General features: G+C 45.4%; 2 protein-coding genes and 1 non-coding gene across 5 annotated transcripts in view; 1 reads left to right on the top strand and 2 right to left on the bottom strand.

The window, feature by feature from the left end:
• ZMAT3 (zinc finger matrin-type 3) overlaps window positions 1–12,741 on the top strand; it is a 22,364-nt gene extending 9,623 nt beyond the window's left edge. Inside the window, exons 3-5 of the mRNA XM_084842079.1 lie at window positions 1,421–1,587; window positions 1,743–1,846; window positions 12,346–12,741. Of these exons, the coding sequence (XP_084698205.1) occupies window positions 1,421–1,587; window positions 1,743–1,846; window positions 12,346–12,557 (483 nt within the window). The 3' untranslated portion in view covers window positions 12,558–12,741. The remainder of the gene's footprint in view (window positions 1–1,420; window positions 1,588–1,742; window positions 1,847–12,345) is intronic.
• A 29,207-nt stretch (window positions 12,742–41,948) lies between these two features.
• On the bottom strand, window positions 41,949–42,020 carry TRNAA-GGC (transfer RNA alanine (anticodon GGC)). Its single transcript has one exon. It is a non-coding gene; the product is annotated as a tRNA-Ala (tRNA).
• A 36,430-nt stretch (window positions 42,021–78,450) lies between these two features.
• On the bottom strand, window positions 78,451–229,795 carry LOC146351564 (calcium-activated potassium channel subunit beta-2). 3 transcript variants are annotated; one of them, XM_084842076.1, is made up of 6 exons: window positions 229,704–229,795; window positions 119,602–119,721; window positions 112,874–112,897; window positions 108,312–108,482; window positions 95,482–95,677; window positions 81,414–81,698 (listed from the first exon to the last, which is right to left on the bottom strand). In XM_084842076.1, exons 1-6 carry the CDS (start codon window positions 229,793–229,795, stop codon window positions 81,414–81,416), a joined length of 888 nt encoding a protein of 295 aa, XP_084698202.1. The 3 variants fall into 3 exon arrangements, with proteins under 3 accessions (XP_084698203.1, XP_084698202.1, XP_084698204.1); XM_084842077.1 differs by lacking the exons at window positions 112,874–112,897; window positions 229,704–229,795 and having other exon boundaries at window positions 78,451–81,698; window positions 119,602–119,777; XM_084842078.1 differs by lacking the exons at window positions 112,874–112,897; window positions 229,704–229,795 and having other exon boundaries at window positions 108,312–108,461; window positions 119,602–119,720.
• Between the last annotated feature and the right edge of the window lie 58,563 nt (window positions 229,796–288,358).

Here is a 288,358-nt window from a genome sequence, read left to right as displayed (position 1 = left end):
CTTCACCATCATTTTTCATTATTCCAAAGAACTTCACATATATTATCTGAATAATCCTCACAGCTGTGTTCAGGCACAATGAATTAGCTGAGCGTTTCCCTCTTAAATACAGCCCAGCCTCTGGACAAGCCACTCTTTCTCTTCTCTTACACTAGGGATTGGCAACTTGAGGCCTTCCTGTTCTTTTAGCCTACAACTCCCATCAGCCCTAGCCAGCATAGTCAGTGGTGAGGGATGATGGGCATTGTTGGCCAAAACATCTGGAGGACCACAAATTGCTCACCCCTAATAGACCAACTTTAATATTCTGCCAACCTAGCAGTTCGAAAGCAAGAAATTGCAAGTAGATAAATAGGTACCGCCTCGGTGGGAAAAGTAACAGCATTCCGTGCACCTCGGTGTTCAGTCATGCCGGCCACATGACCACGGAAGTGTCTTCGGACAGCGCTGGCTGTTCGGCTTAGAAATGGAGATGAGCACCACACCCTAGAGTCGGACACGACTGGTTGGGGACACCTTTACCTTTACCTTTAATAGACCAACTGAAATCCTGCTACAGGCCTACATATTTATAGCATGGCTGGCTCCATGTTTGAGGGGGACCCTTAGCAAACCACCATTTGATGGGCCCCCTCCTACCTCAGTGAGCCCTGGCAAGCTTACTTGGCAGTAGTGGCAGCAGCACTCTGAATCAGGTGGCTGGAGAGGGTGCCACTTACATTTCCTACAATGCCCTGGGGTGACACTTCCCTGGGAGTATTGTGGGAAATTAAAATGGCAGGCCCAAGCATATTTAAAAAATGGGGCCTAGCGCAGATGTTGGAGGTAGGCTGTGGCAGCTGCCCAAGAATGCTGCATCCTGGCACTGGACCTGATTTATAGCCCTGCCAGGAAGCTGTGTAGAACCTTGTTAATAAACCTGTCACGTGACTAGTACCTATGCAGAGCCAGACTCAGTAGACAACAATGATGCTCTGAGATGGATTAATATTTCCATATTATAAATGGGGAGCTGAGGGCAAATAGAGTGCGACATGTCTAGAGGCACCCAGTGTATTCACGTTTGTTTTTTAAACTGAGGCTTCCTGGCTCACAGCTTATTCTCTTAACTACTTCACTACACTGGCCCTCATTACTATATCCTCTGGTACCAGGAGGAACCACAAATGCAGGCCCCTTTCTCATTTGCCACTTGCTACACTTCAGTTGGTGAGGGCACCTGGAGAAGGGCCTTTGAGGGTAAACTCAGGTAGATACCTCAGGGTCTTGGTAGATACATGTGGGAGGAGGCAATCCTTTGGGTTGTGAGGTACCACATCATTTAGGGCTTCAGAGGTCAAAGCCTTGTAAGTACGCACACTTCTGTTTTTAAAGAATGAACTGCCTTGGTGTGTTGTAACAGCTTTTGCTTTCTGTGCAGGGGGCTTCCTTGAAACCAGGGGGGCGAGTGATCCTGGCCACAGAGAATGACTACTGTAAATTGTGCGATGCTTCGTTCAGTTCGCCAGCTGTGGCCCAGGCTCACTACCAAGGGAAGAATCACGCCAAGAGGCTGCGCCTGGCCGACGCGCAGAACAACTCATTCTCGTAGGTATTGCTGAACATTCTCAAGCGTGGGTGGTTATGACTCCCCAAAAGCTTCCGCTAACCTCTTCCGGTGATGTCAGTAAAATATATCTCCTCTCCTTCTTCCCCCCATCCAATTTTTTTGTTTTGATTTGGTTTAATGTCTTCAATATCAGGGAAACCTCGGACATGGTAGGCAAAAGGAGGGTGCGGAAGGAAGGGAACGAATATAAGATGATGCAGAACAGAAGAAATGTATATGCTGTCCAGAACAACACAGGTACTTCCACTGTTTGTATCCCATTATACAGATAGTTTTATTTACAGCTGTAGCTAGAGAGCCCATTTAGTGTAATGTCAGAGCCAGGTCTGGGATATAACTGGCTGTACCCTGAATAAGAGATTCTTCTTTTCCAGAATCACTGCAGTTAATGATCAGATCCAGATCTGGAGCTGAAGCTTGAGTCTGGGACATAGCCGGTTGGAGGTTTCCTAATATATTTTTAAAGCTCTTTCCAAACAAAGTGTGATGTAGTGGTTAGCATGTCAGTCTAGGAGCAGGGAAACTCAGCTTGAAATGCCCGCTCAGTCATTAATCTCACTGGGTAACCTTGGACCAGTCACCATCTCTCAGCCTAATCCTCACAGGGTTGTTGTGAGGATTAAAAAAAAAAAAGGGGGGGGGAGAAGAATCATGTATGCTACCCCAAACACTTTGGAGGAAGGGCAGGATACAGTTTTACATTTTAGTTTTTCAGTGTCTGTTGTTTTAAATCTGTTACTGTATTTTAAATCTTTGTACTGCTGCTAGGTTCTGTTTGGTTATTATTTTTATTTCATACTGTAGTTTTAAACTTTTATGTTGTATTTTATGGTTTTAATTCTTATGAACCACCCAGAGATCTTCAGCTATTGGGTGGTATAGAAATGTAATAAATAAAAAATAAATAAATAAAACTATAATAAATAACATTTAAGGCAGATCCTTCTGACAAGCTTATAATACAGCGAACCAAGAAAGAGACAGAATTGATACAATAGGAAGGCAATGAAGGAAACATTTAAATGATGAGTAGAAGTCAGGGTAAACGAAATAGGTTGGTTTGGATAATCACTGCCACTTAAACAACAGGCCATGGGTTATTTGAGGGTTGTTTCCCCCTCAAACAAGCCATGCTGCCCGGGTTTGGATGCCCAGGCAGGTAATTAGGCAAATGGCACCTGGCCTGCACCGTGGCTTAAACAAGCCACTGTGGCTTGTATAAGCCACAGTGATTGTGCACACTGGACCTCATGTCTTCAAATACTGCTTAAAAATCAAAATGGATGAAGATGTTTGAATATCAGAAGATAGGGCAATCCAGCGATAAAGTACAATGGAAAAAAGGGGCAATGGGTACAAATGGGGGATAACAGATAAGATTTTGTGTTTGACCTGAAGTAAATTACAACTGAAAGACGAGAGTGAGAAGGAGCATAAAGGTTACATCTGGAACACGAGTGTGAGAAGGAGCATCAAGATTACAACTGGAAGACAAGAATGAGAAGGAGCATCAAGATTACATCTGGAAGACGAGAGTGAGAAGGAGCATCAAGATTATATCTGGAAGACGAGAGTGAGAAGGAGCATCAAGATTACATTTGGAAGACGAGAGTGAGAAGGAGCATCAAGATTACATCTGGAAGACGAGCGTGAGAAGGAGCATCAAGATTACAACTGGAAGACGAGAGTGAGAAGGAGCATCAAGATTACAACTGGAAGACGAGAGTGAGAAGGAGCATCAAGATTACATCTGGAAGACAAGCGTGAGAAGGAGCATCAAGATTACATCTGGAAGACGAGCTTGAGAAGGAGCATCAAGATTACATCTGGAAGATGAGAGTGAAAAGGAGCATCAAGATTACATCTGGAAGACGAGAGTGAGAAGGAGCTTCAAGATATACAGTCAGGGCCAGAAATATTGGAACAAGGATAACTGTTTTGGGAGTTGGCCTCCTGTATACCACCACATCAAAGTTGAAAGGAAACACACCCAGATGGGAGTAAAGTCAGGACTTTCAGCTGTAATTCAAGGGGTTTGACAAAAGTGGGGCACTAACCATTCAGGAAGGACAGCCAGTGGCATACACCCCGCCCCCATCATTGGTGGCTCATAAGTAATGGAACAAACCAACATCATTTCAAACTTAAGGATCGCCTTTAATACCTGGATGAAATTCCTTTGCAGTCAATGACTGCCTGAAGTCTGGAACCCATGGACATGACCAAATACTGAGTTTCCTCCCTCGAGATGCTTTGCCAGGCCTTTACTGCAGCTGCCTTCAGCTGCAGCTTGTTTGTGGGTCTTTCTGCCTTCAGTCTTGTCTTCAGTAAGTGAGAAGCATGCTTTATTGGGTTGAGATCAGGTGACTGACTTGGCCATTGAAGAACATCCCACTTCTTTGCCTTGAGAAACTCTTGGGTAGCTTTTGCTGTATGTTTTGGGTCATTATCCATCTGCAATATGAAGCGGCATCCTATCAGTTTGGCAGCATTTGGCTGAATCTGAGCAGATAGTATAGCCCTATACACTTCAGAATTCATCCTGCTGTTTTTATCAGCAGTCAGGTCATCAATAAACACCATTGTTCGTTGTTGTTGTTGTTCAGTCGTTCAATCGTGTCCGACTCTTCGTGACCCCATGGACCATAGCACGCCAGGCCTTCCTGTCCTGCGCTCTCTCCCGGAGCGTGCTCAAGTTCATATTCATTGCATCCGTGATGCTATCTAGCCATCTCATCCTCTGCCGTCCCCTTCTCCTTTTGCCTTCAGTCTTTCTCAGCATCAGGGTCTTTTCCAGGGAGTTTTCTCTTCGCATTCGGTGGCCAAAATATTGGAGCTTCAGCTTCATTATCTGTCCTTCCAATGAGCACTCAGGGTTGATTTCCTTTAGGATGGACTGATTTGACCTCCTTGCAGTCCAGGGGACTTGTAAGAGTCTTCTCCAGCACCACAGTTCGAAAGCATCAATTCTTCGGCGCTCAGCCTTCCTTATAGTCCAGCTCTCACAGCCATACATTACTACTGGGAAAACCATAGCTTTGATTAGACGGACCTTTGTCGGCAAGGTGATGTCTCTGCTTCTTACTATGCTGTCTAGGTTGGCCATAGCTTTCCTCCCAAGGAGCAAGCGTCTTTTAATTTCATGGCTACAGTCACCGTCTGCGGTGATCTTGGAGCCCAAGAAAGTAAAATCTGTCACTGCTTCCATTTCTTCCCCTTCTATATGCCAGGAAGTGATGGGGCCAGATGCCATGATCTTTGTTTTTTTAATGTTGAGTTTCAAACCAGCTTCTGCACTCTCCTCTTTCACCCTCAACAAGAGGCTCTTGAGATCCTCTTCGCTTTCTGCCATTAGGGTGGTATCGTCTGCATATCGGAGGTTGTTGATAATTCTCCCAGCAATCTTAATTCCGACCTCTGATTCATCCAACCCGGCATTTCTCATGATGTACTCTGCATATAAGTTAAATAAGCAGGGTGACAATATGCAGCCTTGTCGTACTCCTTTCCCAATTTTGAACCAATCGGTTGTTCCATGTCTGGTTCTTACTGTTGCTTCTTGACCCTCGTACAGGTTTCTCAGGAGACAGGTAAGGTGGTCTGGTACTCCCATCTCTTTCAGAATTTGCCACAGTTTGTTGTGATCCACACAATCAAAGACTTTAGCGTAGTCAATGAAGAAGAAATAGACTTTTTCTGGAATTCTCTTGCTTTCTCCATGATGCAGCGAATGTTGGCGATTTGATCTCTAGTTCCTCTGCCTCTTCTAAACCCAGCTTGTACTTCTGGTAGTTCTCGGTTCGCATACTGCTGAAGCCTAGCTTGTAGGATTTTGAGCATCACCTTGCTGGCATGTGAAATGAGCACAATTGTGCGGTAGTTTGAACACTCTTTGGCGTTGCCCTTCTTTGGAATTGGAATGTAAACTGACCTTTTCCAGTCTTGTGGCCACTGTTGAGTGTTCCAGATTTGTTGGCATATTGAATGCAGCACTTTAACAGCATCATCTTTTAGGATTTTAAATAGCTCGGCTGACCCGGCTCCATTGGCAGTCATACATGCCCATGCCGTAACACTGCCTCCACCATGTTTGACAGATGATGTGGTATGCTTTGGCTCATGAGCTGTTCCTTTCCTTCTCCATACTTTTCTCTTCCCATCATTCTGGTACAAGTTAATCTTGGTTTCATCAGTCCATAGAATCTTATTCCAGAACTGGGCAGGCATTTTTAGGTGTTTGCTGGCAAAGGCTAATCTGGCCTTTCGGTTCTTGAGCGTTACCAGTGGTTTGTTGTGAAGCCTCTGTATTTACATTCATAAAGCCGTCTCTTGACTGTAGATGTTGACAGTGACATGCCTACCTCCTCAAGAGCATTCTTGACCTGGCTAGATGTTGTGAAAGGGTTCCTCTTCACCATGAGCAGAATTCTGCGGTCATCCACTTTAGTTGTCTTCCGTGGTCTGCCAGGCCCTTTGCTGTTGCTGAGCTTGCCAGTTAATTCCTTCTTTTTCAGGATGTTCCAAACTGTTGTATTGGCCACTCCCACTGTTTTTGCTATCTGTCTGATGGGTTTAATTAGTTTCCTCAGCCTAATGATGGCCTCCTTCACTCGCATGGACACCTCTTTGGACCTCATGTTGGGAGTTCCAGTGAACAGCTACCAAATGCAAATGTAACACTCAGAACCACCTCCAGGCCTTTCATCTGCTTGATTGGTCATGGGGCACCCAGGAAACAGGCCACACCTGGCCATGCAGCTGCTTGTCAGCCGTTTGTTCCATTACTTATGAGCCACCAACGATGGGTGTGTGTGTATGCCACTGGCTGTACTTCCCGAATGGTTGGTGCCCCACTTTTGTCAAACCCCTTGAATTACAGCTGAAAGTCCTGACCTCACTCCCATCTGGGTGTGTTTCCTTTCAACTTCAGTGTGGTGGTGTACAGAGGCCAACTGCCAAAACAGTTATCCTTGTTCCAATATTTCTGGCCCTGACTGTAACACAGCAAAAATATAAGAAGGAACCAGAGCATGAAGACTTTTATAAGCCAACTCAAGGAGTTCAAACTGAATGCTAGGTGCAAGGGATGGCTGGGCTACAACTCCTATCATCCCTGACCATTGGCTATGCTGGCTGGGGTTGATGGGAGTTGGGGTCAATAAGAGCTGGAGTCATCAACATCTGGAGGGCCACAGGTTTCCAGCGTCTGCAGTAGGGGAATGGAAGCCAGTGTAAATCCAGAGAAAGAGAAACAGGAGTAAAACATGAGAAACAAGAAAGACCAATCTAGCTGCACAATTTAAAATACAGAAAAGTGGTTGAAGATAAGAAATAGAAAACCTTTACAATAATGAACCATTGAGAATATAAGAGTTAAGCAGAACCTACAAGGTATCAGGCAGAAGAAATACTGAAACTGGGACATAATTTAAAAGTTGGAAACAACAGGATTTAGCTGTAGCAGAAATGGAAGAGTTAAACGCATGGGCACCAAATTATGAACTTGTGAAGGAGATACAGATAGAGATCCCTCAAAGAAATAATTTTTCAGGTCTCCTCACCTGCACACTCCTTTTGCTCTAAAAATCAAACCCCTCCCCACTTTGTACACTTTTGGAGCAGATCTGGATTTCAACAAATGGGTCTGGCCCGTTGTGTGTCGCTTGAGCTTTACAATGCTGACACCTGCACCCAGTGCTAAGCTGCATGTTCTTTCATAGAATCATAGAATAGTAGGGTTGGAAGGGGCCTATAAGACCATCGGGTCCAACCCCCTGCTCAATGCAGGAACCCAGGTCCAAGCATTCCTGACAGATAGCTGTCCAGCCTCGTCTTGAATGCCTCCAGCGTGGGACAGCCCACCACCTCCCTAGGTCATTGGTTCCATTGTTGCATTGCTCTAACAGTCAGGAAGTTTTTCCTGATGTTCAGCTGGAATATAGCTTCAAGCTTGCTCACAGTGCACCAGGCCCCGACTATGGGCTGTGAATGTGATGCAGTTGTAAAGGAAGCATGTAGAAGATGCATAGAGCAGGACGTTTCTAGCACGGGTAGAGAAGGAACATTTTAGAGTATAGGTATCTAACCGATGGCCCACCGGCAGGATCTCTCCCCATTAGCTCTATCAAATTTTAATAGAAGTATGTTGTTAAAAAAAGGAAAGAGAAGGCAACAGCAGAGCTGTTATAGCCTCACAAACGGCAGATGTTTATAGATTAAAACCCGTGTATAGATTTTTCTGTGGGGGAATGCTCTCATGGAAAACATTCCTATGCATAGAAACCTAGCACGTGAGGGAATTCATGATGTGAGAGATCCGTGATCTCTCTCTTCGAAGTGTATTTAAAAAATGCTGCAGAAGCGTGGGAGGTGTGTCTCATGGCTGGGATGCTGGAGGAGTAGATTTAAAAATAGAATAGGAATAGAGCCAGTATGGTGTTGGACTGAGACTCAGGAAATCTGGGTTCTAGTCCCCACTCAGCCATGGAAGCTCAGTGGGTGACTTTTAGAGTTGTTGTGAGGAGAAACTGGAGAGGAGGAGGACCATATACGCTGCCTTGGGCTCCTTGCAAGAGGAAAAAGGCAGGATATAAATATAATAATACATAAATAAAAACAAAAATGGTTAGTGGTATGGAAAACACATCATATGACAGGGGTGGGCAGATCGTGGCTCTCCAGATGTTGCTGGATTACAACTCCCATCATCCCTTTGGCTAGGAAAAAAGGTGGGATACAAATGGAACAATAATACATTACATTTAAAAAAAAACATTTCCCAGATTTAAATCTCTCTCTCTGCACCCCTGGAAGCTGCTATTAGCCATGATGAGGAAAGATGGGTGCAATATGGAAACCTGCAGTCTTTCTCTCATGGTGGCTAACAGCAGCTTTGGAGGAGGGGACAGTTTCTATCAGGGAAAGTGTTAAACCCCCTTCTCCTCAGTGTTACAGCCCCAATTCAATTTGCTCTCCCTGTGGCTGCTTTTTGTGTTTTCAAATAGGGAAATATGATCAGGGCTGGGTCCAGGGGACCCTTGGCAAAGTGCTATCCTATGGGGCCTATCCTGTGGGGGCCCTTCTATGTTGCTGGGCCGCCCCTGTCTCCAGGCTAGTGTGGTGGCAGTTGAAAAGCCGCCATTTAAATTTCCCACAATGCTCTGGATTAATGGTGTGTCAGGTGGTTAGGGCATTGTGGGACATTTTCAAAATGGCATCTTCTTAGGCCTAGGCTTGTGGTATGGGGAACACAGGGCAGACCTCAGTGCCAGAGGACCCTGATGGAGTTCTAGAATACTGGATGCTTACCCTGGGCCTGGATTCGATCCATAGATATCCTGAGGTGGTTACAGTAGAAACACTGGTTTACCACTTTATCTTAGGTTTGTGTGAACTAGGCCATAGTATTCCCTAGTAGCTTGGAAGAGGGAAGGGAGGAGGGGCAGGCTGCTTTCACTTGGAATTGGGCTGACGGGTGTGTGTGTGGGGGAGTTATGGGAGCAGGAATGGGTGATAAACAGTGAACAGGACAGAAGTGCTGTTTGGGAGGTAGCAAAGCCCGTGGGTGGAGTCCTGCACTGCTTTTGTGATTAATCTTTCTTGTGCGAAGTGTTTGGCCTGAGGTTCTGAACCTTAAAGAAACTAGGCAGTCTTTGCTGTAGAAAACTAGGGTTGATAGCACTGAAGAGGGTTTTTTCCTCCTCTGACTTTTGCTGACCCCTATCTGTCTGTCTACCTTCATCCTCTCAGCATCCAAAGTTGCTTGGGTTCATAGGCCTCTTAGCCAGCCTTGGTTTCTCACCTCATATTTTAATTTACCATCTGCTCTTCTCTGCCACCACTCCAAGCAGGGGCAGTTTTCTACTCTGTTTCCTTGACTTAAGGCCAGGTCATTGGACTTCTGCCGTACCACTCTTGAATCTTCTTTGTGTCACTGTCGTTAGACACCCTCCAAGACCATCTGTTGTGGGAATCCTTCCCCCTGCCCCTGGCATTTCAAATGCTGAACTTTCATAAGTAATCCAGGAGATGGACAGTCTGCTTCTTTGTTTTGAATGGGTCAGGAGGTACTTTGGTTTGCTCAAAGAGTGGCTAAAATATCTGCAGAAAACTTTCTTCTTGTTTGGGTGATCTTCTCCCGAATAGAGACTACGTGCAGTAAGGGAACTGACATTGGCTGGGTTCACACAATACGCACAACACATTGTTGAACCATGGGTTAGCGTCTTGTCTGAACCCAGGAGATTTTCTGCAGGGTTGCTTGTTAACCACACTGAACAACCCAACAACAAACCATGGGTTCCCAAGGTGGCTTGTTCAAGAAAAATAAGCCACACCACATGGTTAACAATCCACCATGTGGAAAATGTCCTGGGTTCAGGCAACACGCTAACACACCTCAGGTGGCAGATTGCAAAGGGTGGTGGATCCTGTGTTCCCTGCTGTTGCCAGGAGATCTGCATGTTGTTGAACTGTGGGTTCAATAAATAACCCACAGTTCAACAACCCACACTCAACCACTGAGTATGGGTTAGCATGTGTGTGAATCCAGCCATTGTGTCTTTTTCCCCATTGAGCATGCCTGTTCTGCTTCTGTGCATGCTTGATGTTCACAGATAAAACATGTTTTCAGCATAAGTGCATACAATTCACTACTTGTAGGTCAAACTGCATAATCCAATTATTTGACATACCATTCAGGCATTGGCTTGCATATGTTGGATTCTGTGTGCTCCAGTGTATGCGTATGTTACACCCACATGTGGATATCTGGTGAAGTCTGGTGGAAGGGATGGGGAGGCGGCCAAATACTCCCAGTGGGTAGTGCGGAAAGGACGGTGCAATCTAACTTCTAGGGCCAGCCCAAGGCATTTTGCTGCCTGAGATGGAGTAGCAAATGTCAGCCCCCCCCCCCCCCGCCCCCAAGTCAAAGTACATAGTAGCTTAGGCCAGTCAAGTTATTTTGGCACCTGAAGCAGAAAATCTCACAAGCACCTCTCCCCCTTCCTGGCAGTAAAAATATAATCACAATAAATGAAATAACTAATAATTTGCTGCCCTTCATGACACCCCAAGTCTGCTGCCTGAAATGGCAACCTCACTTTGTCCAATGGTAGCATGAGCTCTGCTCACTTTCCCACAGCATATGGCACTGGGGAGAAGGCAGGACCAGCTCTTCCATGCATTACATGCCTCAGGTGGCAGATTGCAAAGGGTAGTGGATCCCATGTTCCCTGCTGTTGCCAGGAGATCTGCATGTCCCACCATTGCTCCAGAAAGCTGCGCTGGCTGAACTCCCACGAGAGTGTCTGGCACAGCTCTCTGGAGCATGACCCACCTGATGCCTCGCTTTGAGGACCCCTCAGAGCACGGCACTGGGCGGGTAGACCCTCTGGGAATCCTCGCCGGCTGCTCAGAAGAGAGAGCAGCCAGCGCAGCTCTCCAGAGAGCATGGCCCGAGTGCCTTGCTGTGAGGGGTCCTTCCTCAGAGTGAGGCACTGGTGGGAAGGTGGCCTGGTGCCACCTCTCTGCCAATGCCTCGCTCTGAAGAAGTACCCTTCAAGCGGGGCATCGAGGGAGAAGAGAGGCCTGTGGTGTGCTACCACCGCCATTGTGGGAGGAGGGGAGGGAGGAGAGGGGGAGGTCGCTGAGGCCTTGTTCATGCACCCTGCAAGTGACAGCCAGGAGAGATTCGCCCCTTATGTGGCATATAAACATAGCGTATGGACAAACCACACGGGCAGAACCCTTTCTTTGGTCTGGCACGGAGGCAGCAACACTCCTGGGGAATGTGAGCAAATGTGGTTATAAGTTCTTCAACTTAGTCTCGGTCGGGCTATTTCACCCCCCTTCCCCTACAGTGTCTGTTTTGTTGCTTGTGTCATTTGTAGCAATCTGCTCTGGGGGCATCTTAGTACGGTGCACTGTAAAGTTTTCCTCACTGTTTTGTGGCCTATTGTGGCCTATGTGTGGGTCAATCTGTGGCAGCAAGATGCACGTGGATGGGTGATTTGATTATATCCCAGTGTCCACCTTAGGGAGGTTCATGCTTAAGTAGCCTCCTTACACCTCAGAAGTGCCGAGGAGGTGCTGGGCTTGCAGCCAGAAAGTGCTCTCATGGAGGAACCATCTACGAAAATTGACAGGCCGTACACGTGGCTGTCAGCACCCCCAAAAAACACTGCCTCCGTTGTGCAAATAAAGGTGTCTGTATGTCAGTGGAAGCTGGTGGCTCCGATGTCATTGGGGCGGTGAATCCGCTCCAAGTTTCAGTCAGAACTGTAAGGAGCTACCCAAGGTGCTTCGTCTGTAGAGTAGTGACTGGTTCTGACAGAAACCTGGAGCGGATTCCCCGCCCCACTGACATCGGAGCCACCAGCCTCCACTGACATACAGCCACCTTTATTTGCACAACGGAGGCAGTGTTTTGGGGGGTATGGTATCCTGTGGACCTGCTTTTCATCAACAGAGCCTCCATGTGATTGCAGTGTGGCCAAGAGCCCTGTGGCAGCCACCCAGTGCTGTGGTTGCGATGTGGGCTGAAGGTCTAGGTTCAATCCCCGGCTTCACCAGGCAAGGCTAGGAAAGAATCCTGCCCCAAACCCTGGGGAGCCACTGCTGGTCGGCGTGGTCAGTCCTGGGCTAGAAGGACGGAGGCTCTGACTCCATAGGTGGCAGCTTTCTCGGTTCCTCCCTGGCTGGACTAAGCGGGCTGTTCTTCTTCTTCCGTCCTGCAGGCCCTTATTTCAACCCGCGCTCTCGCCAGCGGATCCCGCGCGACCTCGCCATGTGCGTCACCCCCAGCGGCCAGTTCTACTGCTCCATGTGCAACGCTGGCGCCAGCGAGGAGGCGGAGTTCCGGCAGCACTTGGAGAGCAAACAGCACAAGAGCAAAGTGTCCGAGCAGCGGTACAAGAACGAGATGGAAAACCTCGGCTATGTACAATGAGACATGAGACCCGCTAGCAGCAGCTTCTCCCCCGCCCCCACCTAGTAGGGAGCAGCTTCTCTTGCCTGCTACTTGCCACGTGCCCTGCTTTTGTGCTCCGTGCCTTAGGAGGCCTGCTCCCCAGCTCTCTCCGTGTGTTTTTTAACAACCCGCAAACCTAACGGCGAAATAGGTGAAAAGAAAAACGGGTTTTGTGTTTTTGAAATTCCGCTCCCACTTGGCAGGCGTAAGCGCTGTGGGATGCCAAGCGTTCCTGTTGTGTTTGTCCGTTAGCTGCGGCTCTTCACTGCCTTCAGAGGGGCCCGTGCTTCCTTGCCCCCTGCCCCCGCACACCCCTTTGCATGAGTGAGCTTGGCCTGAGAAGCGCCAGAACCACAAAGAGGCACAGCCAGTTGCACCTTCTCCCCTGCACCCCCACCCACAGCTTAGTTCCGCCTTCCTCCTGCAGCTGCAGAAAGGGCAGTTGGAGGAGAGAAGAGCTGCAGAAGGAGTCATAGCTCCGCAGACAAGCCATAACTCACTGGAGGAGCACAGGATTTGTGTACGGAAGGTCCCAGGTTTGATCCCGAGCGCCTCCAGTGTTATAAACGGATCTTTGGTGACAAGGGGTGGGAAACTTCTGTCTGAGGCTTTGGAGAGCCGTTGCCCATCAGAGTGGCCAGTACTGGCCTAGATGAACCAGAGGACTAAGTTGTTATAAGCCACCTTTGTATGTTTGTTGGCGAAAGGTATAGAGGGTGCTGTGGGCAAGTGTTTGGAAAGTCTACATGGCGTCTGGGTAGGACTTTCAAGGGTTAAGTCAGGGATGGGGAACCTCAGGCCTGGAGGCCAGATCCAGCTCTCTGGGGGTCCCAGTCCAACCCTCTGGGGGTCCCCAGGAGGCCCCACTCCTTTCCCCCAACCACCAATTGTTTGTGTCAGTCCTGGCTGCCGGCAAACAGCAGCAATAACTCACTGCCTGATAAGCCAGGTTGTAAACCTGTCCAAGGCTAGGAAAGGAGGAGGCTGGCAATCAGTCCTCTGGCCTCTGGGAGCCTCTCTGTCTTAAACGGACAGAGGCTCGCCTTCGTCACTCTTTGACATGAAGCTGCCATTGGTCTGCTGGGATCGGTGGAGCTTCGCCCCCTAAATCCTCTGGGGAAGCTGCAGCCAGGCATGGCTCCTCCACAAGGGGCGAGGGAGCTCGGGCTACTTCTGTTCTAGTCCCTACCCCCTGGTCTGGAGCCTGCCATTTCCCTTCATCCTCAGAGGAGTCCAAGGGAGGCATGACAGTTTGGTAGTTTCCCAGCTTTTGTGCAGGTTGAAATGCCTCTCCTAAGGCTTAGTTACTGGTAGCAACAGCTTTAATCTACATTATGCTGGTAGTTTTTATTTGGCCCCACCCCTTTTTGCCTCCTGCCCCACCCACCACTGCAATGTGGCTCCCGAGAGCTTCTCCAAAATTGAATTGGGCCCGTGGGCTGAAAGAAGTTCCCCACCCCTGAGTTGAGAGGTATTGTTTTCTCTGAGATAGTAAAACACTGAAACCTCTAGTCCCCTTGGCATTCAGTTTTCCTTCCTCTTCACACTCATTGCCCTGTCCTGCTCTCCTATGTAGCTTAACAACAAGAACAAGCAATTGGGGGTGCGGGGTGTTCCAAATGTCTTGTTTGGTTTTAAACAAAATAGAGCCAACATCAAATTCATGCATGAAGTTGAGCCATCCCACTCGCAGAATTGGGGTGCTTGTTTTTTGGAGCACATGCTTCCGACATCCTTGATTTCTTGGTATGGCCTACATGTGGGAAAAGGGCTGCAGTCACTTCCATACAATGAGCTTAACAGAGATGGTTGTTCTCAAGAAATGATGCCCCTTTATAACATCTGGTGTATTTCCCGTTCTTTCAACTTTGTGTCTTTGAATGCACTTTCTTTTCCCCTTTCATTTCCTGCAAAAACAACAGCAAACAGCCATGCTTGCACCTGAAGTAGGAAAAAAAATCGAAATGGTTTCCTTTGCATCGGAGTATACTATTTTAATAAGACTTAGAGATGGAGGGTAGAGGCAGGAATATATCTGGGATCCTGTTGTGTGAAGCAACCGCTTCATGGCCTAGGACAAATTCATTTTATGTGAGGCAGATCACTAGAGGTGACTGGAAATGTTTTGTTGATGCACTTTATGTGCTACCTGCCCAGGCCAGGTGGATTTGTGCTCAGCTGGAAGAATCTGGCCTTGGCTGGCAAGTGTAGTGATGATAGCTGGGCAACTCCTTCTATCCCAGGCATGCTTCCAAATATCATTCTTGGGAAGCTCAACTATTTAGTGGAGTTGGCGTTCCCTTGCTTTTTTACATGCTGCCAGCTGAGGTTGGATGCCTGTTCACTTGTTGAAGCATAGAAGCATCCAACTCCATTATCATGGATGAGTGAAACTTCTTTTTTGGGGTGGGGCCAGTAAAGTCACTTCTGAAATTGTTACGTCACTTAGGAGGGACAGATAAATGACCTGAAAAATCACCTTATTTTGCTTCTGGCATTGGTGCAATGATGCATCTACTCATTCTTCATGCCATTCCCTCTCTGTCTCTTAAAGCTCACAAAAAGTAGATCTCTAAAGCCTAAAAGCTGATCCACGTTTTACACAAAAGGAAATAGTGGACTGAAGTGGTAGGCTGAACCATTTCGAAATGCAAGTGGGGGAATTGCATTTTTGAATGCTCACTCCCTCTTAAAACCCCTCCAAACAAGTCCAAACTCCTTGCATGTAGTAAAATTGAAAAACTGGGAGAAAGGTTAAGCGTAGCCCTGTGTCTGATGTCCAAACATACCAAATGCAGGAAACTTTTTTACATGGAGTGGTAGTTAAAAATATAACCTCCTCCTCCTTGGCACAGTCCTGAATTAAACCATCTCTTTCTTTATAACGTGTAAGAAGGCTAGTGTTGTGAAAGCCCTGCCTTTGGTGGTCATTTACTCTGACCTCTACAGGGTAGAACAGGCACTTTTGTCTTCCTCCTCACTGGGGTCCATTTTATTTATTTATTTACATTTATTTTGCACATAACCATGTTTTTCATATTTCCATTTCCCCTATATGAGCACTGTGAGGTAGGCGCTAGATTTTAATCCCATTGTTAGAGATGTGGAGGAAGGGGCGACAACACACATACCACAGCCACTCACCACTTCTGAAATCCCGTTGATTTCAGTGGGAAAGTGTTAACCATGTGCCCATACTAATTTGGCTAAGGCTGTTGACATCCAGGTCCTATACATCTTCACTCAGAAACAAGTCCCAGTTGGTTTCATGGAGCTTATCCCCAAATAAATGTGCAAAGATTACAGTTTTAGAGTGTTCGTGACTTGCTGGGATTTGAAGATTCCCAAATCTGTCCATCTTGTATTGATGCTTCTGTTGGTTTTTGACCCATTTTATTTTAACTGGCTTGAAAAACCATGGTTCATATTCTCAGGATTTAAGAGAAAGGTCCACTTTGTTGCCTTGTTCTTTGCCCCAATTTGTCTTCAGATGTCCCAACTTTTCAAGAGGCATGAGTGATATTTTATAAATGAGAAACAGGTTCCTGGTAGGGAGCAAGAGAGAGTTTCTTTTCCATTAGGTACACTCCACAATAGATTCCAGTTAAGGGGGAAAGGACTAGATTGGAATATACAGTGCATGTAAATGCAAAGAAACCAAACTTGAAAGCCCCCTTGGATGGCAGAGGGACATAGCCCTAAGCCTGATTATTTTTGTGCTGACATTTGATAGGTATCTCTAATTTAAAACACTACATCTCTATTCAGAAACATGTGCGGGTTATGATTGCCACAGTAGCTACTGAGAATTGCAGATTAGTCTCTTTTTCATGGGTCCACATGATGTTTTGAGCATCATAGGTCTGGATGGATTATTACAGTATCTGGAGGGAGGTCCAGGGGAGGGGAGAGAAGAAATAAAATGTTTATGAGGTAGTCACATTGGCCAGTAGATTGATTGTTATATATGTGCTGCTACTAATCTGTGTATGTTTGTATTTATTTTGATCATGCTGACCTAGTAGGCTCAGACATATTTAAGGCTTTATCCTAGATGTTTCATTTTAATGTTTGTTTTGGTAACCTTGAAGACATCCATTCCTTTTTTAAAATTCAGATTTTATTAGGTATTTATTATGTTTCTAAAAATGTACATTTCTTTCCGGGCCCCGTGTGTCTGTGTGTCTTTTTTGTTCTTTCAACATAAAATGAGTGCTTCACAGGGTAGAACTTTGGAGGACATGAACATCCAGAAATTTGAACTGAATGGTCAACCAAATATTCCCTGGTTACATCAGTCTGTCATTCAAGGCTCCAGTGATGCAATTGTTTGTGATGGGGGGCTGCTTAGGATATCATAACTTGTAATTTCATCCTCCTGGGAAATGGTAGCACAATCTTATTGCGACATCACTGTTTAATGGTTAGTTCCCCCACTTCACTTTTACTCTAGTGTAAGTGCAGAGGGCCTGATCTTGATTGGAACCCTAGCATGGCAGGTACAGGGCTTTAAGCCGACCCAGATTGCCCCCACCCCCATGCTCGGCATTTATATTGCAAAATCGTTATCCATTTTGGACCTGGTCTGTTCAGTGCAGTTCTTGGGGCCATTTTTTAAATGTTTTTTGCTCTGTTGGAAATAATCCTAATAAGGTGATGTAATCATGTGGCCAGTTCCGACCATTAATGTGGCGGGCCTCCTTTACAAGGGAGGAACATATGAATTATGAGACATCTCAGATGGGGAGAACTTCTAGAAATATTCATATTTGCAGATCTCATGTACTTTTGCTCATAGTCTTGAGGATGCACTGCATCTTCCTTTTGGGGCTGTTCAAATGACACGAAAGCCGATGGTGAGGCTGCAGGTCATGTGCCGCCGCCATTTTAAATATGCCACCACAGCTCGAGAGTTGTGTCGTGTGAACCCTGCGAGCATGGGTTGTGCGAGGGCTAAACAACCCTTGCATAACCCATGGTCTGTTTTAGGGTTATGCTTACTGGGTTCATGCAACATGACAACCCTGAGCAGGGATTGCATGTGCAAACTGGCACCCACAGGCCCTCAGCTCATCCGAACCTGGTCTAGGTCTGATCAGTGGTTCCAGGATTTGTTTTCCCCTTAGTCTTAAAATCACAACCCCAGCCTTTGTCTTCAGTGATGCACTCTCAAACTTGAGCACAGCAAAGCCATTTTCTGCCACTTACAATATCAGTCTGCAGCGTCTGTAGAATTTGCACAGCATTATAATAAAATGTGTACTGTTTGGATTGTACTGAATGTTAAATGCCATGTTGTGTTAAACCTGACAAAAGTTACACGGGTGCATTTCAACCCACTGTACAGTTTTTATTGCTTGTCAGAAGACCCACTTCTTCCTTTGACTGCTTAGGGGCTTGTTCACACATTCATGTACATTGTTGGTTTTCCGTTGCATGTGTGAACTGTGTTCACTGAAAAGTATTGTGTTTGACTTGACACTGGGCAATATGAAAGTTCTCTCTGTCATGATTAATCTTTGATGAACCCATCATGTAACCACTTGATGCTAATCATCAAATGATGATGATGTGTGAAGGGCCCCTAAGTCCAATTATGTGTTGGGCTGGCGAAAGCCCCTCCCGAGACAAAGATAGGTTGCGTTGGGGTCTAATTATGACAGGACTTGGTTACTCTAATTTAAACAAGGCATAATCCATTTAAGCAAGACTGTAAACGTAGTGATACCTATACAAAATGCCTCCCCCCAGCCCCTCATTGGCCTAATCAAAAACCTGGTCCAAAATCTAGGATGTTAGCTTTTTCTTCCTCAGATGCTGGCCTCTTGTTTCTTGTTTCAGGGCTTAGGTGTGTGTGTAAAACCATTTTAGCACATATCTACACCTGTTCTGTAACATTCTCTATACTATTTGGCAGATACAAGGTGGATACAGATGGATTTTTACCAAGTGATAACTTACCATAATGTGAGTGTAACCACTTCGTAAATCACATTTATTTTATTTTATTTTATTAAAGGGTTTTATATGCCACCTTTAAGGGTAAAAACCCTCCAAAGAAGGCATCTTTGAAAAAGTACAAATAACAACAAAATTTCAACACGTTATGAAACATTAATAACTAGAACTAAAACAAACTAGTGAAAATTCCGTCTAGGAAAATAGTAAAACCAATAAATGAATGCAGATAAAACAAAACATCAGTCCAATAAAACGTATCCCTATATGAAAACCATGGATAACAAATGGGTCTTTAAAGCCCTCCTAAAAACACGGAACAAGCGGGCCTCTCGAACCCCAGTTAGAAATGCATTTTACAGCAGCACTGTACTGGCCAGTACTGAAAAACCCTTTTCACTATTGATCTTGCAGTAACTGCTCTGCTAGTTGGGAGCCGGCCATACCAATTCTGTGTGGGTTTTTATACATTTAATAGTGCCGACCCATTTAAGTGGCTGCTTCAGGCATCTGATGAAGTCAGTTGCAGCCCATGAAAGCTTATTCCACAATAAATTTCTTAGTCTTTGGGTGCTTCCAGATGAGGCATTGATCGCGCACTGCCCTGTCTGTCACAGATTTTTATGGGGGTTCCAGAGGATAATGTCTTCCATTTGTTGCCCTCCTGTGGTTTCCCACCACCTCTTCCATCTTTTTTCTTACTGCAGAAAATCTGTTAAGGAGAAAAGGATGGAATAGCTGCACAATGCCTTCCAACTGGTAGTGCTAGGAGCCCCTATGTCTGGAAGCACCCTTTAAAGTGCCACAAGTCTCTTTATGCTGCAAAAACGTCACTTTGGATCCAGTTCTTAAAACATTTTTGAGGGTCACCTCTCGCTCTCAGTTACAGAAGTGATGTGGCTCACTGTCAGGGAGATTAGGAGGTTTGGGCATCCAGATTATCTGGGGCTTTAAAATTGCGTATTTAAAAAAATTGCCGTGAATGTGAGGCTGGCTTCTGGGATAAGAGTTGGGTGGAGGTAGCAGTGCATTTTTTTTTAGAGGAAACCACAATTTTAGGAGAGGGTTCTATCTCTCTTGCCCTCCTCCCTGCTTAATGGACCTATTGACAGGATCATTTAAAATATAGTATCCCTTCCCAATTTCCCCCCTTTCATCATGATGGAGAGAATTTCCTCAAAAACATATTCCTGTTACTGTATAAATACACTGTGAAAACAAAATAAGTGCTGCTTAGAAATAAGTATAGGACATGTTTTGTGATGGTTTTGCCCAGTCAAAGCAGAGTGCTATATGTTGGTACTACTATGTATGTGCTCTTTTTGCGTCTTCTTCTTTTAAATATAACTTTCTTTTCATCTTGCTGTTAAGAAGACTGTGATAACAGTGTTCTAAAGATGCCTTTTTCACATGCATGTCTTCATGTCTGCTTCCATGCACAAGGACACTTTGGATGGGAAAGAAACTCTCTGGTCATTGAGATGGAAAAACATTTAAACCTGCAAAAATTAGTTGCTGGCAACGTCTGTGCATTCCAAGAGCAAAAACGAGGATAATGATAGAGCTGCTGTTGCTTGCCATTGGAAACGTAGAGCAAGTCTATAAAAAAGAAATTCCTATTTTTTCCCCCAAGTATGTTTATAAGAAGACTTCCTTAAGTTTAAAGATATAGTATTTGAGCCACCTTCTAGTATAAATTAAGACACAATTGGTCTCTTTGCACGTAATGGCAGCAAATTGTGGGTTGTTTAACCAAAGATTTGCTGCTGTGCGTGTTCCATGGCCATTTTGGATAACCTCTGGGTCATTCGGAGGTTGCTATGCAATGTCCGAACACAGTCATTATAAGTTAAATCATGGGTTAAACAACCCAGAGTTAACCTAACTATTAATTTGTCCTGTGGCAAATTGTGGGTTAATTAACCTCACCTGGTTCGCCCCTGTTACATGCAGACCAGGTCAGTTTAACCCTCCTGTGTTGCAGGAGAATATCTACACAGGGCTCTTGTATCTGGACTGCGCTTCTTCAGAATGGGGTTCACATGAATACCTCCACACATAGAAATTCCCTGTACATAGAAAACCAGATTTTGGGGAAGCATTTTCACTTTTTCCCTGATATGCTAGTTTTCTATATGTCCTTGCTCTCAGAGAGAGGTGAAGAGAGCATAATCTTCCACCTGCAGTGGTACTGCCCAAAGGCAGGTAGATTGCTGAGCTTGCTGTTTATGAGAGTTAGGCCTTAGTGATCCACAGTATGGTACAGAGTTTCAGAAGCAGGAACCCCCAGGGAAGCTAAAACCCTAGAGTGGCCACATGCATCGCCAAAAAAGAGAACACCTATTTGCATAGCATTTGCATATGAAAATTTATCGATATACATCCAAATAGATATGTATAGGTGTAAACATAGAAATAAAATACTACTTAAATAGAAATATAATATATCTCACCATTGTGAAGACTGGCTAGGTGACCTGTGTACCTGCTCAATCTGCTGTCGAGGTGCAACTGTTAATGGGCAACTCCAAGGCCCGTAGGCTGTCCTTTCTGATAGTTCTGTATCTCCAACCTGGACTTGGACAGCCCATCAAAGAGAGGACACATTCAAATAAAAGACTGTCCTCTGCCAGCTCTCCAAAAGAACTGAGAAGGTGTCCTACTTACAATGAACGGTCTTCTCTAAAGTAGGACACCTGGACACCTGGCAGTCTTCCCAACCTCTGGATGTGTTGGAGCGCATTCCCAGCCAACATGGCCTATGGCTGGGAATGAGTGGAGTTGCAGTGCAGCACATCTGGAGGGCATCAAGTTGGGGAAAGGCTGCTGTAAGGTGTTGAGTGGTTTGTTTGTTTTTTAAATTATTGTATTTTATTTTGCCTCCTTGGCTTCCAGAGCCTTATAGTACAAATGAACTGGGATGGCAAATATCCCCTCTCCTAACTGCATACCTCTTTAGGACAGCCTGTTAAAACCAAAAGTGGTACCCAAAATAGCCTTTTTAGCTATGGAAAAAGGCTGCAAGGAATTCGTAGAATGAAGTTTTATCATAGACATTTGAATTTTGAAATATGAAATACTGTATTGAATCACTTTTACTTTGGGCCACAACAACAGAGATGGAATTGGTGTGTGTGAGTGTGTGATCTGTATTGTGAGTAAATCCTGAGGGAAATGTCCTTCAGCTGGAGCCTTCTTGTCAAGTTGGGCTTCGAATCTGGCATCTTTCTCCTTTTCGTTTCTTAAAAATTGCACTGAATTCTGCGACTGGATAACTTTCTCTGTTATACAATAAACCATCTTGTGCTCGCTCTTCCTCAGTTTCATGGTTTTGCTTTGCTGTTTTTGGTAACCCTCCATACATTTTTGCACTATCTGTGGTTTTCAGCATTTCTCCTGTGAGGAAAAATCTTTTCCACGTCCTCTTGTGTGCTGAGGAAACCATGCACGTCTACTGAGGATTGGATGTGCTGTGCAGAGGATTATGGGACATAGTTAGGATGCACTCTCAGATTACGTGCCGGCACTGTTCAGACCTCACTGCTAACCTGTGTGAACTGAAGAGTGCGTGTAGTGCGCACAACCCGTCCCCCCCTCCTGTGGGGAGGGACAGAAACCATAGCTAAACAGTGCAGTGCATGTTTGGCATGCAGGAGGTCCCAGGTTCAGTCCCTGGCATCTCCAGTTTAAAAAGGGCCAGATAGCAGGAAATGGGGAAGGAAGACGCCTGCCAGAGTAGACAAATGGACAAATAGCCTGACCTAGTCTAAGGCAGCTTTCTATGTCCCTATTGCAGGAGGAGATCAACAGCCATAGGGTAGGGGTTCTTCAGGGAGTTCTGTCAGCCAACTCCTTCTCATTAAGGAGTTCCTGCTAAGCTTCTGAGGAACTCCAGCATAATTTGAAAGCCACGTTGCCATGTCAACATCTATTTATTTTAAGCAGGGGTGGAAAACCTTTGTTAGCCTGTGGGCTGCATTCCCTCATGGGAAACCTCTCTCTCTCTCTGTGTGTGTGTGTGTGTGTGCGCGTGCAGCCCCCCCCCCCCACATGCAGTACTGGTTCCAGGCTTTCGTGGGCTCTTGGGCAAGACACCCTCAATGGGCCCCTTCCCTCAGCGAGTCTACCTTCTCACCACTATCCTCACTCGCTGCAATTGCTCCTCATCCTCTTTCTCATAATTGTCAACACTTGCTTGCCTAACAGGCAGAGAGCCAGTGATGAGGAGGCTGTGGCATCTACTGCTTCTCCTCCTCACCACCGCCATTGACTGGGCCAGAGCGAGAGGCAGGTGAACAAGCAGGTTGCAATGGTGAAGAGGAGGAGCATGTCCAGGGGGATCTTCTCAGTGGGCCCCTGCTGGTGTGTGGGCCCTCAGCAGGTGCCCAACCATGCCTATCCCTTGTGCATGCCAGCAGTGGATTAGCTGGAGGACATCGCCCCCGCCCCCGGTCTCTCTCTGTCTCCTGTCTGTCTGTCTGTCTGTCTTTCTCTCTCTCTCTCACACACACACACACATTTCCCCTCTGTCCCCCTTTTTCTCTCCCCTTCCTTCAGCACTTAGCATTAAATGGGAGTTTTTTCAAAGCCGAAATGTTATTGGGGAGGGGGCATTTGGAAGGAGGCCGCAGTTCACGGGGAGAGGAAGGTTAACACTTCCTAGTTGCAACCCTCCCACACCACAATTAGGCTTTTGGCAGTGCGCGTTTTCCCCTGTCAACCTGCCTGGTGGTCGCTAAGCTACTGGGATGAGGTGCTGCATGTGGTTCTGCCTGGGGCTGAGGCCCGTTAAAGTCCACTTGGAGTAGAGCTTTGATCCTGCCTTTCTGCCATGAGGATCACCCGAGGGACCTAATGACAATATTAAATCACATCATGAAACAAAAAAGAACAAAAACAACACACAATCAAGTTTTAAAGGAAACATCAGAACACAGGAACCTGCCCTCTACAAAGTCAGCCTATTGGCACATCTAGCCCAGTATTGTTGACACCGACTGGCAATGGCTCTCTGGGCTTTTGGGCAGGAATTTTCCTAGCCCTACCTGGAAATGCTGGCTATTGAACTTGGGACTTTGCATGCAAAGCATGTGCTCTATCACTGAGCCATTGCCCTTCCCCTCGAGAAAAACATCACATCACTAGGAACATTAACTGCCTATGTAGTTTAATCCAATATTATTTCCTATCCTGATGGCATGCTGAGACAGCAATGTTTTCAGCACACCCACACCAACCCACATTTATATCCCAGCTTTCTTCCAAGGAGCCCAAGGGGCGTACATGGTCCCCCTCCTCTTCATTTTATCATCACAACAAGCCTGTGAGGTAGGTTAGGCTGAGAGTTTATTGGCTGACCCAAAGCCACCTGGTGAGCTTCATGGCTGAGTCAGGACTAGAACCCAGGTATCCCAGTCCAACCCTCTAACGACTACACCACAGTGACTCTCGTCAATATCTTTTTAATCAGGGAGAAGCAAGCAGTGGTGGAGTCAAACTCTCTGCAGGAGACCCTAGGCACCGCACCAGAAAAGGCCCTGCCATGTGTGATCACCCACCACACCTCAGACAGTGTGTATATATGTGGGAAGGGTGGGAAAGAGCAGTGCCTTAGACTGTTCTTAGAATGATATGGCTGTGCTAATCTGAGCTGAGAAGCAGTGGTGGTGTTAGGGGGAAAACATTTGGGGAGCAGGGAAAGCAGAAGGTCAACCTCTGTTTTGAGTGCACAAGCTGTTAGAGAAATGGTGCTTTGTGGAGGAGGTTATAATTCTGCAAGGAGGAGGGAGTACTTGCCTACCCTTGCTCAAATCTCCTTTTAAATTAGTACACAGGAATTAATACCTCATAAACATTGTTACTAACATGCCTACCCACACCTGGCTATGCTAGCCATTTATGGCATAATGTGGCCTTTTAAAAAAAGGCTCTCCCAGTTTGCCAGATTGCCTATAGACAATCTGTACTTGCTGCAGACGACCAGGTAGGTAGCTATTTATAAGTTTGGTATGAATGTATCCTATCTAATCTCATGCCCTTATGGACTAGCTGGGGCCACAGAGGATGGGTTATTAACCTCCCATGATTTTAACTGATTGGTTAGTCTTGGGTTTCTAGAAAGGGGGAAGCTGTGGACTCTTTTGGGGGCTGCAGAATGCAGAATACAGGATGTGAGGTCTGACCACATACTGAAAGAAGATAAAAGCTGTTTTACTTTTCCACGTTGACACTGAACCTGGCTGCAAACACACAAGAATAGGTAGTGACAAGAGATATTACATTTTGCAGGAAGGTCGCGGGGGGCCTTCGGGTGGCCAGGTGCCACACTTTACAGAGGACAATCCTCTATTTTGGAGAGCTGGCAGAGGACAGTCCTCTGAAGGTTCTACAACGTTAAAACATGCATTAAAACCATATCCAAAAGCCAAGTATCAAAAACATATCAAAATGTCTCAAAACATAGTGCTACGCTACAGAATTAGTGCTAATGGTCAGAGAAAGTCTGTTCAAAGAAGTGTGTTTCTAAAACCTGTTGAAAGAACAATGCTGTCTGTGCTACCAAATAACAAGGGAGAGGTTGTTCTAGAGATTAGGTTAGGAGGTTAGCTACCAGGGACAAGTCCTTTTTTGTTGTGGCGCTCTGGCTGTGGAACCTCCCTATATAAATTTGTTTGGAGCCTTTTTTTTTAGGTTGCCACACCTAAAAAAATACATTGTAGAGCTGAAAAAGTGCAGAAAAAGGCACCTAAAACAATCAAGGAGCTGAAGCAACTCTCCTATGAGGGAAGGTTACCAGTGGAGGCTGTGGGCTCCTATTTCAGTTGGGCAGTGAATCCGCCCGCCCCACTGAAATAGACACCACCAGTCTCCACTGAAGGTTACAACAGCTGAGATTATTTAGCTGGGAGAAAAGGTGAGTAAGGTCTACAAAATTATGCACGGTGTGGAGAAGGAGACATTTTTCTCCCTCTCTCATAGTACTAGAACTCGGGATCATTCCATGAAGCTAATTGGTGGGAGATTCAGGAGACATAAAAGAAAGGAATTCTTCACACAGTGCATAGTTAAACTATGGCATTCACTACCATAAGACATAGTGATGGCCACCAATTTTGATGGCTTTAAAAGGGGGTAAGATAAATTCATGGAGGATAAGTATATCAATGGCTGCTAGTCCTGATGTGCTATGTGCTACCTCCAGCATAAGATGCACTATGGCTATGTACACTAGTTGCTGGGGAACGTGGGTGAGAAGATGCTGTTCCATTCATGTCCTGCTTGTGGGTTTCCTGTGAGCAGCTAGTTGGCCACAGCATGAACAGAATGCTGGACTAGATGGACCGTTGCTCTGCTCCAGCATGGCTCATCTTACGTTCTTAATATATCTAGGCACCAGGTGGAAAATATTGTATTCGTGAAAGCCAAGCCAGACAGCTACTTGGCTTGTTTGCTTGCTTTCTGTCACAAAGCTTCTTCTTCTCTGAATTGTATTTGTAAAGTCTTTTTAATTTGATGTTTTTGTTGGTATTGTATTGATTCTTATATTGGTGCAGTTTTTATGAAAGCTGCCTTGGACATCAGTCTGATGGAAAAGTGGAATAGGATTCTTTAAAGTAAATAAACTATTGCAATGTGACCCATGCATCCCTGTCTGGTAGGCGATCAAACCATCGTTTTGTTTTCTCAGTTCCTGGGTTTTTTGTTTCCCTCCTCCTTCGCACGATCCTCCCCAGTATCCCAAATGACTTTGTGGCACTGTAGCACTGGCTTGTAGAGCAGCTGGGTTTTATTTGTTTGTTTTTAGCCACTCTTGCCCACCACCTCTGTAGCCTGGTGAAACAAGCCATGAACAACTACGGTTCTGGATTCTCAAGTAATGACAACCCCTGTTTTAAACAACCCAGAGTTCACAACCCAATAACAAACCTTGGGTTCACTTTCTGGGTTGTTTGTGGCTAACAAACCATGGTTTGTTAGTGTGGTCGTGTTCACACATCACAACAACCCAGAATTGAACAACCTATACCACAGATTAGCGTTATGTGTGAACCAGGCCACTGTCTTACATCTGTCAATTCTCACAAACACACACTGTACTTATTCTAAGAGTAACATTTCAGATTAAATTTCTATTGCAGATTTAGTGGACTTTTAATTCCATATGTACTGATAAAATTAGCAAGGTGAAGCTTCTTTAATTCAGCTTTTTATTCTCCTGATGTAAAGGCTATGAACCTGTATTTCTTCTTCTTTTTCCCACATTTAATCTCTACTGATTCTCTTTCCAGTTTTCTTAGGTAATTAGAAAGGGTTTTTATTATTTATTTATTTTTAAAAAAACTAATTATAACTTCTTGTTTTTTCCTAAGTAAATAGGCTGTAAATCAATCAAATAAGATATTAAGCAAACACAATAAAAGCCCCCTGTGCTAATTAGGCTTATTAGTGTCAGCTTTAAAAAAGCCTTTCTTGTACTAAAGTAAACAAGATAAACGAGATAATCCTTTAAATCAAATTAGCAAAGGGAAAACTTCAAAGTACAATGCATTAAACACACGCACCCGAGAAAAAAAGTACTGGTCAAAGGACAGTGTGTCTTTGACACTCAAAGTGGGCAGACGATAGAGCTGCAACCCTGGTGGCTCTAGTCTTTCTCAGACATCAGCTCAGAACTGGCTACCCTTTCGAAATGTGGGCTTCTGCAATATTCATAGTTGTGCGGATGAGAAAATTTTGGCAACAGTGTGGGAGTTTGCTGCCAGTGACGACATCATCATCATCTATTTATTTGTATGCTGCTTTCCCTCAAAACTGCCCAAAGCAGCTCACAACATAACAGATGAACAACAGTAAATATAATTTACAAGACATCAAAGAGCAATAAATGTAGCAATATTCATAAAATGCAATGGAAACAATGCCAAATAGACATAATGTTGGCAGATAAATACAGAATAGAAATATCAATACATACAATATCCAACACAACAGTACAAATAAATTAAACGAATCCAACAACTGAGCACTAAACAGGAGAGAGAATAAAGCACCATACAGAAATATTAAAAAATATAAATAAATCTCCGTTCCACATGTGGGTTCTCCACTATTAGTCTACAAGTTGACAGTTACAGCTCTTACTTGTGGCAGCTTTCCTTCCTCCCACTTCTCACCTGCGTCTCCTCTCATAGTTCCTTCCCCATCTCTCACCTGGGAAGGTAAAGATTGCCTGTCCTTCTTCAAGCCCCACATACCCACAAAGTTTTGACATTACTCAGCCTCTCTCAGTCAAGCACCCTTTCCAGCACTTGTCAACGTAGACCTCTTGAATTTCCACATAGAACCCCTCATGTTGAAACTTCGGTCACCCCTATTCTAGTTCATTCCTACTTGACATCTTCACTCCCAGAAATTAGTGTTTTCTAACTCCATTACTAGTCTTCTGGCTATATCCAGTTGAACAGGAACAGTTGACCAGACTTAATTAAAACCGGTGGGAGAATTGACGGGTCTACCCAATCCTCACAAATCAATTTCACAGATCATCAGGTAGTCTGTGGCCACATCTGGCCCAACCCAACTTTTTGCACCTCCTTCCTATCCCTGCTCCATCACAGTTGAGAAACAGGTGGCCTGACTTGAACCCCTCATCAAATGACTTCGCTAAGGGACTGGTGCTGCTCAGGCCAAGCTGTCATGCCCTACCTGGAGGAGGATTTGTCTGAGGAAGAAGAGGAGGGGGAGAGCCAGCACAATGGGCCCCAGCCAGAACTGAGCAAGGAACAGGTGGCTTTGGTTGATAGTCCTCCCCTGGAAACATTACAGGAGCAACCTGGCCCCTCTTGAGCAGTTCCTGAATTTCCTCAGAAGCTGGAAGCAGAGCCTGAGATGATCCATCTCTCTGGATGGCATAGAATCAGACATGAGCAGCAAAAGAACAAAAAGAAGTCACAGCATAGGGCCTCCCTTAAAAGCAACATGCTGACCTAATTAGCCACTTGTGCTGATTAAAAACCAGCTATAAATCAGCCCTGTTGACGCCAGCTCTCTGCTGTGAACAACAGCGCCTTAACCTTGGCTTTGCATTCCAGGATACCCAATCTGACAGGCTCCTAGATCATCACCTACCCATCTGGACAACCCCCTGATTGGCCTTGATGCTTCATAAAACTGGTGCTTGTGAACTGACCTTCAGACTGCTTTGACCTCGTCTCTGCCTCAGCCTGCAAAACCTCCTTGGAACTCCTGTGTATGACCCTGGACTGAACTGGTTGCTCTCTCGCTGCTGCTCCTGGGACTCTCTGTACCTTGCCCAAGGCCTTTGCCTGTGCCTGAAACAGGACACAGTAGCCAAACTGGCCGACTCTACTGCCTTCACTAAAGGAGAGAATCTCCCAGAGGCTTAGCCCTTTGGGGTCAGAAGCAGCGCCTTGCACACTGCTTGGTGCCTACAAATTCTTCAGCCTGGGGACAGGACTGCCTCCAGCTAAGGTGCATGGATAACAATAGTGTTTGTTATGCTGGAGAAGGACTTGGGCTGCCTTTACATTAAATAAAAAATCCGCACCCCTACAATTGTGGAGCCTTTTGGCGTTTACAGTGTGCTTCCAGACAGCGACCACATGATTGCTGACAGGGGAAGTTTTTAATTTTCAAGGTTCCATAGAACTCAAAGAAACATTGCCATCTAGTGGCTCTTTTAATAGCGCAACAATCTGAGATATTTTTTATTTTTATTTTTTATTTTTCCAGATCTTTTTAACATGGAAATCAGCCCTGAGTGCTCATTGGAAGGACAGATACTGAAGCTGAAGCTCAAATATTTTGGCCACCTAATGCGAAGAGAAAACTCTCTGGAAAAGACCCTGATGCTGGGAAAGACTGGAGGCAAAAGGAGAAGGGGACGGCAGAGGATGAGATGGCTAGATAGCATCACTGATGCAATGAATATGGACTTGAGCACGCTCCGGGAGAGAGCGCAGGACAGGGAGGCCTGGCGTGCCATGGTCCATGGGGTCACGAAGAGTCGGACACGACTGAACGACTGAACAACAACAACAACAACCAGAAATTACCTCTGGATGTGCCCTGGAGGTTGATGACGTTATGAAAAGGACCTGAAAACTTCCATGAGTGATCAATTTCAATAGCAGGATGAAAGCTCCGTGTGAAGAAGCCCTTGGCTTCTGACAGTTTTATCCAATATTAGTCCTACTTAGAGTAGATCCTTTGAAATTAATGGAACAAGTTAGACTAGCATTGGATACAACCCTCTGTGCCTTGATTGGGGAGGATCCAGCCCCTTAGGCTGAAAAAGCTAGTCGCTGATGCCTATGCCATGAAATGACACATTTTGCAGCAAAGCTGTGCCCCTTGGCCAGCAACTGTGTCTGTATTCCATGCTCATTTGTGATGCAGAAGTCATGGAGCATCACTTAGGAAGCAACAGGAATGGGTGAGATTTTTGTTTGGTTCCTTTTTTGATAAGAACTTGACAAACGTTGAAATTTTATCCATAACTGGGACCAAAACAAACTGAGATTTTTAAAAAAATTGAACGTGGGAGAAAGCAAAATTAACAGATTCATCCATCCAGGCAGAGGGCTTTGAGTGCTTAGCTCTTAAAAGTCTTGGATTGAATCCCTGTGTATTTAGCCATGTTTGTGGTTCTGAATTAGGGTTGCCACCTCTTTTTTTCTGAAAGGTTCCTCGTCTTTAGCAGTTACACGGCAGGCAGGTACAACAAAGGCCTCTCCATGCTAGGAACTGAATTTGAATTTGGCCAGTGCAGATGGGTGAGAATTTCATTCGGTTCATTTTTTAATAAGAATCTACCAAAATTCACAAATTTCTTCATCAACTGGATGGAAAGAACTTGAAAAGTTAAAAATTGAGATGTGGAAGGAAGTGAAACAGACAATGGAAAGCAAATCCTCAGGCTGGCATGTTGTAGTCAATAGTTTTCTCCTTTGTATCTTATGGAATCTAGCAGACAACTTTAAAACTTTTAGCAGCTCATCTTCAGACAGCTGGCGGGAGGAGAAAACTGGGAAGAATGTAATTTCAGTTAAAATGAATGTGGCTCATATAAAAAGCTGTAACCTTTCAGTGAATTTAATTTGATAATATAACTTGGCTCTCGGCTCCCACTATAGAAACATGGTACATCAACTCTCAGTCTGTGTGGTGAATAAAACGGGCATCTGAGAGTGAAGAAAATGGAACTGAACACAATGCTTCAACATAGATAGCTCTAGTGCAGCAGAAATAGATAAAGAACTGTAAGAAGATAAAAAACCGAAAGAAAGGAGAGCAGGAGCCTTGAAGTTGCCCATCAAGAAGTACCACCTGGACAGGAGACTGAGCAGGCACACAGGTCAGCTGGTCACAATCTTCTGCACTCCAGTGAGATGTATTGTATTTTGATATAAATTATAACAGTTCTTTCTAAATGTGTGTGTGTGTGTGTGTGTGTATGCATATGCACATTTTATGCAAATCCGTGTCCTCTCTTCTCCTCTCTGTTGGTGATGCATTTCCTCTTTTTTTGGTGCTGCGTAAGTAGCCAGCCTAAGCAGAAATAGTGGCAAACAGAGTGGTGTTCTTGTCTTCTGTACTCTGAATAGAATGTCGCTGCACCCTTCAATGTCATTTGTCATGTTTGCAAATGAATCAGTTTGCTGACTCATGTTCAGCTGTGTGGTGCTATACTACAGGATGACAAAAGTTCTTGATCCCAGAACTGCATCAGGGCTGGCCCTACCATTGGGCAGGGTGAGATAGCAGGGTTTGGGGCACTATTAAAAGGCAGCCAATTGTCTATTATTCCATTTATTATTATATTTTTTGCCACCATGGGGGGTACTATTTGGATTTTCTGTCTCAGACTCCGAAACGTTTTGGGTTCTTTCTGAGTTGTATACAGCAATATTTTAAAAATAAGTTTTAAGGTTTTTATTTTATTTTATTGAAGTATAAGCACATATTTTGCAACATGGCAAAACAAATAACCCCAAAAATCCCGCCCACCCCCAGATATTGAAATAGATGCTAGTTTAAGACCTGATGAGCCCTTGAATAAATTAAGTCTAGTTTCTTATCTTAAGTTTGTTCTCTTTTGTTATCTGGCCTTGGTCAGTTGGCTTATCATATTTGACTACTTCCACGGATGCTATTATTTATTTATTTAAAATATTTCTGGCCTGCCTTTCAGGATAGGAGCCCTCTGAAGGTGTCCTACAACCATAAAATTCATTATAATAAAAAACTGATGCAGTAATAAAACAGCCAATGCATAAAAACAACAAACATAAAAGCAACAAACACCAGCCATAAAACATCTGGCCAAGAGCGTATTAAAAACCTACAACACAAGTTCTACTACAACCCAGTCCAGTAAAAAATAATTAGGAGAAGGCCAGAGTAAACAAGTAAGTGTTCAGGGCCTTCCTAAAAGTCTGCAATGATGGGGCCTAACAGACCCCTGATGGCAACCCATTCCAGAGGTTTGGGGCCACTACAGAGAGGGAAAATGCCCTGTCTCATGTTCTTGCCCACTAGCTGCGCTCAAAGGTGGGTAAGTGAGAAGGGCCTCTGTTGCTGACCATAGTTCAGGCAGGCTGATACAGGTGAAGGCGGTCCTTCAAGGCATGTAGTACTTCCAGAGGTTTAATAGAAACCTCTTTAAGAGACCTGAATCCTTCTGTTCCATGTAAAGTTTCTGTTAACCATCTGGGCATTTGTGCAAGGCAGGATAGAAATCAACATAACAAATACAACCGTGAGTTTGTGACAAAGCCACTACTTTTCATTTGTACATTTTTGTACTGAAGGGGTGCTGAACCTCTTTCAGCTCAAGGGACAAATTTCATTTTGGAGAAGCTCTCAGGGGTGCCAGTGGTGTGCAGGGCTGAAGGCAAAAGGGATGGGGTCAAAAATGCCAGCATATTTTAGCTTAAAGCTCTTATGGGCAGGAAGTAAGCCTGAAGAGAAGCATTTCAGCTAGAGCTGTGCACAAATGGCGTCTCAAAATTATCCAGCCTACAGAGAATTTAGGGGGACATTTTCACCAAATTTCTCTGAGGCGAGGAGAAATTCTCTTACAGTTTCTCACCGATAGGGCTCACTATTATCAGGGGTTGTAGCACAGGTTCATTCTTTTTTCCTAAGGGAGTTTTGGTTTATTGCAGTGCTGCTGCAAGTGGAAACAGCATCAACTGTGTTGAGGCTTCCACTCTTCTGAGGCAACATTTTGAATTTCTTTTGGTGGTATTTTTGAGCTTACTTAATTACTGTGAGGTGGCTGAGGGTGTGTGTTTTCTCTCTCTATTACGCATCTTTCCATTGCTCTGCAGCCTCCCAGGCCACCTGCACTTTCTGAACGGAAAAAGCCCCATGGGAGGAATTGCCTCATGATGTCTTCATCATGATGGCTTTAACTGAAGTGCGGGAAGCTGAGGAGGCTACAGGCTGTCTCTGAGATTATTGTACGATGACAGACTGGACACGCATGCACACTCCTCAGCCACCCCATAAGTAAGGTAAGCACAAGAATCCCACACCCAAGTAATGAGAATTTCTCCAAAATGTCTAATCCTTTGAATTTCTTTTCAAAAAGCAATTTCTTTTCTATCAAATTGAAGGGGAATGGTAAAAAAACAAAAAAGTGGGAATTTTTTTTGGCACAGCACTAGTTTCAAACTTGTTGCTCTAAGTTTTCGAAGGCCATTTGGCTTTCCCTTCCTTCACTCTTATGCAGTGGAGGCATCTTCATATGGAGAAAGCAGTAAGTCTGGATGAATAGGCAATTTAAGGCTAATATTTAAGATGCCACAAATCTGACCATTTCAATACCTGGCAGCATCTGGAAGAAAGCACTGTCTATTAGATGTTTCTGACTGAATGAAATGGCAGCAAAGGGGTTCTTTAAAAATAGTAATAATGCATGAATTAAAAAAATAGCTCAGCATTCCAAGAACAATCTTGGTTTAATTAGCATCTTAAATAATTCTAGTTAGGTCATGTCCCCTTCCAGAGTGGCTCTACTATTTTAGTTAGCTGTGGATTATCTTTTGAAAATGAGATTCTTCCCATTTTAATTTAAAGAATGCAATCAAGGGAAATGAAGGCCTGATCCCATGAGAAACCCAGGACTGTGGCTGGTGGTTCCATCAAGGACTGGATCATGAGCACAAATGACAGCTGCCAAAAGTTACCCATAAAAACCTGTGCCTTACTCAGGCTCCTGCCTGACAGGTAATCTTCGGGCAGGACCAGGGTAGGATAATGGTGCAAAACTTGGTGTTAGACCTCGGTAAGACTTTAGCTTTTGGCTTTGATATTCTCTTCTTTAAAAATAAAAATAAAAACAAGCAAAAACAAATAGTATATTAAAAGAAGTGTTGAATCATTAAGGGCGCAATCCTATGGGGATAGTCGGCCACTTGGAGGTGACCGACTATCCAGTGCAGGGCAGGCGGAGCGCAGAGGGGATCTTCTCCTCTGTGCTCCAGCTGCCCTGCATTTGCAGCTAGACGGCCAAGCTTGGCTGTCCTGCCAGGGCACCTCAGAGTGTGTGTGTGTGTGGGGGGGGTGAGAGCCCGGATGGCACATAGGAAGCGTCGTAACATTGCTTCTGATGTCCCCTCCCCTTCCCGTCCCCATCCCCCTTTTTGGCCGCTCCATGCTGCTCTTACGAGTGTGGAGCTGGGGACGAACCACGCCGCCTACGAAATGGCGGGGGAGGGGGAGGGGAGTCGGGTGTCTGGGAACCGACCTCGGAGTACTGGATCCGAGCTCAGTTCCCAGAAAATGAAAAAACCTATGGCCGTCTAGACACTGTCTAGCGGCCATAGGATTGAGCCCTAAACCAGTATACAATCTTCAAAAACAAAATACTTCTGTTGTGCATAGAAACAAATATTGTGGCACCTTAACCCATTTATTCTGGCATAAGCTTTCATGGACACTGTTGACTTCATCAGATGCATGAAGTGTTAATCTCAAATCGGCAGATTTATATACACAGGCTTGGTGGTGGTGTGTGTGTGGGTGTTAACTGTGTTGTCAGAAGGAACTGAAATGCAAACAGTACAGACAGTGATCATTACCATAATGGTTGCCATTGACAAAATGTTGTTGGATGATAACACAGACATCATTGCGGTGGTGAGCCAGTTAAAAAATGTAGTGTGATTAAAAACAATAACAACTTTGTCCTTATTCATACCACAAGAAATAGAGCTGCATCTCTTGATGAATTGTACTTTGGCAATTTGGGGGCCCCGCACAAGTGGGCTGGGCACCCTCATACACACACCACAGACGCACACTAAAGGTTAGTAGAACAAAGCACTTGCAGATACAGATCAGCAGTGTGCATGTCTGATCTCCCTTCCTTCTGCCCCACAAGCAAACCCCGCATCCCAAACTAAAACACTTGTGAGCATGCTATGCACAGAAGTGTCCAACCATGGGTAATACAGGATCAATGTACACTGCTTGGAACATATAAATAAAAGGCAGGATATACACAAAATGTAGGCTGTACACACTTCCTTGTAGGTTCCATGAAGCACAATGGAGTTGTTCTGGGTAAAACATCAATAGGATTTGGGTGAGAGCACCTCAGTGCTGTACAAGGCTGGCTCCTACGTATTTGAAATATGTTTCCAGTCCCGGAACATCTCTCTCTCTCTCTCTTTAAAAACAAAATTCAATTCCTCTGTTGATTCTATGAGCCATAGATCACAATTTGTGAATGCTCCAGAGCATGCCATGTTAGAATTAGAGATGATTCATGCTGCTCTTTTAGTGTGTCAGTATGTGGGTGGGTTCCATCCACATTGCAGCTGCGCCCATGCTGAAGCTTGTTGCCTGATACTATCCAACTATATTTATGTTATTCGTATATGTCCAGGTGGATTCAATTTGCACCTAAAATTGGAGTTTACCTGCCATTTCTACACAATGTTAATTGTCTTAGTTCTTCAGTTAGATTTATTATTAAACCAAATAGGGCCATTACAATTAATTGTCTTACTTGGGAATCTGGATCTCCCAGCTGTGCTACTAATGGGTACTCAAAGATAGGAATGAGATGTGCTGTGATAATTAAAAAGAGCCAGATGGATGGTATTTATATGCAAGAATGCATACTCTGAATTGAAGGAAAATGTACATTTCCAAATGACTATTTCACACATTTGTTGTCATTGCTTTCTGCTTGACCCCATATAAAATAGCGCACTCATTTTCCTTGCCTGTTTTAAAGGGCAGCCTTCTCCAGCCTGGTGCCTTCCAGCCATGGCCATGCTGGCTGGGAACGATGGAAGTTGCAATCCAACAGTTCTGGAGGGCATCAGGTTGGGAAAGACTCCTATCTGAAATCTCAGAGGTGCTGCCAGTCAGTGGAGACAAGGCTGAGGCAAAGAGGCTTGACTCAGTATAAGGTAACTTCCTATGTTGCTGTTTAACTGTCAGGTGATCATATTTCGATAGCGGTCAAACAGATGGAATATATCCCCAAATGAAGTTATCAGTGCAATTCTATTCATATTTACTCAGAAAGAGGGATGTACGGATTGTGTAAAATCTGTTCTGTCTGCATTTTGTGGATTGTCAGGCGCCTTTCGTTCTGTCATCTGCTCATCGATGGAATCAGATTTTTTTTAGTTGCCAAATTTGCGCAAATTCACATTTGTGCAAATTCACACATGTGAAAGTGCATGAATCCCTCCCCCATGTAGAAACCCCCCCCCCAAATGTGCATTTTCATGCTTTAGACTATGGGGAAAATGCACATTTGCAGCTTTAAAAAATGCATTTTTTTATTACTATATATTTTTCTATTACTAAATTTGCACAAAATTTGGGAAAGTTAGAAAAATGGTCAGCAGGTTGTGGAATCCACCCAACTTGGGAAAAGCTGGTCTGCTATGGAATCTGCAAGTCTGATTCATAAAAATTCAAACTCTTTTGATTCTCTTACAGATTTCTCTGACATCCCTACTCAGAAGTAAGTCCCACTGATTGAGTGGCGTAACAACAAAGAGTCTTATGGCCAAAGACTAACAAATTTATTCTGGCATAAACTTTTGTGGACCATCGTTCACAAAACTTTATGTCAGAATAAATTGGTCAGTCTTTATGGTGTCACAAGATCCTTTGTTATTTTTCTGCAATAGACTAAGGGTGCAATCCTATGCATGTTTAGACAGAGAGAAGGCCTACAACTCCCAGCATTCCCCAGCCAGCCTTCTCTCTGTCTAAACATGCATAGGACTGCACCCTTAGAGAATAATACACATAAATCAGTCTTCCCCAACCCAGCGCCTTCCAGATATGTTGGACTACAACTCCCATCATTCCCAGCCAGAATGGTGAGAGTTGCAGTCCAACACAGCTGGAGGGCACCAGGTTGGAGAAAGCTGTATTTAATGTACTCTTTAAAATTTTAAATAGCCACTGCTCTGTAGGCAATATGCAATCTGGATTTCCAGTAGACAGAGCATCTGATTTGTCCCTGTTGGTTTCAGACCTAGAAAAGCCAGCAAACGCTTCTGCTAAAGCCATTAAAGCCAGAAGAGATGATTCAAGGTTAGAGAGCATTGAGCAGTGCGTCTCTCCCATACAATAAAAGCTTAAATTGATGCTCTCCAAACTGACCTACCCCCAATATCTGTTGCTTGACATATTTCACAGGCAAGTGGCTCTAAAGCCAAATCAAAAAGGGTGACAGAGGGCAGCCCTGCTTCATGCCCCAGCCTAGTCAAATGGGATCTGAATATATTGTTCATGCTCTGCTACATACGTCCATAGGATGTACTCAGCCAGTCGGGGTCTGATTGGCAATTGAGTTGTATTAGAGGCCTGCAGCCAATGTTTTGGCTGCAAAACGCCTCCTGCCTCTGTCTCGTGCGTGTTGCATGAAAGGCTTACAGCCCTGTCCTAAGCACATTTACTGGGATTGAATTCAATGGGAATTGCTCCCATTGAACGGTGCGTGCATGGGGGTCACCATTTTACTTTGGTTGATGCTGCATGCTCTGTCTGGAAGGGAAAAGGAGGAGAAGATGTTACTGACCCATAACTGTCCTCCCAGTTCCTGTTGCCCAGCAGTTGTGCCATATTTACCATATTTACAAAGACGTAGTTTGGTTTGACTGGAACCACCCTGACAGTAATGGAATGCAATGGCAGTAATTTAAAAACAAAATAGTGACTGGAGCTGGTGTTTTACACTGAAATGTTTCACATTTTAAAATCTATCTATCTATCTATCTATCTATCTATCTATCTATGATAGATATCTATCCATGAGCGCGTGCGCGCACACACACACACACACACACACACTCAAAATCTGTAAATCTGTAAACTTTAACATTTTTGTGAACCGCTCAGAGAGCTTCGGCTATTGGGCAGTATAGAAATAAATAAATAAATAAATAAATAAAAATTAATTAAAAAATCTATAAATATTATAAACTGGATGTGCTATTGGTAGTTATTTGTTTTGTTTTGGAGTTCTGTATCATGTGCATTGCATTGCCTGCATATCAATTGATTCGAAAGTAGTTTCTCCTCGTTTTCACTCCTAGAGAGAGTATACACAATTACCCTCTGAACTCAATAGGGGTTACTTCTGAATAAGCATGCATTGCCCTGGGTGGCTATTAAGTAGCCTGCCTCCTTGCCGCCTCCTTTCTTTCTTCCTCTCAGACACACCCACCTCCTCCCAGTTTGGTATGTGGTGAGGTGTGATCATCATAAACACAATGCTTATGATGGTGAAGCCAGCAGATGACCACTTAACCATGGACATAGCTGCAATATGGAACACAGAAGTGCAGGGGGGCATAGGCAAAAGCCATACACAAAAGGCCATGCAAAGACCATGCAAATGGCTTTACCTAAATCTGGAACCTTGCGCAGATACTGCCGGCAATGTATACCTGGAAATATGAGGACCAGAATCTGGCTTTAGGAAAGGAAATTAATGGGGAATTCCCAGGCAGCTAAATTGTGTGCCAAATATAATCTTCTGTTGGTATTTGCAGAATCACCAGGAAGATGAAAAGCTCTGACTGCATCAAACCGAAAGGAATTTATTCTGCAGTTATTTAGGCTGCTTTATTATTTATTTATTTGCAATATTTATATACTGCTCCACATCAAAGATTTTGCAGCGGTAAACAACAAGATAAAGGAATGAAACACCATATTAAAACATTTAAAAAGAAACAGATTCTGAACTTAATAAACCGCGGCTGGTCACTCAAGGAAGGCCTCTCGAAATAACAATGTCTTCAAGAGCAACACAATGTTGGCGCCTGTCTGACATCCAAAGGCAGGGAGTTCCACAGGAAGGGGGCCACCACACTGAAGGCTCTTTTCCTAGTGGACTCCAGCTGGGCCGTAGGTCCATGTGGAACCACCAGGAACATGCCCTCTGATGACCTCAGTGACTGAGCAAGTTGGTAAAGAAGAAGGTGCTGTCTCAGGTATCTGGTCCCAAGTTGTTTAGGGCTTTGTACACTAGTACTAATACCTTAAACCTGGCCCAGTAGTGAATAGGCTGCCAGTGCAGTTCCCTCAGCAAAGAAGTTACATGTTGAAAAGGGGCAGCTGACTGGTTGCATTCTGCACTACCTTCAGCTTCTGGACCAGCCTCAAGGGCAGCCCCATATAGAGCACATTGCAGTAATCCAGTCTTGAGGTTTCTAATGCCTGTACCACCGTGGCTAAGCTATCCCTGTCCAGGAGAGGACGTAGCTGGTGAACCAGCTGAAGCTGGTTAAAGGCACTCCGGGCCATGGCGGCCACCTGGGCCTCCAGTGACAATGATGGATCTAGGAGTACCCCCAGGCTACGAACCTGATCTTTCAAAGGGAGTGCAAGAACAGGCAATGAGCCTGTCTCCCAGACCCGGGAACAACTCACCCACGGGGCTTCTGTCTTGCCAGGATTCAGCTTCAGTTTATTGGCCCGCATCCAGCCCATTACTGAGTCTAGGCACTACGGATGTGCAATCCTACCCCGTCCAGAATTGGCAGGTGCCTGCTGAAGCACTGCCCCCACCCATCCCTCCCACATTTGCCTGAGCACCACGAGCTTGGCAAGCCACCTGTAGTCACCCCAGGCCCTGTCTGGCAAGCACCCACCATTTTGCTGACTTGTTTTTTTTACGAAAAAGGGAGCTAAAAAAACCTGTGCATATTTAAATATGCCCACTTTTGGGCCGGAAAAGCTTAATCTATGCAATATGGGAGACATAATGGGCAGGAGGAGGAGGAGGTGCTGTGCATGCCCCAGCCGCTCTTGCCATTGGGGCGTGTACTGTGAGAAGTCTGAGCTGTTCCTGGCTGCTCGCCGAGCTCCAGGATACTCATCAGCCAGGTCCGCCAGTGACCTGGAGTTCAGCAAGCAGGGTCTGGGGGTCCAGGTGCATGGGATTTTGCCAGCCTCCCAGACTAAGTTGGGTGCTTGCAACACCCCTACTAGGTACTGATCCAGGACTTGCACAGCCTCACCTAATTCAGATGTCACAGGGAGACAGAGCTGCGTGTCATCAGCATACTGGTGTCATTTAGCTCCAAATCCCCTAATGACCACTCTCAACCACTTCATATAGATGTTAAACAACACTGGGGACAAGATGGTACCCTGTAGCACCCCATAGCTCAATTGCCAAGGGGCTGAGGAATAGTCACCCAATGTTAGTCTCTAAAATTAGCCCCGTGGGTAGGACTGGAACCACTGTAACACAGTGCCTCTGATACCCATCCCATGGAGTCGATCCAGGAGAATACCATGGTTGATGGTATCAAAAGCCAATGAGAGGTTGTGCAGAAGTAACAGAGTGGCACTCCCCTGTCTCTCTCTCGATAAAGGTCATCAATCAGTGTGACCCAGGCTGATTCAGTCCTGTATCCAGATCGAAACCCAGACTGGAATGTGTCTGGATAATCAGTATTCTCCAAGAGCGCCTGCTGTTGCTCTGCCACAACCCCATCAATTACCTTCCCTAAGAAAGGGGTATTTGTGACTGGGCAGTAGTTGTCTAATACCATTGGGTCCAGAGTGGGCTTATTCAGCTTTAACACTACTGTGTCACTAATCAGAATTTCATCCAAACTCTCATGCAGTCAGCAGGGAACAGGGGTCTTTAAAAAGCTTTGATGCCATACAAGTACATGATTCTTCTTTAAAAAGAACCTGAGAGAGTGGAAATATTTCTCACAAATATGCCGATAAAATTGTTCTTGTAAGTAAACTCAGTCTACTGCACTCAGTTTCAGCAACTGCATCTTCCACGCATTCTGTATGCAAAGTCACTTGATAATGACATTGATGAAGCATCAGTCAAGACCTCGGACAAATTTTCATCATACCTCCTTAGTAGCTTCATCAGTTTCTTGACAGGCTGTCCATAGGACAGAGTCAGTCAAGCACTATTCTCAGCATTATGTAGCTTTCCAAACCGTGCAGCTCCAGAACCAGTTACCATTCAATCCCACGTGCTACATTTGGCTCCAGTAACTGGCACTTCTCAGTTTCTGGTTCCTAGCCCAGATTTCTGAATGTGATTATTGGTTTGACAAGGTCACTACAGCTTCTGGCAGTTCAGTTGGAATGGTATAAGGGGGAAAGGTACACCCAGAATGACAAAAGTAACATTTTTGATGCTTTGAAAGGGCCAATTCGTATAGATCCAAGTTACTAGCTAGTAGTAATGAGGCTTGCCACATTTTTTTATTTGCCAGGCTCCTGTGTCTTTAACAGCAGCAGGAAGGAGGCACTAGAGTTTAGTGATTAGACAAAGGCTAGTTTTGAAAGGATTGATGAGAGAACATAAAGGGACAGGGAAAACATCCACTGGGGAATTCTTCTGGAGAAATGTGACTGACTGTCGAGAGGGAACATGAAATTAAGGGCTGGTGTGATTGAAAGAGCAGGCATCTTTGGGGACAAATCCAAGAAACATGTAAGTAAAAAACAAAGCATGTTCACAGAAGTAAGTCTGCAATTAACATCACATCTGGTTTGACCCTGACACACAGAAGTAGGTGACATTTTTCTTGGCAGGCAGATCAGTGGTGGAAAAAGCTTTGGTTGTTCCATTTCTGTATCTTAAAGCTTGTGAGGGCAACCTATGCCTTGTGGGAGTACTTCAATGCTCTTCCCCTGCTGAATTAGCCCTCCTCTTTAGCTGAATGACTCCCCCCCCCCTGCAAATTGCCTTTCAGCCAACCTGCGAAACAGCTGTTAATTCTCCCTTTAGGGACACAGGAAGCTGCCTTATACTGAGTCAGGCCATGGGTCCATCTAGCCCAGTACTGTCAACACTGAGTGGCATATGCTTGACATATTCCCAGCTCTTCAGAGTTTCAGGCAGGAATTCTTCTTACCTGGAGAAGCCAGGGATTGAACCTGGGACTTTCTGCATGCCAAGCAGGTGCTCTACCACTGAGCTACACCCCCTCCCCTTCCTGTGCGCATCTTCACCATGAGTGTACATGTGAGTGTGAGTGTGTGTGAATGAATGAGGGTGATGCCAACCCTAGCACTACCCACCACCCCAGCTCCAGCCACACCCCCTGACATGTGTAGTGTAGTGGTGAGAGTGACGGACTGGGAGCCGGGAGATCCGGGTTCTAGTCCCCACTTGGCCATGGAAGCTCACTGGGTGACTTTGGGCCAGTCACAGACTCTCAGCCCAACCCACCTCACAGGGTTGTTGTTGTGAGGATACAACGGTGAGGAGGAGGATAATGTAAGCCGCCTTGAGTTCCTTGCGAGAGGGAGAAAGGCGGGGTATAAATGCAATAAATAAATAAATAAATGTGGCCACCTGACCACCCACCCAAAGCCATATGTGTCCCTTGGGGGCAAAAAGGATGCCGACCCTTGTGTTCAAGGAACAGGAGCAGGGCCAGCCAAAAATATATCAACCCTATTGGCACGTGTCTCATATAATGGATATATTTCACCCAAACCTGTTTCTGTTTTGTTTTCAGTTCAAGTGTCAGTGCTTACCTTTAAAGCCCTGCATGGTTCAGTCCCAGGTATCTGCTGGACCATCTTTTCACATATCCATCTGCTCATGAGTTGAGCTCTTCATCTGAGGTTCCCCCAGCATCACAGTTAAAGGTGGGTAGCAAGCAACCAGCAGCAAAACTTTTGGAGCGGAATCCCTTCCCTGTGGTGGGAGAGGGGGGCCAGCCTTTTCTGCTTTGCAAACTTTTACAGATTTTAAGGAAGCAATCCTATGCATGTTTCAACAGAAAAAAGTCCTACAACTCCCAGCATTGGGATTGGGAATGCTGGGATTTGTAGGACTTTTTCTTCTGCCTAAATATACATAGGATTGTGCCCTAAGTTGCTGTGAGTTTTATTGAGGGAAATTTTACCTTGCGCTGTGTTGTTGTTTTATTGTTATTGTAGATGTTTTTGTACTATTTGCATTTCCCCCCTCTTTTGCAAGCCACTTTGGGGATGCTGATTAGCTCTTGTAGAGAGGGGGTATAAATTTCAGAAATAAATAAGTACATTCCCCAGTCAGATTGTGTGCACACCTGGAACTTCAGAGGGACCAAGACAGTTAAGGCTGTAATCCTATACACCATCTTTCCCCCACCTGGCACCCTCCAGATGTGTTGGACTGCAACCCCTATCATTTCCAGCTGGCATGGCCACCATGCTGTCCGGGAATAATGGGAATTGCAGGCCAACACATCTGGAGGGCACCAGGTTGGGGAAGGTTGGTATATATGGTTCCCTGAGAATAAGTCCTACTGACCTCAATGGGATTACATTTGAGTAGCTACGTATAGCAATGTAAATGGCAAACTCTGTTTTGCATATGTTTTAGCATGAAAGGCATTGTTAGGAGGCAACTGAAATTCATCTAGGCTTCTATAGGACATCTGGCAGCAATCAACACATTGTAATTCTGCAGCCAATTAAAAGCTAAAATATGCTAAACCACCCTCTTTTGGAAAATACAAGGGGAACAGTCCCCAAAGAGAAGTTGAAAGGAAAGAATGCAATAGAAATAAAATGGTGATTTATCTTCTAATCACCAAATTTTTCATTCTATTTAAGATGAAAACAGGAAGAGAAATTCTGTTTCATAACTAAGCATTTAGCAAAAGTGGATTTGAATTAAGATTAATCTTCCTCAGTTTTGTTAGGGAAAATGTGGCTCCATTGTCACTAATTCCAATTTGTGGTGGGAACATGTATATTGGCGGTAAATGTTCTCAGTAAATTTGTATTAGGCTGTGATCGCTCAGCTGTAGATAATGGAAATGAATGGGAGTTGCATTTGGTAAGGCCTATTTTGAAAGTGGCACTCAGAGAGGTCTTGAAGGGTCCTTTATAAAGATGACCAAGCCCATTGGAGTGCCTCGGATAGTGCTGACTCGGCTCTGCTGACAAATTCTACCCCCCCATCTCTCCCACAGCAGTTTTTGCTCCCCCTTTCCTCAGCGCGCAAGAGTTGCTTTTGCTTTTCTGGCATTTCCATATTCCTGGATCTGCAAGAGGGAAGGGAGGAATTACCACAAGGTTGCCTAGCAACCACATCATGATGGTGCTGTCTTCTTCTCCCACACTAGGCAAACAAACTAATCTGGGACCTGAGAAATACCAGTAACACAGAGATATGGGATGGGGGAGCCCAAGAAGCCCAGGGCAACTGGCAGTTTGGCAAATTCTCACTTTTTCAAAGGAAAAGACCATCCTGATGTGTAGCATTGATGCAGCAATACTACTATCCCAATGTAGTGAACCCCATGATAGCATATAGGCACCAGTGGCATTTCTGCATGGGCGGGGAATGGTCTAATACCAAATCTCTCTGTTCTGAAAATGGTCTAATACCAAATATGGTCTAATGGTCTAATACCAATGGTCTAATACCAAATACACCTCTCTGTTCTGAAAATCTGCAAAAAGCCAAAAGGGCCATGAGCCGTCCCATTCTTCCTGTGTTCCTGTCAATGATTGTCATGAAGCTATTAAGGATTGGTTAAGCTTACCCTTTGAAGGGCTAGTCCAGATCAGAGGTCAGCACCATGTGGATGGGAGTGACCATACAGCGGGGGGGGGGGTTGTGGGAGATTAAAATGGTGGCTCCCAGATTCTGCTACCCAGTTTTGAGTGGAGGTGATTGGGGGGGAAATTATGGACCCAGGGCAAGTGTCAGTGACAGGCCATACTGGGGCTCTGAGGGTGACACACAGGGTGGCCATGTGCCCTCTTTTACAGAGGACCATCCTCTGTCTGAAGGGCTGTCCTGTCCAATTTCCATTTAAAGGTGAAGAACTATAAGAGCTATTGCTCCTCAGAAGTTAGCACCTGAAATGAACAGGCAGGCACACAGGTCACCTGGTCACAGTCTTCCACAGTATAGTGAGAAGTATTGCATTTCTATTTACACGGTAATAATAATGTCTAAATTTGCATTGATCCATATAAATTAGGACATGCACATTTTATGCAGATTGCTGCTCCCTTTTCTCGCTAATGCATTTCCTCTTTTGGGGTGATTCACACAGGGCCACCCTTGTGTCACAGTCACTCTGAAACTGCCTCAGGCTGGCTTGTCTGTATCAAATGTTCATCCATTTATCGCATCCAATGAGAAAAACCAGGACAAACAGCCAATGTTCTAACCAATGATAATACGTAATAGTGACATCATGTGGATTGCTGTCACTGGCCAGAGTACGGGAAGGGGTTATTCTCCTGATTCGTCTCTCCAGGAGTACAGGGATGCTGAACGCTGTGGGCCTCTCATCCAGTTACAATGGATTATGTTGTTGTTGTTGTGTCTAAATGAGACAATGACTCACTTTGCAACCCTAAACTTGATAATTTGGCGTGAGTCCCGCTGAAGTTACTGGAACCCGCCTCTGAGTAAACATGATAAAATTAGACTAGACAGCTCTGATTTAGGGAAAATTGGGCACATTTAAATCTCATTGGTATTAATGGGACTTGTTAGTTGTGACTTTTGAAATTGAAATCAATGAGATTTCAGTACGACTGTCTTTGGGTTGGGGCCCAAGATTGTCATCTAAGACATTGCAATCTAACAACTGTAACTGCATATTTTTTAAAAATCAAGGCATGGAATGTCATACTAGTTAATCCACTTTGAAATTCTCACCCCACTACCATTCACATTTGCTCATTTTTCAATGCACCTTTAAGCCACTGGATGGCTCTAAAAAAACAGATGGTATTGCAGACTGCAGGGGGGACCTTGGCCAACAAAAGAGCAAGAGTTAGGATCAGGTGTAAAGGCATTCTTTTGGGTTCCCAATATAATTGTAGCAGACTCCTTTCTGTAAGTTACAGGTCACTTGCATTGCTAACTTTTTTTTTTCCTTTGGAGGATTTATATTTCCATAATAGGAAGAACCCCTGTGTCACTCCTAGATGCTGCATCATGTAATTACTAGCAACCTAGGCAAAAGAAGAAGCTTTTATATCTTAGGTACACCTACCCCACAATGCACTGCTCTTTAAAGAACCTCCTTTCTTTTCCTTTAAAAAAAGAAGCCAGCACCCTTGGATAATCACACACTTTTATCTTGTAATTAAAGCCTCTTACTGTGTTAAGCTATGTGGTTAAAAATAGTCCACAATCCTCTATAGACTGGAAGGATAAGGGTGGGGGGCTGCTCTAGGATTAGCTCTGAAAAGCAGGCGGAGGATTTTTGTCTAGTACAAAGCAGGGGAAAGAAAGTTCTGAAGGAGAAAGGAAGTGAGAAGAGAAGTGAAAGATTGCCAGTTTGCTTCCATACTAGCCCTTTTCTCAGGAATACTCTTCCTTTCTTCATTCATTTTTTTAATGCAGAATCCAGATGTTGCAAAATCGTTGCGTTTTAGTGTTTTCTGTGTTATGCTTTTTCAGACCTGATTTGTGGCAATTCCTTTGATTTAAAATGCAGTTGCAATGCCAGTCAGTCCGGTGTGGACAGGCAAAGCACTATATGAAGGTTAGTAAGGGCTAATGTGTCTTTTATCAAAAGCTTCCTGTTTGCAGGTCTGGTGCATTTTATTGCTTTCTGTGGCTGGGGAATTAGTGATGAATTGCCCCTTTTATAGTCAGCTCCTGTTTCCTGCAAAGAGGTGTGTGGAGCAGGGGGAAGGCATTAATAACTGATTTCTTCGCATTAATTTTTTTCTTTTCTTTAAAAAATAGTACTAAAGGCCTCTGGTATGGGTGCAACCAAAGAAACAAGAGAAAAACACTACTTCAGATTAACCAAGCACACAAGTTAATAAACATCCAACTTTATTCCTCCTCTTCAAAACTTGATTTCAGATAGGGCTCAGTGGGAAGCATCAGATGAGGCAATTGTTCACACTCTCCAATTCCTCAAGCGATAGGAAGTTCCAGGGTATTTTGTGATCAACTGTTTATTTACAAATGTACAGGTTGAATAGTTGAACAGGTGGCATGAATGCAGGCAGAACTCTAAACATCACAACAAAACACCAATTTCACAGAAGGCAACATGATGATGCTTTTTCTCCCTTTTTTCCAGGCATTTTATTGTTGTTGTTCAGTCGTTCAGTCGTGTCCGGCTCTTCGTGACCCCGTGGACCATAGCACGCCAGGCCTTCCTGTCCTACGCTCTCTCCCGGAGTGTGCTCAAGTTCATATTCATTGCATCGGTGATGCTATCTAGCCATCTCATCCTCTGCCGTCCCCTTCTCCTTTTGCCTTCAGTCTTTCCCAGCATCAGGATCTTTTCCAGAGAGTTTTCTCTTCGCATTAGGTGGCCAAAATATTTGAGCTTCAGCTTCAGTATCTTCCAGGCATTTATCACCCGACACAGGGCCCAGAGGCATTCCAGGAAAATAAAGACAAGAACATAGGAAGCTGCCTTATACCGAGTCAGGCCCTTGGTCCAGCTAATCCAGTATTGTTGACACTGAGGCACTCTACATGAAGCTTTTATTGTGCGTTCATGATTCCTCACTCATGATAGTTTGCAGGTCCTTTACATGATGTCATCATCCTCCAGAGCCTCTCCCATGCTTTCCAACCATTATCATGGGTTTTTTCCTAATGAGGAAAGTCTGGTATTTTTCTCAGTGGTGTTATAGAAGCCTCATGTATTTGCGCAATTCTGCTTTACCACAGTGCCACCTAGTGATTGTGTAATGGAACATATAGAAAGGCAAAGAGAGAAAACTTGAAAAAAAGTGTGTAAAGGAACTGAGCTTAATCATGCAAAGAATCTGGAAACAGAAACCTTGGTAAAGGTGCAGGTTAAAACCCTCATGTAGAAAAGCCCACCTACTGGCAGCGGCTCTCCAGGGCAGGATTCTTTCCCAGCCCTACCTGGAGGTTCCAGGGATTGAAACTGGGACTTTCTATATGCAAAGCTGGTGCTGTACCACTGAGCTACAGCCCCTCCTACTGGTGGATGGCTGGAAGCCAGCACTTTGCTTTGAAGTGATCCTGTTTGCACCTTAAAAAAAAAATCTAAAAATCAACAGGGCCAATGGGTCGTGCAGACACCAAGGGAGGTTGTGAGGGTGCTGTGGCATCTGTGAGTGCTATACTGGGGACTGCAGGCATAGGCTATCCTGGAGTTGCAAGAAGGATGCCAGTATATTGTTCTGGTACCAGATTAATGAAAGGATTGATTAGCACCTTAGGCAGATTTCTAGCTAATAGCCCAGAACGGTCAGCTGATGGGAGCTAATCACTGGGAAATAATTGGGAATCTCTATTTTTGAATGACATATACATTGGAGTTTGGGGACAATGACGTTTGTGTGTGCACAGACACACAGACAGACAGACAGACACACACACACACACACCAGCTAAAGAGAGGGGAAGGTGTGTGTATATGTGAAGACACAGCAATCTGCAGTTTGGAAAAGACAATTCTCACTCATCAGGGAAGTGGGGTTCACACAATATTCCGGGGTGGGGTGGGGATCAAGGCTGCCTTTACGCTAAAGAAAGAACCTGCAATCCTCCTATTGTGGAGCCTTTCCATGTTTATAGTGCGCTCCCAGATGGCAAGCACATGATTGCTGAGAGGGGAAGTTTGTAATTTTCAAAGTTCCTTAGAGATCAATGAAACAGCACCATCTAGTGGCTGTTTTAATAGCATAACAATCTGACTTGTAGATAGTTCATTATTTCCAGATCTTTTTGAGATGGAATAACCAGGAAATACCTCTGGATGTGTCTTGGAGGTTGACGACATCATGAAAAGGACCCTCAAACTTCTGTGAGTGAGCTATCTCAATAGCAGGATAAAAGCACCGTGTGAAGAAGCTCTAAGAGTGATATGCCCAGAATTTTAACCAGAATAACTTAAAAAATAAAAATAAAAATCCCCACCTGTACTCCAGGTATCAAATGTTTGGAAATGAACAAGAAGAGAAACTCCTAAACACTGTTAGAAATAGATAGTATTTTTTTCCAAATGGAATGAAAAGATGCAGGAAAGCCTTTCTATCAATGTTTGACTTGCTATATTTAGCTATGAAAGAGAAAATCGGAAAGAAGGTGTGTAGGGAAAGAGACAGCCCAGAAAGGAGAAGCTCTAGTGAGAGAAGAATTCTTTATTTTCTTTTGGATTTTCTCACCTCCCACTGTTGGATGTTTTCCCTGCTTATTTCAATACTGCCCAGCCTTTGTGGTCATCTGGAGGGAGGTTGGCTGATCAAATGGAATAATCCCCACTACAAAAGAATGCTTTGTACTGCCCATACTTTTGTGGCTAGGAAGCTCAGCCGAAGGGGGTTTCTAAAGAATAAAGACAGAAGGGTGGGGACATTCATTTCTTTTCCCCCGGGCTCATTCTGCTTAACAATATAATAACAGAAAGGTCATCCCTGCATTCCTGCGGACTTCAGGGTGATGCATGGCCTCTCTTGGAAGGGCCAGCTTTTGAGAGTGGGCATTTCTTTAACATTGGGGGAGAGTCTCCCCCTCTTCCCCCCTCCCACGTTGTCTGTTTCATTTTTCTTGCTTTTTAACGTAACCCCGCCACACACATGAGGCAAAGCAAACATCAGTGAAATGACAAGCACAGCTGTTGCACGGCCACCATGTTGTGTGATCTTGGAAAAATCAAATATGCTTTATCCCTTATCAAGGCTGTAATTACTACCCGACAGCTTTTTAAAATGCTTCTCTTAAATATCCCAGGCCCACTCAGATTAACTCCTTCAGTGCTCAGTCTGGAGGCAAAGTGTGTTCTGGGCAAGCAGGTGCATACGCAGGCAACATACTAGCAGCTGGGCAGCACAGCCTGATCTCTGTTCAAAGAATAAGCTACTCAGACTGAGGAGCCAGGCCCAAGGTCGAAGCTTTATAGGTCTACTTGGAATCCTATTGGCCCTTTGCGTCACCTGATAACTGCAGGAATAGAAGCTGCAACACCACCTTCTGGCTTGCAGCCAGTGGAGGCTGGTGGCTCCGATGTCAGTGGGGCAGTGAATTTGCTCTGGGTGTCAGTCAGAACCAGTCAGAACTCTAAAGGAGCTCTCCAAGGTGCTTTGCACCTGGTTCTGACTGAAACCTGGAGCTGATTTACCGCCCCACTGACATCGGAGCCACCAGCCTCCACTGCTTGCAGCACGGCTGGCGCCTAATTGATTTGTTTAGGAGTTATACCTTGCCTTTCGATCTCCAAGTTGGTTTGCAATAGATGCAAGCAATGCGTTGTTTTTCAACAGTGCAAAAACCCTAGCCTTCCCTGACCTGATGCCCTCCAGATGTATTGGGCTACATCTCCCATCAGCCCCACCCAGCATGGCCAGTGGTCAGGAATGCTGGGAGTTATAGTCCAAAACATCTGGAGAACACCGGGTTGGGGACTGGTTGGTTGAAGTATCCTTCCTCTGGCTTCTTCTGCAGTCCCAGGGCAACTGGCAGTCGCATGGGGCCGTAGCTCAGCAGTAGAGAACTTGTCCCCTGTTTGATTTCCGGCATCTCCAGGTAGGGCAGAAAAAATGTCTGCCTGAAACTCTGGAGAGCCACTGCCAGTCAGTGTCAACAATACTGGGCTAGGTGCACCTATGGCCTGACCTTATATGGCAGCTTCCAACGTTCCTATGGACCAGTGTTCTTTTTCTCTGTAGCGGTTGGTTTGCTGGCTGATTGCAAAGCCAGGCTGGCCTTTTCTTCTTTGTGGTGTTCGATACAGGAAAGAAGGGATTTCTGGCAGGGCCAAACAAGACCAGCTTGTCAGAAATGCTGGCCCATTTCTGCCTGCACTGAGTCTCACTTCGTCCAGTGTTGTTAGAGTCTTGTATACAGTGCCAGCTTCTGGGTTCAGTGGGTCCAACTCACCAATGCTTGCTTGCTTGCTTGCTTATTTATTTATTTATTTATTTATTTTCTTAATCGCCCATCTGTCTGGTCACCTGGCCACTCTGGGTGATGTACAATAATACAACAGTTTAAAACAATAAAATTCCACATTAAAACATTGTATTTCTAAAAATACCCTAACCCACCCCAAATGCCCGCCTGAACAACCACGTTTTTAATGCACAGCGGAAGCTCATTAAAGAGGGGGCATGGCGGAGTTCCCTAGGGAGGGAGTTCCACAGAGTGGGGGCCACCACAGAGAAGGCCCTCTCCCTTGTTCTCACCAGCCTAGCTGTCCTGGCTGATGGGACAGAGAGGCCATCCAAGGCTGATCTTGTTGAGTGGCCTGTCTGGTGTTGCTGTAGGCGCTCCTTGAGATAGGCTGGACCGGAACCATATAGGGTTTTAAAGGTCAAACCCAACACCTTGAATTTGGCCCGGAAAACAACTGGTAGCCAGTGCAACTCCTTCAGCACCGGAGTGATGTGCTCACGCCGGCAGCTGCCTTTAATCAGGCAAGCCGCCACGTTCTGCACCAGCTGCAGCTTCTGAACCGTCTTTAAGGGTAACCCCACATAGAGCGCATTACAGTAGTCTAGATGAGAGGAGACCAAGGCATGTACTACCGATGGGAACAGATGGTTGGGAAGGTAGGGGCACAGCCGCCGTATCAGATGGAATTGGTACAGCGCTGTCCGGCTCACAGCTGACACCTAAGCCTCCATGGACAGCTAGGAGTCTAAAATGACCCCAGGCTGCAGACCTGGTCTTTCAAGGGTAGCTGTACCCCATTCAACACCAGGTCGACATCCCCCACCCTCCTCTTGTCTCCCACCAAAAGTACCTTGGTCTTGTCAGGGTTCAGCTTCAGCTTATTCCTCCCCATCCAGCCACTCACTGTCTCCAGACATTTGGACAGGGATTCTATGGCCAACCTTGGTGAAGATTTGAACAAGACGTAGAACTGCGTGTCATCCACATATTGATGACACCACACCTCAAACCTCCTGATGATAGCCCCCAGCAGCTTCACATAGATGTTAAATAACATCGGGGAGAGGATGGAACCCTGTGGCACCCCACAAGTGAGCGGCCATGGGTCCGAATCTTCCTCTCCCAGTGCTACCCTCTGGTACCTGCTAGAGAGGAAGGACCAGAACCACCATAATATTGTGTCTCCAATGCCCAAGCCCTCCAGGCAGTCCAGGAGGATACCATGGTCAACGGGATCAAAAGCCGCTGAGAGGTCAAGGAGAACAAGGAAGGAGCATTCATCCCTATCCAAAGCCCTCCTCATATCATCCACCAAGGCTACCAAGGCCGTTTCTGTCCCATGCCCAGGCCTGAAGCCCAATTGAAATGGATCTAGATAATCGGCTTCTTCCAAGTGTGCCTTCAACTGCATTGCCACCACCTGCTCAATCACCTTGCCCCAAAATGGCAGATTCGAAACTGGGCAAAAGTTGTTCAAGACTTGGGGATCCAAGGAGAGCTTTTTAAAGAGCAGTCTTATCACTGCCTCCTTGAGGGCTGATGGCATCACTTGCTCCCCAAGGGAGGCATTCACCACTGCCCTGTTCCCCTCACCCAGCCTCTCTGTGCAGCTCATAATGAGCCAAGATGGGCAGGGATCAAGTAAGCAGGTGGTTGGCTTTATAGATGAAAACACCTTGTCCACTTCATCAGAAGGAAGAAGCTGGAACCAATCCCACAAAACCGGTTTGCCACAGGCTGCCTCTCGCTCGCTAACTGTATCCACGGCACATGGAATAACACTCCTGACCTGATCCATTTTATCTGCAAAGTGCCTTGCCAAGGCCTCACAGGAGGCCTTAGAATGCTCCAGTGGTTCTGGAGCAACTGGACCGACCAGGCTCTGGACCACTTGGAACAGCCTCCTGGGACAGCACTCTGTGGATGCAAAAAAGCAAGAGGAAGGATACTTGCCATTGCCTATTCACTTGCCCTCTCCCTCTGGGCAAAATGTACACTGCTGTCCAGAGGGAGAGATAAGAGTCATCTGAAAAATCTTCTCCTCCTGTATGTATCCGCCCGGATCCTAAGATCATCCTCAGCAGTCCTTTTCCGGGAGCCCCTGCCAAAGGAAGCAAGGGGGGTGGCTACCAAGAAGAGGGCCTTTTCTGCTCTGGCACCCCAGTTGAGCTTGTTATCAGAATGAGCTTCCCAGAGAGGCTTGCCTGGCATTACATTGTACTCTTTTCAACACCAGGTGAAGACCTTTTTATTTTCCCAGGCATTTTAGTCTTTTAGCTCTGTTGTTTTAACATCTGTTACTGTATTTTAAATCTTTGCATTGCTGCTAGGTTTTATTTTGGTCTGTACTTTTGTACTGTAGTTTTAAAAATTTACATTTTATATTGTATTTTATGTATTTTGTGGTCTTACTTATTGTGAACTGCCCAGAGACCTTTGGCTATTGGGTGGTATAGAAATGTAATAAATAAATATGCAACAAAGAAGAGATGCAAGAAGGTTCTAGGGGTCACTAGTGGTCCCCTAGCACCTGCCAACAATGTCAACAACTGATGCTGGCCTTGTTCATATACAGGAACTGGAAACAAAGCCCTAGGAGGAGAGACTGAAAGAACTGGGCATGTTTAGAAGACTGAGAAGGAGATATGATAGTGCCCTTTGAGTACTTGAAAGGCTGTCACAGAGAGGAAGGTCAGGATCTCTTCTCGATCATCCCAGAGTGCAGGACACGGAATAATGGGCTCAAGTTACAGGAAGCCAGATTCCGGCTGAACATCAGGAAAAATTTCCTGAATGTTAGAGCAACACGACAATAGAACCAATTCCCTAGGGAGGTGGTGGGCTCTCCCATACTGGAGGCATTCAAGACGAGGCTGGACAGCCATCTGTCAGGGATACTTTGACGTGGTTTCCTATATCGAGCAGGGGGTTGGACTTGATGGTCTTATAGGCCCCTTCCAGCCCTACTATTCTGATTCTATGACTTGCCACCATGAAGGCAATGAGGAACCTACAACTGCTCACTCTTTTTCTTCTTCCCATCTCTTTCTTTGCTCTTCATCAGTTTCCTCCTTGGGTTCTCAGCAGCCTGAAAAAGGAAAAGAATTCCTCCAGATGCTGTTCTTTTTCAGCCTGTCTTTTTGATCTCCAGTTCTTAAATTCAAGAGCTGAGACTCTTGATGAACATACTGCTGCTACTACTCACCATGCCAGAGCATGCTCCTTCATTGCTCTCTCACTGCTGCCTAATGACCTAAACATCTTAAGCACTTTTGGAGCAGTTGCCTGAGGTGCATTGATTTCATTTCCTCTGTGAAGGACTTTTTGGCTGATGTGCCCTGATGCAGCTAATCTGCTATGCAGCTTGGAGGGCCGGGCTGTTGCTGGCTGCGTACTGCAGCGGAAGACGATCCAGAAAAAGGAGAGGAGTCGTTCCTTACCTGGGAAATGGTCTGTTCCATTCCATCCAGGCAGCTAGCATTTCATTTACTAGCCCTGCCTCTGAGAAAATTGTCAGAAAAAGGAATATATGATCAGGTTAAAATGTCAAGCAAAGCGAGGTGAAGCACTGGCATTTCACTAATTGTTATTATTCATTTGATTTACATCTCCCATGGTACTGGTTTCAGGTTTTGGAAGATCTTTGGGCAAGATGCTCCCAGAATTCCTTTTTCTTTCTTTTCTTTTTGAAACTTCTGTTTTTCAGTTGAGGCTGATGGCGCTGATGTCAGTGAGGCAGTGAATCCGCTCCAGGTTTCAGTGGGAACTCTAAAGGAGCTATTCAAGGTGCAGAGAGTTCTGACTGAAAGTTGAAGTGGATTCACTGCCCCATTGACATCAGAGCCACCAGCCTCCACTGTTGTTTTTACAAGGGTGATAGGGCCAGTGGCACTCAGAGGCGAAGTGTTGAGTGATGCTGAAGCTCTCCATCAACTTCATTTCCCCATGTTGTCTCTGGCTTGCCCAGGATGCACTGGAGTTGTGTGTGTGTTGAAAATGGTGGCTGCCATCTCGCTCAGTGCTTCGCTTCTAAGCACTGCCACCCCTACCATCCGCCCCAGTATACAAGTTTTTAAAAGAAAAAGGGATGTTTGTCCCCATTGTTGCCTTCTATCTGGGAAGCTTCCACAGGCAAGGTGGTGGTGGTGGTGGTGTGTGTTTGTGGAACAACCAAGGTAGTGTGGGGGAGAAGTCCTGAGGGTAACTGTCAGGGTTGTATCTGAGCCCATAGAGTCCCAAAGCAGCTCTGATTCTGAGGAGGTGTTGCACAAAATGCTAGTTTCGCCCCCTGGAGGCTAGTCCAATTTGCCCCAAAGAGGAGAGTCAACTTCAGGCTGGGTCCAACTCGATTTTATTGTTTGCAAACAGTTCGACAAAGGAGCTCACGCTCAAAGCAGAGTCGACCCTGGGCAACCTCCGCGCTACAGTTTTATCACTTAGCTTGCATTCCTCAGCCAGCGTTTTACTTTTGATTGGTTGCCAGCAGTTTGCTTAGCAACCTTATCTTAGGGTTACTGTCTGCTCATTCCAGGCATGCGCAGCTCTTACAGTACTATGTGCTGCTTAAGACACATACAATGGCTTTTAGGTTACATTTTTACTACAGAGGAGATACAATTCGTGGGGGAGGAACTCTCTCAGACTTCAGAGGTGCAGCTGGAGGGGGAGACCTGCCCTGCTCACATCCCTGGGAGCGTGACAGTGACCCAGGCATGGAAAGGGAGGGACAACTTGAGCTTTTAAACGGGTCAGTGGACTGGAGTGGTGAAGATCTTTATTAAACAGACGGACAGGCCGGTGCAGGGTGGGGGGGCGCATGGAGGCTGCAGGGCGGCACATGGAGATCCCTAATAATAGGGCTGCCAATGGTTGTAGGACTTTTTTCTGTCTAAAAATGCATCGGATTGCACATTAAGCTGAAATACACCAAGCATTTAGGGTCCCTCCGTTAAATCCTCTCACCCTGCCCTGGCTTGAGGTGTGATCCTTTCTTTGCCTTCCTTATCATTCTTTGGTGCTCCCCGCTCCCTTTTCACCTTCTTGTCTTTGCTCAGGGCGTCTGTAACAAATGCACAACAGGCAGAAATACAACATGTGGAGTTTTTCCTCCATGGCAAGAAACCCCGCCACATCAGTTGATTTCCTGCTGCTGCCAGAAAAAGCCCACATTCCCATTCATCCTTCTTAGAAATGACTTTCTAATGCTTTGGGCTCTTCCCAATAGCCTTATGGAGACCCTGAGTTATATAATCACGCAATCCTAGAACTGCTAGCTGCACCAAGGCAGCTGATGTCTGACCGGGGACCTCACACAGGCAGGTTGGTTACCTACCATTCTATCTCCACCTTTCCTTTAACCACAGAAAAAAGATGATTGTCTCCTGCCAAGAATGGTTGGCAGACTGCCACTCAGACCCATGAACATATGGTAGGGAAGCAGGCAGCCGAGACACCACCAGAATATCAGATACACTCACTGAAGCAAGACAGCGATGTCCAAGTGATTGGAGTTGAGGTTAGCGCCCTACTGCTAGATGGACAGGCAATTAGACGACCAGGTCCTGCCACGGGCGTTGGGGCGTATTGTTCATGGAGGTTGTGGAATCGGTTTCCTTGGACGGTTTCAAGGAAAGGCTAAACTGGGATCTAAGAGGTGCTCTTGATTCTTCTGCTTTGCTGTTTCCCGCTTCCCTGGACAGTAAGAAGTTCTAAGGCAGGAGAGGGCAACTGCAGATGTTGTTGGAAGGCAATGCCAATCATCCCTCATCACTGGCTCTACTGGCTAGACCTGTGGGGAGCTGCCCTCTGTTCTGTGGGCAGCCAGCAGCTACAGGGCCTGTTTTCTTGGAAGGACATAGTACTAGAGCAGGGTGGGTACCATGTGGCCCGTGAGCTGCTGCTCCCCTGCCCCCCCCATTGCAACTTAAAAAAAAAAGGTGTCTGGAGTCCCCATTTTGACCCTTTTAGTGCTCCATAGCTACTACGGACACCAAAAGGATCAACATTAGCTTGCATTATCTGCTGTAGACCAATGTATGGATTGGACTAACGCAAGTCTCTTTGGATGCATTGACACACACAAGTAAATGTATTTCTGTAGTTAAGCTACCAGGGTTTTTGGGCAGATGTCTTTGGTGTCTTTTTTTAAACAAATGCATCATCTTTGAAAAAGAACATGTGTGGGTTTATTTTTCCTTGATCAGACCCCAGATTGCAGAGCACATGGTGGTTTGAAAGCCACACACAGCAAGGAGCAACAATGAGACACAGAACAAAGCGATGCATCTTTTAAACAGAGACAAACTATAAATACTGACACCTAGTGACAGAACATAGCATTACCCATCCTTAACATGAAAGAGAAGCCAGAAAAGCAACGAGAAGCCTTAAAAATACAGTTGGTTCTCCAATCATTACTGATGGTAAGACCAGACAAATCCCAGTGAACATGACCGAGCAAGCACAGAAATAGGGGAAGTTGAAAAAGATGACATAAACATAGAGAAAAAGGAGCATACCAACTGAAGGAAGCGAATGGCCTGCTGTCTGATACTCTTTGGTCTGGAGCCAAAACGGTGAGAGGGAACTGACTCAGAGGATAGATGCACTAATGAACATGGTCTACAAGCTCGATTATACCCCATCCTTTCATCCTATAGCCATCCCACCTCTTTTCAGGTGGACATAACAGAGTCTGATAATGATGTGGGCAGCAAGAATGAATGTGAATGAATTTTATTTACCTGCTGCATATATACCCCACCTTTCCTTCCCAGATGCTCGTGGTTACATTTATGTGGCATCTAGGCAGTTCCTATCCAAGCACTGACCGGACTGAGACCGCTTGCACTCATGTCCTACTTACGGGTTTCCCACGGGCAGCTGGTTGGTCACTGTTTATTTTATTATTTATTATTGCATTTATATCCCGCTTCTATTCTTCTTGCAAGGAACCCAAGGTGGCTTATGTTATCTTCCTCCTCTCCATTTTATCCTCACAACAACAACCCTGTGAGTGAACAGAACACTGGACGAGATGGCCCCTTGGTCTGATCCAGCATGGTGTATTGGATTTCATTTTGGATGAATGGTGAGGAATCAGGTGTGAACTTACACAGTGTCCCATATGGTGTTTGTAGTGTATCAGAGACCTGTATGGCCCTGTATGTTGTGCGGGTTACCAAATTTCTCCTTTGAAACGCAGCTCTAGTGAAGGTCAGCACTTTTTGCTACTAACGCCAGGGTTAGATAATGCACAGTAGCTGTACTGCATATTTTGTGCTTGGAGAGCTGACAAGATTGTTCCTCCTCTGCTGTGAGAAACTTTCTTTCTCACAGAGAGTCCCCCCCACCCCTGTTCTCCTCCTTAGTGAAGGGAGGGAGGTGCATGTGTGCCTTGTGACAGTCTTTAACTCAGTGAGACAAGCCCTACAAAATCCTGGGCAGATTGGTCTGTTGCCTGTTCTGGTCTGAGGAGGGAAAAGTGCACCACCTGCTCAGATAAACAGCCCTGGATGACGCCTGCTTCTTCAAGGGAACTGGAGCAACCTCAGTGTCAGCCTGAGGGGCACGTGCAAGCTTTTCTTTGCTTTTATTATCTCCATCCATTTCCCATCAGTAAACTCTATCATTCTTTCACACAAGCGGACATGAGTCATATTGGTACCTTCCAATCTGTTTAGTGTGGGTCTTGGCTGGATTAGGCCCCAGGTTTAAGACACATGGCTCTTCTTATGTTCTTATTAGGGATGGATGGGCGCCCCCTCCCTGGCCCGGGTTCTCCAGGTGCCCACTGAGCCCCTGCCCCCGCTTGCATGCCCCTGGACCCATGCCTGGCCCCTCCCTGCTTGCTGAGCTGCCCACACCCACTCCGGCCCATCTGGTGAGCTCTGTGATTGCCATTTTGCGAAAACAATGGCAATTGTGAAAATGCTCACATTTGATCTTACGCAAAATGGCGCCATAAATGGCTGACATATACACAATAATAAGTGTAAATGGCCCATTTACACCTGTAATCTTATGTACATTGGTCTTTCATGGGTCATTTTGTGTAAGATCAAATGTGAGCATTTTTGTGATCACCATTTTTCATAAAATGTCAATCGCAGAGCTCGCCGGACAGGCCCGGGTAGCATCAGCAAGGTGGCTGCGTCATCTACCTTTGGACAATTGCAGTTACGCATACACAAGCTTTGCTACTGCTGGGAATGAGGATTAAAGGCTGAAGCCAAATGCCTTGTGGGGGAAGAAAAACCCACGCTATATATTTGTACACAACACAGAAAGCCTAAAATACAAAGAATGAAAAATATGAATGAAAAAACGACCAGCTCAGAGGTGACATCATTCCGGCCTGCTTGATTTCTTTCTCTTTGCATCCAGAGAATCTGACTGTCCTTGTGGGTTCCTGTTTCTTTGTGGATATATCTCTATAGGCCAGCTCATGAAGGTAGCGTTTGTTCATTCAGTTTCCATTTTTCATCATAATACATGTAGGGCTGAGCAGTGACACATAGCGGATGCAGTGTGTGGTCTCCTAATGGGTTGCTCTTTGAAAAAAATAACAACTTCAGTCTGAGAATTACAGGGCCAGGGAATGCTTTATTTCCTGTTTCGGAGTTGAATCCTTTACACATCTACCCCCCCACAGCATAAGCAATGTTAACCTGACCACTCTCAGCAGAGAGCACCTCAGCTGACCAGGAATTTGGAGAGCTGACAGTTCCTTTCAGATGCTCTGAACAAGTGGTCCCATAGGGAAACACCAAAGCTAGAGCTGAAATGAATATTGACAAATATCTGAAGTTCGCCAGAATGGTGCAGCATTGTTCTTGGTTTCCACTGAAGATTCATCATGCGGTGAGTGAGGTGCGCTACTCGCTTTTGCCTCCTACTAAATAGACACCCTATAGATCATGTCCCTTAAGTGAACTGGGCATCTTGTGCTACTTGAAATCGCTCTTCCTTTGGCAGACATAGAGGACCAGCGTGAACAGGGATGGGTGACTATTCCCGCAAATTCCAATTATGGATGGACCGCCTCAAACTTTACCTCAAAATTCACATTTGAATTTCAAAATTTAGCTCAGCATTCCAAATCTGAGTGCTTTAGGTTGCAATCCTATACTCGCCTACCCGGGAGTAAACTCCATTGAAATCAGTGGGACTTACTCCTGGGCAGACATACATAGGATTGCACTGTTTGGCTCCAATCCTATACACACTTACCTAGGAGTAAGTTCAATATTAATTTAATTTAATGGTCCATACTTATTGTTATTATTTATTTATTACATTTTTATACCACCCAATAGCCAACACTCTCTGGGCGGTTCATAATAATGACAACCATAAAATACAAAGCCATAAAAGAAAGATGATAAAAGACAATATAAAAGTTTAAAAGTTTAAAACTACAATATAAAAATAAAAACAGAAACAGAATCTAGCAGCAGTGTAAAAATTTAAAATACAATGCCAGATAAAAAAACAAACTCAAAGACTTAGGGCATAATCCTACTGGGATAGGCGGCCGCCTCCGAACTCAGAGGCGACTGCCTATCCAATGCAGGGCAGAAGAAGCATGGAGGGGATTGTCCCCTCTGCGCTTCAGCCACCCTGCATTTGCGGCTAGACAGCCGATTTCGGCTGTCTAGCTGCGGGAAGGCGGAATGGGGGAAGCAGCTGCCAGACGACGCATAGGATGTCTCGTACCGGCATTTCTGCCTTCCCCGCCCTGGAACACCTTGTTTTTGCTGCTCCACACTCCTCTTCCAAGCACGGAGCGTAGGGCCATTCCGAGCTGCCTGCAAGGCAGTGTGGGAGGGAAGGAAGGTCAGTTCTCAGGGGGAACTGACCTTGGAACGTGGGCTCCGAGGTCGGTTCCCGGAAACCAACGTATCCTATGGCCGTCTAGCCACAGACCAGCGGCCATAAGATTGCTCCCTAAAATGCCTGGGAGAATAAAAAGGTCTTCATCCAGCACCTAAATGAGCACAATGTAGGTGCCAGGTGAACCTCTCTGGGAAGTTCATTCCACAAGCAGGGTGCCACAGCAGAAAAGGCCCTCTTCTTAGTAGCCACCTCACTTCCTTTGGCAGGGGCTCCTAGAGAAGGACTGCTGAAACTGATCTTCGTTGTGATCTTACTTGTGAGTACACATATATAGGATTGTGCTGTTAGATGTTTGGGCAACTTTTGACTGCTAAAACCAAAACAGGTATTGATTATTGTTTGTGTTTATGAGTCACTCATCTCTCTGTAGGTGCCAGAGCTGATGTACAACAACAGAAAATCTTTGCATGATTGCAATAAATACATAAAAACGTTAAATTCCAATAACCATGATTTATTCATTTATTAAAATATGTTTAACCAACCTTTTGATTAAAAGTCTCTAAGGCAGTTAATTAAATGTGTTAACGTTATGTAAAACCATACAAAAATAATATACCACATTTTTAAAAACACCCAGTCAAACCATTGAGCACGTAGCACAAGTAAGCAGAGAGCAGCAGATAATGCTACAACAGCCTAGATGATTAAAAAAAACACAGACTAAAGAATTAAATCCTAATAACAGCAATTAAAAGTAAACTAGCAGGAAACATTGTAAGCTGTCAACTGTCAAATATGCTGAATACTAAATACTATTTGTGTCAAATGCTGCCAAACTTGTAACAACCTGAGAATGCAGGCAGGATTCTTGGAGAGATGAGGTGTACCACATTCATGCTTGAATCGTGGCCTTCCTGGCTTATAAAATGTCCCAGAGGTGGACTGGTTAAATGGGTATTGGGAGTGGTTAATAGGATGGCATGGTCCCAGCATGTTTAACAGAGGTGGTGGAACCACTGTTGAAAATATCTTCCCATAGTGGGTCATTTCTGTCTAGGACTTCAGCGTGGGCAAGGCGTTAGCCTCTCAGCTCCTGTTTTTTTCTGGACGATACAGATTATCTAGATCCATTTCAGTCTGGCTTCAGAGCTGATCATGGACTGAAAACAGTCCTGGTGGATAATGTATGCCAGAAACTGGAGAGGGGGAGTGTTGGTTTTGCTGGAACTCTCAGCAACTTTAGATTGTATGTATGTATGTATGTATGTATGTGTATGTGTTTGTTTGTTTGTTTATTTATTTATATCTCACCTTTCCTCCAAGGAGACCAAAGCAACATACATGATTCACCTTCATTTTATCCTAATATAATCCTATGAGGTAGACTAGGCGGAGAATCGAGGACTGGCCCAAAGTCACCCTGTGAGCTTCATGGCCAAGTGGAGAGTAGAACCCAGATCTCCTGAATCCCGGTCAAACACTCTAACCACTACACCACACTGGTGTACAACCGCAGTATCCTTCAAGAACTGCTTGTCTGGGATGGAGTTTGGCGGCATGGTGTTATGGTGGTTTTGGTCTTTCCTGGAGAGATGGTTCCAGAAGGTGATGACTTTGGGCCTATCACTGACTCTCAGTCTAACCTACCTCACAAGGTTGTAGTGAGGATAAAATGGAGAGAATCATGTATGCCACCTTGGGTTCCTTAGAGCAGCGGTCCGCAACCTTTTTTGCACCAGAGACTGGTCTTGCGGAAGACAATTTTTCCACAGACTGGGGGTGTGTGGTGGTGGTTTCGCAGGTGGACTTCCGGCCGCTGGGACACAAATGGCGTCCACGTAGCAGACGCCATTTGCATCTCTGTTCTTTGCAGTAATAGGCTACGTAAAGATTGCAGTAATAGGCTACGTAAAGGAGTGGAGCCAGCTGGGGGTGGCGAGGATTCCGGGGGGGAGGGATGGATTGCCTCCCCCCCCGCAGACCCCCACAGACCCAAGGTAAGGGGGTTTCACACACCTCTATGTGGCCCGGTTCCTACAGGCCACGGACCACGTAGGTTGGGGACCCCTGCCTTAGAGGAAAGGTGGGATAATGAATGAATGAAGGAATGAAGGAATGTGTCTGGAAGCTTCAGTTGGTCCAGAATGTAGCATCAGGTTGTCAATTAGTGCTGTGTATTGGGAACAGGTTACGGCCTTCATGAAACAGTGACACTGGCTTCTGATGTGTTTCCAGCTCAATTCAAAGGGCTGGAAATTACATTTAAAGCTCTTCATTGTTTTTGAGTGGCATATCTGAAATAAGCCTACTCACTTATTTAGGTCATCTCTTTAGGTCCGCCTGATAACCTGACGTAGTTGAGACTAGAGAGAGGGTTTTTTCAGTGGCTGCACCCAAGCTCTGAAACTCCCTCCTGAGGGAAACCTGTCTTTCCCCTTCTTTAATAGGGACCTGCCATGTGGTGAAAATGTTTCTTTTTAGAAGGGCTTTTGGGCCATACATTGTTTTAATTTTGCTGCTATTTCTCTCTCTACTGTGGTGTTCTAAGGATGATGACTGTACGATTTGGGTGTCTGTTATATGCTTTATTCTACTGCTTTTACTCTTTGTATTTTTTTGGTCCTATTTTAAAAAATATTTATCACCATTAGGGCGTAATCCTATTGAGACAGACAGTTGCCCCTGACTTCCTCTGAAGTCGGAGGCAACCGCCTATCCAGTGTAGGGCAGCTGAAGCATGGAGGAGAGGATTCCTTCTGTGTTCTGGCTGCCCTGCAGTTTGCCTTCAGACGTCTAAGCATGGCTTCGGGAAGGGGATGGGAAAGGGGCCGAAGATCACACAGGAAGCTGTCTAAAACAGCTTCTACGGTCTCCTCCCCTCCCTGCCCCCGGGAACACCCACTTTTCACCCTGTCCGTGCTCTGTGTTACAAGCATTGACAGGCATGGAGGGGCAGCCACCACAGTTCTCCCCACCCTGGGGGTGGGAGCAAGGTTTCCTGGCTATGAGCTTGTAGCATTGTGGGAAACTGGAAAATCCTATTTTCCCCAGACACTGACTAAGGGACATAGGATTACTCTCTCTGCCACCTTCAACTTGGGATACAATTTTAAACAAACAAACAAATTGACAAGCTCATGTGGAAGGAGATAGCCCTTTAACTCTCCTGGTCTTAAGCCACTTAGCCTTGAATTGAACTTGGAAATGGACTGGAAGCCAGTGGAGATAGTGACCAGGTTCTTGTGATCACAGAGGGGGAAATAAGCTGGGGGGACTTGCATTATTACCATTGCTGGTGTGGCTTGCTGTGGCTTGCGAACCTGGTGAGGGTGGCTTGTTGCCGTGGTTAGCAAGCCACCCCAGAACCCCTGAACAGCCCATTGGGATCTAGGTGGCTTGTTAACTATGGCAACAAGCCACCCTCACTGGGTTCGCAAGAGATGGCAAGCCACGCCAGCAAGGGTAATTAAACAAATCCCCCTGGCAACTGACCCACTGTAAAGAAGGAGTGATATGATCTCAACCTCACCACAAACATATGACCCTGGTCACACCTTGAGAAGCCACAGTTTATACCAGCTGAAGTTTCTGAATGCTTTGCGCAAAGGCAGTTCCATGTCGACCACATTGCAGTAATGGATGTAGCTAAGGCATATGAAGAACCGTGGCCAAGCCTACGCTCGCCAGATCTACATGATTAGAGTTATGATTAATGTTGCTTTGACCAGTGCCCAAAGAGGGCAAGTACGTAATGAAAGTGCCTGATTGAAAGAGGCCTCTTGGCTTCCCATGTCGGAGAGCTCCATGTTGCACCAACTCATTTCATTTTTCAACAGCTCTTGAAGGTACTTCACAAGTGTATCAGCAGCCGCACAAGCCAGAGGGGCCAATTTACATTTGGGCGTGTTTGGAATGATGTGGTTGGGGCTGGGGAGGGTGTTCTCTGGCTGGTGCTAATCCTCTTTGCCTTTAAGCACATGGCAAGGCAGTAGAAGGGAAATTACAGCGTGATAAGCTAGGACCCCCTTCTGAGTTGCGCTTTGCTGCATTCGGCAGTTTTCACTCCTTTCTATTATGTTCTACATATGTCTTGCCACATTGGTTGATAGCAGACTCCTGTTTTTGCTCTGGGCCTGAATCTGTGCCTCTTGCATGGTCACCAGACTTGGCTTCCAAGGCTTTTTCTGGGCTAGGTGCGAGCAAATGTCTGTGTAGGATTTTTTTTGTCTTGAGAAGGCGTGCCATTCCAGGCTTCTGTAGGGGGCACAGAGAGATTTCAGTGGTGGAGCACTGGGTAGGGGGAAGGAAGGAAGACTCAGTGAGGTTTTTTTTTTTTAATTGAGTTTGTATGTGAAGATGTTTAGTGAGTTCCTCCATTAGTGCAATGTCCCAAATTTTCTCTTCCCATATGATAACACACACACACACACTGTATGTATATATATATATATAAAATATATATATTTGAGATTAAATTGATGAGAATCATTTGGCATTGCTGCCTCCTGTTAAAAAGGCAGAGCAGAGAAAAACAAAACACAGAACAGAATGAGTGTTTACTAGTCCCACATGCACACAAAGCTAAGAGGAGATTTTTTCAGTGAAGAAAAAATGGTTTACTCACAGTTTCTTGCATAAAAATGCAGGTACAGCATATGGTTTCAGACAGTTTGTTCATTCCATTTCTTAGTGTTCTATAACATTGGCAGGTGAGCAAACATGTGTGCTCTCAGCAATGGTAGAAGGTCAGGGGGGTGGGGGAGGAGTAGGAAACTACACTGTGGGCTATAGCAATCCCAAGGATAGCTATGCCCCCAAATTCCCACGCATTAACTAGCTAACTGCAACACTGCTCCCTTCCTGTGACTTGCAGTTGGGGATGCAATATTCCCAACATAAACAGCAAAGAAGCTCTCTGTGTGTGTGTGTTTACACATGTACACGCACATACACGGATTGCTAGGCCTGGGCCCAGATCTTTCCCGCACAGCCCTGGATCCGGCCCCCCAGGGCCCTACGATCCCATTGGTGCCAAAGGAAAGCCTTTTTCTCAGCTTAATTGGCATGCAGGGAGCAATTTTAAAGGACAATCGCAGCTGGGGAGGAAAGGATTAAGCCTCCCCTTTGCATACTGTATGTTGCAATGCCCAATATTCTCCTCTATAGCAACTGAGCTTTAAAAAAATATTCCCATTAGAACCAGTGGGGTTTTTTTCTGGGAATTTTCAGGTGGACCACAGTTAGGGAAGGGAGGTTTAACACTCCCCTCCTTGTGCACTGTGCCCCCCCAGGCCCCGGCTCCATATGGCAATTAGAAAAGCAAACACCTTCCATTGTTGCTAATGGAAAGACTGGGCCCTGAATCTTTTAAGTGCCAAGCGACACCCCTGCACACACACATGCTGTCTCCCTTTCCATCCTTGTGATTGGTGGCATGAATTTGGAGGGAGGGTTTTCATTTTTGCAGGGACCAGTGGAGGCTGGTGGCTCTGATTTCGATGGGGCTGTGAATCCATTCAAAAGAACCAGCCAGAACTCTAAAGGAGCTACCTTGGATAGCTCCTTTAGAGATTGGGATGGTTGTGACTGAAACCCGGGATGGATTCACAGCCCCACTGAAAGCAAAGCTGCCAGTCTCCACTGGCAGGGACCCTGAGGTTGGAGCCAATGCATCTCTGTATGCTAAGACACTTTGTACCCCCGGCAAACCTCCTGTCAGTAAGGGTGGAACCAGGGGTGCAGGCTGCAACATTGCACGTGCTTACTATATGGCCCCTGCTCACGGCAAATCACTGTTCCTATTTTTGGCCTGGTCAGGATGCCTTATTATCATTTGTGAGCGTAAATGGCTAGCGCCGTTCAGGTATATTGCTGGCTTCCCAAGATTCTGGGGGGCCCTTGGGAAAGGTGCCCTTCGTGGGACCCAGCTCTTCCTCACCACGGTCACTGTTGCCCCTGTACTTCCCCTCCTCCACTGGGCTCTGTCCATAGGGCCGCCAAGAGGGAGAGGGCAAGGCGAGCGGAAGCCTCTGCTCCTTCTCCTTGCTGCTGTCGCTGCTCACTTGCTTAGAGAGATCAGGTGAATCCTGAATCCTGAATTGAATTAGGCTGAGTTGGACAGATTTCGGAGATGGCAAGAAGTAGCTCCAGCAACTAGGCTGAGGGCTCATGGGGTCAGTAGCAGGCCCCTTGCTGGGGTGTGTGTGCCTCAGCAAGTACTGGACCTCTGATGCTGGCCTTGCCTTAAGAGTCCAGCTCTCTTTCCAGGGTCTCTAGAAGTCAAAGCTTTGGGGGAGGTGATTGTAGAGCAGCTACTGGGGCTATTCGCATGCAACTCTAAGACACCATGGCTTAATTTAACTCATGGGGTTTAGTGGAGCACACCAGCTGCCATTTTGAACATGCAAGTGGCAATGCGCTCGTCGATTGCTGTGTCATGTGAACCCGGCGTCGTGGGTTGTTGGAGGGGGTAGACAGCCCTCAGATAACCCAGAGCTTAGTTTAGGGTTATTTGAGGGTTGTCTACCCCCTAGAACAACCCACACCCCTCGATTCGCATGACATGGCACACCATGGCAAGCAGGGACATCTGCGGGTGCCAATGGGTGCCCGGCATGACACAGCAGCTCCTGCAGCTAAATGAAGCTATGGTAGGCTGCTGTGTGGTGCGAACTGGGTCAGAGTGTATGACACGTTGTTCCATAGGGAATGGCTGTGTCTTGTCTCTCATACATACACCTCTATGTAAGTGTATGAGCATGAAGACAAAGTCAGAGAGGCATGGGTATTTCCTGTTCTTAGTCGATTCAGTACTTCTTCACACCCTAATGAATTTATAGAACTGGACAAATTCATGGAGGATAAATCTGTCAATGTTTACTAGTCAGAAAGGCTTTCTGGATTCTCCAGGTTCACAGCCAGTACGATACTGAATACCAGTACCTAAGAGCAACAGAGAGAGAGGGCTCCTACCCTCATGACTTGCCCGTGGGCTTCCATAGGCATCCAGTTGGCCCCTGTGGAGACAGAATGCTGGACTAGATAGGCCTTGGGTCTGATCCAGGTAGGCTGTCCTTATTAGAGAGGCCACTTACAGACCGCCCCCAAAGAGGAAACGCATCAACAGAAAAAGAGGACAAAAGTGGACACAGATCTGCATAAAAAGTGCACTTGCTAATTTATATGTCTCGATGCATATTTGGAAACAATTAGTATAATTTAAATAGAAATACAATCCGTCTCAGCATAGTGGAGAAGACTGTGACCAGGTGACCTGTGTGCCCGCTGTGGATGGGCAACTTCAATTTCAGCTGTTCCTTCCGATGGTTCTTTATCTTTTGACTGGACTTGGACTAGGCTGTCCTTCAAATAGAGGACATCTTCAAAGAGAGGACTGCTTTTGGCCAGCCCTTCGAATATTGTCCTCTGGAAAGTAGGACACATGGCCCCGTTAGTTCTTACTTTTATTTGCAGTTGTGACTACATGATCACCACATATGTCTCTTATTTCATTTTAGTACGGTCATCTTTGAACAGGGTCCTTTCTTGGTGGTGGCTTTATTAGGACAGGTTCTGGGGAATGGCATGGTCAGACATTTGCCAGGGCCCTGAGACTGGCAAAGGGTCTGCTACCTCAACAGTGATATCTTTCTTAGGCATAGCAACACTGGAAACTGCCTTATACCAAGTCTGACTGTTCGTCCATTTATCTCATTATTATCTGCAGCAGGGATGGGCAGAAAGTAGATCTGCAGATGTTTTGGACTTCAACTCCCAGCATTCCTGACTATTGGCCATGCTGGCAGGGGCTTCTGGGAGTTGAAATCCCAAACATCTGGAGATTTATCTTCTGCTCTACAGAGAGCCCCCCCCCCCCCGAGACCTTCTGCAAAGCATGGGCTCTACCACTCAGGTATGGCTCTTCTCCCAAATCCCAAACTTTGTTTGGAGCACTCAAAGTCAGACGCACTGTGGGAAAATTTTCTTTTTGAAGACCCCACCCCTTTCAGATTAAAAGGGTTCATGGCCTTGTCTGAAGCCCCCTTGAAGGCCCCTCAAGTTTTGGAGTGAACACAACCTGTGGTTACTACCGATGCTCACAAACAGGCGAGAAGATCATAGAATAGTAGGGTTGGAAGGGGCCTACAAGGCCATCGAGTCCAACCCCCTGCTCAATGCAGGAATCCAAGTCAGAGCATCCCTGACAGATGGCTGTCCAGCCTTGTCTTGAAGGCCTCCAGTGTGGGAGAGCCCACCACCTCCCCAGGAAATTGGTTCCATTGTTGTATTGCTCTTACAGTCAGGAAGTTTTTCCTGATGTTCAGCCGGAATCTGGCTTCCTGTAACTTGAGCCCATTATTCCGTGTCCTGCACTCTGGGATGATCAAGAAGAGATTCTGGCCTTCTTCTCTGTGACAACCTTTCAAGTACTTGAAGAGTGCTATCATATCTCCCCTCAGTCTTCTCTTCTCAAGGCTAAACATGCCCAGTTCTTTCAGTCTCTCTTCATAGGGCTTTGTTTCCAGTCCCCTGATCATCTTTGTTGCCCTCCTCTGAACCCTCTCCAGTTTGTCTGCATCCTTCTTAAAGTGTGGTGCCTAGAACTGGACACAGTACTCCAGATGAGGCCTTACCAGTGCTGAGTAGAGGGGAACTAGTACTTCCTGGGATTTGGAAGCGATGCTTCTATTAATGCAGCCCAAAAGAGCATTTGCCTTCTTTGCAGCCACATCACATTGCTGGCTCATATTCAGCTTGTGATCGACAACAATTCCAAGATCCTTCTCGCTTGTAGTGTGGTTGAGCCATGTATCCCCCATCTTGTAACTGTGCATTTGGTTTCTTTTTCCTAGGTGCAGAACTTGGCATTTATCCCTATTAAATGTCATTCTGTTGTTTTCTGCCCAGCGCTCCAGTCTATCCAGATCACTTTGAATTTTGTTTCTGTCTTCCAAAGTATTAGCTATCCCGCCCAATTTTGTGTCATCTGCAAATTTGATCAGCATTCCCTGCACCTCCTCCGCCAAGTCATCAATAAAAATGTTGAAGAGCCCTGGGCCCAGGACTGAGCCCTGTGGTTCTATTCTTCCATCAAGATGTTTCTTGATGGCTGGTAGCTACCAGCTACAACACACCCACCGCAATGCAACCTACCTGCTTGGATTGTCACTGGAGAGAAAGAGTTAGCAGTTTGAATATAACCAGCAGGAGACATCATGGGTATACTGTTTGTTTCAGGGAGCTCTGATGCATTGTAATGACTAGAGCTTTCTGAGTTCTTGTCTTCCTATCTTCCTCATTGTATATATTTGTCAATAAACAGGCAGCACAACATGTCATTAAGTCTCCAGTACTTACACGGCAACTGAGCATGTAAAAGGTGGACCCCCGGAAATTTCCTGCTGCCAAGGGGAGCCTTGAAATAGCTGTGGAGGGCGCCTCTCAGTTTCTGTTTCCTGTCTGTAAGGTGGGAGTAATAGTGATCTCCCTCACAGGGTTATTACAAAGGAAGACAAGCGCTGTGAAGCACTTTTACACCTCTCAACTGCGCTGTGCTAATGATGCTGACATCCTCAGATCCTGCCTGAACAGCCATTTAGAAATGCTGGAAAGACCTAAGATGTTTTCCAACGGACAGGGAATGTTTTTTGATTTTGCTTTGTTTACTTTTTAACTAGCATGCACCTCTCCTTTTGTGCTTGTATTGGAGCTCCCCCCGCCCTTATTTGGACATGAAGTGGAATTAATTAATGCCTTGTTGTCGCAGCGATCAAAGCATTTGTGGCACTGAAAGGCTGCTGCCTTTGTTTAATGAACAGGCTACTGTGAGGTGCCTCCGACGACTATGGGGAGTCCCAGAGAAATCTCCATGCGCATTCGCAGCACTCAAAGCAAAGATAGCACTCTGGGCCCTATCTGGATGCTTATCCCAAAAGGGAAATGGCTTGCCCCCTTCGCTGCTGGAAAAAGAGAATTTGCAGTGGGAAGGGGCGTAGCTCAGCAGCGGAGCCCCTGCTTTGCATGCAGAAGGTCCCAGGTTTGATCCCCGGCATCTCCAGGTAGGGCTGTGAAAGACTCCTGTCTGAGCCCTTGCAGAGCTGCTGCCAGTCAAAGTAGGCAATATTGAGCAAAATGGACCACTGGGCTGACTTGGTATAGGACAACTTCCTAACTGCCATCCCTCCTACCTATTCTTCCAGCCTGTTTTGGATGCTTCTTTAATGGGTATTGATGGACTATGATTTCTGGTGGCTGCTAGCTACCGGACACTAGTGACAGGGAAATCTGTCAGTTTTGCTTTCTTCTACATTCATTTTTTTTTAAAAATCTCAAGTTCTTTCTTTCCTGAATGTGAAGAACTTTGCAAATTTTGTTAAATTCTTGTGAAAAATGAAATTCTCACATAGCTGCCTGCCACATAGCTGTTAAAGATGAGCAGCCTGTAAGAAAAAAGAGGTGGCAACCCCAATTCAGCACTGCAAACATGGTTGAATATACAGGGATTCAGACCAAGACTTTTAAGAACAAAGTTCTAAAGCCCTGGCCCAGGATGGCTGTATCTGTCACTTTCAGTTTTTCTCCACATTGGAATTCCATAATCTCAAGTTCTTTTTGTCCAGAATATAGATAACTTTGTGAATGCTGGCAAATTCTTTTCAAAGCTGAAACAAAATTCTCATGGAACCCCATGGAACATATCCTCTTTGAGGAACTGGAAAGAAACAGTTCCGCAGCTGGAATGTACCAGCAAAGGAGACAGAAGACTTGAGTTTTGCAGGACGACGACGAAGAATGGTAGCTTGGGAGGCTCCAAAGGTGTACTATTCGCTTTGGGTGAAACTGATCATGATGTAAAGACTAGCTTTGTCTGCCTGTCCTGTGTCTGCTGCCTGCTGCCCTGTTCTCAACTTACATATTTTAAAGAAGCAGATATTACAGGAGACCCAGAAGACACTTGTACCTCACTAGGAAATTCAACCAATAAGAGGATGCTCATGAAATTCCCAGTTGCTCAGAGATATGACGAATAAACCATATCATAGACATGGATTAATTTAATTTTAATAAATTAATTTAATCCTTTTATTAAAAAATCAAAAAGAGTCAGTGGCCGTGTTTGGATGTTCAGTGGGGGAAACAACACAGTATGGTTCTCCCCCCCACACGTGTGCTGGTTGCGCGACTGGCATTTCCCTACTTACCCGCACCGCATTGCAGATTGCTGTGTTTTCCAAACCCGGCGTGTGGCGCAGAGGGGGTGGCTTCTCACCCACCCCACAACCCCTACTGCAAGCCATGGCTTGTTCCCTCCGCTGATTGTCCAAACCCAGTCATTGTGTTAGGTGACTTCCAGTTGTCACTCTGAGCAGGGACAGAAGCATGGAAGAAGAAGTGCAACAGGAAACATGTCTAAGGAGGCATCAATTCTGTATTCAAGAATGTTTGGGTCAGCCAGCATAGTGTTCCATTTGGATGACAAACAAGGCAGTTCAGTAAATATGGACACAATTTTTGGGAGGTGTGCTAATGAATGTCTCATTTCCTTCTGAATAAATGGCATCCATGTTAAAAAGAGATCCAATTCCTCAGAATTAGATTAGCCTGTTGTTTCTTTGACTTGATATAACGAGAGCTCCCACGCTTTGTACAACCATTGTTTCATCCATGAAATTTCCTCATATTTCATTTGACGTGTGTTCCCGCCTAAAAGATGGTGAATGCTGTCTACTTTTATAGCACCCATGTCCTATTTGTAGGAAGAAGGGAGCTAGATTTGGTCTCTTGAGCATATCCAGAGAGGTGATTGGTGCTGTTTGGCATTGCATGTACTGTCCCAATCCATTGAAAGAAGCTCAGCTTACAACTCTGGGGCAGAAGTCATGGGAACAATCTACTTTCTAAAGCATCATGTACTGATGGGAACAATTTACTTTCTAAAGCACCATGTACTGATAGGGGCCAGATAGGATAGTGCTCATCCCAAATCTGTCCCACAGCCGCAGTGGGGAGTGAGAGCGTACCTTCCTTCCCCACCCACCCTCATGTCTCCAACATCCCCAAACGTCTATGCAAACTTTAGGTCTTGTTAGCCTACCAGACTGTTAGGGGCTCCTGATCCCCCTATCTTCTCCTTGCAACCTCTCACTCTAACTACCTACTGAACAGTTAGTGTGTCCAGCTTAGTCTCCAGAGCCACCCTCCATGAGAATACAGCTAAATTTCCCAAATGGGATAGCTCCTTTAGAGTTCTGCCTGGTTCCATCTGAAACATGGAGCAGATTCACCGCCTCACTGACATCGGAGCCACCAGCCTCCACTGGAAATCTTTATTACATTTCTGAGATCCATTACCTAAGGAAAGCAACTAGCAAATAGCTCTAATCATATATAACCCTCTGGGAAATGACTGACAAAACCACTGCCCATTTGCTCAAGGATTTACGTGGCTGACGAGAACGTAGCATTTTAAGTTCCATAGATGACATTTTAGCGGCTGCATATTTCCTGCTTTTGTTTGTTTGTTAGTGACAGGAGAGCTGATTATGCCTGACATTTACACATCAAATGCTGTTTTCAATATGTTGGGCCATAAACATTTATACTGTCGTTCCTGCGGGTGAAACATCTCGCTGCGTTTGCAGCCTGTAATCATTTTGTTGCCATTAACACAGAGAACGGTGGGACAGCAAAATAACTCGGAGTAATTGGATTGAGTGAGGTAAAACAATAATTTAAACTGAATTACCAGCTTGAGTGTTGGAACAGTTAAGTCCCCCACCTCCGTCACCCTCCCCCCAGATCCAGACTGGAGTGTTAGTATTTCAAATTCTGTTGAGTTTTATGGAAGCTTTGTGACCTCACAGAGAATACATTACTTTTGGTCAGAAAAACAGCTGGACTATTTTTCATCATGGCCACCATTCTTACCTCTTTGTCACTTTTTACACTTTTTGGTAAACTGGAGCTAGGATTACTTGGGCAAAGATCCCAACCATTCAAGAGAAAGCCATTACAGGTTTATTTGTAATACTTATATACCGCTTAATATAATAAAAACTCTAAGTGGTTTAAGGTTAAACGCTTTATGACCCTGTGTCCAACAGACACAACAGCCTTGAACAGTTCCTTAACTTTTCAGTCATCCAAGAGGTTCATGCATGACAGAGATGCTGTGAGGATTTAATTATGGTTCTTAAACAGAGGTGGCAGCAAGAGTAAGGGAGCAATCCTATGGCCACTAGTCAGCGGCTAGACAGCCATAGGACAAGTGGTTTTCCAGGAACCGACCTTGGAGCCCATGATCCGAGGTCAGTTCCCGGAGAACTGACCTTCCCTAATCTGCACTGCCTCGCAGGCAGTGTGGAATGGCCATGCTCCATGCTCGGAAGAGGAGCACAGAGCGGCCAAAATGAGGTTTCGGGGGGGGGGGCATTCCAGGTGGGGGAGGTGAAAATGTCGGTACGACACATCCTCTTCCCCTGCTTCGGCTTCCTGTGGCTAGACAGCCAAAATTGGCTGTCTAGCCACAAATGCAGGGCAGGAGAAGTGTGGAGGGAACAATCCCCTTCGTGCTTCTCCTGCCCTGCATTGGATAGGTGGACACCTCTGAGTTCAGAGGTGGCCACCTATCCCCATAGGATTGCGCCCTAAAAGTGACAATGGCTCACACATAGTGGCCAGGCTTGAGCACAACTGAACATAAGAGCATTAGATGAGCCATGTTGGATCACACTAAAGGCCTATCTAGTCCAGCATTCTGTTCTCACAGTAGCCAACCAGATGCTACAATGGGAAGTCCACAGAGGCACATGAGCGCACTAGCTGCCTCCCAGTCATGTTTCCAGCAACTGGTGTACATAGGCATACTGTCTCTGATTCTGGAGGTAATATATAGCCATCTTGACTACTAGGCATTGATGGCCTTATGCTCCATGAATTTGTTTAATCCCCTTTTGAATCCATCCAAGTTGGTTGCCATTGCTACATTTTGTGGTAGCGAATTCCATGGTTTGACTATGTGCTGTGGGAAGAAGTCCTTCCTTTCATCTGTCCTGAATCTCTCACCATTCAGCTTCATGGAATGACCCCGGGTTCTAGGTCATACTTTTCTGGAACATACTGTGTTGTTCCATGGGGATGCCAGTGAATGAATAACATGAAAAACAGATGTTTTAGGCCCAAACAAAATGAGAAATGCAAATGCATTTAACAAACCTTGACAGGGCGACCAAGGAAACTGCCTTGGTCACCCTGTGGGATGACCTCTGCCGGGAGAGGGACAGGGGGAGTGCGACCCTGTTGATTCTCTTGGACCTCTCAGTGGCTTTCAATACCATTGACCATGGTATCCTTCTGGATAGGTTGTCTGGGTTAGGAGCTGGAGGCACTGCACTACAGTGGTTCCGCTCCTACTTGGATGGCCGATTCCAGAAGGTGGTGCTGGGGGATTATTGCTCTGTGCCATGGCAATTGTGCCATGGGGTTCCACAGGGCTCTATTTTATCCCCCATGCTGTTTAACATCTACATGAAACCGCTGGGGGAGGTTATCCGGAGGTGTGGGCTGAGGTGCCATCAATATGCAGATGATACCCAGCTCTACCTCTCTTTCTCATCAAAACCAGGTGAGGCAGTGGCTGTTCTGAATCAGTGCCTGGGCACGGCAATGGACTGGATGAGGGCGAATAAACTGAAACTCAATCCAGACAAGACGGAGGTACTGTTAGTGGGTGGTTCGTCTGCCCGGCTAGGTGATATTCAACCTGTTCTGGAGGGGGTTGCACTCCCCCTAAAGGATCACGTTCGTAGTTTGGGGGTGGTGTTGGATCCAGAACTGTCACTTGAGGCACAGGTGAACTCAGTGGCATGGAGCACTTTTTATCGACTTAGGCTGGTATACCAACTACGCCCTTATCTGGACAGAGATAGCCTAGCTACAGTGATCCATGCTCTGATAACTTCTCGTCTGGACTACTGCAATGCGTTGTACGTGGGGCTACCTTTGAAAATGGTCCGGAAACTTCAGCTGGTCCAAAATAGGGCAGCAAGATTGTTAACAGGGACTGGCCTGCGAGCTCATATTATGCCAGTACTTTTCCAGCTGCACTGGCTGCCAGTCCATTTCCGGGCCCGATTCAAAGTGCTGGTGTTAACATTCAAAGCCCTTAACGGCTTGGGGCCAGGTTACCTGAAGGATCGCCTCCTCCCATATGTGCCTGCCCGGACCTTAAGATCATCGTCAGCGGCCCTTCTCCATGAGCCTCTGCCAAAGGAAGTGAGGCGGGTGGCTACTAGGAGGAGGGCTTTTTCTGCTGTGGCACCCCGGCTCTGGAATGAGCTCCCTAGTGAGGTTCGCCTGGCACCTACATTGTATTCCTTTCGGCGCCAGATGAAGACTTTTTTATTTTCCCAGGCATTTTAGCTTTCTAAATTTTTAGCTTTGCTGTTTGTATTTTAAACTCCTGCACTGCTGCTAGGTTTTATTGTGGCTGTATTGTTATATTGTGGCTTTAATGTTCTATATATTTTAAATTGTTTTATTGTGTGTTGTTTGGTTTTAATTTTTGTGAACCACCCAGAGAGCTTCAGCTATTGGGCGGTATAGAAATGAAATGAATGAATGAATGAATAAGTAAATAAATAAGCTCCTTCCCTCCTGCACCTGCCACTGAAAAAGCAGCTTCTGCAAGAAGCAGTGTGATTTGGAGCAGTGGTGGACCAGAAGAGGTGTTTCAGTCTTTCCCTGTTCCACTTCACCCCCCCCCCCGCAACCACTTTTGCTCTGGAGAATGCCTGTGTGATGCCACTTCTCAAAATCCCTCCTCAGGACCCATCATTTCCCTAAATGAGCCTATTCCACGCTGGTGTCCTCCAAATGTGTTGGCCTCTAGCTCCCAGAGAACACCCTCCAATAGGACTGTCCTCCATAAAGTAGGACACCTGGTCATTCTAGTTGCAAGCAACACGCATGGATGTGTAGAAGTTATTGCCACATGTTTTGATGTGTTGAGGACCAATAGTTTAAACAGGTTAGATAAATGAATTGAGCACACGTCTATCAATGGCTAGTCTACCACTGTTATATATGTTGACCAGTGGAGGCTGGTGTCTGTGATGTCAGTGGGGCAGTGAATCTGCTCCGGGTATAGTCAGAACCAGTCAGAACTCTAAAGGAGCTATCCAAGGTGCAAAAACTTAGGGTGCTTCCGGACAAGGCTTTTACCATGCCATTGTGCTGCCCCATTCACAGAATGTTAAGTGGGGTCCAGACAGTGTCTTCTGATCATAATCCTCCTGTGTTTTCCCACCACTTCTTCCATCTTTTTTCTTATCACTGGAAATCTGTTAAGGAAGAAAAAGGGCTAGCTGTACAGTGCCTTCTGATTATTAGTACTAGGGCCCATCTGTCTGGAAGGGTCAGGACTGATTCTGAGTGCAGGGAGATAGTTAGCAGCTCAGATTCAGAAGAGGAGCAGCCAGAACTGGGAGAGGCATTTTCACAAGCCAGTTCAGATATGGGTAGGCGTGCTTCTCAGGTTACCAACTCCCAGATGTCCAGGCATGAAGCTTCCTCCTTACCCCCCTCCGTGAGAAGCAGCGAGCAGGAGGAGGAGGGGCTTGAGGACTGTGACCTAAGAGATGCGAGGCGGCGGCGCAGAGCTAGGAGGGAAACGTCAAGGGTGGAGCTCAGACAGTCGACCCAGTTAGTGATGCGTGAGAAGCTATGCAGGGAAGCATCACGCGAGGGGTGGGACCTCCCTCCCTAAGTTAGCCTAGCCAGATAGCCTCCCTTTCAAACTGCGGGCAACTTTTGGTGATTCCATTTGAACTGCAGGCATTCCTTTGTAGCCAGAGTCTTCGAGGATTTGCATCTGTAATGAACCTGTGAATAATGAATTAAAGGCGTGAGACTGAAGCCTCTCTATTTGTGTGTGTGTGAGTGCTCAGGGATAGAGGGGGCCCGGGGATTTGTGACAGGAGGCACCCTTTGACTTGGTTCACATGACATGACAGCCCACCATGGCTTAATTTACCCATAGGGGCTGTTGCATCATGCGGGGTGCCCATGGGCATCATTCTTGCATGGCATCCATGGGTGCCAAGCTTGCTGTATTGTGTGAACCTGGGCGGCAGGGGTTGAGGGTTAGACAACCCTCAAATAACCCTCAAACAAGCCCTCAAACAACCCCTGCTGTGTGGGTTCCCACGACATGACTTGCCATAGCATCTGCTGGCTGGGGTCTGCATCTTCAAAATGGTGGCTGGCACATGCTGTGGCACCCAGAGGGTTAATCAACCCACAGTGGCTTGCCATGATGTGGGAACTGGTGCTTTGGCTCCAAATGCGGTGTAGCAGTTCGAGTGTTGGACTGGGAGTAGGGAGATCTGGGTTCTAGTCTCCACTCGGCCCATGAAGCTTGCTGGGTGACTTTGGGCCAGTCATTGACTCTCAGCCTAACCTCACAGGGTTGTTGTGAGGATAAAATGCAGAAGAGGAGGATCACGTATGCCGCGCTGGGCTCCTTGCAGGAAAGGTGGGATATAAATGTAACAAATAAATGAATAGGTTTCCTAGGTATGCACATGGCAGCGTAATAAAACACTGAATTTTACCAGTATTTTTTTAAAAGAACCTTGAAAATTAATCCTGCTAAATGGTTTGTGTTTTTTTGTGTGGGGGAAAAAAAAGCCATTTCTGACTACCAAGCATATTGAAATCTCAAAGGTTTAATTGAATAATTTTTGTACCAAATCACACAGTTTTGAAGTGCTGATTACACACCCCAGGAATTTATTTGCCTGAGAAAAAAAAAGTTGCATTATGGATTACAAGATCAAAGATTAATTTCACTGCTGCAGACTTCATTTGTACAGCTCAGACAACACTTGCACAGTTCATGGAATCTTGTAACACCATAAAGGGTTTTTTTTTTCAACATTACATTACGGGGAATAAAGAAGGACACACATAATGGATGAGCTGGACAGATCCAATGTGCTTTCTCCTTTTGGCAAACCCCCCCCCCCCAAAAAAAAGAAATAGTAGTAACCGTTACTTTCAATTAACCTTTAAATAATTCTTTTAAAAATGTCTACGGTAATTCTAAGGGGTGATCAGCAAGTACCTCGCATTTTGCCTTTTGGGGAAAGTTCAGGATCAGAACCTGTTAAGATTGTCTTTGTAGTTATAATCTAAGGAAACTGTGAATACTATTTGAAATTATGCAGAGGATGGGTAGAAAAATACACTATAATTTGTTCCCCTCCTCATCTGTTCTTTTAATCCTCGTGGTGTATTGGGCTTCAAAAGAGCCTCTCACTCATCATGCATTGGCATAGCCTCACCAAGCTACCGATATTCCTCTGTCTTCCCTTCTACTTGATAGTTTCCAGTGTCCCTGCACCACACCCCAAGTCTTGATGACATGCCAGCTACTCACACTCTACTCAGCCCGCCCTTCATTACGTTGTTTGGATCTTTCACAAGTGGCATGATCATCCGTGGTGTAGTGGAGGGTGTATTAGAAGGGACACTGATGTCACCTGCCACATTCCTCAGACTTCCCTGTTCTCTCTGAGCTTAGCTGCAATCCTCACACTAGCTGGTGGTGGTAGTGAGGGGAATGGATTTTCTCAGCAACAATACATTGTTCCCTGTCATCATGCAAAGTATTTTTGGGTGGCCTAGTCTTGAATGGGCAATTAAGACCCATTAGTTTTACAAAAGACCTGCTCCTGATGGAGATGAAGACTGCTAGATCTGGTTTCTTGATATGGATCAACGTTGCTGCCTGCAATTTCGGACTGTCCTTGGGGATGTAGCTATAGGAACTATCATGATGAGGGTCTGCACTTCAAAATTTACCACTACACCACTGATGGTTATCCCCTGCCTCTCTGTACATCACAGCTTCTGTCTTTTCTTTGCCCCCTGCTGTTCCTGAGTAGCAAACAGCACATGCCCCCAACTGGGGCTCCAAAATCACTTCTTACATGCCACCTTGACATCCACCAAGGGTTTCCTAGTGCTAATACAGGTCTCATAGGACACACACATGACATATGCAAGCTCCTTGTTCTTCCAGTTCACTTCATGGCTTTCAGCACATGGAGAGACTCATCTGAATTTCACCCCCTCCCCCTGGGCAATGCTCTTGGAAGAAAATTTGCTGTGTACTGGTTTTAGAAAATCCTCTTTAGGAATAGTATTATATTTTACCCATCTTGGCCCCTAAAATTGGAGGATACTTTCCAAGCTAAGTACCAACTAAGGTTATTTGAGTTGAAATGCTATCATGAATGATGTCTAAGACTCCCCACCCCCACCCCGGCTTCCACAGCACTGCTCTTCTTAGTTGCAATTATATCCAAGTTTGGACATAGTGAAATACAAGAAAGATACTGCTTGCTTTCCAGTTAATAAAAGAAATAATAAAATATAACATATTCGTATTACAATACATCACTAGGTATAATATACATTTTTGTCGTCTTGTCTAGTATTCATTTTTAATATCTAGTAAAAAAATCTAAAATAGTTGGAAGTAAAAAATGAAAAAATAGCTGATTGTGTGTGTGTTTTTAGTTCTTCTTTACAGTGATATGGTAGCAAATACAAGAAAAAATGCACATAATAAACTTGTACGTAAGGTGTTTTCTGGTCCCATCTCTGCCAACAGGGCTCAGGCTGGAGTAGAAAATGAAAAGTAGTTAACAAATTGTATAGATCTGTGGGAATTATTATTATTTTTGGCTGTAGCTTTGGTAGATAATGATCCATGAGTAAAAGATATTGTAAATAAATGTGTTGCTAGATATCTAAAATGCCAAAAGAGAAAGCTTAAACCTGAGCATGACGACAACATGAAGACTATTGCCCCAATCCAGAATTTTGAGCCTCCCCCAATCCAAGGAAAATAAGTTGAGCTTACATCCCATTAACATCAGCCATGACTAAATTGTCCTATAGATTTCAATGGGACTTAAGTGTGGTTAATGTTCCCTGGATTGGGGTGTGGATGTGCAGCAATGCACATCGTGATGTTGTGTGTTTGCCCTTTGGCCTTAGTGGAGGAGGCAGCTGGGGAACCCAGGCCTGCAAGAGATTTCTGGATCAAGGTGACTATCTTAGTTCCACTTCAGCCAACCAAACTGATGCTCTTACCTGTCTCCAAGTTTCCTTCCATTTTGCATCCCCCCCCGGGGGGGGGCTTAAGTGGAACTTAAATGATTCATATGAACACATGTGGCAATGTAGTACATCCCTCCAAAATGGATTTGTGCTGAAGTGTGTGGATGCATTCATTGACAAGGCTTGGCAAATGGTCACACTGAGCCCTATTTTGGCTGTAGAAAAAGAAGGAGATGATGAAGAAGAAGAAGAAGAAGAAGAAGAAGAAGAGGAAGAAGAAGAAGAAAAGAAGTACCAAGTTGCAGCATAAATCAAGATCATGTAGACGGCCAACGCAAAGGGTAAATCCTTCTCTCATCATCTGCATAATAATAGCATCACGTTTGCATATAGAACAGCCATTTTCATTATTGCTCTACTTCATAAAAATATAAGGAACTTAGAACAGACATACACATTACAAACTTAAGGTTCTTTGGTGAAGAATGAAAACAACAACAACAGTATTTCAACTGTAAATCAATCCCCAAAGCAAACTGCTGCTTCTATCTGTTGATCCGTTGGATCCTCTCACAGAGAAGGGACAGGTACTGGGTCAACTTGACCATGGCAACAATAGCAAGCCCTCCTATCATCATGCACGTTGGCCAAAAGAGCGAGTGGAACAGCACGTTGGAACTGTAAAGTTTGGTTAACAGCACATTCTTTTGAATGCCTTCTGGGTCGTAAAAACAGGAAAAATGCTGATACTTCTTGAAGTTCTCCATGACGACATTCACAAGGGACAGAGACTCTTCAAAGTTCTTGCCACACTTAGGTATATAGGAGCACTGTGGGGGGAAAAGACAGATGAAAAAAGAAAGACAGTGCATCTTCAGCGGAACCAAAGGTTCAAGGTGTTTCCAAAAGTGATGCAGAAGACATGCCTATGTTATCACTTTAACTGTTACATCTTTCCTCCTGAAGTACTCTGGGGATGGTAGTTCTGTGAAGAAGAGTCTCTAGTACAGCCCTTCCCACCCAAATGTTCTGGAGTATGACTCCCAGGATTCCTAACTATTGGTTATGCTGGCTGGGGCTGATGGAAGTTGATGTCCAAAACATCTGGAGGGCACAAGGTTGGGGAATGTTGTTCTAATAGAACGCTTGGTGCCCTCACAAAAATGACAATTCACAGAGTTTCTTGGAAGATGTCATGCTGTTTAAGTGGATTTGCTCCCAATGTGGGGATAACACACCCATCTTCTTACAGGGGAGATGAATAAGCTCAATTTGGGGAGGTTTTTTTTTTGGGTGGGGGTTATTTCTAGTATGTATATGCTCAAAGGGACACCTGCATCTCTTCAGTATATTGTTAGTGAATCCTCTGTGTGTGTGCGTGTGCGCATGTCTGTATGGTGGTGTAGAGGTAAATTTTGAAGTGCAGTAGCTCATAATGACAGCCTTCATAACCACACCCCCAAGGTCACTCCAAGAATACCCACAGCTGGAACTCAGGTTCCCCATGTTCCTGTTCAACAATACCACTGTTCTTAAATGGATCTCCAGGAGCTTCTTCTTGACCAGGTCCACATCTGCTTACCTTCAGTAAACCTTCAGTAAACCTGTGAGAGTTCTCACCATATTGGAAGCACATACCTCTCTCCCCAGGGAAGACTTACAAGTTCCCTCTTCAGACATTACAGAAGAAGTATGAAAACAGGAAGCTCAACTCTCTTACACTTCCTGTTTCAGTGCCACTTGTGACATGCAATGTAAATATTCCAAAAAACTTGGCTTGGTAGTTTGAAAGCAAGAAATATTTGATCTCCTTATATCTCCCCGAGTCCTGATCAGTCAGCAGCACAGAAGAGTTTAAACTAGAATTATAGAAGTCTATTCTATATTATAGAATTATAGTACTGACAAGAATCTGGGTGGGGGACTTAAAACCTGGAGATATGCATAAGGCCATGCAGAACCCTTCCGAGATGATTTTGAACAAATCAAAGCAGACACCTATTGTTCTTCAGTTCTGACAGGAGAGTGCCGTAGAGGTATCTCAGTGTAAATGAAGGCATCCTTTCTTTAATTTGGGTGACATGGGGGTGGGGAGAGCTTTTTTAGTTTCGCAGGTCTTAGTCCAATCAGAGCTAAAAATCAAAGTACATTCTCTTGCATCCATGACTGCAAGAGGCAAAAGTCAGCTGGAGCCATCGGTGCAGAGAGTGGCGTGAAGAGTGAAATGGAAAGGTCGCACCAGTTTCCTGTTGACCTTTTGAGGGTTGCTAGCGCTGACCTTCTGGGATGTGAGTGTCCCTCTCTCTCCAGCAGTGTCAGTAACATCACCAGCACTGAGGTGGCTTGGAGGTGGGAGGAATGTGACAACCGGTATCCCAGGGGGCCCATGCTAAGTCCCTGGCTCGGGATTCACGCTTGCCTTCCTTTGGTGCATAAGGCTGTATTCCCAGCTGGTGGAATGGATGGCAGCTTGTCAAGCTGAACAGCAGGATGTACCCGTCAGCTACTCTTGCCTGCCTCTGACAAGAGCACGTTACTGTTTCTGTCTGCCTTGCTATTAGAGAAAAAAAGGAATGCCTTTAAAACTTAGGCTAACATGTTTCTATGCTGCATTTTTAAAACTTGCATGGGAGTGATTAATATGCCTTGTCTTTCTGTGCTGCTGCTGGCATAATGGGAGTACACGAAGCCCTGGAACACATTACAAGGACCCACTCTCAGGGGTAATAGGGTTGGCATGATTGGGGACCTGCCAAGGCCCATGTACCAACAGGGGCCTGACTGTCAAAGTCCCGTCCTGCTCGTCCACCTCCCCATTACCACTTCCTTGCTCATCTGCTCTCCCCCTCTGGCCTAGAGGGGGTGAACAAAGAAATGATAGCAGCACAAAAAGCAGCACCTGGCTTGCTGGCAAACCCTCTGGCAAGTAAGTGGGTGGTAGCAACAGCGAGGAGGAGGAGGGGGAGGGGGAGGGGGAGGAACAGCAGCAGCAGGTGCCAACTATGGTGAGGAAGAGGGCAGCCCACTGAGAAAGGGGGGCCCACACTGTGAGAGGGTCTCCCACCGAGGGGGTCTTGGCCAAGGACTCCTCCTCCCCACGCACCTGGAGCCTGCACTGCCCATCTTTCAGCTCCTCCCTACATCAGCACTCACCTTTGGGAAAATTAATTAATTTATTTCTTACATTTCTATACCACCCAATAACCGAAGCTCTCTGGGCATTTCACAGAAATGATGGGTTCCTGCTGGTGCTGGGAGGAGCTGCAGCTTGGGATACTTCCCAGTGGCTGGTGGGGGTGGGGGGTAAGGTGGCTACTTTGCAGAGGACAGTCCTCTCTTTTGGAGAGCTGGTGGAAGTCAGTCAGTGGAGGACAGTCCACTGCTTGAAGGTGTCAAGTCCTGACTTCCTGACACTGAGCCTTAGAGGTTCATCATACAGGGTTGAAATCCTGCATCTTTACTGGGGCTTTCTGCTTCTGGATTCTTTGCGGGATTACGACCGGCACCTTTACATGGCAAACACATGGTTTGAATCGAGAGAAGTCCTTCCTCGACAAGTTCTATATGTTTCTATATATTTCATGTTACAGTTACTAGATGGCACTGTGATAATAGGGCTTTGCCCTCATTACACACAGCTGATAGAACAGATTAACGTCCCTTATTGCTTTATCTCTGATCTTTTTGAAAGCAGGACCAAGGGGGAAAAGAGACATCCTGGGGGTTGACATCATATAAAGGACCCACAAACTTTCATGAGTGGCCAATCACTCATTGCCATAAATTGCTCATGTAGAAATGCTCGTAGGGTTCAGTAAGGCTTTAATTGCAGTAATTCCAGTAACTGGCTTTGAGCCTTTACAGTCCCAGTATAAATCAGCAGAGAACAGGTTACAACGTAGTTCCTTAACCAGGATCAGTCTCTGGGTTTCCCAACCACAGACCCAAAAGACTCGGGTTCAGAACACAGAATAAGTCAAGTTTATAGTTCCAGCAAAGAAACAAGACAAGGAAGCTTTTCAGGTTAGAATGACGTTGTGTCCAGCAACCTCTACAGCCTGTTGCTCTCATTTGAATACAGGGAGAGGCTGCTAAAGTTCGCTATCAGACATCCGATCATGCAAGAAAACCTAGCTTGCAAACACATGCTACGCCTCGCCAGATGCCTTTGTCCATCCTCTTGAGTTGACATTGCAACTTTGGACACACCCCAGAAGCCCCCTGCTCCCCTGTTCCCATGCAAGACACCCCTGGTCAAGAAGCAGGGGCCTCCAAACACAGCAAACTTGCAGCAAACCCCCCGTGGGGACCACCCCAAGTCAGATCTCCCAGCAGTGGAAGAGAGGCTGTATCAGCGTTCTGAGTTTCACTCCTCCTGGGACACCTGGTAGAACTAGTTTCTCAGGAGCCTGGCTTCCCACGGCTGGGCCAGGCTCCACAGTGGCCCCCTCTGACTCAGAATCAGTGTCTCAGGTTATCATTCCCCGTGGACTGCCACAAGGTCTGACAGAAAGTGTCCCCTCTTGGAAGGGGTATCCAGTCCAAGTCAAAGAACCACCAGAAGGGAGAGAAGCTTTGACCTTGCCCCTCAAGAGTTAGCACTTGGTCAGCGCACTGAGCAGGCATATCGCTCACCGTCTTCCCACTATGATGAGATGTACTGCATTCTTATTTAAGTTATAGTTATGATTTCTAAATTTGCACCTATACATATAACTGTACACATGCAAATGCCATGCAACTTGGTGGCCTCTCTTTTGGTGATGCACTTTGGTAGTGATGCGTAAGTGGCCGCCCTACCTTGCATCTCCTTGCTCCTCCACCCCACCAGGTCTAAGTGATCTCCAGGGGGTGGGGAGAGGGGGATCTTGTGCTACCCGACTCCTCCAAGCAAGGCCAGATCATTTGTAAAGGGTCCCCAGCTGGTTGTAAAACTGTCCATATTTCAAGAGCTCTGTATATAACTATGGCTGAGCCAAAACGGCCCTGTAATCTTGCCTGGGCATTTCCTGACTATTAGTACAACCCAGGACCCCCGCTTATTGTGAATGTTGTAATGTTTTATGGTTTCATTGATTGATTTTATTGTATTTTGTTATGATTTTATTTTGTGAACCACTTTGGGGATTCCCCCCCCCAATGGAAAATGATATATAAATCCTTTAAGGGTGCAACTCTACCGGGGTAGGTGGACGCCTCCGAACTTGGAAGCAACCGCCTATCCAATGCAGGGCAGGAGAAGCACGGAAGGGATCGTTCCCTCTGTGCTTCTCCTGTCCTGCATTTGCGGCTAGACAGCTGCTTTCAGCTGTCTAGCCGCGGGAGGGTGAAGTGAGGGAGGAGGCTGCTGGATGACACATAGGATGTCTCGTACCGGCATTTCCGCCTTCCTCACCCCAGAATGGCCCCAGGAATGCTCCATTTTCACTGCTCCATGCTCCTCTTCCAAGCGCAGAGTGCAGGGCTGTTCCGTGCTGCTTACAAGGCAGCGTGCACACGGCGTGCGCGGGGGGGGGGGGAGAAGTTCGATTCTCAGGGAACCGACCTTGGAGTGCGGGCTCCGAGAAACCAATTTATCCTATGGCCGTCTAGCCGCTGACTAGTGGCCATAGGATTGCTCCCTCCATAAATGAATTAATAAATAATTCAGAAAACAGGCTGATTTGGCTTGGGTCTGAATCCAAATCTTGCTTCCTTCCTCCCATTCACTATCATTGGAAATCAACAGAAGGTTATATTGTGTTTATGTTTTGACAGAATTGTATGAAATCTGAAGCATAGTAGCTCCTTCTTAGGGAATGAAGTGTGCCAAAGTTCAGAGAAAAATGTACAGGGGCCTTTAAAGTTTGATTTTTTTAAAAAGGGAACTGCTGATAACTTTTAAAATTCCTTTTTGATACCTGGATAATATTTGAAGGCATAGTTGTCCCTTATGAGTTCATGAAGCCCGCAAAGTCTGTGAATGATAAGAGGATTTCTTACAAGAGCAGGCTTTCCAGTTTGGGTTTTGTTTTTGTTTTTCTCAAAAGGGGATTCACTTATTCATCTGTGCTTGTGGGGGGATTTGTATGAAAATGGATTACATCCTAGAGGCACCCTTAGGGAAGAAACCTGCGAAATTTCAGAATGATAGGTGCAGTGGCTAGGGGGTTATGATGAATGAAATGCAGTTTGAGGGCTTTTTGTTTTCTGCTCAGCTGGCATCAAAGTCACAGAAAGGCACTGTCAGCTCATAGGACAGGGGTGGATGTGGGTATGTGACAGAGGCAGAAAGACTTCAACATCCAACATTTAGACGCACACAGAGCAAAACATAGAACACTGAACTTAATCAAACCTATACAACAAGGGACAAAATTGGTGGAGGGATAAGGGAAGTGACACCACCTAAAACCAACTAACAAACGACAGCTAACATACACGACAGAATCAAACAAACGACATCAAGAGTAAACATTAAAAATAATAATCAAGGAATAAGGATTGTATTCTAGGAAAGGATTTAGGAAAGGACTTGACTGGCAAGGATTGTGGAAAGGTTAGGTTATGGATTGGTATGGAAGGAAAACATTAGGAAGAACACACAAGCCAAAAAGAAGCTCCCCAGTTCCCACCAAAAAACTCTTTTACATTCTTGCTCCTGGGAGAGAGAGAACTAGCAAAGAGCACCGAACACTGGAACAGTCCTGTGATGTATTAGTTCAACATCCGTCCCCTAAAGCACTGTGATTGGATAGCCCTGGAAAAATAATTCACTAGGATTAAAAGATAGAGCTGTCAGTCATAAAACTCCACCCCCTCCTCTCCCCACCTTGGGCCTTTTTCTTATATGGAGAGCTTGGGGAGAAATGGCTCATTTTTTGCAGACACACTGGCTGCCTTTACACTAAAGGAAACCCCCACAGTCCTCCCGTTCTGGAGTCTTTCCTCTTTTACTGCGGAAAGGCTCCAGCAACCACATGATTGCTGAGAGGGGAAGCTTTTAATTTTCAAGGTTCTATAGAACTCAATGAAACATCGCCATCTAGTGGCTGTTTTAATTGCGTAACAATTTGAGTTAAAAAGGTAGTTCATTAGTTCCAGATCTTTTTGAGATGAAATAACCAGGAAATACCTCTGGATGTGCCCTCGAGGTTCACAACTTCATGAAAAGGACCCACAAACTTCTGTGAGTGAGCAATCTCAATAGCAAGATAAAAGCTCCGTGCGAAGGAGCCCACTGTCTGTGTCTCTGTCTTCCCCCAAATTGCCAATGAAGCTTCGGAAGGGTTCAGATTAGATTCAGCCCACTTTAGCGGACTTCTGCTTCTGTTTGGACATCTCCTAAAACTTTCTGAATCAACGTGATTTGGTACTGTATTCAGGATTTGCCTGAATCTGCTGCACACCCCTACCAGAGACCCATGATTATGCTATAATCACAACCAATGATGTCTGTGTGTGTGTGTGTGTGTATGTGTGTGAGCTGTACAAGGCCACATCAAGCTCTATAGTAGCCTGCCCAACCTCATGGCCTGCAGCTGTGTTGCACTGCAAGTCCCATCATTCCCAGCCAGCGTGGTCAATGGCCAAGCTCTCCATCTAAGAAAAATCCCTGGGTGGGGAGAGGAGAGAGGGAAAGGGGGTGCAGTTTCGTGACCAGTGGCCATGCTGGCTGGGGATGACGGGAGTTGCAGTCCAACACAGCTGGAGGACACCAGGTTGGGCCTGCTCTATAGTGAAGGTTCCACCCTTGGAAATTGACTAGTAGTGCCCAGAGGGGTTGGAAGCCAGTGACAGCATTAGTCCATACTGGTGCTGTTAGCTACTTCCTCGGTACGGAGCTTGTCTCACTTGTGAGAAGGGTATGGGACAGCTCTGCCTTGGAACAGATCTGCTTTGGTAATCTGAGAGGTCTGAAAGCTCCAACTATTTCAATTCCATTCTCAGTCAGAAAGTAAAGCATTACCATCAAGGGGCATTGCATTAATACAGCTGATTTGGGATTCACTTTGCACAACAGTGTGTCAGAGAGAGAAATATATAGAAAACCCCAGAGAGGCAATCATAACCTGTAAAACAGCCTTGAGTCAAGCAAGCATTAACTGTACCTGCATTCGATTAAGAGGAGGTGCCACATGGGAGGATTTAAGTGCAAATCCAAACAGGCAAAACTCTTCAAGATTTGCAGAGCTAATGTAGCATGGTAGCTAAGGGCCAAACTAGAATTGCACGCAGCCACACATCTCTTTTCTCAGACCAAAGCAGCCTTTGTATTCTGAGGCTACACATGTAAGTTGAGGAACGCGAGAGGAGGGAATTGCCGCTTAAATGCTTCCCATCTGGCTTTTTTTCTCACTCAAAATTGCCCCCAGATGGCTTTCCCCCTGTGGGGAAAAAGATTCAGCCACTTTAAACAAAAATCAAAATGAAGCAACAGCCACTGCTGTTTATTTGTCCCAGTAGCCCTTGCGGTACTGGAAATCTATTTTGCACCAAACACAGTCTAATTAAACTGGCATAACTCCTCCTGCACTCCATCTTAAAACTGTTACAAACTGCTTCAACGTCATGTCCCGCCTTCTATCTCCTGCTCCCCCCCCCTTTTATTGTTTGTCTTAACACCAAACCTGAAAAAAGGAGCTCTGGAGAACTCGAAAGCTTGCTCACTACTTCCCTGAATTTAGGTGGTCCAAAAAGAAAGGCATTCTCCTATGCTGCCTTTTGGGTTTTTTCTTCTTCTAATGTACCAATGAGGCTACCTCAGGACCAAGCCAACTATTAGGCAGAGTGAGGAAGGTGCCTCAGGCAGCTGATTTTGGGGGTAATGAAAGGGCAGCAAATGGGTAATAATTTATCTATTGTGATTATATTTTTAGTACCAGGAATGGGGACAGGCACTTATGAGCTTTTCTGCCTCAGGTACCAAAATGACTTGAAACGGCAGAAGAGAAGAAAGAAAGGAGGAACAGGACAGGAAAGAAAAGGCCAGCCCAGAAGGGCAACAGATGCAGTTTTTTTTATGGCCAGTGACAGGGAGAGGTGCTTGTGGGATTTTCTTCCTCATGCGCCAAAATAACATTGACCGGCCTTTGGTACTATGTACCTCGACTGGGTGGACGGGTGCCATTTGTTGTTGCACCTCAGGCAGCAGCATGTCTTGGGTTGGCCCTAAGCTACCTACAAGTTTTGTTTGTTAATACAGAGCAAGTTTTGCATCCAATGTGGGGCAGGTAGACAGGCTGTCAGACAAGTAGAGGCTGCCAAACAAAACCCTTCTCCAACCCTCCTTGAACTACCTTTTTGCTGACCAAGGTATATATCCTCTCTTGACAATGTCCAGATGATGGACATTTTGCTAGTAAAACAAACAAACAAACAAACAAATAAATAGGGTCTGGATAATTTAAAATAAAAAGCCAACAATGGTTAATAAAGGCAAAAAGCTGCCAAGTGGAAGCCCTGTTTAAGTTGGCTACGAGAGGTGGAATACGGATTACTCGGAACAACACGCTAGCTGCTGAAAAGCTTACCACATGGCTGCTGAAACTGCTTAGGTAAGCAGGTTATTATTTACTTCTCTTATTTATTAAATTATATCTTGCCTTCCAGGACAAATCTTCATAAGGAGGCTAACAAAAGGAGCATTAAACCTATAAATATAGCAATAGCAATAACAACAACAACAACACAATTAAGCCATCAGGTTAACACATAAAACAAATAATAATGCAACTGGAATCATCAGTTAAAAATAACAAGTGAACATAAAATTAATTATTTTAAATTATATTAAATTTAAATTTGAATTGTAAAAATGGCTCGATGGAATAGAAGTCTTCAGGTTCCATCTGGAAGCTGCAAGAGAGGAGGCTTGGTGAAGTCCTCAGGGCAAGAATTCCAAAGAGATGGGGACACAACTGGCAGAAACATCATGCGTTCACTCAGTTATTATGCAGAATGCCGCCAACATTGCTGCCAGACTGTTGCAATCCAGTGCTTTCCTTGTCTTTTTAAAGACCTGGTTTATGGTGATTTTTCTGGTTTGTTGTGATTTTAAACAGAATTACCATGCCAGCTTATCAAGTTTGGTAAAGCGCTTTCCCTGCTACTGGCCCTTTCATTAGTAATTACCTGGTAGCTCCTAGCCACAATTGTCCCTTTAATTAGTAATTTCCCATTCCTTCTGAGCAATTCCATCATTTGTTTGTTTAATAAAAAGAGATAATAAGCAAACAGCAGGATTGCTCAGGCTGTAAATAGGGAGCAGCTAATTACAGGACCAGTAGTCAGGGGAAGTGGTAGCTTTGCTGAATGGAACATACTTATGAGTAGGGCTGCGATGTTGACTCGATTAATCGGATAAAAACAAAATATTTCCATTGACTAAAAATGTGCTGCAGATTAATCGGGCAAGAAAATCAGAATTTACAAATCCTGTTTTTAATACAAGTCTTAAAAACTGCAGGGAGCAAGAGCCGTCTTGGAAGAGGCAAGCTCTCTTATCTCCCGCCCAGGAAGGACTGCCTCTTTGAAGATGGTAACTAAATGCAAACTGCATGGCTTGAACACCAGCCATCCCCCCCCCCCTTTTGCTTTGTTTAGTATCTTGCCTGATTAAGAGTCCTGGAGAAGTCAAAGTACTTGCACAGTATTTTGTGACCTTTGAGTTGGCCTAATAAAAGTATTACAGTGGAAAGGATTTTGGCATTTTTCTTTTCTTTCGGAATTCCTCTAAGACGGTATCTGCTGCACGGGTGTATGCCACCTAAAGAACAGCAAGTATGCTTCCTGTTCCAGAACATTTTATTAAAATGTGGCAGGCCAGGTATAATCACTTTGGGGGCTACATCCGGAGGCCTGGCCTCCAGCTGGCCAACTCTATCCAAGGCCACATGCCATACAAACCTCTTCGCCTCAACCCTTCAGTGGATTCACTGCTCTGCCTGGCAGGGCGGTGTCACCCTCCAACTCCTTCTGGGTGGAGAGAGCTGCCTCATACTTGGCTATTTCCTGCTAGCAACGCGGGCGCCAAGAGGGGCCTTGCCCTTTGGATTCCCTACATGGGGAATGGTCACATTTTATCCAGTGCTAAAACACGGCTGTTTTGAGTGCCAGGAGAAACGGGACGCAAACTGTATTTATTACAGGGGTGAGCAACACGTGGCTTGCGTGTGGCCTTCCTGGGCATTTTTGCACCTCTCCCTTGCCACTGCTGCCCTCTCATTCCTGCTGCTCCCTATGAGCCTTCTTTCCAATAAAAAATGCTGCTATTTCAGCAGCAGTGGCTGTACAGGTGGGGTGCAGTCCCCGGTGCATTTGAGGGGGGACGACAATGTAGCTCCCTGGCCCCCCGAAGTTGTCCCCCCTTGATTTATTACATTCTTAACCCATCCTCCCTCCAGGGTGCTCTCCCCGCTCCCGGATTTTATCCTCACAACAATCCTGTGAGGTGGGCTAGGCTGAGAGGTAGCGACTGGCCCAAAGTCACCCAGTGAGCTTCACAGTGAATCAGGGATTTGAACTTTAGTCCTGTTCTAACACTCTAACCAGTACACCACACTGTCTCTAGATGTTGAAGCTGCTGCAGCAACGGAATAACAACCGAGCGATGATTGCACAATCATCCACTTGCTCGGAAAGGCCCTAAAAACGACTGTGCCTTCATATGTGCTTGTCGTGGAGTAGACGCCCAGCTGTGCCAGCACGGCATCACAGAATGGGCTGTTACGCACGTTCATTAAGCTCGGCATTTGCAATTCTACATCTGATGGCAAGCACTGTGATCTGGACTCTGGTATCTGATTTCGCCTTATCTCAGGCAATTAAATTTCCTACGTAATGAGGACTGTTGTATCTCTGAGCGACTGAAGACAGATAACGAACAGATACATTTGCCTGAACGTCATCCATGCAACATCGAGGGACCTCCAGTGCCCCTTACACAAAGAAAGACAAACAGCCATCTGGAGAAAGAACTGCACGTTACAGGACGGAGCCGTGATGTGCGCGGCAATGCTGCGTCGGCACAGATGTACTCTCAGACGCAGCTTGGCAGACAGCGTCACAAGCTCTCTCTCTCTCTCTCTTGTTCTCTCTCTCCCAATTGATAACATTAATTTCATTTTCAGTATGAAAGGAAACGACTGTAGCTCAGCGGTAGAGCACCTGTTTTGCACGCAGATGGTCCTAGGCTCAATCCTGGCATCTCCAGATGGGGCTGGGAAAGACCCCTGCCACCGCCAGCCAGTGTAGGCAAAAGTGAGTTAGACTGCCAGTCAGTGTAGGCAAAAGTGAGTTAGATTGCCAGTCAGTGTAGGCAAAAGTGAGTTAGATTGCCAGTCAGTGTAGGCAAAACTGGCATTTGGGGTGGGTTAGGGTATTTTTTAGAAATATGATGTTTTAATGTAGAATTTTATTGTTTTAAAACTGTTGTATTGCTGTACATCGCCCAGAGTGGCCAGGTGACCGGCCAGGTGGGTGATTAAGAAATGTAATAAATAAATTAAGAAATTTAATAATAATAAATAATAGATGGACCATTGGTCTGGTTGGTATAAAGCACTTTCCTAAGCATCATTCTACTGACAAAGATGGATCTTTGTTGGGTCTGCAATGAGAATGTTTAGTTAGCTGGAGGTAAGCAGCTATGGGGTGTATAATTTTGGCTCTGTTTTTTAAAAAATTGTAAGCCTGTTTTAACTGGATGTTTTAGATATAAAAGGCCATCAGAGGGAGTCAAAGCAGCAGTCAGGCATCCTCCATAGTACCTGGATTCACCCCTCTACCAACTGCCATTGAAGAGGACTTCAGAGGAAGAGAAAGCAGAATCACTTCCACTGTATTTAGATCCAGCTCCATAACCTTCCGAACTTTGCAACTAAGGGGTTCATCACACGAGGCTGAAATCCTGCATGCTTGCCTGGACTTTCTGCTTCCAGATTCTTTGTTGGATTACGATCAGCTCCTTTACGTGGGCGGACATGTGCTTTGAATTGAGGATGTCATTTCTTGGCAAGTTCTATATGTTTCTATATGTTTCATTTTACAGCCACTAGATGACGCTGTGATTATAGCACAACGCTGTCATTACACACAGCCGATAGATTGGATTACTGTCCCTTATCGCACTGTCTCCAGTCTTTTTAAAAGCAGGATAAAGGTCATAAACTATGGGAGGGGCCGTAGAGGTTGACATGTAAAGGACCCACAAACTTCCATGAACAACCAATCTTGATCACACAATATAAGCCCCATGTGAAGAAGCTCTAAGAATCTAGTGCCTGAATTTGCTTTTTTCCTCCTCCCTCTCAATACCCTTTCCTTTTGTGTCATGTCTTTTAGAGTGCAAACGTGTGGACAGGGACTGTCTTCTTATCTTTGTAAGCTGCTCTGGGAACCTTTTTGGCTGAGAGCTGGGATAAAAATGCTTCAAATAAATATATGTATGTATGTATGTATATATGTATGTTGTGGGCTGATGTGGTGGAGCTGGTTGCTTCCTTCCACCATACATACAGTGTACACATGGAGAAGTAATGTGCAAAGAGCCCTACAAGCTACATGTGACACTAAATGCATCATTAGGAAATTGGTCAGATTTTTAAATGTATTTAATAACAGGTGCCTCCCTTGCCCAATTTTGTTGGGTTCACAGTGCACAGGGAGGGGAGGCTTGACCCTTTCCTCCCAAACCGCAATCCCCCCAAATAGGAGATTTGCCCCCCACCCCAAGCTTCGTAGCTGTGCGGGGTGTGTGTGTTTTTTATTGTGGAAGCCATAGTTTGTTGTTGGTTTATGAAATCTGGCTTATTTAAACCATGACCAACAACAAACCATGACTTCTATTTGTAGTTTGTAGCTGGTTAACAAATAGCAGGGATGAGTTTGGAAAACAATGATAATCCAGATTTCAACAAACCACACCGTGGCTTAGCATTATGTGCAAACCAGGCCCTTAAGTTGCTAGTGCCCTCTCATCACAAGAAACTAGTCCCTGTAAAGAGGCCAGCTCTGAAATGTCCTAGCATGGAGTGATGTGGCATGAACCAAGTTCATACCCTGAACCAAGGAAAACTAAAACAATGGAAATGAAAATGTATGAAAATGCAAATTTTGCCAAAAAGAAAATAGGTTCAGGTAAACCTGCTTGCTATGCCTAAAGTTGCACAAGTAGTCCAGTTTATCCTGAATCTGATACTGGAGCATTTTCAGGATCTTGAGTTTTTATTTATTTATTTTAGCAAAGAAAAGTGCCATGGGAGAAAAAGGAAATGAGGAATCATAGGGATGTAAGGGTAGGGCATGTTAATGGAGGTCATGAGGGAGGGGCAGATTACTTTGCAAAGCACAGGAGTAGGACACCCTTGGCCACCACAGCCCTTCCTCGACCACTTCCTTCACCTTCCAATACATCTTTTAACCATGAGGGCTAGAAACTTCCTTTCCCCAAAAATAAAATAAAACCAAACATTCCCAGGAATCCAATTCTGTGCAAGATGACCTGATCCCATGTGCATGGAGTATTAGATCCAAACAGCTCTATCTGGAGATACAGAACAGCACCAAGCATTATCCCCCCAGCAAACAGTCTATCTGCATTGAAAATGGATTTGCTTTGGAATCTGGTCTTACCTCAGCATTAAGTTTAATGGTCTCTTCTGTGTGGTACAGTAAGTACTTTTGCCCCGAAGATGATACATTGACATACACTTGCAAGCAAGGGTACTGAGAGTTTTTCAGGCAATCTGGGCCGCAGCTGAACGAACAGTTAAAGGTTTCTGTGATGGAGGCGTTGAGCAGCGTGCACTGTGTCTCTTCTGTCCAAACACTGGTGGGGAAAGAGAGAGAGAGAGTGAGAGTTTAGACAAAATACACTCAGAGAAAGGACTAAAAGGACTGGAATTACCTTGGGAGGTGGTGGGCTGTCCCACACTGGAGGCATTCTAGATGAAGCTGGACAGCCATCTGTCAGGGATGCTTTGACTTGGATTCCTGCACTGAGCAGGGGGTTGGACTCGATGGTCTTATAGGCCCCTTCCAACCCTACTATTCCATGATTCTACGAATGCCATTTTTAGGAGAGAATTCCAGACATTGTCCAATCTTAACAAGAGCCCTGTATGCTAAAACGGTGGCAGGCTGGAGCAGTCCCAGTCATCATGGAGTGGACTGTCTTTTGCCCCACCTGGGACTCTCCAGATGTGTTGGACTATAACTCCCATCATCCCCAGCCAGTGTGGCTGGGGGTGATGGCGGTTACAATCTAACATGTCTGGAAGGTCCCAGGCTGGGGAAGGAAGGAGTAAACTCTTGCAATGTGCTGTAGGTTGGGTTGCCTTTGAAGACTGCTCAGAAACAACAGTTAATGCAAAATCCAGCAGCACGTGTATTAACTGGGAACAGATGCAAGGGAGCACACCTTGCCAGTTTTGGAGCAGCTCCTCTGGTTTCTGGTCCTTTTCTGAGGGCTTTCTTACCTTTAAAGCCTTCAAAGGCTTGGGACCTGGGTACCTGAGGGAAGGGCAACCTGCCCTTGCATGGACTTGTCCAGACTTTAAGATCAGGCTCAGAAATCCTGCTCTGAGTCTCCCACACCCCGTGAAATAAGGCATGTGGTGCCTGGGGACAGGAGCTTTTCAGTTTTGGCACCCCACCTTCTTTCCTTCTGAAGGAAGTTCACATGGCCCTGTCTTTATTTTCTTTCTGGTATCTGGTGAAAGTTTTTTTTAATGTGCTCAGGGCTCTTTGTTTTGTTGATGGCTTTTTAAATGACTGTGTCATTTGTTTAAATTGTTAGTGAACTGTGTTTTTACGCTTTTATTCTGTAAGCTACTCTCAGAGTTATGGCCGAAGAGTGCCTAACAAGTACAAATGAATAATAATAATAATATTAATAATAATAATTTATTTAATTTTTTTCTACCACCTTTTGAGGCAAAGCCTCCTCAAGGTGGTTTCAAAAGGATTTCTTAACAAAAAACATATGAAATACTACTAACTAAAACTACAGCATAAAACATTTGAAATAACAAATTTATGAATTTTTAAAATATGAAATAAAAAACATTGAAAAGCAGATTGGAACATCTAGGTCTTTAAGGCCTGCTTAAAACAGTCACAGAGTGGGCTATGTGCATATCCTGCGGTTGACCATTCCACAGAGGTGGGGCCATCACAGAGCATGGCCTCCATGGCCGGGGTTGGACTCGATGGTCTTATAGGCCCCTTCCAAGCTGGGCCTTCGGCACTTGAACTTGGGCCCAGGAGTGTACTGGCAGCCAGCGCAACTGTAAAGAATCAGTGTTATATGCTCTGATCGCCTCTGCAAGCAACTAGGTGGCCGCATTCTGCATCGGCTAAAGCTTCCGCACTGTCTTTAAAAGCAGCCCCATGTAGACTGCGTTACAGTAGTCTAGTCTGGATGTAACTAAGGCATTGATGACTGTAGTTGAGGTCTTCTTTCTCCAGATAGAAATGCAGCTGGCGAACCAGGTGAAGCCGATAAAAGGCACTCTGGGTAACCAATGCCACCTGTGCTTCCATAGATAGTGCCAAGTGGTGCGCTTGGTCCTTCAGGGCAGAGCAACCCCACCCAATGCCAGTCTCAGACCTCCATCCTGATTGGCAGGTACCTCCATCTTGATCAGCAGGTACCTCCATCCTGATCGGCAAGTTTCCTTACCCCCAGCTTCTGTCTTATCTGGATTAACCCTCACCTTATTTGCCTCACATCCATCCCAAAATAGCAATGGCCATTATTGTTATTATTATTTACATTTCTATACTGCCCCATAGCCAAAGCTCTCTGGGAGGTTTACAGAAATTAAAACATTAAAAACAATATGAAAAATTTAAAAGCCATTTATATAAAAGCACACAGACAATATACACAAACAACACAGAACTCGAAACAACTTGGCTAGAACGGCCAAGATGAGTGGTCCCTTCAGAGAACTCCTCTGTGCTTCCCAACTGTGGTTATCAGTGGGATTTTCACAAATGGTGGCTATAATCTGGGAATTCCTTAGTTTTCTCTTTATTTATTTAGAGCACCATTGAATGACTCTGGGCAGGTGGGGGGGGGCTTTGGGGATCTCTCTCTCCATAACTGGGGGAGGTCTTCCCTTGAAAGCCATGTCCCAGTGGCTGTGGAAAGGTCCCCTGCTGTTGCTCCTTGAGTGTTGGTGCTCCATCAGGGCATGCCAGGGTGGATCAGCAGAGGCTTTGCATCTGCCGGATTCAAAGCTGTGTGCCCCAACATTTGCTCTGCCAGATCGAGCCCAGCATTGAAACACCACACTGTAAAGGAGCAGTGTAGAATCAGTCGGACAAAATGTAACAGATCTGTTGCAGAGGTAAAGTAGATCAGATTAAAAAACTTGGGGAAAAAATCTTTTGCATGGTGCTGAAATGGCGACCAGAAAGGCATCAGGCAAGCTTTCCCGGGGAGAGCGTTCCACAAACCAGCACGACCACCAAGTAGGCCCTTTCACCTGTAGCCAGCTGTGGCAGCCCAGATGGCAGGTGCACACAAAGAAAAGCCTCTGTTGGAAGTATTTGGACAGGTACATTTGCAGGTAAGTGGTCCTTCTATTTCTGCACGGACACCCTTATAAATCAGAGGTGCCATCTAAACCCCCTCCTTTATAATTTTGCACACATCTGTAAGTCTGTCTTTCTGTCTGCCCACCTCCCCTGCCTGAATCCCTCTACTGGTTGTGTGTGGGTGGGACTGATACTGTCAGAAAGATGAAAGGGAGGTAATGCACTATGTCTGATGAGCCTTCAACCTTTCCCCTGAGAAGTAAGTCCTCAGTGCTCCTGCCACCGAGAACTGCATTGGGGAATAGACTGTTTTTCCTAGTTTCAGAGAAAGTGCCTTTATGGCATCAATAGCCATTGCTCCAATCCTTTGCTTCATCCAACACCTGTTTGTATAGGGAAAGCATGAAAGATTGTCATTTTTAACAGTCCCCAAAGCAAAGAGTTAAGAATGAATGCGAGCATATAGGGGTGAGCAGAGGCCCAGCCGAAGACATTTAACTGCAACGCCTCTTGGCTTATGTACATGGAATGGAGGGCACGTGTCATCTTGTCCTTTGCTTCAGGCCCTCCATTTCAGGGACAAAAGGGAAGAGGAATTGCAGTTAATTACTTAACACTGGCTGTGGGACTGCATCCTACACCACACCCAAGGACAGCTGGCTAGCTTAGGGGGTGCAGGACAGGACATGCGGCACACGCAGCTCTGTCCTACAAGAGAGGGGAACGGCCAGGGGAGCTGCTGCTGCTGCCGCCACCCCTGGCATCTACTGCCAGTTGGCCCACTCTCCCTAATGGTAGGGCTGGCCCTGGATGAGGAACACAGCTACTGCCTGGAAAAGAACTGGGGAAGCAAAGCAGAATTTGGGGAAAGAAGGAGGGACATATTCCTCAGGATTTGGGGCAATAAAAAAAAGAAACTCTGCTCATTATGCAAAGATTTACTTGGTTGCCCTGGCAACAGGAGCTCACCCCACCCCCAATCTATGTGTAGTTAGCACCCTTTTGCCAAAAGGTGTGAAAAAGTGCCCCAAAGGGGGTCTGTTCACACAGCAAAGATCTTTGCGAAACAAGCTCCTCTTGTTCACCTCAGCAGCAATATGAATGTACTGTGGCATGTCCTCATCACCGGGAATTCAGAGGTATGCTACCTCTGAACATGGTAGCTCTATTGATCTGGCAAAGGAACTATGTACTGACAGGCCATGAATTTCTCTAACCCCCCTCCCCTTTTTAAAGGCATCAAAAATGTTTTTTCTGCATGGCAACATTCTGTCTCACTGGAGTGTTGTCAGGCTCAATTAATTTCAGGTTACTACGGTGCTTTGATATTCATGGATGGTGTATGGAGTATTGTGTGGGCTGCAACATCACCAGTGATTCCAGAGGAGTAATTTGACCATAACTGTAATTGGCAGGGATGTATAATTAAGGATGCCTGACAAGAGAGTGATTCTGAAATGTAAAGAAATACCCCTCACTGGCTTTCTAATCTGGCTTCTCTCCCAAGAATTAACTGTTTCTGAGACAAATGATGATACACAATGGTTCCTACTAATCACTGCAGAACTAAGTAAAGAAACCTTACTCTAGTTTTGGGGCAGGAGGGTGGGTCGGTGGTGGTGGGGAACCTAGTCCTTGCCCTTTAGGCTTGGAGTTGTCATCTGCAACGTGGACCTGTATGACATCATCCATGTGCACCAGGTTCTGGAAGCCACAGCATGTAAGCAAAACAATGTTGTAGTTCTGGCATCTCCAACATGGTCCCCATGGGCACTATTGTGCCTGCAGGTACCTCCTGTGGTGCCCACCAGGTTCTCTGCCTCTCTTCATTTTCATTTTATTTCTTAAGATTTTTTTTTTTTAAATGGGGAGGCTGGTATGCTGCAAAGCAAAGTGCTTTGCAATTTGAAGTGCCATCTTTATTTGGGTTAAAAAGAGCAGTTTTATTTGGGTTCAACAGAGTGGTTTTGTGTTTTCTACCTCAGACCCCACCTCTTTCATCTAATTAAGTCACTTAAGGCAAGTTATTTTTCTTTTAGGTTCACCAGTTTCCCTTTTGGGAAATGAGTGTTTTATGACCAGCCATGCCTACCATGGCAGCGATTTTGTGAAAGCACCCATGACACGACCTCAAAATTCCAAATGTGCTCATTGACCCAAAAAGGTTGGGGACCCCTATATGTAGTCCAACATATCTGGAGAGCACCAAGTTGGGGAAAGCTGCCTTTGACAGACTCAGTATGGGATGCTTCTCCACATCTGATTCTGGTTTCATTCTTGTTCTCGTCAGCCTCAGCTCAACTCCAGGAATAGACAGCAGGGCCTGTGCCTATCTGGCTGAGGCGGGAGTGATGCTTAAGGCCGCAATTAATGAATCACAGGCCACAGGCCAAACCTTCTACTCTTTCACTGAGAAGGGAAGCACTGGAAGGTTGGAAAAAATTACACGAAGGTGCTACAAGAAATACAAGTGATAATGTCTCACTCCTAGCAATATTATTAGAGCGATCAGCAGGATTTCCATTTGTGAGGAGGAAGGTATTAGCTCTACGCAAGAAGGAAAAAATAACACCTCAAAGGGCTGTAAAATAGCTTGGTCCCTTTCACAAATTAAACTTCCATTAGTTTTTTTTTCTTCATTTGAAAGCTTATGTTTTCTCTAGGCTGCTGCTTATTGCTTCTGCTCCCTGCTGAATTAGGCGGGGGCCGTGTTTTGCAGTGATAGACACTCAGTATTTAATGGACTTCATAGATTAGCTGATAAGGATATTAGTCAAAAACCCATACTGTGAGGGAAAAGCCTGCAAAAGCTTTTCATTTCTCTGCTGCTCTGATTAATCCAAGGCTAAACAATGACAAGTGAAGGAGATCATATGTACGAAGCCAGACCCTGAACACTAAATCCCCCCATGAGGAGCTCAGTACTGTTTGTGTAGCAAGCTGCTCGGCCTGTTTCCTTTGCTACTTTTAAAGAAAACATACAGTGAGGATCAATAGATGGGTCCTCCGGAGTCATTCTGGCTTGGTATAAATTTAGGGTAGAAACTGATGTGCATAGAGGGAAGCAGTGTGCAACAAAGGAAGAAAAAAAGGACCCCCGAATAGCAGCAGGGCCGACATCAAGGATAGGCATGATGGGGCACCTGCTGAGGGCCCACACCCCAACAGGGGCACACTGACAATAGCCCCTTGGAGTTGCTTCTCCTCTTCGCCATTGGAACCTGCACATTCGCCTGCTTCTCACTCTGGCCCAGACAACGGTGGTGGTGAGAGGAAGAGCAGCAGCTGCCACTGCCTGCTTGCTCACTGGCTCCCTGTCAGGGGTGTTTCCGAGCGCAGGAAGGGGGATAGCAGTTCAGATTCTGAAGGAGAACCACCAGACATGGGGGAGGTGTTTTCCCAGGCTCGTCCAGGCATGACTGGGCCGGCTTCTCAAGTTACAAATGCCCAGCTGGCTGAGGATGAGGGTTCCTCTTCACACACCCCTGTGAGAGACAGCGAACAGAAGGAGGGGAGGTTTGGAGAGTCTGATTTAATAGATGCCAGGCGCAGACACAGAGCTAAGAGAGAGAAGGCAGGGGTGGAACTCAGACGGTCTACTCGATTGGCCTTGTGTGAGAAGCTGTGCTCAGAAGCCTCACGAGAGAGAGGTTCCTCCCCCCTGCTTAAGTTAGGCTAGTGAGACCGCCTTCCTATTCAAACGGCAGGCAACTCTCTTAACTTCCTTTTGAAGTCCCCTGAAGGCATTCCTTTGTAGACTGAGAGTCACTAAGAATTTGCATCTGTATGACCCAGTGAAGTAATGAATTAAAAGCCGTAGACTGAAGCTTCTTGTCTGTGTTTGTCTTCAGCGTTGAAAGAAAGTGGGGCTAAAGGACTCCTGACACTCCTCGCCTGTTAAACAAGCAAGTGGTAGCAGTGATGAGGAAGAGGATGACAGTGAGCAAGAGCAGCTGATGACAATGGTGGTGAGACGCTGCACTCACTGAGGGAGGGAGCCCATTGGTAAGCACATCAGCCCCTTGTCCCATTGTTCACCATGCAGTGGTGGTGACCATGCTAAGCATTCCACTTCTTTCTGCCACATGCTGCTATGGAAAATGTGTGTAACCTAATAAAAAAAGTTGTGTAACCCAATAAAAAGTTGTGTAACCTAATAAAAAAGTTGTGTAACCTAACACAAAGTTGTGTAACCCAATACAAAGTTGTGTAACCCAATACAAAGTTGTGTAACCTAATAAAAAAGTTGTGTAACCTAATCCTTCTAGTAAAGTCAGTTGGTTTGTAATCCAATTAATTTAACTTTTTCCTGAGTAAGTGTTTCTTGCTTCTTTGTTTTAAGGAATGCTCAATTGTCTTATGATCATCCTAGGCATGTCACCTCATCCTTTACTTTTGCTATCAAGTTTTTTGTTTTGAACATCTACATCTGATAATTTCTGCATATCTGGAAATATCATTTCCAGCAGTTTGAATGTTAGCTGGTCTGTTCTGTGGGACCATCTCAGCTGTTAAGACTCTGAATGTTGACATGAAAAGTCTGCAAACATTTTAGCCAATATATTGTGGCCCAGGATGCTGAGTTTCCCCCAGCGCCCCCTCCCCAGTCACAGGTGGGGTCTGAAGACTCTGAGCATAGAGAGAAATGGGTTCCGGGACCATCACAGGACTCAGTGAAGTGGTCACTGTTAGCAGAAGTGGCTGAATAAAGGCGACTGAATCCAGAAAGTGAACAGCTTGGCAAACTTTACTGAGTCATAAACAGACAGTTCCCTGGCGAAGTAACCAGAAGTACAAGACAGCATAGCAAATCAGGCTTGACTTCTATGAGAATGAAACCACTACTATTACTGAACATACTGAACATGCTAGCATTTGTATACATAAGAAACCCAGGCTAAAAAGGAAATTTATTTGGCTCCACCTGGCTGCTAGGCAGCATCATCCCCTTGTGACCTCTATTTGTACGGAAGACACACAGATGTTAATTAGCTCTGCACTCTGAGTCACCCCATCTTTGCTTTAAAACCCTGAAGAACAAATTAATGCTTAGCTTGTACCTTTATTTGGTATGATTCCCTGCCATCACTATTCCAGCAGTCATTCTACTAGAGACATTCTGGAGAAGAAGGAAGAGGAGGATCCCCAGAGGGCAAAGAGGCCTCCATCCTCAAACTCTGATGACGCCTCCCTAGAATTGCTTGCAGTATTGGAGGACCCTTCTCCACCAGAATGTCAAGACCATGGGCCACAGGAGGCACCACAGCTTTGCTGAAGCATGCACTTTTGTAATAGCGTGCATCCCCTTTAACACTTGACTGGGCTTCTTCCAGGGAGGTGGGACTTCACAGACACCTGTCTTTGCAGGGCTATCTATACCCCAGGTGGGGACTGGAGCAACAGTATGAGCTTGCCAGTGAGACTATTATCTGGATTTATCTCACATCTAACTCCACAGTTTGTTAACGGTAGTCTGATCTGACCTGTATCTTGGCCACACCTGAACAGATCGGCCCCACTGGTCCCAGTCTGAAACAAGAGCTATCTGGGGGAACTCACCATTAGGACCTGGCTTTTGTTTTGAAGCTGCTCATCAGCCCACGCCAAGATCTGGCAAAATTTGTTTTCACTGCCAACATAATTTCCTTATTGGCCACTGTCAATAGCCTAATGGCCCACCCATAAGCCCAACTGGTCATTTGGAAGTTCATACACACAAGATTGCAATACAGAAAAGGTTACGGATAATAAATTCATCAGTTTAATTGAAAGACATTTGCGCATTACCAAAAGCTCACTAGAGTGTCCTGTTGGAGATACTGAATGAAAATGATCACTCATGGATAGAAGGAAAAGCACTCTGTACGAGGGTCAAGAAGCAACAGTAAGAACCGGACATGGAACAACCGATTGGTTCAAAATTGGGAAAGGAGTACGACAAGGCTGCATATTGTCGCCCTGCTTATTTAATTTATATGCAGAGTACATCATGAGAAATGCCGGGTTGGATGAATCACAGGTCGGAATTAAGATTGCCGGGAGAATTATCAACAACCTCAGATACGCAGACGATACCACCCTAATGGCAGAAAGCGAAGAGGATCTCAAGAGCCTCTTGTTGAGGGTGAAAGTGGAGAGTGCAAAGGCTGGTTTGAAACTCAACATTAAAAAAAACTAAGATCATGGCATCTGGCCCTATCACTTCCTGGCATATAGAAGGGGAAGAAATGGAAGCAGTGACAGATTTTATTTTCTTGGGCTCCAAGATCACCACAGACGGTGACTGCAGCCATGAAATTAAAAGACACTTGCTCCTTGGGTGGAAAGCTATGGCACACCTAGACAGCATAGTAAGAAGCAGAGACATCACCTTGCCGACAAAGGTTCATATAATCAAAGCTATGGTTTTCCCAGTAGCAGTGTATGGCTGTGAGAGCTGGACTATAAGGAAGGCTGAGCGCCGAAGAATTGATGCTTTTGAACTGTGGTGCTGAAGAAGACTCTTACGAGTCCCCTGGAGTGCAAGGAGGTCCAATCAGTCAGTCCTAAAGGAAATCAACCCTGAGTGCTCATTGGAAGGACAGATACTGAAGCTGAAGCTCAAATATTTTGGCCACCTATTGCGAAGAGAAAACTCCCTGGAAAAGACCCTGATGCTGGGAAAGATTGAAGGCAAAAGGAGAAGGGGACGGCAGAGGATGAGATGGCTAGATAGCATCACCAATTCAATGAACATGAACTGTCTTGAGCACACTCCAGGAGAGAGCGGAGGACAGGAAGGCCTGTCGTGCTATGGTCCATGGGTTCACGAAGAGTTGGACACGACTTAACGACTGAACAACAACAACAATTACTGTAACATTGTTAGAAGGAAAAGCACTCTAATATTTTTTGTCTGCCCCTATTACTGTAACATGCAAGCACCAACAAAAGGTGTCCTTATCAGCCCATCCTTTAAAAATTTGCCTCCACATTAATCAACTGAAGCTTTAGTGAAGGGGTATTGAACCTCAGGACCATGGGCCAAGTTCAGACCATTTAGGCTCCCAATCTAGCCCTCTGGGGTTCTCCAAAGGTCCATACTCCTTCTTCCAACCACTGATGATTTGGTAGTTTCTTGGCCCTTGCACAGCATTTTTCCCATTCTAAAAGATTGGAATGCCTCTCATAAGACTTAGTTACTGGCAGTTAGAGCTTTAAGCTAAAATATGCTTGTATTTTTCATATTTTTGGTCCTGCCCCCTTTTGCTTTTGACCTGACCCATCACTGGAATTCAGAGGACCCTTCTGAAATTGAATCCAGTCCTCTGGCTGAAAGAAATTCACCCAAAGTTTAGTTGATTAATTTCCAATTACACTGGTTAAAGCTTGCAGCCCTATAAAACTGTGTGAAAAGGCTAACACTGTTAGGGGTGTGCATTGTTTTCAGATGGAGCCCATTCAGTTCAACGTTCATTCATTACAAATCAAATGGTTCGTGTACAAACATGTTTGGTTTTGTTATTCCATTACCTTTCTCTGATACAGAAACAGAATTTGTGCCCACAGACACCTCTGTTGGGGCCCACCAGACTCCCTGCCTCTCTTGATTTTAAGTTTATTTCTTAAGATTATTTTGATTTTTTTTAAACTGGGAGATTGCCATGCTGCAAAGCAAAGTGCTGTCTTTATTTGAGTTCAAAACCTTTCTTTGGATTCAAAAGAGTGGTTTTGTTTTTTTGAGCTCAGAGCCCCACCTCTGCCTTGTAGTTAGGTTTTTGGGCTAGTTACTTTTCTATTAGTCTCACCAGTGTGTTTTCTGGGGAACGAGAGTTTTGTGACTGGCCATGCTCACCGTGGCAGCCAGTTGATGAATGAGCAAGCCCCTCTATGGCAGCCATTGTGTGAGAGTGCCTATGGCCCTCTCTCAACATTCCAGATATGCCTACTGACACAAAAAGGTTAGGGACCCCTGCTCTAAGTAGAGAAAAGTGTTTATTTTATATTATTTTCCCCCTCCCCCATATGCCTCTCAAAGTCTGCTTACCCATCTTCTTCTTTCACACTTAACTTGTACCCTATCCCTAACTGCCTGGTTCTTTCATCCCTCCTTTCTCTCGCTTTTACATTCACTTCCTCCTGTAACAGCTTCCTCTCTTATCCCCTTCCTCCTTATTCCCAATTTTTTAAAAATATTATTTTTATTAAAAAATATTAGCTTTGCTCTCTAACCAACTCCTGCGGCCACACCTGCCCATGCACACCTGGCCATGGCACAGGGCGGTCAAGCAAAGAGGCGCTGCAGCACTGAGACCCACTTAAAGGTTGGCTGTGGGTCTTGGCCCACAGTTTGGGAAACACTGGGCATCTCTACACTGGCCTAAAATCCTGCATTTAAAATGGGGCTTTCTGCTTCCATTTTAAATGCAGGATCACAACGACTCCCTTTTTCACATGCTTCCTTTCCCCGCACACCCTTCCCCCTCCTTCTCCCCGTATCGGAGTCTTCCATTATCTTTCACTGATCTCGCACCTCTTCTTGCCGCTTTAACTCTTTTGATGGGGGAAACTGAAGTGGAACACAACGGGGTAATTTGATAGCTCATTATCTGCAATCTATTTAAAAACGGAACAAGGGGTATTTAGTACAGGACACGCCTTGAATGATCAAGGCGTCATGTAAAGAGCCCGCAAACTTCCGTGAAGGAGCAATCTCAAGCCCAGGATAAAAGCTCAGTGTGAAGAAGCTCAATGTCCTAGAACTAGGCCCCATCTATGTGGGGCATTTACATCAGTACTCTACTGTGCCTCACAGATGGTCATGGTACATGATGTTTCCCCCTCTCCGCAGCAACTGTGGGTTTTCATGCCATAGAACCTGCATTTTTGCAAAGTTGTTTTGTGATGGATTTTCCTGTCACTACGGCTTCGGTGCAGTTTGGGGGTCTGTGTGACCTCAACTAGTGATATCAGCTTCAGCACTGGCTGGGGGGAGCAGTGCTGATAGGAGGAAGGAAAAGTTGTGTCATGTACGCCTGTTTGGAGGAGCGGAGCTTCACGGAAGATGCTTTGTTTCCCCCCACTTCTGCCCTAAAAACAGCCTGCTAAACACGTCTACTCAGAAGTAATTTGCATTGACTTCTACTGCACGTTCTCAGTATGGAGCGGAGAGAGGGGTGGAGAAGCCTATTGTTTTAAATTTGCGCTTATCCAGGGGAGTGCACCTTCGTGAATGACTTCTTTTAATTTTTAAAAAAGGAAGCTTGTTGATGCCATGAAACTTTACCCACATATATCTAAACTTAATACTGTTTCTCGTGCAGTAGGCCACACGAATGCGGGGTTTGTTTGTTTTTTGCATATGCCACTTTAATTGGCTGCATGTGTCATGAGAGGAGCAAATCCTTTTGGATGAAAATACAGTTTTAAACTGAATCGCGTTGGAAAGCTTCTCTGTGTAGATGGGGCCACTGTGTCTTTCCAAGGCATTCTAGGGGGAAATGGTGGCTGACAGGTGGGAGAAATGTGTGCGCGCGCGTGTGTGTGCGCATGTGTGTGCGTGCTGTCATTCTCCCCCCCGAATATTCTAGAATGTTCCAGAATGATGGCCATTCTAGAAAAATAAAATGGCTGCTGAGAGTCCGAAGACTCTCAAATTAGCCCCACTTGTTGCCATTCACACACACAAAACATGAAGAAAGAAAGAAAAGGAAAAAGAAACGAAAAAATTAATGCGAGGAACGAAAACAAATGTGGTGTTAACAAATGAATAATGAAATGAATGACGCTTTGAATAATAAAACTGAACAGAATAACAAAAAGAATAAATATTTCTGGCACACTCCTTCTTTCTGCACCTAAAGGTCCAGTGTTTTCTTTTTGCATTTTGATTCAGATATTGTTACAGTAATATTATACAGGGAGAAAAGCAGAATTACCTTTGCATGTATGACCTCAGCAGCGTGATTCCCAGGAGGAAGTACATCATAATGGAACACACCATCATTGTCAGTCCAAGGAGTATCGCCCGGTCCTCTCCTGCTTTGAGAGCGGTGACTGTTTTCCTTTTGTCCAGTAGGTCATGATCCCTGATTTTTTGGTAAATATTTCTGAGGTTGAAAACAATACATTCTTATGTGGAGTTCACACTTAATCAATAAACCCTCTGAAAGGATTGACTGCTCCACTGCCAGGTCCTGTCTCATGGGAGATCAGGCTTTGAGCTTTCCACAGCTGATGTTTTCTAAACAATTTCCTTGGACCTGGTAGGGAAAAATCACTGACATCCAAAATACACAATAGAATGAACAGAGTGAAATGTTTTCAGAGGGCTTTTCTCGTGCCTGGAAATATTTCAGCTTTAGAGGAGTAGGTTTGCAAAAGCTGAAGTGGGCTGCAGGTTGCAATCCTTAAATTAAATGTGGGAAGCTTGCTTTGGTCCATAACTCCCATGATCCCTCACCAGCGGCTATGCTGGTTAGGGCTGATGGGAGTTGAAGGCCAAAACATCTGGAGGGCCATGAATTGCCCACCCCTGCCTTAAATTATTCACACCAGAGGAATTTTTGGGAGTATCCAGTAATGATTGAAGCCACAATCCTCAAACTTGGCCTGTGTTATACATGCTCTAGTAATTTCCTGGTGGGATGACTGTAATGTGCTTCACATTGGGCTGCTCTAGAAGATGGTCTGGAAGTTTCAGTTGGTCCAGGATGCAGCTCTTAGGGTTTTAGCTGATGCCAACCAATTGGCTCATATTACACTGGTCCTTTTGCAACTTCACTGGTTGCCAACCTATTTTTGGGCTCAATTCAAGATGCTGGGTTTACCTTTAAAGCCCTCAATCATCTGGGATCAGAGTATCTTAGGATTCAACTCTTCCCACACAAATGTAATAGGAAATGTCTCTCCATATCTGAGACTTGTCTTTCTGCCCTCTAGTGAAAAAGGATAGAGCCTTTTCAGTGGTGGCACCCAGATTGTGGAATGACCTACTGAAAGTGGTACACCTGCTCCCATTGTTCACATATAGGTGAGCTTTAAAAACAATTTTATTTCAGTGGGCTTTCTTTTGTTTTTGGTTCTGGCTCTTAGTGCATTTTAAAACAGACTGTGTCTTTTTAATCATTCCTACGTTACTGCTGCGATTTATTTATTTATTTACAACATTTGTATACCACTCCACATCTAAACAGATTCTGGTGAACAAGAGATAAAATGAAGCAAAGATAAAAAGAAGAAACGTGACATTAAGTTTATTCTTTAACAAACAGAGGATTGCGCCTTCAATTGTATTACTCTAATTAGCCACTGTCATACAGTTATTCTGATTCATTTGAAACATTGGTGCTCCTTCTTTGCTATCTGACACTGTGTTATCTCTGTAGGTGCACTTGAACCTCTTCTTTGGTTGTGCTTACAGCCTAGGAAGGCATCCTCAGCCAGCGGACTTCTGAATCTTTTTTCTTTGAAAGACAACAGTCTGTGCCATGTCATAGAGAGCAATCCTATGTCACCTAGTCAGCATCTGGGGGAGATAAGATTTTCGGTTTCCCAGCCCTGAGCTCGTAGACAGTGCTAGGGGCTCATAGCCGGGAAACTGTGCTCCCCTCCCCCTTGTAGCCGGGGCGAAGAGAACCACGGCGGCTGCCCCTCCATGCCTGTCTGTGCTCATAACACGGAGCACAGTCAGGGCGAAAAGGGGGCGTTCCTGGGGGCGAGAAGGGTAGGAGACTGCAGAAGCTGTTTTAGACAGCTTCCTATGTGGTTTCCAGCCCCGTTCCCATCCCCTCCCCAAAGCCGCACTTAGGGCGCAATCCTATGGCCGCTAGGCAGTGGCTAGATGGCCACAGGATAGGTCGGTTCCCTGAGAACTGACCTCCACCACCTCCCATGCTGCCTTGTAGGCAGTGCGGATCAGCCCCACGCTCTGCACTCGGAAGAGGAGAGTGGAGCGGTGAAAATGGGGTGTTCCGGGGGCGTGCTGGGGCGGGGAGGGCAGAAGTGCCATTCCGACACTTCCTATGCATTGGCTGGCATTCCCCCCCCCCCGGCCTTCCTGTGACTAGACAGCCGAAATCAGCTGTCTAGCTGTGAATGCAGGGCAGCTGAAGCATAGAGGGAATGATCTCCTCTGTGCTGCTCCTGCCCTGCATTGGATAGGCGGTCGCCTCTGAGTTCGGGGGCGGCCACCTATCCCAATAGGATTGCTCCTTAGACACTCAAGATCAGGCATCTAAAGAAAACTGCAGGGGAACCAGAGCACAGAAGGAATCCTCTCCTCCGCACTTCAGCTGCCCTGCATTGGATAGGCAACCATCTATCTCAATAGGATTGTACCCATAATATGTTTTTAAAACTTCCCGGCAGCCATGCAGCCACTATTTATTTATGTATTTATTTAGGCTGCTTCTGTATTGCTTGACATCCCAGAATCTCCAAGAGGTTTACATAAAAACGCATACCATACTATACAAAAACCAATACGTATCTTCGGGAGCAATCCTATGGCCACAGGGTTATAGGGTTTTTTGGTTTTGGCAACCGAGGTCGGAGCCCTGGCTCCGAGCTCAGTTCCCAGAAACTGCGCTCCCTGCCCCCTCCCCCACACCCTCATACCTGATGCAATTCTCTCCGCACCGGCTACTTCTCTGCACTCAGAAACAGAGCGCAGAGAGGGCCAAAAGGGGGCAGTCCTGGGGGCAGGTGGGAAGGAGACAGCTGCTTTACAAGGCTTCCTGTATGCCTTGCGGCCTCCCTCCCCCTGCTCTGAAGTCCCCGGCTAGACCTGTGAAATTGTGTGTCTAGCTGAAAATGCAGGGCGGCCAGAGCATGGAGGCAAGGATCACCTCTGTGCTCCGGCCACCCTGCATTGGATAGGTGTCAGCCTCTGAGTTTGGAGGCTGATGTCTATCTCCATAGGATTGCGCCCTTAAAAACATTACAACAAAATTAGTAAATCAGAGCAGTGTCATGATCGATTTACAAGTCTGGGAAAGCCTGAGTGAACAAATGCATTTTCAAGAGGTGTTTGAAGCTCATCACAGTTTCTGCCTCTCAAACTACACATGGTAGTAGTGTACCAGAGCGTGGGTGCCACTACCGAGAAGGCCTGCTTATGTGCTGTAACCTGACAACACACTGATGGTCGTGGAATGACCAAGAAGACCTCCTTGGAAGACCTCGGGTTGATTTGGTGTATATAGGGAAAGAGATCAGCTAGGTATCCTGGCCCCGAGTTGTTTACTACACATCTTTGCTCGGAAAGAAGTCTCTTGCTGATTTCTTTCCAGGAAAGTACGCATTCGATTGCAGCTTTTATTGACACAGGACTGTGGCAAAGATATTTATTATTATTTTGCTTGATTCCTGCTTTTACAGTAATTATTTCTCATCATACTTTTTCTTCCCTGATCTCCACCAAACTTGTGTGTTTTATTTCCAATTTACTGCTGTTTACTCGGGATGTGATGGTATTAATTTAAGAACAAAATACCCGAATCTTTAAAAACTTGCTAATATTTTCCCTGGTGGAAAGAAAGAAAAAAATCCTTTCAAGATTGTTAATTTCCTCTGACAATGTGGGAATTTAATTTGTTGTTGTTGTTATTGCAACTTCTGCTGGACTGTGTAAGGCAAGCTTAATTGCATTCAGAGATATGATGTGAAAGAATAAGCAAGTGTCACTTGGCTATGACTATTTGTCAAAATGTATTTAACCGTGGATGGCTCGCTATCGGAATTTGCATCATTACCAAAGGAGAGCAGGCAGGAGAGGCAGCAATTGTCATGTCGTTCTGGAACATTAGCCCACTGCGTGGCATAACTTGTGTCATTCTGTAGACATAAAACGGGCACAGCGCAATCAGTCAGCAATGTCACCAGAACGCAAACGTGGTTCAAATGGACGATCAAGAAATAAGATTGCTACTTGAAAAGGGGTTGTGGTTGAGCATCTTTCTACAGGGGTCTATGAGCCATGAAACAAATAGAGAAAGGAAACAAAAAAAGACGAACTAACAGGCAAGAAAGCATCAGTCAACAAGATGACTGCAGGCCAAACCCACGTTTAAAGAGATGGGTGTGCCGCGGTCATGTCTACGTTGGCGCTGTAGAGCCAAGCAGTCTTTATAAGAAACCTGTTGATTGGTTATCTCAGAAATGCAGCACTTTACAAGCAAAGCTGAAGCCTGTGGGCTGAGAGTCTTCACAGGGGTTAGCAAGTGGCAGCCCCTCAGCCAAACCTGGCCCCCTGAAATGTACGGTTTGGCCATCCAGTTGGCAAAGAGCAGGAAACATGCACAGAAGGAGCAAGGGCTCTGACTGGGAGGATTTGAGGGAGATGGGTTTTGCCTTGTGTCTGGAGAAGCAGTGAGCCAGAAGAGGGTGGAGGTCTAGAGGATTAGGGTCAGAAAGGATGGGGATCTAGCGGTTGTTAGGCGGTAGCTGCTTGAAATCGGTTTTAATTTGATCTATTAGTTCTTGATTTATTGATACTCACCGTGGGCGCTCAGGATTGGGCAAGCTATACATTTGAATTAACAAATAGATAAATGAAAGAAAAGCATTTAATCAAAGTAGTCGAAGGAGGAGCTCTTTTGAACACTGAGTTGATAACTGGTGGGCGCTAGTCTCCGTTATACTCCTCTTTGAGAATATGTGTAGGACTGGGCCAAAATGCCCCCCCCCCTTTTCAACACCTCATTTGCAGGCATAGGGTGGCCAAGTGTCCTCTTTTACAGAGGGCAGTCCTCTATTTGAAGGGCTGAGGACAGTCCTCTGTTTGAAAGCAGCCTCTGTTTGAAAGGCTGTCCACTCCAAGTCCAGTTTAGACATAAAGAACCATCAGAAGGAAGAACTGGGCCTTGAAGTCATAAGCACCTGGACAGCAGCAAACTGAGCAAGGCGCACAGCTCAGCTGGTCAGTCTTCCACTCTCTGGTGAGATGCGCTGTATTTCTATTTAAATGATAATAATCATTTGTAAATGTGTATCTATACATGTAAAGTAGCATATGCAAATTTTATGCAAATTGGTGCCCTCTTTGGTCCTCTTTTTTGGGTGATATATATCCTCTCTTGGAGCAATTCACAACTGATCACCCTATAAATAGGGGAGGATTTCAGCTATGATCACGGATGCCGAGGGCGCATCGTCTTCTGGGGTGAGTACTGGGGGCTCTCAAGAGCCTTTAATTAATTTGTTTCTTGCAGTATGTTGGCAGTTCTCTTGTAACACACTGGTCTTGTCTGAGGGCTAAATGACATGTTACTACATGTTAATTTGTAGTATACAGATCATCCTAACTTTCTTTTTTACCTTCACATAAGTGCGTAGGCCTCTGATCTGGATCAGGATAAGCACCTATGGGTAGGGAAGGTTTAAACCTTCCCACCCAGTAACTCCCCCCCCCCCGAATGGGGTCTAGACAAACCCCCCTCCATTGGTGCCAATGGGAATTTCCTCCCCTATTTTAGCCCCTGTACAGTGGTGGTGGTAAATTTAGGAGGAACGAGCAGCGGGATGGGAAAGTTTAAATCTCCCCTACTTGCGCATTCTGGCCCTGATCCTGGCTCTGCACGCTTACTCGAACGTAAAAAAGAACGTTAGATTCAGCTGCATGCTACGTATTTAGTGTAGGGTGTAATTTAGCCCTGAATTTAGTAGTTGGAGGGAGCAATCCTGTGGCCCCTAGACATTGTCTGAGGGGCCATAGGATACTGGGGATTCCTCCCTCTGAGGTTGGTGACAGTGTTCCAACCTCGGAAGGGGGAGTCAGATCTGCCCCCTCCCCCTTGCAGCCAGCAATGAAAGAGCTGCGCTGGTTGCACTCTGAGGTCAGAAAATTATGCCTGGTGTGGAGGATATGGATAGGGAGACTTTTTTTCTCCCTCTCTCATAATACTAGCACCAGGGGTCATCCCATGAAGCTGATCGGTGGGAAATTCAGGACAGATACCAGGAAGGACTTCTTCACACATCCCAGTCAAACTATGGAATTCGCTACCACAAGATATAGCGAAGGCCAGCAATTCGGATGGCTTTAAGAGGGGGCTGGACAAATTCCTGGAGGAGAAGGCGATCAGTGGCTATTGGGCTTGATGACTGTGTGTTGCCTCCAGTATTGGAGGTGGTGTGCCTATGTGCACCAGTTGCTGGGGAACATGGGCGGGAGGGTGCTGTTGCACTAGTGCCCTGCATGTGGGTTTCTCGCGGGTAGCTGGTTGGCCACTGTGTGAACAGAATGCTGGACTAGATGGACCCTTGGTCTGATCCAGTATGGCTCTTCTTATGTTCTTAAATTCCACTTCAGAGTAGGGATGGACGAAAGGAACTTACCTGGTCCCGCAGCTTGCTTTGCTGTGGGGGGGAGGCGCTTCGGTTCTCCCCCCGAAGATCAGGCGAGGGGGGGAGAGGCGCCCCGCCTCGCCCGGCAGAAATTCAGGCCGGGGAGGAGCGCCCTGTCTACCCGGCCGCGAAAAAAAAGTAAAGTAAAAAAACCAAAAACACACCCGTGATAGGCTACGTAACGATTTACGTAGCCTATCACGGCTAGATTTCCAAAGTCAGCCGTGATAGGCTATGTAAATCGTCACGTAGCCTATCACGGGTGACTTTGAAAAAAAAAAGCGCGTACGCAAATGGCGGCGCCCATGGGGCGCCGCCATTTCCATTCCTTATTTGGGTACGGGTAGTCTACGTAAAGATTTATGTAGACTACGGCGAAAATAAGGGAACGCTATTTGCGTTGCCCTTATTTTTGCCGTAGTCTACGTAAATCTTTACGTAGACTAGATGTGCCAAACTAAGGAACGCAAATGGCGGCACCCCATGGGCGCCGCCATTTTCATACATACTTTTTTTCCCCCAAAGTCACCCGTGATAGGCTACGTGACGATTTACGTAGCCTATCATGGCTGACTTTGGAAATATAGCCGTGATAGGCTACGTAAATCGTTACGTAGCCTATCACGGGGGTGTGTGTGTGTTTTTACTTTCCTTTTTTATTTTGCAATGGTGGCGGTGGCAGCCAGTCAGAAGACCGGCCGCCGCCCCCGCCCCCGCCGAAATGCCGCCGAACCACCGCTGGGACCCGCCGCCGAGAGGGACATTCGCACGAGGTAAGTCCCATCCCGGGGGGAGAGGTGGGGGGCCGGCGGAGAATTTCACCACCAATTTCGTGGGGCCGAATGCGTTGGCATTCGGCCTCCCAGAGATTCGTGGAGAAATTCTCCGCCATCCCTACTTCAGAGAGGGGGAAAAGGGTGCATTCTGGTGGGCGGGGAAGGGAGGAGAGCAGAGAGGCCAAGATACGAGTCATCCTGAGCCTCTGCCAGCCTCCTTCCCTCCCCCTCCAAAATGCCACTGCTAGATGGGCTAAAAAGCTTGTCTAGCAAAGTATGCATTGCGGGAGGATGGGGAGCTGAAGATCACCTCCATCGCTCCTCCCTCCCTGTACTGGATAATCAGAAGCCTCCAATTTCAGGGGCTTCTGATCACTGAGGGTGCGATCGATAGGCTTGCACTCCAAATCAAATGCTCCTGACATCTATGTATGCCAACAAAGGTTACTAGACTGTGTTTGCCCTTCCAGTTCATAAGAATGTAATAGGAGCCCTGCTGGAACAGACAACTGGTCCATCCATGCCAGCATCCTCTTTCCCACTGTGGCCAATCAGAAGCCTCTGGGAAGTCCACAGCCAGGGTGTGATGGCAATAGCCTTTTATTGCTGTGGTTCCCCTGCAACTGGTATTCCGAGGCTGAGTGTTTCTGAACCTGGAAGTTCCAGTAGGCATCATGACTAATAGCCATGGATCATAGACCTCCTCTCTCTGAGTTTGTACTCTAGTCACTTTTAAAGGCACCTAACCTAGTGGCCAGCACTGTGTCTTATGGCAGTAAATTCCACAAATCAATTCTGTGTTGTTGTGTGAAGAATGCTACATCTGGGATCCCAAAAGCCCCATGTATGTAACATTTTTTACAGCCCCAGCACTGCATGCTGCACCCGCAGAGTAGGCTCTGGTGGATTATGTGACTTTCTATTAGCTTTTTGCCAGGTGTGCGACAATAGGAAGAGGAAGCCTCAGAAACCCTGGTGAATCCCACAGAAATAATTTGATTTTCGGTTTAGTTTTCTGAGAAGCCAGCTATGCCAAATTTTGCTCGGCACTGTAGCCTCTTGTAATGTTGAAAACATAACAAAACAAAATCCTCTCATTTTCGTCTGCTGTGCAACGGCTAAGTGCAATAAAATAAAGGACTGAATAAAATTAAGCAAAATTATTACTGCTGTGGCTGTTGAGGCTCATTTAGTTTACTGTATCTGTCACTCCAAATGAAGGCATTATTGATTTTTTGGTTTATAATCTAGTATTATACATTGTATTGGATTTTTTCTAGTGCATTACATCATGTCATTCCGGCAGAGTTGTGTTTTGTATTGTGCATGTGTGAAAAGGATTAATGGCAGCAAAAGTAAATTGAGCTATTCGATTAAATTGGAAAGGAAAGCGTGAATGAATATGGAAAAGAATACCAAGACTGGGTTTGCAAGGTAGGTTTCCCATGCAAAAGCTGCAGTAAAGTTCAAATTGAACTCCTGAAGCAGACTTTGTATTGGGGGGGGGGGAGAAAAGAAAAAGGAAGTAAGCTATCTAAAGCCCAGAGATAGTATTGTTTTCTTCTGTAGGTATATTCCCATATGTTCAAGTCATCTGATGGGACCTTGTTCAGGGACCAACAGCCACTTGAAGATAGGTTAATAGTTACAAGGGACAGGGCTTTTTCAGTGGTGGCTCTGTCTGTGGAATTTGCACCCCGGGGGGCCTGCCTGGCTTGTTTCCTTTTAGCCTCAGAAGGTGGGTCATATGACCTAATTACTTCAGGTGGCCTTTGGTTCAGCAGGCCAGGAGAGCTGCTGTCCACTTGCTGTTTTACGAACTGCCTTTTGATGGTTGTAGCTGTTTTATTAGTTGTGTGACTTCAATGGGATTTCGTTTGTCTGTAACCCCCCTCGAGGGCCCTGCCTTGGCCATCAGACAGGATTTATATAGACACATGCCAGTCCCCATCTTTCTCTTGAACTCCAGTGTGGGTAATAAAGCCCAGGATGGGTCTGTACAGATGTGGGCAGGAGCGACCGTAATTCTCAGTGCCTGAGACAGGGCCATCCCTACTATTAGGGAGAGTGGGGAGGCTGCCACAGGCAGCTGATTTTGGGTGTGAAATTGTCGGTTATTTAATTTATCATCATCATCATCATCATCATGTTTTTATTGCTGGGGACGGGGAGAGGCTGTGGGATTTTCTGCATTGGGTGCCAAAATAACTTGATTGGTCTTTGATACTATGCACCTTGATTTTGGGTGTGAGTAGCAGGGGGGCTTTGCTACTCCGCCTTTGGCAGCAAAATGTTTTGGTCTGGTCCTGGTTTGAGGACATCAGGGACATGGAGGAGGCTTAGCTCCTCCTCCAAGTTTGTCCCACAATGCACCTCTTCCTCTGATACGCCTTTCCTACCCGGAATACAGCACGTGGGTGTTCAGGAAGGGAGGGAAGCATGTGTTACCTCCCACACTCTAGATGAATGGCTGCACTAGTGGATAGGAGAGTGGGGAGTGAGGCAGGGGTTGGAGAACCAATGATTTTTGAGCTTGCCTAAATTCTCCAGGAATCACTTTGAAGCTCATTTCAGCTCACTTCCGTTGTTGCTTTCGACCTGTTTTTCAGCTCATTCTAATGTGAAAAGTGCATATTTTTCTGAGTATTTTTCAAAAGTTCACACTTTCCCCCCATCAACTAAAGCATTAAAATGCATTTCTTTGGGCGGGGGTGGGGGCAGGGGGGGGAGAAAAGCTTATTTTGAAGTGAGCATATAAAAAACAAAGACTTTTTTTGAACACAACTGCAAATCCGAGAATTTGTGAACACTTCTCGAAAAAAGCACTCGTGCTCACGTCCACCTCTAGGACGGTGAACGAGATATATTTCGTAGAATCATAGCATGATTTGCGAAGAGAAACGAAATTCTCGTCCATTGCCAGAGAGAGGGAAGAAAAGCTGGGACGTAGAGCTGGAAAGTACTGGAACTCTTGCCTCACCTGCCACTTGTCAAACTTGATGGGCCTTTAGCTAGTGAACAAGGGCCCATGCAGTTTGGTTAGTGCTGGTGGGCAGCACCCGTGTGCTCCCAGCACCACCACTGCCACCACCAATGTCTTCTGGTATGTGCAGAAGACTTGGGAGATAGGAGAGGTTCAGTCTTTTACTTTGTGCTGCAAGATTCCCACTGCTTCAGAGAGTCTCCAACCCAGCCTTTCCCAACCTGGTGCCCTGCAGATGTGTTGAACTACAACTTCCATCATCCACAGGCAGCATGGCCATCTGGAGGGCACCAGGCTGGGGAAGGATGCTCCAAACCCTGGTGTGAAACGAGGGATTGACTCCTCTTGTTTTTGCCATGAGAGTGGTGTGCGCGTGTGTCTGTCTCTGCCACCCACCATAAAATGAGAGATACCCCCTTCCTTCAAGTGCACTCATCAGAAAACTCTGGGAAGGAGGTCTCTCAGCCATTATAGGGTTACTAGAAGGAGATTTATGCTTACCACTGGCAACTTGCTGACTGCATTTTTGGGCCGTTACAGGGCAAAACAGTGGGCTTCTATGTCTCTTCTGGGTGAGGCTCAGCTTGAGTTAGTTCTCTGGTATCATGCAAATATCATTCCAATTACGTATTACCAGAAGGTGGTGCAGTGTTGGAGAAGCAGAGAGCATGAACACTGCCCTCCCCAACAAAGCAAAACAAAATCCCCCCTGAAGAAAACACTTCTCAAAAGGTTGTGCAGGGAAGTGGATTACTGTGGCAATAGACACCAGATCACTTTAACTTATTAAAAACCACTCCCCTAGGTAGTGATAGAGCAGGAGTCTTCTGCCTTTTAAAAAGTGAGCAGAAATTTTAAACTAAGAAAATACACTTTAAAAGGTACTTTTCAAAATGGTGTGGGCAGGGAAGAAGGGGTGTCTTGCTACTCAGCAGTGATGTCACAAGTACTAGCCAATAGGTGCTGCTTACGAAGACACTTTCATAATCGCAGGACAAAAAAGTGGTGTAGTTCCTCCTTGACCTCCATGCTTCCGACCCACCTTCAAGGGCAGCCAGCGTATTACTACTGTTATGCAAATGGGTCCGAGCATGCGTTTAAAGCAACGTAGACGCCACGTACCTTCTCTCGTCATGTCTGTAGGACGTGGAGCTCCGCCCGCTGGTCCAAATGAACATCTTAGAGGATTGATCCCCGCTGCCTCTCCTTACCGTGGAGGTCCTGGAGGGATGGCGGTAAGACCTACGAGGAAACGGATAGCCTTCATCACACTGTGCTGGAAACCTGCCAGGCCACATGACATCCGTCAAACTCAAGTGCCTAATCCCGATTGGCTCGTCAGACACATGGCAGGCCCTGCTCCATGGAGGGTGGCATTTAGATGATTCCAGGTGATATGCAAACCAACGGAGATGACCTTTCTCTTTCCTTCCGAGAGGTTCAGTTGACATTAAATGATCTCCAGCAATTCTTCTTTTGTTTCTTTTTCCTCCCCCACTCCCCAACTCAGACTTAACAAAACCTCATTTCGCTGCTTTCTCAAGTGTGGGCTTTTATTTATTTCTCTGGCATAGCAAGCCCAGTCACGGTTAAATAAGCCTCCTGAACATTTCACTCCTCTGAGTTGTCTTTGCAGGCCTTTCCTCTCCCTGCTGCTTCCTGACAGGAGCCTCTGTTTGCTCCAAGCAACCAAAAGATTTCCAACAATTACATTGAGTCCGCTGTGTATTTCGAATGCACTCATCTGTTACCAAACCTGTGGTTAAATTTAAACCGCGGTTAAAGTCCATCTTCTGGATGGCCCTCTGATTGGCGCTGCTTTGTGGTGAGGGCAGGACGGGGTGGGGGAGGTAAGAACACCTTGACCAGGTGCTCCATGACTACTGGAGGGAGATGTTGTCTGTGACGCCTCTTAGGTAAACGTTAAAGGTAGTTTGTTTCCCTCTGTTGCCCCCTAACCACATCTCCGTACGTTCTGACATTTCACAAAGGAAAAGAAGGACACTTCTGTGTCCTTGTAAGTCTCCTGCGCTCCCACTAAGGATGACTAATCCTAATCTCTACCCGGTCCTTCCGTCTTTGCCAGCTGTTCTTTTACTCCAGAGTTGCTTTTTTTGCAGTGGCTTCTGCAATGAGGCATTTACATAAACTGACTCCAACAGTGCACTTTTATTACAACCGAAGACGCTTAAAACTGTGTAATATAATAAATAATAAATAAAATTAATTCAGACTTCTTAGCTTGCTCTTCGATTAAAAAAACCAAATATCTGCAGAGAGAAAGGTATTCGCAGCTGTTTATACAGAGTTTACATAACCTGCATATGCCTTTTCCTCTCCAGATTTTTTTTTTTTAACCAAAAGCAGACTCAGAAGTCTGATTTTATTTTATTTATTTATTTCATTTATATCCTGCCTTTTTATCCTCACAACAACCCTGTGAGGTAGGTTAGGCTGAGTGTTGGGGACTGGCTCAAGGTCACCCAGAGAGCTCCATGCACACATGTTACTAGGCCTGTGCCCATGGGTCCCCCCCTCAAGTTTATTTTCCAGGGCCCTGGATCTATTCCCCAGACCTCTAAGTCTCCATTAGTGCCGTGGAATGTCCTTTTCCCAGCTTAGCTGCCATGCAGGGGGCAATTTTCAAGGGGGATTGCTGGAGGGGAGGGAAGGGATGTTGCAGCATGTGGGGAGGAGAACCCTCTCCTCCCCACATGCTGCAACATCTCCCACCCCCCCGTATGGGAATTAAGCTTTACAAAATATCTTCCAACTAGAACCAGTGGGAGTTTTTTTTCTAAGCTTCATTGCCAGGTGGGGGTGGGGGTGTGGTTCAGGGGGATCACAGTTGGGGTGGGAAGATATAATTAACCCTCCCCTCACTGTGCACTGCCCCTCCCCCAAATCTCCCCATCCACATAGCAATTAAGTGTAGAAAAAAAGACCTGCCCATTGGTGTTAATGGAAAATTTGGGTTCTGAACCTTTTATGTGCCTAGCAATGCCCCCACCAAGTGGGAAATTTGAATCTGGGTCTCACCAGCCCTTGTCCCAACTGCCATGGCAGTGCCTTGAGGGAGGAGGGATAGGGTAAGGCAGGGGTGGGGAAGCGAGGGAAGGAGAGAGAAAAGGGGGTGTTAGAAAGACAAACACACACACACACACACACACACACACACACACACAGAGAATGGGATGGCAGAGAGAAAAATTGTGGCCCTACCTACCACTAGCATCCCGCCTTTGACAGATTAGCCCTGAGGGAATGTGGCCCCTGACAGAACAAAGGTTCCAAGTGGGAAAATCTCTTGGGCTGGCCTTGAGATTAAGCACAGGAATGGAGGAGAGGGGGAAGGACTGCCCACCTCTTTCCCCTCTGGCTGTTTGCTCCCTCAAAGTCCCCCCCCCCGACTATTCCACCCACAGGGAAACAGATACTGGTACCAATATATTTTCTCAAGTGGGAAATTTTGGCTCCACTCTTTGGTCTGGTCCAGCTCAACCCTTCTCATGTTCTGAGAGAAGGTTACAACAGTTGGGATTGTTTAGCTTGGAAAAAAGGAGGGTAAGGGGAGACATGATAGAGGTTTATACAGTGTTGTGGAGAATGTGGATAGGGAGACATTTTTCTCCCTCTCTCAAAATACTAGAAGCCGGGGTCATCCTATGAAGCTGATTGGTGGGAGATTCAGGACAGATTCAGGACAAAGAAGGACTTCACACAGCCCATAGTCAAACTATGGAATTCGCTACCATAGGATGAGGTGATGGCCACCAATGTGGATGATGTAAAAGGGGGATGGACAAATTCCTGGAGGAAAAGGCTATCAATGGCTACTAGTCTTGATGGCTCTGTGCTACCTCCAGTACCAGAGGTAGTGAGCCTATGGACACCAGTTGCTGGGGAACATGGGTGGGAGGGTGCTGCTGCACTCATGCCCTGCTTGTGGGTTCCTGGTCAACAGCTGGTTGGCCACTGTGTGAACAGAACGCTGGACTAGATGGACCCTTAGTCTGATCCAGCATGGCTCTTCTTATGTCCTTATGTTCCTATGAGGAGTCACCACAATCTTAGAAATAGGAGGGCTGTTTCCCCTCTGCTCAGTTAATTCCCAGCTACATTCTGCTGTTGTTCTCCTTATTTCTCATAATAGTGTCTCAATATTCACTTTATCCCACTCTCTGCTCTGTGCCTCCTTTTGTGCCCCCCTCCCAATGCCCTGTACAACTTCGCACTTTGATTCTGCCAAGCACAAAGCTGCCTCTTCTGAACCTGAATCTTCCATTAATCCTACCACCACTAAACCAACAACTTCCATAAAGAAACCCCAAAGCTGATCTGCTGCTTCAAACATTTTCCTTTCGTGGCATTGAGGCTCCTTCTCACAAACAGCTTATACCTCACAACAAAGGCTCTGAAGATCTCCCACAATAATTTCAGAACCACATGCCCCTGATAACAGGCGGCTCCATGACACCATTTTAAAGAGGACAGTGCTTCAGATGAATGAAATATTAGATCCTGATATCTGAAGCATTACAATCAGTGGAGGCTGGTGGTTCTGATTTCTGTGAGACTGTGAATCTATTCTGAGTTTCGGTCAGAACCAGCCAGAACTCTAAAGGAGCTATCCAAGGTGCTGAACGTATTTTGGGGCTAGGGTTCAGCACCTTGGACAGCTGCTTTAGAGTTCTGTCTGGTTCTGACCGAAACCCAGAATAGATTCACAGTCCCACCGAAATCAGAACCACCAGCCTCCACTGGTTACAGTCTTTGGATTTTTCAGATGATGAACCAGTGTGGTGTAGTGGGGACAGTGTTGGACTGGGAGCTGGAAGATCCAGGTTCTAGTCCCCACTAGGCCATGGAAGCTCATTGGGTGACTTTGGTCCAGTCACTGACTCTCAACCCAACTTACTTCACAGGATTGTTGTGAGGATAAAATGGAGAGGAGGAGGATTATGTATGTGTTCCTTGGAGGAAAACAGGTGGGATATAAATGCAATAAACAAACAAACACAAACAAACAAATAAATAAAGTGACTTTATCAAATCAGGCCATATCTGTTTTTATTCTGTTGTGTTTATTTATGTTAGCAATATACACCTGCCTAATCAATTAAACATTCTCTAGGCACCTTACAAAAAGTAAATGCATTATTTAACAGAGACAATTAAGACATTATAAAACATCATTCCCTCTATTTCTGATGTTCAGGAGTGAGTGCCGTCGTTGTTTATGTAACCAAGATGGCACCATCCATGCAAACATGGGAGGTATCAGCAGTCTTGGGGACCCTCAGGTTTGGGAGAAGTACAAAAACAAACGTTCACTAGTTTGTACTAGTGGCCACTAGTACCCCCTCCTGCCCTAGGAGAACTAAAGCTGCAATCCTAATCACACTTACAAGGGAGTAAGCCCCATTGAACACAATAGAAATAGAAGGTTCTTCTAGATGGAACCTGAAATGGCATAAAAAAAGGAGATGACATAGATAACCTGGAAAAAAGGAGGGTAAGGGGAGACATGATAGAGGTCTACAGAATTATGCATGGTGTGGAGAATGTGGATAGGGAGACATTTTCCCCCCTCTCTCACAATACTAGAGGCTGGGGTCATCCTATGAAGCTGACTGATGGGAGATTCAGGACAGATAAAAGGAAGGGCTTCTTCGCACAATGCATAGTTAAACTATCGCTGCCACAGGATGTGGTGATGGTTGCCAATTTGGATGGCTTTAAAAGGGGGTCGGACAAGTTCCTGGAGGAAAAGGCTATCAATGGCTGCTAGTCTTGATGGCTATGTGCTACCTCCAGTACCAGAGGCAGTGAGCCTATGTATACCAGTTGCTGGGAATCATGGGTGGGAGGGTGCTGTTGTGCTCATGCCCTGCTTGTGGGTTCCTGGTCGACAGCTGGTTGGCCACTGTGTGAATAGAATGCTGGACTAGATGGACCCTTGGTCTGATCCAGCAGGGCTCTTCTTACGTTCTTAACTGACTTAGGGCACAATCCTATGGCTGTTTAGACAGAAAAACGTCCTACAACTCCCAGCATTCCCCAGCCAGTCATGCTGTTGTCGGACTTTTTTCAGTCTAAACAGCCATAGGATTGCGCCCTAAATTGACATAGTTAGATTTAGAGAACTGGGTTGGTGAAACATCCTTCTCGGAGAAAATGGAATGTATTAATTAGAAACAGGAATCAAGTTATGGGACAAGATATGTCATTAAGGTCTATTACTCTTTTGTGAATTTATATTACCTGTAAAAATCTAAACATCGCAAATATTTTTTAAGTGTGATAACTGAAGAAAAATGAATTTAAAAGGAAGAACCTGGGCTCTTTGGACTTTCCTTCTGGTGCTTCAGGGCCAATTACACTTTGCATTGAATGCGTCATTTGGCCATGCACATTTGTTCCTTCAATTTTAAATGAAACCTGCGAGATTAGGATTGGGACTACAGTGTGGATGGAAGATTGCTTTTTTTATCCCTTTATGCCACAGTTCCAATAACTCCATTTGCGATTTGCATCAGGAGGGCCCTGCATTTTGCCCCCATAGCAGCTTTTTAAATTTTCCCAGGAAGGGGTGAGAGGAAAGGGTTAAAAACTGCCTACCTGTGCTGCAGTCTTGATTCTGCTCATGCCTCCCCCCACTCAACTGCTATTTAAAGTAACAGACACATAAGGCCAAGCTACAAAGCATTTAACGTAACGTGTACATTGGGCCTTAACTGTGGACTACATCGCCTATTGAGATCGGGCTGTATTTTCTTTCATACACCCCACTGCCCTGATTGGTAGGAAGTTCTCAAATGAAAGCTCTGGAGACTTTGTGTAATATTTATTTACAAATACTCTGGTTGAACATGGTGGAGCAGGTAAGTCTGCAAAGCAGCATCAGTTTCCCAGAACCCATGCTCTTCCCAGGCTATCCCTTGCCGGTCAGCTGCAAAAAGTCAGATGTGTTTCTCTGGATACACACCAACTCTAACCATTTGTTTCTTTCCAGCTCCCACCCAAACAGAAGAGATATGGTCAGAAACTAGTAGCCACCAGCCATCACTATTCCATTCACTAGCCATCCATGTCCCATCCACCAGTGATTGTTTGAGAAGCATCTTCAGCTATTAAGCAAAACAAAAGTCTACCCCCAAGAAGTAGTTTCCCAGAACCCATGCTCTTCCCAGGCTATCCCTTGCCAGTCAGCTGCAAAAAGTCAGATGTGTTTCTCTGGATACACACCAACTCTAACCATTTGTTTCTTTCCAGCTCCCACCCAAACAGAAGAGATATGGTCAGAAACTAGTAGCCACCAGCCATCACTATTCCATTCACTAGCCATCCATGTCCCATCCACCAGTGATTGTTTGAGAAGCATCTTCAGCTATTAAGCAAAACAAAAGTCTACCCCCAAGAAGATGCTTTCAACTATGTTATGCTTTACTTGTTCTCCTTCACGCTTAGGAGCATCCGTATCCACCATAGCCAGCCACAGAGCATTGGTAGGATTGGAGTTGTGTGTGCCCTTAAACAATTTTCTCTGGAAGATTTAGGGTTAGGAAAATCAGGTGGTACAAACCTTCCCATGACTGTACCATTTCAGAACACAAGTATGGGATCTCTTAATTTCATGTTCTCCTGTGTACATCTGTCAGAAATGATACTGCAAAAATGGTCTCAATATCACTACTTTCGTCAATGGATGAGTTGGTGAAGATTAGATGTTGTTGTTGTTATTATTATATTTATTTATACCCCGCCTTTCCCCCAATACTGGGACACAAGGCAGCTTACAAACATTAAACATGTACAATTAAAACATATGAAAATATACAAAAGTTAAAATATAATTAAACAACAATACAATTAAAATCATATTAAAAACATTAAAACAGCATTTTAAAACAGCATTTTAGCAGCTTACCCCCAGGTTCAACTATGTCCAAAAGGCCTGCTGGAACAAGAATGTTTTAGCCTGCCTCTGGAAACACATCAAGGAGGGAGCCATCCTAGCTTCCCTGGGAAGGGCGTTCCGCAGCTGTGGGGCAGCCACTGAGAAAGCCCTCTCTTGGGTTCCCACCAAACGTGCCTTTGACAGTGGTGGGACTGAGAGAAGGGCCTCCCCAGAGGATCTCAAGACACGGGCAGGTTCATAAGGGAGGATACGGTCTTTCAGATAACCTGGACCGGAGCTATATAGGGCTTTATAGGTCATAGCCAGCACTTTGAATTGTGCCCAGAAACAGACTGGAAGCCAGTGAAGCTGTTTTAAGAAGGGAGTTGTATGCTCCCTGTAACCAGCTCCAGTCAACAGTCTGGCAGCAGCTCTTTGGACCAACTGCAGTTTCCAAACACTCTTCATAGGCAGCCCCACGTAGAGCGCATTGCAATAATCCAAACGGGATGTAACTAAGGCATGTGTCACCATGACCAGATCAGACATCTCCAGGAACGGGCGCAGTTGGCGCACTAGTTTTAACTGTGCAAAAGCATTCCTGGCCACTGCTGAAACCTGAGCATCTAGGCTTAGGGCTGAATACAGAAGCACCCCCAAACTGTGAATCTGAGTCTTCAGGGGGAGTGCAACCCCATCCAACACAGGCTGAATCCCTATTCCCTGATCTGCCTTTTGACTGACCAGGAGCACCTCTGTCTTATCTGGATTAAGCTTCAATTTGTTCTCCCTCATCCAGTCCACTACTGATGCCAAACACTGGTTAAGGACAGGAACAGCTTCCTTGGAATCTGGTGGAAAGGAATAGTAGAGCTGGGCGTCATCAGCATATTGGTGGCACCCAACTCCAATATGCCAGACACCCTCTCCCAGCAGTTTCATGTAGATATTAAATAGCATGGGGGACAGAACAGAACCCTGAGGAACCCCACAAGCTAACAGCCATGGAGTCAAACAGGCATCCTTCAACACCACCTTCTGAGTTTGCCCCCCTAGGAAGGAATGGAGCCACTGTAAAACAGTACCTCCAAGTCCCATCCCAGTGAGGCATCCTGGAAGAATACCATGGTTGATGGTATCAAACGCTGCTGAGAGGTCCAGCAGAACTAACAGGGTCACACTCCCCCTGTCCAGTTCCTGGCATAGGTCATCCACCAAGGCAATCAAAGCCATTTCCATCCCACACCCAGGCCTGAAACCAGATTGAAATGGATCAAGATAGTCCATTTCATCCAGGAACCCCTGGAGTTGGGAGGCCACCACATGCTTTAATACCTTGCCCCCAAATGGTACGTTAGGGACTGGACGATAGTTATCTAGTATGGTGGGATTCAGGGAAGGCTTCTTCAACAGAGGTCTCATAACTGCCTCCTTTAAGCATAATGGAACAATGCCTTGTTCCAGCGAGGCATTAGCCACTCCCGTTGTCCACTCAACCAGCCCTCCTCTGGCCTCTTTAATAAGCCAGGAGGGGCAAGGATCCAGCATACATGTGGTGGCTCTCACCGCTCCAAGGATCCTGTCCGCATCCTCGGGCTGCACAAATTTAAAAGAATCCATCAACACTGAACAAGTAGGGGCCAAAGTGACATCCACAGGATCTGCATCAACTACAGCATCCAAGTCAGAATGGATCCGAGCAATTTTATCAGCCAAGTGCTGGGCAAATTGTTCACAGTGGGCTGTCGAGTGGTCAGAATTTTCATCACATGGGCCAGGACGTAGAAGTCCCTTGGCCACTAGGGATGGGTGGATCACTTACCCCATTCTGGTTGCGGGGGTCCGCGGGGGGGGGAGGCGATCCGTCCCTCCCCCCGGAATCTTCCCTGGCCGGCTTTGCACTGCGGCAAGTCTGCAGAGCCGCCAGCTGGGTCCATCCGCAGCTGGACTTCTGTCTGCTGCCGGTCTGCGGATGCAAATGGCGTCTGGCGTAGCGGACGCCATTTGCATCCCTTCTCTTTGCCATGATAGGCTACGTAAATATTTATGTAGACTATCACGACAAAGAGAAGGGATGTAAATGGCGTCCGCTAAGCTGGACGCCATTTTCTTCTGCAGACTGTCAGTGGACGGCAGTGGACAGACCGGACCTGGCCGGTGGCAGGTAGGATCTGTTCCGGGGCAACTTTGCAGGGTGGCGGAGGTAGGTGGTCTGTTCCGCCACAGACTCTCAGGGGCTGGATTCTTCCGAATCCGGCCTCATTGGGGTCCATGGCGGAATTCTCTAACATCCCTACTGGCCACTCGAAACAGCTCTGCTGGCCGGCTCCCTGCAGATGCAATGGTGGCAGAAAAGAAATACTTCTTTACTGCCCTCACTGCCACGGAGTAGGCTTTCAGATAAGCTCTAGCCTGTGTTCGATCGGACTCGTTCCGAATTTTCTGCCAATGTTGCTCTAGTCTCCGTCTTGTTTGCTTCATCGCCACCAGTTCCATGCAGGTCTGGCTCCACTCTGTGAGACGGGACGCTCAGGAGCGATTGTGTCCACCGCCCGGCCATTCCCCTATTCCAGAGATCAGCCAGGGCTTCGACAGGATCGCCTGTCGAGGCAGCAGGAAAATCCCCAAAAGCCATCAGGAAACCATCCAGATCCATCAGCCTCCTGGGGCGGACCAACTTAATCGGTCTCCCACCCCTGCAGAGGCACTGAGTTCCAGTGAGTCTAAACCCCACCAGGTAGTGATCTACCCATGACAACGGAACAACAGAAACTTCCTCCACACCCAGATCACCGTCATCAAGCCCAGCATAGAAAACTAGGTCTAGAGTGTGACCTGCTGTATGAGTGGATCCAGAAACCACTTGGGACAGACCCATGATCCTCATGGAGGACACGAAGTCCTGAGCCGCTCCCAACAGGGCAGCCTCAGCATGGATGTTGAAGTCTTCCAGCAGAACAAGCCGAGGGGACTCCATCACCGCTGCTGAGATCACCCCGGCTAGCTCAGGAAGGGAGACTGTTGAGCAGCGGGGTGGGCAGTAAACCAACAGAATCCCTTTTCTGTCCTGAGCACCCACTTTTAAATATACACACTCAAACCCAGTAGACTGTGGGCCAGGGCACCTGGTGAGGGGGATAGAATCACAATAGACCACTGCAACTCCGCCCCCCCCAGGTCTAGCCTGTTGTTCTTAGGGATGTACGAAAGTCACTTACCTTTTTGACAGGGTGATTCGCGGTGGGGGGGGGAGGTGCAGAGCACCTCCTCCCGAAATCCTAATCCGGCCAGCTCCACTCCGCGGAGATTCTGTGGAGCCACTGGCCAGGGCCGCCCACAGCCGGACATCCGGCCGCTGGGCAGCCTGCAGGCAAAAAAACACAAACAAACAGTGTACGCAAATGGTGGCGGCTACGGTGGCCACCATTTGTGTTCTCTTTTTTTTGCTGTTTTAGCCTATGTAAATATTTATGTAAGCTATTACAGCGAAAAAAAAGGGGAACGCCAACAGCGTAGTGGGTGCCATTTGCGTTCCTTCCCCCCCCCCGCCGTTTTAGCCTACGTAAATATTTACGTAAGCTATTACGGCGAAAAAAAAAGGAACGCAAATAGAGCCCACTACGCTATTTGTGTTCTCCCCTTTTTTTGCCGTAATAGCTTACGTAAATATTTACGTAGGCTAAAACAGCGAAAAAAAAGGAACGCAAATGGCGGCCGCTGTAGCCGCTGCCATTTGCGTACGCTGTTTTTTTTTTTTTTGACCTGCCGTGATAGGCTGTGTAAATACTTATGTAGCCTATCATGGCCTCCGCAGGGACGCAAATGGCGTTCCTGTGTTAGCCGTGATAGGCTACGTAATTATTTACATAGCCTATTACAGGTATGATGAGGAAGCAAATGGCGACTGCAGCACGGCTGCCATTCGCAAGTCAGCGCAGGTGGCAGCAGGTAAGTGCTCCGTTTCACGTGCCTTTTGTGGGGTGAGGGGGCCGGGGGCTTCGTTCCGCCATGGATTTTGGGGGGCTGAATGCACTGGCATTCGGCCTCACCAAGATCCGTGGTGGAATTCTCTGACATCCCTAGTTGTTCTACAGAAAACCCTGGGGGACAAAACTGAGATAGATTAACACCCCAGCTTCATCCAACCAGGTCTCTGTAATACATGCCAGGTAGGCATGCTCATCCAGGATCAAGTCCTTTTGTGAGCTTTTGTTTGATCTGAAAAGATTTTCCACAAAGAAAAGCATTTCCCATGCCTCCTGGATCCTGCCCTCTACTCCAAATCCCTCCCCTGAAAGGAAGATTGCTGGGACCATCCTTGCATTCCGGGTTCCTTAACAAAATGGCTAAGTCAGTGCAAAGACAATAGCAAGTGTTTAAGGAGAGTCCTTTGTGAAAGGGAAGGACTTTGTTATGTCTCGCAATCCCAGTGCTGTGGAGCTGTCCATCTGTGATATCATTAATGCTGCCTGCTTCATTAGCAGGGTGAGCCGCAGCAAACTTCATCAGTTAAGACGCAATTTTGTGCCTAATCTCGTGTAAAATCATAACACTAATGATACCACTGCAGCCATGCTCAGAGGTCAGGTGTTTGGAACTATCTCATCAGTATTTCTTTTGAGCTGAGGAGTTACATTCTAAACCACCCTTCTCCAACCTGGAAGTCCAGATGTTTTTGGACTACAACTCCCAGATTCCTGACCAGTGGCCATGCTGACTGAGGCTGATGGGAGCTGAGGACCAAAACATCTGGAGGGCACCAGGTTGGGGAAGGCTGTTTCAAGCAAAAATCACTTAAGTGGTATATATTCCATATGGTTGTCATTGGAAGCTCTCTTACTGCTTTCAGTGGACATTGAGAACAGACTGGCAGGGACATTGATCCTTCGTCTTTATAATCGTACTATAAGGGCCAAAACAGACATTACTTTAAATGTGTGTGTAGCTGCTATGTCTTGTTTTCATTTTTACTTTACAGAAGGTGCAGTGTCCTGATCTGGACTGGGACTCTAGCATGCCGCTAGTCTGCTTAATTTTTTCCCTCCTCCCTCCCCATCGCCTTTTCCTTCTGTGCTGTGCCTTTTTAGATTGTAAGTCTGCAGGCAGGGACTGTCTTGTTTTACTGATTGATTGTAAACTGCTTCTGGAGCCTTTTTTGACTGATGTGTGAGAGAAAAATACTTTAAATAAATAAACAAACAAATAAACAAACAAACAAACAGGTCATTTTTTAACAGAGGGCAGCACAGAAAAATGGGATCACTCGCCTGCTGGAGACTGAAGTGATAATAGCCTATTCTTACCACCTCAGCACCCTGCTGAGATTGTAATAAGATTATTACTGGATGAGACCAGTTTCTGATGGATAAGACCACTGTGGCACAACTCTGCTTTTGATGCATGTGTATGTAGACAAGCTTAAACAGCTATTGAATCAGCCTTGTTATTCACCACTCATCTGGGGCTCTTTGCAGTAGCCTTTGAGTGAGTACCAAAGTGACCAATGATGCAGCCTTCTCTCTCTCTCTCTCTCTCTCTGGCGCAGTTATTCATTTATTTAAAACATATACATCCTGCTTTTCAGCTGAAAAGGCTCCTAGTAAAATAGTAATAAAATAACAATGAAAAGAAGACAGTCCCTGTCCACAGGTTTACAATCTAAAAGACATAACGTAAGAGGAAAAAGGGACAAGGAGAGAAGAGGAAAACTTAAAAACTGAAATAGTAATTCTTATAATAACCACCTGAAATGGAAGAAGTTGAGAGAAAGGAGGAAGGATCTAGTCTTAGCACAGCTGATCGAGTGGCCCTTTTCTCCCTCCCTCTGTTTCAGAGTGATGGAATGGCTGCTGCCAAGTGATAGTTCAGGCTTAACAGGAACCATGGTTTCAACTAAGAGAACAAGTCTTATGCACACCCCATCCTCACTTCTCTTCTGGTCCTTCAGGGAGGAGATCGGTAGCTTCCAATTTTAAATTAACCACAATTCCTTGTGATGTCCAAACTCAAGTAACTATGTCTTGTTTAAACCAGGGGTGAAAAAAGTACAGGTCACAGGCGCCCCCCGAAGCTCTCTCTGGCAGCCTCCAGATCCCCTGCATCTCTTGCTGCTGAAAAAAGGAAATGGAAAAGTGGGGGAAAAAAAGATAACACTGACCTAGGATGGGATTCTACTGCTTTTGCCATAGAAGCCTCATTCCTAGAGTATCCCTGGAGTTCTTGAAAGTTCCAGCCTGCTTCCTAACATGTACTTGGGATGCTCTAGGAATGAGACTTATATGGCAGGAAGCATTTTTTCCTTTTTTGTTGTAGTTGCAATGATTGGAATGGGTGCTGTTGCTGCAAGAAAACACTGTGTTGCTGCTCAGGAGAGTGTGAATGGTGTGTGTGAGTGTGTGAAAGAGTGGTGTGTGTGTGTGTACGTGCATGCACATTTGCGGCCTCCACCAACCCAGCACACACCCAATGTGGCCCTCGACGGAGAAGAGGTTGTGCACTCCTGGTTAATAAGAACAAGCCAGGCTCAAGCTCCTGTCTCAGATCCTGGAAATGTGGTGCCCACAGGCAGTAATACATTCCAGCCACCATTTCTGGCACCTGCCATGGTGCCCCACCCATTTTTTTTTTTAAATTAACACATTTTGTGACAGGTAGTGGAATTGCTGGTGTTGAAAGCCGTGGGTTCAAAGGGTTGTTTAATGTGTTGAGGCTCAGATCCCACCTCTGCTGTATACTCAGTCTTTTGGGCTGGTTAGTTCTCCTTTGCCATGCTTCCTATGGCAGCCATCTTGTGGTGATGCCCACAGCAGTTTCTCAAATTGCCAAATGTGCTTGTGGCTTCTTTGGACCTAGAAGAATTGGTCTATGTCAGGGGTGGGGAATGTGTGCCCCCTCAGAAATTGGATGGCATTAGCCCTACACAGCATAGCCAGTGGTGAGGAATGATGGGGGTTGCAGTCCAACAACATCTGAAGGTTTCCCATCCCTGGTCTATGTGCTCAGCTTCCCATTGAGAGTGGGGAGAGAGGGAAGTACAAAGATTGGTCTCTGCCACTATTTCCCCCAGTTTCCTGTCTCCAAAGAAGTGTTGGCAGTCATCGCAACATGCAATAGGGCAGCACTTTCTTCACTAACGTTCTAGTCCGTCTTTGTATGTTGTACGAAGGATGAAACAAATTATCTACAGGAAACATGGCTACAGTGGGAAATGGGAGTCTGGGGGCAATAACAGCAATTACATCCACACCCCGGGGTATTCCCTTCACAATTGTGGTGTCATAAATGTGCAACTGTCGTATACTTCTAAAAAAATGCTTGGGTGCATCCAGCAATTTCTCCACTTAAGTTCATTGTGTACAAAACAAAATCATCCCCACATTTGTTTTCAATGCTGCGACAGATCCACAGACAACAGAAATTTCATGTTTTTCTCCATCAGTTCACCCCATCAAGCTTCTAAAGGACAAGTCCCAAAGTGCTTGATCTGTTGGAGACGCTCTACTTGTTGAGATGTCCTTTTAACCCAGCTTTGGGTGGGAGAAACTGAAGTACATTCCTGCTAGAACATTATAGTGTTTATGGATGAAAGCTATGAAGCACAAATCAATTATGGAAAGCCGACTGGATTGAAGGTAGATTTAGTTCCATTGATTTACCACTGGGAGATCTATAATGGACTTCATATTTGTTAGTCACATTTTTATCTGAGATATCAATCATTAGCTCAGCCATCTGTTCTTTGCATTCTGTGTGGCCTGTAAGGAAGACTGCTTGGGATACTGCTGCTCATCCGCTCTTGGCTGGAAAAATTTACGAACTGCCAGAAATGATAGACATGACCCTGTGGCCTGGTTAATGGGCCAGTACTCCGAATTATATGGTGGAGGAGGAGCAGTGGGGATTTATTAGCAAATTCTTCTATATTCTCCTAACATTTTCAAAATTCTCAACTACAAACTGTGCTGGATTCGAGGGTTTGAGGAAAACAGTGTCCAGGACCATATATTTATATACACACATATTTCACCTAATCTGATCAAAGCATCGACTCACATTTAAAAGGCACCTTGAGAGGCTGCAATTTACCACAGATAGTAGCAGAGGATGTTTAACCCTTTCCTCTCAAAATTCCCCCCCCCCAAGTGGCTCCTCTCCTGTGTTCCTGCTAGGGCTCAAGATTGTCCAATTCATAATTCACCTTGGGTTGCCTGGCCTGAGTCATCACACACCAATCTGAGAGACATTTGCAAGATCCAGAGTTCCCATACCAATGAGGGTTGTTCTTGGCAATTTGTAGGCAAGAGTAAATGATAGGAGTGTTGGAGAAATCTGTTTGGGGGGCGGAGTTTGACAGGTTTTCCTAGGTTCAGCCCCCTCGACTTTGTTCTGGTTCCTGCATCACCCGAATTGATCTGCAGTAAGTTGGGCCAGTTTGCTGATTTTCTGGGCATTTTGTGCATTTATTTTCATAGGTTCTGCAATTTGTGCAAATTTCTGAGGAATTTGCGCAAATTATGGCTGATTTGCCCAAATTAATGAGCAATTTGCCCAAATTAATGAGCAATCTGCGCAAATTATGGCTCAACATAAAAATGCGCAAAAAAGTTCCTGGAGTTTGAGAAAAAGCCTGCAACTTGGTTTGCAAATGCAAATTGAGTCGTACACGCTGCAGAACTCTGCCAAGTCAAAAAAGAGCTGGATTTTCCAGTGACGGACATTCTTAGAAAATGATAGCTTTCTGGCTGATCCCAAGCCCTTGCTTAACCAGCCTTCTGGAGCAAATGGAGATTCCAGAGTCAAGGTGTGTAAGGCATACCTCAAAAATATCTGTGCACCTGAGCTCCTCGGTAACCCTTTCAGTCCTATGGAAAAAGTAAAGCATGATAGTAGAGGGGGCAAAACCTGCCTGCCACCATGGATACTAAATGGCCTTCACTGAGGCAAATCATGCAGGGGGCAGCAGTGTGTCCCTGTGTGTAGTGCGCATTGAGATGCTGCACTGCACTCACCGAGTGTCCGTGCAATATTCCAGGGCCGTGCCCATCATAACGACAGGCATTTTACTACTCCATGATAACGACTCTTCCTCTATGGCATTTCACTCCCTGGTCAGCAGAAAAACTGTGCCTGTGTTTTAAATCAGTGCTATCAACAGCTCTTTCATGCATTAAAACACCTATAAAGAAAAGCATAAACCCAGGTAAAGTATAATAAAATATACTTTATACCTTGCCTAAATGCAGTGATTTTCTCTCTTCTGCAAAATAGTAAATGGTCCCAAATTTCTGCATCTAAGCAAGCAAATGAACCAATTTTCTCTATCTCCTTTGAGGGCTTTGTACTCCTATCCTGGCCCCTTTTATCTTGTGAGCCTTCAGACAACGCTATCTAGACAGCGCTAGGAGGACTAGAATATGTATGTGTGTGTGTGTGTGTGTTTGAGAGAGAGAGAGGAGAGGGTGTAATAAATTATATATTTAAAATGCTTATGTGTCCAAAGTATATGAAAGACTGCCTTTTCCCTTTTACTCCATCACAGTATAGATGATAATTAATTACATTTCTATACTGTCCCATAGCTGAAGTTTTCTGGGTGGTTTACAGAAGTTAAAACATTAAAACACAATATACAAAGTGTAAAAGCCATTTCCATATAAGTGTACAGACAATATACACAAACAACATAGAACTAAGCACACAACATAGAACTAAACACACAACACAGAACTAAAATATCAAGCGGGTTTTGCATTATACCTTCTGTGTGCCAAGCTGAGACAGCTAAGGCCTGCCTAGAGGCATTCTTTGGAGATGAACTGCGATTGTGAAACACCCTTGTTCTGGAAAAGCATGAAGGCCAGAGGCCAAGCTGCAGTCACATGTACCACATGCTCTTCTTTTAGTGCTGGGGCAGGCAGAGTTTAGGCTTGTGGGAGCTACTGGAACCAGTGGCGGCTGGCGACTCCAGTTCCAGAGGGGCTGTGATTCCATTCAGGGTTTAGTTACCACCAGCCAAAACTCTATTGGCGCTGTCCATGGTACCGAAAGGCACTATCCAAGGTGCTGAACTCCATCACCAAAATGGGTTCAGCACCTCGGGCAGCAGCTTTCAGCACCTTGGATAGTGCCATTAGAATTTGGGTAGGAAAGGAAAGCTTTCTCCTGTGCAAGTACCGGGTCATTACTGACCCCATGGTAACTAAAACCTTGAATGGAATCACAGCCCCTCTGGAACTGGAGTCACCAGTTGCCACGGACTGGAAATTTGGACTCCACCAACCGGAGCCAGGTGCAAAACACATGCCCTTAGCAGTAAAGAATTCTGAGCCCAGGAATTTGTTTTAAATACCAGAACTGAACAGCCCTTCCACACACAAAAATCTACTCCTAGATGGAGTAGATGGAGATGGAGCAAGATGAATTTTGTTGTTGCTATTATGAAAAACGTGGACAATAGTGGAGCACTAAATTCTGCAGTGGCCAAAGCAATGTCATTAAGTGTGACTCTACCTTAATGTCAGCATTTACTGCAGAGCAAGCAGAAGGAAAACGAAAAGGAAGAACTATAATTCTCCAGAGTTCAACACTCTGACTGGCCTAATTAGGCATCCCATTGAACTAACTGAGATGAGGGAACCGAAGGTAATGCAGCACATGCTTTGCACGCAGAGGTCCCTGGTTCGATCCCTGGCATCTCCAGTTCAAAGGAACAGGCCGCATCAGGTGATATGCCAGCAGTGACCATACCTGGATGGAGATTAAGTGGTCGCTTACGCATAGACAAAGAATAGGAATCGCATCATTAAAAAAGAGGAAGTGACTCAGCCCCAGTGGCAGGGCACTGAGGTAAACAATCAAGCAGATACTCAATGAAAAGGTAAGTACTACTAATTTGTAGAATTTATTTATACAAGGCATAGTCTGAAGGGACATGAGGCAGCCACCTTGCTGGAGCTAAGCAGGTCTGGGTCTGGTCAGTGCTTGGAGGGGAGACCACCTGGGAACCACATGTAGCCACCTTGAGTTCCATGATGGAAGAAAGGTGGGATAGAAATGTAAATAAAACAAGCAAACAAATATTTATCATCGGCTGAAGTAAAACAAGGACAGAGCAAGGGCATTGCATGGTAGGAGCTAAATCCAGGGGGTTGGGGTTGGGCGTGTGGCTGTAATCCTGTAGAAGAAACTGATAGCTCAGGAGCTGAATACCTTGGTGGTGATAAGGGGGTAAAAGAAGCCATCGTGGCTTTTCCTTGCACCCCCACGCATGCCGGCTGTTTACATAATTACCCACGCTTAGGTATGTACGAAACTCACTTACCTTTTCACAGAATTTTTTGCAGTGGGGGGGAGGTGCTCCATCCCTCTCCCCGGAATCCTCAATGGGGGGGAGGCAATCCGGTCCTCCCCCCCAGAATCCTGTCCGGCCAGCTCCACACTGTGGTGGCTCCGCGGAGCAGCTGGCCAGGGCCGTCTGCAGCCGGATTTCCGGCCATGGACAGGCTGCTGTGGATGCAAATGGCGGCCACTGTAGCGGCCACCATTTGCATCCAGCCAGGCTGCCATGATAGGCTAGGTAAGTATTTATGTAGCCTATCACGGCAACCCCCCGAAAACAAAAAACAACAGCGTACGCAAATGGTGGCGGCTATGGCGGCTGCCATTTGTGTTCCCTATTTTTTGCCGTTTTAGCCTACGTAAATATTTACGTAGGCTATTATGGTGAAAAAAAGGGGAACGCAAATAGCGTAGTAGGCGCTATTTGTGTTCCTTCCCCCCCCGCCGTAATAGCTTACGTAAATATTTACGTAAGCTAAAACGGCAAAAAAAGGAACGCAAATAGCACCCACTACGCTATTTGCATTCCCCTTTTTTCCCGCCGTAATAGCCTATGTAAATATTTACGTAGACTAAAACGGCGAAAAATAGGGAACGCAAATGGCGGCTGCTGTAGCCGCCGCAGCCGCCGCCATTTGTGTACGCCATTTGTTTGTTTGTTTTGCTTGGCTTGCTGTGATAGGCTACGTAAATACTTATGTAGCCTATCATGGCAAAGACCGGGATGTAAATGGCGGCCACGGCAGCTGGTTGAAAGACCAGCCGCCGCCGGAGCCGCCGCCATCCGGAACATCCACCCCACGTAAGCCTCGTCCCGGGGGGAATCCGTGGGGGGGCGGGGGGGCAGGCTGTTCCACCATGGATTTTGGGGGGCCAAATGCCAGTGCATTCGGCATTTGGCCTTACTGAAATCCGTGGTGGAATTCTCCGCCATCCCTACCCATGTTGCAGCATGAGTTAGTGTGTCAGCTGTACCCGGCATGCAGCGCGCTGGGGGTGGCTTTATACCCACCCTACAACACACGATGCGCAGTAGGGTCATAGCGTGGGTACACAGCCACCCCTGCTGTGCTTCAAGCCGGGTTCGGCTGACATGCCAACCCATGCTGCAGTGCAGGTAATTATGTAAACAAGCAGCAGGCGGGCAGCATCCACAGGGGCAGTGGGAGAAGCCACGATGGATTCTTTTACCCCTGTGATTATGCAAACCTGGCCTTAGTTTCAGTGCCTGCCTTAAACCTTACCTAGAATCTTAGAACTAAACCCAGTTTTGGAAAGGGGGGTGGGTGGGTCTGTAAAAACTAATCCGTAGTTCTATATTGACAAGGGCTACAGTGCAGACCTAGCTAGTAGAAAAGGTGGCTTATAAAAAAAAGAAAAACAAGTGAGTAAGGGGAGACATGATTGAGCTGTATAAAATTATGCATGATGAGAAGAAAGTAGAAACAGATAGTGATGTTGGAGAAATCCGCAATGGAACCAAATGAGTTCAGATTTTCAAGAATCTGACCAGCAGATTCCTCAGCAGACTGGCTTTCCCCCTGACAAGCGGATTTTGCAGAATTGCTGACCGGTTTTCTAACTTCCCTGAATTTTGTGCAAATTTCATCCTAGAAAAATGCACAAAATGTTTAGAAACCAGCCCAAAATGTGCATTTCCCCCATACCCTAATGTGTGAAAATGCATGTTTGTGCAAATTCAGACACAAAAAAATTCCGATTCCAGTGATGGGTGGATGATGGAATGAAAGGTGGCTGACAATCAGCAAAACACAGACGGAATGGATTTTACACGATCCATACATCCCTAGAAACAGAGGTCTTTCTCCCTTCTAATATAAGAGCCTTGGGGTCATCTCATGAAGCGGAATGGTGGGAGATTCAGGACAAACAAAAGCCTGTAACCTCATAGCAAACAGATTTGTTTTGGTAGACAAAGTTCTTCATGCCTTGTCAGTCAGAAATGAGTTTCCATTGACACAGGACATGACATGTTGAATGCTGTATGTACCATCTCTGATGCTGTCTGGTGCTCTGGAAGACCAGGGCCAGATGTAAAAATGGGCTGGTTTTACGTTCTACTGTGCCCTTCATACACAAAAGTCAAATGTCTCCATCAAATTCCAAGAATAACACAACATCACGATCTGACCTCAACAGTTTTTATAGCTCTATTTGTTCCTATCTGTCTGGGCCATGCTGGGAGTTGTAGGCCTTTCTTCTGTCTAAACTCCCATAGGATTGTGCCCTTAGTGTTTGTGTGCAAAACTCACAGTTCATTACTATCTTTTAAAGATACTGACCTTAATATTCTTTACAATCTGTTTTCCTTTTCAAAAAGAAAATGCTGAATGTTTAGTTCACCACCGACCATAATCAAACATGCTATTTCACCGCTATTCACATGTGTTTCAAAGTTGGTGGACTGCACCCCACAGACTCAAACAGACTCTGCCTTCCAAACAAACCTAAGTTTTATCTAAAAAAAGCCTTTTCAACAGAGCTCTCTCTGACTGTGGCCTCGCTCTCCTCAGGCAAGAAGCGGTGAGTTCCCCTCAAATACTTCCTGGTTCCTCCCAGGAAGCACACCCCATCCAGGCCAAATCCAGCAGTTCTTTCATGTTGTTACAACACGAGGTTAATATAGCATTAGTTTTTTTTTGTAAGGAAACTCTAGTCAGGAGCATTAGCCTGTGCCTTGCAGGTGCAGCTTTTAAATACTTGTAATGTGACGAACCTGGTCTGCTCTTTTACCCCTCCTCCACCTGCGTCTCTAAGGGCTGAACACCTGATGTTCAGTGCATCTTTGCATTTAGCATGCAGGTTTTGAAAAATGCAAGTAGCATCAACTAGGGGAGCTGATAATGATGGGGATTGCAGGAGACATTGGCAGTGGCAGTGGCAGGGAAATAACCCTTTTCTTCCCTGGTGTGGTCCTGTGGAAAACCCTTTCTCTGAAGCCGGGATTTGCTTTTAGTGGAAATCCCCCATTGGCACCATTAATGATGATTATCACAGTGCGAACATTGCAGAAATCACTTGCATCTTCTCCCTTATAAAATACGTAATCAAGAAGATTGCTGGGAGAATGATCAACAACCTCCGATATGCAGACGATACCACCCTAATGGCAGAAAGCGAAGAGGATCTCAAGAGCCTCTTGTTGAGGGTGAAAGAGGAGAGTGCAAAAGCTGGTTTGAAACTCAACATTAAAAAAACTAAGATCATGGCATCTGGCCCCATCACTTCCTGGCTTATAGAAGGGGAAGAAATGGAAGCAGTGACAGATTTTACTTTCTTGGGCTCCAAGATCACCGCAGATGGTGGCTGTAGCCATGAAATTAAAAGATGCTTGCTCCTTGGGAGGAAAGCTATGGCCAGCCTAGACAGCATAGTAAGAAGCAGAGACATCACCTTGCTGACAAAGGTCCGTCTAATCAAAGCTATGGTTTTCCCAGTAGTAATGTATGGCTGTGAGAGCTGGACTATAAGGAAGGCTGAGCGCCGAAGAATTGATGCTTTCGAACTGTGGTGCTGGAGAAGACTCTTACGAGTCCCCTGGACTGCAAGGAGGTCAAATCAGTCCATCCTAAAGGAAATCAACCCTGAGTGCTCATTGGAAGGACAGATAATGAAGCTGAAGCTCCAATATTTTGGCCACCTAATGCGAAGAGAAAACTCCCTGGAAAAGACCCTGATGCTGGGAAAGACTGAAGGCAAAAGGAGAAGGGGACGGCAGAGGATGAGATGGCTAGATAGCATCATGGATGCAATGAATATGAACTTGAGCATGCTCCGGGAGAGAGCGCAGGACAGGAAGGCCTGGCGTGCTATGGTCCATGGGGTCTCGAAGAGTCGGACACGACTGAACGACTGAACAACAACAACAACAACATGTTCCCTCACAGGCTGGAGCCCCCAAACAGCTAGGCGGTTGAACTTCGTTACTTTGATGGTGGGACACTGGGTAACATTATTTAAATACTTTTTCACATCAAGCAACAGAGAAAGAGAACAAACAAGAAGACCATATAAGGGAGAAACAGATAGTTCCCCACACCATATAACCAGGGCTGCTGCTGCTTCTCTGTTTTTTTTTTTTTAATCATCTATTGTTTACCTGGACCATGTCTCGACAACAACAGAAGGAGAAGCGAATGGAAGAGTACTGGATTTTTTTAAAAAGGAATCAGCTTTGCTGTGATTTGGTCCATGCGGGGCTCCACGAGGGAGTGCTCCACACCAGTAAAAATCACTTCACAGAACATACTTCCTAGTGGGGGTTGGAGTGAACATCATCTGATTGGCAGGGGCTGCTCAACCAATAAGAGAGGCTTCTGCCCCGCTCTCCCCTCCTTTCTCCTTTCCCCCAAAGCTTCAGATGCTCCTGCATTTCAGGAGCAAGCCTCACTGATCACAATGGGACTTACTTCCAAGTAAACACACATATGCTTGTGCTGGGAAAGAGCAGGGGCACACAGGGATGGGAAAGCAGCCCCCTTTCTAACCGCAGGATCTCTATAACGAAGGTGTGAAGTAGTTACTTCCCAAGGCAATAAACCAAGACATGGAGAATTGCAGGTTTGGTGAAGCGCTTTACATACTTTAAACTTCAATTCATGGGGACCTCTGTAAATTCTGATGTGAGCATTCAGAGGGCAAGCCTCATTGAGCCCAATGGGAGTTACTTCCGAGTAGACACACATATATGCTTGTGCTGGGAAAGGGGGGAAGGGAGAACACAGGCATGGGAAACCAGCCCCTTTCTAACCAAACGATACTGTGCAGGATGTCTATAATGAAGCTGTGAAGTAGTTACTTCCTAAGGCAATAAACCACACAACAGAGAATTGGAGCCTCGAGATCTCGCGCTTTAGAGCATTTAGGGAATGTGCTTTAAACTTTGCCATTTCAGTTGAGGGGGATCTCTGTAAATTCTGATGTGGGCGTTCAGAGGGCAAGCGTCATTGACCACAATGGGAGTTACTTCTGAGGAGACAGTAATGGGTTTGTGCAGGAATGGGAAACACACAGGAAACACCCTTTGACCAAGGTCACGGTGAAAGGCACACCCCTGGGCAGGGTTAGCATACCTGAGGTAAATGCAGGGGTTGGTACACGGCAACTATACCGAGAAGAACCCGACTTAAGGAAAAGAATCAGACTTTAAGCAGTCTCAGGAAATCCGTTTTTTCCCTGATAAGCTCTGGGGGTGGGGGGGTTGCTGGATGGCCACGATGTCATGTATCCCTAACGACCTCAACACGCAGCCAGCTCGGAGTAAATCACTGGGGGAGACCCCCCCCCGGAAAACAGTTTCTGTATGTAGCAGAATGATGTGGAAGAGTCCTGAAGTGATAGAATGGGCTGTACCACTTCAAATTGTAAGGGAAGGCTGCCACCTTTCAATGATCCCCTATGTAAAAAAATACCCCAGCCCATCAATGTAAGTAGAAAACTAGTTCATCAGGCAGAAAGGATCTCCAGTTCTAATTCTCTACTTGCATGGACATTTTAAACATTTATTTATTTTTTAACATAAGAGAACATTTGAAAATGTGATTATGTATCTGCAATCTGAAGTGGAACGGTTCTGTCTGCCATCTCATTCGCACCTTATTCTGCTTTACGGGTAAACTGCTTTTTAAGTTTGCCCCTGAGCTATAAAGATGGCAAGCTTTGGCAAAGGAGAGGCAGAGCTGATGCATAGTGAGGATTTGAATAGTCTGGAATTATTTGGTTTTTTTCAAATGAGCTCTTGGATCAGCTTTAAAGAGACTTGGGAGGAGCATGCCGGCAATTACAGCTCTGACGTGTGGTTTATGAATGGAAACTGCCACCATCCACAGCAGATGCACTGAAATAGAAATGTGCTTTTGTTCCAGCTGCTCCTGGTAGATGTAAAGGAGATGAAATTAAAAATAAATAAATGAAAAGAGATGCAGAATGACAGACAAAATAGAAAACCCTGCGTGCTGCCTCAGGCCTGTTTCTTTAATCACCTAATTTTGACAGTGGCTTGATTTCATTTTGCTCAATGAGATGCAGTGATTCACCTTTAATCGCTCAGTAAACCGCTGGCTGACAAGATCCCCAGTATTTCCCCTCCCACGGTGTTATTTGTGTTTTTTAACAACAACAACAACAACAATAACAACAACTACAACAGACAATCCCAAAAGCAGATGGCAGGATCTGTGTTCTTGTCTTTCTGAATATCTTGGCTTTTCCTTTAAATGGAACTGGCCCATATGTTGGGCAAGAGAGATATTTGTCCACTGAGATGGTCCTGTAAGGGGCTCTGGGAAGACAGCTGTTAGGCACTCTTTCTGACCTTGCTACACCTGCACTTTGAGCTTCTGGTCTGCATTTTGCCATTGCTATCTCCTGATGGTTGCCTAGCAGCTGCAAAATGGGCCACCCAATCACTTCTACATCAAAGCAAAGATTCGGCAAAGACATTCAGAGAATAGCAACCCTCAAATGGTTTATTATTTCCAATCTGCCCATTAGATGAAACAACACAACTGTACATTGATGGATGGAGACTGAGAGAACATAAGAGTGGTGAGGTTCATGGGTAGGCAATGCCCTGGAGGGGCGGTGCCTAGTTGTGAACCTTATGGATGCTGACTGGCTGGAGGAATCCTGCATAAATAATTTCCAAAGATCCGTGTATTTCAGTCTACAGTCTAGGTCACTTTGGGCTGCAGCATGCAACCCTGTTTGATAGTCTATGGATGGTCTTCTTGTTGGTTATTCCTCCCCCCCTTCCATTTAAGTCATTGTAGTTTTGAAAAGTGCTGCCTTCGATTCAGAGCCTGGACCAATGAGAATAGGGTCCAGGTTTTAAATATTGAAACCCTGTCCTCTCCTATTGCTGAATTTCCAAATCAGCATTCTGGCTTAGATGCCTGTCTACTAGATTCCATACGTGAGATGGGTCAGTTGTTGTGGATTGGCTTTTGCGGAAGTGCCGTGTTGAAATGTGTGGGTTGTTTATTGTCATTCTTCAGAGTTCAACTCTACCTCCCACCACAGGCCTGTAGGATAAACGAACATGCTTGCATGCATATATGCCTACATAAATACATAAATAAATTGAAGTTTAAATGCTTGGGTGGGGAATGGATGCCTCTTGTCTCTAGCACACATCCATGTCAATGAATACTCATGCACCCTAAGGGTGCAATCCTATGCATGTTTAGCAGAAAAAAGGCCCTTCAATGCCTAGCAATCCCCAGTCATCATTTTTCTGTCTGAACAGGCATAGGATTGCACTGTAAGGCACCATGAAGTATACAGTCAGCTATTTCATGCCTTGCAGCTGTTGAGGTAGCCTTTGAGTGGTTGATTGGCCTGTTTTAGTGGTTGACTGGCTGACACGAACCTACCCGTATACTACGCTCAACATCGAAGGCCCTCCTCTGGCTGCCTACACTGAGGGAAGCTCAGAAGATGGTGACAAGGGAGAGGACCTTTTTGGTGGTGGCCCCCTAATTTTGGAATGATCTCCCCGACGAGGCCTGCCTGGTGCCAACATTGTTATCTTTTCGGCGCCAGGTTAAGAACTTTCTTTTCTCCCAGTCATTCGGCAGTATATAATGAGTGTTTAATTGATCATGGAATGTCTTATGATTATGGTTGTTTGTATTTGAGATTGTCTATTTGAAGTTGTTTTAGATGTATGTTTCTTTTGTGTATATTGTCTGTTCATTTTTTTTTTATGTACATGGGTTTTAATCTCTGTGTATTGTATTTTTAATGTTTTTGATCTTTGTAAACTGCCCAGAGAGCTCCGGCTATTGGGTGGTATAGAAATGTAATTAATAACAACAACAACAACAACAACAACAACAACAACAACATTTTCCTTTCTCCAAAGAAAGAAACACCATCTTGGTTTTCAAATCTGTGGGGTCAGGCTATTGTGGAGTGAACAAATGCAGTGTACATCAGGCAAAAACAGCCTACAGTAGGAGTGGGCAGACTTTAGGCTTGTGGGGATCTACTTTTTTTTCCCCACTAGGACCCAGAGGTCCATCAAACAGAGCCAGGTGCAAAAATTGTGGCTCAGGAATAGGGATGGGTGGATTCCCTACCTGCTGGTCTGGCCGGGAATCCGCCCATGGGGGGAAGCGATCTGTTCCTACCCCTGGAATCCTCTTTGGCCGGCTCTGCTCTGCAGTGATTCCACAGAGCCGCTGGCTGACTCTGAAGTGCCAGCGATACGGCCACCATTGCCGTATTGCTGGCTGAGGGGGATTGACTGCAGACGCAAATGGTGTCCTGGACGCCATTTGTGTCCACAGTCAATCCCCCTCAGCCAGTGATATGGCATGGCGGCCGTATTGCTGGTGCTCTGGAGCCGGAGGATCTGGCTGAAGAGGATTCTGCAGGGAGGTGGAGGTAAGTGTTCCATTCCGCCACGGACTCCGAGTGGCCAGATTCTAAAAAGGCTGTGCTCCCTGTCAATGAAAATCGAAGTGGCTAAAGAATCTGGCCTCATTGGGGTCCGTGGCAGAATTCTCCGCCATCCCTACTCAGGAAGGAAGGCATAGACTTTCAGAAGAAGGTGCCTCTGAGCACATGCTCAGCCCAGGAATTTTTTTTCAGCGCCACCACTGGAGCTCATACACAAATCCTTTCACACACAACTCTACTCCTGCTTTCCTCTAACTTTTCTTGATGTCAGCAGCCTAACTTGGGAAGAAAACAAGGCTGGTTGTTGTCGCTGTTGCTGAACCTTTGGGGGCCAGAAAACCTTGCTGATCTACTCCAGATCTCCTGGAGATCTAACAGTAGATCCTGCTCTACCTTCTGCCCGTCCATGGCCTACAGCACTATACGATAGTGGTGAGTGTTGGGGTGGGGAAGGAAAAGCTCTCTGAGTCTCTCTCATCTTCATTATTCAGTTAAGTCATTGAGAGCCAGCATGGTGTAGTGGTGAGAGTGCTGGACTGGGAGCCGGGAGATCCAGGTTCTAGTCCCCACTTGGCCATGGAAGCTCACCGGGTGACTTTGGGCCAGTCACAGACTCTCAGCCCAACCTACCTCACAGGGTTGTTGTTGTGAGGATAAAATGGGGAGGAGGAGGAGGAGGAGAATGTAAGTTACCTTGGGTTCCATGCAAGAGGAAAAAAGGTGGGATATAAATGCAATAAATAAATAAGTCACTTCGATTTTCATTGACAGGGAGCACAGCCTTTTTGCTGGTGACCCCTGAATGGTGGAATTCCATCCTCTTTGAGATCAGGTGGGCATATGCTCATAGGAACAGAGGAAGCTGTCTTATATTGAGTCAGACCATTGGTTTGTCTAGACCAGTATTGTTGACACTGACTGGCAGGAGCTCTTTAGGATTACAGACAGTTGTAAATGGATCAGTACAACCAGAGACATGACGGTATACCATTGGAAGATGGGACTCCCAGGTCAGAAGATGGTCAAAAAGCTACTGGGGAGGAACAGAGGATAAGTTCAACTAGCCCCAGATGTGATGACGCAGCTAGCTCAAAGCCGAAAGGACAGCTAGCAGCCGATGGTGCTGGTGGTGAATGACGAATCCGATGTTCTAAAGATCAACACACCATAGGAACCTGGAATGTAAGATCTATGAGCCAGGGCAAATTGGATGTGGTGCTGGGGAGATGTCAAGATTAAATATAGACATTTTGGGTGTCAGTGAACTGAAATGGACTGGAATGGGCCACTTCACATCAAATGACCACCAGATCTACTACTGTGGACAAGAGGACCACAGAAGAAATGGAGTAGCCTTCATAATGAATAATAAAGTGGCTAAAGCAGTGCTTGGATACAATCCAAAAAATGACAGAATGATCTCAATTCGAATTCAGGGTAAGCCATTTAACATCACAATGATCCGAATATACGCCCCAACCACAGATGCTGAAGAAGCAAAAGTAGATCAGTTCTATGAGGATCTGCAGCACCTACTGGATAGTACACCAAAAAGACATGTTATTTTCATTACAGGAGACTGGAATGCTAAGGTGGGTAGTCAAACAACACCTGGAATTACAGGCAAGCATGGTCTGGGAGAACAAAATGAAGCAGGACATAGGCTGATAGAATTTTGCCAAGACAACTCACTGTGCATAACAAACACTCTCTTCCAACAACCTAAGAGACGACTTTATACATGGACTTCACCAGACGGTCGACACCGAAATCAGATTGACTACATCCTTTGTAGCCAAAGGTGGCAGACATCTATGCAGTCAGTAAAAACAAGACCTGGAGCTGATTGTAGTTCAGATCACGAACTTCTTATTGCACAATTTAGAATCAGACTAAAGAGAATAGGGAAGACCTACAGATCAGTTAGATATGAGCTCACGAATATTCCTAATGAATATGCAGTGGAGGTGAAGAATAGATTTAAGGGATTAGATTTAGTAGATAGGGTCCTGGAAGAACTATGGACAGAAGTTCGTGACATTGTTCAGGAGGCGGCAACAAAAAACGTCCCAAAGAAAAAGAAAACCAAGAAGGCAAGATGGTTGTCTCCTGAGACACTGGAAGCAGCCCAAGAAAGAAGGAAAGCAAAAGGCAACAGTGATAGGGGGAGATATGCCCAATTAAATGCAAACTTCCAGAGGTTAGCCAGAAGAGATAAGGAATTATTTTTAAACAAGCAATGCGTGGAAGCGGAAGAAGATAATAGAATAGGAAGGACAAGAGACCTCTTCCAGAAAATTAGAAACATTGGAGGTAAATTCCAGGCAAAAATGGGTATGATGAAAAACAAAGATGGCAAGGACCTAACAGAAGCAGAAGAGATCAAGAAAAGGTGGCAAGAATATACAGAAGATCTGTACAGGAAGGACAATAATATCGGGGATAGATTTGACAGTGTGGTCAGTGAGCTAGAGCCAGACATCCTGAAGAGTGAGGTTGAATGGGCCTTAAGAAGCATTGCTAATAACAAGGCAGCAGGAGATGACGGTATCCCAGCTGAACTGTTTAAAATCTTGCAAGATGATGCTGTCAAGGTGATACATGCCATATGCCAGCAAATTTGGAAAACACAAGAATGGCCAACAGATTGGAAAAGATCAACCTATATCCCCATACCAAAAAAGGGAAGCACCAAAGAACGTTCAAACTATCAAACAGTGGCACTTATTTCACATGCCAGTAAGATAATGCTCAAGATCTTGCAAGGTAGACTTCAGCAATTCATGGAATGAGAATTGCCAGATGTACAAGCTGGGTTTAGAAAAGGCAGAGGAACTAGAGACCAAATTGCCAATATCTGCTGGATAATGGAGAAAGCCAGGGAGTTTCAGAAAAACATCGATTTCTGTTTTATTGACTATTCCAAAGCCTTTGACTGTGTGGATCATAACAAATTGTGGCAAGTTCTTGGTGGTATGGGCATGCCAAGTCATCTTGTCTGCCTCCTGAGGAATGTGTATAACGACCAAGTAGCAACGGTAAGAACAGACCACGGAACAACGGACTGGTTTAAGATTGGGAAAGGAGTACAGCAGGGTTGTGTACTCTCACCCCACCTAGTCAACCTGTACACAGAACACATCATGCGACGTGCTGGGCTTGATGAAGCCAAGGCTGGAGTTAAAATCGCTGGAAGAAACATAAACGATCTCCAATATGCAGATGATACCACTTTGATGGCTGAAAGTGAGGAGGAGCTGAGGAACCTCATGACGAAGGTGAAAGAAGAAAGTGCAAAAGCTGGGTTGCAGTTAAACCTCAAAAAAAACCAAGATTATGGCAACCAGCTTGATTGATAACTGGCAAATAGAGGGAGAAAACGTGGAGGCAGTGACAGACTTTGTCTTTCTAGGCACAAAAATTACTGCAGACGCTGACTGCAGCCAGGAAATCAGAAGACGTTTACTTCTTGGGAGGAGAGCAATGACAAATCTGGATAAAATAGTGAAGAGCAGAGACATCACGCTGACAACAAAGGTCCACATAGTTAAAGCAATGGTATTCCCCATAGTAACCTATGGCTGCGAGAGCTGGACCATAAGGAAGGCTGAGCGAAGGAAGATAGATGCTTTTGAACTGTGGTGCTGGAGGAAAATTCTGAGAGTGCCTTGGACTGCAAGAAGATCAAACCAGTCCATACTCCAGGAAATAAAGCCAGACTGCTCACTTGAGGGAAGGATATTAAAGGCAAAACTGAAGTACTTTGGCCAGATCATGAGAAGACAGGACACCCTGGAGAAGATGCTGAAGCTAGGGAAAGTGGAAGGCAAAAGGAAGAGGGGCCGACCAAGGGCAAGATGGAGGGATGATATTCTGGAGGTGACGGACTCGACCTTGGGGGAGCTGGGGGTGGCGATGGCCGACAGGAAGCTCTGGCGTGGGCTGGTCCATGAAGTCACGAAGAGTCGGAAGCGGCTGACCGAATAAACAACTTGGAGCTACTGGGGATCAAACCTGGGAGCTTCTGCATGCAAAATATGTGCTCTCCCACTGAGCTATGGCACTTCCCTAAGCTGTAACGGATCAAAGTTCCAGGTGTGCCACATAGCAAGCAGAGTAAAGGGTGAGCAACAAGGCCAGGGTGAAGTTGTGGCTGCTGATTCCTGCCACATGGGGAGTTTTAAATATGAATGAATGTTCTTGTTCTCTAGGTTTCAATCTAGACTGTGCCTCCTGCAGCATCTGAGACACTGCAGTGAATCCCAAAGTACAACCTTATTTCTCCCGCTCACTGATCCTTCCTCCTTCATCTGTCATCACTGTTTGACAAACACTATCTTCCCACATTTGGCATTCTGCAGAGATATGTACAAATTCAAGCCATGCACAGTGCAAATAATATCCATTTCAGAAACTTGGCATCGAGGACATTAGAGTGGAAATTATTTGCTATTTTAGGGAAGAAAGGAAGGGGCGGATCTGAGAGAGATTATCTTGTGGCAGAAGTGCACTGCTGGCTGGAAGATAGTAGAGAGGCATGATCTGGGATAATCACTCATTCATTCATGAAATGGCAGCCAGAGGTGGAACAAGGATAGAAGCTTGCTTGGTTGACTTCTTGCTTCCCATCATAGGATGTGTATGAATAGCATATGGAAGGCAAAGGCAAATGGTGGTCACAGTTGGGTCCTTTGTCCATTCTGTGATCCCGTTTGTAACTGACCCTACACCATTCTTCAAGTACTTGTCACAAAGAGGAAGGCCAGGACCCCTTCTTGATCATCCCGGAGTACAGGACATGGAATAATGGGCTCAAGTTACAGGAAGCCAGATTCCGGCTGAACATCAGGAAAAACTTCCTGACTGTTAGAGCAATACGACAATGGAACCAATTACCTAGGGAGGTGGTGGGCTCTCCCACACTGGAGGCATTCAAGATGAAGCTGGACAGCCATCTGTCAGGGATGCTTTGACTTAGATTCCTGCATTGAACAGGGGGTTGGTCTTGATGGTCTGATAGGCACCTTCCAACCCCACTATTCTATGATTCATAAATATCAGCATGACAAAGTTTGGGTCAACCATCCAACTTTTTTCTTAAAGACCAAAGCTGAATATAAATACTTCTGTGGATGTAGATGTACACTCATCTTTCACCTCAAAAAACAAAATTTGCAAACTTTTAAAAAAACTTGCAAAATTGGGGTTGGAGGAAGGTATGCCACCGAGATAATGCTTTTTAGCTTAGGTTACAATACACAACACATAAAACAAGAAAAACAGCAATATATACAAATCCACAAATATAATTTCATAATATACATCCATCTATAATAATAATATTTGTGGATTTGTATATATTGCTGTTTTTCTTGTTTTATGTGTTGTGTATTGTAACCTAAGCTAAAAAGCATTATCTCGGTGGCATACCTTCCTCCAACCCTAATTTTGCAAGTTTTTAAAAAAATTTGCAAATTTTGTTTTTTTGAGGTGAAAGATGAGTGTACATCCACAGAAGTATTTATATTCAGCTTTGGTCTTTAAGAAAAAAGTTGGATGGTTGACCCAAACTTTGTCATGCTGATATGTATGAATCATAGAATAGTGGGGTTGAAAGGTGCCTATCAGTCCATCAAGACCAACCCCCTGTTCAATGCAGGAATCTAAGTCAAAGCATCCATCCATCTATAATAATAATCCCCTTCATGGATCACTGCCTTGTTGTGGCGAAGGGGCTTGCGTAACTCAGTGAAGCCATAAGCTATGCCGTGCAGGGCCACCCAAGACGGACAGGTCATGGCAGAGAGTTCTGACAAAATGTGGTCCACTGGAGAAGGAAATGGCAACCCACTCCAGTATTTTTGCCAAGAAAACCCCATGAAACGTATCACAAGGCTAAAAGATATGACGCCGGAAGATGAGCCCCTCAGGTCGGAAGGTGTCCAATATACTACTGGGGAAGAGCAGAGGGTATTTCCAAGTAGCGCCAGAAAGAGTGAAGCGGCTGGGCCAAAGCCGAAAGGACACTCAGCTGTGGATGTGTCTGGTGGTGAAAAGAAAATCCGATGCTGTAAAGAACAATATTGTTTAGCAACATGGAATGTCAGATCAATGAATCAAGGTAAGCTGGAGGTGGTCAAACATGAGATGGCAAGATTGAACTTCGACATCTTGGGAATCAGTGAACTAAAATGGACAGGCATGGGTGAATTTAATTCAGGTGACCATCATATCTACTACTGTGGGCAAGAATCCCTTAGAAGAAATGGAGTAGCACTCATAGTCAACAAAAGGGTGGGAAAAGCAGTACTGGGGTACAATCTTAAAAATGATAGAATTATCTCAGTACGAATCCATGGCAAACCATTCAACATCACAGTAATTCAAGTCTATGCCCCAACCACTGAGGCCGAAGAAGCTGAGGTTGATCGGTTCTATGAAGACCTACAACACCTTCTAGAACTAACACCCAAAAAAGATGTCCACTACATCATAGGGGATTGGAATGCTAAAGTAGGAAGTCAAGAAATCACTGGGATAACAGGCAAGCATGGCCTTGGTGTACAAAATGAAGCAAGACAAAGGCTAATAGAGTTTTGCCAAGAGAACACGCTGATCATAGCAAACACTCTTTTCCAACAGCACAAGAGACGACTCTACACATGGACATTACCAGATGGTCAATATTGAAATCAGATTGATTATGTCCTTTGCAGCCAAAGATGGAGAAGCTCTATACAGTCAGTCAAAACAAGGCCTGGAGCTGACTGTGGCTCAGATCATGAGCTTCTTGTTGCAAAATTTCAGCTGAAATTGAAGAACGTAGGGAAAACCACTAAACCTTTCAGGTATGACCTAAATCATATGCCTTATGAACATACAGTGGAGGTGAGGAATAGATTTCAGGGATTAGACCTGATAGACAGAGTGCCTGAGGAACTATGGATGGAGGTCCGTAACATTGTTCAGGAGGCAGCAACGAAATCTATCCCAAAGAAAAAGAAATGCAAGACAGCCAAGTGGCTGTCTGATGAGGCTTTACAAGTAGCTGAGGAAAGAAGGGAAGCAAAAAGCAAGGGAGAAAGGGGAAGATATATCCAACTGAATGCAGAGTTCCAGAGAATAGCAAGGAGAGACAAGAAGGCCTTCTTAAATGAACAATGCAAAGAAATCGAGGAAAACAACAGAATGGGAAAGACTAGAGATCTCTTCAAGAAAATCGGAGATCTCAAGGGAATGTTTTGTGCAAAGACGGGCATGATAAAGGACAAAGAAGGCAGGGACCTAACAGAAGCAGATGAGATTAAGAAGAGGTGGAAAGAGTACAGAGAAGAACTATACAGGAAAGATCTGAATGTCCCTGATAGCCATGATAGTGCGGTCACTGAACTTGAGCCAGACATCCTCGGGAGCGAACTCAAGTGGGCCTTAGGAAGCATTACTAACAACAATGCTAGTGGAGATGACAGTATTCCAGCTGAGCTATTTAAAATCCTAAAAGATGATGCTGTTAAAGTGTTGCATTCAATATGCCAACAAATTTGGAACACTCAACAATGGCCGCAAGACTGGAAAAGGTCAGTTTACATTCCATTTCCAAAGAAGGGCAACGCCAAAGAGTGTTCCAACTACCGCACAATTGTGCTCATTTCACATGCCAGCAAGGTGATGCTCAAAATCCTACAAGCTAGGCTTCAGCAGTATGCGAACCGAGAACTACCAGAAGTACAAGCTGGGTTTCGAAGAGGCAGAGGAACTAGAGATCAAATCGCCAACATTCGCTGCATCATGGAGAAAGCAAGAGAATTCCAGAAAAACATCTATTTCTGCTTCATTGACTATGCTAAAGCCTTTGATTGTGTGGATCACAACAAACTGTGGCAAATTCTTAAAGTGATGGGAGTACCAGACCACCTTACCTGTCTCCTGAGAAACTTGTACGAGGGTCAAGAAGCAACAGTAAGAACCAGACATGGAACAACCGATTGGTTCAAAATTGGGAAAGGAGTATGACAAGGCTGCATATTGTCACCCTATATTTAATTTATATGCAGAGTACATCATGAGAAATGCCGGGTTGGATGAATCACAGGTCGGAATTAAGATTGCCGGGAGAATTATCAACAACCTCAGATACGCAGACGATAACACCCTAATGGCAGAAAGCGAAGAGGATCTCAAGAGCCACTTGTTGAGGGTGAAAGAGGAGAGTGCAAAAGCTGGTTTGAAACTCAACATTAAAAAAACTAAGATCATGGCATCTGGCCTCATCACTTCCTGGCATATAGAAGGGGAAGAAATGGAAGCAGTGACAGATTTTACTTTCTTGGGCTCCAAGATCACCGCAGACGGTGACTGTAGCCATGAAATTAAAAGACGTTTGCTCCTGGGGAGGAAAGCTATGGCAAACCTAGACAGCATAGTAAGAAGCAGAGACATCACCTTGCTGACAAAGGTCCGTCTAATCAAAGCTATGGTTTTCCCAGTAGTAATGTATGGCTGTGAGAGCTGGACTATAAGGAAGGCTGAGCGCCGAAGAATGGATGCTTTCGAACTGTGGTGCTGGAGAAGACTCTTACGAGTCCCCTGGACTGCAAGGAGGTCCAATCAGTCAATCCTAAAGGAAATCAACCCTGAGTGCTCATTGGAAGGACAGATACTGAAGCTGAAGCTCCAATATTTTGGCCACCTAATGTGAAGAGAAAACTCTCTGGAAAAGACCCTGATGCTGGGAAAGACTGAAGGCAAAAGGAGAAGGGGATGGCAGAGGATGAGATGGCTAGATAGCATCACCGATGCAATGAATATGAACTTGAGCACGCTCTGGGAGAGAGCGCAGGACAGGAAGGCCTGGCGTGCTATGGTCCATGGGGTCACGAAGAGTCGGACACGACTGAACAACTGAACAACAACAACATAATAATAAAAGGGGACGTGTGTCTGTTTGTGTCATAGCCCCAAGACCGTAAAACCTAGACACCTGAAACTTGGCATGTGTAGTACGGGGGCCCTAGAGGTGTGCACCTCAGGGTTATTTTGTTTTTAAAATGCATTCATTAATTTTAATTAATTTAAATGTGTCCATGTGGTTGAAGTCTGCTGTAACTGCTTCTGCCACTGGGGCAGACTTCCCTACTAAGCACAGAGCTTTGCAGTCCATACAGTTTGAAGCTGTGGGAGATTAGTACACTGAAGGACAGAGTTATATGCTTGCGCCCGCCCCAGCTGCGAGCCAGTCCCCTAGCAGTGGAATGGAATGGATAGACCCCTCCCTCAGGGGGCTATGTGGGTGGACCCATATAGGCCATGGCTAGGGGTGACAGTGGGTGTGCCTTCACTCAGATGGGGTGGTCAACATACTTCCAACTCTGACAGATGTGTAAATTTGCTTGAAGGCTTCGTTGTATCAAACTAAAGGGCTATTCTAGCCTGTGCAAAGCTGGGTCCATTTGCTAGTAATGTCTGTCCGTCGGTCAGGGTTCCCCTTATGACCTGGGCCCCCTGAGGAACTCCTTAAGATCTCTTGCCTCTGTAAGAGTCCCACCTTCCTTCTTTTACCTTCCCTTTTCCAAAAACATGGGGTTTAGGCTGTAGTCATGAGGTGGGGTGATTGACACTTAGACACAGGGTTTAACCACAAAAGTTTACTGATAAATTAAAGCAAGCAAATCACAACTAAAGGTATTTACACAATAAAGCTGAGTGATACAAAAGGCATTAAGAGAAAACAAAAGTTGCAAAATGCAAGTTCCTTTTCCCTAGCTGTACTTAGACTTCTCCAGGCTGCTTCTTCCTGCTCCCTCTTCAGGCTTTAGTGTCCCTGACTCTCTCTTACTTGCTCTCTCACTCTCTTTTTATACCCGCCTCCCTCAAAACTGAAAGTACTGTTTCAAACCTGAAGAAATGAAATCTAACTGGGGAAATGAAACTAGTCCTCTCAGGGATACACCATCCCAACAATCACCCCCACCCCTGACCATTTTTCCCTTTGCCTCTGTAGGCCTCAAACCGTCACAATATATATATAGGAGGAAACTCAAGCCCTGCTTGGGAGTCCAAGCCCACACAATGTGAATGATGTGAGAAAGGAGAGTGGGACTGCATTTGCTGACTGTGTCCCTTCCATCATCTCCTTTGTGGCTCTTCCACACATTTGAAGGGGAAATTCAGCTGCCTTCCAATGTGCAGAAGTGGTGACAACGATGTGATGAAGTGGTGGGGCCAGCTAGCACTGTTCTCATACAATTTGCATTGCCTGTGCTTGAATGGCTAAATATGGCTACAGTCACCTATCAAAGTTCAGTAAAAAATGAAGAAGGGTGGATATTATCCCCAAATTTATTGTTCCAGAAACTGAGCAAGAAGGACCATTTCTTAACAAATTGACCAACATATACTGACTTCTCCCATGCACAAATATAATACGTTAATTTCATCATTACAGCAATCCCCTGATCCTAAAATAAACAACCAAAATAGGAAAAGCTATAACTTTCTCCCCAGTAATGAACTGTAAACATTTTTGCCATTATTAATAAATTAGTAATCACTTAGACATCAATCATTTCATCACTCACCTCCAGATAATTTAATAAGACTCTCAGAGCATTGTTAGGTATATTATAACCAGTAATTTGCTCAAAAGAACATTGTATTAATTTTATTTCTTGATTATGTCATCCTCCCAGAATATATTACTATAATCTGTATATACTTTTCCACAATGCCAACAACGATCATACAAGAAATTACAGATAAATTTTAATTTATTTGGCATTAAATACCATTAGTGTAATATTTTAAAAAAGTTTCCCCCACACATTTTCTTCCAACGAGTGCCATTCTTTTTCTTTCTGCCATTTCTTCTGATGTGGTAGTGGTTCTTGAAAAGGTAAATCCTTAGGGCTTGCATATATCTTACTAATTATCCCCTTTTAAACTGACTCATGAATCCATATTTCCACTTCAGTTGGCTTCCATACCATATTTCCTAGTCAAAACGATTCAGAATTGTCTAATGTGAAAATATTGATACATTTTTGGGATGCATGGATTCATTTTTATTCATAACCTCTTCAAAGGATTTGAGAGCATTCTCCTTATATAAATACTTTAGCATGTGCAAACCACATGCTTCCCAATAGACATAATGGCAAATATCTCTTATAATCATAGAATACTAGGGTTGGAAAGGGCCTACAAGACCATCGAGTCCAACCCACTGCTCAGTGCAGGAATCCAAGTCAAAGCATCCCTGACAGATGGCTGTCCAACCTCATCTTGAATGTCTCCAGTGTGGGAGAGCCCACCAACTCCCTAGGTAATTGGTTCCATTGTCGTATTGCTCTAACAGTCAGGAAGTTTTTCCTGATGTTCAGCCGGAATCTGGCTTCCTGTCACTTGAGCCCATTATTCCATGTCCTGCACTCTGGGATGACTGAGAAGAGATCCTGGCCTTCCTGTCTGTAGAAGAGGACTCCATATTGACTCTGGCGATGTAGATTTAGTTTAGCTAGCATGACCTTTCAAGTATTTGAAGAGTGCTATCATATCTTCCCTCAGTCTTCTCAAGGCTAAACATGCCCAGTTCTTTCAGGCTCTCATACAGCTTTGTTTCCAGTAGGGATGGTGGAGAATTCCGCCACGGACTCCAATGAGCCAGATTCTAAGAATCTGCCCCCCCGGAGTCCACGGCGGAACGAAAGACTCACCTCTGCCACCCGGGGGAATCTGCGCCGGCTGGATCCTACCTACCGCCATCCGTCTGCTGCTGTCCACTGCTGTCCGCTGCCATTCGCTGCTGCCTGTCTTCAGATGCAAATGGCATCTGGTGTCGTGGATGCCATTTGTGTCCCTGCCTTTTGCCGTGATAGGCTACGTAAATCTTTATGTAGCCTATCACGGCAAAGAGCAGGGACGCAAATACTGTCCGCTATGCCGGATGCCATTTGCGTCCGCAGACCGGCTGTGGCCAGAAGTCCGGCAGCAGCCGGGGAGGATTCCGGGGGGAGGACTGGATTGCCCCCCCTGCAGACCCACAGGCGGATGAGGGTGAGTACAATACATACACCCCTAGTTTCCAGTCCCCTGATCATCTTCATTGCTCTTCCTGCTTAAGTTGTTCATTAAAACAGTAAGATACAGAGGGAGAAAGAGCTGGACTAAATCTGACTCTATCCCTTGCCCACACAGCATATATAGCTTTGACACATGGGCTTTGATGTACAGCTTTAAGATATTCTCTGTTATGATGTTGTACATGCAACATTCCTGAAGAATGGATAACTCCCAAGCTGTTCATATTCATCCAAGCTGGGGTGGGGAACTTGTGGCCATTCAGATGTTTTGTCCTATAACTCCCATCAGCCCTAGCCAGCATAACCAATGGTGAGGGATCATGGGAGTTGTAGGCCAAAACATCAGGTGGGCCACAATTTGCTCACCCCTTGACCCAGACCAACAGGGTTAACCAATTCCTATATGTTTCTCCTAATGTTAAACCAAAATCTACCCTCCTATAACTTAAGCTGATTAGATCTAATCCCACCCTCTGGGGCAGCAGAGAAGAAATATTTGCCCTCTTCTATGAGTCATCCCTCCAGGCATTTGAAGAATGCTATCATACCCTCCTCAGTCTTCTCTTCTCCAGGCTAAAGATAACCAGTTTGAAAAGATAGGGGGGTTCAGGCTCCCTCTGCCTGTAATCCACGCACTGCCCTGACTAATACATTTTAACATTTTGTTGGAGCTCTTAAATTCTAATATAACAGCCCATAGGTGAGATAAGAAAACAGCGCTGTGGATGGGGAATTTGGGGAATTTGGGCAGGGCACGTAGAGTTCATTTCCCTCAGGGCACACAGTCAAGTGATTTCTTTTTAAGTAGTGCTTGGCAAATATGCCTCCAGAAATGTGACAGTGAGTGCAGTCCAACCTTGTCACCATGATAAGCATACAGATGTGGCTTGCAGCCCCTCATTTTTATGCAGAGACAACCCAGGCCTTTTGCATGCATGACATGGCAGCAAACCTGGATTTGCTGCCACTGAAGGCAGAACTACAGGTTACGCTCAATGGAGGACCGCTGCTGAAAACCGGCATGCCCCATGGCGAGTTCTCAGTCCTTCCCATCTCACGTGATGACATCATCACACTATGTGTTTCCCTGCCCTGTATCATTGCTGCTCCTGGTAGGGGCAGAGAAACACACAAGGTGATGACATCATGACATGGGTTAAATGATCCTACAAGCTACACAGGAGAGGGGGAAAACTCAGCACAAGAACACCAGTTTTGGTATTCCATTCCCAATTGGGAGCAAAGGGGCTAACTCTCTAAAAACTGTTCATGTTTATAAGCCTCAGGTTGCATTTACACTGGGCTGTATGAACGCTCTACCATCTGCCAGCAGATTCAATCAGGATTCTTCATTGCAACCTTGTTGTTCCTGTGGTTCAGGGGATTTAGAGGCTGTAATGCATGTTTTATTATATTGCAATTTCTATCGGGATATTAAGAGAGAAGTGATTGTGCCTTTTTCCTGGCAGAGACCATCTGTTTTATGTATCTTACTGTTTAGCCAATACCATTCCTGAAATTCCTGGAAAAGTTGCTGAGGTTTTTTTTTTCCTGTTGCGGTTAAGTTGAGGGGCCAGTTAACCTGTTTTTGATTTGCTCAGTATGGATGATACATGGTTCTACACATCATAGAATCATAGAATAGTAGGGTTGGAAGGGGCCTACAAGGCCATCGAGTCCAACCCCCTGCTCAATGCAGGAATCCAACGTCTTTGTATATGTACTTTGTTGCACTATATGTTTTTGTAATCAGTGGAGCCTGGTGGCTCTGATGTCAGCAAGGCAGTGAATCCGCTCTGGGTTTCAGTCAGAATCAGTCAGAACTCTTAAGTGAACTGTCCAAGGTGCACCTGATTGTTGTATATATATTTTGTATACCTGGCTTTTTCAGTCTCGTCATAGACTGCAATAAACAGATTTGGATCTGACGATGACAAGCCTTATGGCAAACATAACATGTAGGTCTACCCTGAATGAACAATTGTCAGGTTATACCAGCCTCCCTCAACTTGGTGCCCTCCAGGTGTTTGGGACTACAACTCCCAGCATTCCTCACCATTGGTCATGCTGGCTGGGCCTGAAGGAAGTTAATTCCAAATTATCTGGAGGTCCCCAGGTTGGGGCAGGCTGAGTTATACTCTTTAAAGCATATTGGTGAAAGTATGTAAATACCATTAATACCAATGATTATGAAATCCTGTTAACCATCACTGTACCTGTTTGCAAGCATATGTCCTTCAGAGTCACACCTCACATATGTAGAAACAGCTTCTCTTAGGGGTACACTAAAAAAAAGTAATATCTGCACTCAGATGTTCATATCTTGGCTTAATACCTGACATTTGGGCATGTCACTCCTCACTTCATAGTGGGGAAAAACAAACCAGGTGATCTTCCATTAATTATAGTTTCCCATTTAATCTGAATCAGGAAAATATAGTTAATGGCTTTGTAACAAGCCGGGATATAAAGCAATGTTGGCTAAATATCCTGGCCTGTTCTGAATAGGGATGGATGGATCTATCAGATTCGCTTCCTCCTGCATTCAGATTTTTAAGATATCAAGTTATTTCACCCCTGAATTTGAACTTTGCAAATTCTGATAATTTTTAAAATAAAATACAAACTGAAATTCTCACCGATTTGCCAAATTCAATAGGTACAGCAGTTCCCAGCACGGAGAGGACCCTGTTGTACCTGCCTGCCATATAGCTGTTAAAGATGAGGAGCCTGGCAGGAAAGAGAAGTGGCAACCCTAAGTAAGCACTAACATGGCCGAATACACTGGAATTCAAATCCAGATTTTTAAGAGAGAAGCATTCAAATTCCTGGGCCTGGATGGATGCATCTGTCAGTTCCAGTTTCTCCCACATTTTAATTGTTTTAATCTCAAGTTCTTTTCATCCCAGTTATAGAGAGCTTTGTGAATTTTGGTAAATTCATATCAAAACCAAACTGAAATGCATTTTTCACCCATCCCTAGTTCTGAAACCATTAACCATAATTCTAGGTCTGTATATACTGTGACTGATCGCATGCAGCGTTTTCCCATTAGAGAGTGATGCATCCACCTCATTCAGTTTGATGATCTGTTGGTTCACTTGGGTTTTGGTCTGAATTTAAGGACTGAATAGAAAATGCTGGAGACTGGGTTTGCTTGGAAGTCTGTGGCATAATGCCTTGCACCCCCTCTCCTGCTACGAGATACTCGGGCATTTCAGGCTCGGCATCTTCTTCTCTGTCTCTGTGCTGGCAATGCTGCTGTGAATACTGCCTGAGTTGCGAGGCAGGGGATCAGAGCAGCTCACGCACTGGGCCCTGAAGTGTCACACAGGCCAGCTGCCATCCAACAGTTGTCGAAAGACAAGAAACATTTGGGATCGAGGCAAAAATAGAGCTTCACAAGCTGCGGAATACAGTGCTTGAAATGTCAACCCTGCGGAAGGCGGCATATGCACATCACCAAAACTTGAAACTCACAAGCAGGGATATAGGGATAAATGTTGACATGCTGGTGCTCATCATGGCAGCATTCTGTTCACACAGTGGCCAACCAGCTATCAATGGGAAACCCACAAGCAGGGTATGAGCGCAACAGCACCCTCCCATCCATATTCCCAGCAACTGGTGTACATAGGCAAACTGCCTCTGGTACTGTAGGTAGCATAGAGCCATCAGGACTAGTAGCCATTGAAAGCCTTTTCTTCCATGAATTTCTCCAATCCCCCTTCAAAGCTATCCAAATTGGTGGCCATCACTACATCCTGTGGTAGCAAGTTCCATAGTTTAACTATACGCTGTGTGATGTAATACTTCATTTTTTCTGTCCTGAATCTCCCACCAATCAGCTTCATGGGATGACCCCACTGGGTTCTAGTATTATGAGAGAGGGAGAAAAATGTGTCGCTATCCACTTTTTCCACACCATGCGTAATTTTGTACACCCTTATTTGCCTTTTTTCTAAGTGAAACAATTCCAGCTGTTGTAACCTTTCCTCACAGGGGAGTTGCTCCAGTCCCTTGATCATTTTAGTTGCCCTTTTCTCCACTTTTTCTAAATATACAATATCCTTTTTTAGGTGCGGTGACCAGGGGGGTGTCTCCATGGTTGATTTGCTGTGAGCTGGCTCTGTTTCAAGGTCATTCGGGGCACATGACGTCGTGGCCATCCCGCAGCCACCCTGGAGCTTTTCACAGAAAAACCAGATTTCCTGAGAAAGTCCGATTGTTTTCCTTAAGTCAGGTTCTCTGTGGTATAGTTGCTGTCTGCCCCAACCCCTGCATTTACCTCAGGTCTGCTAATGCTGCCCAGGGGTGTGCCTTTCACCATGATCCTGGTCAAAGGGCATTTCCTGTCCCTGTGTTTCCCAGCATAAACCAATTAGTGTCTACTCAGAAGTAACTCCCACTGTGGTCAATGAAGCTTGTAAATTCTGAATGTGCACTTCAGAATTAGGGATGTCAGAGAATTCCGCCACGGATCTCAGTGAGGCTGAATACCAGTGCATTCAGCCCCCCGAACTCCGTGGCAGAATGGCCTGCCCCCCGCCCCCCCCGCGGATCCCCCCCTGGAACGAGATTTACCTGTGGTGGATCTTCTGGGCGGCGGCGGCTCTGGCGGCAGCTGCGGCGGTGGCTGGTCTTCCGACTGGCTGCCGCCACCGCCATTTCCAGGCTTGTAAAAAAAAAACAACAAAAGACGTGATAGGCTACGTAAAGATTTACGTAGCCTATCATGGCTAGGTTAAAAAAAAACAAACACGACGTGATAGGCTACGTAAATCTTTACGTAGCCTATCATGGTTGGGTGGGTTTAAAAAAAAAACTAACGCGTATGCAAATGGTGGCTACGGCCGCCACCATTTGCATTCCTTATTTTTGCTGTCTTAATCTACGTAAATATTTACGTAGACTATGACGGCGAAAATAAAGGGGAATGCAAATAGCGTAGCGGGCGCTATTTGCGTCCCTTTTTGATTCGCTGTTTTAGCCTATGTAAATATTTATGTAGGCTAAAACGATGAATGAAAAAGGGACACAAATAGCCCCCGCTACGCTATTTGTGTTCCCCTTTATTTTTGCCATCATAGTCTACATAAATATTTACATAGATTAAGATGGCCAAAAATAAGGAACGCAAATGGCGGCGGCCGTAGCCGCCGCCATTTGCGTATGCGTTTTTTTTTTTTTACCCAGAGCCCTCTGCGGCCGGAAATCCGGCTGCGGACGGCTCTGGCCTGGCTGGGCCTGGCCGGCTGCTCTGCAGAGCTGCCGTGAAGCACAGCCGGCTGCGGAGGATTCCGGGGGGGAGGAACGGAGCGCCTCCCCCCACGGCAAGGATTCCGGGGGGAGGGACGGAACGCCTCCCCCCCTAGCATCAACATAATCTGCGAAAGGTAAGTGACTTTCATACATCCCTAGAATTTACAGAGAAATATCAGTTGAAATAGCACATTTTAAAGCGATAATTCCCTAAAGGCTGTAGAGTGCTATCTCGAAGCTGCAATTCTCCATTGTTTGGTTTATTGCCGTTCTAATTTCCACCTTCAACCCTACACTGCATTAGGTTGGAAAGGGGGCTGTTTTCCACTCCATGTGTTTCCCATCCCTGTGTTTCCCAGCACAAACATATGTGTGTCTACTCAGAAGTAACTCCCATTGTGGACAATGAGGCATCTTCCTGAAATGCACACTCCAGAAGTTACTGAGATTCCCATGCATTGAAATAACATATTTAGGAGCCTTAATGTCAAAGCTGCATGTCTTTGATGTTTGCTTCCTTGCTTTTTGGAAGTAATTAATTCACAGCTTCAATCATTTCCAGCATCAGGAGCTTCTGCGGAAAGGAGAAAGGGGATTAGAAAAGGGGCTGGTTGGAGCCAGGGTGCTTCAAGTATTCAGAGGGTTAACTCTCCTAAAGGCTGTGAAGTGCTATGTCGAAGCTGCTTCTCAGCTGTAAGGGAGTAATTAATGTGAACCTTTGATCATTTCCCATATTGGGAGCTTTAGGGGAGAAAGAAGGCTGCACCTGTGTTTCTTTAATGTTAGCTTTGGAGTAATTAATATGAATCTTTGATCATTCTCAGCTTTGCCAGCTATAAGGAAGGATGAAGGAAGCCTCTAGCATGGGGGGAGGGAAGCTTCTCTCATTGGCTGATCAGCCCCTGCCAGTCTGACGACATTCTCTCTAATCCCCCCACCCCACCCGGAAGTATGTTCCTGTGGAGGGACTTAGAATGGTGTGGTGCATTCGTTTGTGGAGCCCCTGCATGGACCAAAGCTGGTGCCTTGAAAAATCCGGGTACATCACTATTGGCTTCTCCTTCTGTTGTTGTGGAGACACCCCCCAGAACTGTACACAGTGTGGTCACACCGTAGATTTATATAAGGGGAACATGATCGTGGCAGTTTTATTTCCAATTCCTTTCCTAATTATGCCTAACATGGAATTTGCCTTTTTCACAGCAGCTGCATATTGGGTCGACATTTTCATCAAGCTGTCTACCACAACCCCAATATCTTTTTCTTGGTCAGTTGGATCCCATCAGCTTCTACTTGGAGTTGGGACTTTTTGCCCCAACATACATCACTTTACAGTTGCTTACACATATCCCCATGCCCTAATGAGCAGCAGTACATAGCATGGCTGGCTGGGGAATGCTGGGAGTTGTAGGCCTTTTTTTCTGTCTAAACATGCCCAGGATTGTGCCCTGATTTACTGGCGGTAAGAGCTTTATGCTGGTAGTTTTGGTGTTTTGGCTACTTGGCAGTTAAGTGAGCAGTGTTTCTTAGGCCTTGTTCCAACCAATAGGCATTCCACATGGGCTGCGGTCTTAATTTGCATTTTCCATGCCCATTACTGCCCATTGGTTTCAATTACCCCAAAGTAACATTCGGATTAAAACTACAAAATGTTGTATTGTTTCAGCAGCAAACCTGAGAGTAAACTCCACCTCTCATTAACTACCAGCTCTTCTTATTGCAAAGATAACTGTCCATTAAGCAGTTGCTCCCTCCGGCAACTCCTACATGCCTAGCAATAGACTGAAGTTGAATTTCATCAGAAATACTTCATACACAGCTCTGTCCTCAACGTAGAACTCTCTTGAAATGTTTTGATCAGAGTTTCATCCCAGTTTAGCTTTTCTTCATGTTGCAAAGGCTCCCTTAAATGCCTTTCCTCTAAGCTTGCAGCTTTAGGGATCGTAGAAGTGCTGACCAGCTTCCGGCAGCTTTTCTAGACCTTCTTCTCACAAACGACTTACGAAAAGCAAAGGTGTCTTTGACCTGCACCATTTCAGACTGCAGTTGGGGGTTCATATAACAAAATGCTCCTCCATGCAGCAAATCCCTCCATGTAGAAAACTGGCACATCAGGAAAAAAGATACGATAGAAGCCTGCTCACTTTCTACATCTCGTTTTCTATATGCAGAGAACTTTGCTGTACTGCAGAGAATTCAGTCGTGGGAGACCTCCCCCCCTGCAGCATGTGTGGTACAGTCCAGAAACTAATTCACCCTTCAAAATGTTGACAAGCTTGTTAGAGGCCATCTTGTTCCATATGTGCTGTCTTGCTTGCTATTGGTTAGCAGACCACCAAGCGTTTGCATTTCCTTCCCCTTCTGTGAAATGGGTTCAATGGCACAACATACTTTCCCTCCATCACTAGATTCGAAGAACTCATAACACCATTGCTTCAGCACATCAGGAACTGTGATGGGCCTCAGTGGCCTTGGCATCAACACACGTTGTCATGTGGGTTCTCAGGGAAGTTGCCTAGTCAATGTGTTCCACTGTGCCCAAATAGCTGTGTGTGTCTTCCCTGGTTTGTGTTTGCTGGTTCGTGCCATAGAATATCTATAGAGCTATACCTTTTAGAGTAAGAGTGGGCAACTTGGGGATCTCCAGATGTTTTGGCCTACAGCTCCCATCAGACCTACCTAGCATAGCCAGCAGTGATGGATTATGGGAGTTGCAGCCCCCCCCCAATCTGGAGGGCCACAAGTTGCCTCTGCCTGTCCTAGAATGTGCTCAGCTCAAAGAGGAGAAGGATGTAAGGAAGAAGAGGGAACAGAGAATGGAAAGGAAGAGGAGAAAGAGAAATTAAGGGAACCACGTATGCAGAAAATGAACAGTTTTGGCTTGTTAGCCTGCTTCCTGCCTATTTCTTTGACAGAAACAGGTTATAAAAATGGATCCTTTTCAGACCAAACTGTAAGGATTGATTTCTCAATATATCTAGTGAAAGGATATTAGGTAGTAGGACAAGAAAAAACCTCCAGGCCTGAGATCCTGGTGAAGTCTGTATCCAGTTTCTCTACAGTGTCTGTATAAGGCAGTTTCATTTTTATAGCATACCTTTTCAGAGTTGTTCACAAGTGGCCTCTTGAGATTCTCCACCCTATCTGTGGGCAGAAATGTGTGTGTGAGTGTGTGTGTGTGTGTGTGTTTGTGATTTCACTGAATTTCTACAGGGGATGAGAAAATCTCCAACAGTTTCTCAGGGGTGGGGTTCACCATTAGCAGTGGCAGTAGCATAGCTTATTTTTCCCCAAGGTTTTTTGGGGTGTGTATGTGTGTGCTCCCCTTCATGGATCACTGCCTTGTTGTGGCGAAGGGGCTCGCGTAACTCAGTGAAGCCATAAGCTATGCCCTGCAGGGCCACCCAAGACGGACAGGTCATGGCGGAGAGTTCTGACAAAATGTGGTCCACTGGAGAAGGAAATGGCAACCCACTCCAGTATTCTTGCCAAGAAAACCCCATGGAACGTATCACAAGGCTAAAAGAGATGACGCCGGAAGATGAGCCCCTCAGGTCGGAAGGTGTCCAATATACTACTGGGGAAGAGCAGAGGGCATTTCCAAGTAGCGCCAGAAAGAGTAAAGCAGCTGGTCCAAAGCCAAAAGGACATTCAGCTGTGGATGTGTCTGGTGGTGAAAAGAAAATCCGATGCTGTAAGGAACAATATTGTTTAGGAACCTGGAATGTCAGATCAATGAATCAAGGTAAGCTGGAGGTGGTCAAACATGAGATGGCAAGATTGAACTTTGACATCTTGGGAATCAGTGAACTAAAATGGACAGGCATGGGCGAATTTAATTCAGGTGACCATCATATCTACTACTGTGGGCAAGAATCCCTTAGAAGAAATGGAGTAGCACTCAAAGTTAATAAAAGGGTGGGAAAAGCAGTACTGGGGTACAATCTCAAAAACAATAGAATGATCTCAGTATGAATCCAAGGCAAACCATTCAGTATCACAGTAATTCAAGTCTATGCCCCAACCACTGAGGCCGAAGAAGCTGAGGTTGATCGGCTCTATGAAGACCTACAACACCTTCTAGAACTAACACCCAAAAAAGATGTCCTCTTCATCATAGGGGATTGGAATGCTAAAGTAGGAAGTCAAGAAATCACCAAGATAACAGGCAACCATGGCCTTGGTGTACAAAATGAAGCAGGACAAAGGCTAATAGAGTTTTGCCAAGAGAACATGCTGATCATAGCAAACACTCTTTTCCAACAGCACAAGAGGTGACTCCACACATGGACATCACCAGATGGTCAATATTGAAATCAGATTGATTATGTCCTTTGCAGCCAAAGATGGAGAAGCTCTATACAGTCAGTCAAAACAAGGCCTGGAGCTGACTGTGGCTCAGATCATGAGCTTCTTGTTGCAAAATTTCGGCTGAAATTGAAGAACGTAGGGAAAACCACTAAACCATTCAGGTATGACCTCAATCATATGCCTTATGAATATACAGTGGAGGTGATGAATAGATTTCAGGGATTAGACCTGATAGACAGAGTGCCTGAGGAACTATGGACGGAGGTCCTTAACATTGTTCAGGAGACAGCAACTCAATCCATCCCAAAGAAAAAGAAATGCAAGAAAGCCAAGTGGCTGTCTGATGAGGCTTTACAAGTAGCTGAGGAAAGAAGGGAAGCGAAAAGCAAGGGAGAAAGGGGAAGATATATCCAACTGAATGCAGAGTTCCAGAGAATAGCAAGGAGAGACAAGAAGGCCTTCTTAAATGAACAATGCAAAGAAATCGAGGAAAACAACAGAATGGGAAAGACTAGAGATCTCTTCAAGAAAATCGGAGATATCAAGGGAACATTTTGTGCAAAGACAGGCATGATAAAGGACAAAGAAGGTAGGGACCTAACAGAAGCAGATGAGATTAAGAAGAGGTGGAAAGAATACACAGAAGAACTATACAGGAAAGATCTGAATGTCCCTGATAGCCATGCTGGTGCGGTCACTGAACTTGAGCCTGACATCCTAGAGAGTGAAGTCAAGTGGGCCTTAGGATGCATTACTAACAACAAAGCTAGTGGAGATGACAGTATTCCAGCTGAGCTATTTAAAATCGTAAAAGATGATGCTGTTGAAGTGCTGCACTCAATATACCAACAAATTTGGAACACTCAACAGTGGCCACAAGACTGGAAAAGGTCAGTTTACATTCCAATGCCAAAGAAGGGCAATGCCAAAGAGTGTTCAAACTACCGTACAGTTGCGCTTATTTCACATGGCAGCAAGGTTATGCTCAAAATCCTACAAGCTAGGCTTCAGCAGTATGTGAACTGGGAACTACCGGAAGTACAAGCTGGGTTTCGAAGAGGCAGAGGAACTAGAGATCAAATCGCCAACATTCGCTGGATCATGGAGAAAGCAAAAGAATTCTAGAGAAACGTCTATTTCTGCTTCATTGACTACACTAAAGCCTTTGATTGTGTGGATTACAACAAACTCTGGCAAATTCTTAAAGAGATGGGAGTACCAGACCACCTTATCTGTCTCCTGAGAAACCTGTACAAGGGCCAAGAAGCAACAGTAAGAACCAGATATGGAACAACCGATTGGTTCAAAACTGGGAAAGGAGTACGACAAGGCTGCATATTGTCACCCTGCTTATTTAACTTATATCCAGAGTACATCATGAGAAACGCCAGGTTGGATGAATCACAGGTCAGAATTAAGATTGCTGGGAGAATTATCAACAACCTCAGATACGCAGACGATACCACCCTAATGGCAGAAAGCGAAGAGGATCTCAAGAGCCTCTTGTTGAGGGTGAAAGAGGAGAGTGCAAAAGCTGGTTTGAAACTCAACATTAAAAAAACGAAGGTCATGGCATCTGGCCTCATCAATTCCTGGCATATAGAAGGGGAACAAATGGCAGCAGTGACAGATTTTATTTTCTTGGGCTCCAAGATCACCGCAGATGGTGACTATAGCCATGAAATTAAAAGACACTTGCTCCTTGGGAGGACAGCTATGGCAAACCTAGACAGCATAGTAAGAAGTAGAGACATCACCTTGCCGACAAAGGTTCGTATAATCAAAGCTATGGTTTTCCCAGTAGCAACATATAGCTGTGAGAGCTGGACTATAAGGAAGCCTGAGCACTAGGGATGGCGGAGAATTTCTCCACGAATCTCGGGGAGGCCGAATGCCAACACATTCAGCCCCCCGAAATTGGCAGTGAAATTCTCCGCCCCCGCCCCCCCCCCCGGGATGGGACTTACCTCCTGTGAACGTCCCTCTCGGCGGCGGGTCCCGGTGGCGGTTCGGCGGCGGTTTGGCGGGGGCAGCGGCCGGTCTTCCGACTGGCTGCCGATGCCGCCATTACAAAATAAGGTAAACAAACAAATAAACACGTGATAGGCTACGTAACGATTTACGTAGCCTATCACGGCTAGATTTCCAAAGTCAGCCATGATAGGCTACGTAAATCGTTACGTAGCCTATCACGGGTGACTTTGAAAAAAAAAGCGTGCACGCAAATGGCGGCGCCCATGGGCGCCGCCATTTGCGTTCCTTATTTGGGCCTGGGTAGTCTACGTAAAGATTTACGTAGACTATGGCGAAAATAAGGGCAACGCTATTTGCGTTGCCCTTATTTTCGCCATAGTCTACGTAAATCTTTACGTAGACTACCTGGGCCCAAATAAGGAATGCAAATGGCGGCGCCCATGGGCGCCTCCATTTGCATATGCGCTTTTTTTTTCTTTCCAAAGTCACCCGTGATAGGCTACGTAACGATTTACGTAGCCTATCACGGCTGACTTTGGAAATCTAGCCGTGATAGGCTACGTAAATTGTTACGTAGCCTATCACGGGTGTTTTTTTTTTTTTCACTTTTGTATTTCGCGGCCGGGGAGACGGGGCGCTTCTCCCCGGCCTGAATTTCGGGGGGAGAACCGAAGTGCCTCCCCCCCACCGCGAAGCAAGCTGCGGGACCAGGTAAGTGCCTTTCGTACATCCCTACTGAGCACCGAAGAATCGATGCTTTTGAACTGTGGTGCTGGAGAAGACTCTTACGAGTCCCCTGGAATGCAAGGAGGTCAAATCACTCCATCCTAAAAGAGATCAACCCTGACTGCTCATTGGAAGGACAGATACTGAAGCTGAAGCTCAAATATTTTGGCCACCTAATGTGAAGAGAAAACTCCCTGGAAAAGACCCTGATGCTGGGAAAGATTGAAGGCAAAAGGAGAAGGGGACGGCAGAGGATGAGATGGCTAGATAGCATCACGGATGCAATGAATATGAACTTGAGCACACTCCGGGAGAGAGCGCAGGACAGGAAGGCCTGGCGTGCTATGGTCCATGGGGTCACGAAGAGTTGGACACGACTGAACGACTGAACAACAACAACAACAATGTGTGTGCTGCCTTTGCAAGTAGTAGCAGCCGCAGCAACTGTGTTGTCAGCCTGGCCACCATTTTGCATTCTTCACAAGAACCCAGACCTAGCATCACCCTGGGACATTATGTGGGGAAAATGGTGTCCACCACAAAAAGTAAAGAAATGGTGGGAATATTTAGAGACAATTCTGCAAAGAGGTCTGCTTTTTCTAAGGGTGTGTGTGTGAGAAAAAGCAAAATCTCAGAAATTTCCTCAGAAAAATATATTTTGAGAAATGTTTGGCTCGCTTACAATCATAGAATCATAGAATAGTAGGGTTGGAAGGGGCCTACAAGGCCATCAAGTCCAACCCCCTGCTCAATGCAGGAATCCAAGTCAGAGCATCCCTGACAAATGGCAGTCCAACTTCATCTTGAATGCTTCCAGTGTGGGAAGGCCCACCACCTCCCTAGGTCATTGGTTCCATTGTCGTATTGCTCTAACAGTCAAGACGTTTTTCTTGATGTTCAGCTGGAATCTGGCTTCCTGTCACTTGAGCCCATTATTCTGTGTCCTGCACTCTGGGATGATCGAGAAGAGATCCTGGCCTTCCTCTCTGTGACAACCTTTCAAGTACTTGAAGAGTGCTATCATATCTCCCCTTGGTCTTCTCTTCTCAAGGCTAAACATGCCCAGTTCTTTCAGTCTCTCTTCATAGGGCTTTGTTTCCAGTCCCCTGATCATCTTTGTTGCCCTCCTCTGAACCCTCTCCAGTTTGTCCTTCTTAACGTGTGGCGCACAGAACTGGTCACAGTACTCCAGATGAGGCCTAACCAGTGCTGAGTAGAGGGGAACTAGTACTTCATGGGATTTGGGAGCTATACTTCTATTAATGCAGCCCAAAACAGCCTTTGCCTTTTTTGCAGCCATATCATATTGTTGGCTCATATTCAGCTTGTGATCTACAACAATTCCAAGATCCTTCTCCTTTGTAGTATTGTTGAGCCACATATCCCTTATCTTGTAACTGTGCATTTGGTTTCTTTTTCCTAGGTGCAGAACTTGGCATTTATCCCTATTAAATTTCACTCTGTTGTTTTCTGCCCAGCACTCCAGCCTATCAAGATCACTTTGAATTTTGTTTCTGTCTTCCAAAGTATGAGCTATCCCGCCCAATTTTGTGTCATCTGCAAATTTGATCAGTATTCCTTGCACCTCCTCCTCCTAGACATGAATAAAAATGTTGAAGAGCACTGGGCCCAGCCCTGAGCCCTGCGGTAGCCCTGCTTCTATTCCTTTTACACCAATGTGGCCATCCCTCAGTCTGGACACAGTTGCTATACACCCATGATTTTAAAACGTCTTGTCTTCAGGGAAAGCTTTCAACCTTCCTGTGTCTAGTGGAACAACCTCACATCTGCCATGGAATGGAACCCCTGCACATTACAGAGAATTCTGGGGATAGACCTGTTGGGCTCAACATTATTTCACTGAAGCAAGACACTATAGGGTTGCTTTACCGTAGTGGGCAAGTTACCCTCCTGGGAGCCATTACTGTTTTTCTCATCAAAGAACTACTCATAAACTCTCAAAGAACCCCCAGATTCTCCCAAACTACAGTTTGTAATCTACTGTTGTACGCAGCTAGGGATGGGAGAGAAATTTGTTCAGTTCACATTTTAATACAAACTTACCAAATTTCACAGTTTTGAACCTATATGTGAATGAAACTCAGTTATCTTTCAAAACTTGCACTTCCCTAAATTTGCAATAGAGTTCTCCAGTCAAACAATGTGGACAAAATTGAGTATATTAGGGGGAAAGTACACACAAAAATGTGTATATTCTGTGAGAATAAATACCAAAACTTCATTGTATTAGGAAAATTGCTTGCAAATATGTATACATTAGGCAAAATCGCAAAAAAAGAAAAAGAAAAAAAGATGTATTTGGAAAAATGTGTAAAAGAATGTACAATTTTTTCCCCTCGAAGTTCAGGGCAAAGTGAATTTAAGATTGGAAAAACTGAGAGAAAGTGAAATCGACCGATTCACCCATACCTATAAACAAACTGTGTTTGATAGTTATCAATTTAGGACACAACCCTATTCATGTTTAGACAAAAAAGAAGTATTACAACTCCCAGTATGCTCCAGCCAGCCATGCTTGCTGGGGCATGCTGGGAGCTGTAGGACTTTTTTCTGTCTAAACAAACATAGACTTGCCCCTTTAAACAATTATTACATGGTTAATGGCATGGTTCATTTGCTGCTCAATCTTCTTCTTACTCTTATTTGACAGTTTCCTTAAAGCTTTACGGGCTGACACAATGGCTTCATTTGGACATAATGTTAAACTATGGTTTATTGTTATGGGAACAAGCCAGAGGAAACCTCTGCTCTCCATCTCCAGCACAGAGAAGACTGGAAATATTCACTTCCATTTTTTATTAACTGCAATTTGTTGTGATGTCCAAACTCGGACAAACTGTGCTTAATAACCATAGGTTCTGAAGCTGGCTTGTTTCAACAAGCCACAGTTAAGATTAACCACAGATTAGGTTTGGACATAACACTAAACTGCAGTGTTCAAAAATGCAGGGGAAAGCTTCCAATCTCCTTGCAGCCATGCTGGAGGTGGTGAGGTGAAGGTTGAGTGTGTAATCCTGAGGCTTGCTGCAGTTCGTGCCCATAATGACACACCACAGTTTACTGTTTATTTATTTATTTCATTTATATCCCACTTTTCTTCCATTGTGGAACTCAAGGTGCTTACATGTGGTTCCCAGGTGGTCTCCCCTCCAAGCACTGACCAGACCCAGACCTGCTTAGCTTCAGCATGGTGGCTGCCTCATGGGCCTTCAGACTATGCCCTGGAACCTATTGTTACATCTGAATGCAGCCAATATGGGGGTAGAGATGTCCAAATCTGTCAGTTTCACTTTCTCCCAGATTCAAATTTTAAAAATCTTGTGTTCTTTCCATCCCGTTTATGAAGAAATCTGTGAATGTTGCTAAATTCTTATGAAAAAACAAACCAAATTAAATTATCACACACCGGCACTGGTCAAGTTTATAAGGCACAGCTATTCCAAGCATGGAGAGGGCCATGTTGTGCCCCGCCTGCCAGGTAGCAGTTCAAGAAAAGGAGCCTGCCAGAAAAAAAGTTGTGCCAATCCCAATTTCAACATCACAAACATGGTTGAATACACATAAATTCAAACCAAGACTTTTAAGAGCTAACCACCCAAAGCCCTCTGCCTGGATGGATGAATCTGTTAGCTTTGCTTTCTCCCACATTCAATATTTTTAAATCTCAAGTTCTTTCTGTCCTGGTTATGAAGAAATTTACCAGTTTTTGGTACATTCCTATAAAAAATGAACCAAACAAAATTCTCACCAATCCCTATGTCATGGGCGGGCCCAGAAAACACGTTTTATTCTATTTCAGTTTGACACTGAAGACCAGGACTGATTTTAGAAACTAGGGAAAACATACCACTGTGGTGTTAGAGGCTACAGAGAGCCTTTCTAAAAAACAGCACTTAATGCTATCATTTCATAATGATACAAATGAAATCAAGAGAACAAGAGTGGGTGTTTTGCGAAATAGATCGTATTTCCTTGTTTTGTTCCCCACAATGGGAGCTGAAGCCCTACAGCTCATCAATGTTAGTATTTTATTGCTTCTTCATTTAGATGTCTCTGCCGAAATGTTTATATTTTAATGTGAAGCACTTTGTGAGTACCAGAGATACAAGGAAATGAAAAGCAAAAATCAACACTCTTGCACTGTGATCTCCCAGGGCTTTGTCCTTTTCATCATACTTTCCCCCTCCGGTTTCCCTGTGAGATGTTCTTAGGATCATCTTTTCTGTGCTATCAGAAGTGGTTTGCTATTGACACATTCCAGCTGTTGAAAGTGTTGCTTTCCAGAGCTTTTAACAGATCAGAGTGCTGTTCTGCCAAACCTCTTTGCTGCTGCAATGTTCTGTGTCCACAGCAGGGCTTGTCTTTTATTAGAAAACATATTTCCCAACAGGGGAATCTCTATTTCATTTCCTCTTTTTGGCCACAGAAGAGGCCATTATCACTGAAGTCTGGAAGCTTGAGAAGTGAGGTAAAATCAACAGGTCCCACCTCTGTCATTTTTAGGGACACCAGAAGCTGCTTTATATGAGTCAGTCCATTGGTTCATCGACCCCAGTGTTGTCTACACTGCCTGGCAGCTGCTCTCCAGGGTTTCAGGCAGGCGTTTTTCCTGTCATACCTAGAGATGTCGGGGATCGAACCTGGGACCTTCTGCAAGCAAAACCTGTGGTCTATTGCTGAGTTATGGCCCCTCCCCAAGTACAGGTTTTCACTGAACCTAAAGGGGATAAAATCTATCCTGGACAATGCCACATCCATGTCACAGGCCTTAGGTGGCAGGCCTGTCCTTGCTTACAGACAATCCCCACATTTAAAACACCAACAATTGGCCACCCAACAGTGACAAAAAGACAGGGACCAGATGCTGCAACAAACCCAGAGGCCACCTCTGTCCCCATATCCACACCAGCAACACCATTACACGACCTGAAAATGTCAGCCATTCATCTGTTCATCTTTCAGTGTGATATATGCTGTCATCTGCCAGCAATGCTCATCCACATTTTATGTAGCACAAACAGATAAGTCTCTACAAAGTGACACAGATCTGACATCTGAATGGGCGATATTCAGAAACCAGCGGGAGGAACTTAAACTGCACAGCACATGCCATTGCTGACCGGAAAATGGCTATTCTTGAACAAAAGAACTTCATATGGGGACTTGGGCATGAAACTACCGAATTACAGCTTATCAAGACTTTTGGTGGTAGGATGTTTGTGTTATCATCAGTTATTGCTGTTGTGAATGGCCATGCTGCTTATTTTACATACATTGAAGCTTTAATGTAATTGTCGCAGACTCTGTTTTGTGCATTGCATTTCCATGTGTCTTCACTGTTCAGTTCCCCTCTTCCTACACCAATTGGTGTGCTCCTCCACAGTTTCCAGTACTAATCAGCTGGGCTAGGAGTTGGGAAATGTGCAATGGGAGTGCTGAGATCCCGTCATGTGCCTCTTCCCCTCCCAGCTGTGTGTCTGTTTGCTTGGGTGTATGAGAGAGAGGGCTGGGGAGGGGGAACCCAGACCCTTCCCTCTTCCTGCTGGCATGTGGGCCCTGAAACCAACGGAGGCTGGTGGCTTCAAGGTCAGTGAGGCAGTAAATCCACTCCAGGTTTCAGTCAGAACTCTAAAGGCACAGCACCTTGGATAGCTCCTTTAGAGATCTGACTGGTTCTGACTGAAACCTGGAGCAGATTCACTGCCCCATTGACACCAGAGCTACTAGTCGCTACTGCCTGAACCGCTGTTCACAGCTGCACATGGCCCCTGGGGGCAAAAAGATTGTCTACCACGGCTCTACCCCGTGTGTGTGTGTGTGTGTGTGTATCTGCCAGCTGAGGATAACACTTCAAGCATCTGATGGCGGACTGTATTCCACAAAAACCTATGCCACAATAAATCTGTTACACCCTGTGTCTGGAGTGTCAATCACCCCACATCTACAGCCTAAAACTCACATTACTCGGAAAGGGAAGTTAGAAGAAGGAAGGTGGGACTCTTAAGAAGGCAAGAGTTCCTTAAGGAGTGTTGGGAATGAATCTGAGCATGTGGAGATAGTTAGCAGCTCAGACACAGAATGGGAACAGCCAGAACGGGGGGAGGCTCCCTCCCTAGTGAGCTCAGATGTGGCAAGGCCTTCTTCCCAAGACCATGGCACACCGATGGCTTGACCTGAAGGCCCCCTCCTCCTCCATGAGAAACCAGATCTTGGGGGAGGAGGAGAGTGAGGGGCGTGACTTGAGGGGTGCTAGGGTCCATTGCAGAGCGAAGTGGGAAAAGTTAGAGGCAGAGCTCAGATGCTCCTCCAGGTTGGCTATGCGTGATAGCCTACGTAGGGGGGAGCCACTGTAAGGGAGGGGCATCCCCCCTAAGCTAGTCTGGCCGAGAGTTCTTGTTCAAACTGCCGGCAACTTCTCTAACTTCCACTTTGGCTCCTCTATTGGTATTCATAATTGTGTGGAGTAGCTGTTTCCTTTGTAGCCTGACAGTTCCCTAGAATTTGCATTTGTAAGGAACCTGGTCGTTAACTAATAACGTAGTGAGCCTGAAGCCTGGTATCTTGGAGTGTGTTGATTGCGAATGTGACAAGGAGTTGCTCAGGGGGTCCAGGTCATAAGGCGGACCCTGACAGGGTGTGTGTCAACAGAATTTGGGAATAGACTGGGCAGAGTGGACTTGAGCTGTACGTCTGCCTAGGGCCATCACTGGTAAGAATTTGACAGCTTTGATGGATGAATATTGGGCGAAGCGTGACATGTCTCAATTGTATGTCGCCACATTTGCATAGAGTTGGACTTCTATGCAAAGTAGGATAGGAAAGAAAATATTCTTGCTGTGTTAAGAGTCCAAATGTTATGAGAGTTTATGCAGCGCTGCAGGGTATACTGAGGTGTGGACTGAATCCTGCCTGCTGCCGAATACTGTGCCTAACCCTAATGTTCATGCAAAAAGGGCAAGTAATTTGCTTTACCAGACACATTTTCCTACAGCAGGCAGCTTGTGAAATATGTTTTGGTCTTCTCGCACAGGACAGCAGGTGGGGAACTGGAAATGAGTCTTTCCCCAATTAAACTTCAGTTGGAAAATCTTCCTTCAGTCTTGAGGGAGCAAAAATTCCCCTCCAATGCTCTTGATGGATTCTTGGGGGTTGCCTTTCAAGGACACTTCCTAAGCTTTGGTTGGAGCACAACCATGAGCACAGGGAGAATGGGAAGCCTAGTTGTGGATGTGATCTTAAACGACAGTTTCTTCTTTCCGAACTTTTGGGCAGGGCAAAGGCTTTCGCACCCAGCTTATATACATGTTGCTGACACGTAGAGATGGGTAGAACTGCTTGGCTTCACTCTGGAAATGCTTCAGAGGAACCAGATTTTTGGATCCAGATTCTGCCAAGTTTCAACTGGAATGGATTCTGGAAGCTTCTGGAAATGGCTGACATCATGGATCCATGATGCTATTTCATGTGCTTGAGGCCACTCTGCATACACAGTGAGGCCTGGGAATATGCCAGCCTATTCTCAGACTGGGTATGCATGCCTCTGCATGTGATGGAGTTAGGTGGGAGGAATATGACATCAGTTTATGTGTTGGAGACACCCACATATGCTTGATGAGATCTGGCAATGCACTGTAATGTTTGTTTTTGAGCTACTTGGTTTTACCTGGCCCTTTTTGGGGGGTTTAGACGATTCCATCAGACATTCAGAAGCTGAACTTCTGGAGGTCTGGAGAGCTGTATAGGCTCCAATGTACACATGCTGAGGCTTCCAGCATCATACATACACTGCTGTGGGATGCTGATGTTGTCAACCCAAAGAACATGACAATAGGCTCAGTGCATGTAAATCAAAGTCTAGTGTGACTGATGGATGTTCAGAAACCTACCAGAGTTACCAATGAATACTAGTAGGCCCCAGTATCAGTTTGCTTGGGACTCTGACTAGGTGGAACCACAAATCTAAAGGCTTAATTCCAAAAATGAATGATTCTAGTCCCTGGACTGTAAATCATGCCATGTAATTTGGAAATTCTTCTCTCTAATCCAGTGTTGCCAGATGATCAGTTTGGATTCATCATCTTAGTGCCTCAATATTCTTGCATTTTGTTGAGAAACCTGTTGTTGTTGCTGCTGCCGCTGCTGCTACTTTAAACCACAACATCAGTGTACATCATGCCTTACAGAGTTATATGGGCAACATGGACAGGAACTTGCAATCTAACAGAGGAAGGCAAGGGAACCTCCAACCATAGCCATGTCTTGCACCCCTCGAGCAAAGGGCTGGATGCATCTGATCTTGTCTGATCTCGGAGGCTAAGCAGGGTCAGGCCTGGTTAGTACTTGGATGGAGGACCGCCAGGGAATCAGGCTTCCTGTATTGAGCTTGGACTTGATGGTCTTGTAGGTCCCTTCCAACCCTATGATTCTATGATTCCTCTTTCCCTTACAGCAATACCACAAACCACTGCATTTCAGGAAAGTACTTGGGAGCACTGATGCAGGCCCATAGCCAGCCAAAAAGTTCTGGGGTGTGTGTGCAGGTGTGTGTGCCAAAAACGTAGGGGGACCAGTTCATCTGGTTTGTAGGCCTTTTAAAGACAAAATCGTAAGCTCTTAAAATTATTTATTTGTAAAAAAATAGCGTGGGGGAGCAAATTAAGGGGGGCAGCTCTCCCAGCTCCCCTGGCTATCGGCCTGCTCTGGCACCCAGACTCTTGAGTGATTTTCCCATTTCGCATCAGGCAGCAAAGATCCCAGCCATGTCAAATGCCCTTGACACCTCACTTCGTTTGAAGAGCTATAGGAGTCTCCCTTCTCTGCTCTCTTTTCCTTTCCTCTACCCGCTCTCTTAAAAAACAAAACAAACCCTTCAGCCTTCTCCATTCCATATCCTTAGCAGCAATGCAGAGGAGGGAAGCAGCCTGCAATCTACTGAGACAAATGGGTGAGAAAGCACTTTGCCCCCCAGCAGCAAGTTTGAGAAAATGCCTGTCTCCATTTAGCCACATTCTTCCACTCATCTTTTTGCTTGTCGCTCACTAGCTGTGCTGCTGACCAGGTTAGTACTGCTTGGAAAAACCCAACAGTGGCCAAACACGTGGTCAAAAAAGAGGAAATGCATCACCAGGAAATAGAAAAGAAGACATGGATTTGCATACAATTTGCTAATTTGTAGGTATAGATGCCAATGTAGAAATAATTGCTATATTGAAAGAGAAATACAATACATCTCTTCAGAGTGGGGATGTTCGTGACGTGACCTCTGGGCCTGCTCCATCTGCTAGAGGGACATCCAGATGGACAGCTCCTTATGCTACCAGTCAAAAGGCATTGGGTGGCCATTCCATCTTTCATCCTTAATGGATTTTTTTTTGATGGTAAAGAAAAAGAGGGAAGAAGTAGAAGGGAAACATGGAAGGGCAATAAATGGAAGACAATGATGTCTGGACCCCCGTAAAATTCCATGGATGAGGCAGAGCAGTGGCATACTAAGCGTGCACTCCTATGCATTTTTAGACAGAAAAAAGTCCTACAACTTGCAGCATTTCCCAGCCAACCATGCATTAAGGACTTTTTTCTGTCTAAACATGCATAGGATTGCACCTTAAAAACCTCGTCTGGAAGCACCCAGGTACTCACTAGCCATGGGCAACTTCATGGCTAGTGAGTACCTGCTGCTTATGGGTCTTTATCTTTAAACTAGACTTTAACTGGGTAGCCCTTCAAATAGAGGCCTGTCCACTGACTGCCCTTCAAATCATAGACTGTACAGTAGCACACATGGCCACCCTAAGCAATCCTGAATTCTCATATGTTTGCATAGAAGAGTGTAAAAGTTCATGTACTTTGTACAGATGCTCTGGATTCTCGCATCTCTATGAGAATTCACTTATGTCTGAACCCTCTGCTTCAATGTTAGCTGAATGAATGATGGCTGTCTTGAGGCGAAAACCCTCTGCACATGCTCCAAGGTTCTCTATCATTCCACTACATGTTCTAGAATGGAGCATTTCCACTAAACAGAGATTGCTGGAGTAAGTGCTGGTGAGCACTTGTTTATTACCAGTGGAATTTCTTTCAAAGTCCTTTTAAAAGCATTACCAGAGGAAAAGTATTAAACAGTATTATTAAAAGTATTTTAAAAGTATTAAAAACATTTAAAAAGTATTACGAGATGAATTTCTTTCAACGTTCTTTTAAAAGCACTGCCATAATTACTAGGCCTGCTACAACCCTGACACTGCTTTTAAGAATTAGCACCCAATAGCGGGATTCAGAGTTTACCCAATAATTCACTAATGAGAACAGACAGGCCTCCATTTTATGGGCCTGTCTTGTGCTCTCTTAAGAGGAATAAACAGCAAAAGATTTGAAATTCTGTTTTATTTATCTCTTTGGCAAAAGAGCATGTTAGTCCCACTGAGGCACTAGCAATATTTTGTAGCATTTGTTGGATAGAAAAAAATGTCGTGCTTCTGTCTTTAAATGGATTCCCCACAGATCTGAATAGCCAAAACTACAGGACAGGCTTCAGGTCAGACATATTTTGAATAATGTGAAGCTCAAGACATGTTGGCTCAAAATATGCTTGGAAAGGCAAAAATGTTAGTGTGGAAACAGTAATTGCCCTGATGGTGGAGGCTTGGCTGTGCCTTAGTCACTGTGGGTCCAATTTATCCCTCTGCAATAGAGGCTGATGTATGTTTTATTTCTTATTTATGACATATTTTCAGGGCCTAAGTGGTGTCATCTGTCTCCAATCAGAGAGAAACTGGAGACTTTAAATCATGCTAATGGATTCTGGCATCCTCCAACCCGGTCAGTCATTAAGAAGGAAGCATTCCCAAGATGGCCCTAAACTGTGGCCTCCTTCTATTGCCTGTGACACATGACAGATCTGGCAAATGAAAAGCGAGCTAGGAAGGCAGCTCAGGAGCCAAGGCTGGATCAAGCGGGATGAGAGCAGGGTGTGGTGTACACAGGTGTTGTCCCAGACCATGTTGATTTTAATGCGTTTTACTGTTTTCATCTATTTTAAGTTGTTTCTGTAAGCCCCCTTGAGTGCCATTTTTTGGTAGAAAGGCAGGGTATAAATCAAATAAATAAATAAATAAATACATACATACATACATACATTTAACAAACCTTTCATATACTTAGATTAAGGGCCAAAGTGATATAGGAGGTATGTTTTTTGAATGCAGCCACAGAAGGTGTTAAACAGTGCCAGATCCTGTTTTTAGAGGGCCCTTGGGCAAGATGCCCTCATTGGGCCCTGCTCCCTCTGTGAATCTGTCTCCCTTCTTACCAGCAGTGTCACCAGCTGCCGCCGCCACCACTCTTCTTCCTCATCATTGCTTACAACGTACTTGCTTGCCAGGTAGAGAGCCAGTGGGCAAATAGGCAGTGGCTTCTATTGGTCCTCCTTCACACCGCCACTGTTGTCTGGCCCAGAGCAAGAGCAGTGGGGAAGAAGAGGAGCGACTCCAGGGGGGTTTTGTCAGTAGGCCCCCTGCTGGCTTAGGGCCCTAGGCAGGTTCCCAACCATGCCGACCCTTGGTGCCAAATGTGATCACTGCAATGGAAGGATGTGTGTGTTCTTAGCTCGTTTTATATACTTCATTCTCCCAATCAAAACTACGCCGAAGCTGGATTCCCATCAGCAGGGGGAAGGAGTCCATGTATCTTTCCCCATGTCCCCGAAATAAGAAAAACAGCTGGGGGGGTGTGGAATTTCAATTAGGAAAACAGCCCATGAGAAAAGGGTTAAGCACCCCTCCCCCCTCAGTTAGCAGGGGTTCCCAACCTTTTTGGGTCAGTGGGCATACGTGGAATTATGAGAAAGGGTTGTGGGTGCTCTCACAAAATGGCTGACTGGGTCACCCCCCATTTATAAAATGGCCGCAGTGGTAGGCATGGCAAGTCACCAAACACTCATTTCTCAGAAGGCAAACTGGTGAGACTAAAAGAAATGTAACTTGCTCAAGAACCTAAGTACAAGGCAGAGGTGGGATCTGAACTCCAGAATACAAATCCACTCTTTCGGAGCCAAATAAAGAAGTCACTGGAGGGGAGAACTTCACTTTACAGCATGCTAGCATTCCAATTAATTTTTTTTTTTAAAAAAAAATTAAAGAAATAAAATAAAAATCAGGAGAGGCATTGAGCCTGGTGAGCACCAAGACAGATGTCAGCGGAAACACTGGTGATCCCACTGTTGGGAAATGTTGTTGGGAAACATTGGGGATCCCATAGGTAAGGTAAGCCCCTCCCCATGAAAGGTCTTTAGAAGACTAACTCACAAGTCAATGAAAATCCCCCCTTTGAATGATCCTGTCCAAATTTTTTGCGGGGGGGATTTTTGGCATGGCTTTAGCTCACTCTGCTGCTGACACCCGCTTAAGAGACTGTCTTACACTTTTTCTGTTATTAAGGAATTATTAATGATTTTTAAAAATTGGGTGTAGTCTATTATGAATCTGTTTTGAGCTGTCTGTTACAGAGAGATGCTATGGAGAGTGCATTTGTTTGATGCATTTATATTTTGGTTTGTGGACTTTTTGATGCTTTTCCTTGTAAACCGTAAAAGTGGAGTGTATAAAGAAATGCAGTATACAAATAGTGATTGACGGCGTTAGACTGTCTTCACTTGACTCCCTTTCCCTGTGCTTGGGACTGATTTGCCTCCCAATGTTATTGAGTAATGCTACCATAAAAAGAGTAAGAAGAAAGTAGGCAGGAAAATGAGGTGAGGGCAAGGAAGTGCCGGGAGGGTTACAGGACATGTTTAGAGTTGGAGAGTATCTCAGGGTAGAAAGTGCCCCTCTTTTAAAATGCCACAGTCTCCCCATGGAAATAAACCCATTTTGAAGGAGCATTGAGACCAAAGTGTAACAGCTTCTTAATTTTCACACACAACTCCTCTAATACATACATTTTGTACACACCTTTTCCTAGTATATGCATCTGTGTATGTACCCTTCCCTAATATACACATTTGTGTATGCACCTTTCCCTAATATTCACATTTTTATGTCATTTTTGAGCCAAGAACAGTATCGCAAAATTTGGAGAAGGTGGACTCCAAAGGATAACCGTGTTCTAATCCACATATTAGGCAAACATGTGTGGATTAGGTTGTTGTTGTTGTTTATTCACTCAGTCGCTTCCGACTCTTCGTGACTTCATGGACCAGCCCATGCCAGAGCTTCCTGCCGGCCATCGCCACCCCCAGCGCCCCCAAGGTTGAGTCCGTCACCTCCAGAATATCATCCATCCATCTTGCCCTTGGTCAGCCCCTCTTCCTTTTGCCTTCCACTTTCCCTAGCATCAGCATCTTCTCCAGGGTATCCTGTCTTCTCATGATGCGGCCAAAGTACTTCAGTTTTGCCTTTAATATCATTCCCGTGAATTAGGTTGATTCATGTAAAATGCAGACCAAATGAAATTCTCTTTATTAGTGTGTGTGTGTACATACACACATGTGTACACACACATCCCACTCTACCCATATTTAACTAACACTGTGCTGTTGAGTCTTTGCATCATCTACAGATGAATGGAGTATAGCAGAATATTAATAAGCATCTGAACAGCTTTTAGAGGAATACGGTAAAGCATTAATGAAGGGTTTAGCGTGTTCATGCTTTTTAATTATGGCAGACTGCTGTTATTTATAGATGTAGTAGGGTGGGATGAAAATATTCCCTGGCACCTTATCTTTTTTTAACTATATAAAAATACAAGCTAATCATTTAACTACATGACACTTAGCTAAGGGATCCCATTTGGGAAAGCCGCCCAAGTCCTCAGTAAAGCCTATCTAGCTACTGTCACACAGTTCATGGTAATGAAAGTATTAAAAGGAAGGATATTGAATAAACCATTTGGAAAATTAAGCCAGTCCAATTTGATGTACAAATGCACCATCCACATGCTTAATTTCCACCCAAAGGGGTGTTTGTGTGCTTAAACGTGGTTGCCTGACAGTGGGGTGTACAGTTTGCTCAGTCCATGCATATGACCACATTATGGAAAGTGAACAGAACAGAAATGCTGCACATGTGGGCCAGAATGTGTGGAGAAACTCACTCTGTGGATCACCTACTGCCCATTGGTTGAACTGCTGTGATGTCATTGAGGCTGAATGGGATGGGATGTGGGCCCAAGGAGCTGGGAACATGCTCTCTCTCTCTCTCTCTCTCTCTCTCTCTCTCTCTCTCTCTCATATCTGTTCTAGAGGAGGTCTTGGACCAGCAGCTCAGAATGCTTCTTGTTGTCATCTAATATTGCTTTTAGCCCAATTCAGGTTCCACTACAGACCTTTGATCATGGAGTATGAAAGTCGGAACAAGGTTTCTAAGCCTGTTCAGATAAGTCAGGGTTCCTAATCACGTGGCGGCTTCTAACTACGCTCAGCCAAACACACTTGGAAACCCTTTCCAGACTTTCACACTGAATGTACGAAGGGGAGCCCGTGTGCACGGGGACATTGGGACTGGGACTTGAATGCACAACTCTACCCCCTGGACACTTTTAGCCCACTTGTGTGTGGACGAATGTCTGATCAGAGCTCCTCATTGTACAAACCCTGGATATCTCCTATCGACACAGTGAAATAAGTTTTCATAAACTACCTTAAGCATGATCTACAGGTTAGTTCTGGCATTTTCCTCATGGTACTGGCCCTGAGTAAAATATACCCATTGCATGATCTATAATTTAGCCCCAATGTTTTCCTCATGGTACTGGATAAAGCAGTGGTTCCGATGTCAGTGGGTGGCGAATCTGCTCCAGGTTTCAGTCAGAACCAGTCAGAACTCTGAAGGTGCTATCTAAGGTGCCTCTGCTGTGATAAATTACATCCATTCCACCCCACCCACCATCCTGCCCATCCTTGGGCCCTGGTTTCTGTTGTTTTTGGGGCAAGTGCATTCATTTCTTTGGAAATGTGGCAGCCCAGTATAGGCAGGTAGGAGATATTGCCTATTGTCCTGCCAGCAAGAGGAGCATTTTGGTGGCGGTGGGGGGATGTTTATTTCCAGGGAATATATGCTACTTCAGGGCTGGCTCCCCGCAGTTCGACTTTGCAAATAAACAGCTATTACAAAAACATTACAAATCTCCAGTGTGCTCTTCTCACAAGGAAACTGACTCTATGAAATGCCCCGGAACGTCTTTCCTCTTGGAAAAGTAGGGGAAGATGGAACAACACTTTCAGTTTAGTTTTGTGCTTGGCTGCCACGTTCCGTCTCTTTTGTGCTACCTCTTTGAAACGAGATGATAGCTTCCTCTTTTTCTTCTTCTTTTTCCTGTGCAACTGAATCATGAAAGTGTATTGTGTGTACTTTTGCTTAGAACTGCTTTTTCATGTGGGCTTGTGTGCGCACGCGTGCGTGTGTGTGTATATGAAGGATGGAAGAGGCACATAAACAGCTATTGTTGGAGTTGGCATTTCAATTAATTAAAAGCCCTCCATTTCCATGACGGGAGAATATATATATATATTTTAAAATTATTATTCTGTTTGCCTAATCTTCTTCCTGCTGTTTGTGCCGATTTTGATAACTCTGTATGGTATTTATCTGTATAAGTAGATCAATAGCTTTTAGGTTGTGGACTTGAAAGTGCGTGTAGCTGATTGATCAATATACCCAGCCAATGGGAAATGTATGCATCCTTTTAAAAATGAAAAATAAAGAAGCTTTAAACACCCTGTCCTCCCTCACCTTTGGTTGGCTTTATTTGTGTGTTTCAAGGGCCCACCTTCTGCCATCTCTTTTCACTGAATAAATAAATACTCGAAGCAAAACAGGAAGGTAACAAAGAACCGCTTGCCAGAAGCTGGTGTTAAGCTTGGTTAATTCCCTGGTTTTCCCATGAAAGAAGCTTCTTTTTGCAGACAGAAACTGCAAACAAGTGGTGGCTTGCAGAGGGAACTGGAAATTTCATTTCTAGGGGAAACCGAGGGCAGCTTCATACATGATTGACCTAAGGTTGCATTGTATGTAGAGGGGCAATTGGGGTTTTACTGCAGATGTTGTGTTTGAGAACAGTGCCAGTTCCAGGTTTTTGAGGGCACTTGGCCAAGGCGCCCATAATGGGCCCCCTCCTTCAGTGAGCCTCTGTTCTCATTGATATTGTCACTAAACTGCTATGGCTCTTCCTTCTTTTCCTCACCATTGCTATCACTTTCTTGTTTGACAGGCAGAGAGCCAGGGAGCAAGTAGGCTGTGGCATCTACTGCTCCTCCTTCTTGCCACCATAGTTGTCTGGGCCAAAGTGAGAGGCAGAAGAATAAACAGGTTGCAATATTGAAGAGGAGGAGCAATTCCAGCGGGGCTCCTGTCAGTGGGTTCCTGCTGGGATGTGAGCCCTTGGCAGGTGCCCACCCATGTCGACCTTTGATGTCGGACCTCTTCCAGAAGGTAACCAGATTGAGACATATCTGGAAAGCCTGCTTCGGCTGTAATCTTATACACATTTGCCTGGGAGTCAGTCTCGTTGAACTTGGTGGGACTTATTTCTGAGTAGGAATACATAGGGCTGTGCTTTCAGAGTACAAATCCAGATGGACACAGCAAATTAGTGTGCAATCCTATGGGGATAGGCGGCCTCCTCCGAACTCGGAGGTGACTGCCTATCCAATGCAGGGCAGGAGAAGCATGGAGCGGATCATTCCCTCCGTGCTCCTCCTGCCCTGCACTTGTGGCTAGACAGCTGATTTCGGCTGTCTAGCCACGGGAAGGTGGAGTGGGGGAGGAGGCTGCCGGACGACAGCCATTTTTATATGCGCTTTTAAAAAATGTGAGAACTGCGTTGCAAAATTCAGAGAAGTGCAAAAATTGAAGGATAATTGTGTTTCCGGTTCATTGGTGCAAGTGTGAATTTGCTTGGTTCATATTACAATATGAACCAAACAAATTAATTTTTTTTTAATTTATGGAGAATGATTTTTAGGCTGCTTTTAAGGGTGGAACCCTCTCTAGGTGGTGTTCAAGATACATTTCTCCCCAGTCTGGAGGTATAGAGAGGGGTCTTTGGAAAGAAGCCTTCAGTAGATGAGGTGGTGGAAGAAGCAGGGACTAGTGCTGGTGAAGTCTGGACGTTCTGACCACAGAAGGTCTTTGCAAGTTCTGGGAGACAGGGCGTAGTGCTTTGGGGCAGGTTCCAGTTCAAAACCTGTCTGTTCACTTCAGATGCAGAGGTTTTTAAAAAGAAAATGACAGAGGGGAAATTTACTTTTGTCCCTTGTTTTTCTGGCAACTTATTCCAAAGCACAAAAAGAAAAGAAAAATATGTCCAGTGCCAGAAAAGACAAGGTGAAGAACAGTTCCCCAGGCTAGTCTGGGCAAGCTGAATTGCTTGCTTGCTTGCCAGCAACCCTGAAGTGACTCGATCCCTGTAGGTCTACTAGGAGTAGAATGGAAGACCAATAGGGAAGATGGCTTTAGGGGTATCTCACGTATAAGTGAGCACCCCTCCTTAAAAGCTTGCACAGAGGATCAGGACAAGCACAGGCAGCCTGGTGGCCGGCTGGGAGCAGGGCTCTATTGGCTCTATCAACCTGCAAGCCACTTCTTCATCTGCTGCCTCCCCTGTTCCCTGCCCCAAGCCAAGGAACTTACCTTTGGAGCAGGAGAAGGCAGAGGAAGATGTGGTGGTTTCTGCGGGCACGCAACCCTTTATGGGAATGTCTTTCCCCACCAGAAAAGGGGACTGTAAGGGCGCAATCCTATGCATGTTGAGATAGAAAGAAGTCCTACAAAAAAGTCCCCAGCATAGCTGGCTGGGGAATGGTGGGAGTTGTAGGACTTTTTTCTGTCTCAACAGGCATAGGATTGCGTCCTAAGTCTGAGAATCCCTGATGGGAAACTGATGCGCTGTGCACCATTCTCACCGAAAAAGGAAAGTCCAGTTGGAATGCATACAATTGCCGTGTTTCCAATTGGGAGGCACACAAACCACCAACCCTTTGTTGGGGGGAGGCAAATGGGAGAGTGATTGCCTGTCCCTAGATAATACAAACAAGGTAACTTAAAGCCCCAGTCTGAAACCAATTGTTTCTTCTCCCATTGGTCTTTTGTTCAATAAAGTGTTTGGGTTGGATCTGGATTCAGGGTTGTGCAGTGGGGTTGGTGGAAGGGGACTCCCCTGCCCCCCGCCCCCCCACAGCACTGCTACAGCCCCCTGACAGTGTGACACAGTTGATCAGGGACCATGCCGAATGGGGCAAACTGTGGTGTGGGGCGGCAGTCCTTGAAAATCAGGTGGAGGCCTGTTCCTTTGCCCTTCATTGGTGTTCCTCTTGTAAGAAAACCATGCAGGGACTGTTCATGTATCCCAGGGGTGGAGGAACCTCTTTCAGCCTGAGGGCTGAATCCAGTTACAGAGACGCTCTCGGGGGGGGGGGGATTCCAATGTTGGGTGGGGCCAATGCCAAAAAGGGGAGGAGCCCAAAATAACCCAAATGCAGGCATGTTTTACTTGTAACTGCCAGTAACAAAGCCTTAGGAGAGGCATTTCACCCTTTTAGATTGGGAAAAAGCTGCACAAACAGCTGGAAAACCACCAAACAATTGGTATTGGGGAGAAAGAGAGTAGGGCCAGGGGAATGAGGGTTGTTCATCTGGGGCCAAATTGGGATCCCAGGAGGGGTGGTTTTGGCTTGCAGGCCTGAGGTCCCCCACCCCCACTATATGCTTTCCCAACGAGGAGGGGAAACTTTGGTGCTCCAGGTGTTAAAGGTAAAGGTGTCCCCAACCAGTCGTGTCCGACTCTAGGGTGCGGTGCTCATCCCCGTTTCTAAGCCGAAGAGCCAGCACTGTCCGAAGTCGCTTCCATGGTCACGGAACGCTGTTACCTTTCCCGCCGAGGCGGTACCTATTTATCTACTTGCAATTTCTTGCTTTCGAACTGCTAGGTTGGCAGAAGCTGGGACTGAAGACGGGAGCTCACTCCGTCACGTGGCACTCGGGTCTCGAACTGCTGACCTGCCGACCTTCCAGTCTGCAGTTCAGCGTCTTAACCACTAAGCCCCCGCGGCCCCCGCTCCAGGTATTGCTGGGCTACAATTCCCATCATCCCTCTACTGATGTGAAGGCATGGGACCCCCACAAAAAACAACTGGAAAAAAATCCCTGAAAAAAAACAACCCTCCCCATTTTATTTCCCATTCCCCACCCATGGGAGTTCACAACTCTCTCACTGACCACTGGGCAAGCTGGCCTGGGCTGATGGGTTGGAGTCCAACGATATCTGGAGGGTCACAGTTTCTGCACCCCTGCCCAACCATATGCATGATGCAGGCAATGCAGGTAGGCCCAATTTGCGTGAACTTTTTCACCCCATGTTCATGGTGGGAGCATGCACAAATTGAGTGCACACATAAGCCACTCATATCTCACAGAATGCTATGTGAGGAGGTGTGCATATGGTCCAAATGCCCCACTACACATAGAGGACCTCCAGGTTGGTGAGCGGTGTGAGACTTGGGGCATTTCTACGCCAGCTTAAAATCCTGCATTTAAAATGGGGCTTTCTGCTTCTGTTTTAAATGCAGGATCACCACTGACTCCCTTTACATGCGCTTCCCCCCCTCCCCCTCTTCCCGTATCTGAGTCTTCCATTATCTTTCATTGATCTCGCTCTTCCTGTTGCCGCTTTAACTCTTTTCATGGAGGGCACTGAAGTGAAACACAATGGCGTAATTTGATAGCTCATTATCTGCGGTGTATTAAAAAACGGAACAAAGGGCATTTAGTGCAGGAGATGCCCTGGCGGGTCATGGCATGTAAAGAGCCCGCAAACCTCCGTGAAGGAGCAATCTCAATCACAGGATAAAAGCTCCGCGTGAAGGAGCCCTTGGAGTTTGAAAGCTGTTAATTGTTTATTTATGTCAACACCATAGAGGCTTATCAAAATATCATCACAAACAGAAAGGGGAAGGTTAGAGAAATAGCTGTGGAATTATCACACATATTTGGTTCTTGGTTCTCAGGAAATGTTCATGTCTACCTGAAATTGGCAGGTAGACATGAACAAGTGGGAGGACCACAATATGTTGCAGCACAGAGTGCTTCTGTTTAGTTCTTCTGTTTAGGGTTCCAACCCAGTGGAGGCTGGTGGCTCCAATGTCAGTGGTGAAGTGGATCCGCTACAGGTTTCAGTCAGAACCAGTGAGAACTCTAAAGGAGTTCTGACTGGTTCTAACTGAAACCCAGAGCAGCTTCACTGCCCCACTGACATCAGAGCCACTGCAACCTCCATTCCAACCCCCCCCTCCAGTTTTCCATTATTTCCCCCCAAAGTCAGTCAGTATTTTGTACCCATGGGACTGTTTGCCCCCTTAGTTTTTCCTTTCTACAGATTTTTATTGGTACTTTTGAAAACGTTGGGGTTCCCCTGAGCCTGTTGATACCTCCCTCTTGTGCCTTGGGTGGTGCTGTTTTGAGTATGCAAGGGCTGGCACTCGGAGAAGAGATTGCTATTAATATAAGAGGGAATGATAAAGGCAGGGCTTTCTAAAGTGCGGGAGGTGGGGGACAGCTAATGTTCGAGACTGCTGTTGATCTTTGTTTCCTCCTCACCACGACAGCAACAACAAAGCAAAAGGCACGGTCAAATGGAAAGGGACTGTTTTAAATTAATTCCATTGCCAAATGTGCAGGGAAGTATGAGAGAGTAAGGAAGAAAGAATGGATCATTTGCTGGCAAACATCCCTGTGGGCATCACTGAAAACTCTCCCCCAACATGCTTGTTCTAAATGCAAAACGAGATTTTTCACACGATGGAAGAGCATTCAAATGTTTGATTGCTCGCCTGAAGTCAGAAGTGGTACAGTCCAGTGACAGGTACCTCACGGAGAGATGCTGCGAGGAAACTTTGTCCCCAAGAGCTTTCTACACCTTACGCAGAATGCGGAGGGTGCAATTCTGGACTGTACCACTTCTGACCACAAGGCCGGGTGTGCCCATAATTTTGGAACGGTCTCTCATGTAAAAAACGTCCTGAGTGTTGGGCTGTGTGCTACGCCCTTCTCCTTTTGTGGGTAGTGCCTTGTGCAGCATAGTGTGGGCCTGTCAAATATGGGCTTTAGGGTGGCCAGGTGTCCTCTTTTTCAGAGGCAGTCCTCTATTTCAAGGGCTGCCCTGTCCAATTCCAGTTTAAAGATAATGAACCCTAAGAACTGTTGCCCCTCAACAGTGAGCACCCAGAGAGCAGATTCAACAGGCAGACACACATGTCCATTGGTCACTGTCTTCCACAGAAGGGTGACATGTACTGTATTTCTATTTAGATTATAACAATTATGTCTAAATTTGCACCTCTGCATATAAATTACCATATGCAAATGTTATGCTGTCAAGGTTCCCCTTATGACCTGGACCTCTTGAGCAACTCTTTAAGGATCTCTTGCTTCTTTAAGACTCCTACCTTCTTTTTTTTCTTTTTCTTTTACTACTAATATGGGGTTTAGGCTGTAGGCGTGGGGTGATTGACATTCACAGGGTTTAACCACAAGTTTACTGGTAAATTAAAGCGAGCAATCGCAGCTATAGGTATTTACACAATAGAGCTGAGTGATAAAAGGCCTTAAAAGAAAATAAAGTTGCAAAGTGCAAGTTCCTTTACTCTAGCTGTACTTAAACTCCTCTAGGCTGCTTCTTCTTACTCCCTCTTCAGGCTCTGTTCTCCTGACTCTGCTCTTACTGGCTCGCTCACACTTTTTATATTGCCTCCTCCCTCAAAACTGAAAGTACTGCTTCAAACCTGAAGGAATGATACTTAACTGGGGAAATGAAACTGAAACTTAACCAGGGAAATGAAACGACTCTTCTCAGGGATACCCCCATCCCAACAACAACAAAAAAAAGCCAGGCCTCCAAACTGGACTTTTTTTCCTTTTGCTTCTGTAGGTTTCAAACCTTCACATATGCAAATCAGTGTCCTCTTTTTTTGGTGAGAGAGCAGAGACATCACACTGATAACAAAGGTCTGCATAGTTAAAGCAATGGCATTCCCCATAGCAACCTATGGCTGCGAGAGCTGGACCATAAGGAAGGCTGAGCGAAGGAAGATAGATGCTTTTGAATTGTGGTGTTAGAGGAAAATTCTGAGAGTGCCTTGGACTGCAAGAAGATCAAACCAGTCCATACTCCAGGAAATAAAGCCAGACTGCTCACTTGAGGGAATGATATTAAAGGCAAAACTGAAGTACTTTGGCCACATAATGAGAAGACAGGATACCCTGGAGAAGATGCTGATGCCAGGGAAAGTGGAAGGCAAAAGGAAGAGGGGCCGACCGAGGGCAAGATGGATGATATTCTGGAGATGATGGACTCGACCTTGGGGGAGCTGGGGGTGGCGATGGCCGACAGGAAGCTCTGGCGTGGGCTGGTCCATGAAGTCACGGAGAGTTGGAAGCGACTGAACGAATAAACAACAAATAAACGGCCACTCTAATTGGGCTGCTGTTGCTGAGCAGGAATTGAAGTAGGGAGGAGCCCATGTTTTTATTGGCATGTGTCACTGTGAAGGCAATGGGGAGTTGAGGCTGTGCTCTGCATGTGCATGGCAGGGCTGTCCCTTGCCTAATGTACCTCAACTGCCCTTCCCTCCACTGTTTCCCAGTGAAGCTGGCTAGTGAATTGTGGGGCTCTCCTTGGCAGTAAAATACAATAAAAACAAATTAAATAGCCAACAATTTGCTGGACTTTCATGACACCCAACTGAGCTGCTTAGGATGGCTGCTTCACTCTGCCTAATGGGAGGGCTGGCCCTGCCTAAGTGGTGTGGGCAGGAACTACACCACATCCGCCCTCAATCCGCCCGTATAAAGTGAAGAAGGGGACCTCAGCGGAACACCCTGTTCTCTTTGCCGCACAAGGTACTTGAATCCATTAGCTAAACCCTTTATCTCTTGTACTCCTTCCAAACTATTCCTGGACTTAACAGGTGCCAGGCCACCAGTAGTGTGGAGAGATAATCACTTGCCAAGAAGAGAAAGATTAAGATTGCACGTGGGCCCGTGTGAAATAAAGGGTGGAAAAGTTAATGGAATGTTGAGCTGGCAGAAGGCCTGCAAAACATGATGGATTGAGATAGATGGTTCGTAAGAGTTTGCTGACATGCACACTTGACAAAGCTAGTCTTCTCTACATGAATGGACATCTGCCAACATCCATAGGGAATAAGATGCTGTAATGCGAATCTTATCTAAAAGGTAGCTGACAACTGCTGGCAGGATTAGGACAAGGTGTGCTGTAAACATGTGGAGGAAACACAGCAAAGGTACACAACAGAAATGGTAAATACAGTAGCAAGCCATCCTCAAGAAAGATGGAAAAGCCATTTGTTTTGTCGTTCAAATGGTACAGTGTAACTGAACATCATGTGACTTCTCCATTTTACTGTTTTTTAATTGTCTCCTTTTTTATTTAGCTTAGTTATCATTGTTGTAAGTGCTTATCAATGTTGTTCAGTCGTTAAGTCATGTCCGACTCTTTGTGACCCCATGGACCATAGCACGCCAGGCCTTCCTGTCCTCCATTCTCTCCCGGAGTGTGCTCAAGTTCATAGTGTATTTTAAACAGGGTTTTGAAAAATATTTCTAGATGCAAATCATTTACAGATTAATTATATTAAGCAGTTAAGACGCTGAACTGCAGACCGGAAGGTCGGCAGGACAGCAGTTCGAGACCCAAGTGCTGCGTGACGGAGTGAGCTCCCGTCTTCAGTCCCAGCTCCTGCCAACCTAGCAGTTTGAAAGCAAGAAATTGCAAGTAGATAAATAGGTACCACCTCAGCGGGAAAGGTAACAGCATTCCGTGCACCTTGGTGTTCAGTCATGCCGGCCACATGACCACGGAAGTGTCTTCGGACAGCGCTGGCTCTTCGGCTTAGAAACGGGGATGAGCACTGCACCCTAGAGTCGGACATGACTGGTTGGGGACACCTTTACCTTTAGTATATTTTAAACAGGGTTTTGAAAAATAATCTTAGATGTAAATCGCTTAGAGATGTTATTATATTAAGTGGTATACAGATATAAATAAACAAGCAAATAAGTACATACCTGATTCCTAGCATTCTATGCTTAATTGGAGGGCTGGGTATTGGAAGGGGTAACACCTTCCCTTTTGTGATTTGCCAGTAAGCTTACATTGCTCATCACTGGAAGATTCTTTAGAAATGCCTCAGACTGGGCGACTCCAGTGTCCCCAAGTTCCACAAGTCACGTGGCACAATTGCATACCCCATGCTAAGCCCCTTGTAGTTTAAATGAAAGACTAGGAGAATTTTGATGTGTGTGTGCGTAAGAGGGAGAGAAAGTGAGTGAGTGAGAAAGAGAGCTAGCATGGCAATGTTCATAGAGAGGTAAGATTCACAAAACTCTGTGGAAGGGAGTATCTTTTTGCTTAGTAGAGTTTGGTTGTGCCCAGAGACTCGAAAGCAAGGTGAATAAAAATGAATTATTCCCCCCCCGCGTGCGTGCACACGCGCACACACACGCGCACACACACACACACACACACTCCAGTTATATTAAGGGTAAATACAGGTGAAACATTTCTTGATGAGTGGACTATACAGAAAGTACACAAGCTGTTGAAATGAACACATTTTCTCTCAGGTCAACCTCAGGAGAGACTGGTTCTGCCAATTAGCAGCAGAAACCAGCTGTGTGGAGGACTGATTGGCTAGCATCTGTGATATCATGAACCCCTCTGCAGAGTAATTGTACAACTTAGTTTTAAAAAATAGACTGTTTTTTAAAATATTCTAAATGAACCATTAGCTACATGTGACACATTAAAACAATTTGAAAAGGCAAACAGGAGGGCAAAACGCATAGCTAAACCAGCTTTTGAATTGATGATATGCACATGTACATTGTAGATCTAGGGGGGAGGCAGACTCACTCTGGAGGAAAAACACACACCATGGCAACTCCTGTAATTAAGTCCATTTGTACACAGCCTAAATATTACTTTTTAAGAACAACTTGGTTTAAAATGAAAACTGCATAGAATACAAGCATTAAATTCTCCACTTATTGTGACTCTCTAGAAAAGATACAGGATTAAAGCCTCTTTTGCTGTGTAAAAGAAAAAGCCACAGGGAACAACATTTGACACCTGAGGTCAAGCATGATAAATATGATACACCAGGCCCTATATTGTATTATTATTGTGGCAAATTATGAATATTTATAACTATCAACCAAACAGCGCAAATGTTTACTTCTCCCCATCTCATGGAGAAGCATTGGTTTGCTAAGTTATTACCAGCATTGCTTCTGGAAACTTCTGAGCACTTCCATATCATTCAACAGTGCACAGACGAAAATAGGGGCTTGATGGTAACATCTCTGTTCTCATACTAAGCCTGACTGCTGCATTCATTTACTTTGCAGGAACCTGGACTGCACTGTTTTAAAGGCCAATGTCTTGTCTGTCTTCCCTGCACTCTTACCAAAAGTTCAAAAATAAGCCTCACTAACACATGAAATAGTAGGTTGTATACCACATGGCACCTTAGCGTTCATGTGTGTGCACTGGAGACAAGGCACATCTACTGCCAAGGGTGGCCAGGTGTCCTACATTACCAAGGACAGTTCTCTGTTTTGGTGAGCTAGGAGAGGACAGTGCTCTATTTGAAGGTATCCTCTATTTGATGGGCTGTCTAATCCAAGTCTGGTTCAAAGTCAAAGCACCATAAGAAGGGGAGAGCAGCAGGGACCATCATTGAGCACCTGGACAGCGGATTGATCAGCTGGCAGACAGGTCACCTGATTTACCAGGGTTCCAAATTGGATGGAGAGCATTTATGGACAGAGGAGGCTCTCTGCTGCAGACAGGTGCCCTCTACAGATGATGAGAATGGAGTTGGAAGGGACAGAGATGGAGGAGGTGCCGTGCTCACCTCCACTCCCTCTCTGTGTGTGTAGAGGTTCCATGCAATTAGAGTGTTCTGTCATGGTCCTGTCATCGCCCAGCCATGTCTAGGGATATATGAGAAATTTGTTTCAGTTTGTTTCTTTAATCAGGATTCCACCCATTTCACACTTTCCGGACCGAACATGGACTCAGACGCAATCTGCGGTCGAAGTCCATGCATTGCCGAGCTTGCAATGTGATTTGCGGACCCCCCCAAAAGTGTTCGAGATGAAAAGCATTCAACATGAAAAAATGCATACTTTTGAAATATGCGCACAAATACGCTTTAATCAATGGGGGATGAATGCGTACCTTTCAAAGATACACACAATTGATGTGTACGTTAGAAAAATGCACATGAAAATAGGCATGGAGTTTCATGCAAAAAGAAAAAAACAAAGCTTGCAACCCAATATGGACCCAAGTCAGAATGAGCTTCAAGATGGAATTTTGAGCACTTCGCTGAGCTCAGGTTTTGCTGATTCACACATCAGTGCCCATGTCACAATAGGGCCCATTTTCTGACATGAGCCAACAAACAGAAGAGCGTCAAACTGGATACAGGCCTGTGGTATGTGAGAAAAATTGGCTGTTTTGAAGGCAAAAGGCACTAGGACAGCCAGCACAAAAGAATACTCCAAGGTTTATCAGTGAAGGACCAAAAGGAAGCTGAAACTGTGTGGGAAGAGACTGTGGGGCTGTTTGTCTTTGTTATTATCAATCCATCAAAGTCTATCCATCCGTGTAACCCCAAACTACACTCAGTGGGAGGACCTTTTCCTCCTTGTCCAAACATGTAATCTTTACTGTCTTAACTTGGGGAACCACAGCCTTAGCACTGCAAGAGCTTTGGCACTCTGCTTTCACTGAACACCTGCCCTAAGAGACACATATAGGATCTGGAGTATGTCATTTCTCTTTAATAAAAAGAGCGGGCATCCCACAAAGTTAAAGAACATCCCTTAAAGCAGTAGAGGCTGGTGGCTCCAATTCTGGTGAGGCTCTAAATCCATTCTGGGTTTCAGTCAGAACCATCCAGAACTCTAAATGTATTTATTTATTACAGTTCTATACTGCCCAATAGCTGAAGCTCTCTGGGTGGTTCACAAAAATTAAGGAGCTATAAGAACAGAGGAAGAGCCATGCTGGATCAGACCAAGGGTCCATCTAGTCCAACATTCTGTTCACACAGTGGCCAACCAGCTGTCGACCAGGAAAGCACAGGCAGGACACGAGTGCAACAGCACCCTCCCACCCATGTTCCCCAGCAATAGGCATACCGCCTCTGGTGCTGGAGGTATCCAAGGTGCTGAACCCTATTCCCAAAATAGGTACAGCACCTTGGATAGCTCCTTAGAGTTCTGGCTGGTTCTGACTGAAACCCAGAATGGAATCACATCCCCACTGAAATTGGATCCCCCCACCCTCCACTGCTTCAATGGGTTTACAGTTATTCAGTGCAGCTTAAAAGATGCACACCACTTATGAAGGAAACAAATGCCACATGTACTTCTACCCAGGAATGAATACTTCAAAGTGCAGTTCAAGGGCAGTGATACTTTTGTCAACATGAATTACAGCGAGAATGAACAAGGGAACACCACCTTGAACCAACAGAAAGAAAGTGATGCAGTAAATTTAGGGAACAATCCTATGGCCACTAGACAGTGGCTAGACGGCCATAGGATATGTTGTTTTCTGGGAACCGACCTTGGAGCCCACGCTCCAAGGTTGGTTCCCAGAGAACCGACCTCCTCCCACTTCCACGCTGCCTTGGAGGCAGCGCGGAACAGCCCCATCCTCCATGCTCGCAAGAGGAGTGCAGAGCGGCTGGAAAGCAGCGTGGCTGGGGGCATTCTGGGGTGGGGAGAGCGTAACTGCCTGTACAACACATCCAATGTGTCATACAGCAGCTTTCTCCCCCGCTCTGCCCTCCCACTAGATGTCCACAGTGCTGCAATCAGCTGTCTAGCCAAAAAAAGCAGGGCAGGAGAAGTACAAAGGGAATGATCCCCTCCGTGCTTCTCCTGCCCTGCTTTGGTTAGGCGGCTGCCTCTGAGTTCAGAGGGGGCCACCTATCTAGATAGGATTGCTCCCTTAATGTTGTGTGGCAGGACTAAGCACAATCTGTGTGACACAAACTTCTGTGTTGCACAAAATACATCTCATCGTAGTGGAGAAGTCTGACTAGGTGACCTGTGTGCTTGCGCAGTCTGCTATCCAGGTGTGCTAACTGTGGATGGGCAACTTCAAGGCCCCTGCTGCTCTCCCTCCTTCTGGTCCTTTGACTTTAAACCAGACTTGGACTTGACAGACTAGAGGACACCTTCAAACAGAGGACTGTCCTCTGCAAAAGAGGACACCTGGCCACCCTATGGTGCTCACGGCATGGAAGTTTTTAATGAACAAATATTGAAAAGTCAACTCTGAAGTCTATTACCATGGGAACCTGCTCACATGGCTCTATGTCCTTCCACCCAATAAAATAAAGTAAATAAATTCCAGGATGCAACAGACTAGCATGACAGCAGGAAGGATAGATGAGAGAGGCCTTCTCCTTGACATCTAGATTTCTATGTGCAGTGGAGCATTCCACTATTCCTGGGTATGACGCAGTCCAGCCCAGACCCAATCTTGTCTGCCTTTTGTGGGAATGAGACCTCAGTCTATAAGTATTTCACATTTTGGGCGAAGTACTAATCTGGGGCTATTCATCTTCAAGTTATTTTGGATATGATTTACTAGTCAGTGTGACACAAACACAATCTGGTTTCCTGTTTCCAGAGGAAAGCTTTTAATGAACAAATATTGAAAAGTCAACTCTATTACCATGGGAACCTGCTGAGAGAAAACATCCTTCGCTTCACTTCAACGTAGAGTGGTCTCACCAGCCCCAAAGGGTGGCAAAATTCCTAAGCATGAGTGGGGAATGTGGGCATTGCTCAGTGGCTGAGCACTTATGTATCAGTATTCATTATTAACATTTATATACTGCCTTATCTGCTAAAAAGCCATCAAGGTGGTGTATAATAATTTAAAACAATAAAAACTTAAAACAGTAAAACAAGGCCATTAAAAGGAGGAAAAACATTAAAATGACAAAGGTTAAAAGGCTAAAGTTGCAATCCTATACATGTTTAGACAGAATAAATGTCCTCCAACTCCCAGCATTCCCCAGCCAGCATGCTGGGAGTTGCAGGACTTTTTTTTCCTGTCTAAACATGCATAAGATTGTGCCCTAAATTGAAAAAGTCTTCACATCTTTCTAAAGGCCAAGAGAGTGGACATCAGTTGTCCTTTCACATATGCCTGGCAAACAGAACCCTGTGGGTAATGGTGCCTTCAAAATGGCCTCTCCTGCAGATCTTAATACTTGGGCAAGTTCATAATGAGACAGGTGGTCCTTTTGACAGCCGGGTCCTAAGCTGCTTAAGAACGTAAGAAGAGCCCTGCTGGATCAGACCAAGGGTCCATCTAGTCTATCATTCTATTCACACAGTGGCCAACCAGCTGCCCACGGGAAACCCACAAGCAGGACATGAATGCAACAGCACCCTCCCGCCCATGTTCCCCAGCCACTGGTGTACATAGACATACCACCTCTGATACTTGAGGCAGGTTTGTTGCACCTATAAACTTCAGATACTTCTCAACTGTCTTTTGGACAGTTGAGAAGTATCTGAAGGGGTTGGACTCGATGGTCTTGTAGGCCCCTTCCAACCCTACTATTCTATGATAACTATTCCCAGTATCATAAAGCAGTCTTTGGTTACCATAATTATAGGTTAAAAGTCTTCAGTGTGTTTATATTTCTCTCTCTTTCTCTCTCTCTCTCTCTCTCTCTCTGTGTGTGTGACTCAAAGGTTCCTTACTCAGAGGGGGTAATATAAGTTCACACTTGCCATGGAAGGCTAAGGGGACACACAAGTCAGGAAGCTAAACAAGAACAAGAAACAAACCAAAACAGAACAGTAACAACACTATTCAAACAATACTCACTGAGGCTTCATGGCCTCCTAAGAGATGAACAGGTTGGCCAGCATAGCAGTGGAACGGGGGCAGGACGACTGCAGGCTTGCAGGATCTATGTTTGTTTTTTAACTGAAATCTCAAGAACCACCAACAGGAGCCAGGTGCAAAAGACATACGCTTAGAATCAAAGGATTTGGTGTGTAGGATTTTTTCTTTTGATGACTAGGACGGAATGTAGCTCACAGACCTTCCACATAAAAAGCCATGCCTGGTTATTCCAGCTTGCTTCTTTTCAACAGTACAACTTAGGGCGGCGGGGGGGGGGCAACCTCAGGCCTGTCCTGGGGCACACTTTGTAGCCCTGCCCCTGCCTTCCCAAAGCCCCGCCCCCTCCCAAAGCCACTGGAGGTAAGCTGGGGATTCCCCAGCACCAGTTCCTGTGCCGCCTGCACCCTGATTGGGGATGCGTGCAGTGCGGAAAGGAGAGGCCTGACTTGGCCACCGTTTGTAGGAGGTGGTTCCTGCAAGCCTGGTCAAGTCCATTTCTCCATGCAGAGAAAGACATGGAGCTCTATGCCTCTCTCGGCACAGAGCGAAAAAAATATATAATTTTTTAAAAAGTGGGTGGGGCAGACGATGTCATGGGAGAGGAGGGGCTTTGAATGAAGCCCCTCCCCTTGGTGTCAACCAGCCTGACGGCTTGGTGAGGGTGGTAATCCAGCCCCTGGACCAAAAGTGGTTGCCCTCCCCTGATCCAGGCAGAGGGGTAGTCATTTTATTACTGTTATTGTTAAACAATTGAGAGTCAGAAACCTTTGCAGATCTTCTGTAAATCTCTCAGAGATCTACCAGCAGATTCAGATCTACCTTCTGCCCTCCCCTGTGGTTAAAAGTACTCTTCAGTAATTTGTCTATAGCAGCCCCTTTGCCCTGTTCTCTAATAAGAACATAAGAAGAGCCCTGCTGGATCAGACCAAGGGTCCATCTAATCAAACATTCTGTTCACACAGTGGCCAACCAGCTGTCGACAGGAAACCCACAAGCAGGACACAAGTGCCATGGCACCCTCCCACCCATGTTCCCCAACAATTGGTGTACATAGGCATAATGCCTCTGATACTGGAGGCAGCACACAGCCATCAGGACTAATAGCCATTGATGGCCTTCTCCTCCAGGAATTTCTCTAACCCCCTTTAGAGCCATCCAAATTGTGGCCATCACTATGTCTTGTGGTGGCAAATTCCATAGTTTAACTCTGCGCTGTGTGAAGAAGGACTTCCTTTTATCTGTCCTGAATCTCCCACCAGTCAGCTTCATGGGATGACCCCAGGTTCTAGTATTATGAGAGAGGGAGAAAAAAAAAAACTCTCCCTCTTAAGCTTAAGGCTTTAAAGGTTAAGACCAACACCTTGAATTGTACCTGGACAGCAACTGGCGACCAGTGCAGGTCTTTCAGGGCAGGTGTAATAGGGTCCTGATGCCAGGCACCAGGTAGAGCCCAGCTGCTGCATTTTGCGCCAGTGGAATCTTCTTGAGCATGCTTTGCATGCAGAACATCCCAGGTCCAATCCCTGGCAGTTCCTAATTACAAGCATCAGGTAGCAGATGCTGGGAAAGGTCTCTGTCAGTCAGAGTAGACAGTCCCGGGGTAGATTGACCAATATCCTAACTCAACAGAAAGACAGCTTTGTTCAGCCAGATCACAAAGAAATTAATATTGCTGAGATCCACAGTCCCTTCCTCCTATGCTTGGCTACAGACACTGGCTGACCAAACTAGTTCTGAAGCCGCTGCTGGCAGAAGCGGTGAGGAGGGGCACCTCTAATTAGGGATGTACAGACTGGGTAAAATCCGGTCCGTCTGTGTTTTGCGGATTGTCCGGTGCCTTTTGTGCTGTCGTCTGTTCACAGACAGATGCGAACAAATCTTTTTTGTCATGCAGAAAAATACCCAAATAATTACGTAAGAGGTTTTGTAACAATTTCCATAATTTACCTCAGTGCGTAACATTTAGCGCATTGTCCCCCATTCCATTCAACTTTTCCTCAGCAGAAACATGTGTATTTTCCTACAAATAAATATGTGTAAATTTCAGGAAAATAATTTTTAAAAATTCCGAAAAACACGGATTCGACGCGGCCTGAGGGAGTTGCTCTGTAGTGGATACCACACGTCAGATTTTTAGACATCTGAGCTCATTTTATTCCATGTTGAATTTCTCCAGCATCCCTCCCTGGAATCTCACTGCTCATTGCTCCCCTGCAGGCCAAATGTCCCTTCCCTCCAGTGCAAGGGCTGGCCCTGATCATGGCCCTGAAGAACATCACCTTGGAGCTGGCAGAACAAAACCATCACCAAAGCCACCGTGCCACCCTAGTTAATCGGTTCTGAAGCATCAGAGAGACGTAGGGGAAAGTGTGCCAGGTCATTACAAGCTTACACATCAGGCAAATCTAACGCAGGGCCTTTACAGCACAGTAGGGAAATCAGCCAACAGCAGCAGAGTGGAAGCAAACCAAAAAACCCTGCCCCCTCCCCAGCCAAAATGAAACCCTGGAGAATGCTCAAATGTTCAAGAGTTTGCAACCAAGGGCTCTGGAGCCCTGACTGGGAGGTTTGCAGCTCTATACAAAGATGGTTCGATTAACACACTGCTTGATGTGGCATGAAGCAAAAAAACTTTCCATTGCTATATTAAAAATGCTGCTCGACTGGATGATCGTGAACTAGAGCTGCTACGTCTCCAGCGACTCAGACTGGAGCAGGGGAGAATCCAGTGGTGCTGAGGGTTGAGGGGGCCCTGGGCAAGATGCTCTCTGGGGGGGAGGAGGCACATTCCTGGTGTCACTGCTGATGGGTGGGGGAGATGCCAGCAATTGAACCTGGGATTTTCTGCATGCCAACTATTAATGTATAGTCCCTCCCATAATATACCTATCACCCAAGGCAGAGGTTGTCCAGAGTTTGAACCAGGGACATCTTGCAACCTGAGAAGCATATTCCTAGACTAACCCAGGAGTGGGAAACCTCAAGCTGGGGCCCAAATCTGGCCCTCCAGAGTTCACCAGATGGCCACCACCCCTTCATCTGCCCTCACCCCCTTTCCTCCAGCCTCTTGGCATTTGGCAGTTTCCCAGGTTTTGTGCCGTTTTTCTGGCATCAGTACCTGGAATCTTTGGCAAGCTTCTGGGGCCCAAGCTACCTGGCAGGGACTAGGGATGTTGCAGGAGTCCGAGAGGGGGGGTGGAGTCTGGTGGACTCCCCCCACTTGGCCTCCTGGACTCCAGTCTGTGGACCGCCATGCTTGCCTGACTCGACGCAAGCTGAGTCAGGTGAGTGCGGCAGTCCCCGCTGGTCCACCAAGCTGCCATTTTGTGTGAAATAGTGTACGTTCTTTCACGTAAAGGGCCTTTTATGCAAATGGTGGCCTTGAGTAAATGGCTGCTTTACAGACTCCATATGCATAAAAAGTTTCCGGTCATTAGCAGGGACCGCTGACATAAGCACCCATTTTGGCCCACCCACCCACCTGTGCCTCTGGTCCTGGGTTTATCTGACAGCAGTGCCTGGATCTGGGATGCTGGCTGCTATTTTAAATTTCCCACAGTGCCAGATGTTATATGCTTGTCTGTCTCTCCATCTGTCTATGTAAATCCATTGCTCGCTCTATTCTGCGGGTTCAGAGCAAATTCCCCCCTTGAAAGGGCCAAAGTGAACCAACAAGGGGCAATGAGTTGAGAATGGTCAGAGAAGGAATTCCTCTTCAATAATAGTCTGTGGCTCCTACTCACCACAGGCCACTAGGCATGTGGCTTTTTACAACTCCATTTTAATTCCCCCTCGTCTCTTATCAAGCAGCGCACTTTCCTTATGCTAATATTCAAGCCATTAAACCTATCAGAAATCCATGTGCATTGCACTTTCTGCATTCCAGCCACGTTCCTTCAGATCTTTGTCTTTTGAGAGTGCAGCCACGTCTTGACAAGCATAAGGTGAGAAAATTCCTTAAGTCTCGTAAACAACATATGGTTTGCATTTCTACTGCTGTATGTTCCAAAAGCTATTTACTTCAGCACTTAAATGATTGCATTTATTTTGCAGTTGGGTAAACCTGGTTATGAAGCAACGAAAAGTGTTTACTCAGGGCTGCTTTGCATTTGATGATTTTCACACCAAGCCAGGTTTTACTTCCAAGTAGGAAAACCAGCTTGTGCCACATGTAGATGTGGCAAAATAGACATTCATGTGCTTGTCATACATGATGATGTGCTTATGGTGCACATGCGCAGTGAAATCTGTGTGGGAAATCTTTTGTGTGTGAACCGGCTCTCAGAGTCTGGCAGATTGGAATAAATTAAAGAAATCCAGGTCTCTTGCTTTCTCTCCATCCACCTTGCACTGTGTCCATGTAGTAGGCACAGGGCTGCATTAATCAACAACATTTCAGTGACTTTCAGGGTAGGAGCAAGATTCACACCAAGGTCCCAAGTTCTGTTCTTTGAGATATGTAAGATTAAAATGCAAAACCCAGAAAAAGCAGGGTTTGTTTGTTTTTTGGGGTGCAAATAGGGCTGAGATAAAAGTTTGGAAGAGTGAATTAGAGGCTTCATGAGAGACCCCCCCTCATCTTTTTGTATGCTGTTCACCAATTGTTCATCATTCTGGTGGAACTGGAACTGATGCTCAACTTTCATGTGAACAAGAAGGTGTCAGCCCAGGGCTGGCCCAAGACATTTTGCTACCTGAGGCCAAGAACAAGATGGTGCCCTCTCCCATTCCATGTACAAAAGCCGACTGGACTGGCAGTTGAATCTCTATTCAACAGTGGCAACGAGACAGCAGCCTCCACCACACCTGAAGGCAGCAGGCGAGCTGAGGGGGCACAGGGCAGGTCATGAGGCACATAGCTCTCTCATCCAACACCTTGCTGCCACCTCCCAGCACAGGCTGCCTTAGGCAACCGTCTCACCCTGTCTAATGGTAGGGCTCGCCCTGTGTCAGCCTAACCGTGTTCTGGACATATTATTTTCCTATGTTTAGTGTGTGTGTGTGTGTGTGTGTGTGTGTGTGTGTGATGGAGCCTTCAAACATGTCATCCCCTCACCCAAACTAACAGTGCTTTCAACACTTCTGAATCCTCACAATATGCACATAAACTACAACATACTTCCCTGATGTGGTGCCCTCCAGATGTTGATGGTAAAATAGGTGTAGTTCTCACTGAAGTGGTAAGTCTATGTCTGGGCTCTACCAGTTCAGATAGCTAATGATGGTTGACATCACTGAATGCTGCTCTATGCAGATACTACTACTACTACTACTACTACTACTACTACATCCTTGTACACAGAAATCTAGCATCTCAAGGAGAAGGTGATGCCAGAGGCCATCTCCCCAGCACCCGGTTGTCTGTGTGGAAGGATTTCTCTTGCATGAAGGAGCATCCCATCATGAAAGCCCCTCACCCTAGTCTGAGGTGCGATAGTCCAGAAACAGATTTAACACCCCCATGAGAGCTAGGCCTTAGATAGCAAGAAAAGTTGGGTTCAGATGGTATCATTTCATAGAGAAATGCCTTTACTTCAGTATTAGCAACTTACTTAAAGAGGCTGACAACATAATATGGCCATTCTCTCTTGCACTGCAGAGGAGCCTCGAGGCTTGCTGCCACCTTCTTGGTGGAGAGAGCAGCTGTCCAGCAGGCAGAAATTCAGCTGGTGAGACTTATTCTAGCAAGGGGATATGTGGATGGGAAATGCTGAACTTGCTGTTTCTCGGCCTGTCAAGCTGATGTTAGAAGGCCCTGTGAGTAGTCTCGGAGTGCCTGATGCTATTGTGGACACTGAGCAGTGATCAGTTCCTTAGATGGGAAGGAACTCAGAGCTCCATCTAAACTGCTCTGAGCCTTCCAAAGGAAGGGTGGGGTATAGAAGTATGCTCAAGAGATAAGGGTGCAGAGGATGTCTCCCTCAAACAGGTGGCGCCCTTAAACATGCCCCAAAGGAAGGAATGATCATTTTGGCAAATATTTATTAAAGAAAACAGAACTGAAACGTATGTTAACTACACTTTCATTCTTTTATTTTCACGGTCAAAATATAAATTGTGGCTTGGATGCTGAGGCTGCAATCCTATGCCAAGTTACTTGGGAGTAAGCCCTATTGAACTCAGTGGGATTACGTGTGAATAGACATATATAGGCTTGCACTGAAAAATGTTTGCTTAAGAGGTTCGTGGGAGGAAAGTTTCCCACCCCCTCCTCTCCCCTGCAGGCCCCTGCACCTCCCCCAAATCCTCCCTGCAGTGGTGGTCAGAAGGTGGAATCACTGGGGAAGGGGGCACATTGGGGGTGTCTTGCCCAAGGGCCCTCAAAAACCTGGAGCTGGCACTGGCTGGGGGAATTTCTCCAAATTGGACTTGGAACCTAAGATAAATTCACCGACAGAAGTTCATGGAAGAAATGTTCCCTGTCCCCATCCTTCCTCCAACAGCCCTCCAAATCTTCCCCATCGTTGGTTAGGAGGGCCAGCCAAACCTCCAGAAAAACTTTCTGGGGGGCACAGCTGGCTACATGGGAGAGTGGGAAACTTTCCTTCCATGACCTTCCTCAAGTCAACTTATCTTAGGGTGCTGCATGGCTGGCTGGGGAAGGCTGGGAGCTGTAGGACATTTTTCTGTGTAAACATGCATAAAATTGTGTAAACCTTTAGAATCCAAGACAATGACTCTAAATAAAGTCCCTCCACATGTAATTGAAATCACTCCTGACGTTCTCTGAAAGCTTGTGCTGTACCACTGAGCAACATCTCACTTCATCACATTAGGAAAAACCTTGTACATTTCTTGCATAAAATGAACACTGGGAAGGCAATGCATCTCTTACAGTGCAATCCTATGCATGTGTACTCAGAAGTAAGTCCCATTGGATTCAATAGGGCTTACTCCCAGGTAAATGGGTACAGGATCACAGCCTTAATGAAGCTGGCTTGAAGGCTTTGTCAAACTTAAGGGATCCATATCAAGCCCTATTCCTCATAGTATGACTGACCGTCTTGCCCAGGGTTGGTTGGATGGGTGTTGGTTCACATTGAGATAAACAAATCTGTCAGTTCTGGTTTCTCTCCAATTTTTAAAGAATCACATGAAAATTTGTATGCATTTTTGTGTGCATTTCTCCAAGTACGTGCATTTTTGTATGCAACTTTGTGTGATATACACATTTTTTGCAAGACTTTTCCTAATAGAAAGCATTTGCTAATGTTCATTTCACAAATATATGCATTTTTGTGTGTACTTCCCATAATAAGCACATTTTGTAGGATTTTTTTTTAAAAAAATTGGACATCTCCATCACAAAATTCAGAGAAGTGTGAATTTCAAAGAATAACTGAGGTCTGGTTCTCATATTGGTGTGAAAGTGCAAAATGAGGAAAGTTTAAATTAAAATGTAGGGATGGACGGACTAACATCTGTCCATGCCACCACCTGTCAGCTGAACTCCCGTCACCCGCCTACTCCTGCTTGCTGTGCTGCGCAAGCCACTGCATAGTGTGTGGGCGTACAGCGAGTGCCTAGCAGCCGCCTGTTCCCTCAGCGGGCCACCACTTTTTCACAAAATGGTGGCTTGGGGGTTTTCCGTAAGTGTAATGTTGCGCAAATGGCGGCTGTAAAGGGGCCATTCACAAAACATTACAGGTGTAAATGGACCATTCATGCCTGTAAAGTTGCATAAATGGCCTCTTTATGGCCACCACTTATGTAACATTACATTTATGGAAAAAATCAGGCTGCCATTTGTTGGCAAAAGGATGGCTCACTGAGGGAATGGGCGGCTGCTGGGCGCTCGTGGTCCACATGGCAGCTTGGCCAGCAGGACCGGTAAGCATGGTGGCGTGGCGAGAGGGGTCCAGGAGGCCAAGGGGGGGTGTCTGCTGGATTCCACCCCCCTCTCAGAGACCCACGACATCCCTATTAAAATGTGAATCTAACTCATTTCTCCTCCACCTGTAGATTACCATATCATTACTGGGTGGCAAACGTCATCCAAAGACACCACTTTTCTCTTGCAATGTGCTGCTGCAAGAGAATGTTGGTACATTCTGGGTCGCACTCTTATTTCAGATGTGACAATGGTGCAGCCCAACTGGCCTGGCCAGTGGCCAGCATGAATTGTATGTGCCAAGGAACATGCCCCAGAATCCTCTGGGGTTCTATGGCAGACATGCAGGAATTCCTTGGCAGAAGAGTCAGTGCGGAAACAGTTTCCTGGAGGTCAAAATCTGGGGAAACGCTGTTAGAGGATAACCTTAGAAAAGTCGGCCTCTTCCAGCCTCAATTCCCAGCTATGAAATGAGATTTGTATTAGCCTTCCTTGTTGAGCTAATGATACCAGCAGGATGGATATGTAAAAGAACAGGATAAAGATGGAAGATTTAACAGTGCCATATAAATGCAAAAGAGATGTTTTAGTTAAAAAACAAGACAAACCCCTATAACAACAAGGCTTTTTTTCTTTTTTTTAAAGCAAAATAAAACTTTCATGTAGGAAAACCAATGGTACATTAAAATTAGCCCTTTATCTGAAGTCAAAGCCCCCCCCCCCCGCTCTTTCTATAAATCCCACACCTCTTTAGAACTGAGACATCTACATGGACTCCCATTAACTTTTCACAGCTGAGAAAATAATTGTGGAGATGAACATATGAAACAAAGAGAAGCATCATTCTGTAATATATCTGAAAGAAAAAGACAGCACTGACAAAAGAGGCAAGAAAGGACAATACGGCTGCTGTTGTAAATGGGAAACACAGTTTATCTATCACTTAAAGCCACTTGCCGACTGAGATAATTTGAAACGATGATGCTTGCACATTAAGCAGCTCCAAAAGAAATTACACACAACAATTCACTTATTCCAGCTTAGCCCCATTCACTTTAAACAAGAGTTTAAAAAAAAAAAAAGTTCTAGGCTGCAGCCTTCCATTATAAAGCAATTCCTTTGCATCCTCACCATCCTTGCCTAGGAAACTTTTGACATGGTGTGACCAGTGAAGCATTATCATCCAATTTGAAAGCAATATTTTGGAGTGATAAGCATGCACCATAGCCCCCACCCCCACAAAAAAAAGCTCAAAGGAAGCGGAGACAGTAGCAAATGAGGCGGGCACTAGGGCCCCGAGGACATTGGAACTTTGCAGATAATGCAGGGCTTGACATGTCCCCTTTTGCATGAAACAACCAAAAAGCACCCAGACAGACAGACTGACTCAAAGAAACACCCCAGGCTGATGTCAGAAGAGAAACAAAAATCTACACAGATGCCACTTTGCCTCTTTTTCTTTTTTTAAGCACCAATGCTGGCATCCAGAACTCCATTATTATTACCTGTCAGGAAAGAACAGCAATTGCAGCATTACCTTCAGAGAATGTCTAACAGTGATTTCGCCCTGATTTTTTTTTTTTTTAGTTACTTGCAGATCAAAACTCTAAAAGGAGAGAGAAAAATCAGGCTGTGATAGCAAGCCAGGGTTCCTTACCAACGGTCAGTGCACATAAGGAAGAGCAGGAGTTCAGAAGTCTGACCGTGGGCAGACGCAAGGACAAGAGAGAAACCCACTGGTAGCTTTTTAAAAGATAACTCCGGTCCAGCCCAGAGAAAGGAAGTCAGTCCGCCACCTCGGTGCCCTTCCACAGCTCTGGATCTTCATCATAGGCATGAGAGACCCTGCTTCTCCCCATCACCCTCGAAACGTCCTAGCAGGCGGAGGGTGCTTCTCTGAACTCGGAGCAAGATGCTGTTGCAAAGTTGCACTAGCAGATGCTCATGGTTTATGGATCGTTACATTCGCTGGGTGACCCAAGAAACTGTCCGCTTTCCCTTCTCCCTGCCACCCCCTGCCCTAATCTGATATGAATGCATCATAGAAAACAGGCAGCCTTGTACAAAAATAGGTGAGGAATCCTACCGGAAAAATACCGAAATAAAATTAAACCTCTAAAGAAGATTGGAAAAAAAAGGCAATTCTTTGTTTTTCAGACTCTTTCGTCTTCTAAAAGAGTAGAAACGGAAGGAAATCGACCCACTGTAAAGTCCTTAACCATTAAATACTCTCTGGCATCTTTGTAAAAGTCTAAGTCCCTCCTGGGGTATAGGCGCTAAAGGAAGATGAAGAGACACTTGAACAAAAAGCTACAGAGCTGAAATTTAAGGCCAAATCTGGATTTTGTTTACCCACCTTGGTAGAAGGTTTTTTTAAATTGGTTTCATGTGCGATACCCCATTTTTACAGCAGAGGGAGAAATAATAAAAGCGTTGCCATGTTTCTGGGCCTATGAAGGCTTCCCCCAGTGGAAAAATGATAACATCTCTCAGTTAACGGAAGCCTTCTCTATATGAACTTTAAGGAGCTAATATTAAGCCCTTATTCTGGTTTGGGAAGTTAACTAGGAACAAGATTGCCTGCCTCAGACGTGGAACCAAATAATGGCCTTACGTTAATTAACAGTTTTATGTGTTTATCTAAACAACACCAGAACAATCACATCATCGCTAGGAAACAGCATATGAAAATTACCTCAGGGCTCATGCAATGGCTGCAGAAATACAAAGACATTCCAAAATGAAGCACTAACCTTCCTTTCATACTTCATGGCATATGGATTTTCTGCTCTCGCTTCCCTTCCCACAATTGTCCCAGGGCTGGATCAGGACAGTTTGCTGTCTGAAGCTAGGGTGGCCAATTACACAAAAGAGCGAAGCTGTCACCAGAAAAGGAGGACATAAATTTGTGCAAGATGTGCATGTGCTAATTCATATGAATAGATGCACTTTTAGAAAGAATGACTATAACTGAAATGGAAATACAATCCATCTCACCCTAGCTCAGAAGGCTGCGACCAGGTGACCTGTGTGTCTACTCAGTCCGCTATCCAAATGCTAACTGTGGATGGGCAACTTCAAGGCCCCTGCTGCTCTCCCTTTGGGTTCTTTATCTTTAAAGCGGACTTGGACTGGACAGCCTTTCAAACAGAGGACGGTCCTCTGAAAGCTCTACAAACAGTGGCCACCCTACATGGGCCAAAGGACAAGATGGAGTCTCCTGCCCCCAGTAGGGGAGGGGCTGCAGGCTTTTCAGGCAGAAGGTCCCAGGTTCAATTCCTGAAATATCCATGTAGGGTTGGAAAAACTCCTCCATGTAACCCTTGAGAGCCGCTCCCAGTCACTGTCGACAGAACTGGGCTAGATGGACCAAGGGTTTGACTCAGGATAGGGCAGTTTCCAAAGTTCCATTCTATGTACAGAAGCCAACCAGACTGACAGCTGAAGCTTATTTATTTATAGTATTTCTGTACCACCTTTCTGAAACCAACCAAGGTGGTTTACAAAGATTTCAGAAAATAAAAACCAAAGTCAAACAAAGCCATAGCAAAACATGGAAAAACAACTTTTAAAAGCCCATAACAACCATTTTTAAAAGTCCAGTTAAAAAGTTGTGTCTTGACCCCCTTCCTGACTGCAGAGAGAATCTTACTTCAATGCTGCTGGTGGGATAGAGTCCTTCACCACACCTGTTTGCAGCAGGCTAACTTAGGGGCTGCAGGGCAAGGTGCGTGGCACACACAGCTCTGTCCTCCAACACTTCACCTTGCCCCCAACCTCCTCCACCTGAGACCAGCACTTCACTCTGCCTAATGGTAGGGCCAGCTCTATGATAGATGAAATATAGTATAAGCAGAGCTCTGTTAGTCCTGTGCTCCTGGTATTCTGCTGCCCTAGGCTGCTGCCTATATGGCAGGGGTGCACAACCCACAGTCCATACGTGGCCCTTGGCTGCTCTCAGTGTAGCCTGTGGGGAGCTCCACCCACTTTCCCCTGCAGCCCAGCCGATCAGCTGAGCAGCAGGGGAAAGACTGCTGTTCCAGTGGTATAATTGTTAGTATTACAATCTCCATTGGGCTGCTGGGTAGAGGAGGAGGCTCAAGATATCAGCCAAGGAATTTGACAAGGTTGAGCTCCCTCAAGTGTCAGAGTCATATTGATGGGCACAGTCAATGAGAACCAAGGCAAGGAATCCAAGCCAGTCATAGTAACCAGGACAAAGGACAGTTAGAGCTAAGAACACAGGCGGACAGTCTTTCAAGGAAAGCAGGAAGCCAGAAGTGAAGAACAGGAAACAACAAGGGGCAAGCTGAGAGGCAACAAGGCGAGGAAGCAGAAGTTGGAGGCATTAGTTCAGCATACAGGCAAAACTTGACTTGAGCTCCACTTTAGCTGCCTTGTGCATCATTCTGGGCAGAAAAGTGGGATGTAAATTAAAGAAATACAAAATCAAGGCCTGAGCTTGGCCTGGAAGTGTTTCTGAGAAAGGTTCACCAGTGTCCAATCAGGAGAACCATGGGTGGTTCTTCCAACCAGGAAGGTGTATAGAGGGAGGACAAGTCCCCTTCTGTGAGGAATTGCAATTGTTTGGGTTCACATTGCTTAGGAGTTAGGTTCTGGAGCCAACCAAGACCAACCCAGGGAGGACATGACTGCCCTGATGGGAGTAAAAAGAAATTTAAAAATGCAAGAAATAAGATCGGTAAGGTATAACAATGATAGTAAACTGCCTGATTTGTACTTATTGGCCCTGATCCAGAGATCTTCGCTGATATTTCTGAGGTGCAGCCCTTGTGCCCTTCACCACACATGAAGTTTTAAACGCGGGGGACTGTTACAAGTCTCTTGCGAGGCAGCTATGGAATGGGTCAGCGGAGGGAGGCTGGTGGCTTTGATTCCAAGGGGCTGTGATTCCATTATGGGTTTCAGTCAGAACTAGCCAGAACTCTAAAGGGGCTACTCAAGGTGCTGAACCCTATCCTCCAAATTGGTTCTGCACCTTGAGTAGCCCCGTTAGAGTTCTGGCTAGTTCTGACTGAAACCCAGAATGGAATCCCAGCCCCCTGAAATCGGAGCCACCAGCCTCCACTGGAATGGGTATATGTGTATGTGTGGTCAGGGCCAGTGTTAAGGGTGGGCATGGTTGGGCATCTGCTGAGGGCCCACACACCAGCAGGGGCCCACTGATGAGAACCCCCTGGAGTTGCTCCTCCTCTTCCCCATTGCGACCTACTTGTTCCCTTGACTCTTGCTCTGGCCCAGAAAACAGTGGTGGTGAGAAGGAGCAGCAGCAGATGCCACGGCCTACTTGCTCACTGGCTCTCTGCCAAGTTACTTACTCTCTGTCAAGTAAGCAAGGGGTAGCAATGACGGTAAAGAGGAAGAGGAGCAATAGCAGCTGGTGACTATGGTGATGAGAAAGTGGTCTCACTGAGCGAGGGGGCCCACTGAGGGTGTCTTGCCCAAGGGCCCTCAAAAACGTGTTGCCAACTCTGTGTGTGGTTGTGGAAAATCAGCACAAACTATACTTCATGCATGGGTATTTGCATGCCCATCTCTTGACTGGAGCTATCCTGTGATGTGAATAGCTTTGACGATCTTCTTAAAACCAGAATTACATGTCTGACTAGGATATGGAGAGAAAACAAAGAGTTATAATGATGATAAATGATCATAAATATTCTTGTCAGGAAAGCCTAAAATGATTGCCGTAGGACATGCAGCTAAGGCTGGGGTCTCATGCAAACTAACTGGGAAGTCTCACTGAACACAGAGGAATGCACTTTTGAGTAAATCTGCATAGGATCAGGCTGCATGACTAACAGTGCAATCCTATACATGCCTGTTCAGAAGTAAGCCCCAATGGGACTTACTTTTGAATACACAAATATGGGATTGTGCTGTTAGAAAGATTGCTTCCAACTAACCATTGGTTTATTTTCAAACCCTGTAAGATAATGTAAACATATTGTGTATTTCATGATGGCATCTTGATCTCTTATAATCTCATTGCCCCTGAGATCAAGGTGGAGAATTAATAGGTAGAAGCATCAGCTTGAAGGCTTGACAAGAGAAATTAAAGAACATATTCCAGAAATTAACATATTGACAAGGGGTGTGACTTGCACAGTTGAAAGCTGATGAGCTTGTAATCATGAACATTACGAGAAGAAATTTGGGATCTTTTCTGGCTTAATACTTAATGGTCATGCCTTACTGACTAGAATACAACCACAATAGGTTTTTTATTAGAATGATCTGTGAATCTATTGCCTTGTTTCAGATGGAGTTATGCTAAGTTTTGCTCCCATCTAACCTGTGTGCTATCTTCCCATGACACATGTCAGGGAAATGTCAGGGGAAAATGTCAGGGAAAACTAAAAAGTAAGCCCGATTTATGTGTGTTGTGTATTTTTATCCATTTCCTTTCCTCTGTTACTCCCCAAGGCCTGACATATTCCCTACTCTCTGAGTGCAAATGCCCAAGTGAGATGGATGTGGAGAACACACAGATAACAAGGAGGCAGTCGCCCTGGCAACAGAAGTCCTATGAAAACATTCTGAGCATCTTCTGCCTACTGCTTACTGTCCTTTGCACAGCGAAGAAACAGATGTTAAGCCTCAGCCTTGAGGTTTTTTTTTAAAAAATCTACAATTCAAGAGCAAGAAGCTGAGATAGCCCATATGTTTGCACACTAATTATTGCTTGCTCCCAACACATAACACTGGATGTTATGGCAAAGGAGGGATGACCATTTGCCTATCTTCCTGGAGCGGTATCTTGAGGATTGTAGAGCACTGTGTTTTCTGATGCATTTTTAAAACAACCATAAAATGCTAGAGGAACCCATTCCTAGAAATGTAGCAAGGAAATGGGGTAGCAAGAAAATGTAGCAAGAAAATTAAAGAGTATGGCATAAAAAGCTTGCAGTTGAAAACTTCAACTGATCTAAAATCGAGCTGCACCATCGCAGACTAGTACCAGTAGCATGGATCACATTACTTCAGTGTTGAGGGATCTACACCGGTTGCTAATTAGTTTCCAGGCTCAATTCAAGGTGCTGATTATTTTGACATTTAAAGCTCTGAATGGTCTGGCTTTGGGGTACTGGGGAGATTGCTTGTTCCTATACGAGACTAATATCTTGAAGTTGTGTCCTGCTGCTCCAGGTGCTTTGGTTATCTCAGAGAAGACTGGCATTAGGGATGGACAAGAATTTTGTTTCTGTGCCCAGATCATGCAGATGATTGGGGTAAAGGGAGGTAGTGGCTCTCCCACACTGGGGGCATTCAAGATGAAGCTGGACAGCCATCTGCCAAGGATGCTTTGACTTAGATTCCTGCACTGGGCAGAGGGTTGGACTCGACGGTCTTATAGGCCCCTTACAACTCTACTACCCTATGATTCTATGAAATATCTCCTGTTTGCAATCCTGAACATGCATGTGAGCAGGATCCCCCCCTTTTTGAGAAATGTTTGCAAATTCCCAAATGTGCAACTATGTTTGAAAAACATGTTTTTATTTTTTTTAAATATGCACTTTGAAATGCACATTAAAACAATAACATTTTTTCTCACTGAAGTCAATGGGGGAAAGTGCGCATTATTGAAAAATATGCACAGAAATGCACACTTCTTCTATTCGAATGGACCAAAAAACAGGTCAAAATAAAAAAAATGGGCATGAGCAGAAATGAACTTTGAAGTAATTTTCAGAGAACTTCGGTGAGTTTGCAAATGGCTGGTTCTCCCATCCTTAACTGGCATCCAGTAGATTTATGGCCTTTTCTGCACCAGTCCCTGCCTTATGGAGGGCCCATCCCCATAAAATCCATGAGATGACCTCCTTTGCAGTGTTTGGGGAGCAAATTTAGGCTTTCCTTTTTCAATAAGCCTTTAATGTGGGATAGTACTCTATAGGGTTGGGTGAGAAATTTGTTCAGTTTGAATTTTTATATGAATGTACGTAATTTCCACCTCCTGAACCTAGACATGAACCAGAATGTAGTTGTGTGCTGAAATCTGCATTTTTCAGAATTTTGTGATTGATTTATTAATTATTTAAAAGACTTTAAACCTGCCTTTCAGTTGTATTGCCCTCACAATGTGGCTTATGATATTACAAAAACATACAAATTTAGCTGTTTAAGTTACAGTTAAACATACGCATGTTTGATGCATTTCACAACTCAAAAATGTGCAGAAAAATGTGTGTATTAAAGGAAATGTGTGTACAAAAAGGCATACATTAAAGAAAAGTGGGCACAAAACGTGTCTATTAGGGGGAAGTACAGACAACATTTATTTATTTAAAATTTTTCTTGGCCGCCTTTCGGGGCAGAAGCCATCCCAAGGCAGCTTACAGCAATAAAATACATAAAAACAATTAAAATTTTAAAAATGATAAAAACAAAAACAACAAAAACAACAATAAAAGCCAAAAATAAAACCAGCAACAATGTTAACAGCAGTAACAGCAACAATAGCAGTCATACCACAAGAAGGCCAAGGTAAAATAATAAGTTTTCAAGGCCTTCTTAAAAGTCTGCAAAGATGGAGCGTGGCAGACCTCTGATGGCAGCTTTTTCCAAAGATGTTGTTGGGAGCGCCCTGGCGGCCTCTTTCAGTCTACTCCAATAGCTAACTCAAGACACAGACACAAGGATTCTTTTCAAGGCTTTAATCCTTTTACAACTTAATGACTCTTTCAGATGCTAATCACCAGCAACTAAGCAAGGAACAGCAGAGTAGCTTATGCTCCAGGTTAGGCAGTTGGTCCCCATTTGAAGGAGAATTACGGGAAGACCCTGAACTTATGGGCTAGGGAGAGATCCTCCCTCTTTCTCTTGGGTCCTCGGGACGCGACCGTTGTTTGCGCGCCAAGCGAGCGCTACGCCTCCTTTCTACACCCTCCATTTGTCGTTGCTCCCTGCATCTGCGCCGAGTGTCCAGCAAGCCCCCCTCCAGCACTCTCTCACTGCCAGGGTCACTATCTATCCCAGGAATGCTGGCAGGAGGAATCTCTGCCAGCTGCTGTGCTTGTGAGAGATGAGCGAGCTCCTCTCCCACGGATTGCTGTTCCTCCTCCGAAACAGAACTGCTCTGGGGTTCTGTCGGCTCAGTTTCCACCCTGACAATTGTGGGGCCACTGCAGAGAAGGCCCTCTCACGTGTGATCACCCGCCTGACTGTTCTCACAGGTGGGCAAATGAGAAGGGCCTCTCTTTCTGATCTTTCCCTCTATTAGGGAAAAATTGCTTGCAAAAAGTGCACACAGTAGGGAAGTGCATACAAAAATGCATATATTAGAAGAAAGGTGCACAAAAAATGTGTACACATTTTCATGCTGACTTTTTGTGGCTGAGCTTGAAAACTGATGCAGTAACAAATATTTTCTCCTTGGGAAATGGAGAAACTGAGTGAAACCAAAATGGACAGAATCGCCCATCCTTACTACTATGTCTTTATGTCACACTTTGTACCATACAACTATGCTCGTTTGATACCAGCCTTGGCTTCTTCTGGCCCAGAAAAGTGGCCTATAAATATTTAGATAAATGCATTTGTTTAGTTTTATATGGTTTCAGTGAATTTTAATATTGGTTCAGATTTAATCAATCAAAGAATTTTAAAAAAGAAAGAAATGGCTGCCCTTCAGGAAAAGAGCAATAAAAAAATGATAAAATAAACACACAGCAGAAAAAAAGTATAAAAATTCAGCAGACAAAAAGGGAGACACAGTTGATGCCAGGTCAACCTTGCTGGGAAGACATTTCATAAATGGGGTGCTACAACAGACAAGGCCCATTCATCATCACCTCAGAAGATGAACAAAGCATTTGGACAGGCTCATGTTGTAGAAGGCATCCTGTCAGTAACAAGCCCTAGGCCTTTTAGGGCTTTATTGGTAAGTACCATTATTGTGCCCAGAAATTGACTGGCAGCTCATGTATCTGTTTCACTGGTGAGATGTGTTCAGTATAATAGTCCCAGTTGGCAATCTAACTGCAGCATTCTATACAAGCTCTGGTTTCCAAGAAGTCTTTAAAGCGGGGGTTGTGAACATGCAGGCTGCATGTGCCCCCCCCTACCCCGGCCTTTTTGCAGTTCCCAATGCCCCACCTGCTGAATTTGCCATTGTGGCAGTAGCAACAGTGGCAAAAAAAGATGTGGGTTTGCTTGAAAACAAGGTGCATAGGGTGTGCACACCTTGTTTGGAAGCAGAATTGTGCTCCTAGAAGCCTCCTAGGAGCACAATGCTGTTTCCAAACAAGGCACTCACTCCCTGTCTGCCTGGTGTTTGAGCAAAATTAGTGCTTTTTTGCTGCCACTGTGGTGGCAATTTCAGCAGAAAATTCAGAGGAAGGAGGGGTGAGGGCAGGGGGGTTGGCCCTCAGTGGTTTGAGGGGCAATGCATTCCCCTGAGCCCTGTATGTTAAAGGCACTCTATGTACAATGACTTGCATAGTCTAACCAGTGCATGGATAACAATGGCCAAGCTATCTCAGCTTATTATGGTTGTTGTGAGCTGCTTTGTGGACCTGTTATGGTGGAAAGGAGGGATTTAACATGGCAGGGGAATAAATAAATAAATCTGACAGAAGACCACAGGTTGTGCTGCCAAGGTAGTCACTGTTCCCCACAGATGACACCTGTTGGACTGTCCTTCATGCCAGCTGGCTAGGTTGGTCTTCTTATAGCACATAGCTGGGCAACTTGTGGTCCTTCAGATGTTTCAGCCTACAGCTCCTATCATCCCTAGTCAGCATAGCCAATGGTGAGGGATGATGGGAGTTGTAGGCCAAAAAAAAGTCTGAAGGGCTACAAGTTTCCCACCCTTGGTATAGTGGAACCATAGCAATTTTCCATAACAATTCCTTGACAGAATGCAGAAGACACAAAGGGGTGATGTTTTGAAGCAACTGGGAATGAATGGCTGGCATCAAGGCTTCTTAAGGGCCAGCTTTAAAATGGCACACTCAGCAGTTGTGGAATGGAGTGTCCCTTAAAGAGGTCAAGGCTTGTGGCCAAACTGCAGAAACAGATGAAAAAGGCTCTTCACTGTTCAGATGGGGAATGGGTTAAGCTTGGATTTTGCAGAGCTGCAGTGCATGGGGTTGAAATGGCACAGTTGTTTAGTGAGCTGATATTGGCTCATGCTCCTGAATGAGATTCTTGGGATATCTCGCGCAGAAATGAATGAAATTGCTTACTTTTTTAGTATCAGTGCTTGACCAGAAGGCCAGAGTTTTAGGCATTTCAGTTAATCTGGATTTCCTTTCCCCCTCTCTTCAAAACTAACTGAAGCAAGTCAAGACTATAACCAGAAACCTGGTTGAACGCCAGCTATTACAGTAAGAAATGATTTTGCTATGGAATGACATGATTTGGCTGAAACAAATCAAATTTGGGAGAACCTGGAAGTCATTGAGAAGACCTTGCCTGAGGGTTTGATGGAGCAGCAGCAAAAGACACATAGAAAGAGCTGAATATACAAGCAACGTAAGGTTGGGAGAAATGCAGTAGATTGGTCTGGTACAAATTCCAACAATGTGTGAAAGCAGAATTTCGCAGGGGGGAAAAAGGGTTAGAACACTGTAAGCCCAAAGGACCTGTTGTGATACATCTCCAGATACAACTTCAGTGACTTGGTGTAGGAAGTCATTAGGAAAGGGGTATAGCTTGGGTTGACATGGGTGCCTGATTCAGTCCAGAAATCCGGCAGACCTGCTCCTGCCTGCACCCCCGAGCCCTGCTCGCTGAGCACCTGCCCCTGCTCGCCCCCTACCCGTGCCCGGCAAATGGCCTACACTCACCCCAGAAGCCTTGTCGAGCTTCACAGATGCCATTTTTTGAGAAATAAAATGGTGATCGCAAAAATGCGCATATTTGCACACAAGTGAAAATGTTCATTTTTGTGAATGCACATATTCGCAAATGCGTGAAAATGCGCATTTTCCGAAAATGCACATTTCGCACACACACACAGTGTGCCTTTGCAAAAATACGAGTTTTTGCGCATACAAAAACATGCGCATTTTTGCAATCACCATTTTATTTTATTTTTTAAACGGTGACTGTGGAGCTCGACGAGGCTGCTGGGGTGAGTGCGGGCTGCTCACTGAGCATGGGAAGGGCTTGAGTGCAGTCCGGAGAGTGGTGAGCGGGGGCAGGGTCTGGGCAGGTATCCGGAGAACTGGACTGGGGTGAGTTCACACATCCCTAGGTGTAGCTCAGCCAAAGAGCACACGCAATGCACTCAGAACATTCCAGGTTCTCTCCCCTGCTTCTCCAGGTAGGACTGGGAAGGAGACCCAGGAGAGCCATTGCCAGACATTATAGAACAAGATGGAGATGGATGGACCAATGCTTCACTGAACCCTCAGGCAAGGTCTTCTCAATGACTTTCAGATTCTCTCACGATTACCTTGTTTCAGCTTCAGTATGAGGCAGCTTCCTATGTTCATGTGTCACTCTCATGCTTGTGTACATGCTTTCCTCATTATATTTGCATGTCACCCCACCCCCAAGGAGCTTAAGGCAGCCACCTTGACCTCAAAATTAGCGCAAGTAGAATGAAATTCTGGTAAAAAGAAATCTGATTCCGTCAACGAGTGGACGACGGAACAAAAGATGCCTGACAATCCACAAAACACAGATGGAATGGAATAACAAAATCCATACATCTCATCCCTTCTTGGATCACTGCCTTGTTGTGGCGAAGGGGCTTGCATAACTCAGTGAAGCTATAAGCTATGCTGTGCAGGGCCACCCAAGACAGACAGGTCATGGCAGAGAGTTCTGACAAAATGTGGTCCACTGGAGAAGGAAATGGAAACCCACTCCAGTATTCTTGCCAAGAAAACCCCATGGAATGTATCACAAGGCTAAAAGATATGATGCCGGAAGATGAGGCCCTCAGGTCGGAAGGTGCCCAATATACTACTGGGGAAGAGCAGAGGGTATTTCCAAGTAGCACCAGAAAGAGTAAAGCGGCTGGGCCAAAGCCGAAAGGACACTCAGCTGTGGATGTGTCTGGTGGTGAAAAGAAAATCCAATGCTGTAAAGAACAATATTGTTTAGGAACCTGGAATGTCAGATCAATGAATCAAGGTAAGCTGGAGGTGGTCAAACATGAGATGGCAAGATTGAACATCGACATCTTGCGAATCAGCGAACTAAAATGGACAGGCATGGGCGAATTTAATTCAGGTGACCATCATATCTACTACTGTGGGCAAGAATCCCTTAGAAGAAATGGAGTAGCACTCATAGTCAACAAAAGGGTGGGAAAAGCAGTACTGGGGTACAATCTTAAAAACGATAGAATGATCTCAGTATGAATCCAAGGCAAACCATTCAACATCACAGTAATTCAAGTCTATGCCCCAACCACTGAGGCCAAAGAAGCTGAGGTTGATTGGTTTTATGAAGACCTACAACACCTTCTAGAACTAACACCAAAAAAAAATGTTGTCTTCATCACAGGGGATTGGAATTCTAAAGTAGGAAGTCAAGAAATCACCGGGATAACAGGCAAGCATGGCCTTGGTGTACAAAATGAAGCAGGACAAAGGCTAATAGAGTTTTGCCAAGAGAACACGCTGATCATAGCAAACACTCTTTTCCAACAGCACAAGAGGCGACTCTACACATGGACATCACCAAATGGTCAATATCGAAATCAGATTGATTATGTATTTTGCAGCCAAAGATGGAGAAGCTCTATACAGTCAGTCAAAACAAGACCTGGAGCTGACTGTGGCTCAGATCATGAGCTGCTTCTTGCAAAATTTTGGCTTAAATTGAAGAACGTAGGGAAAACCACTAAACCATTCAGGTATGACCTAAATTTTATTTTCTTGGGCTCCAAGATCACCGCACACAGTTACTGTAGCCATGAAATTAAAAGACGCTTGCTCCTTGGGAGGACAGCTATGGCAAACCTAGACAGCATAGTAAGAAGCACAGACATCATCTTGCCGACAAAGGTCCGCATAATCAAAGCTATGGTTTTCCCAGTAGTAACGTATGGCTGTGAGAGCTGGACTATAAGGAAGGCTGAGCGCCGAAGAATTGATGCTTTCGAACTGTGGTGCTGGAGAAGACTCTTACGAGTCCCCTGGACTGCAAGGAGGTCCAATCAGTCAATCCTAAAGGAAATCAACCCTGAGTGCTCATTGGAAGGACAGATACTGAAGCTGAAGCTCAAATATTTTGGCCACCTAATGCGAAGAGAAAACTCTCTGGAAAAGACCCTGATGCTGGGTAAGACTGAAGGCAAAAGGAGAAGGGGACAGCAGAGGATGAGATGGCTAGATAGCATCACTGATGCAATGAATATGAACTTGAGCACGCTCCGGGAGTGAGCGCAGGACAGGAAGGCCTGGCGTGCTATGGTCCATGGGGTCACGAAGAGTCGGACACGACTGAACGACTGAACAACAACAACAAATACATCTCAACTTGGGAGGGGGACAGCAGGTGTAAACCTGATGCTTCTTCCCTCTACATGCATGTTCACTGTAAATCTGAAAAGGATTTGCTCAGTGCCATCCATTAGCCCTCATCGTTTAGCCAAGACTGGAATCCAGATATCTCTGGGTAAGAACCAGCGTCTTATCCGTTACGCCCTATGGGCTCTCAATAGCTCAACATCTTGCCTGAATGAGCAATGCAGACAATTTGTTGCCCTCAGCTACTGCAGGACATCAGCATCTGTTTGGGCGATGCTGCGATGAGTTGGTTTATGACACTATTACAAAGGTGCTTGAAAATATTTCACCATCAGATCCTTAACGATGAGAGGCAAGAAAGAAAAAACAAAAACAAAACTAAGCCTCAGTCACCAAACTTCAGAGTCATTTACACATAGTGAATGTCTGAATCAGAATATACGGGTCAGAATACATTCCCGGCATTATATTGCGGCAGTTTTGCCTCCAAGAGAGGGATCCTTTGAAGCATCTTTTCTCCGAAAGCCTACATAACATGGCTCACCCACGTACTGCCTTGCTAAGCCATATGGAGCAAACCATGCCAGAAAGACAACATTGTCTGGGATGCAGGATCGCAACCAGGCAGGCGGGTGGCCAGCTCAGAAAGCATCGCCGATGCAGAAGCAGGGCAGGAGGCCAGCTGTGCATTCTTCATGGAAGCACCCGCTGAACTTTCATACCGATGCTGGGAGTGCCACAATGCACTGCTTCCCCCAAGCCCAGTCAAACTGCTCACCTCCTGGTTTATTGGAAGGAGCAGGTGAAGCAGACCTTCGAGCTCTCAAGGAGATGGATGGTCAAAACAATAGGGTCGTCTTCCCGACTTGGATGCAATTAGATCGAGTGGAGCAGGGCATCTGCTGACATTAAGGGCTTTTTTTTTTTTAACATGAGATCATTAAAAAGCATTATTCTTGGCAGCACCAGAAGCAAAGGCCAGGGACCTGCCCATGCATCACTTGGCGGTGGTGTCAACTTCCTGTTCTTCTGCCTGGGAAGTGGGAAGAGTTCTGTTTTGAAACAGAATACCAATTCAGTATTGTCTGCACCGGAGGTGGGCAGAAAGTAGATCTCCAGTAGTTTTGGACATCAACTCCCAACATTCTTGACCATTGGCCATGCTGGCAGGGACTTCTGGGAGCTGAAGTCCAAGATATCTGGAGATCTTCCTTCTGCCCACTCCTGTCTCTTTCCATGCTGTTAAATTTGTTGCAGTCATGTCATAAAAAAGAGGTCAGTTTGATGTTGAATTGAGGTGGTATGATGGCTGAATGGGGCCAATTAAAAGCTTTAAAAGAAGGTGTGTTCTTTAGGGAGGGGGGTTGCTGCCACCACTCTACCAAATTTCAGAAATGTGGCAGTGGTCACAACCAGGGATGCAGCTCTCAGTGGGTTCTGGGGGCGGGGGAATTGGTCCTTGGAACCCTGGAATTTGTCCACCTCTGGTCTACTCTGAAGGGCAGTGGCTCTCCAGCATTTCAGACAGGAGTCTTTTCCAGCCCTACCTGGAGATGCCAGGGATGGAACTTGGGACCATTTGCATGCAAATCATGTGCTTTTCCACTGGGCTACAGCCTTTTTCCATATGTCTGTATTGGCAGCAGCTTGGGGGAAGGCTAGGTTAGTAGAATGCTCCACATGTCTTGTCATCGTGACAGCATTCTTTATTTCCCAAAGGGTAGGGTGCAGGCTGGGGAAATGTGGAGTGTTATGGTATCATGACACAGGTACATTCTACCAGTGACAAGGCCTTCTCGGTGATGGCACCCAGTAGAGGCTGGTGGCTCCAGTGTCAGTGAGGTGGTGAATCTGCTTTCAGTCAGAGCCAGTGAGAACTGTAAAGGAGCTAACCAAGGTGCAAAACACTGTTGGCACCACAACTGTGGCATTCTTTACCTAGGGAAGTCTATCAAACTCTCCCCTTCTGCCGTTTTTAGTCAGCATTCCAAAACTATTTTATTTTGGAAGGTGTTTATAATTGACTCTGCTGGTTTTACTGTGGTGTTTTTTTCTTTTTTCTTTTACTGCATTCTGTTGTCTTTTTAAAAAATGCTGCTGTGTATTTTTAGCTGTGTATTTTTATTCGATGTTTAATATCATAGTTTATTGTTATAAATAAGTTTCTTTTACTGAAACCTGCTTTGGAGAGTTCATTTGAGAAGCACGGTATGAATTTGTTGTTCAGTCTTTCAGTCGTGTCTGACTCTTCGTGACTCCATGGACCATAGCATGCCAGGCCTTCCTGTCCTGCGCTCTCTCCCGGTGCGTGCTCAAGTTCATATTCATTGCATCGGTGATGCTATCTGGCCATCTCATCCCCTGCCGTCCCCTTCTCCTTTTGCCTTCAGTCTTTCCCAGCATCAGGGTCTTTTCCAGGGAGTTTTCTCTTCACATTAGGTGGCCAAAATATTTGAGCTTCAGCTTCAGCATCTGTCCTCCCAATGAGCACTCAGGGTTGATTTCCTTTAGGAACGGTATGAATAACTCAGATAATTACATTATGAAGTGTGTGTGGTGGAGGGGACTCAAGCAAGTTCCTGTTATCTAAGTGCATGCTTAAGATACCTTTAAGGAGCTCTTCCCAGATACAGCAGTGCTAAATGGATGGACAGGCCGCTGGTCTTTGCTTCTGGTGGTGCAAAGAATGATGCTTTCTAACAATCTCAAGCACAACAGCCCTTAGCATCAGCAGATGTGTTACTGCACTAGCTTTAGCTGCTCTTTTTTAGTGGCAGTTGTGCATTTAGTGTAACATCTAGTTTGGCTCATATATCATAGTCATTTTTTTCTCAGCAGAGAACCTGGAGAATTGCAGTTTCGTATATGCATGGGGTGGTGTTGAAGCCAGGCTGGGGTCTCCGACAGAGAATTATCAGCATTGTCACCAAACTATAATTCTCAGAATTCTTTCAGAGAAAACAGGCTAGTTACACTGGTGTAAAGCCACTCTGATTCTTATAATTTCTAAATGTTTAAATGGTGTCGCTATCCAAAAAATGGTTCCAGGGTGGTGTGCATAAAATGACCTAAAACCAATGCAATAAAAGCAACCTAAACCCCTAAACATGGACAATAAGATCAAGAGGCATAAAACTTTCAACCAGCTAAAAAGGCTAACAGGTCACATTCTGAGCCCCTAGCCTAGCTCTACCTACTGCTGAACAGACTGTATTCTTGAGAAGCCGCTCCTAAATCTTCACAACAACATTTTCATCAGTTCAGCCATTACTCTGGGAATATATTTTGACACTCATTTTCCCTTGAGCTCTAAAGAGATCTCTGTGAAAATGCATTTTGGGACTTGACTGGGATGATGATAATCATAACACAAGCAGCAAAATAACTGCTGTAGGTGAGCCTCCAGTCAAATGCGCCACAGTAATATGCAAGGTCACTCTACTTAACAAGCCTAAAAGTTTGTGGCAGATGAGTGCGGCTGCAATGACACCCGTCTACCCAAGTTTGCCTCCATCAGCCTGTCCAATGCGAGAGAAACGAGTCAATGGTGCCGAAAGAGTGGTTCATATCCCTGATTAATTGCTTCCAGCGCTTGCACCTGCACAGAGGAAAAATGTGAGATGCGTTTAGAAAGGAACCATGCAAGCTAAAGGGCACAATTATGCTGGCAGCCCTGAGAAAGATGCTAGAGAGAGTGGCATCGTCTCGGTGTGGAGAGACAGGGAAAACCTATTCCCCCAAATGGGTTCAGCATCTTGGATAGCTCCTTTAGAGTTCTGGCTGGTTCTGACTGAAACCCAGAATGGATTTACAGCGCCACTGAAATCGGAGCCACCAGCCCCCACCGGGGAAAAAAGAGGTAGCATAAAGGAGAGAGACGACCCTAGACACAAATGAAGGGATATATGTGAAACCGTGTGTGTGTGTGTGTGTGTGTGTGCGCGTGCATGTGTATGGTGGGGGGAATAAGTCTAGGTGCCAATTGCACCCCCCCAGAACCAACTGGGGGCTGGACCCCTCCCCAGAATTGCTGCTGAAATTTGGTGGTGGCAAAAAGGGGCCATTTTGCTTGAAAACAATGTGCTTGCCTGCCATGTGCCCTGTTTTAAAGAAAATTTAACCCCCTTTTTGCCATGCTGACAAATGTTGCCTGAAAATTGCCAGTTCTTTGGCTGCTGCAGCAAATTCACTGATGGGAAAGTGGGGATGCATGGGGTGGGGTGGGGTATGGAAAAAGGCCGAGGGGGGGCTGCATGTGGACCATGAGTGATGTATTGCCCACCCCATATAACTACATTTGTTATCCTGCCCTTCTTCCAAGGCACTCAGGGCACAGGTACCAGTTTCTGTTCACCACGATTTTATCTTCACACCAAATCTGTGAGGTGGGTTTGGCTGAGAAAGAGAGGTCCACCATGGTTGGATTGACTTACTAGCCAGCCAGCATTTGCAGTTAACATGCCCCAGTCCTTCCTCTCTCTCAAAGTCATCTGGCATGTATAAAGATGGTTTCAGGGGGAGGGCTTTGCACCAGCATATGGAGAAAAGTAGAAAAAAGCAGCAGTATCTTCCAAGCAGGATGACATCCAATTGCTGTTTTTAAAAAACAAAACAAAACAAAACCTTATCTTTGGAGATTGGTATACTTACAGGTAGGGATGTCAAAGAATTCTGCCATGGATCTCGGTGATTTCTCCTGAAATCCATGGCGGAACGAAGCCCCCCCCCCCCATGAAAGGCACGCGAAATGGAGCACTTACCTGCTGCCATCCGCGCTGACTTGAGAATGGCGGCCGCGCTGCGGCCGCCGTTCACTTCCTCATCATAGCTGTGATAGGCTATGTAAATAATTACGTAGCCTATCATGGCTAACGCAGGGATGCCATTTGTATCCCTGCAGAGGCCGTGATAGGCTATGTAAGTATTTACGTAGCCTATCACGGCAAGCTAAAAAAAAAAAAGCATACGCAAATGGCGGCGGCTACAGCGGCTGCCATTTGTGTTCCCTTTTTTTCGCTGTTTTAGCCTATGTAAATATTTACATAAGCTATTACGGCAAAAAAACAGGAACGCAAATAGCGTAGTGGGCACTATTTGCGTTCCTTTCCCCCCCCGCCGTAATAGCTTATGTAAATATTTAATAGGCTAAAATGGCGAAAAAAAGGGAACACAAATGGCGGCCGCTGTAGCCGCTGCCATTTGCGTATGCTTTTTTTTTTTTTTTACCTGCAGGCTGCCCAGCGGCCGGATGTCCGGCTGCGGGCGGCCCCGACTGGCGGCTCTGCGGAATCTCCGCGGAGCAGAGCCGTCTGGATTAGGATTTCGGAGGGAGATACGGAGCGCCTCCCCCCCACCGTGAATCACCTCATTGAAAAGGTAAGTGACTTTCGTACATCCCTACTTACAGGGCACCCTGCTTGCCCAAAGGCCAGTGCTGATTTGTGGAGGCTGGCTGAGAAACAGTGCCTGGTGGAAGGACCAGAGTTCAGTGGGAGGACACCTGCTTTGCACACAGAAAGCCCCCAGCTGATTCCTTGGCATTTCCTGTTAAAAAAAACTAAGGACTAAGTAGCAGGTGAGCTAGCATACCTTGGCACCAGCCGGGACTGCAAGATAAGTTTTTTTCAAGGGCTGTTTCACGTACCACGCAGAGGCAAATCCAGAATTGACACCCAGTGTACATGTTAACTCCTTATTTGCAGAAGAGAGGATGATACATGATGGGTTGCCTAACCTCACCTTGTGAATTCATGACAGAAGCCAGATCGGAACCCAGGATTTCCTGAATCATAGGTCACTCTTTGAGTAAAATACTAGCCTAGATCTCACTCCTTGGCTTGCAGGGAGTTGACATGTGCACCCAATCCAGACAGTTCCTTGCATCGCTCCTTAAAATAAGCCAAAGAAGCCATCAAAATGAGGGGCTGTCAGAGACTAAATCCTTTGAAATGAAGGGCAGAGGGTACATTTGCATACCTGCACATTCATCACTCGAGGATCACAAGTTCAAGCGATGACTTGCAGGTCTGAGATGATAAAGCATTACAAGCGGAATGTTCGTGGCACCTGCCCACAGACCCAGGATTTTCTATGGATGCAGTTCAAAAGCCACAATCTTTTGAGTGATACTTGATCAAATAACATATTATTGAGCAATTATCTTTCCTTCCCAGGTCATTGTTTTTTGCCCAATACAACCTCTCCCCCACCCCCCGCAGGGGATTTAAACCCAGATATCTTTAATCTAGTCCAACACTCTGTCCATTACACCATATTGCTCCTGCTGTGTATGTACTAAAATTGGGGTACATCCAGAATAGTAACTCCCCACAAATGGAACTCTAATGTGAGAACAAGTTGTATCACATGATGACAACAACTGAATGTTCTTTCTTACTCCAATCAAAGCTTAATTTGAACTGGGTTTTTATCAAAATTCTGCTCTGGGACCTGTGTTCAGTCCCAGGGCTCAGTCCTAGAAATGTATGAAGTATTAATAAAGAAGAGAGAACCCTTGAACACATGCAGAGTGGCATTCCTTCATCATTGAATAGCTCCAACCTGGTGCAATACATTTTGGATTAAAGGGCTTCCAAGATCAAGAACATGATTTATAGATATGCTGGAGTAAAGTATGTATTTATTTATGAGTATGTATTTCAGAGCCAGCTCCCTAAACATTAGCACTCCCTATCTACCTGCCTGGAATTCACTCAGTTCTCCACTGCTTTTCACCACTCCGTTGCCACAGCTTCTCCATACTCTCAGATGTACACTTTCCAGATGAAAAGGTGTTCTCTTAGCATCATTTGTGAACACGTGAAATCCACTCACACACATGTACTCTCCATGGTCCTGAATAGGATGTCAAGTTTCAGGGAGAAAGACTTTTAAAAGATTTCATAGGAGAGGAGAGAGAGAGAGAGAAAGAGAGAGAGATTTACCAGTGTTTGGAAGGGTCAGGCAAGTTGGGTCTTCTTGGAGATTCCCCCCTTTTCTTGGGTGCAGCTTCCCCTGGTATAACATGTTCTCGCATCGGAGTAAGGCTGGAAATGGGCTCCTGCGGGAACCCTTTGAAGTGACAGCCGTATCACTCAGGAAAGGCTGCTCCCAAAGGGGTGTACTCTTTCTCCCACTCAAGAAGCTGATCATGCTGCCTTTTGAATGAGTGAACCTAAAGCCACGTGTCAGTCCTCAGCATGGCAGGGCAGCATGCAGCAACCACATGGCACATGGGATGACCTTGCCTCATGATTGGTCTCTGGAAGGATTCTCACAGTGGGTCATTTGCCAAGCAAAGCCCTCCAAAGCTGATAGTACTGGGCCAGATTAATCCCGAACTTTGCAAGAGATGCTCCTGGCAATGCACAGGTCACTGCCACTGGAATATGTGGCAGAGACGGCAATGCATTGCTACTTGCAGCTCATTTGGATGGCTGGTGAATGAAGTTTCTATGCCCGCTAAACTGGCATGAAAGTTAGTGGAGACTCAAAACACAAAGAAAGGAGCCCATCTCCCCATATGAAGTTCAGCATATACAAAAAGAATGTCCTGCTTGTTTCCTGCAACATAATGAAATATAATGATTGCCCTATAAAGCATGGCATGATATCAAACAACAGATGTCGTGTGATTCCATAAAGGCTCACTGATTTATTGTGGTGTGAAATTGGTAGGCAATGAGCTACTTCATCAGATGCCTGAAGGTGATAGAGAAGGAGGAGGGTTGAGGTACAGTGCAAGATCAACCACATTGATAAGGTGGCTTACTTCCCATCCTGGATGTTTATTGAATGGGTAACTTTTTTTTCTTTAGAGTAATACTACCCACACTTAAGTTGTATGAACTCTGCCATCAGGCACATCTCCATCAAAGTCCAAGCATTTGGCTGCTTGACGTTCAACTTTCCCTAACTTCCACCTCTTTTTGTAGGCTGCTGTAAACTCAGCAAAGGCCACAAAAGGAAATCAGTTTGGTAGGCCTCTCAATCATTTGGTATAAGCTCGAGACCGATGCTCCCTCTGAAACCAATCTCTCTGCCTTTCTAGGTGACCTTGGGGCAAAACAGGAAAGCATTCCAGCAATTCACCCTGTCAAAGAAACCACACACCCCTGAAAGATTTCACAGCTAAGACACAGTGAAATGGGTGCCATTTCTTGTTGATGTTTGTTCACCTCACTCGCCAAGTTGGAGGATTCGGAGTAAAAATTAAATCGACATTGCCAGTAAACGTATCAGTAGAGGTTTGCATGTTACCGAAAGCTTAGCTAGAATCCTAACCTGGCTTGCTAGGGAGTAAGTCCTATTGCATGCAGTGTAGCTTACTTCCAAGTAAACACGCATAGGATCGGGCTGTACGTTCTGCTGCATTCAGTGGAAGTTACTTCTGAGCAGACATGCTTAGAGTGGGCTGTTGCTTATGACATCACAGCACTACTCGCACGAAATGAGAGTTAAATGGTTGCAATTTGATATGTAAAACACATTGTCATTCATCGCAAAAATGAAAACGTCTGTGAAAATCTCTGGCAGCCAAAACATTCTCAATTCATGTCCCCTTAACCAAAAGGCACTCAAAATGTGCCTTTAGATAATGAACCAAAACATCTTATGCTGGTCTTGCAGTCTTTTCCTAGAAGCTGGAATAATATATCCAGGTTTTTTTTAAGCCAGGCTGACAGGGAATTAATGACTGGCTTTCAGACACGGCTTAGATTTTTCTTGCATTCGTCCCTCAGAGTGCAATAAAGCCTTCACCTTTTTCTCACAGCTCTTTAGTATTTTGAAGCTGTTTCAGTTATCACCAAGTTCAACCTTTTTGGAAGATTCCTCTTTCCTAAATTTGCAGACCAAGATGTATTCTAATCAAGTCAGACCATTTTTATTTTACCAACAATAAACCTTACAGTGCCCACCCCCTGAAACATCATTACTGGTTAGCCTTTCATTTTGGATCATAAATGCTATGTGCAGCTAATTTCAGTTTTGAGATGGGAGAGTATAATTCATGTCACAAAAGAGCACTTCAGATTAATTGCCTCTGAAAACATCCTCAGTTTGAATCCTTTGCTAACAAGCTGGTGACCCTTCCTGCTAAATGTTCTCATTCTAGGAATCTTTTTTCCAAAATATACCTAACAATGAAAGGTCACCATGACTGAATAACACCCTGTTCCTAGGCACAGTTGTGGCATTCAACCCCTCTCTCCTATATAACATCTATCATATATTTCAATATGTCCCACTGTATCAGACAATCTTTAATTGATCAGGTTACCTTAGCAACTGTGGTCCAGCTGTTCCCAGTATGGAGATTTCAATTGGATCTGGCAGAGTGAGATTTTCCTCCCTGTAATCTACATACTTCTGTAGTTTTCACCATTGGGGTGAAACCAAGTTAGATGCACGTGGGAGGTTTCTGTAACTCTTCACATTCAGTTGTTAGAATGATTTTGTGCTTTTCTCATCATTCCAAAGATGCTTTCTTGAAAGGTTTGTTTCTAAACCAGGAAGGGGAGAATTGGCAAAGCAGATGGGGAAAAAAAAGTTCGAGACTTTTCTTAAAAAGGAGCAATGTCAACCCATTTGGGGAGAAGAAACTCCCTCAAAACCAGAAAGTCTATAAAAGCTGAGCTTCTCTTAGCCAAACTTTGTTTGACGAAGCTCCTAGTTATCGCCACATTTTCAAAAACTCCACTCACCGTCTGCTGTGTTTACATCTCTTCGGTTGGCTGAGCCTTCCACATGTTTCATAGACATTACGGTAACTCCCTTTGGCAGGCAAGAAACATTGGGGTCCAAGCCATGGAGAAACCCAGTCCCTCTCTTAGGGTTCTTTTGCCAAACCCATCACATTCACATGCCACTTGGTGAAAATGCGTGGAACCGAAAGGCACCAAAAGGAGGACTCACAACCAGGATCTCAAACTGCAGTCAGCATCCTTAGAAAGGCTGATGAGAACTCCCAATCCTGAATCAAAGCGAGCATTTCTTCTTGCCAGGATTCTTTTGCTAAAAAAAAATCTTAATGCCTCCATTCTCTGCCCAGGAGTATTAAAGTGCAAGAAGAAACAGCACAGCCCTTTATTCACAGAAACAGTAAGGTTGCAGCACAGGCAAGAGACAGATGCTTCTCCGGGGCTCACCGTCTTGTTCTTCACTCCTGGATGGCAACAGTGGTGCGTCTTCAGTCACCTCCATCTGGACCTACTTTGTCCTTGTATGGTTTCCTGCCTTTTATTCTCCCCTGAATCAAGGACCGCTCCAGAGAATTCCCACTTCAGTTGGTCTCAGTCCCTTCTCAGATGCCGCTTGCTAATTCCTTCCCATCGCAAAACAATCAGAGCCATTCTTGACGGTGGGAGGGAAACATGCCTTTCAGACTTGGCTCGTATTTCCTTCTCCCTCCTCCTCGCTTAAAATGTTATGGTCTCATGAATTAAGAAGATACAGTATGTCTAGATCTTATACCAGTCAGTCTCTGTGATTCATCTGGGGGTCTCCTTGGTAACTAGCAGTTCCTCTCCAATGATTTGTGTTGCACGCGCGCACACACACACACACACACACACACTGGCTCAGTTTAAAGATAAAATACAGTGAGGATGAAGAATGGATGAGCTATCTTTTGCCTAGCTCCAACATGTCATTATGCTGTGTATTCATTGCATGGAGGAAAAAGTGATTCAGGGAAACACCCTTGTTTTCTGATCTGTTATTTAGGTGGGAAAACCTGCCTATCTTTTTTGGGGGGGGGCAGGGGGAGAAGATTTCAGGGGGAGACAGACAGCCAACTTACTATGGTTTGTTCACCAGAAATCACAGTTGCAAACAGCACTTGGACCCTGCACTCGCCATGTCGATAAACAAACAGAAAGGGTCATCTTGTTGCAGTACTTAACGGTTGGTAGTAACAAGACATTTTGTTTCGGGTCTCAAGCGAGACTGACAGCAGGCTGCAAAGGTTAAGATACATGGCAACATCCCAGGGGAATAGCAATTGGGTTAGTCGTTGCTGCTTAGTAACCCACTTCCTGGGCAATTAGAACACCAGCTGACCTCTCTTTTGTGTGCATAATCACAACCTCTTAAACCACGTTCCTCCTGACTGTGTGTTTATTTGTTCCAGACCGGCATTGCTGGGCAGAAGATGTATTCGCACATCAAGAGAGGTTTTAAAAACTCCTAGGTTTCGAGTAGGTGGCATCAATGTTAGCAATCAAAGCCTTCAGAAGAGAGGAAAAAACTATATATATCCAGAGCCAGTCTTGGTGGTGTGACTGTGCCTTTAAGAGCAGCATGGCAGAGGGAAGTTGAGCAAGCATGGCTGCAGCACAATGAGGAGAGAAGCCACACACACTGAACTTCTCCACGATGGATTGATTCACTAACTTTGCATTTCTTTGTTAGCCAGAGGCCCTTCTCTCCTCTCTCCTCTGGAATATGGTTCCTGTCTAGTTTTCTTTTCTTTTTCTTTTGCAAGGGGTGGAAGATCAGAAACCAGTTTAATGGAAATGAATTTCTGTATTAATAGAATAGTAGGGTTGGAAGGGTCCTATAAGACCATCCAGTCCAACCCCTATTTATTGAGGTTTTTTTTTTAAACCTCCCTTGCCCAAAGCAGCTGCCAATAAAACAAGAATAGCATCCCCTTTAAAATACAGCATGGGAATAAAATGGGATGAAAACATATGAAAACAATAACACACAACACAACGACCTTGCTGAGCCAACCACAAACTCCTCCCCGGCACACGACCCAAAAGCATGTTGGAACAAAACATTTCTCTCTGTGTGTGCACTCTTTATGAAAACGAGATTGAGACAAGGATTTCCTGCCCTCAGGAATCAAGGAAGCACTGCAAAACCCACAGGCTGTAGCACTAAAGAGGGCCCACTCCTGGCTGTGATTAGATGCCGTGCTGGTACAAAAATGTTCTGATGTTCTGACCCCAACTGGAACATGGGCTGATGCAGGAAGAGGATGTTATATTGCTCTTTCTCCCACCGTCCTGGGAGCTCTAACTTTCAGAGAAGAGAGGAGGGACACTGTTCCCTTTTATTCTTATACAGACTACGTGCTGTACATTATATATAAAACACAAAGTCAAAGATGCAGGACTTGCCGCACAAAGGGAAGGAGGACAGTGAAAAGGGTAAAGGGAGTGGCGTAGCGGAGGCAGGGCTCACAGGATTGAAGCCCTGGGACTTTTTGATTAGCTGGGATGATGAAGTCATCTCAGATTTCCCTGTTTCCTCTGAGCTTAGCTGCAATCCTTGAGGTAGCTGGTGGGGAATGGATTTCCCCAGCAACAATATTGTCCTGAGCTCTCCCTGTTGTGATGCAAAGTATTTTGGGGTGGCTTGGTTTTGAATGGGCAATTAAGACCCATTAGCTTGAGGAAAGCGCTGTAAAAGGCACATATGGTACATTGAGAGGGAGATGGAGCACAGCTGCCTGCATTTTTGGATCCTCCTATGGGAACTGCCATGATGAGTGCCAGCTGCACCTCCATATCCCTGCTACACCACTGGGTGAAGGCCTGGCCCAGTCCATCAGCAAAAAAGGAACAGCTGCAGGGGGCTTGCTTTTCCCCTCTCTGCCAGGAAGTACATTCAGCTCCGACTGCCACTTGTCCTAGGACTGCAGAGCTGAAGGGATGCACATGCTAGCCCCATCCTTCTGGTGGGAGCTGGGGGTGCCCCACATTCCATCCTGGCAGTGGAGGCTGTTGGCTCCAATGTTGGTGGGGTGGTGAATCTGCTCCAGGTTTTAGTTAGAACCAGTCAAAACTCTAAAGGAACTATCCAAGGGCTTCTGTGTTGTGTGGGTCTGGGGTTTGGGCATATCCTTGTGTTTTATTATATTGTTGTATTTTCTGGTTTCAAGTTTGTGAACCACCCAGAGAGCTTTGGCTATGGAGCATACAGTAATTGTATTAGTAGAATCTATTGTAAGCTCCCTTGAGGATAATTCAATCAAAAAGTGGCATATAAAGCTTCCAAATAGATATAGATAGATAGATAGAGGTATGATGTAAAAGTGCGCTGATGACCAGGTCAATGTCTCTGTCAGTGGTTGCTGGGTCAGAGTAGGGATGGGCATATCCCCCCCCCCATAACATCACTCCCCTACAACCCTTTGCTTTTCTCCATAGGGATGAGTGCCAGATGCTGGCTTATTTATTTACAGTGAAATCCTATGCTGGTTTCTCCAGAAATAGGTCCCATTACGTTCAATGGGGCTCACTCCCTAGGAAGTGCATTGAGGATTGCATTCTTTTAAAGATGTATTATTCTAATATATATCCTGCCTCTCTGCCTGTGGTGTGTACATACACACACATGCATGTACACACATGTGCACACACACACACACACACACACATACATATATAGGGCAGAGCTGAAACAGACCCCTCCAACTTCTCGGTCTTGTTCATAGGCAATTAAAATGGGCCCAACATTCAATGATGGTGTGTGTGTGTGTGTGTGTGTGTGTGAGAGAGAGAGAGAGAGAGAGAGAGAGGAGAGTGAGAGACAGAGAGAACAGAGGTGACATTTTGGTCATGTTACCAAAGAGGTAGCAGCATTGGCTATGCTAGCACCTATATTCCCCTTCTTTCACTAATTTGTCTGGATAGTGGGTATCCACAAAAATGGTGGCATGAGCTGGAATGTATTCAGCTTCCTTCCCCACCTCCATACAGAATGAGGGCAATGCAATACAGAAGACAGTGCCTTCACTCTGAATTGGCTACATGCAGTGGAGGCTGGTGGCTCTGATTCCAGTAGGGTTGTGATTCCATTCTGGGTTTCAGTCAGAATCTGCCAAAACCCCAAATGGGTTCGGTACCATGGCTAGCTCCTTTAGAGTTCTGGCTGGTTCTGACTGAAACCCAGAATGGAAGCACAGCCCCACCGAAATTGGAGCCACCAGCCTCCACTGGCTATATGTGCCCTCAGTGTGACCTTGTCACAATGCCAAATTTGATTTGATGGTTGGCATTGCGAAGGCATCACATTGACCATCTGATCCCTGATTGGCTGGGATCACATTGTGCAGCAGCAGCAACCCTGGTTGAAGAGTTTTTAAAAAAGAAAATGGCACTTAAATAACTGCTCCAGAAACACTGGGCAAAAATGTTAAGCTTTGTCCATGAAAATTCAGTGCAACGCAACCCTGTCTTGTCTGTCTATCATCTATCACCATGGGGTAGGAGCTCAACATTTCCCCTGGTAATTTCAGCATCCGGAGTGAGAAGCAGGTTTTCCCTCCTCCAAATTGGGTCCCAGACTGAAGCCCAATGGAACGCCACATCAGTGCCTATTTGCATAGCCCTGCGCTGGGTTTTGTCTATTGGCCATGCTAGATTGTGATGGAATTTCGGAAGAGTTTGATGGAATATTATGATCCAGTTTAAGTATAGACGGACAGATGATATATACAGTGTACTACTTCAGAACCCAGCTATAAGATTGCTAACTGGAACTATTACATATATAGAATATATCATACTTTGCCACGGGTTAGAACCAGTGAAGTTGATGCTTTGCCACCTTCACTGATTCCCAGTCCATTTCCAGGCCCAGTCTGAAGTGTTCATTTTGACCTTTCAAGCCCTTCATGACTTGGATCAGGGTTCCTGAAGGAATGCCCACCTCACCTGCCCAGATCTTAAGATCATCTTCAGAAGTTCTTTTCCAGGGGCCAGTACCAAGGTGAGGTGTGGCAGGTGGCTAATGGGGAAAGGGCCCTTCCAGTGGTGGTACACTTGCTATGGAATGCCCCCTCCAGAGAGGCTCACCTGGTGCCTTTGCCTGGCACCAGGCAAAGACCCTTTTATTTTCCCAGGCCTTTTAATCTGCTCTCGCTTGAAATGAATTTTACCCGGGCAATGGTTTTTATGCTGCTTTTATATGTTTCCTTGATTTATGGTATGTATTTTATTTTTATTTCTATTGTAACTGCCCTGAGAACATGGTTATAGGATAGCCAATAAATATTTTAAAATTTTTAAAATACACACGTCTGACCCTTTCTTCAAGGAGCTTATGGTGGCATACATGTAGGTTATCCCACAACAGCCCTGTGGGGTAGACTAGGTTGAGTGACAGTGACTCGCCCAAGGCTACTCGCCATGCTTCATAGCTGACGGGGAGTGGAGCACTGGACTCCCCTGTCCAAGGCCAACCATCTATCCATGGCAGCAAACTAGACCCCAGTTCATGAAGCTATCAGCTTAGGGCTCTATCCTATCGAGATAGATGTCAGCCTCCGAACTCGGAGACAGATGCCTATCCAATGCAGGTTGGGCGGAGCCCAGAGGGGATCCTCTCCTCCATGCTCCGCCCTGTATTCTTGGCTAGCTCTAGCTGGGGCTTCAGAGAGGGGGTGGGAATGGGCCTGGAGATCCCATAGGAAGCAAGGTAAAGGGGCTCCTGCCATCTCCTCTAACTGTCTACAAGCTCCGAGCCAGTAAACTAAAAAACCCTATGGACCTCTAGACAGTGTCTAGTGGCCATAGGATTGCTCTCTTACGAAATTTAAATAAGTGTGTGTGTGTGTGTGTGTGTATATATATATATATATACACACACACACACACACACACACACACCCCTTAATGACGGTGCCTTTTAAAAAAAATTAATAAATGTTTTCTGACAAGGGCAGAAGCTCATTTTAGAGTGTGCCTGGGATAAAGCTATCTTTTCAATTTAGCCACAGACCAGAAGGAAAAGCTATTTTAATTAAATATTTAAATCACATTTGGCACAGGGTAGATACCGCTAGCACATCTGTGTTGCCTGCTGTGGCAGCAAGACCATCAAGAATCCCCACGTAGCAAGAAAAAGTTGTGGCAAGGTGAATTTAATGTGGATATTTCTGATAGGAAATGACAACGTGTCTGTATTATTGCTTTATCTGTATTATTACACATATCTGTTTTTATAGTATTTCACTGGATATTTATTTATTGCTTTTCTGTTTGTTTTTGGAGTATAGATGAATCTTTTTTTCCCCCTCTTGCACACCACCTTCAGAGGGTTCTACCCTTAAAGGCAGCCTAAAAATAATGTTAAATAAAAAAAAGTTTTAAAATAAATAAATAAATTTATTTGATGTCTTAGACACCTTTCTCCAAAAAGACTCAGGATGTCACAGAACAAACTTACAACATACAAACTTTAAAACAGCTAAAAACATTTAACCTCTAACCCCCCTCATAAAATAACTAAAACATCAGTGACAACCCAAATTATTTAGCTGATGCCAGAAATGCCTGAAAATATAGGAAAGGCTTAATCTGGCACCAAAAACATGACAATGGTGGTGCCAGGTGGGCCTCTCTTGGGAAAGGATTCCACAGTTAGGGGGCTACTACTGAAAAGGCCCTTTTCCTTGTTGCCATCCTACAAGCCTTCCTTGGAGAACGTATTTAGAGGAGGGCCTCAGACACTGATCATAGTGTACAGGTAGGTTCATACTGGGAGAGGTACTGTGTCCCTGCAGGATCAGAATCATGTGGAAACCTACAGGTATACAACTGTACATGCAAAGGCCTATCTAATGCAGGCATTTGCTATGCATGAATGCCTGTGGGAGGAGCTTCATTGTGACAACATTTCAGGGGTGGGGCTACTACTCACATGGTGAGTCTACCCACTTTAAAACAAGTGTGAATAGGGCAATTCTGGCAGTGTGGTAGGGGAAGAGATCATTTTGCTTACATTTGGAGGAAATGCAACTGTTAAACAATATTGGCAGGATATTTTTTCAAGCTATTAAAGATGCGATAGGATGTGAGATCCAACTCTCTCCACTGATGACATTTTTTGGGCTATTTGGTGAACCAAGTTAGGAGTAGGGATGGGGAACCAGGGATGTCTGAGCTTGCGAAGATTCTCCAAATTCCACTTCGAAGCTCAATTTACCTGGCTCCCATTTTTGTTTGTGCCCTGTATTTGTTTTTGTTCGAACAGGAAAAGTTCTGTTTAATGGGAAAAATTCATCCCCTCCTGTGCATTTTAAAGGGCACATTTTTTTTTTAAAAAAAAACAATAATGCATTTTTCTAATGTGATCGCAAGTTTGGGAATGTGCAAGGTTTTTCGGAAAAACTAGGGATGGCAGAGAAATCCGCCGTGGACTCCAATGAGTTCTAAAGAATCTAAAGAATCCGGCCACTGGAGTCCATGGCGGAACAGACTGCTCCCCCCTGCCACCCTGTGAAGCCCAGTCGGGAAGGATGCTACTGGGCGCTGGCCGGTCCGCTGCTGGGCTGCAGCCGCAAATGGCATCCGACATAGCGTCTGCTACGCCATTTGCGTCCCTGCTTTTTGCCATGATAGGCTACAAAAATATTTACATAGCCAATCATGGCAAAGGGCAGGGACGCAAATGGCATCCCCTATGCCGGACGCCATTTGCGGCCGCAGTCCGGCAGTGGAGGGACGTCCGGCTGTGGCTGTGGGCGGCCCCAGCCGGCTGCTCCGTGGACTCGCCGTGGAGCAGAACCAGCCGGAGAGGATTCCAGAGGGAGGGACAGATCGCCTCCCCTCCAGCGGACCCCAGAGTGGAACAGTAAGTGGGGTTCATACACCCCTAGGAAAAACGAGCTTGCATTGACCTTCGGGGTTGTAAACAAGGCAAGTTCTCATAGAATCATAGAAGAGTAGGGTTGGAAGGGGCCTATAAGACCATCAAGTCCAACCCCCTGCTCAATGTAGGAATCTAAATCAAAGCATCCCCGACAGATGGCTGTCCAAATTCTGATGATTTGCAAATAGAAATAAAATTCCCATATACCTCTAGCTAAGAGTAATGGCTGTGTGTTAACATTAGCACACCAATTATTGGCAAAGGAATGGGAAAGAGCTACCATGCCTACTTTTGGACTGTGGAGGAAGAGAGTATTATAAGGAAATACAATGCATTATTAAAAAATTATAGGGAGGAAGAAGTGATTGGAACCAATTGCCTAGGGAGGTAGTGGGCCCTCCCACACTGGAGGCATTCAAGATGAAGCTGGACAGCCATCTTTCAGGGATGCTTTGACTTGGATTCCTGCATTGAGCAGGGGGTTGGACTCGATGGCCTTGTAGGCCCCTTCCAACCCTACTATTCTATCATTCTATGATTCAACAGTGAATTTTCAGAGACATTGGTCAACACTGATCCAATTTTGGAATCAATATAGACAGTGGCAGCAACCGTAGCAATGGTGGTATGGTGCACCCCCTGGTGCATTCTGTGGGTGGGAAATTGGCCCCCTGTCCAACACTGATGTAAAGGAATTAGTGTTGTGTTGAAAATTTTGATTCTTCCATTTTTGGCATTTTGTGCAGTGGGGGTGAAATAAAAACTCTGGCAAAAGAGGCTGGCCAGGGTGAGAATTTCAATTAACTTTCCCTTTGGGGAGGAGGACAGGATTTCAGCTTACCTTTTTAATTGTAGGCAGTGGCTGAGACCCCTTCATGGATCACTGCCTTGTTGTGGCAAAGGGGCTTGCGTAACTCAGTGAAGCCATAAGCTATGCCGTGCAGGGCCACCCAAGACGGACAGGAAGTCACCGGGATAACAGGCAAGCATGGCCTTGGTGTACAAAATGAAGCAGGACAAAGGCTAATAGAGTTTTGCCAAGAGAACACGCTGATCATAGCAAACGCTCTTTTCCAACAGCACAAGAGGCGACTCTACACATGGACATCACCAGATGGTCAATATCGAAATCAGATTGATTATGTCCCTTGCAGCCAAAGATGGAGAAGCTCCATACAGTCAGTAAAAACAAGACCTGGAGCTGACTATGGCTCAGATCATGAGATTCTTATTGCAAAATTTTGGCTTAAATTGAAGAACATAGGGAAAACCACTAAACCATTCAGGTATGACCTAAATCATATGCCTTATAAATATACAGTGGAGGTGAGGAATAGATTTAAGGGATTAGACCTGATAGACAGAATGCCTGAGGAACTATGGACGGAGGTCCGTAACATTGTTCAGGAGGCAGCAACGAAATCCATCCCAAAGAAAAAGAAATGCAAGAAAGAAAAGTGGCTGTGTGATGAGGCTTTACAAATAGCTGAGGAAAGAAGGGAAGCGAAAAGCAAGGGAGAAAGGGGAAGATATACCTAAATGAATGCAGAGTTCCAGAGAATAGCAATGGGAGACAAGAAGGCCTTCTTAAATGAACAATGCAAAGAAGTCGAGGAAAACAACAGAATGGGAAAGACTAGAGATCTTTTCAAGAAAATCGGAGATCTCAAAGGAACATTTTGTGCAAAGACGGGCATGATAAAGGACAAAGAAGGCAGGGACCTAACAGAAGCAGATGAGATTAAGAAGAGGTGGCAAGAATACACAGAAGATCTATACAGGAAAGATCTGAATGTCCCTGATAACCATGATAGTGCGATCACTGAACTTGAGCCAGACATCCTCGAGAGTGAAGTCAAGTGGGCCTTAGGAAGCATTACTAACAACAAAGCTAGTGGAGATGACAGTATTCCAGCTGAGCTATTTAAAATCCTAAAAGATGATGCTGTTAAAGTGCTGCACTCAATATGCCAACACATTTGGAACACTCAACAGTGGCCACAAGACTGGAAAAGGTCAGTTTACATTCCAATGCCAAAGAAGGGCAATGCCAAAGAGAGTTCCAACTACTGTTCAGTTGCACTCATTTCACATGCCAGCAAGGTTATGCTCAAAATCCTACAAGCTAGGCTTCAGCAGTACGTGAACCGAGAACTACTGGAAGTACAAGCTGGGTTTCAAAGAGGCAGAGGAACTAGAGATCAAATTGCCAACTTTCGCTGGATCATGGAGAAAGCAAGAGAATTCCAGAAAAACGTCTATTCCTGCTTCACTGACTATGCTAAAGCCTTTGATTGTGTGGATCACAACAAACTGTGGCAAATTCTTAAAGAGATAGGAGTACCAGACCACCTTACCTGTCTCCTGAGAAACCTGCATGAGGGTCAAGAAGCAACAGTAAGAACTGGACATGGAACAACCAATTGGTTCCAAATTGGGAAAGGAGTACGACAAGGCTGTATATTGTCGCCCTGCTTATTTAATTTATATGCAGAGTACATCATGAGAAACGCTGGGTTGGATGAATCACAGGACGGAATTAAGATTGCTGGGAGAATTATCAAGAACCTCAGATACGCAGACGATACCACCCTAATGGCAGAAAGCGAAGGGGATCTAAAGAGCCTCTTGTTGAGGGTGAAAGTGGAGAGTGCAAAAGCTGGTTTGAAACGCAACATTAAAAAAATGAAGATCATGGCATCTGGCCCCATCACTTCCTGGCATATGGAAGGGGAAGAAATGGAAGCAGTGACAGATTTTATTTTCTTGGGCTCCAAGATCACCGCAGACGGTGACTGTAGCCATGAAATTAAAAGACGCTTGCTCCTTGGGAGGAAAGCCATGGCAAACCTAGACAGCATAGTAAGAAGCAGAGACATCACCTTGCCGACAAAGGTTCGTATCATCAAAGCTATGGTTTTCCGAGTAGTAACGTATGGCTGTGAGAGCTGGACTATAAGGAAGGCTGAGCGCCGAAGAATCGATGCTTTTGAACTGTGGTGCTGGAGAAGACTCTTACAAGTCCCCTGGACTGCAAGGAGGTCAAATCAGTCAATCCTAAAGGAAATCAACCCTGAGCGCTCATTGGAAGGACAGATACTGAAGCTGCAGCTCAAATATTTTGGCTACCGAATGCGAAGAGAAAAGTCACTGGAAAAGACCCTGATGCTGGGAAAGATGGAAGGCAAAAGGAGAAGGGGACAGCAGAGGATGAGACGGCTGGATAGCATCACCGATGCAATGAATATGGACTTGAGCACGCTCCGGGAGAGAGCGCAGGACAGGAAGGCCTGGCGTGCGATAGTCCATGGGGTCACGAAGAGTCGGACACGACTGAACGACTGAACAACAAGTGGCCAAGAGGTCTTCTTTCTATTTTTTTTTTAAACACCCCCTGCACTTGCAGAGCCCAGGACTCTTCTCCAGCCCGGCAGCTCTTTCGGAACTCCTAGGAGACCACATTGCATCTCCCTCTCTAACAGGAAAGGCTCCGGGGCTGCAGAAGCTGCTGTGCTTTAGCAATCAGGGATTTAGAGTTCTAGAAATCAGCAACAAATACCTCCCAAACTTAAAAAGGTATGTGGAAACGCTGTCCCCCTCTCCAAGGAGAAAATTCTTTGGAATTCTCCCCCTCCCTGCAAAAGAGGCAGAAAAACAATGCTTCTTCCACAGGGAGAGAAAAAGTCCCCCAAAATAGGGAGCAGGATTTGGTACAGCACTAAAAAGAATATGATAGAATACCCATTTATTATCTTTCTTAGTGCAATATTTAGATTATTCCCTTCCCCCAGTATATTCAAGAAACAAAGAATTGATTATAAATTATAATCCCTCTGTCTATGACAAATGCAATTTAAAAAAAGGATTTTAAAAAAAGAATCCCATGTCACAACATTTTTGCTTGCTGACACCATCACCAATTAATTGGTGTGTGTGTGTGTGTGTGCGCGCGCCTGCAGATTTTAATCTGCAATTACAGCTCTATTTGATCAATCACACTGATTAATCAGTCAAAGCTCCCAGCACACTGCACTAATGATCATCATTACAAGTACATCATATCTATATCCATGTTGCAAAGAGTGCCCCAGTTCTTTGGTCTAGAATGTGTGGCACAGTGGTTTAGGCCCAGCACAGTCACCAATCTTATGCCTGTGGGGATGTGAGGTCAAACCCCCATAACGTCCCTGTTTGAGAAAGAGTAGGAATTTGTATCATTATATCACTGTCTCTTTATCTCTCTATCTGGGGAGGAGGAGTGTGGCTATAGCTCAGTGGTAGACCACAGACCACAAGCAGAAGGTCGCAAGTTCCTTCTTTAGTGGAGGGACTAGGGAGGACCTTTTTCCAAGACCTTGGAGAAATGCATCCACAGAGCAGACAGCATTGGTCTACGACAGCCTTCCTCAACCTGGTTCTCTCCTGATGTTTTGGACTTCAGTTCCCACCAGCAAGGCCAATGGTCAGAAATCCATTGAATTAGATTTAATGAGAATTATAGTTTAAAACATCTGGAGGGCACTAGGTTGGGGGAAGCTGGTCTAGAATAGGGATGACAGAAGAATCTGCAATGGAATCAAATGAGTTTGGATTTCTATGAATTCAACCCATGTATTCCCCAGTGGACTGACTTTTCCCAAGTCGCATGGATTCTGTGGACTTGCAGAACAGTTTTTTAATTTCCTGGAATTTTATGCAAATTTGGTCATAGAAAAATTTGTAAAATTAAAAAACAGCAGCTGAAAATGTGCATTTTCCCCATGGGCTAAAGCATGAAAATGCACATTTTTTGGGGGGGGGGATTTGCATATTTAGGAGGGGGTTTATGCATTTTGGGGAGGATTTGCACATTTGCACAAGTGTGAATTTGTGCAAATTCAGGAAATTGGAAAAAATCTGATTCTGCCAATGAGTGGACAATGGAACCTGACAAACCGTGAAATGCAGATGGAATGGATTTTACCAAATCTGTACATCCCTAGTCTAGAATCTAGATGGCCCAATCATTCAACTCAGGAGATGGCAACACCAGATGTTGACAACAGCCTCAATTCTCTTCCCTTTAGTGATGACATTTAACTAGCTAACCTTTATGCTCAGCTTCCTTCTTTGTGACTCTTGCACCTGTCTGCACCCGACTGACCTTTCCGTGGTGTAACAAAGAGGAAGATTTTGGCACATGCTAAATGGCAGCTTGAGAAATGTAAAATGGACTTGCCCTCAGCAGCAGGGAAATTGTACTGTACTTATGAGACTTTGGTGCCCGGTCTGCAAACCGCTGCCTCCCCATGTATCAGACTCCTAATCTTTGGGCTTCAACATTAATAATTTTTCCTTCAACAGTTTAAGGCAGAAGAAAGGAATTGCGGCCATGGTATAACAAACGTGATGGATGATCTTCCTGGAGAACGTTGGTTAGAAACGTAATAAATAAAATAAAGGAAAGAATGGTCTGGTATTGGGCTAGGTTTTTGCAGTTGTCCGGCAATTGGCATTGCAACATCAGACTTACTTATCTTCATTACTTTCAGCATTTGCATCATGCCTTTCTGATAAATATTCAAGGAAGCTTACAAAAAAATAAAAGCAATGCATCATCATCATCATGAAATAAATATACTTTAATGTAGGAGAAATCCAGACAGAACAAAAAAATATGTATGTTTTTAGAACAGGCTGGGGCAAGACATGACCCATGGGCTCCATGTTGTCCATGCTACCTTCTGGTGCAACCCCCCCCCCTGCTGCCCCTTGCTGCCTCTCCCCAAAAGGCATCTGTAGAGGCTAAGGAGAACCCACAGGGCCAAATTTAGCTTGTTTGCAAGCTAAATTTGGCTCTGGGGTGCTCCGTAGCCACTGCAGAGCACCAAAGGGGTTACATTTTGCTTGGAAACAAGCTAACAGTAACCCTTGTAGTGCTCTGTAGCATGACAGAGCAGTTTGCCACCAAATTTCAGGAGCAAACTGGTGATTTTGATGCTTTTTTTTGGAGGCACCCTGAAGAATTGCTGGCACCCCTCAGAATGTGGCTCGAGGTGGTAGTGGGGCAAAATGGCCCTTGGAATATTTTGATTTAGAGTCATGCAAATATGCAGTGGAACGTTTGTTGTTGTTGTTGTTGTTGTTATTGTTGTTGTTGCCTGAGCTCATTTTTTTAAACGAGTTCAGGTAAGAGAGTCTTATTTTTGGTGGGTGGTTGTGTTTATTATATTTTAATTGTATATACATATATTCATATACATTGGTATAGAGGTAAATTTTGAAGTGCGGGCGCCCATCATGACCATCCCATAGACATGCCCCCAAGGAAAGTCCACAAATGCCGGTAGCTTGTCATTTCATATCAACAAACCAGTTCTAGGAATTTTCGTCTTGCTAGGAGCAGGTCCTTTGTGAAGCAAATGGGTCCTCATTGCTCATTCAAGACCAAGCCACCCCAAAATACTTTACATTATAACAAGGAATAATATATTGTTGCTGGGAAAATTCACTTCCACCCAGCCACTGTGAGAATTGCAGCTCATTTAAAAGGAACAGGTAATTCTGAGGGGTTTGTGTGGCAGATGACATCCGCATTCCTGCTAATAAAAAAATGCTGGTGCTTCATCTCTCTGAGCCCTGGTTCCACTACAATACTGTTCATGTATGGGTTTTTATTTACGAGTTTCACTGGTGAATTTTCTTGTGTTGAACATTTGTAATGCATTTGTGAATGGATGCAGTTAATTACCCCATGGTATTTTTGTGCAATACATTTTGGATGTATGTGACTAAAATGACAATATGTAGTCCTGTGTTTTAGGTAGCCTGTGAGGAAGGAGTTCATCTCCAAAATGCTGGGCAGGGTCTTTTGTGGTTTTGTGTCACTTTGGGTCTTTTAGTAGCAGTATACAAGACACCTGAAAGATGGTACTCTGCAAAAGCTCACTGGAATAAATTGTCTTTGCTGCCCGCTTGAAAGCAAGCAGTGATTGGGGCCTGTGGCATTTCTGCCTTCTCCACTCCTAGTGAGAATTCCCCTTCTCTAAGGCCATTCTCAACCCCAGCACACACCTTCTCTCACAAACACTGGGTTTCACGGCCACCAGGACCTTAAGGCTTAGGTCCAACCCTTTACTCAGTCCTCTATCTGTGAGGATGCACAGACTTTACTTATAACCCTCTACTGTTCCCTTTATGCCTTCCCCATATGTGGCCAAGAGCAGAAGGCATAGGATTTATAAACAAAGAAAGCTTTATGGACTATGGTAATAAGCTGGTGAATAATAAACAGGTAACTCTTAATGGTTTTATCAGTATATGTTCTCTCATAAACCATTCTCTAGATCATGCTCTCAAACAATCACTTCACAAATCCCCACAGACCTCTCTCCCTCTCTCTCTCTCTCTCTCTCTCTCTCTCTCTGTTCTCAGTCCTAAAATCCTAACCCTATCTTTATCAAATCATATCCCTGTCTCTATCCTGCACACAGAAACGTGCACTTTCCCCTTCAAAATATGCATTTTCCCTGTTTGAATGAACTGGAAAAAAACAGGTCACAAATGAACATGGGAATGAGCCAAACCAAGCTTTGAGGTGAAATTGGGAGAATGTCAGCAAGCTCCAATGTCCCTGGTTTCTCCATTTTATTTGTGTCCTCGTAGAGGCATTGGTGTGTGCTACCTGGCATATTTTGATTAATGATAGTTGGTGTCACTGGCCAATTCCTCATGTGATCCAGGGAGCTTGCTTTCCTGGAGTCCCTTCTTTTAAAACGCAAGTCCGGCAACCTGTGCTCGTGTACCCGTGTTCATGCCTTTATGGCCACCAAGGCCTGGTTTTACAGTAGGAGCCTATGAACAGACATGACATTAAGTCAGATCTTTGGTCCACCTAGCCTAGTTGAGTCTACTCCAGACTTCCCCCAACATGGCAGGGCATCAGGTTGGGGAAGGGTGTTCTGCTTTGAGTAGCTGCAGCTCATCAAAGTCTCGGATAGAGCTGTTTCTTTGCCCTGCTACCCGAGACTCTTTAGAACAGTGCTGGGCAGTCTATGGCTCATGCGCATCATGCAGCCCCCCACTGCCCCCAGTGAGGCCCCAGCCACCCCCTTTGCCCCCCCATATATGTCTTGGCACACCATAGCTCCTACAAATGCCATATATATGGACTCCGTAGCAGCTATGGCATGCCCAAATGGCCTACTTTAGCTTGCGGACGGCATTAAAAGGGGATTCGTCAAACCTCATGGAGTAGAAGGCTCTCAATGGCTAGTAGTCATGATCATAGAATAGATCATAGAATCATAGGGTTGGAAGGGGCCTACAAGATCATCAAGTCCAACCTCTGCTCAATGCAAGAAGCCTGATCCCCAGGCAGTCTCCCATCCAAGTTTTAACCAGGGCTGACCCTGCTTAGCTTCCGAGATCAGACAAAATCATGTGGAGAACGTGTTTGCCTCGGGTATATATTACCTATGGTATCAGAGGCTGTATGTCCAGTTGCTGGGGGACGTGGAGGATAAGGCAATCAGTGGCTACTATGAGTCAGAATGGCTATATATTGCTTCCAGGAGCTGAGGTAATATGCGTCTCAGTAACAGTTGCTGGAGAACCCAAATGGGAGGGTGCTGTAGCACTCATGTCTTGCTGGTGGGCTTCCCGTGGGCTTCTCATTGGCCATTGTGTGAACAGAATGTTAGGATAAATGGGCCTTTGATTTGATCCAGCACAGTTCTTCTTATGTTCTTACTTACACTCACACACACACACACACATATACACCTTAAAACAACAACAACAACAACAATAGTAATAAGTCTCCTAAAGTTTGCACTGCTGGCTATCCCTTCACCAGGTGCATCAAAGGCCTTGTCCATGGTGCTGAATGTAGATGAGAGGGACAGCTCTGTGTGTGACTGCATCAAAGGGAACCATCCCCACATAGCGCTTTCCCCGCTCTACTTCAAGTATTAGCCTGGGGAAAGGGTGACTTCCATATTAATACCAAACTTCCTGCTGCTCAGAATGTGACCCTTATTCAGGGATGGTTATCATAAGTGAGGAAAAGGTGCTGAGGACCTGCAATGGGATGCTGGTTCTACCCCCACAGCATGTCTAAGGTCAGAGATTGATACTGTTGAGAACAGGGAGCTGGACACTCTCATGACTTGTTATCATTCAGGGCTTGACAGGCAGCATATGTGATGTGGAAGACGTGTTCCGCCAGACATTGTTGGCGTACAACTCCCATCATCCCTCACCATTGGCTGTGCTGGCTAAGGCTGATGGGGGTTGCAGTTCAATGATATCTGGAGGGCCCCATGTCTGCCCTGCTGGTGTATTACTGAGAATGTATGTATGATGGCCACTTAACGACACTGTTTTCCCAACACATATCCTTACATGCATCAAGTAGAGGCTTGAAGATGGACAGCTTCGTTATTTGCAAAAAGTGGAAGATGCACCTTGTCAGACATGGGCTTGACTGACCAGCATGTACAGGTTTGCTGAACACAATTCTGGAGCATTAGATCTGCACCTGAAAGTTTGGAGCTGCAAAAGTGAAGGGCCGTAACTCAATGGGAGAGCACCTGCTTTGCACACAGAAGGTCCCAGGTTCAATCCCCGGCTTCTCCAGGTAGGGCTAGGAAAGAATCCTGCCTGAAACCCTGGAGAGCCACTGCTGGTCAGTGCAGACAATACTGAGCTCAGGGATCAATCAGTATATTTATCTATTTTATATCCTACCTTTCCTCCAAGGAGCCCAGTGGGGCATACATGACCATCCTCTTAACCATTTTATCCTCACACCAGCCCTGTGAGGTAGGTTATGCTGCGAGTCAGTCAGTGACTGGCCCAAAGTCACCTAGTGAGCTTCATGTCAGAGTGGGGTCTAGAACCTGGATCTCCCCAGGCCCAGTCCAGCACTCTCAGCACTACACCACACTACACGGACTCTATCTACTAGCTTCCTGTATTTCTTTCCTATCCTAGGAAATGCAACATGACACATAGCCCTGTGTGTGCCTGCATGGAGTTCACAGAGGTATTATCCACTCACTGAAGAGATTTCCACTCAGCTGAGAAGTTGGAAATTACTTCCCATTAGGGTTGGCGGAGAATTTCTCCACGAATCTTCGGGAGGCCGAGTGCCGACGCATTCGGCCCCCCAAAAGTGTTGGGGAAATTCTCCGCCCGCCCCCCCCCCGGGATGGGACTTGCCTTCGGCGAATGTCCCTCTTGGCGGCGGGTCCCGGCGACGTTTCGGTGGCGTTTTGTCGGGGGCGGGGGCGGCGGCCAGTCTCCCGACCGGCCGCCGCCGCCATTGCAAAAAAAAAAAGTAAAGTAAAAAAACCCCCAACACACCCGTGATAGGCTACGTAATGATTTACGTAGCCTATCATGGCTAGATTTCCAAAGTCAGCCGTGATAGGCTACGAAAATCGTGACGTAGCCTATCACGGCTGACTTTGGGAAAAAAAAAAGCGCGTACGCAAATGGCGGTGCCCATGGGGCGCCACCATTTGCGTTCCTTAGTTTGGCATGTCTAGTCTACGTAAAGATTTACGTAGACTACGGCGAAAATAAGGGCACGCTATTTGCGTTGCCCTTATTTTCGCCGTAGTCTATGTAAATCTTTACGTAGACTAGACATGCCAAAATAAGGAACGCAAATGGCGGTCCCCATGGGAGCCGCCATTTGCGTACGCGCTTTTTTTTTTCAAAGTCACCCGTGATAGGCTACGTGATGATTTACATAGCCTATCACGGCTGACTTTGGAAATCTAGCTGTGATAGGCTACGTAAATCGTTACGTAGCCTATCACGGGTGTGTGTGTGTGTGTGTTTTACTTTTTTTTTCGTGGCCGGGTAGACGGGGCGCTCCTCCCCGGCCTGAATTTCGGCGGCGAGGGATGGGGTGCCTCCCCCCCTGCTTGAATTTTGGCTGGGCGAGGCGGGGCGCCTCTCCCCCCTCGCCTGAACTTCGGGGGGAGAAGCGAAGCGCCTCCCCCCCACCGCGAAGCAAGCTGCGGGACGAGGTAAGTCCCTTTCGTCCATCCCTACTTCCCATGCAATGTATATTCCTATTCTTTTAAAGCATTCAAACAACTCATGGGGCATAGCTTTCCTAACGGCCGTGTTAGCCAGGTTGGCTACATGGCATCTCCATGTCCTGGGTCAGTGTGCCAGAAGCCATGGCAAACCATGGCAGAAGGCTGTGCCCCCATGTCCTGCCAATGTGCTCCTCAACATCTCTGTGTGGATACTGGAGCCTCTGAATTTGTCTCCCTGTCTCACTCACTTTAATAAGCATCACAATGCTGCTGAAACTGAGTTTTTGAAAGGAGAAGAACAAGAGTAAAAAATAAATAAAATTATGTCTGATATTGCTTGCATATGGCTCCTGGCATACAAATGACATTGTTTTATTAATCTGGGGGGAGTCAAGAATATAGAAAACTTTCTGGGGTTTGTTTTATCCTCTGGAGAAGAAAGCATGACGATGACACTTCTTTTTAAAGTGAGCTTATACACACACAGCTCCATCCCTCCTCCGCCCTTTGTTTCATCTCTCAGCAGAGTGTTGCTATTTGGGGAAAGTGGCAAAAGGTGACAATGGCTATTTATACATCCCAAAGCTGAGCTCATCCCAGCAGCCACCCATATGGCAGGTGATCTCACGTGTGGCGTTGGAACTCCTCCCAAAGTAGAAAGGGGTGTTTTTCTCTCATGTTGCATTTCATTCCCACCCTTCGCTGTCGATTCTTCCCTGGTGCTCCTTCAAATCCATAGCTACTTTCTATCACCCACCCCCCACCGCACCCTGTTCCTGCCTAGTCATTGTTCTGAAATATAAAGTTACAGGGGAGTTAGTGGGAGCAAAAGGAAAGAGACATGCAGCTTGTGTGAATGGTTTCATGAACTGGACCTCCTGAAAGATGAGTTTCATGACTGCAAAAAAAAAAAAGAAAAGAAAAAGGAAAAAGAAAAAAGAAAAAAGAAAAAAGAAAAAAGAAAAAAGAAAAAAGGCATCCTCCCTCATAAGCTCCTGCTGGTATATATAGATGGAAATGTTCCATTCATCTTCATAAACAAAGAAAAAACACTTTTTATTTTTAGATCAGCCCCATAAGACAAGCCATGTTTACTGTGCTAATCAATGCAACAGAAGAAGTGAAAGTATGGGAAATTGCCATAAGCTAAGGGGGGCGATAATTGCTACAAAGACAGAGCTGATGAATGGTATGGAGGTTGCATGAAGAGTACTTACAGGTCTGCATATAAATAGATGGAGAAAGGTTGGCCTCCTTTGAGTGGAGCCAAGCTGAGGGTTGGCTCAGTTGTTGGATAGATGGGGCATTTGTCCCAAGCGTAGGGGGTGTGGCTTTGGGAGCCAGCTGGCGGTTGCCTTCTCCCTTTGATCAGCAAGCATGATCGTTTGGAACCCTCAACCTTCGTAAGCAGCAAAATGGCATATCAATCATACAAACAATAGTAAATAATGTGTAAATTATGAATGATCATATATTCAGACGGCATCCTGATCAACACAGGGCCCCTGCTAATGAGGGCAGAACACCCAGACAGGGAATCAGTGGAGGCTGCTGGCTCCAACATCAGTGAGCGAGTGAATCTGCTCCAGGTTTCAGTCAGAACCAGTCAGAATTCTACAGGAGCGATCCAAGGTTGGATAGCTCCTGTAGAGTTCTGACTGGTTCTGACTGAAACCCGGAGCAGATTCACTGGCCCACTGACATTGGAGCCAGCAGCCTGCACTGGAGAGAATGCATGTGATCCCTGTTCAGTAAAGCAGGAGTGGTGAACCTCAGGGGCCAAATCCAGCCTTCTGGGTTTTCCCCAATGGTCACGCCCCCTTCCCCTGGCCCCATCCCTTCCCCTCAACCACTGATCATTTGTTGGTTCCTGCCTTTTGTGCAGTCCGCCCCTCCCCATCTAAAAGGTTAAATGCCTTTCTTAAGGCTTAGTTACTGGCTAGAAGAGGTTTAAGCTAAAATACACTGGCATTTTTGATATTTTGGCCCTGCTGAAATCAGATCACATGGGAGAGCTTTCGCCTGAGTTTTCATTCAGCTGAGCTCATAAGTCCTTCCTGATTCTGAATTGCAACGGGGTCAGTTGGGCTATTGCTAAGTCTGTATTCTATCACTGAATTGCTGCTCTGATGATGATGTTGGGATTTGAACCCAGGTTTCAAGCAATACTCTATAGGAAATCATAGTCATTAGAGCCCACCCAATTATATTTCATGCTGTATACTGTACACACACACACACACACACACACACACACACTCGCATGCATATGCCTGTTACTACTGCATAAGAACATAGGAAGAGCCATGCTGGATCAGACCGAAGGCCTATTTGGCTTAGTGTTCCATTCCCACAGTGGCCAACCTGAGGCCACAATGGGAAGCCCACAGGCAGGACAGGAGTGCATTAGCTGCTCCCCTGGCAACTGGAATTCAGACACATACTGCTGGAGTTTAGCTCAATGGCTTCATGAACCCCCCCCCTTTTAAAATCTGCACCACATCATGCCATGAATTAAGTTCAAGCATATTGCAATCTTCATTTATTTTGCTCTGGGAAATTACAGAAGTCAAAGTATTGAATCTAGAACTCGGGATGACACATTATGCAATGAATTGCCTGCAATGTTCATGTTCATAATAAAATTGCTTACATTATGGAGCAATTATCACAGCATCAAATGCCAATAACATTTTGCAAGCATGCAAGTGCCTTGGCTTCTCCATTCGCTGAAATGGCCCTTTCATTTGTACCTGCCTGCCGAATAACTTCAGCATTTGGAATACCCTTTAGAAGTTGTTGGCCGGCTTTTACTTGTGACCTTCGTAAGAAAACAGAGAACAACAAACACCATGATCTAATCCGCCGAGTGCCGCTGATGCTGAGACTCGATTGGTCTCAGTGACACCTGCTTACTAGTCTCAAACATCTGACGGAAGAAAATAGGCCTAAAGCATTTTTACAGCAATTTTGCCTCTGGACAGTTACAGCTGCACAGTTTGTGCCTCTGCTGGATTGGGGAACTTCCCCAAGCATGGCCTGGTGGCATAGCAAAGCCAGCCTTAGTATCTACCAGGAAAGTCAGCCTGGTAAGGGGCTGGCAGTCACTGTTTAACGTGGTTTGGGAAGTGAGCTTTGCCCTAGTTCTAGAGATGGCCGTCCAAGGAAATCCAGCCCTTTTTTTTCTTCAACGGATTCCCCCCCCCCCCCGCTTGCATTTGCAAGCCAAGCTGGAACGCCTGTTCCCAAATTCTGGGAACTTTCAGAGGTTTCCTCCCCCCGCCCCATAAAAAAGTCATTTACTCAAGTTGTAGCCACAATTTACGCAAGTTATTCAATTTTCGGGTGGAATTTGCATAACTTGTGCAAATTGCAGCTGTAAATATGCCTGACTTGGGCAAATTGTGGCTGGAAGTTGTGCAACTTCTGGCTGCAATTTCTGCAAGTTAGGCATATTTACGGCTGCAATTTGCACAAATTATGCAAATTCCATCCCCAAATCACATGACTTACAAAAATTGCAGCCGCAAACCATTCATGACTTTTTTTTTTACAGAACTCCCCCCCCCACTCTCCCAGCACCCAATAAAAAGGTTTAGCCCCATAGAAGGGACTGAGGCTGAGAGACAGAACTTCAAGCTCAGGATTGCAATCCAGCCCCCCAGGTTTCTCTCAGTGGCCATGCCCTCTTCCCCTGACCATTAATCGTTTGGTGGTGTCCTGGCTATTTAGTAGCCCACACCCCGAATTGTAAAAGGTTGAAATGAAGACTGAGTTACTGTCTGTACGAGCTTTGAGCTAAAACATGCTGGCATTTTTGCCCCACCTTTTTTGTCTTCAGCCTCACCCATCACCGGAACATGCCCCCCCCCTGGAATTCAGCCCTTGGGTTGAAAGAGGCTCATCACACTTGCTCCAAGAGATCAGAGAGGAATGTCGGGCAGCATGGGGCTATGCAATGTGTGACTGAACAAGAACATGGTGGCAGGGATCCTGGGGGGAGTGTCTCCACCAGCGATTTACTCCAAGCTGGCTGCATGTTGAGGTTGTTAGGGATACATGACGCCATGGCCATCCAGCAGCCACTCCAGAATTTATCAGGGAAAAACTGGATTTCCTGAGACTGCTTAAAGTCCGATTCTTTTCCTTAAGTTGGGTTCTCCTTGGTATAGCTGCTGTGTGCCCCAACCCCCTCATTGACCTCGGATATGCTAGCCCTGCCCAGGGCTGTGCATTTCACCATGACACTGGTCAAAGCGTGTTTCCTGTGTGTTTCCCATCCCTGCACAAACCCATTAGTGTCTACTCAGAAGTATCTCCCATTGTGCTCAATGAGGCTTGTCCCCTGAATGAGTTTACAGAGATTCCCCTCAATTGAAATAGTACATTTTAAAGCAGTTATTTCCTAAAGCCTGTAAAGTGCTTTCCTGAAGCAGCGATTCTCCATTGTTTGGTTTATTAGCATTCGGAAGTAACTACTTCCACCTTCAGTTAACACGATCCTGTGCAGCAACGAGTTAGAAAGGGGGCTGGTTTCCCCTGTGTCTACTCGGAAGTAATGAGGCTTGTAATTAAGATGAAGAAAGGGGGGAGAGCCTGGAAGGGGGGGGCAGCCTCACTTATCAGTTGAGCAGCGCCTGCCAGTCAGATGATGTTCACCCCAACCCCCCCCCCCCGGAAGTACGTCCTGTGAAGCGACTTAGAATGGTGAGATGCACTTGCTTGTGGAGCCCTACCTGGACCAAAACCGGCTCCTGGAAAAATGCAGGTAAGCCACTCCTTCCTTCTCTTTCCGTTGTCATGGAAACACCCTCCTGGTCTCATGATGCAACTTGGGAACCTTGCTTTATCAGGGTTCCCAGTCATGCAAAGATGTCTACATGCATTCAGGCAAATGCAAGTAGAAGCCCTCTTCTCAGCCAACACAGGAATTTTGGGGACTGAGTGGGCAGGGGTGGGGATGTTGGGGGAAGGCCTTGTACTTGTGCCCTGGCTCCCCCAACCCTTTCAACCCCACGTGAGCAGGCTGAACATCTAATAGAGCTTTTGCATGGGAGTCATTTGTGACAGGTTGGAGAGAGAGAGAGAGAGAGAGGATCGGGCTGGACTTGTGATGATGTGAAATTACACGAGTTCCCTTCTTGCTTATTACAGATGAGCCTCACCTTCCATTTCTAAGGTGGGGAGGAAACAAATCAAGAGAAATGGCATGTTTCCATAGAAAAATGAATCAATACATCAAGTTGAAGGCTTCGGTTATAACTGTTTCAGACCCATTAGCTGGCTCCGCCACGCTGTGCAAATGGTCACTATAATGTGCCTCGGATTTACATTTTCTCATGTGAACCAGAACTGAGCCAATTGGTCCGTGTGTGCCAACCAGCTACTAAGTCTTTATTGGCCTGAGCTGGAAACAAATGGGAAAAATTCCACTTGCTGCTGAACCTGAACGTCATCAGCCAGCTGAATCCCATCCACCAGTTGCAGATTGTGACTATAATATATGTGCTCCAGGGTTGTTGTTGTTGTTTTTTTGCCATGTGAATAAATTAATTCATATCAGTCAATTAAAAATTTGGGCTTTCAGAAAACATGCGCCATAATATCCGCTTCTTACAGCCTTCCATCAATGTAGCCTATTGAAAGCATTGTAGGTACAGTGATCCTTATTCTTCTGGTGTTTGGTTTTTGTCCTCAGGCTTTTGGTACAGAGGAAGTACATCATTATTTCCTCCGTCACCACAAGTCCATCAATCCTCCCACCCCCTCCAGTGGTGGCAGTATATTTCTTTCCAGAATAATGAACGATCTCACAGACTGTTTCTGTTGCTCCATGGTTAGGCTAGAGTTATCGGATGGTGATTAATAGAGCAGACAACTTATAGCTCAGGTTCTCATTTTTCCCCCCTTTTTCCTTTCCCGTCCCTAGGCTTTTGTTTTTTTAAGAGTCAAATTTTGTTAGCACAAATGATACTGGCTGTATTCACTGAAATGTTGATGAGCAAAACATGCCCTCCCTCACCACTTTTGGTGAACTCTGGCTAGAAGGCAAGGTATCATAGAATAGTAGGGTTGGAAGGGGCCTACAAGACCATCGAGTCCAACCCCCTGCTCAATGCAGGACTCCAGGTCAGGTGCAGGAATCCAAGTCAGTATCATTTATATGACATTTTCCTCTCTAAAATGGCCTGCAAAGTAGCTTGTTGTTCCAAGATGTTTCTAGTTCTCATAGAGGCAGATACAATCTTGAAATCATGAGAGTCATGTGTCAGAAGGTTTTGAAAATACTAGGCAGAGTAAATCCCCCCTCCCCCACAGTGAATAAGTACTGAAGTTTTATTATAAGTATAAATTATAATTATAATAATTTATTATAAATTCCCATTTATAAGCAATTATTCCAAAACATGTCATGTAATAAAATAGATGACTGCAATGCATTGTGCATGGGCCTCTGAAAAGTGTTAAAAACATCAATCTAATTGATGGCCAGTCTTGCTATGGGCTTGCCTGGATATTAAGAGATGTTTTTGGGGGTGCCATTACTCACTGAGTCCCATTTGTTGGGCACCCGGCTTTCTCCTGTGTTGCCCCCAAACTATGGAATGAACTTCTTCAAGAACTGTGATTGGCCCCTTGCACTCTTGGCCTTTAGAAAGGGTGTGAAAATGCATCTCTTCAATTTAGCCTTTTCAAACGTGTAGGTTTAATGTTTTACTGTTCTTGTTTTTATTGTTGCAAGGTTTTATTGTTTTAAATTATTGTATACTGCCTTGATAGCTTTTGTAACAGATAAGGCAGCATGGAAAGGTGAATAATAGTAATACTAATAGTGATACTAATAATAAACAAATTGATCCAGAATATTGTGGCAAGGTTCAGGGTGAGCCCAAGATATTTTATGGCCTGAGGCAGAGCAGCAAATGCACCCCCCAGACTAACCAATTATTTTGGCACCTGAGCTTGAAAACATCTCAGAAGTGCTCCCCTTTCTCTCCCTCCTGGCAGTAAAGGAAAATAGTAATACATTTTAAAAACTAATAATTTGTTGCCATTTCATGACAACCAGAATCAGTTGCCTGAGGTGGCCACTTCACCCTGCATAAGGGTAGGCCTGGCCCTGGGGAGTGTGCTGACAGGGACCTGTTGCAGTGATCACATTTCATTGTTACTGAAAGATATACACTGGTTATCAGTTTGTTTCTGGGAAAAATTTAAAGTGTTAGTTTTAACTTACAAAGATGAAAGTGGTCTGGGACCAGGAGATCTGAAGGAGAGACTTCTCTAATATGAGCCTGTCTGTTCATTTAGGCAGGGCTGGCCCTACCATGAAGGAGAGTGAGGCGGCCACTTCAGGCAGCAGATTTAAAAGGGCAGCAACTTGTTAGCGATTCAGTTGTATTTTTACTGCTAGAGATGAGGAAAGGCACTTGTGGGATTTTCTGCCTCATGGGCCCAAATAACATGCCTGGCTTTGGATCCTATGCAGCTTGACTTGGGTGGGGGCGGGGGAATAATTTGGGGCCTCGCCTCAGGCAGCAAAATATCTTGGGCCAGCCCTGCATTTAGGTCAGGGGTGTGAAACTTCTTTCGGCCTGAGGGCGAAATTTAGTTTTGGAGAAGCTCTTAAGGGCTGGATTTCTGTGGTGGGTCGAAGGCAAAAGTGGGCAGGGGCAACCCCCCCCCCCAATGTATCAGCATATTTGAGCTTCAAGCGCTTACTGCCAGTAACTAAACCTTAGGAGAGGCATGTCAACCTTTTAGAATTAGAATTTCAACCTTTTAGAGAGCTTTGGCTATTGGGGGGGGGTATAGAAATGTGATAGATAGATAGATAGATAGATAGATGAAAAACTGCACAAAAATTAGGGAACAATCTGCCAGAAAAAAGGGTTTAGGGCTGCTGGGGAACCCCAGAGGGCCTGATTGGAACCCCAGGCATGCCAGATCTGACTGGCAGGCCTGAGGTTTTAGATCCCTGACTTAGGTCATCAGTTGAGGCTCTGCCCCAGTTGCCTCCAGAGCAGAGGTAGTGATAACTAGAGGCAGGGCTGTGCCCCATCTTTGGAACACCTTCTAGAGATAGGTATAACAAACTAGCATCAATCCCTGGTTCAGATCCAGGATTGATGCAATAGGAAACTGGTTTGTCCCAAATGAGAAATGGCAGTTTTAAGCTTCATCCCCTTGCATGTGAAGGAGAAAGCAAGGAGGGCAGGGGATGCAAGCCTGAGGCTCATCATCTCACATTCTTATAAGAGGAAATCATCATTTCCCATCATGTCTTAACCACACCAGTGAATAAAATCAGTGAGCTGGATGGCTTTGAAGAATAATCACCTGTTCCCCCTTCAGGCTTCCTGTCCATGGCACCTGGGCTACGCCTACTGAAACCGAAAATGGTGCGATCAGATCTGCTGGTGGGTTTGATGGTGTGCTGAAGTAATTTCCTTTAAAGCAGGTCCCTCTGAGTTGGATTAAAACAGCAGCACGGAGGTAAGGAGTGCAGAAGCCCTTTCCTTGCATTGTTTTCCAGATCTAAAGCATAGACTCCACAGCAAAAAAAAGGAGAGGCAAGAAACGGTTATGTGTGTGTTATATGTATGTATGTATGTATGTGTATGTATATGTGTGTGTGTGTGTATATATATACACACACACACACACACACACACACATACACATACATAAACACTTTAGGGCTCATTGGAGCTTTGGAAGGCAGGGGGAATTAGAAGATGATGTCTGGGTGTGGAAAGTTAAACATTCCCCTGAAATTGATGCTATGCCAATCAAAACCGGATCCTCTGTGGAGCTGCTATAAAGTAAACAGAGAAGCGGGGGGGGGGGAGAGGGAGGAGAAATTCAGTTGTGAGATCTGATTATAGCTCTTCCATGCCACATTTGTCTTGAGACTAATGATAGAGACAGTGGTGGCTGGTGCCCACTGAGGCTGGTAGGGTGGAGGTCAGGGTAAGTGGAGGAGGTGCCAAAGGGGTCAGCGGAGCCAGAACCAAGGGGGTCAGCAGAGGTGGAGCAGTCTTTTGAGTCCCCACCAGCCATCAATCCATGCCACAGAAAGTGAAAACTGAGGTACATGAACTTTAAGTTCATATGTGCAATGGAGGGGGTGGGGAAATCACACAGCCACACAAAGGCAATATAATAGAAGTAAATAATTCTATACTAGAAAAACATAATTGTCTTATAATATGTCCATAATAAACCTCCCTATCATGTAATATGGCCATGTGAGCATTGCATTACTGTGTGGACTCATTTATATGCATGTGCAGTAGAAACAAGATGCATCCAATACCCTATTTGGAAATGTCTCTTATAGAGACCCCGGGGAGGGAACCTGAGGATTGACACCAGCTCTTATAACTCATATTAAACATTCAGCATTTGAAAGCATCATCTTACTTCTGACATGCCCTACCCCAATGCCTCCATCTTCTGCATGATCACCTTAAAGACAAACAAACGTATTCTGGCATAAACTTTCACGGACTATAGCGCATTCCATCAGATGCATGGGGATTGTTGTTGTTGTTGTTCAGTCATTAAGTCATGTCCGACTCTTCGTGACCCCATGGACCATAGCACACCAGGCCTTCCTGTCCTCTGCTCTTTCCCGGAGTGTGCTAAATAGTCAGGTTTATGTATGGTACATATGATGGTGGTGAAGGAATTGTGACAGTGAGGTCAGAAGGAAATTAAATGCAGAAAGTATTTAATGAAGGAAAGTATGTCACGTGTGACCTTCTCTCCTAGCAATATGGGCATAACAGCCATGGACTAATTTTCATTGCTGATGTAACCCATAGTCGGACACAGCAGCAAGTTCTAAGAACATCCAAAATCCATCCTTTCGCATGTTGTAACAACAACATCAGTAGTAATACTAATCCACACAAAAGCACCCTCTGGAGCAGCATTTTGTGGTTGTTTCAGCAACAACCCACACTGCACTGAGAAGGATACAGAATCAAGTGAATTTAAGATCATGATTGTGTGGGGGGTGGGGAAGAATCACACAACCCATGCAAAAGCAATTATTTGGACCCACATTCTCTTGTTCCAGCAGCAACTGCACAGAGAATCAAGTGACTTTAAGATCAGAAGTACAAAATTGTGGGGGGATCCATACAGCGGCACCAGAAAATTATGATGATGAAAGTAATAATAATAGTAATCATAGAATCATAGAATAATAGGGTTGGAAGGGGCCTACAAGACCATCAAGTCCAACCCCCTGCTAATGGAGGAATCCAAGTCAGAGCATCCCTGACAGATGGCTGTCTAGCCTCATCTTGAATGCCTCCAGTGTGGGAGAGCTCACTACCTCCCTAGGTAATTGGATCCATTATCGTATTGCTCTCACAGTCAGGAATTTTTTCCTGATGTTCCGCCAGAATCTGGCTTCCTGTAACTTGAGCCCATTATTCTATGTCCTGCACTCTGGGATGATCGAGAAGAGATGCTGGCCTTCCTCTCTGTGACAACCTTGCAAATACTCGAAGAGTGCGACCCTAGCTCCACTCAGTCTTCTCTTCTCAAGCCTAAATATGCCCATTTCTTTCAGTCTCTCTTCATAGGGCTTTGTTTCCAGTCCCCTGATCATCTTCTTTGTCCTCTGAACCCTCTCCAGCTTGTCTGCATCCTTCTTAAAGTGCGGTGGCCAGAACTGGACACAGTACTCCAGATGAGGCCTAACCAGTGCTGAGTAGAGGGGAACTAGTACTTCCCGGGATTTGGAAGCTATGCTTCTATGAATGCAGCCCAAAACAGCATTTGCCTTTTTTGCAGCCACATCACATTGTTGGCTCATATTCAGCAACAATTCCAAGATCCTTCTCGCTTGTAGTGTTGTTGAGCCAAGTATCCCCCATCTTGTAACTGTGCACTTGGTTTCTTTTTCCTAGGTGCAGAACGTATCCCATTTATCCCTATTAAATTTCATTCTGTTGTGTTCTGCCCTGTGCTCCAGCCTATCAAGATCACTTTGAATTCTGTTTCTGTCTCCCAGGGTATTAGCTATCCTACCCAATTTTGTGTCATCTGCAAATTTGATGATGATGATGAGGATGATAATAATAATAATAATACAATTCCAGAGCCACATCCATCCCTTTGCATGTCATAATCATAATCATCCACACAAAAGCACTCTGTTGGAGCCATATCTCCCCCGCCCCCCGGCACCAAAACAGTGGTGGTGGTGGAGAATCCACAAACCCAAGACAAAAATAAAAATCCACACGTACGCCGAAGGGAAACAAATAATAATTTAAAAAACCCACACACACCCATACAATCACTCACCCAAGGTGAAATAAAAATAAAAATCCACACACCACGCTCACCGAAGGCAAAATAATTTTTTTCCAGACTCCCAGCCCAGAGGAAGGAAAGGGGTTAAACCATTAACTTTGCCTCATCTAAACCTGCCAGCCAGAGAGCCCACAGAAGGAAAGGATTTTTTAAATGAATTAATCCCCGCCCTCCACTGCCACCCTAGAAGTGAATGAAGATCAGCAAAGAGGAGCATCAAGAAACATTAAAAAAAGCAGTAGCACACTGTCTGAACGCCCTCCCCCACACAGTTGAAAACCAGCCAGCTGCTGTTCTCAAGTGTAGCCAGTATGCGGCCCGAGCCTCTACAGCAGCTCTGTGTGGCGCCAGCTCAGACTGAGATGCCACCTACTGGCCCACCACCCACAAGGGGCCCAGTTGGTCAACGGCCACACTAGTTGAGGCAGCCAAACTGAGCTACGGCAGCTTTGCACCTTAATCAGCTCCCTTACGAACCGCACCATTGGGAAGGATCAGGGTCGCATCTGATTGGCTGTCCCTGCTCCATAAAGCCTGTGCCATTTTTTTTTTTAAATTATGCCCAGATTTGGAGGGGCAACCCGCCCAGAGGATGCCTTTGCTAAATGTACACACGCACTGACATGCATACTCCCACGTGAAGTCTGACATGATCACGTGTACTCTTGCACATTCATAAATAAGGAAATGACACTGCTGGACCAGCAGGAGTCTATTCCTAGTCTATTCCTACTTCAGTCTTGTCTATTCCTAGTCTATTCCTTGTCTTGTCTATTCCTAACCTATACCTAGTCTAGACTATTCCGTGTCTAGTCCCAGTCTAGTGTATTCCTAGTGTATTCCTAGTCTGTTGTTGTTCAGTCGTTCAGTTGTGTCCGACTCTTCGTGACCCCATGGACCATAGCACAGACTAGTGTAATTCCTAGTCTAGTGTATTCCTAGTGTATTCCTAGTCTAATCTAGTATAATTCCTAGTCTAGTCTATTCCTAGTCTATTCCCAGTCTGGTCTATTCCTAGTCTATTCCTCACCTAGTCTAGTCCATTCCTAGTGCGACAACAGGAGTGATGATGCCTGCATTCTCACAGAGAGACTGAGACTTTTAATGCAGGGTCCAGGGGGGCCGTTGCCCCACTAGCCCATTGATTGGCACCATGACTGCACAGTGATTGATTTTTTCTTTTCCCACCTCATGTTAATCTGGATGTATTTCAGAAGGAACCTGTGGTGTAATCTCTCTTTATGATTAACTGTTTCCCAGCACACCTGTAGACTAACCAAGTGTTTTCGGTTAGCTGGTTCCTTCCATAGGGGCTATGCTGGTGCTTGGTTCATATTTGGATTAAAGAATAAACCTTTTGTCTGCTATATGGGAACCTTCATTTATATGTGACCTTATTCCACAGAACCCTTGAAGGACAAGTCATTACAGAACTGACTGTATTTTCCCCCTGAAAATTAGAAAGGCCCTGAGTCTCATTCATTCATTCATTCATTCATTCATTCCTACATTTATATTCCACCTTTTCCCCTCTTGCAAGGAACCCAAGGCAGCTTACTTGGTTCTCCTCCTCTCTGTTTTATCCTCACAACAACCCTGTGAGGTAGGTTAGGCTGAGAGTCAGTGATGGGCCCAAAGTCACCCAGTGAACTTCATGGCCGAGTGAAGACCAGAACCCGGATCTCCCAAGTCCCAGTCCAAGATTACACCGCACCGGTTCTCCACTTTACTTCTAACATAAAGAATCCCCATGAAAACCCTGTGTTAGTCAATGAGCACTGCAGAACAGAATGAAGTGGGGCCTGCTCCTGTTCAGTGCCTTCTTCCAGGGTACTCCATTCCATTCCTCTGTAAGGTGCAATCCTATGCATGTTTAGACAGAAACGCTTTTACAACTCCCAGCATTCCCAGGCCAGCCATGTAGAAATAAAACTGGCTGGAAACCCTCAAGACAGCCCCATGAGGGTTCCCCAGGCTGGGGAATGCTGAGAATTGTAGGACTTTGTTCGGTCTAAACATGCATACGATTGCTCCCTTAGTTTCCCATTTTCCTCCTTCAACAGATAGCCAGCATTCTGTGCTCAATGAGCATGCTCAGTTCTCATGGGGCTATTTTGGGTCCCCCCTCCAGTTTCCTTTGCACTCCTGCAAACTTTGGAGTTCCTCTGAATGCTGATGCTTCCCTCTTCTCCTGTGCATGGGTGATGCCATTTCGGCTACCCAAGGATCTACACTCGCAGACTGAGTTTACTATTAGTATATAGCAGCCATTCCTAACCTGATGCCCTTCAGCTGTGTTGGACCACAACTCCCAGCATTCCTAGCAAGCATGGCTGGCTGAGGCATGCTGGGAGTTATAGTCCAACACAGCTGTACAGCATCAGGTTGGAAAAGAGTGGTAGATAGGATCTGTTTTGATGTCCTAGCTGGGAAAATAGTCCATTCCTTTGGGGTCTAGAAAGTTCATCAGTGAGTGCTCCTTCAACAAGATCACAAACAATGCCATTTTCTCATCAAATAACTATGTTTGCTTATGTCTCTGGTACGTGCTGCATATTTATTGCCACAGGCTGAATATTTGATTAAAACTATTTCCCCTTTGTACTTTTGCACAGATTGTCCAATCTGATTGCAGCGGCTCTCTGCATGACATATTGTTTTTAAAATGCAATGCATAATTATTAAAATGGAAAATTCATTTGATGCTACATTAACTCTAGCCTCACCCCCCACCCTCAAATAGGGTAATTGGTACTATTATTTTCATGGCAACACTGGTTGTATAGACCCTTGTCTTCAGTAACACACATCTATGTATTCACATAGGTCATATGGTAAGCAATGAATTTTAAGGTTAAGCTCAAGTATAAAGTGGAAGAATTAGGCGGGATTGTGATTAGGGATGCTGCAGAAATCCACTGCAGACTCAAATAAGGCTGGATTCCCAAGAATCCAACCTGCGGGGTCCACAGCGGACTGGCTCCCTTTACCTCTGCATCCCCTAGACTCCATGAGGGACAGCTTCCAGGGTTTAAAAAAGACAAGGTCTGCCTTTATGGCTGCAATTTATGTAGATATAAGTGCTTTACAGCTGCAAATGGTGTAAAATACACAATTTACAGCTGTAATTTCCCCAAGGTCTGAGAATGGCAGCTGCCATTTTTAAACCAGAAAAGTGCCCCATGAAATCTGGCTCTGGGGAAATATGGTGAGTGCAAGCAGTGTGGATTTCCTGGCAGCGGACCCCCACAGGACTGGACTTTGGGGTGTTTGCCCACCCTAATTGTGATAATGTTAGAATCCCTGATCTAGGGCGCCATACTTGTTGTCTATAACAATAAAATAGGAGGGGTGTGTGTGTGTGTGTGTGTGTGTCTGTCCATCTGTCTGCACCATCGTGCCAAAACGATGAAGCCTAGACACCTGAAACTTGGCATGCATACTAAGGGGACCCTAGGGGCATGCACCTCAATATTATTTGTTTTCAAAATGCATTAATTTTAATTGCTGGCCCTGCATCCATCCCTAGCTAATCATAGATTCAGGGGTGGTTGTGGGTGATTTAGTTTGGTGAGAATTCTCCATTAGAGATCCTTAGCCTCCTCACAGAACTACAGTTCCCACAATTCTTTAGTGAAAGGACCAGGGCCAGGTTTGTTTGGGTCCTTGGTGTGCCCCCCCCCCCATGCCCATGGGCCTTCCCATTGCAACAGTGATGGTGGCCCCACCCTTCATCCTCCTGTCCTTCCATTCTATAAAAGTCTGCTATTGTCCATTGGATGGGACTTCCCCAGACACAGTGAACAGAGAATAGAGGAGGATGTGATGACTCCAGAATTAGTACAGAAGAAGGAAGTGGAAGTGACATCATAGCTAAGGAGAAAGAGGGAAGGTGGGCTGCTGGGCCTTTCGCAGCTGTGTGTTTATGGTTTCTGGTGCTGCCAGGCCGCCTGGGGAAGGAATCTATTAAACTGGTTTATATCTGTGGTGTAGGTAGGGCCTTAACCTTTCTCTCCCGCATAGCAGAGATGAGAAAACCTTAGCCAAATCTCCATGAGGAATGAGCTCCAAGTTTCACTTCATAACTGTGACAATACTTGCTTGCTGTCCAGGAATGTTAATATATTTGAGGGTTATATACTGAGGTTTACCAGCTGTGAAAAATGGACTGATGAAGATGATATGCATTATTTGTATACTGTTTAATTTACATGCAGATTTCTAAACTAGAATAAGCAGGCTCTGTTGATTCGAAGAAATACCCGACTAGATACTTTGCATCTGATTTTGATTTTTGATGTTCAACACTTGAAATGGAATTCCAAAGCCACACCTCCTGAAAATGCCATTATATCATGGCCTCTGTCTTTTAATATGTGTGATTCCATTCTTCTACTTATATTGAATTCTTTCATGGAACTTTTTTGGGTGTGTGTGTGCAGAAGAAGTAATATGTTATTCATTCATTTCATTCTTTCTCTCTCCCTCCAAGGACCCAGGTAGTGAGTTTCCTTCTCATGGTCCCCTTCTAATATTTTCCCATAACAACAATCCTGTGTAGTTGCATAGTCTGAGAGATAGTGACAGCCTCTAAGTCACCCAGTGAGATCTTCATGGCAAGGATTTGAACCCAGGTCTCCCCAGATAAAGTCCAGCACACCATCTACTACACCTCACTGTGTGTTACACTATTGGAATTTCATTGCAAATGAGCATTAATGCTGGCTTCTAACACCACACTAACAACACAGTCACTGATGTGTGTGTGTGTGTGTGTGAAATGTTTTTGTTTTGTTCCTTTGGATCTGCCTTCATCATCAGAAGCATGGTTCAATTTGCATTTTAGACACTTAGTCAAAACAGTGTCTTCGGGTTTTTGAAACGTTGGCAGAAATTAAACATGCACCCCTTGTTATCCTAACTGTACTTCTGTGTAATTGAGATTCCAGTCAATCGACTTGGCTTGTCTTTCCATGTTTGCAAATCCATACAGAGAAGGACACCTCATTTCCACAGAGGCAAAGATAAACTTTCTGTTAAACAACAGGTCTGTCAAGCCTGATTGTTACAAGGATTCCTTTAAAGGCACCACGTTGCTTGTTGCCATTGACAAGGTTCTCTCTGTGGGATTTCTGTGGCAGTCTCCGCGAGTCAAGTGCTCCGAGGTATTTTGCTCTAGCTGTCTACAGCAATAAAAAGCTCCTGCAGTTTTCCCCTGCCTTCAAGTGTCAGTGCTATTTGAGTAGCCTTACACGAAAGCAGGATTAGGGAAGGGGCAGGTACCTTACTTGGCAAATTGATCTGAAAGTGCCTGGTAAAAACTGTTTGCATTTCTGTTTCTCTATTACCTTACCCAGGTGCAATTCTAATCCAAATGGTACTCCGTGTGACATACAACTATAAAACCATAAAACAACTGAAACATCAAATGGAGATTCAAAGATTTTTAAAAATGAGATAAAAGCACAGACAGTAGCATCTGTCAAAGCAGATGGCTCACCTTGTTACGCAGAAACATTCTCAACAAGTGGGGACAGGTAGATCTCCATAAGGTGCAGCCTCAACTAAAAAAGCTCTGCTCAGCACTCCAATAGGCCAGGGCATTGCCCCAGTCTGGCTCCATTTGGACTAGCTTACAGACTTCCGAGCTTGCTCAGGCAGGCCCAAGGTGTTCTGTCCTTCCTGGCAAGATTCTGAGCTCTCAGGCAAGTGGGCTATATTTGCAGCATCTCTTAGGCAGGCAGCATAGTAGCTGACCCCATAAAGTCCCATTCATCAAGGTCAGATTTCAGTAGGCGAAGCAAAGGTCGGCTTGGTCAAAATGAAGGCTCACCCAGCAAGGTCCAGATGTGCCTGGTAGAGCAGAATCAGGGTAGAATGAGACAGAGCTGATCAGGACCTTGGATAGCTCACTGGTTGATGGCTACCTACCTATAGTAAAGGGAACTGTTGTGTCAGCATGAAGCAAAGGCCTTATGAAATCTTTTATCAGACTGGCCAGCCTGGTAGTGCCATTGGTTGTGCTCACTCTGGGAAGCTGCCTAGATCTTAAAGGGTGATTCCTTAATTCAGTTTTTGTTGGCACTTATGATGAGGGGTAGTGATGGTGTCTACATCAGGAGGGGGTCCTTTGAAACCAGTGAACCTGGTAAAGCTATATCTACTGTTTTGGAAGGATCCAGTAGGGGAGATTGCAAGTCCCAGAATCCCCAGTGAGAAACTGACTTGTAGTTCCAGTCCCCAGTGGGAAAATATGCTCTGCTAATGACTGGAAGACTCCACTGCTGCCACCTCTTCCTGTCTTAAGGTATATTTCTGAACCCTTGTGGCAAGGGGAGGAGAAGGGCAAGTGCCTCAACTCAAATTCCTGTGAGATCCCCAGTTTTAGGGGTGAGTATGTGTGACGGGGATCCAAAGAAGTGTGTGTGTGTGTGTGTGTGTGACCCTGCTGCTCTGATCAAAATCAGAGTCTTTCTGTAGTTGCTTTACACTAAAACAACAACACACAACAGCCTCAGAGATCCAACAATGTCTCCCATGTCATGTCTGTTTTGGCCCTCGGTGAGGCTCTTTTAGGCTCAGTCAAAGTCTGTGCAGCTCTTCAAAGTCTGTGCAGCTCTCAGTGTATCCCCTTCCAGACTACTGATAACTGCACATGCTCTAAAGCTACTACATCCCTTTATGACTTGCCTGAGAGAGAAGATCCCCTTGAAACAACCTTGAAAGCTCTTGGGACTTCCTTCCTTCCTTCTTTCCTTTTTTTTTTTTTTTGCCAAGGAGTTCACCTACTTTTGAGGAAAAGTTCCACTTCATTGAAACGGCAATGGAAATCGAAAGTGATGAATATTCTGCTTAGCCCTGGTGCTGTCTATAAGCACATACTCAAGTCTACTTAAGTGGATTAGTTCCCTCTTTACTACCTTCACATCCCCACAGTAAGGGTGGTAGACTTTTCCTACTCCTTGAGCATATGCTTATGGATATAGTCCTTCCCCAACCTGGTGCTCTCCTGATGTGTTGGACTACAGATGGCTGATGGATTCTGGGAGTTTTAGTCCAACACATCTGGAGGCCACAAGATTGGGGAAAGCTGTACAAGAGGTTAAAATTTTTTTTTGGGGGGTAGATGAAGGATGAAGATCACAGCCGAAACCTAGCAAGGAGGCAAATGTGATACATTTTTGTGGGATGGGCCCCCCTACTTCTATGATATGAGATGGCAGAGGGTGTCCTGGCCAGTGTGGGCAACTATCTTTTTCTTTTAACCAGCAGTGCTTCCGGGAATGATGCTATGTCATGATGTAGCTTCATTCCCATTCAGACTATCTAAAGGACAGTAAGTGATCAACTTTGACTGGAGTTCCATGACCATTTCAAGTACTAGCCAATCATTAGGAAGAAAAACTTAAGGAAATCCTCTTCTGCCTTGTATCTTATAGGATAAATTCCTGGCTTTTGAAAATGTGTCTAATTTGCCTCCCTCATAAAAATGGCAGAAAATGTTCCCCCCTACTTTTTTTGGGGGGGCACAAATGGTACCATGAAACTGTGGGGAGGATGTTTTCTGTCCACCTCTAGACTATATGCACTTTAATTATTGGAAATATGGCATCAGGGACAATAGTTCTTCCAGATGAACTACAAAGTTCTGATCTTATGCATGTGTTGTATATGGACATGCACACACACACACACACACACACACATTCTGTTTGGTAGGGAAATTTATGTATAGAAATTAAGATCTACAAAATGCAGTGGTGGTGGTGGTGGTGGTGGGGCTAACAACTGCTTCCCCCTTTGGAAAAGCCTTGTTCATTCATTCGTTCTATTTGCTCTTCATCCTACACAAACAAATGGTCCTATTCTATTTGACTAATGTTGGAGAGGACATGGCCAGGTGTGCTAGCACAGAGCTTGAAAACTCCTTACAAGTCAATTTTTCTCAGTGTCAAAACTGGGATGCTCAGATGCATATCGCTCAAGTATGTCAAACATGAATGATGATGAGAAGCATGAATAATGGGCACCATCTGTCTAAGAGTTATTGTTTCTCCACAAAGCATGTGTATGTGAGAGCACAGTGCCATTCATTAGCAGAGAAGGCAAAAGAGGTGTATCCGCCATGGAGTGACTGCTAAAATGTGCAGTGCATTGCATTCGATCTGAGCACATGAAGGTTAACAGGGTGTATGTGGGGGGTGGGGTGGGGTGAGGGGGAAAGGGTGTGTACCCAAGCCCTGCTCCTATGTCTCCAAGCATATGGGCACCTTTAAAGACTTTTGTGTGTTCAGTGCTAAGGTCTGAAGGTGGGTTGTAAGCACCTTTGGCTTACAAACCCTAATCAGGTTTCCTAATCAGAGGGAAGTGTGTAAGTATGTACAGCTGAACATGCTTAAAACACACTGCAGACCTTCATGCTCAGCCCATGAAGATCATACTCAACCCATGAAGAACTTGGTGTGTGTGGATGTTAGGCAGAGCTGGCATGCATTATGTACCCACGCAACATGTTGAACCTGCATGAACATAAGAAGATAAGAAGAGCCATATGGGGTCAGGCCAAGGGTCCATCTAATCTGGTATTCTGTTCACACAGTGGCCAACCAGCTGCCCACAGGAAACCCACAAGCAGGGCATGAGTGCAACAGCACCCTTCTGCCCATGTTCCCCAGCAACTGGTGCACATAGGCATACTGCCCTAACAGTCTGAACTGGTGTTAAGCAGCTTCCTTTGTTTCTAAATCTAAAGCTTAGAGAGTAACTTTCATATGCTTCAGCTTTCCCTATTTCTTGGCAACCAGTGGAGGCTGGTGGCTCCGATATTGATGGGGCTGTGAATCCATTCTGGGGTTCAGTCTGAACCAGCCAGAACTCTAAATGAGCTAACCAAGGTGCTGGCCCTATTTTGGGAATAGGGTTCAGCACCTTGGATAGCTCCTTGAGAGTCCTGTCCGGTTCTGACTGAAACCCAGAATGAATTCACAGCCCCACTGAAATCGGAGCCACCAGCCTCCACTGCTGGCATCTGTCCCTGTCTTTGCCTGGTTAAAAACTGTGCCAGTTTGAGTTGCGAGATTTGCCATGTTTCAGGGTTCAACTCCAGACTGTCTAGGTGTGAAATCCCTGATGTGCTTGGGTTGGGCAAATGGATGCATCTTGTCTCTAACGTGCACACATGGTAAATACTAGGGCTGTGCGCAAATGGTCTCTCAAAATTCTCCACCCTATTTGTGGGCAGAGAAATTTCATTGAATTTCTCCGGGGGGAGGAGAAATTCTCAACAGTTCCTCACAGGTAGGGCTCCCCACTGGCCAGGGTTGCAGTGCAGCTTCTTTCTTTTTTCCTACAGGTTTTTTTTTTGGGGGGGGGTTTGTGCTGCCATCACCCTCCCTGGACCTGGAAAATCTTAATAATTTTAGGCCAGTGACAAATGTTCCTTTCCTGGGCAAGGTTCTTGAGCGGGTGGTTGCCAACCAGCTCCAAACACTCTTGGATAATCTAGATCCATTTCAGTCAGGGTTCAGGCCAGGTTTTGACATGGAAACAGCCCTTGTTGCCCTGTATGATGACCTATGTCAGGAGAGAGACGGGGAGTGTGACCTCGTAGGTTGTCCTTGATCTCTTGGCGGCTTTCGATATCCTCGACCATGGTATCCTTCTGGGGCAATTGTCTGAGTTGGGGGTGGGAGGCACTGCATTGCTGTGGTTTTGCTCCTACTTGGAAGAGAGGCTCCAGAAGGTGGTACTTGGGGAATATTGCTCGGCCCCATGGACTCTCCAGTATGGGGTTCTGCAGGGGTTGGTTTTGTCCCCCATGTTATTCAACATCTACATGAAACCATTGAGCATGGTCATCCGGAGTTTTGGAGCGTGCTGTCATCAGTATGCTGATGACACGCAGCTCTGTTTCTCCTTTTCATCTTCATCAGGTGAGGCTCTGGATGTGCTAAATTGGTACCTGGCTGCGACAATGGACTGGATGAAGGTTAATGAACTGAAACTCAATTCAGACAAGACTGAGATGCTGTTTAGTGGGTGGTTCTGCTGTCTGCTGACTGGTGCTCAACCTGTTCTGGATGGGGTTGCACTCCCCCTGAAGGAGCAGGTCTGCAGCTTGGGACCATCTTTGTCACTTGAGGCTCAGGTGGCCTCAGTGGCACGGAGTGCTTTCTGCCAACTTCAGTTGGTGGCCCAGCTACACCCCTGTCTGGACAGGGATAACCTGGCTTCAGTTGTTGATGCTCTGGTAACCTCCAAGTTGGATTACTGCAATGTGCTGTCAACACATTGTCAATTGAACACATTGAACAGTCAAGATCGGTTGGGCGGAAGGTAGATGGGGCTCTCTCTGGGTAGATCTCTGGGTGATTTGCTGTAGACTAGCAAAGGTTTGCAACTCCTAGTTGTTGAACACTAGCAATAACAAAAAGGCTCCCCACCCCCACCACTCTTCTCTATATCAAACTGTTGAAAGGAAAACCAGGGGAAACCCAGATTTTTGTGTGAAAGGACTGTGAACAGTCATGGTACTGAATTCAAATTCCTGGGCTTAGCATGTGCTCAGAGACAGCTTGTTCTCCAATTCTAAGTGTATATTCACCCCATTGAACCACTATCTTGCACCTAAGTCCAGTAGGTAGACCTCAACGTTCTAGATGATATAGATATAGATGAAATCCTACAAGCCTAAAGTTTGCTCAACCCTAGAGAAGAACCTTCCACAACAATGTGTAAGGTTGGACAGCCTGCCCCAGGCAGTGATCAGAACTGGGGTATCATAGAATCATAGAATCATACAATAGTAGGGTTGGAAGAGGCCTATAAGACCATTGAGTCCAACCCCCCTGATCAGTGCAGGAATCCAAGTCAGAGCATTCCTGACAGGTGGCTGTCCAGCTTCATCCTGAATGCCTCCAATGTGGGAGAGCCCACCACCTCCCTGGGTCATTGGTTCCACTGTCATATTGCTCTAGCAGTCAGGAAGTTTTTCCTGATGATCCGCCAGAATCTGGCTTCCTGGAACTTGAGCCCATTATTCCATGTCCTGCAATCTGGGATGATCGAGAAGAGATACTGGCCTTCCTCTCTGTGACAACCTTTCAAGTACTTGAAGAGCGCTCTCCTATCTCCACTCAGTCTTCTGTTCTCAAGGCTAAAGATGCCCAGTTCTTTCAGTCTCTCTTCATAGGGCTTTGTTTCAAGTCCCCAGATCATCTTTGTTGCTCTCCTCTGAACCTTCTCCAGTTTGTCTGCATCCTTCTTAAAATATGGCACCCAGAACTGGTCAGAGTACTCCAGATGAGGCCTAACCAGTGCTGAGTAGAGGGGAACTAGTACCTCATGTGATTTGGAAGCTATACTTGTATTAATGCAGCCCAAAATAGCATTTGCCTTTTTTGCAGCCACATCACATTATTGGCTCATATTCAGCTTGTGATCTACAACAATTCCGAGATCCTTCTCGCTTGTAGTGTTGTTGAGCCACGTATCCCCCATCTTGTAACTGTGCATTTGGTTTCTTTTTCCTAGGTGCAGGACTTATCCCATTTATCCCTATTAAATTTCATTCTGTTGTTTTCTGCCCAGTGCTCCAGCCTATCAAGATCACTTTGAATTTTGTTTCTGTCTTCCAGGGTATTAGCCATCCTGCCCAATTTTGTGTCATCTGCAAATTTGATCAGCATTCCCTGCACCTCTTCCTCCAAGTCATTAATAAAAATGTTGAAGAGCACTGGGCCCAGGACTGAGCCCTGCGGTACCCCGCTCGTTACCTCTCCCCAGTTTGAGAAGATCCCATTGATAAGCACTCTTTGAGTCCAATTCTGTAGCCAACTGTGGATCCACCTGATCATTGTTTCATCTAGCCCACTTTGAGCTAGTTTGCTTAGGATATCATGGGGCACTTTGTCGAAAGCTTTGCTGCAGTCGAGGTATATTATGTTCACAGCATTCCCACAGTCCACAAGGGAGTCTATCTGATAAAAAAATGAGATCAGATTCGTCTGGCAGGATTTGTTCTTGACAAATCCATGTTGGCTTCAAGTAATCACTGCATTGTTTTCAAGGTGCTTACACATGGATTGCTTTATAATCTGCTCCAGAATTTCCCCAGGGATTGATGTCACACTGACTGGTCTGTAGTTCCCAGGTTCTTCCTTTTTGCCCTTTTTGAAGATAGGGACAACATTAGCCCTTCTCCAGTCATCTGGCACTTCACCCAACCTCCAGGATTTCTCAAAGATAATAGACAGGGGTTCTGAGAGTTCTTCTGCCAGTTCCTTTATTACTCTAGGATGCAGTTCATCTGGCCCTGGAGATTTGAACTCATTCAAAGTAATTAGGTGTTCCTTGACCAAATGCCTATCAATCTCAAGCTGCAATCCTGCCCCTTCAGCCTGTACTTCGCCTTTGCCAGGGGGGTCATAGACCCTCTTTTGGGAGAAGACTGAGCCAAAGTAGGAATTGAGCACTTCTGCCTTTTCTTTGTCATCTGTTATCGTTTTGCCATCCTTATTTAATAGCTGAACCACCATTTCTTTCCTCTGTCTTTTGCTATGCATGTATCTGAAGAAAGCCCTTTGGTTGCTTTTAGCATCCCGTGCTAACCTCAGTTTATTCTCAGCTTTAGCCTTACTGATGCCATCCCTGCAATTCTGTGCTACCTTCCTGTACCCTTCCGTTGTAGCTTGGCCTTCCTTCCACTTCCTATATGTGTCCTTTTTTGTTTTCAGGTCATCTCTAAGCTTTTTATGAAGCCACATTGGCTTCTTCCATTGTCTTCCACCTGTTTTTCTTGTTGGAATTGTTTGTAATTGTGCCTTGAGAATTTCCTTTTTTGTAAACTCCCACCCATCTTGGACTCCTTTTCTCATTAGAGTCACTTGCCATGGGACTTTACTTATCAATGTTCTGAGTTTATTAAAATCAGCTTTCCTAAAATCCAGAGTACGGGTTTGGCTACACTCAGCTTTTGCTTCCGTTAGAACCAAGAACTCAAGTATAACATGGTCGCTTTCCCCCAGAGTTTCCGTAACTGCTACTTTATCTACTAAAGTCATCTCTGTGGGTTAGGATGAAGATGTGGATAACCGATCCTCTAGTTCCTTCCTCTACTTTCTGTAGGAGGAAGTTATCAGCAACAGAAGTCAGGAATTTCTTGGAGGGGCCATGATTTACAGAATTTGTCTCCGAACATATATCGGGGAAATTGGAGTCCCCCATTACTACTACATCATGCTTCCTTGAAACATTGGCTATTTGCTTTTCAAAAGTTTCATCCTCTTCTCCTTGATTGGGTGGTCAGTAGTAGACTCTGACCACCATGTTCCTTTTATTCTTTGCTCCATTTATTTTAACCCAGATGCTCTTGATGGGGGCTACCAAGCTCATCCTCCTGTATTTCTGTGCAGAGATATGTATTTTTCACATACAGTGCAACCCCACCTCCCTTTCTGTTCCTCCTGTTCTTTTTGAACAAGTTATATCCTTCAATTGCTGTATTCCAGTCATGAGAGTCATCCCACCAAGTCTCAGTTATACCTATCAAGTCATAATTTCCCTCCTGTATTAAGTGTTCAAGTTCGTTCTGTTTGTTTCCCGTACTCTGGGCATTAGTATATAGACATCGAAGACCATGTGCTTCATGGTCTGGCTTTCTTCCTACATGTTTGTGAAGACTATTATTGGGCGCTATTAGAGCTGTTGTCTCCGTGGTGGTGCATGAGCCTTTGTCCATTGTTACTCCAACTTTATGTCTCCCTCCCACGTAGGATTCAGTTTAAGTACCTCCTGACAAAGTTCTTCAGGAGGTGCTACAAGTATGTTCCTATTTCCATTCATGAAATGTTGGAGGATATGAGCTTTCAGGAGCTGACAGTGACATATATGCCCAGCGATGGACCTCTCAAGTTTGTTGAGATTCTAATTCAGGTTGGGATCACACATTTAATGAAAAGAGATGTCAGAGAATTCAGAGGTGTTAGAGGAGCTGGAGGAGGAGGCATTTTGGGGATGGAGAAAGGGAAGCAAAGCATTCTTCTCTGTTTGAGATTTTGATCCAAGCTGGAGAAAAATTCAGGGGCATATAAAGCTCACAAGGACTTTTCCCAGCTCAGGAGAAGTTGGGTGGCATCACTAATTCCAATGCACTTTGGGCAGAACTTAGGAAACTGTGTTACATCAAGTCAATCCAGTGGTCCATCCAGCTCAATATTGTCTATATCAGCCTTGTCCAACTTGGTGCCCTCCAGATGTTTTGGACTACAACTCCCAGTATTCCTGACCATTAGACATGATGGCTGGGGCTGATGGGAGTTGAAGTCCAAAACATTTAGAGGGCACCAGGCTGGGGTTCCAGAAGGCCGATGTACATTGATTGGTGGAGGCTCTCATAGGTTCTAGGTACAAGTCCTTCCCAGATCTATGGGTAGATGCCTTGGTTGGAACCTTGGACCTTCTGCATTCAAGACATGTGCTCTACCACTTCCCTAATTTCCTGATGGATTGTATCCCATTTGCGTAGTATATTGACTTTGCAAACTAAAAGTCAACCCATTTTAAACATTTGTTCCACTTCTCATCAACTGCATCGCTGCTTGATGCCATAACATTTTTTTTATTACAAAGCTGCTTTGCATGTGTCAAATGTTCTCTTAAGAAGTTGATTCAAAGGGATTAACTGTTATAATAGCTAATGGATTCTGCTGTATCATCAAAGACACCTTCCAGTTTAAGATAATATATGGCTTTGGGGATCACTCTGTATAAACAGGAGTAACTTTTCCTTGAAACCAAAGTAAATGATCTGCAATAAATTCCTGTCAGAGCTGTCAGTTGGGCTACAAGTGCATGAACAGCATCTTAACTAACAAGACTGAGGGGACACATGATAGCGCTCTTCAAGTACTTGAAAGGTTGTCACAGAGAGGAAGGCCAGGACCCCTTCTCGATCATCCCAGAGTGCAGGACATGGAATAATGGGCTCAAGTCACAGGAAGCCAGATTCTGGCTGAACATCAGGAAAAATGTCTGACTGTTAGAGCAATATGACAATGGAACCAATTACCCAGGGAGGTGGTGGGCTGTCCCACTCTGGAGGCATTCAAGACAAGGCTGGACAGCCATCTATCAAGGATGCTTTGACTTAGATTCTTGCATTGAGCAGTGGGTTGGACTCGATGGTCTTGTAGGCCCCTTCCAACCCTACTATTCTATGATTCTATGATAGTGTAGCTATTCAGTGGCTTGTGGGTTTTGGCATTTGAGCAGCATCCCTTCATCCTTTCCTATACTTCTCCTTTTCTGTTTTTAACAAAGAGGTGATTCATACATTATCTTTGTGGTGTGGATGCTGCTGACAAGCTGCTTCCCACACACAGTCAGATGGCTCCCCTTTTGCACCGGTAAGGCCAGAATGTGTCTGTGTTTTGTGGATGGGCGTAATTAGATGGTTCCTCCAGTGGAGGCTGGTGGCTCCAATGTCAGTGGGGCAGTGAATCTGCTCCAGGTTTCAGTCAAAAACATTCAGAACTGTAAAGGAGCTATCCAAGGTGCTTCACACTTGGATAGCTCCTTGGTTCTGACTGAAACCCGGAGTGGATTCACCACCCCATTGACATCGGAGCCACCAGCCTCCACTGGGTTCCTCTCCATGTTGGCATCAGCATCTCCAGTAATGGCACAAAAAGGCTGCTAGCTTGGGAAGTACCCCCATGATTCGTTTGGCCTACCTGTAACTGTACCTGTACCTCTACTTGTACCTGTACCCCCATGATTTGTTTGGCCTACCTGTACCTGTACCCCCATGATTCGTTTGGCCTGCCTGTACCTGTACCATGATTCGTTTGGCCTACCTGTACCTACCTGTACCTCCACCTGTACCTGTACCCCATGATTCATTTGGCCTACCTGTACCTGTACCCCCATGATTCGTTTGGCCTACCTGTACCTGTACCATGATTCATTTGGCCTACCTTTACCTGTACCATGATTCCTTTGGCCTACCTGTACCTGTACCTACCTGTACCTCTACCTCTACCCCCATGATTCGTTTGGCCTACCTGTACTATATAGACACTAGTTAGCTTCAAGGACCGGAGGCAGCATGTAGTAGCTAGGGGACATGGGCAGGGGGGTACTACTACACTCATGTCCTGCTTGGGGCTTCCCAGAGGCATCTGGTTAGCCAGTGTGGGAACTGATGGGAGAACCAGTGATTTTTGAGTTCACCTCAGTTCTCCAAAAATCACTTCAAAGCTTGTTTTGTCTTGTTCCCATTTTAATTTCTGACCTGTTTTTTTAGCTCAATCGAAGGGAAAAGTGCACATCTTGAACAGGAAAAGTGTGCATTTCTGTGCATATTTCTCAAAAGTACATGCTTTCCACCTACTGACCATTGGACTGATCTGGGTCTACCTGGAAGCCGACTCATGTATTCCAAACCAGGATATAAACTTGTCTTTCTCTGTAATCTAAAAACACATCAGTCCTAATCAGGCATTTGCCTGACAGCACAAGGCTTAAATGCGAGCAGGGGGTGGGGCGTGCATGCAAGCACAGGCTCCTGTTTTGAACTTTGCATGTTGATTGCAAAAGCCGCCCCACGAGGACTGAGCATGCTCAGAGAGCGTGAAACGCTGACTGACTGTTGGGGTAGGGCGAATGGAAATCTGGGGTAGGGGGAATAGAATTAAGAAACCTGAAAGTCAGCTGAACGCTGCAAGAACACAACATGCAGGTCCCACCTATTGTGAATAAATCTGATGGAGCTATTCTGAACCACCCAGAGTATCTGCCTGCTTGCAGACTTGTGTCTCTGTGTGTCAGGGCATGTGCAAGCACTTAAATCAAGAGGGAACTCTGTGGCTGAGAAATGATCAAAAAAGAAAAGCATTCCCCACTCCCCCAAGACAACCCATCCCAGTTGCATTTAAGTGCATTTAAGTGTTCCGGTGTGCTGGAACAGACACAGATATCCAATGTGCTGAACCCATTTTGGGGATAGGGTTCAGCACCTTGGATATCTCCTTAAGAGTTCTGGCTGGTTCTGACTGAAACCCAGAATGGAAACACAGCCACCAGCCTCCATTGGTCCACATTCTTATTTTCACTTTCAGAAACATGCAAAACATGGTTTCCATTGAAAACAGAAAGATATGTTGCTCCATCCCTAAGGGTGGTGGAAACTGGGCTTTAATAGTTATTTATGAAGGGCAGTATCCTACACTGCCTGCATGCTAGCGGGACCTACCACTAGCACAACAGGAAGCTAGCGGTTCCTGAAACAACTGGAAGCAAGCTGAAATGCCCAGTTCCAGAATGGGGCAGGTCAGCAGAGCCCCGCTGACCTGTCCTGTTCTGGAAACGAGCCTTTCTGTCCCCTTCTGGGGTTGCTTCAGGAAGCTCTTGCTCCTGTTGCACTCGGAGCAGCTCCCTCCCATTGGTACAACAGCACTAGCAGCGGGGCAGCAGCAGTATAGGATACTGCCCTGTGTGCATCCCCTGTTTTATTCCATAGGCTCGGAAAGTCTTAAAGAGCAGCTGTTAAGAATAAAAAAAATTAAATCTATACAAAAACTTAAAGCACACAGGGGCAAAATTCGCCGCAGCTTAAACCCTAACTCCTTCCTTCCTTCCTTCCTTCCTTCCTTCCTTCCTAATTTGTTCATGCTTTGCCAATATGAAAAAAAAGCCTTGCTATGGTCCTTCTAATTTAGTGTTGCACCACTCTGTTTCAGTGCCATAAATGGGAAATGGGGAAAATTGCTGTTACAGGGGGCGGGGAATAGAGAACCAGGATAACGGCTGAGGAACCCAAGACCTCGGGACTAGTTACCTGGGCACTTGTGCTTTGTCTGCGTGTTGCCATTGTGAGGATACCTCTTGTTGGTCCATACTCTTTTGGGATCCCACTCACCCTGGGAGCCCGGCTTGGGTATAGAGAGATGTCAGAAACGTGTTTCAGGTTTTGACCAGAATTTACCCAGTTTTGCACCTCCTGGACCTAAACAGGGACCTGAATGCCATCTGAAGGCAAAGCCCATACATTTCAGAGCTTGCGATGGAGTTCACAGGTTGAAGAAAAATACGGTTGGAAAATATGTACATTTAAAAAATGCACACAAACATGCCTTAATTAATGGGAGAAAATATGTTCATTTAAAATGCACTATGTTGATGCATACATTTGGGAAAACGTGCATGAAAATTTACACAAGTGTTTATGAGAAAAGAATAAAAAAACTCACAATCTGATACTGACATGAGTCGCAACAAGCTTTGGGGTGGAATTTGGAGAACTCCAATGAACTTAGGTTTTGCTGATTTGCACATCCCTACTTGGGGGTGTGTTAGTATCATGGCTGACCCAAAGCATTTTGCTGCCTGAGGTGGAGCAGCAATTGGCACACCCCAGCCCCAAAGTCAAGGAATATAGAGCCCATAAGAGTACCCATAGTACCTGAGTAGTACCCATAGCAGTACCCATAGTACCCAAAGTCAAGGAGCATACTGTCCATAAGCGTACCCATAGTAACCGAGTAGTACCCTTGATACCCAAAGCCAAGTAGCATAGTACCCATAAGAGTACCCATAGTACCCAAAGTAGTACCCATAGCAGTACCCATAGTACCCAAAGTCAAGGAGCATACTGCCCATAAGAGTACCCATAGTACTCGAGTAGTACCCATGGTACCCAAAGCCAAGTAGCATAGTACCCATAACAGTACCCATAGTACCCAAAGTAGTACCCATAGCAGTACCCATAGTACCCAAAGTCAAGGAGCATACTGCCCATAAGAGTACCCATAGTACTCGAGTAGTACCCATGGTACCCAAAGCCAAGTAGCATAGTACCCATAAGAGTACCCATAGTACCCAAAGTAGTACCCATAGCAGTACCCATAGTACCCAAAGTCAAGGAGCATACTGCCCATAAGAGTACACATAGTACCAAGTAGCACCCAAAGTAGTACCCAAGAGTACCCATAGTACCCAAAATCAAGGAGTATAGTATCCATGGCCAACCAAGTTATTTTGGCAATGAGGCAGAAAATGGCACCAGCACTTCACTCTGTCCCTGACAGTAAAAATAGAATTCATAATACATAAAATCACTAACAATGCGCTTCCCTTTCATGACATCCAAAAGCAGCTGCCCGAGACCAACTCACTCTGCTTAATGGCATCATAACTTCAAGTAAGAGAAATGCAGCATTCACACAGTGTTGGTTCATGGGGGGGCAGGTCTCAGATGAGAGAAGAGAAGCCTCTAAGATGTATACAAATGCAATTTATTCAGCCCAATGCGCTTTCGATTTCTCTTCATCTGGGGCACTGGTAGAACACAGCGATTTCCTACAACATCCTATTTCCTATGTGGCCTGTTACAGAGCAATCGCTTTGTAAAAAAAAAAAAAAAAGCACATAGAAAATAGGATGTTGCTTTGTTTTACCAGCTTCCCCGACAAGGAGAAATTGAAAATGCATTGGGCTGGATAAATTGTGGATGTGTCTCCCTTAAAGGCGCTCTGTCGTCTCTTGTATTGGTGCTTGTCCTTTTTCCCCTCTTCACAAAGGGTGGATGGGGTGGGGTGGGGGAGAGAAGGTATATCCAGTGGTGCAGTGAGGTAATTTTAGACCCCAGCCTTAACTGTCTTATGGCTAGGTATAGTACTTCAGTTGTGAAGCAGACAACTCACATTGGTCTTTGCCCTTCCAAACACTCTTCCATGCTTTAAAACTGATTCCACACTCCTGATATGTTACGACTACCACCATGACCAAACTGTTTGCCAACACAGATTTTGTTTTTGTTTTAAAAAAAACCTCTCTAAGCATGTACAGTGATGCATTTTGATTGGCGGAGGCTGGTGGCTCTGATTCTGGTGGGGCTGTGAATCCTTTCTGGGTTTCAGTCAGAAACAGCCAGAGCGCAAAAGGAGCTATGCAAGGTGCTGAACCCTATCCCCCAAATAGGTTCAGCACCTTGGATAGCTCCTTCAGAGATCTGGCTGGTTCTGACTGAAACTCAGAAAGCATTCACAGGCAGCCCCACCAAAATCGTAGCCACCAGCCTCCACTGATTTTAAACTCACTTAAATCATAGCACCACCATGACTCCAGGAAAAAAAAAGGAGTTTGCTTCTGCACTTGCCACTCTCTGGGTGGTTATTTGGCTCTGGGCTTCAAGGCTCTGGGACTATGGCTCAAAGGCCTTAGCTGCACCACTGGGCATATCTTGGCCTCAGCTGCTTTGGTTAGTTTTTTCTTCTTCACTGAGGGCTGATGTGAATCAACTGTGACAGGAGAACCGCGACTAGGCTGTCCTAGGTTTCCTTTTGTTATTTGGCGGCCCCCATGGGGCTGCTCTGAAGAATGAGATCAAGGGACTCTTTCCTCTGATACCATTTCCCTGATCTAACTGCCCAAGCTGCCTTGAAACTAAAGCTGGGTGCAAATGGCCTCTCAAAACTCTCCACCTGATTTGTGGGCAGAAATCCTGGGGAGGAAATTCCAGAGGTTTGGAGCCTACCCTTCTTTGCTTGCTGAAATTCCAGAGTCTGCCCTTCTTTGCTTGCTGAGTGTCACAGAGGTTGAGAGAGACGCACACAGAGAAAGAGATGGTTGCTAAATTATGAACAGCCTAAGATTTTGAGAGGGCTCATATGTGAAACCAGCATGAATGGTCCTTAGAAAGCAGTAAGAATCTTGCACAGACCCTGGAGCACTGGTCTCCCATACTCCCAGGGACATACCTGCTTTAAGATTCAGGCGGCTTGCATTCTCACTCAGTTTCAGCCACCAAGGAGAGCCCCCCTGCCAATATGGAAATTATTACATGGTCTAGTACCACGTTATTTTCAGCTTAAAGTGCAATGCTACAAATTGATTTGAAGGACTTGTAGGGAGTGTTTACAAAATGATTAGTAGGGGAAGGAGAATGGTTACCCAGGAGACCTCAAAGAAGGTCATGTTCTCTGGCTCAGGGGAGAGCTCTGAGGTGGAGGAGGCATCATGCAGTGTGCTGTCATTTATCAGCCTGAGGCCTTCTGTGCCAGAGGACATAACTTTACCAGACACTTTGGACTCAGAGGGCACTCCCCCGATGCAGTCCTCGCCACTTCCATCCCAAAAGACCCAGCAGCTGCAGAATCAGGCAATGGCCTTTTAAGAATCAGACAGTTCCTCAGAGGGGGTGGGGTTAACAGCAAGCTCAGGTCAGCCAGGCTTCATAAAACCTCAGAGGATGTCTGCATGTTGCTGAGACAACAGCTCCTCCTGAGTGAGCTCCAACCAGTATAGAGCTGGCCAAGGTCCTGACAAGGGATGGGCAAACTCCCCTGTGCCCACTGTGCACACCACTCGCTGGAGTCCTGCCACAAGCCCGGCCCTGGCGGGCATGCGGGGCAAGTTGCCAGACTGTGTGTGGGCGCCCGGCAAGAGCTTGCAGCGTCCTGCTTGTCTGCGAGCCAACATTTTGTGATGTTGCAAAAGCCAAAATTGCAGGAGTAAATGGTCTTACTAGATTTCTGTAAAAGGCTTACCTGTGATTTCACGCAACATGGAGGTTCACGGACAAGCAGGATGCAGTGAGTTTGCCTGACTCAGCACATGCTGAGCCAGGCAAGCTCAGGGGTCCACAAGCTGGCATCCAAGAGTCTGAGCTGGTGAAAACTTGCCAAGTTGGAGCCCCAAATCGGATTCCTCCAACATCCCTAGTCCTGACAGACCATGCCTGGTTTGACCTTGCTGTCATGCTTCATTGGACTCAACTCTGTCTTGATCTTCTAGTAAGTGCAACTGCTTCAGATGGGCTCCTCTGGCAACCTTGAGCTGAGCTAGATAGGGCAAAGACCACCCTAAGGAGGACACATCACCTAAGCATGTTGCCACCGCCCAAGAGTATGCCAGGCTGTCCCACAGTGTCTGCTTAAACACATTGGCTTGTATCCTAAGATAAATGGACTTAAGGAAGTTTGCAGAAGGAAAGTTTCCTATCCCCTCCTCCCTCCTGCAGGCTCCTGCTCCCCTAACAAGCCTCTATGGATGGTCAGGGGCCCCTCCAGAACAGTGTTGGATGGGATATTGGGGACTGCTGGAGGAGGGAGGAATCCCCCCCCCCATTGGGCTAGGATCCTGATATATCAGTCAACCTAAGCATGATCATGGAAGGAGAGTTTTCCTTCCGGCCTCCTGTGCCCCTAACCTTCAGGAGAGGCTTTTCAGGGGTGCAGGTGTCTGCAGGGAGAGGAAAGGAGGGGAAACTTTCCTTCCATGAACTTCCTTAAGTTAACTTATCTTAGGATCCAACCTTTCCAAGCCTAGGATCCAACATCAGGCAGCGTATCTATCTATCTATCTATCTATCTATCTATCTATCTATCTATCTATCTCTATATCAATATATCAATCTATAGATATGGGAGAGAGAGAGAGAGACCAATTCATTCCTTTGAACATGTGATGGAAAGAACTTCCAGATTTCATAAAGTATATAGCATCTATACCAGGAATGGGTAACTCATGACCCTCCAGGTCTTTGGGCCTACAATTCCCATCATCCCTCACCAGTGGCTATGCTGGCTAGGGCTGATAGGAGTTGTAGGCCAAAACAACAAGTGACCTACCCCAGTTGTAGACAGTGGAATGATAGTAACTCAAAGTAGGAAACACAATATCCCATGAGTGGTTGTAGTTAGGGAAGCCATTCCCAGGAACACTAGGGTGGCCACTTACACATCACCAAAAAAGAGGATGGAAGAGGTCACCAATTTGCATAGCATTTGCATAAGCTTATTTATTTATTTTTATGGGGGTTGGACTCGATGGCCTTGTAGGCCCCTTCCAACCCTACTATTCTATGACTATTCTATGATATACATACTGTGAAATAATAATTATAATTTAAATAGAAATACAACCCATCTCATCGGAGTGAGAAAGACTGTTCGCCCTAACGCCAGTCTAGTGCAACAGCCATTTTACATTATCATTTTCCACAGCTGCCTAGTACCTTGTTACACAGTGGCATATCAGTGCTAAATTTGCATTTAACAGGGAGAAGAGTCTGGTGGGCTGCCCAATCAGTTTTATGGGGATTACGAAAAAGGCATGGTCCGACTTCCTTCCTAGAAGAACCAGCTGGGGAGAGGAAGGGCCTCAAAGGAATCAGGCCTACAGAAGGACGGAAAGGAGGAGGGGAGAAGAGCAGAAGTAAGAAGTACTCTGGGCTGGCTTGTAATGTTGTGGACATGTTTTTGCTTGACTGCTAGTGAGATTGCCACTAGCAATATACGCAGAGCACAGCAGCACTAGTGATATGCCACTGACGCATATACATTGGTTGGGTTTTTTTTGGTCACTGCAGCAATGTAGCATATCAGGCTATTTGGAATTGTACTTCCTGGCTGAATTTGAAGCCAGCATAACTTCAAGCTATCCACCAAAATCATGATGTTCCACCTCCTGTTTTTTAACACTGGCCGCAGCAAATATTTACCTGCCTTTCTAGGCTTCAAGGGCTTCCTCCCTTGGGACAATCACTGCTGTCCCACTGTTCAGATCCTTTTCTTGCTCTCTAATGCCAGCCACCATGTTTCCTAATTTGTTCAGAAGTTGGTTGGTATCGTGGAAATAGCCAGGTTGTAGATGGGCCAGTTGTCTGTGCAATGCCCACTACAAACTCTGCTTGTCTCTAGTATAACTGCCTCACACCAACCGTCGCTCTGGAATCCGGCCCTTTTGGGGCTTGATGGAGAAAGGGTGAGCACCCGACTTGGCCCAGATTTGCAGGCCAAGGCATGGGGCTTTTCTCAAAATCTGGGAACTTTTTGTTTTTTGTAAAAAAATTACATAAATAGAAATGCGCGCAAATTGCGGGGTGCAATTTGCACGGCTTATGCCAATTTCAGCCACAATTTGCATAATACATGCATTTTTTTGCCACAATTTGTATAATTTGGGCAAATTGTGCAGGCAATTTGCACAAATTATGCAAAGCACAGACAAAATTTGGGTAAATCACACAAATTGCAGTGTGCAATTATTGCACATTTCTATTTACGTACATTTTTTTTAAAACAGAAACATCTGCAAGCTTGCCTGACTCGATGCAGATTGAGCCAGGCCAACTTGCTGGGAAATGAGCTAAAGTCCAGGGGACCGAGCTCCACCTCCTGGACAGATTCCTCTGACATCCCTAGGTTATACAGGATATCTTCCCAGCACAGTATTTTTCCAACTTTCCACCTCTGTGGCACACATAGTACTTGGCTGCACACTTAGGTCACACAAATACTAGCCTTTGGGGCGTTACTGTATATGGCAGGTGTGGGGAATCTTCCTCTCCCCTTTCTATTGCAAGCCACATTCCCTCTGGAATAACCTGTTGAGGGTTGCATGCTAAAGGTGGGCTGGGATGAAACCTGTGGTGGGTGGAGCCCAAGCCAAAAGTGGGCAAGGCCACCTCATTTCTCTCTCTCTTTCTGTCAGCCCCTTCTCTCTCTCCTTTGCTACCTCCTCCTCCCCACACAGTTGGATGTCAGTGGAGGGACAGATTGCTCTTGCCAGAGATCTGAACTGATTGCTTGCAGATGGCTTTTGAAATTAGGCTAAGGGCTGCATGTGTCCCTAGGGCCAAATTTTGCCCTCCCCCTGCTGCTCTGTCGTGGATATATTGCAATCTGTCTTTGTGGCTGTGCAACACCGTCTTTCACATTTGTCCGCCATTACTGATCTCCTCAATGACAAACTCCTGATAAACTTCCCAAAATATTTGGGGTTCCCCAGAATGCAGCTAGAAAGCCATACACACGGTGAGCAGTGCCCTCTACATCCAGTGTTGAACGCTACTCCACAAATGAGTTTTAATGCAGTTGTATATTTTCTTCTAAACCAACATAACACATGCCATCTCTTTATAAACTCCAGAGATTCTTTCTAAAAGCTGTTCCCGTCAGTTTATTGTAGCTCTAGGCCAAAATACTGTCTGGAGGTCCACACGAGCCTCATGAATGAAGTAGGCATGCCAATGATATCACAGTGTCTTTGAGCTGTTGCCAAGGAGGAGCACATCCTTCTGTGCAAGCGTACACTCTTGGCACTTGTCATTGCGGAAACTCACAGCCCTATGGCTTTATGCATGACCACCTGTGATGCTTCCTTGCTGTAAATTTATTATTTATTTGTTACATTGATATCCCACCTTTCCTGCAAGGAGCCCCAACTGGCATATATGATCCACCTCCTTCTCTTGATTTTATCCTCACAACTGTGAGGTAGGCTAGACTGAGAGTCAGTGACAGGCCCAAAATCACTCAGTGAGCTTCATGTCTGAATGGGGACTAGAACTTGGATCTCCTGAGCTCCAGTGCAGTGCTCTGACCACTACGCCACACTGGTATGACAAGCACAAGGGTAACCATCACTACATCTCTTTCTGCAGCATGACCTACCTACAGTCTTCTCTTAGTGGGGATCACATGGCAGCGACTTGCTTATCAGACCATTTACTTAGTAGCTAATCTGATTTATTTCTGATTGAAACTATTCGTATGCAGACTGGGAGGCAGACTTAGATGCTAGTGGAGGTCTGAACAGTAGCAAAACTGGCCATATCT

The sequence above is a fragment of the Heloderma suspectum genome, chromosome 3 (genome assembly GCF_057233095.1).
Source record: "Heloderma suspectum isolate Gila_16-S chromosome 3, 16-S_ref, whole genome shotgun sequence".
Classification (NCBI taxonomy): domain Eukaryota; kingdom Metazoa; phylum Chordata; class Lepidosauria; order Squamata; family Helodermatidae; genus Heloderma; species Heloderma suspectum.
The sequence above is the reverse complement of the archived record's forward strand: the minus strand, read 5'-3'. Positions and strand labels throughout refer to the sequence as shown.

What these genes read in the sequence shown, in the direction of transcription:
- LOC146351564 (XM_084842076.1), bottom strand. Translation starts at nt 229,795, where the DNA reads ATGCGAGAACATGTTATACCAGGGGAAGCTGCACCCAAGAAAAGGGGG. An exon ending in CCTGACCCTTCCAAACACTG is followed by an intron (nt 119,722 to 229,703) that starts GTAAATCTCTCT and finishes GTTTCCTCGTAG; the next exon opens with GTCTTACCGCCATCCCTCCA. An exon ending in CCATTAAACTTAATGCTGAG is followed by an intron (nt 81,699 to 95,481) that starts GTAAGACCAGAT and finishes TTCCCCCCACAG; the next exon opens with TGCTCCTATATACCTAAGTG.